Below are 288,358 nucleotides of genomic sequence, written 5' to 3' on the forward strand. Positions count from 1 at the left end.
GAGAAATGATGACTAATAATAAAACTAATCTCAAGACAGAAAAAGTACATTAGTGGGTAAACTGGTAAAATCCAAAAAGAGTCTGTAGTTCAGGGGCCGGCCCCGTGGCCAAGTGGTGAAGTTCGCACACTCCACTTTGGCAGCCCAGGGTTTCACTGGTTCAGATCCTGGGCGCGGACATGGCACTGCTCATCAAGCCATGCTGAGGCAGCGTCCCACATGCCAGAACCAGAAGTACCCAGAACTAAAATAATGCAGCTATGTACTGGGGGGATTTGGGGAGAAAAAGCCAAAAAAAAAGTTTTTTTAAACTACAAAAATAAATTTAAAAAAAGAGTGTGTAGTTTAGTTAACAGTATTGTACCAACGTTAATTTCTTACTTGTGATAAACATGTTCACCTCAGCAGAGCTGGGTGAAGGGTATACAGGAACTCTCTGTACAATCTTTGCAACGTTTCTGTAAATCTAAAATTATTTCAAAATAAAAAGTTAAAAAATGGAGGAAGGAACAAGACAGGGAGGAAAAAAGCGAAGAGAAGGAGAAAAACACTGTTGGTAGAGTTGTAAAACTGTGCAACCACTATAGAAAAAAATATAGTTGTTCCTGAAAAAAATTAAAAATAGAATTACCATATGAACAAACAATCTTATTTCTGTGTATATATCCAAAGAATTCAAAGCAAGATCTAAAAGAGATATTTGCACATTCATGTTCATTGCAGAATTATTCACAATAGCCAAGAGGTAGAAGCAACCAAAATGTCCATCAATGGATAAATGGGTAAAGGAAATGTGGTATGTACATACAATGGAATATTATGCAGCCATTAAAAAGAAAGAAATGCTGGCACGGTGTACAAGGATGAACCTGAGGACATTGTGGTAAGTGAAATAAGCCAATCACAAAAGGACAAATACTGTATGATTCCACTCACACGAAGTATCTTAAGTAGTCAAAATCATAGAAACAAAAAGTAAAAAAGTGATCACCAAGGGCTGAGGGATGGGAAAGGAGGAATTAGTGTTTAATGTGTATAAAGTTTCAGTTTTGCAAGATGAAAAAGTTCTATAGATTGTTTGCACAATAATGTGAATATACTTAACACTACTAAACTATACACTTAAAAATGTATAAGATGGTAAATTTAATGTTATGTGCTTTTTGCCACAATGAAAAAAATAACAGATTAAAATTTCAAAAATTGTAAAGTACAAAACCAAAATTAAGAATTCAACAGATAAGTTTAAGAGCAGATCAGGCACAACTGAAGAGAGATTTTGTGAACTGGAAGATAGGTTTTAAAAATCCAAGAATGAAGCTCAGAAGGACAAAGTTTGGAAATACAGAAGTGAAGGTAAGAGAGAGAGGTCTAGAATACATTCAACAAGAGTCCCAGAGACAGAAGAGAGAATAAGGAAGAAGCAATATTTGAAAAGACACTGACTGAAAAATGTCCAAAATTAATGAAATATGTCAAGCTATAAATATCAGGCAGCATAAAAATAAATACTTACGTAAAACCATCATACTAAAACTGCTAAAAAGCAAAGGCAAAAAGATCATACAAGGGACAGAGGGCACTAAAAACACAGAGATTACTCTCAAAAGAGCCATGCTGAAACTGACAAATGACTTCTCAGCAGAAGCAATGAAAGTCTGAAGAAAATATGTTTTCAAAATGCTGAAAGATTGTGGTGATGGTTGCACAACATTGTGAATGTATTTAATGTCACTGAATAAGGACATTAAAATGATTAAAATGGTAAATTTTATGTGAGATATATTTTACCACAATAAAACATTAATTTAAGAAAGGCTAGGAAGCCAGCCTCATGGCTGAGTAGTTAAGTTCGTGCGCTGCAATTCTGCAGCCCAGGGCTTCGCCGGTTCGGATCCTGGGCACGGACCTAGCACCGCTCATCAGGCCATGCTGAGGTGGTGTCCCACATAGCAGAACCAGAAGGACCTACAACTAGAATATACAACTATGTACTGGGGGGCTTTGAGGAGAAGAAGAAAGAAAAAAAAGAAGATTGGCAACAGATGTTAGCTCAGGTGCCAATCTTTAAAAAAAAAAAAAGAAAGGCTGAATGAAAGAAAATAGCTTCCAGCTTAGAATTATATTTCCAATAAAAATATCCTACCAGATTAAAGGTAAAATACAGGCATTTTCAGACAAGCAAAAGTGAGACTTTATCATTAAAGAACTCGTGCTAATGAAAATAATAACAAAGGATATTCTTCAGGCAGAAAGGAAATGATCCCAAATGACACCTTGAAGTTGCCAAGAAGGAATGAAGATAAATATGTAGATTGATCTAAATAGATAATAACTGCCTAAAACAATAATAATAATGCCTGTGGGTTCTAAAAATATAGAGAGTACTAAAATATATTTCAACAAAGACATATAAGTCAAAGAAGAAGGTTGACTAATGAGGTTAGCATTCTAAGGTCCTTGCATTGATGACAAAAGTGTAAAAGTCCCAATTAACGTTGGACTTTTTAAAAAAAGGTTTTATTCGAAAGTAATTTAAAATTTATAGAAAAGTTGAAGGAATAATACAAAGAATTCCAGTATTCCATTTATCCAGATTCTCCAGCTAACATTTTGCCATATTTGCTTTATCATTCTCTCTTCTCTCTTCTTTCTTTTCCTTCAACCCTCACTTTCTATATATCTACATATATATTCTTTTTTCTGATTCATTTCAGAGTAGGTTGTATTAATCACATTCCTTTAAATCTGAATAGAAAGATATTATCTTACATAATCAGTATACACTTATCAAATTTAGTAAATTTAAAACTGACAACATTTTAATCTACAGAGCATTTTCCAATTTTGTCCATTGTTCCTATGGTGTTCTTTTCTTTTTTTTTTTAGATTTTTAAAAAATTTTATTGCAGTAAAATATACATAACACAACATTCACCATCTTCACCACTTTTGAGTGCACAGTTCGGTGGCATTAAGTGCATTCACGTGGTTGTGCAACCTTCACCATCACCCATATCCAGGACTTTCCATCTTCCCAAACTGAAACTCTGTCCCCATTGACACGGACCCCCTCCCCGTCCCCCAGGCCCTGGCAGCCCCTCCTCCTTCCCATCTCCCTCAGCTTGACTGCTCCAGGGACCCGACATGAGTGGAATCCTGCAGGAAGGGTCCTTCTGTGGCTGGTGTCTTCCCCTCAGTGGCGTGTCCTCCAGGCTCCTCTGGGTCGTAGTATGTCCGTGCCATTTTGAAGGAGAGTGGGTATCCTGCTCAGGCCAGGCAGGTCGAAGTGGCAGGCCTCACCTAGCGATGGGGGGCCGGGGGAAAGCCCAGGGAGACCCCAAGAGCGGAGGGTTTGCTGGAAGAGGAGCGGGGGCAGGGAGGCGGCAGCCGTAACTACAGTCCAGCAGCAAATTGATGTCTCCAGGCAGCCGGCCGGCCAAGAGGATTTTTTTTTTTTTTTTTAAGGTTATGAACGTTAACATCCTTGTGAAATTACAGTTGTACATCATTATTAGTCATGTTGTAGGTACACCACTTCACCCCTAGTGCCCTACCCCCACCCCCCTTTCCCCTGGCAACCACCGATCAGTTCTCTTTGTCCATATGTTAACTACCACCTATGAGCAGAGTCATACAGAGTTCGTCTTTCTCTGTCTGGCTTATTTCACTCAACAAAATACCCTCAAGGTCTATCCATGTTGTTGTGAATGGGACGACTTTGTCCTTTTTTATGGCTGAGTAGTATTCCATTGTATATATATACCGCATCTTCTTTATCCAATCATCAGTTGCTGGGCGCTTATGTTGGTTCCATGACTTGGCTATTGTGAATAATGCTGCGATGAACATAGGGGTGCATGGAACTTTTGGAATTGCTGATTTCAGGTTCTTAGGATAGATACCCAGTAGTGGGATGGCTGGGTCATAAGGTATTTCTATTCTTAACTTTTTGAGGAATCTCCATACTGTTTTCCATAGTGGCTGCACCAGTTTGCATTCCCACCAACAGTCTATGAGGGTTCCCTTTTCTCCAAAGCCTCTCCAACATTTGTCACTCTTGGTTTTGGATATTTTTTGCCATTCTAACAGGTGTAAGGTGATATCTTAGTGTAGTTTTGATTTGCATTTCCCTGATGATTAGTGATGATGAGCATCTTTTCATGTGTCTATTGGCCATCCGTATATCTTCTTTGGAGAAATGTCTGTTCATGTCCCCTGCCCATTTTGCAATTGGGTTGTTTGATTTTTTATTGTTGAGTTGTGTGAGTTCTTCGTAAATTATGGAGATTAACCCTTTGTCGGATAAATAACTTGTGAATATTTTTTCCCAATTAGTGGGCTGTTTTTTTGTTTCAATCCTGTTTTCCCTGCCTTGAAGAAGCTCTTTAGTCTGATGAAGTCTCATTTGTTTATTCTTTCTATTTTTTCCCTCATGTGAGGGGTTATGGTGTCCGAAAAGATTCTTTTGAAGCTGATGTAAAAGAGTGTATTGCCGGTATTCTCTTCTAGAAGACTTATTGTTTCAGGCCTAATCTTCAGGTCTTTGATCCATTTTGAGTTTATTTTAGTAAATGGTGAAAAAGAATGGTTGATTTTCATTCTTTTACATGTGGCTGTCCAGTTTTCCAAGCACCATTTGTTGAAGATACTTTCTTTCCTCCATTGTAGGCCCTCAGCTCCTTTGTCAAAGATTAGCTGTCCATACATGTGTGGTTTTATTTCTGGGCTTTCAATTCTGTTCCATTGATCTGTGCATCTGTTTTTGTACCAGTACCATGCTGTTTTGATTACTGTGGCTTTGTAGTATGTTTTGAAGTCAGGGATTGTGGTGCCTCCAGCTTTGTTCTTCTTTCTCAGGATTGCTTTAGCAATTCGGGGTCTTTTGTTGCCCCATAGGACTTTTAGGATTCTTTGTTCAATTTCTGTAAAGAATGACGTTGGAATTCTGCTTGGGATAGCATTGAATCTGTAGATTGCTTTAGGTAGTATGGACATTTTAACTATGTTTATTCTTCCAATCCATGTGCATGGAATGTCTTTCCATCTCTTTATGTCGTCGTCGATTTCTTTCAAGAAGGTCTTGTAGTTTTCATTGTATAGATCTTTCACTTCCTTGGTTAAATTTATCCCAAGGTATTTTATTCTTTTTGTTGCGATCGTGAATGGGATTGAGTTCTTGAGATCTTTTTCTGTTAGTTCATTGTTAGCATATAGAAATGCTACTGATTTATGTATGTTGATTTTATACCCTGCAACTTTGCTGTAGTTGTTGATTGTTTCTAATAGTTTTTCTATGGTTTCTTTGGGGTTTTCTATATATAAGATCATGTCGTCTGCAAACAGCGAGAGTTTTACTTCTTCGTTGCCTGTTTGGATTCCTTTTATTTCTTTTTCCTGCCGAATTGCTCTGGCCAAAACCTCCAGTACTATGTTGAATAGGAGTGGTGAAAGTGGGCACCCTTGTCTTGTTCCTGTTCTGAGAGGGATGGGTTTCAGTTTTTGTCCATTGAGTATCATGTTGGCTGTGGGTTTGTCATATATGGCCTTTATTATGTTGAGGTACTTTCCTTCTATACCTATTTTATTGAAGGTTTTTATCATAAATGGATGTTGGATCTTGTAGAATGCTTTCTCTGCATCTATTGAGATGATCATGTGGTTTTTGTTTCTCGTTTTGTTAATGTAGTGAATCACATTGATTGACTTGCGGATGTTGAACCATCCCTGTGTCCCTGGTATAAATCCCACTTGATCATGGTGTATAATCTTTTTGATGTATTGCTGTATTCAGTTTGCCAAAATTTTGTTGAGGATTTTTGCATCTATGTTCATCAGTGATATTGGCCTGTAGTTTTCCTTCTTTGTGTTGTCCTTGTCAGGTTTGGGGATCAGGGTGATATTGGCTTCATAGAATGTATTAGGGAGTGCTCCATCTTCCTCTATTTTCTGGAATAGTTTGAGAAGGATAGGTATTAAATCTTCTTTGAATGTTTGGTAGAATTCTCCAGAGAAGCCATCTGGTCCTGGACTCTTATTTTTGGGGAGGTTTTTGATTACTGTTTCTATTTCTTTACTTGTGATTGGTCTATTCAGATTCTCTATTTCTTCCTGATTCAGTTTGGGTAGGTTGTATGAGTCTAGGAATTTATCCATTTCTTCTAGGTTGTTCAATTTGTTGGCATATAGTTTTTCATAGTATTCTCTTATGATCCCTTGTATTTCTTCAGTATCTGTTGTGATTTCTCTGCTCTCATTTCTAATTTTATTTATTTGAGACTTCTCTCTTTTTTTTTAGTGAGTCTGGCTAAGAGTTTGTCGATTTTGTTAATTTTTTCAAAGAACCAACTCTTTGTTTCATTGATCCTTTCTACTGTCTTTTTTGTTTCAATATCATTTATTTCTGCTCTAATTTTTATTACTTCCCTCCTTGTACTGACTTTGGGCTTTGTTTGTTCTTCTTTTTCTAATTCCGTTAGGTGTTGTTTGAGGTTGTTTATGTAAGATTTTTCTTGCTTATTGAGGTGAGCCTGTATTGCAATGGATTTCTCTCTTAGGACTGCCTTTGCTGCGTCCCAAATAATTTGGTACGGTGTGTTTTCATTTTCATTTGTCTCCAGATAATATTTGATGTCTTCTTTAATTTCTTCAATAATCCATTGTTTGTTCAGTAGCATGTTGTTTAGTCTCCACATTTTTGGCCCTTTCCCAGCTCCATTCTTGTAGTTGATTTCTAGTTTCATAGCATTATGATCAGAAAAGATGCTTGATATTATTTCGACCCTCTTGAACTTATTGATGCTTGCTTTGTTTCCCAAGATATGGTCTATCCTTGAGAATGTTCCATGCGCACTTGAGAAGAATGTGTAACCTGCTGTTTTTGGATGAAGTGTCCTATATATATCTATTAGGTCCATCTGATCTAATTTTTCATTTAATTCTATAATTTCCTTGTTGATTTTCTGTCTGGATGATCTGTCCATTGGTGTTAATGGGGTGTTGGGGTCCCCTACTGTTATTGTGTTGCTGTTGATGTCTCCTTTTAGTTTTGTTAATAGTTTCTTTACAAATTTTGGTGCTCCTGTGTTAGGTGCGTATATATTTATAAGTGTTATGTCATCTTGGTGGAGCGTCCCTTTTATCATTATATACTGCCCCTCTTTGTCTTTCTTTATCTGTTTTTCTTTGAAGTCTACTTTGTCTGATATAAGTATGGCAACACCTGCTTTCTTTTGTTCATTATTAGCTTGGACTATTGTCTTCCATCCCTTCATTTTGAGTCTGTGTTTGTCTTTGGGGCTGAGGTGTGTTTCCTGGAGGCAGCATATTGTTGGATCTTGTTCTTTGATCCATCCTGCCACTCTGTGCCTTTTGATTGGAGAGTTCAATCCATTCATGTTTAGAGTGATTATTGAAACGTGGGGGCCTACTGTTGCCATTTTATCACTTGTTTTCCAGTTCTTTTGCATTTTGTCCTGATGGAGAGCTGTTACTTTGTGTTATTGTCCTTCTGCTTATCTCCTTTGTTCTGGATTTTGTAACCCCTTTCCTTTTTTTGATTTTTCAGGAATGAGGTTCTTCCTGAGCATATCTTGAAGAGGAGGTTTTGTGGCGATGAACTCCCTTAACTTTTGTTTATCTGGGAAAGTTTTTATTTCTCCATCGTATTTGAAGGATATTTTTGCTGGGTAGAGTATTTCTTGGCTGCTGGTTTTTGTCCTTCAGAGTTTTGAATATTTCATTCCAATCTCTTCTAGCCTGTAGGGTCTCTCCTGAGAAATCTGCTGATAGCCTTATGGGGTTTCCTTTGTAAGTTATTTTCTTCTGCCTGGCTGCCCTTAGTATTTTCTCTTTGTCATTGACTTTTGCTAGTTTCACTACTATATGCCTTGGGGTTGGTCTTCTTGCGTTAGTAAAGTTTGGAGATCTATTGTCTTCTGTCACATGAAGTTCCATCTCTCTTCCAAAGTTTGGAAAGTTCTCAGCTATTATTTCTTTGAACAGGGCTTCTGCCCCCTTCTCCTTCTCTTCTCCCTCTGGTATACCTATAATCCTTATGTTGCATCTCCTAATTGAGTCGGATAACTCTTGGAGAGTTTCTTCATTTCTTTTTAGTCTTAGTTCTCGCTCCTCCTCTGTCTGCAGCATTTCTATATTCCTATCCTCCAAATTGCTAATTCTGTCCTCCATATTATCGACCCTACTGTTCAGAGAGTCCAGATTTTTCTTAATCTCCTGCATTGTGTTCTTCATCTCCAGTATTCCTAATTGGTTCTTCTTTATAGTGTCAAGCTCTTTTGTGACATAGCTCCTGAACTCATTGAGTTGTCTATCTGAATTCTCTTTTAACTCATTGAGTTTTTTAATAATGGGAGTTTTGAAATCATCATCATTTAGGTTATAGATTTCATTGTCTTTGGGATTGTTTTCTGGGTGCTTATCATTTTCCTTCTGTTCTGGAGATTTAATATATTTTTTCATACTGCTTGATGGCGTGGATTTGTGCCTCCGCATAGAGATAGAGTTTAGGCACTGCTTCTACTTGTTGCGACTGGTGTGTGTGTGTGTGGGGGGGGGGCAGCTGTTTAGACTGCACCAACCAGGAACCCTGTCAGCTGTTACTCACTGGACCTGGACCCGGACCCCTCCTTGTAGTCACAGTGGTCCTGTGGGGTCCCTCGTCAGTTGTGGGGGCAATCGCAACGGGGCCTCAGGCTGCTGGTGCCTACTGTTGCAGCCCACTTAGACGCACTCCCTCCTTGTGGTCTGCAGCAGTGTTGTGGGCTTTCCCAGCAGCCAGGAGCAGGATCACCTATAATTGCCGCTTTGTCCCTAACAGAGCCCACAAGATCACACTTGTCCACTATAGGTCCCAGCAGAGCTATGGGTATCTTCTGCAGTCTGTCGTTAGCTCACCTAGCTGTGCTACTTTTGCCCCAGGGCCTTCCCGCCTTGCGATTGCCAGTCAGGACCTCTCCACTAGTGCTGTGCAGAGGCTTTCACTGAGGCTGCTGTAGGAACCTGGAGTTCCCCCCTGGGCTACGTAGCCACTTCACCGGAGCTCCACTCTGCCCCACTCCACTCTCACGGGATCTCTAGGAGCCCCTTGCCTCGTCTGGGACACGGCCAGAGTCCGTGGGCCTGGTGGTGGCTTGTAAGCTGCTGCCTTGTGGGGAATTCTGCTCTAGGGAGCTTCCTAATGTTCTGAATGCTGGGCAAGGCCTCCCTGCCAATGGAGAGCAGAGGCCCTCCCTGCTGGGGGGGTGCGGGACCCTGGAGTAACCCCCAGGGTGGCAGAGCTGGGTGTTGGAGCTCCACCCAGTCCCCAAGCACGTCCACAGGAAGTCCGGGCACCCCCTGCACCAACCCGTGAAATGGAGACCGTGGGCCCAGCAGCAGCTGGCGGTCTAGTGCAGTGCCAGGGAATCTACCCACCAGGAGCTTCCCTTTGTTCTGGATTCTGGGCGGCGCCTCCCAGCTAATGGCAAGCAGAGGCTTTCCCTACCGGGGGGGGGGGCAGTGCAGGACCCTGGAGCCTCCCCCCATGCTGCAGAGCTGGGAGCTGGAGCTCCAACCCTGTCCCCAAGCACGTCCACAGGAAGTCTGGGCACCCCCTGCAACGACCTGTGCACCGGAGACTGTGGGCCCAGCAGCAGCTTGTGATCTGGTGCCATACCAGGGAATCTACCTGCTGGGAGCTTCCCTTTGTCCTGGATTCTGGGCATGGCCTCCCTGCTAATGGCAAGCAGAGGCTTTCCCTGCCAGGGAGGTGCGGGACCCTGGAGCCTCCCCCCAGGCCACAGAGCTGGGCGCTGGAGCTCTAACCGTGTCCCCAGGCACATCCATGGGAAGTCCGGGTGCCCCCTGCACCGACCCGTGTGCCGGAGACTGTGGGCCCAGCAGCAGCTTACGATCTGGTGCCATACCGGGAAATCCACCTGCTGGGAGCTTCCCTTTGTTCTGGATTCTGGGCGGGGTCTCCCTGCTAATGGCAAGCAGAGGCCTTCCCTGCCGGTGGGTGTGGGACCCTGGGGATTCCCCCTGGGCTTAGGTGTAATCACGAGGGGCTTGGGTCAGCCTGTTGTCACCTGTTTCCACCGTCGCTCCGCTGGTGAATGCACACTCCCGCCCTTGGTGTGTGGCGATGCTATGGGGGAGTTGGCTGGAAGAGAGCCTCCTGCAGGAACTAGGCTGTCTGGGGGTCGGGGGTTGGGGGTTGGAGAGTTTTCACCTATTTCCACCTCCTCCCGGAGGGAAGTCTGTCTGCCTTCCGATGTATAGTAGCACGAGACTCTTAAGCATCTTGAGATGCTAGCTGGATATCCTTTGTTAATCGCTGAATGTCCAATTAGTTGTAGATTCGACGGGGGAGAGACAAAGAAGACCACTCACTCCGCCATCTTGGTCCCGCCTCCCCTATGATGTTCTTAATAGCAATTTTTTCTTTCCCATTCAGGATCATGTATTGCATTAGTTGCATGTCTCTTTAGACCATTTTAATCTAGAACGGTCTTTGTCTTTCATGGCAATGATATTTTGAACAATAAAAACCAATTATTTTATAGAATGTAACGTTTGATTTTGACAGGTTAAGGATACATGTTGTAATCTTATGGCTAATGACCAGAGGTAGATTTACTGTGATGCTAATGAGGCTCTAACTCCGTTCTCCTTCAGGAAAGGAGTCAGCCTCGCCCTGGTGGTGGTCCTGAAGCTGCAAAGCAGAGCCAATGGTAGGCCAGCGGTAACTCTGTTTCTGCCCAGCAACAAACAACCAACAGGGGCTTTTATTGAGCAGCCACACCATGTATTTGACTCCAAGGAGAAGGATTTGTACTAGACGCTTCCTTGCTTCCCACTCAAAGACCATCTTCATAGTTCCTGCCCCTCATCCAGGACCTGAGGAGCTGGGAAGCAGCCAGGAGAGGAATGCCAGGAGCAGGGAGGACCTGGACTACTGGCTAGGTCACTGTGATAGAGGACAGGGAGCGGTGTGCCATGCCCAGCAGGACCAAAGAGGTGGTGACCCTCAGGGCCTGTCTCTCCTCCCCTCCTCTCCCTGAACACACTGAACAAGTTAGATGTGGCATTCACAAAAAAGAGTTATGAAGCTAAAAGAAATGTTCCTAAACCATCAATAATAACAAACAAATTTAAGTCAACCCTGCCAGAGGAAAGACTCAGTTACTTTTTTCTCTCTAAATAAAATGAAATTATAAAAAAATAGTTGCCCTATGAAGAGGCAATTATAGGGTTTGCAGCCAAAAATTTAGTGGAAAAAACTATTACAGAGATATGTTAGCAGTAAATAATAAATGTTTTAGTTTTGTGATATTTGTGGTATTTATCAGCATTTTAAGAGTTATAATTAGTTGTGATGTGACTACTTTTTTCACTCTATGTGTTCATTTTTATACCTATTTTTGTATTCACAATTTTGTATTTATATTTTTATAAAGAGAGCCTCGAAAGTTGTATAGGCTTCAGGCTCCACAATTTCTAGATTTGTCACTGGTAACCACTACAAGAATAAGTAAAGGAATGTATAGTTTCAAAGCTAATAGAGAGGACAAAAGAGAATAATTTTTAAAATTCTTAAGCCAAAGGGAGAATGAAAGGAAGCAAAGAAAAAGGAATACAGGATAGCTAGAACAGTAGAAAACTCAAATATGTCAGTAATTAAACTGAATGTAAATAGACCAAATACTTCAATTAAAAGAAAAATGTTTTTGAGGCTGGCCGAGTGGCATAGTGGTTAAGTTCAGGCTCTCCGCTTTGGTGGCCTAGGGTTCACTGGTTCAGATCCTGGGCGCAGATCTACAAACTGCTTACCAAGCCATGCTGTGGTAGGCGTCCCACATATAAAGTAGAGGAAGATAGGCATGGATGTTAGCTCAGGGCCAATCTTCCTCAGCAAAAAGAGGGGGAATGGCAGTGGATGTTAGCTCAGGCCTAATTTTCCCCAAAAAAGAAAAAAGAAAAGTGTTTTCAGACTGGAATAAAAAAATTATAAGCCCAGGATACATTATTTAAAAACATGTATCTAATACATAAATATACTCAGGAGGGAAGGAGAGAAAGAAGAGGAGAAGGCCCTCATGTCATATGTCTAAATATTAAAGAGTTATGAGGGCCAGCCCTGATGGTCTAATGGTTTAAGTTTGACACTCTCACCACTTCAGTGGCCCGAGTTTGCTTCCCAGTTATGGAACCACACCACCCATCTGTCAGTTGTCATGCTGTGGTGATGGCTCACATAGAAGAACCAGAAGGACTCGCAACTAGGATAAACAACCATGTTTGGGGCTTTGGGGAGGGGAAAAAAAAGAGGAAGATTGGCAACACATGTTAGCTCGGGGTGACTCTTCCCCTTTATGCATAAATAAATAAATAAGAAAAAGTTATGAGTCAAGGTTATAACTACAGAAATGCAAATTAAAACAACACTAATGTATCATTTTTCACCTATCAGATTGGCAAATATTAAAAAGTGTATTCTGTTGGCAAGGCTGTGGGGAAAGAGTCACTCTCATCCATTACTGGTGGGAATGCAAATTATTACAACCCTTCTAGAAGTGAATTTGGCAATGCCTAAAAAAATTACACATGCATTTACCTTTTGACTCAGCCATCCCAATTCTAGGAATCAACTCTGAAGATATGTCTCCAACATAAGAAGTTCATACACACAACGTTATTCATTGCAGCATTGTTAGTAATCACAAAATATTGAAAACAGTCTAAATGCCAAACACACGGGAGTGGTTGAATGAGCTATGGCCCACCACACTGTGGAGTACTACGTAGTTGTAGGAAAGAATGAGGACAATCCCCATGAACTGACCTGCAGCGACTTCTGGGATATTTGTTAAATGAAAAACGCAAAGTGCAAAAGAGTATAATATGTTACCTTTGTGTAAAAAAGAAATGAATCTAAGGATATTTATGTATTTGCTCATTTGTGCAAAAAAAAGAAATTCAGGAAGGATAAACCAGAAACTAATGAGCGTGATTACCCACAGGGGTGGGGCAGGGTCAGAGAATGGGGGATTGGGTATGGGAGAAGGGGGATGAGGGGAAAGTAAAGCTGCTCTCAGTACGCCTTTTTGTATAGTTTTGACTTTTAGAACTTGATCATGTTTTACATAACCAAAAAAGAAATAATTACACACAACCAGGATGTGGGAGAGAACTCAGCACAGAAAAAATAGCAAATGAATCTATCTAACTGTATTATAAATAATCTAAATACACTGAGGGCTTGGGGAAGAAAATAACCTAAGAAACTTCGAAAGATAGTATTTTGTAAGGCTAGTTGTAAGGCTCAAGATAAAAAGAACTCTACACAAATGTGGTATTTTAGTTAGTGAATTTGTTTTTCTTAAGAGTATGGGTTAATGTTTCTGAAACTACTGTATGTGTATTGTAGGACTGGGCAAATAAGTAAATGTCTTTTGGATAATGAGTACCAGCTTCCTCTTTGTGAAGAAACTGAGTTACAAATAATGAAGGGGAGAAGGCTAGTATGAAGCCTCTGGTGTTGGGTTAGAATCAGAAGCATCAGTATGAACTCATGGTTTTTAGTATATTACAGATAGATACAGAAATAGAGGGGCCAGCCCCGTGGCCAAGGGGTTAAGTTCACGCCCAGGGGTTCGCCAGTTCGGATTCTGGGCATGGACGTGACACCATTCATCAAGCCATGCTAAGGTGGCGTCCCACATAGAAGAACTAAAAGGACCTGCAACTAGAATATACAACTATGTACTGGGAGGATTTGGAGAGAAGAAGGAAACAAAGATTGGTAGCAGATGTTAGCTCAGGGCCAGACTTTAAAAAAAAAAAGAGGGGCAGGCCCTGGGCCGAGTGGTTAAGTTCACATGTCCGCTTCCCCGGCTCAGGGTTTCACTGGTTCAGATCCTGGGTACAGACTTATGCACTGCTCATCAAGCCATGATGTGGTGGCGTCCCACATAGAAGAACTAGAATGACCTACAACTAGGATATACAACTACGTACTGGGGCTTTGGGGAGAAAAAAAAAAAGAAATATATATGTATGTGTGTGTGTATATATATATAGGTATGTGCATACATACACACACACACATATATATTTCCTAGCTTTGTTCACTAAGAGGACCTAAAAGCAATGACACTCCAGCAGAAATAACTATACTCAGCACCCAGATTTTTGTTTCTAAATACCAGTTTGCAATACAAGGAACCAGGGCTCCTTGGAGAAACAGCTGTCCCCCACCGTAATGGGCCACATTCTCATGATATATGGATGCTTCAGTCCACATCCTAGCTCCCTACCCCCAACCACGGCAAACAGCTGCCCTGGGTCACTCCTTGCGCCGTTTGCCCTAGAAAGGCAGTTCCATGGAAGGGGCCTGTGTAGGCCTTAGAAGCATGCTTAAGGTGATTTGAGGTACGTGCTGCATGGTCTAGAAGGGACAGACTTGGCCACTGGGACTCTTTCCCAGTGGTGTGGATACAGCTGGAGGAGAGCTAGAGCGGAGACCTCTGAAGTGTGGGATCCAGGGCAGAGGGACCGTTTAAGAGAATAAGTGATTTTATTACTCAAAAGAATTTGAATTGTCTTTAATTTTTAGGCCAGCTCACAGTCCCTGGGCCTAAGAGGGCTCCCTGCCTTTCAGGGCTCCCCATGATAACTGGTTTTAACGACTTTATTTTTCCGTTTTCTCCCCAAAGCCCCCCAGTACATAGTTGTGTATTTTTAGTCGTGGGTCCTTCTAGTTGTGGCATGTGGGATGCTGCCTCAGTGTGGCTTGATGAGCGGTGCTAGGTCTGCACCCAGGATCCGAACCAGAGAAACCCTGGGTCATCGAAGCAGAGCGGGCGAACCCAACCACTTGGCCACAGGGCCGGCCCCTATACTGGTTTCAATATTTCATCTTCTGAAGGAAATTACTCAAGGTTTTAACATGTACTTCTAGCACCCACTTAAAAGCGTGATCTTGCCAATTGGCAACAAGTGAACCACAGCTGATGCACTGGGATAGAATACTGGACATCTGATTTGTTCATAAAAAGTATCCAGAATTTGAAAATAAAGTTAAAAAAAAAATCACTGAGGGCCCTTTCAAAGCCACATCAGAGCCATGTCTATCAATGACCCCTAAGGGTCATGTGACACTCTCGAGACCTGTAGGTTAATTGACTTGCTATTCACTATTGAGTCGGCCCAAGCTCTCCCTGTAAGGTTAGATGTCAACTTGAGGAGGACTGCCAATGATTTCTCTCCAGTAAAAAAGATGACCCCAAAGATTTTACTACCCTGAAGGACATTAAGTAGATTCCTAACTAACTTGCAACCTTATGCCAGCATTCCTTTTCCTGCTGACATGTTCACCACGCTTGCCTGTCTTCTTTGAAACCAGCTTCAACAGTGCCATTCTCTCATTCATGAGTTATGCAAATCTTTGACACACACACACACTATATTGTGTGAGTTATTTTATTTTTAGAAACTTATACTTTGCCAAGTTCATCCTAAAAGGACACAAAAACAAAAGGTCACCATCACCTAAACTATTATTTCCCTTGTGGACCCACTGTTAATTCAAAAGTGCTAGGCACAGTGGTTAAGTTTGCACGTTCCACTTGGGCGGCCCAGGGTTCACTGGTTCGGATCCCAGGTGCAGATCTATGCACCGCTTGGCAAGCCATGCTGTGGCAGGCGTCTCACATATAAAGTAGAGGAAGATGGGCACAGATGTTAGCTCAGGGCCAGTCTTCCTCGGCAAAAAGAGGAGAATTGGCAGATTGGTGGCAGATGTTAGCTCAGGGTTAAACTTCCTCAAAAAAAAAAAAAAGTGCCAGTCCTGAATCAAATGATTCTATTTAGGTGATATTCTGGAAGAGGCAAAAAAACAATACAAAACAAAAACTGCCTGGGAAGAAAATAGAGCAATGACTGGCTGGGGTGAGGGTGGTGTAGGGTTGGCTACAGAGAGATGCTGGAGGAACCTTGGGGTGATGAAACTGGTCTGCATCTTGACTGTGGTGTTGGTTATGTGACTGTATATGTTTGTCAAAACTCACAGAAAGGTGCAACAAAAAGAGTGAAATTTATTGTATGTAAATTATACATAAATTTTTTAAATTAAAAAAAAGTGCTAGTCTCTAAATGTTGAATTTGTCCAAATATCCCACCAAGATTATCAGCTTACAGTGACTTATTTTGGTACTCATTATTAAACTTTAATAACTGGCATTGTTGTCTAGGAGACATAAAATTCATTTTTAAGCAAGATTAAGTCTAGCACTATACTTCTAGGGAGAAAGAATCGATGTATACGAGGTGAGAAAACAAAACTTTACACATGTCTGAGGAAAAGGAAGTGGAGGTGGGGTGAGGTGGGGGGAGTCACTTAGATACGTCTCTTGTGGAAATTTCTTATGGCTATATACCCCATTCTATTCTTTCCAGAAATGCAAAGCTCTGTGGTCACTGTTCTTACATTTCTGTCTCCTATTGTCATGTTTTAGAGCAAGTCAGAATCTTTACTGGAGGAAAAGGGAAAACAGAAGGTCTGAGGTTGTCTTCATCTCCCTGGTCGCCCTCCCTTTTTAGTAACCGTAAGTAAGGAGATTGGTTGCTTTCAATTTTACAACTCCCTCCTACAGCAAGGCATCGAGCCTGCAGCCCCCAAGCCACTTAATGCTCACGGAACAAAAACCAAATCTTTAACAAATATGCAGTACTGTTTGGTGCTTTTTTCAAACATTATGTAAAGATACAGTGTAAAGTCATTCTGGAACTCGATCTTTTTCCTCAACATTATGATTTCTAGATGTATCCACAGTTAGCTCCTGGTTATTCACTTTAACTTCCATTGAATAAATATATAAAATTTACTCATCTATCCCTCCACGGACAAGATACTTGGTGTGACCTACTCCAGGACACAGGACAGTGGTCACTGTACGTCTTGTGCTACAATTTCTCCACAGCATACTCTTGGAAGTGAAATTACTGGATCTAAGTGTACACCCGTATCTTCAGTTTTACTAGATATTGAGAAATTCCCCTAAGGGGCCGTACTCCTTTACACTCCCACTAGCTTTGTCAGACAGTTCCTATTTCTCACCAACACTCACATTGATCAGACTTTTACAATTTTATCAAACTGATGGGTAGGAAATTGTAACATACTGCTGCTTTAGCTTGTATTTTCCTGAGTTCTAGTGCAGTTGAGCTCTGTAAATTACCTAACCACACCCTTTGCCTGTTTTTTTTTTTTTTAATTGGGTTATGTTTTCCTTATTGATTCGTAGTTCTTTAAATATTCTGGATAGTAATCCTTTGTTAGTTATACCTTTATAGATATCTTCTCCCAGACTGGGGCTTATGTTTTCATTTTTTGTCGCTGTTCATGGGACAGATTTTTAAAACATTTAAGAAAAAAGAACTGTACATATTTTGATCACACATACATCCCTGGTTGGCTGGGTGTTGCCCCGTGTCTGCCTCACTCCCAGATCCTGGCTGCCTTCCATCAGAACATGGCCTGTGGCCATTGGAGAGGGGCCAGAGCTCTGCAAGGGCTCACGCTGCCAATGACATACGCCAGCTAGGAAGTGGCACCGTATCATTGCTGCTCACAACCTGCTGGGCAGAACTGGTCACAGAGCCCTCGCAACACAAGGAGGCCTGGAAAGGCAACCAGACCTTTTCATTTAGACAGAAGTTTTTTATGCAGTCAGATGTAGATTTTATTTGTTGCCTGTGCATTTTCATATTGAGATTATTCATATACCATGAAATTCACCCACTTGGCTGTAAAACTATCACCACTATTTAATTCCAGAATATTTCCATCATCCCCAAAGAAACCCCAGGAGGATGTTGACAATGGGGGAATGCCATGCACGTGCATGGGAGCAGGGGGCATATGAGATGTACCTTCCTCTCAAGTTTTGCTATGAACCTAAAACAGCTCAAAAAGTCTTACAAAACAAAAACCCCCCACAAACCCATAGCAGTCACTGCCAATTCCACCCACCACCCAGCCCCTGGCAAGCACTAATCAAATTTCTGTCTCTCTGCATTGGCCTGCTCTGGATATTTCCTGTACATGAAATCATGTACAAAGCTGGCGCCTTTCACTTACATTTTCAAGGTTCACCCATGTCATAACATGTGTCAGTACTGCATTACTTTTTATGGCTGAATAACACTCCACTGTAAGGAGATACCATATTTTGTTTATCCAGTCATCAGTTGAGGGACATTTGGGTTGTTTCCACAATTTTTGGCTATTATGAATGATGTCACTTACTAGTTTTTTTTGTGGATGTGTCTTCAATTCTTTCGGATATCTATCTAGGCATGGCATTGCTGGATCCTGTTTTAACACTTTGAGGAACTGACAGCTTCTGTTCCAAAGTGTTTGCACCCTTTTACAATCCCACCAGCAATGTATGTGGGTTCCATGACCCCGCATATTCCATTTTTGATTTCTGGCTAACTTTTAATAAGCACGGCAGCTCCAAGCGGCCAACTGCAAAGGGGTGCACTGACCCTTAGAAGGTTTGGGTCCTTGTAAGCTCACCTCCTCTACTGGAAGAGGCTGAAGGAATCCATGGGGGCTGAGGGTGAGGTGTTGATTCTTTCTAGAGCTTTCCTTGTTTGTACTTCCTTCAGAAATAGGTCCTGCCTCGTTTTACTAGCTGCTTCTCCTGGAGCTTTCAGAGGAGTAAGGAGAAAAGATTCCTTCCCTTGAAAAAGGGGTGCATCCATTCAACTTTTTACATTCAAGTCTCCCCTTGTGTCCAGCTAGGGACAAAAGGGAAATAAAAATAAGGGGCCTGGGAAAGGAAATGGAGAATCGGGGCTGGGCTCAGAGGCCATTAAGTTACGTTCCCATTTTGAGTTGTTCGGAAACTGCTACTCAGTTTGTGTCACAGTTTGACGCTGAAGGTATCAAGGGAGCAAAAACCACTTTAAATGCTCAGCGCCAACATGAGCTCAAGTGAAGAGCAGAGGTTCCCTATTGCAGGTACGGATGCTTGGCACTTTGAAAAGGCTGCTCCTGGGGCCGACCCTGCAGCCACGTGGTTAAGTTCGTGCGCTCTGCTTTGGTGGCCCAGGGTTCTCCAGTTTGGATCCTGGCCACAGACATGGCACCACTCATCAAGCCTGCTGTGGAGGCATCCCACATAGAAGAACTAGAATGACTCACAGTTAGGATATACAACTAGGTACTGGGGCTTTGGGGAGAGAAAAAAAAAAAAAAGAGGAAGATTGGCAACAGATGTTAGCTCAGGGCCAATCTTGCTCACCAAAAAGCACAGCTTAAAAAAAAAAGTGGCTCCTGTGCGGCAGGGGTAAGAGCTAGCACCATCAGAACTCCTGCAAGTTCTTATCACAGCAGGAAAGGGACATAGAACAGAAAACTTGAGGGAAAAACACAGAATCCAGCGTGCTGGGCTTCTCTAGTTTGCCAGACCCTCCATTCAAAGGTCAGACCTAATATCCAGCCGGCATCGATGGTACCCCTGCAAAAGAGAGGAGCGACTTGTAAGAGTTGCTCACTTCCCCCGGCCAGAGTTGAGACCCAAGTTGCCCATCCCCCGGCAGGGGTTATAAGGCCAGTGCACACGAAGGCAGTGGCATCTATGGGAAGGGGTGGGGTGGGTGGGAAGAGGACTGTGCTAATTGGCAAACCACATTCTTATCCCTCTAAAGGGACATTTGCTATTCAGCAGCTTGAGAGATCAGCCTGCGGCTGCCAGATATGAGATTTCCCAAGAATCTAGAAGTTTAGATTTTAAAACATTTAGGCTCGTTAACATTTCCTCTATTTTCAAATGCTGGTTCCACCTGTTTTGAAAACACTGCATGGACCCAAATCTGGCCCACCAGCCGGGTAACCTCTGGGCCATCCACCTCAAACCTCCTTTCATAAAGCACAGTGCACGCCCCCTTCTTTATTCTGGATTAAAGGATCACACAGACACACTATTTCCATGGAAAAACCCTCGTGTTTATTTGATTAAACAAAAATAAAATAAGCTGCATAGGAACAATTTTAAAGTCCAAAGAGACACCAACTTTGTTTTAAGGCTGCAGTAGCTGATACAGCATCTCCTTGCTACCTTCTCCAGCCTTCTCTGTGGACCACGGCGATACATTCAGAAGCCTGTTAGCTAACACAGGAGTTTTTGAACACTTTTCCATTGGTTCTTCACCTGCTCATTGCCTGTCATGCTTGCGGCCTGCAGTTTATCATTTAAGATTCAAAAGTAAAAATCCAGAGGAAAAGAAAAACCCGCCCCAAACAAAAACCCACTTTAAAGGTTTGGGGGAAAACCTTTGCTTCCCCATTCTCCACTTAATTGATGGGATCCACACCACCACAGCAATGCCCATTTTACAAAGTGTCAGGAGGCAGTCAGCCCCTCCGACGGGCTTGCAGCATGGTTTCTGTGGCCCAGGGAGTTACTCTGGCGGTGCATATTCCTTACATCATGTCTGCCTTGGACAAATTAAAAAAAAAGGTTTAACTTAGTCATTCTAACATCAGGCATCATGCCCATGTTAATTTTTCTCCAATTTTCCATTTACCTTTCTTACCAAAAAGAAAAAAATAACTCAACCAAGTCATGTGTTCTACACTTAAAAATTAAAGCATTTTGCTGACCAGGCATGACAGCTAATGGACAGTATTAAGCAAGATTCATTAAAAAATTACTAACAACCCTCCCACCCACCCAAGTATACCTAACATGCTAGTTAAAAACAACAACCCTTACCCACCCACCCTTCTCACCTGCACTGATTTTAGGGGAAAAGAAGAAAAAAGAAACCTTACCACCCTAAAAATAAGAAAAACCCAGAAATGTGAAAAATCTTCCTCTGAAGACAGACAACTACACAGACTGCTAGAAACACAAAAAACTATTCCAGAGCTGGTTATTTAAAGAAAGTAAACACTTTGCTACACACGTTAACATTCAGTCAGTGTGCTCCAAGATAGAGCCTTAAGAAAAATACTACCTGAGCTTGTAAGTTAATACAATCATTAAAAGGAGGTCTAAGACCATGTGGATACACAAAACTTTTAGAACCATTACTGGTTAAATGATGATGGAAAACATCCCACCAGGCTGGCTTGTTAACCCGTAAGATCAGTTTAAAAATAGACATCATTGAGGTATTTCTTCACCAAGACATTTTAAATCCAATTCACAATAATTACAGTGGTCTTAGGACCCTCTCTTCCAACCAAAACAAAAATTAACTAGGGAAAGAACAGAGAGGTAGAGAGGCGATACAGTATATCACGGTCATGTGCTTCTCAACTTTATCAAGTATTTAATAAGCAAAGGAAAAATACAACCCGTCAACATGTTACCTTTGGTAGGAAAAAAAAATTAAACACAAAAGAGCAACACACATGCCACCAGTCAGTGCTCAGTGAAACAGTGATTGTTGCAATGTCATGGTGATGCCCATCCTGCTGGGTCCAGAAAAGCTACAGTTACAATCACCAAGTCTAAAGGATGATCATTCCCTTCAAATGTCTGATGTTTCCAACAGCTAAGACCCTTCGAATTGCTCCTACAAGGGTCTATTTGCAGACATTCAGAATATAGATAAAATATTTTTCTCTTGAAGAGAAAAAGAGACCTAAAGGTCTTTATTTGCCGTTAAGTCCTCAAACAGGTCAGATGAACCAGTAGTTTCATAATACTGAATAACATGGCAATGATGCGCGCAATTCTTAGTGGGGGAGAAAAGGCCAGATTGGTAAGAAATACTGGGATTTATAACTACATTTGCCTGAGTAAAGGAATATTTGGTTTCAAAGTTTCTTTTTCAAGGTCAATCAAATGTTTCTCCCGGGAGAAATCAGTTCTGGATTTATGAACACATTTTCTTCTAGAGGTAGCTCCCCACTCCCACCCACTCCCCGGTGGATTAATACTATTCTTTTCAGAGACCCGTCAGATGCTAACGTGAGGTAGACGACTTGCGCCAAAAGTGAGGTAGAAACCAAACCGAAGCAGCCGGCGCGGTGTGGAGCGGTGTGTCCTGTGCCCCTGGCCTGCAGGAAGCCAGAGGAAGCCCAAGAGCCTCGGCAGGTCCCAGCTCTATGCTGTCAGCCCATGCAAGGACAAGAGTTTGACTTTTAGACAGCCCCACACTGTTGGAAACTCGGTAAGAGAGATGTTTTAAATAAATACCCTAAATACTTTTTGGCACCATTGGGTTTTTTTTTTTTTTAACAGAAAAACAGCCTATAACTTTGGCATATCTTTCACTATCTACCGGAACACAGCAATCTTAGAATCTTCCAGAGAGGAAGACAACACATATACAAACAGTATTCTGCTGCTTCAAGCCTAAAAAGACTTCCCTCCTCAGATCATTAAGCTTTGGCTTAACTAGAATAAAGCAGACTGAGCCGATCTCAAGCTATTCTTACAACTCCATCACAAAGTGCCTTCGGTCTGGCAACTTTTTTGGCCCAACACATAATTTAGATTCTGTTTATGGGACCCTTGTGTTTCCCCAGATAAGTCAGACTTAAAAGGGTATCCATCAGTTGAAGAGTTTGTGTACTTGGGGTACCACGCGGGCCACTGGGCTCCAGCCAACTCACGTGCCACCCTGCCAGCCACAATATCGCACAGGTTCTGAAACAGCGTGGCTTCTCGTGACCAAATTTACAGAAGAATGATTTTTTTTAAAAAAAGATTTTAACACTTTTGAAATGTTAAGTCAGTGTTAACCAAAAGTGGTTTTTATCTGTGGGTTAATTAATTTCCTTTAGCCATCTCAATACCCAGACCTTTATATCCAAATAAAATTGGCATCTCCCAATATAAACTGACCTTACACCCCACCCCACCACCTGACCAGATCAGACACACATGGGGATTATTGTCTACATATCACATTTACTCAACATTTTATCCTCCTCCCTTGCAGCACCCAGAACCTTATCTTCTCACCATGTTAAAGACTCCCCTCTTTGACCCAGTTCCTACCTACCAAGTGTCACCTCAAAATGGGCAGGAGATATGCATTTAAACACACCTCTTTTGAACAGCCTCACTCATACTAGGGAGTTCTGAGTGTCGGCTTTTCTCATCCTTGATTTAGAGGGTTCCACATCATACAATACACACTCCACAGTGCTTCGCACCAATCTCCGGGGGTCAGGAGTCAGTCACAGGCAGCCACAGAGGGCCAATGTTTTAAAAACAAAAGCTTCCCAAGTGTGACCATGTTTCTCAAATGGAAGCCGTGCACAATTATGGGTGCAAAAAGGTAAGGAGATGTACCAGCATTGAGGGTACTGAGGCAGTATCACCCACCTACACACTCAATTCGGGGGACGACCTACTAGCTTTAAGCCTGCAAATTGGTCAGTCTATTAAGCAAGACCTGATTATTTCAGCCATGTGTGGAAACCCTGGCTTTACAACCAAATCCACAGAAAAACGTTAAATAAGCAGTTTGAGTTACTGCTATTCACCGAGAAGATTCTCACTCAGGTCCCAAGAGTTCCCCACATATGGGGAAACCGGGAAGGAAAGATGAAGAGTGAAGACGATGACAAAAATGAAGACGGGAAAATCAAAGTCAGTGACTACCTGAAATAACTTACCCCAGCCATAATCATGACCCAGGTTTCTGAGAACATTTTTAAGAACTTTCAAGATCCATTTCCTCAATAAAAATATTTTTTAAGCATTTAAAACCTGTTGCCTTTGGTGTTTAAAGGGTGATCTGTTTGGTGGTTGGGGGGTGGGGTGGTGAAGGAAGGAAGATCAACACTAAATTATCCCAAAAGAAAAAAGAAAAAGGTTTAATTACATGAGCTCTTTACCAAAGAACTTAGAACTCAGGGGCAAAATAAAAGGCAACTGAATAGGAACTGGGGAAGGATTCACTATTAAATTCTTCAATAAAAGAAAAGGAGCTTTGACAAAACAAGATTTCCTGACACCGGCCCCCCTGCCACACAGCAGCGGGGGAGCAGTCTGGAGCTACTGTCCTAGTTCGGGATCCTTTATTGCATGCAGTTCTCCTTTATGAAGTGAGTTTTTCCCCATTTTGGTCACTTGCACAGCCTAGAACTGGAGCAATGGGAGGAGACAGGGTCCCTTGAAGTGGCAAATTAAATGTCCACTGGAGCTGGATGGGAAAAGCAACTTGACTGACTTGCTACACACAGTCCCCATCATCGCCTTTTCTTTGGGGACGACAAAGACAAGGACAAAGACAACTCCCCTTGGTAGTTTATTCTGTTCATTCAAAACTACATCCATATCTGACGATGAATTTCTCTTAAATACAGGAACAGAACTGATCTGTTAGTCTTTCTGTTTAACCAAGAGGTCTCCCTGTGAGCCACCGCCGGCAGAGAGGTCCTCTTTCTCTTTAAGCGTGCCACCCTGGAATTTGGTTCTTATTTCGGTATTTAGGGGGAATACAGGGACCCACAGGGGTTCTGACAAGCAGGTATCAGCTACACCTACTTTCCAGTTGAAAGACAGATAATGCCCAGAAGCACAAGGTTTTGTATCCAAGTCCAGCTTACTACAAACCAACCCTGTAAAGTGACAGATGCCATCCCACAGTTCTGCAATGGGAGCCTGGCTTCAATGTCCATTCTTTGGTACCGCCATACAGTTTTAACAAAAGATATCACGTCCTCTGTTTCAGGCTGGGGCAATTTGGTTTACAAATTCTTTACATTCAAAGACCTTTGGGGGGAAAATTGACGTTAACCATTAGGTCCCACAGCATGGCTCCGGGGCAGAGCACTCTCTAAAAGTGAGCCGAGCAGAGGGTGTGGAGATGAGCTGTTCCTATTAACTTGAATTTCAAACACTCTATTTCCCTGAACTTCCAAAGCAGGAAAAAATTGTGCTTTTAAAATAAAAGTTCATTCCTTTGCCTACTCTTCTCAGGAAAAGAAACAACTAGCATTAACAGAACAACATTCAATCTAGGGACGGGGACCAACCCCCGCCCTCCTGCAGAGTTCAGCAGTTTGGAGGTGCCCTGCTGCTTTCTCATGCTCTCTACGGACCACCTCAGCACATGCATGTCCACCCACTCATGTCCACACACCAGTCCATGTCTGAAATCCCTCTTTCTGAGAATGAGGTTAATTTTCTTCTTCCTTCCACTTAACTCTTTACAACCAACAGCAAACTAAGAATACTTACCTTTTGAGACTACTTTTAACCCAAAATCCTGAACTACATCTATTTTTTAGAAACAAAAGTGTGAAAAGAAAAGGTTCTTTGGGAGGTGGCATATCATTTTCAGCTTTACTATTTTGGTGTAAGAGAGCTTAACACACACACACGCCCCTTAACAGACATACACACACAATACAGACCCTCTCTTAAAAGAAACAAAAATTACATACCCTAAAATATGAATAGTCTGCTTTTCTTGGCTAGCAAGCCACAGCCACATCTTCCAGAAATAAGTAAAGATGCTGAACAGGATGATAAACACACTGAGGTATAAAAGGAGAACGCAGAAAAGTTCTCTGTTGCAGCATTAAAAAAAAAAAAAAATTAAAAAAAAAAAAGATTTTCCAAAAAGATCAAGATCACACAATACAATCTAACCCCATAAACAAAGTATTCTCAAGAACACAAATACTCTATAATTAAGCATTTTAAATCCCATTTTCCCATGTTTTATAGTTTTTAGTTTCTTTACTTAGTAGTTTTTTCGTGTTTCCTTGGCTCAATCTACAGAATGCACCCCACCACACATATCCAGTGCCCTCCCAGCCATCGAGATGCTCGGCTTGTGCATATCACGTCCCGCAGAAGGGCAGAGGGAGACGTGAACTCCACTGAGTGAGGGTGGGAGGAGGGCAGAGGGCCTGCTGGAGAAGGAAATGTAAAGATTTATGAGGTAGATAGAAATAATCACTTCACAGGCTCAACCCCTGCCGAAAAGATAAGTACATTCATCTGTAAAAAACTAAAGATGAGGTAGGACTTAAGCAATGTTGTACTTTTCTTGTTCTCTTTAGACAAAAGAAAAAAAATTTCCCTGAGACTGTTTCTTCTCTGAAATTCAAAAGGAGAGAAAGAGAGGTACACAGGCACACCCCAACACAGAAGCCTAGAAGATGTGATTAGAAGATGAGGATGCGATTGTTGCCAAAGTCCACCACGACGATCATTCCATCAGGGGTGACGGCGATGCCGGAGGGGCGGTCCATCTGCCCGAAGCCACTACCTTGAGCACCAAACTTGCACAGGAAGCTGCCGTTGGACTCGAACATCTGTACCCGGTGGTTCCGGGAATCCGCCACAATGATGCGCCCCTCCTGGTCCACAGCTACGCCCTGTGGACGCAGGAACTGCCCATTGCCAGTGCCCTCTGAGCCGAGGAAGCGAGCTGATTGGCAATCGGGGTGAATGACCAGGAGCCGGTGGTTGTTGAAGTCGGTGACCACCAAATGGCCCTCGTGGTTGAAGGCCACCCCCCGTGGGGAGTCAAAGTGCTTCCAGAGAGCCCCCTCGAAGCCATACTTATTCAGGAAGACTCCATCAGGCCCAAATAGCTGGATCCGGTGGTTCCGAGTGTCAGAGACGAGGATCTTGCCCTCAGAATTCACCGCCACATCCCAAGGGTAGTTGAACTGCCCATTCTTGGTTCCTTTCTCGCCAAACTTGAGGAGGAACTGGCCCTCAAAGGTGAAGATCTGGATGCGATGATTGTCCTTGTCAGCCACCACGATCCTGCGGGAGGCATCACAGGCTACGCCAGCTGGTCGGTCGAATTGCCCAGGCCGGGAGCCCAGGGTACCAAATTTGTGGTGGAAGGTGCCGCAGGGCTTGAACACCTGGATGCGGTTGTTGCTGCGGTCAGCGACAATGATATAGCCCTCCTTGTCCACACTCACGCCCCAAGGGCGGCAGAGTTTGCCGTCGCTGTCGCCCTCGCTGCCGAAACTCAGGCCTGGGAGCCCAATGCCCACGTAGCTGCGGCCCGACTTCACCACCACCTTGAAGGGGCTATTCTCGATGTGCTGGTTGCACATGGTGACCGACACCAGGTGCTCACCCTCCAGCTGGGGCCGGTAGCTCACCACGTAAGTCCCGTTCTGCTGATCGCTCACCTCTGCACCAAACAGGTTGCCATCGGGGCCCAGGACCACGGCTGACATTAGGTCACCTCCTGAGAGGCGAGGCTCCCCATCGTGGTCGTAGCCAATGACAGTGAAGGAGGCCACCTTACCCTGGAGGGCCCGCTTGAGGCCATCGCCCGTGGCTTTGGTGAGTGGGGCAAAGGCCCCACTGCTGACAAAGCCAAAGGACTTGATGGCGAGGTAGAGGGCCTGGTCGGGGGGTGTGAACATGACCCGGTCATCCTCCTGGGGCTGCAGGAGGCTGCGCACGGTCTTTAGCTCCTGCACCTGGGCCAGCATGCGGTCTCGGGCCAGCAGAATATCCAGCGCCCTCCCCTCCTCCAGGACCTGCTGGACGGCACTGATGGTGCTCTCGAGCTTGTTCAGGTTCTGCCGCAGCTTCTCCACCTGCAGGTACAGAGACTTGGCTTTCACCTGGCGGATCTTCTCTACCTGCAGGAAAAGGTGAGGGATAGGGAGAGAGAACACAGGCTTAGAACCAAGCACAGAAACAACACAGAACCCGACACTGATCGCGAGGAAGCCTCAGACAAACCCATACCAAGGGAAAGCCTACTAGAAACAACTGGTCTGCACTCTTCAGAAATAGCAAAATCCAAAGAAAAGGAGGCTGAGGAACTGTCCCAGATTACAGGAGATGACTAAAGAGACATGGCAAGTAAATGCAATGTGTGACCCTGGACTAGGGCGATATTGCTGTTAAAAACATTGTTGGTGAAATTTAACTATGGACTGACGATTGGATACTAGTATCAAGATTAAACTTCTGATTAACTGTGATTATATAAGAGAATGTCCTTGCTCAGAAGAAATAAACATTGATGTATTTAGCGGGTAGTGGGGCAGCGTGTCTCCAACACTCCAACTCACTCTCAAATCAAATACATAATACATACAGGAGAGAAGGATGAAAATGGGGCAAAATGTAAATAATCAGTGAATCTGGGTATAGGATATATGCAGTTTTTAACTTTTCTGTAAGTTAGAAATTAAATCAAAATGAAAGTTAAAAAAAGCAATCTAACAAATGTTTACTGAGCACCTCCTTTTTGCCAGACCCTGGACGTACACAGTGACCAATAAGAAACATGGACCTTGCCCTCAGAGCTTATATTTTAAAATGACATATTAAAAAAGCAAACAAAGACATCACCCTGATTTCCAAAGCCAGACAAGGACAACACAAAGAAGGAAAATTACAGGTCAATATCACTCATGAACATACATGCAAAAATCCTCAACAAAATATTGGCAAACCGAATACAGCAATACATTAAAAAGATCAGGGGCCGGCCTGGTGGTGCAGCGGTTAAGTTCACACGTTCCACGTCAGCGGCCCAGGGTTCGCCAGGTGCGGGCATGGTACTGCTTGGCACACCATGCTGTGGTAGGCATCCCACATGTACAGCAGAGGAAGACGGGCACGGATGTTAGCTCAGGGCCAGTCTTCCTCAGCAAGAAGAGGAAGATTGGTAGCAGATGTCAGCTCAGGGCTAATCTTCCAAAAAAAAAAAGATCATACACCATGATCACATGGAATTTATATCAGGGACATAGGGATGTTTCAAAATGCAGAAATCAATCAATGTAATACAGCACAATGAACAAAAACTACATGATCATCTCAACAGACGCAGAGAAATCATTTGACAAGATCCAACATCCATTTATGATACAAACGCTCAATAAAATGGGCAGAGAAGGAAAGTACCTCAACATTATAAAGGCCACATATGACAAACGAACAGCCAACATCATACTCAATGGGGAAAAGTTGAAAGCCATCCCTCTGAGAACAGGAACAAGACAAGGGTGCCACTCTCATCACTCCTATTCAACATCGTACTAGAGGTTTTCACCAGAGCAATTAGGCAAGAAAAAGAAATAAAAGGTATCTAAATAGGCAATGAAGAAGTGAAATTCTCGCTGTCTGTGGACGACATGATCCTAAAAAATCCACCGGAAAACTATTAGAAATAATCAACAATTACAGCAAAGTTGCAGGGAACAAAATAAACTTGCAAAAATCAGTTGCATTTCTATACTCTAACAACGAACTAACAGAAAGACAACTCAACAGCATAATCCCATTCACAACTGCAACAAAAAGAATAAAACATCTTGAATAAATTTAACCAAGGAAGTGAAAGACCTTATACAATGAAAACTACAAGACTTTAACGAAAGAAATCAAAGAAGACAAAAGAAATGGAAAGATCTTCCAGGCACATAGATTGGAAGAATCAACATAGTTAAAAGGTCCATACTACCTAAAGCAATCTACAGATTCAACGCAATCCCAATCAGAATCCCAATGACATTCTTCACAGAAATAGAACAAAGAATCCCAAAATTCACATGGGGCAACCAAAGACCCAGAATTGCTAAAGCAATCCTGAAAAAAAGAACAAAGCTGGAGGCATCACAATCCATGACTTCAAAATCTACAGTAATCAAAACAGCATGGGAACTGGTACAAAAACAGGCACACAGATCAATGGAACACAATTGAAAGCCCAGAAATAAAACCACACATCTACAGACAGCTAAGCTTCGACAAAGGAGCTAAGAACATACAGTGGAGAAAAGAAAGTCTCTTCAACAAATGGTGTTGGGAAAACTGGACAGGCACATGCAAAAGAATCAAAGTAGACCATTCTCTTACACCATTCACAAAAATACTCAAAATGGATCAAAGACTTGAAGGTAAGACCTGAAACCATAAAACTTCTAGAAGAAAATATAGGCAGTACATTCTTTGACATTGGACTTACAAGCATCTTTTTGGACATGGTGTCTTCTTGGACAAGGGAAACAAAAGAAAAAAATAAACAAGTGGGACTTCATCAGACTAAAGAGCTTCTACAAGGCAAGGGAAACCAGTATTGGAACGAAAACACAACCCACCAACTGGGAAAAAATATTTGCAAATCATATATCTGACAAAGGCTTAATCTCCATAATACATAAAGAACTCACACAACTCAACAAAAAAAAATCAAACAACCCAATCAAAAAGTGGACAGAGGATATGAACAGACATTTCTTCAAAGAAGATATACAGATGGCCAACAGGCACATGAAAAGGTGCTCAACATGACTGATCATCAGGGAAATGCAAATGAAAACTACTCTTAAGATATCACCTTACACCCATTAGAATGACTCTAATAACCAAGACAAAAAATAACAAATGTTGGAGAGGATGTGGAGAAAAAGGAATCCTCATACACCGCTGGTGGGAATGCAAACTGGTTCATCCACTATGGAAAAGAGTATGGACATTTCTAAAAATACTAAAAATAGAAATACCATACAACCCAGCTATCTTGCCACTGGGTATCTATCCAAAGAACTTGAAACCAGCAATTCAAAGAGATGTGTGCACTCCTATGTTCACTGCAGCACTATTCACAATAGCCAAGACATGGAAGCAACCTAAGTGCCCATCAACTGATGATTGGATAAGAAAGATATGGTGTGTGAGTACGTACACACACACACACACACACACACACACACACACACACACACACACAGGAATACTACTCAGTCATAAAAAATGACAAAATCATCCCATTTGCAACAACATGGATGGACCTTGAGGGTATTATGTTAAGCAAAATAAACCAGATAAAGACAAATACTGTATGCTTTCACTCATATGTGGAAGATAAACAAACACATGGACCAAGAGAACTATTTAGTTCTCTTTGTTTTTTTTTTTTTTTTACCAGGGGGTAGGGGGAAGGGGTGTGGGGGCTGGGCACAAAGGGTGAAGTGGCAGTCTATAAGGCGACTGACAAATAATAATGCACAACTGAAATTTCACAATGTTACAAACTACCATAACCTCAATAAAAAAAAAGATCAAAGAAATGATGGAAGATAATTTTAGACAGTGTTAGGTGTTAGAGAATAGAAATAGAGTGTGAAAGACAGTGACTAGGGATAAAGGTTTGTCAGAGACAGGTGGCTTTGCAGGTGGAGAGAAAAGAGGCAGAAACCGGCAGGACTTCCCAATGGACTGAGCACAAGGCCAGACCTGCACTCCCCGAAGACTGAATTTTCAGTGCAGCTACACAGAGCCTGAAATCTCTTGGAAGATTCCCCCCAGCTGCCTCCCAGCCCCAAACACAAACAAGGCGAGAGGCAGAAAGACAGTTTGTAGCGAGAGTAACAGGATTTGGTGAGCACTTCATGCAAGATTACAAACCCCCTCTTCTCCTTGTCTCCTGTACTCAGTTTTCTCTTTTCACAGGTTTTAGAAACCTTCAACAGTGAGACAGAAAGGCCCCACACCCAAAATTTGGAGACAGCAAGTTTTTGGCAAAATTAGCCTATATTGTTTCCAAAAGAACCCTCTAAATCTAAAATGCTAGAATATACATGGATTCTGACCTGCCAAAATAATTCCTGCTCCTGAGGTTCTCAGAGCACACTATTGAGGAATGCGGGATTTTGCCTAACCAATGAAAAATAAGAATTTCTCCACTCTTTTGCACTAAATATCTAAAAGTCCTCTAATTTTAAGCGATTTCCCCTGTGAAGAGAATCAGCAAGTCCCCCAGCAAGTTTGTGCTGTTTTGCAGAGGACCATGACTCTGAGCGCTGTACTGATCCGAAAGCTACAGAAAGTCTCTGTCAGAATAAGGGTCCACTGTTGGGAAGCGTGGATGTTAATCGTATTTCCCCTTGGGTGGTGATGAGGTGATTTTTGACCCATTCATGCTTTCTCATCTGTCCACTCTAGAGACAGGACATGTGTGTAGAGAGAGGCCCGTGTGGGGACAGATTAAAGAGAAGCTTTGTCCTTTGGTCTTGCCCTGAGTCAAACCTCTGGGCTTTGGTTCTGATCCCTCAATCATGTGGTTGCAGCTAATCCCATGAGGAAGCCAAGTCCACTGGAAACCTATAAGCCCAAAGAACGAAGATGTGCATCCAGACACACAAAACTGTGTCACCTGGCACTCAGCATCTTCAATAACCAGGAATGCAAGAAAACAAAACATTATATAACTAGGAGGTGCCCAGGCATACACAGGCAGGAAGGCTTGGCTGGAAGGCAGCAGAAAAATCATTAATTAGTAAAAGGGTGGGCGGACTCCCGAGGATTTGGGGTGAGGTACCATAGCAAAAAGTAAAGACAAATGGGACTTAGGTGCGTCCAGATGTGCAAGCTTACTTTGGAGTTATCTGAGAATGAGTTTTTAGGCAATTAGAAATGAAGTTTACTACACGAAGAAGAGACTGACTCTTCTTCCAAATTTGCCTCTCCCAGAGTAAAAACTTGCTTTCCATTCCTCCTGAAAGAGAAGTGTCTTTAGAAAGAGTCAGCCTCACAGGAGGGAGGGTAACTAAGGTGAGATCTGCAGAAACCCTTACACACAAAGGGCTTTTCATCAGCAAATCCAGAAGAGCAAGTTTGTGGCAGAGTTCACCACAGAGCTCTCAGGTTGCAAGAAGTGGGCCCCTTTCAGTTATAATTAACATTCGTGGGTGGCATGAGACTGGCAGACCACGGGGACATCTGAATGTCTGAAAACCGTGTCAGCCCCACAAAGGTGCCTGAATACAATATCTGCTGAATTAAACCTTGGACTTCTTTTCCACCCAAGGAATCGCCTCTTCTTGTCAAAAGGCAACTGAGCCATATTCCTTGAGAAGTCAGAAAAGGCAGGGAGCAGTCATGAGCTAACTAAATGGAAAACGAAATGCAAAGTCCAACGGAGGTACTGAGGTACCGGTCCAGTCACAGCACACCCTGCTCTTCTTCCCGAGTGGGGATGTAAGCTCAGAGAAGAGAACGTTGGGATGGTGGCTGGGGTGGGGAAGAGTCATCTTCCCAGCTGATGTTTATCTAAACAGCACACCCGTGCACTCAGCACTCTTTCCTGCTCCAACAGGAAGAAGGGGCACATGCTCACCGCCCTCACAAGTGGAGGACTGGTTTTCCACAAGGGGTCAGGAAGTACAACCAGCCAGGACACAAAAATAAGGATGTTTCCTAGCAGTCTGCTTTCATAACAACATCCCGACTGTACTCCCTCCTTTCTGCCTCCTTTTGAGTGTGTGCAGCGTAAAACTTGAGATTCCTTCCAGCCTTGGGTACTACTTCTGGCCACTTCAACTCCTTCTGAAAAGGCTTCTTGTTCTTTTACTGCTCGAATGGCACCCGTGATGTTCCAGGGACCCCTGCATCTTTCTGCCAACAAACTTTTGGGAAAACTATCAAGTGTTCTGAACTCGGAGGTGGGGTCTAGGATCTGACATTAGAATCCTCGCGGTTCTGCTGTGGTTCCCATGAGAAGGCTGGCTGGAATGGAATTGGCGTGGGCATGTTACCTTCCACAGCAGCTCGCACTCCCGCTCCTCCAGGGCCTTCTTGTGCCTTGCAGTCACGGCTTTGACCTCCGACTGTACCACCTTTGCTTTCATCTCCACCTGTTCTGCCACCGTCTGGGCCTGCTCGATGCTCAGCTGGAAAACCACAAACAACCTCATGGCATTAGAAGCACATTCACTCCTCAGACAAAACATTTAAGTCTGCTTTTTTTCAGACCTGAAAAGCTAACACCCTGGGCCCCCAGACTGCTTGATCCACTTCCTTGGAGAGAAAGCAGACCCTTAGGGAGAGAATGGCATCTGCCTGACATGTAACTGTAGGAGTTACTGGCAAGCACTGGAATTCTTTGTATGAGAAATGGCACCTACACAGTGACTGTCAGGACTATTGAGAGATACTCTGACACAGTGAAACTGGTGCAGCTAGGTCACAGCCGAAAACCGGGAATGAGGATCAGATGTGAAATGTACTGCCCTGGGCACACGAGCAACTTTCCAAAGCCTTTCTGGCTTACTCCCCACCTGGGGAAACCCTGCAGGCTGGGCACATCCTCACATGAGGTTGTACAACAGGCTGCAGGCCAGTGGTTATCCATCACGTTCTTGTCAAGTCATTAGCAGCAGAGTTCGTTCCAGCCAGAACAAGTGCATAGTGGGAATATCGTGTGCCCTGTGGTCAGAGATGGTTTGCCAGAGACCATCTACACACCACCACACACCCTACCCTGTACCACCAGCCCTAGTAAATCAGCCAGTTTAATCAGACGTATTATTGTTCATAAAAAATTGATCAAGACAGAAGGCCTGGTGTTTTCATTAATATTACATGACATGTCTCAAAAAGCCACAAGGATTTCTTCGAGATACTGAGGTATTAAATCAGGGATTCCAAAGTGACTGCTGATGGTTTCCAAGTAGGGGTCCCAAATCAGGAGGGGCCTGGGGAAGCAGAAAGGGGCTGGAGCCAGACCTGGGCTCGGGAATGTGTTCAGGAGGACCAATCACACGTGTGCCCTGGAGGAGTTTCTGGGATGTAGAATAACATGTAAAACTGGACAGTCCTGGGCATCCCTGGAGGCAGGTGGCCCAAGTTCAAATGCTAGCTCCACCTCTTAGTAGGTGTGAGGCCCTGGACAAACTCCTGGCCTTCTTCAGCACGGTGAAGGGTGAACGTGAGGAAAACGCAGGGCAATACATGGAAAGGGCTGAGCAGAGAACCCGGCACAGAGTAAAGCACTATTATTATAAATAATGCTCGGCAGACAAACACCTGCATAAAGAGGCTCAACCATCCTTTCCCCACATCCCACTTAGCTCGTCATTCAGATAGGCTCACATACCTAGGCCTATTCACACTTCCTGCCTTATCTTGTGATTAAATTGTGGTACAATACATATAACAAAATTTACCATTCGTGACATTTAGCACATTCAATGTTGGGCAACCATCAGCACTACCTAGCTCCAGGACACCTTCATCACCCCAAAAGGAAACTAACTCCATACCCATGGAGACATCTTCCATCTCCCCTCCCTCTCCTCCTTGGCAGCCATCATCCACTGGCTCAACAGACCTGTCCACCCTGGATATTTCATATACATGGAAGTGAACAATACACAACCTGGCTTATTTTTAAGATATGCTTAAAAATATATGACTATATAAATATAAAAATATAAAAAAGATATGACTCGTTTGGTCACCTACAACTGGGGGCCCTATTTACCACCTTTAATCCTCTCAGTCTGGATGACACATTAATGGCACGGGAGCCACACCCACACATTGCAGCTGCCCCCATGGCTGACATGGTTAACTGCTCACTGCATTCTTCAGCCAAACCCCTGTGAGGTCTAAGGATCCCCTGAGCTGATCAGAGCTGGCACGTGGGCTGATCTAGACGCCTCACACGCTATCAACCCTGGTCTGGAATGCCCTCTCTTCCCAATTCGCCCTAAATTTCAAAACTGAGCTCAGATGCCACTTCCTTCCTGAAACTGGAAGTGAAGGACACCTTCCCATAATGTTTCTGCTCCACCTTTACAATCTTGTCCCAAAGGTCACTACATATCAAACTAACTGGGGGCTAAGTCCATAGTCCATGGTACTCAGCCACTGTGTTGTAACAGGAACAATCTATACATTTTACATTTGTTCATGTCTATGGCCGTAACCACGTATATCAAAGCACTAGGTAACTGTACTGGGTTAAATACTGTGCCCCCCAAATTCAGGCCCACCTGAAACCTCAGAATGTGACCTTATTTGGAATAAGGTCTTTGCACATGTAATTAGTTAAGATGAGGCCATACTGGATTATGAGTCCTAAATCCAATGACTGGTATCCATTCAAGGCCAAGAGAAGGCACACAGACATGCAGGGGGAAGGCCTTGTGAAGATGGAGGCAGAAATTGGGAGCAATACAGGTACAAGCCAAGGAACCACACGGATTGCTGGCAACCACCAGAAGCTAGGAGGAAGGAAGGAAAGAATCTTTCTGAGAGCCTTCAGAGGGAGCATGGTGCCACTGACACCTTGATTTTGGACTTTTAGCCTCCAGAACTGTGAGGGAATAAATTCCTATTGTTTTCAGTCATCCAGTTTACTAATTTGTTACAGTAGCGCTAGGAAACTAATACAGTAGCCCACAAATTGAAGCAGAGGGATATATCCCAATTACCCTAAGGATAAAAACTCAGAAGGACCAATCAAGTGTGCACACAAGCAGACATCATAATGGGGTGGTAGACTGTGGATGTCTCAGGCTGTCCGTCAGGAGTCAGTCATTCAGAAAAACAGAAACCTCACAAGACATTTAAACAGAGATAATTTAATGGAGGGAATTCAGGGCAGAGGGTACAATGAGGATTAGAGATAGCAACTGGAGGAAGCAGCTACCTCCCCTTGGGCTGGAAAAACAGAGAGAAGTTGGGGTTACAGAACCCAGAATTATGGAGGACGGGCCGTGCCCAGCTCACTGTGGAACCAACTTCAGCTGCCAGGTTGAAAAATGCTGCTGCTAAGAACAGGAAGTCAAAAGGAAGACGCAAGTCCCTTTCTCCTTCCAGATACGCGGTGTGAAGTGCTGCAGCCTCAGCATCACACAGCACTAGTGCAAAAGGGTGGGTTAGAGCCAAGAGAGCGGCTCGCCCTGTGTTCAGATGTGCTGGCTATTCATTAGCACAGAGCTGGCACCCAAGACAATATCCGACTAAGGCAACCAAGCCGATGTCCACATTTCTTAACGCTTCCTCAATGGAAAGCAGAGGCAGCAAACTGCTTTCTATCTATACCAACATCAGATTACTTACCAAACTATCTTCCATAAAAATCAGGAGATATGGGAATAACAGGCCCACATTCCTGCAGGGCAGGAACCAGCTGGAGAGAGCAATGACCACCCCATTTTGCATACCTAGAGAGTTTACATAGTGAGTGTCTCCTCGCCAGACTTACTCCCTCGTGTTTCCTGCCAGGTCCCTGAAGGCCCTTGGGTTTGGAACTTCCATTCTACAATAAGAACTGTTTCTTCCATTTTTCAAACAGGTAGAAAGGGTGCAAAGATATGACTGCAATTTGAGTCATTGCCCAAGCATGCAAGGACACTATCGTCCCCAAGATTGAGTCATAAAAGCCCTGTGCATAGAGACAAAATGGGTATTTCCTCTCCAGATAGTACACAACCTAGGCAAGCATTCCATTCCAAGATGTGCAGACCAGGACCTGCCAAACTAGTCCCTATTTTCTGAAGCAGGGCATTTGAAGGAGACAAGAGGGGCTTGGTTGGGGAATATGGCAGTGGGTAAAAGGGCTGCATAAGCTTGGGAAACAGAAATATATACTTTGAAGCAAGAAAAACAATGCCACTCAATAAGCATGGGGCTTGAGAAAAAAATGTTATCTTTTGGATGTTAACCGATCCAGCCAAAAATCTGAAAGCTGAGGGTCTCAATCTGGGCAGTGAATCAGTGCATGCCAGCTGACTGTTGAGGGACTGTCACACTACAGAGAAGGAGTCTGAAGACAAATATGAGTTTTACAGGAAAGAGTGCAGATAGCCATTAGTGATGTCTGCTATGGGGAACAGTGGTGGCCTGATGACCGGCATTTACAGTGTCCGATAGCCATTAGTGATGTCTGCTATGGGGAACAGTGGTGGCCTGATGACCAGCATTTACAGCGTCCTGATAGAAGGTAACAGAGTATGCGAATGTCACCTGTAAACTCGCAGGCCACCACACCAGATATGGGAACTCCTGCAGTGCACTCTAAAATGTAATTTTTATTACATTTAACATCTTAAATTGTAGGCGAGTTTTTTCCCCCCCGTTAGCTGTATATAAAATAAATATGTATCTTCTAATCAACAGCATCTTAAATGGGATGAAAGAAATAGGTAATTAAACGATCAAGGCTCTCTTATGTGAACTACTTATATTCTTGTCCTAATTATGATATCCTCAGTGAATCAGTGCACCTTGTGAAATACTCTAATTACGTAAGTGAGCAAACTGTTGTACTTTGAAGAGTCAAAGCGAAAGTAACAGAATGTTGTAAAAGCACTAAAAATAAGTGGTCACCCTTAAAACACTGATGAGGTAGACCAGAGACATCTTCCATGCTTGCTTTGTTGTGGGTGACTCCAGACCCTCATCATGGTAAATTTTCTTTACAGGATCTAGAATTAATTGAAAGATTTACTTCTGGGTTTCTGTTCTAGAACTAAGATTGCCATGCTAAATAAAGACAATTGTGAGTCAGTGACGTAACTTAGGAACTTTGGTTCATAGTCAACTACTTCCAACACTTGTATTTTAACACTGGATAAAAGGGCCGGCCTGGTGGCGCAGTGGTTAAGTGTGCACGTTCCACTTCGGCGGCCCAGGGTTTGCCAGTTCGGATCCCAGGTGTAGACATGGCACCACTTGGCACGCCATGCTGTGGCAGGCGTCCCACATATAAAGTAGAGGAAGACGGGCATGGATGTGAGCTCAGGGCTCATCTTCCTCAGCGAAAAAGAGGAGGATTGGCAGCAGTTACCTCAGGGCTAATCTTCCTCCCCCCACCCCACCCCCACAAAAATTGGGGGAAAAAAAAAACGGTTGGGGAAATCTACCTTTTATTTATTTATTTTTTCCTTTTTCTCCCCAAAGCCCCACAGTACATAGCTGTATATTCTTCGTTGTGGGTTCTTCTAGTTGTGGCATGTGGGACGCCGCCTCAGCGTGGTTTGATAAGCGGTGCCATGTCCGCGCCCAGGATTCGAACCAACGAAACACTGGGCCGCTTACAGTGGAGCATGTGAACTTAACCACTCAGCCACGGGGCCAGCCCCACACACAAATAAATCCTGAAAATAAGTGGATGGGGACATCAGGACTGGAGGAAAATAGGTGTCCAAGACAAGATAACCTTGCTAGGGAAGTTAACATACAACTGCATGCGGCACGAGGCTGCTTATTTGTTATAGGAGAGGAGCCAGAGTAAGTCTCAAGCCTTTTGGCACAAACACGTCAACACGGGTCAGTGGTATAATTTGGGGTCCAGAAGTGATTGACGAAAGGCAAAAACATTTCTGCTAAGCCTCTAGGGAGTGTATATTATCCCAACTCTGGAGGAGAAACTATGAGACAAATGTCCCTGGTTGAAGAAAGGGAATGAAGTTCCTACAAAAGTATTTTCTGAACAGAAGCTGGTAAATGGAAATTAAAACACCACCCTCAAGTTGTACCAAGTCCAGATACCTTGTAAAATGGCACTGATACTCACTTAAAGGTGTTGTAAAGTTGGTAAGGACTTAAACCTACCTGGCTAGTGTCCTTTCCTTTGGGGGTGTGTTCTTGCTCATCCACTCAGTCCAAAGGGAGCTCCCAATCCTAGTGCCTCTAGCCACGGTGCCCAAGGAGGCATGAATGATGACTGACGCCAGGACAATTAGGGGCTCTTCCCTGGGATTTTACATATAGACCTTCCAGCTCCTGCCCAACCACCCCCAAAAGAGGAGAGGAGAGGAAAAGGGGAACTCACTCCTTCCCTGAGGGCAGCCTGCTAGAATGGAACAGCACAAGCCTGAAGACATCTCCATTTATGCCCACCCTTCTCTCCATTGCATGGATGAAGCCCATGTCCAGCAGCAAAAATGAGGTTACTGTGGAGAAAAGGGCCACGCTAAGTGACAGAGTGCTGGCACCAAGGTCTGAGTCCCTGGATACGTGAAGCCTGATCCATCCATATTCTTCTACCTGGTCACCTGAGACTATTCATTCCCTTATAGTCAACTGCAACCAAGAGTCCCAATTAAGACAGCATGGGAAAAACTTTAATTGGGTCATGGATTGGGGGGTGGGGGGTGGGGGAAGTCAGGAGGGAAGCGAGCGAGCAAGCGCGCAAGCACGCCTGCCTCCCAAAATGAGAAGAAGTAACCACCAGTTTTGTATTCAAACGCAATTCCTCTGCTCACAGTCAGTGTGACCTCTGGCAGGTTACTAAATCTCTTTGAAGCAGTTTTCTCTCTGCAAAATGGAAGGAACAACATCCACACCTCAGACACTACTATGCACATATAAAGCACCTATTTCAGTGCCTGGAACAGAGGAGAAGCTCAGTAAACAGGTTGTTAATTCTGACGGATGAAAAGGGAAGACTTATGGTTGATGAGATCTGGGATCTTGGGCAAAGCAACTAAATTCTGTTCTTCCATTTCCTTATCTGTAATAGGATAAAAAAAGGTTTCCTTGATCTGCTTTCTGGGAGAGTAAATACGGTGATGTAAGTTCACAGGAGACGGTAGGCACTCTTGGCATTCACTGTGGTAAACCTTCCATCGTGGCAAGCAGGAGTGTCTGCAGGTGACTTGGTCTAATAAAATGACCAAACAAAAACAGACATTGGGGGACCAGAGAAGTCCAGAAAGTCTAGATTAATTTACAATTTCATTTGTACAATTTAAAATAATTATGCTTAGTTATTAACCTCAGTTCTCATTTTTGTGTTAAATGCTGCAATATCTATCACACTTGCTTTAACATGAAGAATGCCAATGTTTACTTCTCTAACTGGGTAGACAACTCATGTCCAATAAAGGAAATTAGGAAGAGGGTAGGGCAAAGATAGCTGGTTGTCTACAACATCCATTTCATCTTTATTACTACTACTGACTTACTACTAACATCAGATGAAAAATAACAGAGCTCTAGCTATTTCAGGCTATACTGAGCTTGCATAAAAAACTCCCTTGCAACTGATGTGGCCATGAGATTGGGCTTTGGCGAACAGATAATTGTTATGCCAAGACTTATTATGGGAAATCTCTACAAAAGGCAGGAGGCGTGCCCACTTCAATTGTTCAGAACACAGATGTGACTGCTTGAGTTCCAGCAGCCATTTTGGGCCATAGGGATGAATGTCAACACCTAGAAATGGTAGGGTAGAAATGAAGCCTACTCCAATGACTACCTGTATCTCCAGACTTTATTTTTTTTTTTTTAAATAGGGGAGATTAAAATCGTGAGTATTTAAAGCACTACTTTTTGGGAGCAGAGAGAAGGCCTGTTACTCATTGCTAAATTCATTTCCTAATTGATCAAAAACAGAACAAAATCTTAGTCTATGACAGAAAGCAAAAGAGTGTTTGCTTGGGTACATGGGAGCAGTAAGGCAGGGATTACGATAAGGATATAAACAAACATTTGGGGGTGATGCACATGCTCACACTCTCGTCTGTGGTGATGTTTTCTTGGGTGAAATACACGTCAAACATGTCGCACACTTTAAATATGTGTAGTCTACTGTGTATCAGTTTTCCTCAGTAAAACTGAAAAAAAATTGCCTCAGTCCCACCATAATCAAGAAAACACTACTATTAATATTTTGGCCTATTTCTACCACCTCCCCTTATTTTTCTGAGTACTGTTTTCTGGTTTTGCATCATTTTTCTTGAACCAACTTCATGGTTTGCTCATTTTACTTAACACGATGTGTGTGTGTATGTGCATGTGCGTGTTAAATGTGATCACAAACTTTTTATAAATTTAAGTGGCTAAAAAATCTTACTCCTATTGACAATTCACAATGGTGCAACGAATACCTTCAGAATGCAGGTCACTGCCTTACAGGAGAGTCCCAAAGGAGGAAAAGTGCCTCCAGGTTCAAGGCTTTGACAGTTTTCAACGCACGTTCTCCCACCCACAGAGTAAGCATGGTGCAACACACAGTCAGTTATTTGTCCGGAATAGTATCCTGATGTCATTTTAATTAGATTACTGCTCAGGCTGTTTATGTTTTCGTATATTTATATTAAGTAGTTGGATTTTCTTTGTAAGCTATGTTTTCATCTCTTTCATTCCTTTATCTGTGTCTTCCTATTGTACCTACTTTTATGATCTCTTCATACAGTAACTATTTGCCAGCATATTTTCTAGTTTGTTGTTTTCCTTTTAATATGCAGAAGTTTCTAGTATCACTTCTAATCTTAGAGGTCTTTCATGCCTTTAGGAATTTAACATATATCTACCTTCATTATTATTATATTTAATGCTTTCCCCCCTCCCCTCCACGTAACCCTTTAATCCAGCTAAGTTTTGATTTTAGTGTTTGTTCCAATGGATTTAAATCTATTCCTTCACCCCCCTTCATCACCCCTGATTTGGTCTGATGTCTTCTTAACTCTCTTATTAGCAAAATAAAGCCTACTTCTAGAATATCTACTGTTTCCTGGATCTGCCAATTTGCCTGTACAAATAAGCAGCTTTTAAGAGCTCCTGAATGATACACTTAATAAATTAACACTAATAAGAGTAAATGAACAAATCTAGGGGTTTCTTAGACCAATGATTTCCAAATCAAACTTGTTATTTAAATATTTCCTGTGAAAGAAATCAGAACTCTTCTTACCCTGTGACCAGAATCATTCTCTATTTTGGTTTATATGGGTTGAATGAATTTCTTTAAAACATAAGGGGGCAGGGGACAAATTATATGTATATTTTCAAGAAATTTACCACTTGCCCCAAATTATATGTTAACTGACTGTATTCCTTCCTTCTCCAATGTTCACTTTAAGAAAAGAAAAGTCTTCACACCACCTCAGGTGTACTTTTCAGTATAAACACTATTAAATGATAGCGTAAAAATTCTGTGGTTGGGCTGTTTACTTCATTAACATTTTGACCCACTCCATGAAGATATCAAGTGTCTGAAGCAACCTGCACCCAAATCACTGTGTTCTTTTATGGCATTTCAAGGTCACATTTTACCCTGCGGGGCGCATCTCAAAATTTCAGGGTCTGTCATTCTTTCCATTGTTTAGTGACCAACAAAGGAGAAGACACTTGTACACCAACACAGAAATCTAAATATCTCTTTATATAAATAAACAAAATTTTAGGGGCCGGCCCCATGGCCAAGTCGTTAAGTTCGCACGCTCCGCTTCAGCAGCGGGAGGTTTCACCGGTTCTGATCCTGGGCACAGGACATGGCACCACTCATCAAGCCATGCTGAGGTGGCGTCCCACAGAGCACAACCAGAGGCACTAACAACTAGAATATACAACTATGTACTGGGGGTCTTTGGGGAGAAGAAAAAAAATTAATTAATTTTTTTAAGATTTTTTTATTTTTCCTTTTTCTCCCCAAAGCCCCCCAGTACATAGTTGTATACTTCTAGTTGTGGCATGTGGGATGCCACCTCAGCATGGATTGACGAGCGGTGCCATGTTCGCACCCAGGATCCGAACCGGTGAACCCCCAGACTCCTCCTGTGCTCACTCACAGTCAGTTCCAGTAACACATAACTCTTGACTGACCCCTACAAGGAACCCATGTGCAAAACGTTGGTTCACAACGAAAACTGGGTCACACCAGTCTTCGGACCTTGGGGACAGAGCTTGTTTCTGTGGTGTGCAAGGGAACAAACTGGCTTTTTGGGCAAATGTTGTTAAGCAAAGCTAACTTGTCTTCAATCTTTACCTCACCTTTCCCTCCCTGCTCCCAAAGGCGTGTGCTGGTATCACAGTTAACTCAGAGGGAAAGAGGCGCTGTGTTCTCTACCAACACACGGGGACTCCTTTTTTTAACAGGCATGAATCTCAACGCTCCACTTTCATAGAGGGCCTCCAGATAGTTTTCTAGCAATGGTCAATGCACTGAGAATCTGATAAGGACTTTCAAACAGAAACGGGTGCCAATCATACCCCAATCTTCAGATCACTGGCTAAATGTAGGTTTTAAAGAATTATAACCAAGAGCCACGAAAGGGCACAACATAGCCCCCCTGCCACACACAAACACCACGGTTAAACAAGGACTTTCTAGAAAGTCAATTCCTAATCCATGCAGTTGATGTTCAGCAGGTGTACCTGAGTACGGCCATACAGATTATTAACGTACCAAGCCTTCCACCTCACCCCAAGTACTCACCTGCCACCTGACTCCTCCACCCAAACCCCCAGGATCCAGTATTCATACTGGCATCAGACACAGCAGTACCAACTAATATTTCAATTTCACTCCTAGGTTCTTCTCACTACTCACACAGCAGACTCCCAGCTAACACTGACCGTATTTGCTTTAGAAAGTTGTGCAAGGCAGGCAAAGTTTTCTGTCCCTCTACTTCTCTCTCTTCTCTTTACAAAAAGCTCAAATTTCCACTTCCCTGAGATTTCATCATTTTAACCACAGATGTCTCCTTCAGCCTGCAGCAAATCATCACAACTCATTTTTGTCCCGAGAATGGCTGATGCCAACAAAGCACAGAGGGCACCAGCAATTCTCTCAATCATGTTTCAAGGACCCCGAGTGTTTTGTCTTCAAAGGCAAGAAGGCGTTGATCAGATTATACCACAATCTAGGGAGCAGGACCCAGATATCAGCCAGTGTTCAGGAGACACCAGCAGGCTAAGGCATTTGAGAAGGTCCTAACTGTAGTGGCATAAAAATGGAAGTCACCAACCACTTCATCCAAGGGGACACCGATTCACTGAAAAATAAAAAGGAATTATGCACTAGTGGGGACGCTGGCAAACAAGAAGTTAACAACAACCAAGAGACACTCTGAAGGCATTTGAAAGAAAGCACATCACTCTGGCATAAGAATATGACGGAATGAATCATTCTAGAAAATAGACTCTCAAACTTCCTATTTTACGACTTGAATATGAGACAGTCTGACTCATTGGAAAGATTACTTCAATATCATGCACAGGAATGTGATAGCTGCCGAGAAACTTAAAATCCTAAAACATCCTTCCGCCTCCTTTAGAGCACGTGATCAATTCCTTACCACTTTCAAAAAGATCTTATTCTTTAAACAATTCACTTATTCAAATACTCTAGAATGTAAATACCAGTAGTTTCCTATTCAATTTCTTCTCAAGGATTAGCAGTGTTTCTTGACTTTCAACCTTATTCTATAAAACAAGGCAAACATCTCATGATTTTTTGTTTTCCTAAAACCTTGTCACCCGGACCAGGCAGGAAGATTCAAATTCAATTCAGGAACACTCTTAACCGCCTATGTAAGAGAACTTTGCTATGCCCCAAGGTTACACTTGTCACTTCCTAACCCCAAAGGGATGGGGAATTCAACAGAAACAAGGGTCTAAATTATCAGGATGTGACCTTATCACCCAGGAAAGAGTTTGGGACTCTGAACCTTAGGTAAAACTTTCCATGCTTACTGATTTCTCACAAAGAAATCAATCTGAACAGCAATGCTCTCTGACTGAAAACCATTAAGTGCCTAGTCTTTCTGCAGTCCTGCATGCTACAGTCCACTTGGACTTGGGGAGGGGGCTGCTGGATGGGAAACAGGCAGATGATGTGATGGAGGCCCAGCCCAGGGGTCTGGAACAAGCCCTGACTGGCCAGTAACTTTGACCACATCCCTCTCATCTTCATAAGACTGCAAGGAGGCCTGCATGCTCCCCGACTCCTGAGGGACTGTTGCTGCGTGGATGTCACATGAGCTCACTTGGGTCATTGTTCCATGGCTCCAGCACACTGGAGTCTGCCCCATAATCTACACATGCCATCTGAAAGGGAGTGGGAAAGGTCTTATGCACAAGAAGGAACAAGGGAAATAGGTGAAGGGTGGGGAAGAACTGACCTGGATTGCCTGGCGGCCCTGCTGGGCATCAGCCAGCAGCTGGATGGTGAGTGCCCGTGAGTCCTGCAGCGCCTCCTGGAGGTAGATGAAGCTGTGGCCCCCGTGCCGGCCCATTGTACACTCACGACAGATGGGCACCGAGCAAGTGTCACAGTACAGGTGCAGCACCTGGGGACCAGAGAGGGGCAGACATTAATGAGAGATGCAGGACGGGGGTCGGGACAACAACAGGGGTGCTCTGGATCCCACACTCCCAGCCACCCCCTTCCCAATAAGCAAGCACACCCCTACAAGGAGAGAGAGCAGTGCAGTCAACTGTGAGCACAACTTGCTCTCCTCTCCCACCCGCTCTGCCCCAAATCAAGGAAAAAACAACCAACTCCTCCTTCCTCTCCAGTTTCATTCAGAGCCATAACTGAGGCACTTGAAAGGCAAAGATGAAACAAAACAATCCTCCTGACATAAGAGATTTCTCTGTATCTTAGATTAATTACCCAGAAAAGTTCTAAGATTATGTTTCCCTGGTCTGAGATTGGTGGCCTGAATAAAAGAATATACCAGAAAAGTCTCTCTTGACACCCCAGCCTCTGGGTGTGTGAAGCAAGGTTAGGAGCCGGTATTAACCACCCACCCATCATGGCTTGTTGCCACCACCACCCCCTCCCATCCAGGAGATTAGTGTAAGTGCAAAGCATGGTTCTCCCAGGCATTCAAGCAAGCTATGGGCTTACGCTTCTGGAACGAAGGCAAAAAGCTAGTGGTAAGGCCAGCCAGCTTCTTGTCTTTCTTCTTCCTGCCAAGTTGTTCCAAGGAGTTGACCCTGGGAGGCAGCCCGTGCTGACAGAACTGCTTTATGTGATGTTCTGTATTTCCCTGGGGCCCAGCATGCTGGGAGGGAGAGACAAGGGTTGGCACGGCCTCCACCTGCTGATAAATGAGGAGCTCTCAAGAGCGAAAGTTCCTTGGCACAGAAACTGGGCCAGTCTCGTTGTATCCCTTCATAGAGCAGGGCACTTAGGATCACTGTCTGTAAATGTTTGCTGGACTGCTTCCAAGAGCAGAGTTTAAATTTGCTTCAGGTACACCTGGGTATGAGGGAAAGCCAGCCAACACGCAACATGCAGGGAAGTGGTGTCCAAGGGAGGTTCTTTCACATACACGACAAACTTAATCCCCAGATGAAGACAAGAGGTCATGACGTGCTTAAGCCCACACAGCTAGCAAGGGCAGAGCAGGGAGGCCAACGGAAGCCTTCTAAAAAGCTGGTTCCAACACATGCCTGGTACTGGCTACCTCATCCAGAGCACTAAACACCTTGCTAGGTATCGTGGAGGTCCAGGGTGTGAGACTCAAGACAAGGAGATTCTGCGTGGAACAGAACAGGAGCCTGTCCTGACCGAGAAGCAGCGTGGAGTGTTGTGGGAGATGGTGACAGGGAGGGAGCGCTGGTGGTGCCCAGGAAGTTCCCATTAGGCTGAAAGTCCCATGCAGTGAGGGACCAGGGCAAGCAGACGGAGAACGCTGATTCTCCTCTTTTCCAGGTTATTAACGGACCAGAGTCTTGGCGTGGAGCACGTCCACCAGGAAGTGATCTCCCAAACGGCTCGGTCAAGCCACAGGCCTGCTCCACTCAGGATAAGAGCAGGAAGAGGGAGGTACGTGATCCAGCAGGCTCAGGCTGCTTCTCTGGGAACTTCCGGATTCCGAAATAGCAAAGATTTAGGACATTCTGTTCCCAGCTTTAAGAAACGGTTGTGATATGGCAAGTTTTATGGACTCTATTTTATACGAGGGACATGTGATCAGGTTTATAACTTTACTACCAATTTTGTCCCATGCGGTACTTTTTAGTGACCATGGTAGACTGCAACCAGGTGACAGCAATTTGCCTTCTTAAAGGCCAATCACTTTTTAAAGCAGACCCATCACTGAGAGATGATCTAATCTTTCTAATCAGATAAATCGAAAATTCTCAAGCTAATCTTAAACACTAACCCAAAGATGCTAAGATGGATACATTTGGGGAAAATTCCTGGACAGTTTCTTTTTACGATATGGTGCTAAAGCAATTCTCCCACCAGTTTCAACAGCCCAACCACATTCCTTCCCTTTGCTCCCTCCATTTGTCACGACCCGTGTGCTAATGTGAAGTGTGAAAACCTTCCATCAGAAGGCTCCTTTTAAATTAGAATGAAAGGCCTCTCCACTCTCTGTTCACCAGCTCTTGCCAAACAGCTAAGCAATCTTCTCTTTACCTCTTCTCAGGGTTTACCTTTTCTGAAGACAGCTGTGTGGGCTGACTAGCAAGCATCCCCCTGCTTTCTTTAGTCTGCACACTCATGAAAATGTAACAGCGCTCAACTGCACAGGCAGTGGGTGAGAAAGACACTCAGGCTGTTAGCCTGAGCCTGGCACTACCTGGCCATTGGGCCATCTACAGTCACCTGTCTGGGCTTCAGTCTCCTGTGAAACACATGGCATCTCACTAGATACCTCAGGCAGATCCCTTCCACCCCTGAAATCCAGGAACGCTATCTCCAGGGGCTCAACATTAAGAAACCAAAAGGCTCTGAATAACTCTGGACTGAGCCAACAAGCCAGGCTCCAGGTGCCAACTGTGTAACTGCAAGGAATTAAGGTAATTCTTCTGGGTTTTAGGTTTGTTAAAATCCAGAGCCAGGATAATAGTGTGCATAGGAGATATCTTACAAACGGTAGGTTTTAAAGGAACGTGCAGATGTAGTGGCTGGAGAAGAAATCCTGGTCAGAACACGTGGCAGCAGGGTGACCGAAACACCAGGCCCCTCGCATGCAGTATTGAGAGCCCAGATACATCCAAAATGGGCGAAAGGGGTGCCCCTGGATGCAATCCTGCCTGGTGTCATTTCACATGGGATGGATGCAGCTCTAAGTGCCTAGAACACACCGAGATGTCAGAAGTGCCCATGCTTCTGCAGTTCCAGGCTGACTCTAAGGAACAGAGCTGGGGCTGGGGGTGGGGATGGAAAGGGAGCAGCTAGTTGATAATAAAAAGCTATGGGTGAGTAAAAGCATAGCCTCATGGTGCTTGTAATTAATAAACCATTGATTTTAAAAAGAACACATTGTCCAAAACCTGAAAATGTGAACTTTTTTTTTTTTTTTGAGGAAGATTAGCCCTAAGCTAACATCTGCTGCCAAACCTCTTCTTTTTGCTGAGGAAGACCGGCCCTGAGCTAACATCCATGCCCATCTTCCTCTACTTTATATGTGGGACGCCTGCCACAGCATGGCTTGCCAAGCGGTACCATGTCCACACCTGGGATCCGAACTGGCGAACCCTGGGCCGCTGAAGTGGAACGTGAGAACTTAACTGCTGTGCCACCGGGCCGGCCCCGTGATCAATTGTTATAAACGTTCGAGCGAAAAGTTGCAGAGAAGCTTTAGGACAATTTCACACTCCATTTAGAAGCTCCACATGTCCTCTGCAATTTCTCATACTGAAAACCCACAATTTTAGAGCTTGTAAAACTCAGTCAATAGGTAAGGATGCACATGGGTACAATTCTCTCTGAACCAGCTGGAAGATTATTTTAAAAGAATAAACTGGAGGGCTGTTCAGAGGGTCCACAGCCAGAAAGGTGGCAGAGGCCATGAACTGTGACTCTGGGAAGTGGGGAAGGAATGGTCCTCTGGTGGCAGGAATTCCAGGGCCTGAAGCTGCCTGTTTGGGGCTTCCCCAGCAGATGCATGGACACGCCCCGCCCCCGCCCCCCCCTCACATGGCGACAATCTGGCTGCCCTAGCTGAACGGAGCAGGCTCGACCTCTGACCTTGCAAGCAGCCACCCCCTTCCCTGCCCCCAGCTTCTAACATGCCCCACCCACTGCCTTCCTCTCCCAAAATTTCTAAAATACCAGGCAGAGACAAAGACCTAGGAATGTGGGCCCAGCAGGAGGAAGCGGGGGAGGTTCAAGAAAAAATAAATAAATAAAAATACCAAGCAGGCAGGTTTACCTTAGCCAGCACTTAAATAAAGTGCTTTGTTAATGAACAAGATTGTGTGCGTGTTCACACATGGGTGCTTCTGGAAATCTACTTTTCATACTCCCTGTGATGCAACAAGGAACACACAGACCACGGAACTCCACACATCTGAAAGTGTAAAATACAACTACCAAGATCAGTGAGGAATGTAAACTGAACGGATGGAAGGGCCTCTCATCGCCAAAATGCTCCAACTGAAATGTACTAACTGCTGTTAATGTATTATTTGAGATTTCTTACAATGACTGGGGGCATTTGGCTCCCACAGAGTCAGGCCTGGACAGAAGGAGGTCTCTACCCACCCAAGAGGGTTTCTAAGTTTCCCACTATAACAATGAACTGAACTGAGGATGGCCGGTGACAACCAGAAGCCTTATCTGTGAGGCACTCTGCAGGCTCTCCTATGGAAAAATGGTAAACCAAGTTCAAGGAGCAAAGTCCAGCCACAAAACTAAGTCTGTTCACTAACCTCAAAACCAAGGTCTTCTTGATCTAGGGAAAACACAGTGAATGCCAAAGCTCCAAAACCACAGTCCAAACCTGAGGCAGAAGCCCCTCCTGCATCTCTGGCCATGTGCTGCCTGAGCTGTGGCCTTGGGGGGCCGGGGAGGAAGGGAAAGAAAGGAATCCGGACCTTCGATCTTGCACAGTCACCACCAGGTCAAGACAACAGAGCCCAACGCAGGACAAGTTACCTTTTTTGGGGGGAGAAGGGGAGGGTCTGAAACATTTTTTAAAAAATTTATGTAAGGAACATACAAGTTTTTTTTTTTTTTTTTTTTGAGGAAGACTGGCCCTGAGCTAACATCCATGCCCATCTTCCTCTACTTTATATATGGGACGCCTGCCACAGCTTGGCTTACCCAGTGGTACCATGTCCGCACCTGGGATCTAAACCGGCGAACCATGGGCCGCCAAAGTAGAACATGCACACTTAATGGCTGTGCCACCCAGCTGGCCTCCATACATGCATTTTTAATACAGAAAGAGACACAAGTACAAATAGTTTTTTTAAAATCTCCTGCAATTTCTCACTCAACTGTTTCTATTTTTACATAACCAGCCAAAAATATGCTATGTTTTACGCATATGTGAATTTCTTAAAGACAAAAATACGAGTACGTTATCCTAGACTTTTTTCACTTAACCGTATTCACTTGGAGTATGTTCAGGGTCAAGCTGCCTGCTTTATGAATGGCTGCATGGTATGCAGACTGTGGATGTACAACAACTTATTTAATTAGTACCTGCTGATAGAATTGTAACCCTACGTCCTGATTTTTGAAAAATCACAAGCCAACACTGCAGTGAATATCCTTGTTCTTTATACAACCCAAAATTTTCAGTTTAGTAATATATCCAATTGCTACATCGCTTGATGTACTGGGGGGTGAAACCTACTTGCAAGTGTGGATAGAAAACTATTCTTGAATTAATCACTTTAAGTCAGGTTAACTTCCATCCACGTCAAGAACAAAGGTTGCCAATTTTTGTTCCCAGCAAGACCAAAGATACACAAAAGCCAGCAGAGGGACACCAGGCAAGCAGGTCAATGTTGGCACGAGGAGTTAAAGACCACTTCTGCTTGGCTGGGGGGAAGGCTTCAGTGGGTGCTGGAGGTGGAGAAGCAGCTCAAAGTGTATGTCGACCACACTTCAATTTAAAAGAAGCCCAGAGGGGCCAGCCCAGCGGCGCAGCGGTTAAGTTCCCAATTCCTCTTCGGCGGCCTGGGGTTCACCGGTTCGGATCCCAGGTGCAGACATGGCACTGCTTGGCAGGCCATGCTGTGGTAGGCATCCCACGTACAAAGTAGAGGAAGATGGGCACAGATGTTAGCTCAGGGCCAGTCTTCCTCAGCAAAAAGAGGAGTATCAGCAGTAGTTAGCTCAGGGCTAATCTTCCTCAAAAAATTTTAAAAAATAAAAGAAGCCCAGAGAAGAGCAGCAAGAAAGCCAGACCTGTTGTGTTTTGTGTCCTCAGCAGTGGCTGCTGAGGAGAGTGTTCTGATACGAGGACGTGGGGAGAGTGCGGTCACTTCTGGGAATGTCTCTACTAGAGGTGGACAGCAGAAGGGTCTCGGGCAACATAAAGAGAGGTGTTAAGAACAAAAACACTTGAGTCCCAGAGGGCGCCATACAAATACCCAGCAAAACAAACAGGGGAGGCCCCCTACAAACCCACCATTCCCCTTCTGCAAAATCCCAAATTCCAACAGACTCTGGAAACAAAAAATTTTTACATAAGCTACTTAGCAGCAAAACCTGAACTGGCATGAGAATGATTTATGGTTTGTACCTATACGAGTTAGTGTGAGTTTTCATATATTTCACTGAAGAAACACTAATACTCATTATTTTGTGGTGTTGTTACTTAATATACGTACATGCAGAGTTATTAACTTTCTAAAATCAGAAATTTTGAATGTCAGAGCACATCTAATCGCAAAGGCGGGGGTAAAGACTTAGACACTACCACCACCTGTTTGGCCAGCTAGCGGAGTAAGATTCATTCCCGGGCTGACATACAACAGAAAGAATGAGGACTCCCTGGTGGTGGAGTGCAAGCACAGCCCAACGTGGGCTCAGAGCAGCCCACTCAGCTCTACACCCAGTTTCTCGGCTCTACGGTCAGGACAAATCTGAAAACGAAGGGGTGAAAATGAAGGATGCTATTAGCTCTAAATTTATACTCAACACGGTTGCTGGTGCCAAAGGAGAAGCATAATTTGATGATCATGAAACGTCTCATGTTGTTCGCTTGATGTTTTTGTGCCACCCCAAAAGCCACATCATGATCCCTTCCCTATTTTTTAGGAGAAAATCTTCACACTCCCAATGACCACGGCTGCCCACTTCCCAACAGCAGCCAACCCAGCGGGGCTCCTTCAGTGCCCCAACCCACAAGCTTTCCTCAGACCCTGTGGCTCCTTTTTCTCTGCATCACCTGCGCTCCTGATTGTGGGATCAGGTCCCAGCACCGCAGAGCCGGGAGTCCCCTCGTTATATTCCAGCAATCTGTCCCTGTCCCAACGTCTCAGGGCCCCACACACCCTCTTCCTCCCCCGGAGGGACCCTCCGGAGCCCTCAGCTTTTTAATATTAACATATACAAAAACAGAACCATTACCTTTTTAAAGCTAAAACCAAATAAAAAGGCACAGGTAATTAGATGAATAAGTTCTGTTTCCACAGTTGAATGACTGAATTTAGCTGAGTGTACTTGCTGATTTGGTAAAAAGGGAAGTAACCCAGTTTTCGGCTCACAGAACTGTCAGAATCATTAATAAGTACGAAAATGAGTTCATCCTGGAAGGAAACCCTCAAGCACTGAAACCCCAGAGAACTACGACACCCTGGGCAGTCCAGCACACAACACCTTCCACCAGTTTTGCCAGAGACACAGACAAAATAGTTTCAAGAATGTTTCCTACGGTAGCCCCCTCCTAAAGCTGAGGGTACAGCAGTCAATGTGACTCAAGAAAGGGCATTTAGGAGGCAAGAAAGGATGGTGTAACCCAGGCATGTGTTTTTCTGTAACCCTACTCAGGGAGCTGTGGTTAGTTTTACAGGGCAGGAGAAATCCTCCAGGCGAGCTAGAGGGCAGAGGTCAAGGTGGGGAGGAGGCATGGGGGTTTGGGTAGGAAAAGGCAGGCAGAAGACAGTACTTCCCGCATGGGGCTACTGGCAGCATTTCTCAGAGCCTTTGTGAAGTCACAGAAAGACAGGATAATCATGATGTCCCAAAACACATGCCCAGCAAGACACACAGGGCTTACTGCCCACGGCCTGGCGTCTCCCTCACACCTGTTGAAGGCTTTAACACGGGGCCACGGTAAAAGAGCATCTTCTCGACGGTGGCAAGCAACACATCTGTTTTTGGGGTTTCCTCCAACAGACCCAAGTTATATGACATTGAATGACACTGTGAAACATGCTAGAACTGTTATGGATTACTACCTACCGAACATAGTTTTTAACAAATAAACTTGCTTACTTAAGTAAAACTTGGGTGTTTAAAAATTCCTCCAGTTCAAAAATAAAAACAAAACTTGCACATCAACAGAGAAACAGACTGTGGTAAATCCACACAACAGAATACTTTTAGCAATGAAAATGAATTGCTGATGTGTGCATTCACACAGATGAATCTCAAAGGCACATGCTTGCTGGAAAAAGTCAGAATCAAAAGGGAATCTACTGCCTAATTCCATTTATATGAAGGCAAAAGCTAATGTAGGATGAAAAAAAATCAGAGAAGCTGCAGGTGTGACTGGAAGGAACTTAAGGAGCTGTTCTGGGTCAGTGGAAACCTTCTGTTATCTTGATGGAAGAGTGGGTATACAGGTATATATAATTATCAAAACTCAAAATGTACACTTATAATAATCTGTTTTACGTAAAATTATACCTCAAAAAGAAACACAAATAAGTGAGGGAGAAACCCCCCATCGACAACCTAGCGCTGATGGGGTGAAGCTTGGAGCCTGGCCTCGGCATGGCGCTCTTCATAGCTAAGGACCTAATAAATACTCGTTGAGCCCATAAATGAGTTCCTCCAATGGCCCCACATAATTTATTTCTAATAGGTTGCTACCATTCTTCCCATGATGTTCCCATTAGGTATTATTTTTCCTTTGCCCTCCACTATAAATATTATCTTAAGTTCTATCTCACAAGGGGCAAGTGATGGACCAACTCCCCGGAGGTTTTGAAAAAATTAGAACCCCGAGTCGGATTTACAGCACCACAGGCAGCCCGCGGTCACACAAAGCCGTATGAAATCATTAGTGTCCCAGCTGCCGCCCCGGCATGCATCTGACCCCTGATGTACTAATGAGTGGCCCATGCAGCTTCCAGCAGCAAATAAAAGAGATTTGTTCCAACACTGAGATCGCTGCCCACGTAAATTATAGATTTTTCCAACCAGACACGAAAAGATAGATTTAGACATAGATACACAGTTTGTTCCTCCGAAGGGGCAAAAGCGAGGCAGAGTTTTAACCTGTTGTGTTGTGCACAGGAGTCGGTGGTGTTCAGAGGCTGACTTAAAAAAAGTGGCCAGACTCTGTAGGTGGTCGTGTAACTCAGTCCTCACCTCTTAAACAGTGGGCAACATTGTGCACCTGAAACCTTTTCACTCCCTAAAGCAGCAAAGGGGTTTCAAGTGCCCGTGGGGCCGATCCCGCGGACAGGTGGATATGAAGCGAGAGAAGGTACTCATCACCCGGGGAAAACTGCCTTGAGAAGGGGAGTAGAAATAAAGACTCCGTAAGAATAAAATTAATAACAGAAAAGGGTTTTAAATATGACTAGCCACATTTTCTCCATCTGACACAACACAAAAATAAAAATTTTTCCTTTCTCTTCCTATTCCAGCAAGTTCTATCATCTTGAGTAGCTGGACTCCTCCCTCCAAGTTACTCAGCTGTCCTCTGCTTTGGGCAAGAAAGGTCCAACTCTGGCCTTCCCGAGGGCCCAAGGTCACACTGTCACATCCACTGACAATTTTAAGAGCGGGTTACCTTACCAGGCACTGCCTACAAATCAAGAGGTTAAGCAAGTATTTTCTGCTCTCGGAAAAAGTTGTTCACAGGCAGGAATTTAAAGTGGGAAGGGACCAATCGAGGAAGCAGTAGATGGCCTGTGACTTCTCTTAAGGCCAGTAAGCTCCCACTCCTCAGCAGGGGGCCGGGGCAAGGACCCCATGTGTCTGTGAAGCATGGGGATAAGCCTGGGCTCTTTCCACAGCACTCCTCGAAACTGCCCCTTCTCAAGGAGAGCATTAAAGGTAGGCGACAGCCAGGCACACTCTGACAGGGCACCTCCTTCTCCCCAACACCCCAGGAATCACCAGGGCCTTTCTCAGCAGTTTCCTCTGTGAGTAAAAGGCAAAATGAACAAAAACGGAGGAGGCTCAAACCAAATCTCCAGTGTAAAAGGCCTTAGTCTTGTCAAGAAATGGCTTTCTTTTTAAACCCTTTTCAAGTTAACAGTTTGTTAGGCGATTAATTGAAACCACCCCACCACACACTCCAACAAGAGGAAACCTAATCCCATGGACATACCCACAAGTGCTAAGGGGCACCGGCTGGCCACAGAGCCAGGCCAGGCGACCAGCTTTAACGAGTCACCTGTCACCCACACTCGGGAGTCACCAGAGGAAAAGGAGCCCCAGGGTTCGGCAGTTTACAGGGTATCACCCCTTCCCACTCCCAAGGGGAAAACTCCAACAGAAGAGAGCATTGGAGGCCCCCACCTACCAAAGACCTAGGGGGTCCCAGGTAGGGTGTACAGGCATGGTGGGGTAGGGGACAATTGAAAGGAGACAAATACAAGGCAAGACATCTCTTAACACTAAGGCCTTTAAGGGCGTGGGGAACAGAAACCAAGCTCAACAAAGGGTGGGACCAGGAGCCTGGGCAAACCAGTAGAAACTGGTCCAACAGGGAAAAGAACTGGGTGGCAGAAAAGCCGCATTCCAGTCTTAAGTGATGTGACCTGGGGAAGAAGGGCCTAACCTGTGCTGGAATCACAACGGACAAATAGGGATAAACCCACCAACTGCAAAGGACCCAGTCAGCTGCCCAACCATGCAATCAGGAACTGTCGCTGGGCCCAGCAAGGCAGAAATGAAGCCCTGCTCCCTCAGAGTTCACCCATCCCTCTTCCCACAAGTGTGCACAGCTCTTAACAGCTGCGGTCTGAAAGAAGCTCTAATTACAGCAGGATTTGGCACTGAGTCAGGGAACCCCAACACCCAGGCCAGTAGACTTCAGGCAGGGAAACGCCAAGTAACTAGTAATAAGATGCAATCAGAAAAAAGGTCAACATTTGGGGACACTGAAGGTAAAACCAGTGAGTCCAACTCTTCTTTATAAGCCTGAATTCCCAGGACCATTCATAATACATTGTTTTTTTCCTCTAATGAGAAATAATTCTAAGTCTCAGATACGGAGCTTTCTCAGAAATTCCACTTCATTCCAACAAAGGAAGCTTGTGTGAGTGAAGCATCTCTCCAAACTGTACCTGTGTGCTGTTCAAGAGAAGCGTAATGGGCAGCCAGCTGACCCTGGCCCAGCAGGTAATGCAATCAGGAGCTCCCCGTCTTCTGCCCTACATAGGTGGTGAGGGGCAGAACCTCCCAGCTAGCCCCAAGCAGATACTCAAGGATAAACTCTTGAGTTCAAAAAGATAGGAAAAGCTGGCCCTGCTAGGGTGGGGGGAAAAAAAATTCATGAGCTCTGAGCTAGTGCAACAATCAGATGATATCAGTTACGTAATCTAAAGTTTCAGGAGGAAAAGAAAGGAAAACAGTAGGCCTTAAATTTGCCTCTACTTAGGTCCTAAAATTCCTGACTTGCTTCCTTGGGTCCTGTGTAAATAAATAAAAAAAGATCACCTTTATTTTGGCTAGCACCTAAGCCAGGAAAAGGAGAGATAATACAAGGCAGGCAAAATCTAAATATTTGGCTGGAAGGAATCCTCAAATTGATATGTTTTGAAGTTCTGGCCCCAAGCGGCTTTCCTGAGTCCTTCTCTGTTAATCCCACTGTGCCCGAAACTCAAAGGGTCTTCCCCAAGAGGCACTGGCCTGGGAGTCTCAGGCCCGCCTGCCTACTTTTGGTCAGCTGTGGGGAGCCTCCTGGCTCTCCCAACATTTCCCTCCTGGGCGTTCAACTTCATCGTTTTAGAGACAGCCTTTCTTCTCAGCCTGCAGTCTCTGAGGCCACAATATTCTTATCAAGTGTGCTGTGTTTACTACTAATTGGTTGTTTTTGTGTGTGTGTGGTTTTTTTTTTTTTTTTTTTACTATTTACACTAGACTTAAGGCTGTGAGCTAAGAGTCTTGCGACATAAAACAACAACTCAAGAAGCTTCCAGTCTCCTAGAAATCTTGGCTGGTCAGTCTGGGGAGGTCCAGCCTGCTCACGTTATCCAGGCATAACTATTAACAGCACCCCTTCCACTCACAAAAATGGCCTAGTTTGGAAACCTGCTAGAGAGAATCAGTAAGACAAATGGGGAATTAAAACCAAAACACAGGGGCCGGCCCCGTGGCCGAGTGGTTAAGTTCGCGTGCTCCGCTGCAGGCGGCCCAGTGTTTCGTCAGTTCGAATCCTGGGTGCAGACATGGCACCACTCATCAGGCCATGCTGAGGCAGCACCCCACATGCCACAACTAGAAGGACCCACAACTAAGAATATACAACTATGTACCAGGGGGCTTTGGGGAAAAAAAGATTGCCATTCAGACAACTGTACAAAATGACTCCTTCCATAGGATTTACTGTGCTCACGTAGCCCGCCTGTGGGTGGGACAGGTAAATCAGAAATGACTTCTTAGAAAGAATGGGATAGAAAAGGAGGACTCAGGTGGAAGTTCTACAAATCCAATTAAAAGGAAGGACTTGGGGCCGGCCGGCCCTACGGCCTCGTTGGTAAACCTGGTGCACTCCACTTTGGCCACCCAGCTTCAGTTCCCGGTGCAGACCTACGTCATTCACTGGTGGCCATGCTGCGGCAGCAACCCACATACAAAACAGAGGAAGACTGGCAGAGACGTTAGCTCAGGGCGAATGTTCCTCAAGCAAAAATAAATAAATAAAAGTAACAGCTTGAGCAGAGCAGCACACTGTTCTTGGCCCAAGTGTAGAAGAATCTGGAGTAGCCCGGAGAGAAATGTGAGCTGGAAGCTCATGGGCCAGAGAGGGAGGAGATGAGGGAGCCAGGGGAAAGCTTCTTGAGCAGGGGTGTAAACGGCAGCTGGGTGACCTTGAAGGGCCAGAGATTATAGTGATTATTCTAGTCATCCAGACATGGGAGGAGACCAGGGCACAACCTGGGCCACCTTGTGTGGACCTGGCTGAGAATATCCTTTCTTCCTTGCTCTCTTGGAGAAGTTGGCTCACTGAGCTGCTTCTACCCATAAAATGGAGATAACGCACTTAATCTCATGGGTGGTGAAGAATTCATAAGAGAAAGTGCATGAGATCCAAATGGTGGCCGCAGTTCTGGCAGAAAGGAGAGGCGTGGCGGCCTGCCTGTAAGGGTTCCAGCGTGGTAAGTGGCAGAGCAAGTTGAACCCCGAGAACATGTTTGCGAGGGTGGATGTGTTTGCAAGGCAGGACACAAACAGCCTTCTGGGCCAGCATTCTCCAGGGCTATTTTGTTTGCCCACTGAAAAGAATGCTGAGAGAGTCCATAAACATGATTAGAAAAAGTGTACTGGATGATGACTTCTGACCTGTACATGTCTCCACCTTCCTGTGCAGCTACAGGGCCTGGCCACGAGGCCAGGGACTCTGCCCCTCCACTCATGTTCAGTCAAGTCAGCCTGTTTCGGCCCCCATCAGTAAATGTCACGAATTTTTTTTTTTTTTTTTGAGGAAGATTAGCCCTGAGCTAACATCTGCTGCCAATCTTCCTCTTTTTGCTGAGGAAGATTGGCCCTGAGCTAACATCCGTGCCCATCTTCCTCTATTTTTTTATATGTGGGATGCCTGCCACAGCATGGCTTACCAAGGAGTGCCATGTCCACACCTGGGATCTGAACCAGCGAACCCTGGGCCGCCGAAGCGGAAAGTGCAAACTTAACCACTGTGCCACCGGGCCGGCCCCTGGCATATTTTTAACAGGAATTCCCAACACATGCACATTTCCTTATTGTACCGTGCTTGGCACTATGCCCCTGTCCTCAAAGGGGTTACAGTCCAGTGGGAGAGATGATTGCATAAGGCCAGCAATTACAGGGTTGGGGGAAGAAAACCAGAAAACACTGGGCCTGGGATTTATTTTCAGCAGAGTTCCTGGAGAAGCCCGAGTTTAGTCTAAAAGTGTAAATAGGAATGGTCGAGATGGAAGTTCCAGACAAGTAAGACTACTATAGGGAAAAGCAAGATACCTTCTGGTTCTGCCTGCCAAAGTCAGCGCCAAAGTTGAAAACTACAGGCTCTGCTGGGGATGGGGCCTGTAGGAGATACCAGTTAACTCAAGCTGTTGGGCTTCTCTCCTTTGTGCTGTGTGCTTTCCCGTCGTGACTGTGGCTCTTCTCCCTCCGAGGCAGCTTACCAGCACCACGCCCCCAGTGGGACAGCCCACGATTGTCAGCATCCCTTCCCTTCCCTGTAATATCATGTTTTGGCTTATACTCAGTCCTTCTGAGCTCCCTCCTCGTCTCTCCTTCACAGTTGGGCGCCCACTGCTGTGTTCCCTAAAACCACCATCCCTGAACCCAAACCTTCATTCTGGGACAAGCAAGTCCCTCTGGAGAATCCTTTCTCCTAGACTCTCCTGAGCATGCCACCACTTCCCAGCCTACCAGCAGGCTTGGGACTTGCCTCTTTCCCACACAGAGAGCATCTTTAAAAAAGCCAGAGATAGATGGCAGCACTCCCCTCCTGAAATCCCTCCACTGGCTCCCCACCGCACTTCTGGAGGCCATCCTGCCCAGTGTTTGGCTGGGCATCCGATTCCTCATTGTGCCTTTAACACAGGCTACACTTGCTGTTCCTGCTGCCTGAGAAGCGTGCTCCCACAGCAGCCTCCAGACCTGCAAGGATCCCTCCCTCCCTCCCTTCATTCAAGTCTCAGCATCACTTCCTCAGGGAGGCACTTTCCCTGACTACCATACAGGGCACTGGCCCACCCACCTCCACTCCCTCACCTTGTTGAATTTTCTTCATAGCACTTTTCACTACCTGGAAGTGTCTGTCTACTCACTTGTTCACGGTCAGTCTCCTCGGGAGAATTTAAGTATTGCAAAGGCTGGGAATCTTCTGTCTTGTTCATTGCTTCATTCCCAGCACCTGTAAGTGTCTGGCACTTGGATGCTCCATAAATATCTGAATAAGTCTGTTTAGGTGGTGGTTAGCACCGTATCCCACGAGAATAAAAACCATGGCTGGAAAAGGGGCAATGAACATCTAGCTCATCGCTCTATCAGCAGTTCTATAGCAAATCTCCAGAGTGATGAACTGAGAAGTCCTGGCCACCTGTTTGATCTTCTTTAGCAATGTTACTAACTGCTGATGAAAAACACCTCCCCTTCAAACAAAACACAGGGAAAGTGGAAGGGGAAAGAGACAGGGTGGGAGATATGATAGAAAAACACGTTCCACAGTTTGCAGTTCTAAAATCGTGAACAGAAATTTAGGTTATGTTAGGGAAATGGAGTTCCCATCACTGGGACATGGTATCTGGGTGAACTTACAGTTTTTTCTAGAAAAGCCACTTGTGATCAATTGAAGATGGCTGCACATTTTTGCTACTCCTCTCATCAAAATGTGGAGTCTATTTCCCCACTCCTTGCATTTGGGCTGATCTTCCAAATTGCCTCACTAGTCAAATGTGTAAGTCATGATACATACACCCTAGCAGGGACGAACAACAGAGCAGCAATGGAGCCATATTTCGCAAATGGTTTGCAAATCAGTCTCAGGCTGAAGAATTAATGTCCTCCAAAACAAAAAAAAAAGGCCTCCCAAGCAGGGCAGCAGATGCCATCACGTGCTTGGAATACTCTCTTTCGGAACCCAGCAGACACGCTATGGGAAGCCATAGGAAGGAGAAGCCAGGTGCTCTGCCTGCCAGCCCCAGCTGCCCGCCAGCCATGTGAGCAAGCCACCTCAGACCTGCCAGCCCAGCTGACCTTCCACCTCCAATGACAAACAGGACAAAAGACTTGCTCAACTGAGTGCAATCTACCTACAGAATCACAAGAAACAATCGATCATCAAAACATCATTTTTATTTTGTCAACTAAAAAAGATAAAACAGAGCTTTTTCCTGAGTTGGAGCTGAGGGATCACAAGTTTTCTTCAGCCAGACAACGCCTGCTTTCCTCCGTGAGTAAGGCCAGGGGAGGGGGAGGATATTCCAGATTTGTTCCTTGCACTGCCGACAGCTAATTCCATCAAAAATCAATTCATGGATTCCAGTCCAGAGCCTGGGGCAGGCAGCAGCACGGAGGTAGGGGCAGAGGAAAATTCTGATTCCCAAAACTCCACAGCCTGGTCACAACCTCTCAGAGCCTCAACAGCCTACTAAGCATGTCCAGAAGCATCTTTCCATGTCCAAGACTATGCCCATGCACCAGATGGTTCTCCAGAAATAACTACCCATGAGAATGTGGTGGAAAACAAAACCATCAAAATAAGAAGGCAGAAGATAAATACCCGGTAAGGCTTCCAAAGCAGCCTGCCTCAGGACGACTTTCCACGGGTCTCCCTAGCCACTACCCCACACATTTACAACAAACCCAATCCCACATCTGACATGCCTGTGGTCCATTGCTATAATCTCATTTCTCACCACTGGCCCCATGTGATCTCAGGAAAAACTTTAACCTCCATTTCTTCTCACGAAAAAGAGAGGGCGTCCCTTCTCCAATAAACAAGAACCTTTACAAGCTACAGGACGTATCATTATATGTTCAAGCCATCCAGCTAGGAATGAGGCACTTCCTTAAAAAGACAGATGATTTACAGCACCGTGTTTGAGATCGGAAGCAAACTAAATGTCCATCGATAGGGGGCTGGTTACCTAACTGTTAAATAGATTGATTACTGGGCAACCACGAAAAAGAATGAGATGCTCTGGACCCATGGAATGATCTCCAAAATACATTACCGTGAAAAAAATAAGGAGGAAGGAATGTACCCAGTATGCTACTATTGTGTAAAGAAAGAAAAATAAGTTCAAGTATTCCTTGCTAACCAGATCTACAGTGAGGTACCTGAATGTGCTTGGATGTCACCTAATACTATCGTGTATTTTTCACCCCACACTAAACTGGGGTGTGTTTATGTAGTTAGTTAGAACTTAATGAAACTGCAAATACTTTTTGCGATTCCTTTCACATTCCTAAAATATTTGCTAAGATAGGCTACACATTGAATTACTACTTAAACTAAATAACTAACACCAGATATCAACACGATATAATGTGAAGTGAAGAAGAACAGAATACAAATAAGTATTCACAGTATGATCTTTATAGGAGAAAGAAGGGACCCCCACCCTCCCTTTCTTTAAGCCATAAAAGAAATAATAATACATACCAAATTGCTTTTTAAAGATTTTATTTTTTTTCCTTTTTCTCCCCAAAGCCCCCCGGTACATAGTTGTATATTCTTCATTGTGGGTCCTTCTAGTTGTGGCATGTGGGACGCTGCCTCAGCATGATTTGATGAGCAGTGCCATGTCCGCGCCCAGGATTCGAACCAATGAAACACTAGGCCGCCAGCAGCGGAGCACGAGAACTTAACCACTTGGCCACGGCGCCAGCCCCCTATATACCAAATTTTTTAAGAGTTACCTCTGGGTTAGGATGACCATATTTTCTAAGTTTCCATACAGGGCATACATAGGGGGCTTAAACGAAGAATAGGGCTCTCCTGAGAGGTTCCTTTACCCAAATGCTCTGTCAGACCTGGAAGGAACTTCATAATGGCAAACATTTCTGTGTTAACTAGCGTCAGACCCTATGGCAGCCGCTTTACCTATGTTAACTTATTTACTCCTCATCATAGCCCTATGGGGAAGCTACTATTATCATTCTTATTTTACAGATGAAGAAACTGAGGGAGTCATAGACAGTAACACAGACACAAGCAGAAAATGGCAGAGCCTGGCTCTAAAGTCAATGTAGAAACCACTAGGCTTTGCTGCCTCTACTTACAGTAAAAATGCTCCCTCCCCCACTGCCTAGAAAAACTCACCTCTGTAAAATTCCACCTACCCAGCTAGGGTTTTGTAATCCTGTGGCACAGGCATTTTTACCTGTGTGCCTACAACCACTACTAAAATCAATCCTCCAATTAATTTTTTTCATGACTTCCCAACTCAACAACCCTCAATGGCTCCCTAATGCCTACAGGTCAAGAATAAATTCCTCTCCAGTTTAACATGGCTGACTTTAATAGCATATTCCCAAGGCCCCCTAAAATGAACTTAGTATGATGAAACCTCCCTAGTCAAATGTTCTTGTCTTGCTCTGGGCCTCTTCTCCTAAGTGCTCACCTCTAAGCAACGCCCCCACCTCCTCTCCCAGCCGCCGCACCCCCAGCTCTTATGAAGCCTCTCACTCTCTACACTGCATTTGCTCCAACCACTCATCTTGGCTTCTAATACCTCAAATTTCTATACAACCCCCTCAGGCATAAGCCAGTAGTGGACATGTGGCAAAGCCTATCTGTCTCCCAACCCCCACCCTCTCTGTGGTCAGAGGGAAGAAACACAGCCCTCAATGTCCTTCTCCAGGATGTGCCCCCAGGGGTTCCAGTTTAGGCCACAACACTGTCCCTGTGCCTAATTTCACTCATGGCCCCCGCAATCCAAAAGGCTACCCTCAGGGGATCTGTGATCAATTTAGTCCAAGGCTTAGGGCCAATTATAAAATAGCTGGGTCCAAGATGGCAGCTGGTCCAATACAGAGCCTTTGTTCCCACAGGTTCCCTCGGGCATGCTTCAGCACGGGGGTCCCAGGCACATTCTCTCTCCCACTGAATAGTCTCTTGCTTCCCCACCCCACCCCTAAAAAGAGATAGCTGTTTCTTATGCTCGGATGGTAAAACCAGCTTGCCTTTCTTTCCCTTTTTTGAAACTTTGATAACACTATTCACTCTTTTTGCCACCCCAAAATCATTAAGTTCCAAAAAACAAATTTTCTGATTGTCATGCAAGAGGTAATTAATTTAAACCAGAATTGCCCCATCTCTCTCAAAGTTGCCAGCTCTATTATCATTACTAATTGGAAGATAAGGTGAGGATAAAAGGACTAAGGGACTCCAGACAAGTTTCTATTTAGCTGAGTGCATTCAGCTGAGGAGGAGGAAAGGCCTGCAAACAAGTCAGTCCTGCAGAGGCTCGTCACGGACTCAGCTCTCCGGCTGGCAGTACTCAGCTGACAGTACTCAGCTCTATTACCAATCCTATTCAGTTCCTTTGCTAACTTAACTGTAGGCTGAAATTTAAATTTCAGGATTACTAAAGAAGTTTTTAAAAGTAGGAGTGAGGCTGGAGAGGGAATTCAAACCTAACATTTACCAAAAAGAACAAACTTTTCCCCATTTCCTGCAAGAAACATTGATTGTCAAACGAGGTTTTAAAAAGCAAGAGTTGAACTACTGACACTTTCAGTCACATTTGGGGAAAGGGAGCTTTGTTAAAGGCCTCTTCACAGAAGTTAAAAAAAATAACAGGAAGGTGGAGAGGATTGCTGTAGAAAACAATAATTTGTTTCTCATTTTGTGTATTTCGATAAACAACTTTTTCTATGTGAGCCCTTCCCCCACTTGCACCTCAGGTTTTCTAATTTGAATGGGGTGGGTGGTGGGGGTGGAGAAATGACTTGAGATTTTGGGATTTGATCAATGCAGCATGTTAGGAGCAGAGCACAAGGTCAAAAGGAAATGATTAATCCCACAAGAGAAACAGGCGGATGGGGCAGGGAATGGCTTCCCCACAAAACCCTCACGAACAAATAGGTCCAAAGATACTGTGTTAGCAAGGTTTTCTTCCCAACCCATACTCAGTATTTCATCTTAAAATACATTTTCTTAAAATCCAAAGAACATTAATCAACACAAGCTAGTTTTCCTTAGAGGTTATTTGCCAATTAGATTCCAGTTGTTGCCAAAGGGGGTCCAGAATTAAGCGGGAGGGAGAATGACTCCAGTCATCTGGATGACTACGACATTCTATGACAATTTCCATTACTAGAGGGAACCCACTGATCATTAATGGAGATGGAGATATTTTAGGCCTACTTAAAAGAAGTTACCAGTCAAGACACACAATATCCCTTTGAAATGCTATGACATCACACTCTGAAAGTACATAAATAGGTCAAACACAAGAGGAGGGGGAAGGGAAATGCCGGACAAAAATCCTTTGGGAAACAATTTTCCTCTCATAGCTTTTCACCCTCCCTAATGCTTGCTTGCTTTTAGGGAATCACACACAGAAATTCGTATTCCTAATTAATGATGCAGATTTCCTCCTCTAATCACCACAGTTTCCCATACAAACCCCTTAAACAAGCTCAGAACTGCCTCAACACTTTCTGTGCCAATACTGACCTCATGCCCCAAAGAAGCACCATACAGAGACCAGAAGTCTTCACCACCCTGGCTCAGGACCAGAGGGCTCAATTCTGAAACCATCCAGGCCAGGTGGGGTTTTGGTCCACCTTTTAAAATTCATGACAACAGATGGCTATCTTGCTTTGAAAGGCACTGAAGACATCTCCCAAGAATGCTGAGCCACAAAATCTTACAATCTGGATGGGAGCAACCCTCAATTTGTGTGCACAACTCTGAGTGTGCATACCTTTCTGAAGAGAAGTTGCACAGGTGCCAGATCCTTAGAGGTCTCGGACTCTTTCTTAAAAAAAGGTGGCTGGGGCAGGGGGGGAGGGGTCATCCACAATCAATGCACTCAACTCTGCCACTTCCACCACACAAAAAAGTGGAGGAGGCGGCTCATTCATGTGGGCAAAACAGGCACAGGTTAATGTAAGAAGAAGGATTCGAACTTGGTCCTCCAGGCCCTATCCAGGCTCCTTTCTCTAAATTAGTCCTAAAGGGGAATCACAATGCCAGGTTTATAATCTGAGGCTGGTGAGAGGACTCGGCTCTGCCTTCCATATAAAAAGATGTTTACCCCTCCGACTTCAGTGGCAGCCCCACAAGATCTGGTTCCTCCTGACCTTATCCATGCAAACTGAGGCTCATTTTCCAAAGCATGGTATGGCTTGTAAATTTAAATTGCAGTTATCATGCCCATCCCCCCAGCTCTCTCTGCTTAAGGGTCCCCTGATCTCCTGGGGCCAGGATCCCCAGGATCCCATTTCCTAAAACAGAGAGTCCTTGAAAATTTTAAATAGCGTCTTAACCCTTCCCCAACCTCAGGCACTGTGGCTGCAGGGAGCTCACGGTAGGGGGCCCACGCAGGCTGGGGTTTGGGAATGTGGATGCAATGTTGGGCAGTGGAGCTTGGTGTAACCGCAGGAGCAGCAACCCATCCACTGCTGCGTGATGCAGCCATGGGCGGCTTGCTCAGCTTCACGGTTTTCCTGCAACCTTGAGTCCCAGTGGCTCCTCCGCTGTGCCCACCTGGGTCTGGCCACTGCCCCAGGGTTCATCCAGCCTGCCACAACAGGTGGCTGAGGGGCAAAAATGAAGAGGACACAGGCATTAAAAAACTGTCTGGCAAGAGGAAAGTAACCTCAGACTCCCGCTCATTAAGTTTATTCTTGAGCCTCATTTCCCAAAAGCACAGAAAGAAGTACTATTTAGAAATATGAAATGATGAAGAGGAGGCCAAGAATTAACAAGAACCATCTCCTTGTTTCTGTGGCAGAACCCTCCCAACAACCACAGGCCCCGATGACTCATGCCCCCATCCCTCCAGGGAAGAGGGGTGGTATCAGAGATAGAAGTGAGGAGACCACCTGACTTCTGGAGAAGTGACGATAAGAGTTTATGGGCCAGACCTTGTGGAACTCCCTTGGCAGGATTCCTCTGTACTGAAGAAACAATGGGGCAGAGAGAAACGCACCCTACCCTGAGGTGCACAACTGTCAAAACGCAAACATTTCAGACCTGTGCATATAGGATTGCACCCATCACTATCCCTATTTACAAATAAAAAACCAAGGCAAACAGAGACTAACTTGCACAAGGTCACACAGCAGTAAGTGGCACTTTGCTCTTTGCTGCTCTTGTGTATAAAGTACACTCAAACATGTTACTTCTCAAATGTGTCCTATCACAACTAAAAAGAAAAGAACAGAGCCCCATACAGAGGGCGACCTGAGCCAAGACTCAGAGGCCAAAGTGGGAGGGGAGGCAAATCTACACCACTTTCATTTGTCACATGAGGAAGGGGCACAATTAACTGGGCACAAGGCTGAGCTCACAACAGATACTCAGCATGTCCTTGCTAAGCGGATGGATACAGCTAAGTCAGGCCCCGGGCCGCATGCTACTCTGGATCATCACATTTAAAAAGCACAACTGGGGCTGGCCCAACGGCCGAGTGGTTAAGTTTGTGAGCTCCGTTTCGCCAGTTTGGATTCTGGAGTGGACATGGCACTGCTCATCAAGCCACACTGAGGCAGAATCCCACAGAGCAGAACCAGAAGGACCCACAACTAGAAATACAACTATGCACTGAGGGGCTGGGGAGAAGAAGAAGAAGAAGAAAGCACAACCTAATGAGCCATAGTCCCATCTTCATTTTACAGATGGTGGAAACTGAAGTTTGCCCAGGTCACACGGCTGGTATGCAATTTGACCCAGAAACCTCATGAAAGACCCCAAGGCACTTATTCTCTCACAGGGCCCGGGGTGTTAGTATTATTAATCCACAGTATGCATGAGTGGTTTATAACCTCATATAAATGTTCAGTTACCAAGTGCCCACTGCTTTAAGGAAAAGTTGGTACCTGTGAGTAACCCTAAAGAACGCCCTAGAAACCTGCTGGAGTGTGCGAAAGACACAACACTGATTTATAAAAGAGCTAACTGTTGGGGGCTGGCCCCGTGGCCGAGTGGTTAAGTTTGCACCAGCGTTTCGTCGGTTCGAATCCTGGATGCGGACATGACACCACTCATCAAGCCATGCTGAGGCAGCATCCCACATGCCACAACTAGAAGGACTCACAACTACAAATATACAGCTATGTACTGAAGGGTTTTGGGGAGAAAAAGGAAAAAAATAAAATCTTAAAAAAAAAAAACAGCTAACTGCTTTAGAGGCAAGACTTAAAAAGAAAGGCAGGAAGAGGGAAAGGAGGAGGAAGGATAGCAGAAAGGAAGGGAGGAAGGAAGGAGGAGGGCAGGCTGCAGCCCCTCATGTGCGTGGTAGCAGGAGCTCTCAGCCAGGACAGTGGGACATCCTGAACACTAGCTGTGAGCAGAGCAGTCAGCAGCAGCATTCTTCTTCCATCCTCTCTGCCCCTAGGAATTCCTAGGTCTTTGCAAGGTTGTTACGGGGCTAGTCCTGTATCAGAAACAGGGTATGAGCCACATATCGCCCAAATTTCCACCCAAGTAGCGGAATTCACCCTGGGCAGTGCAATGAATGGCTGCTCTGGCTCGGTCTGGGGGACACAGCCACAAGCTCAACATTTCAGCTTTGTCTTGCAATCATTGCACTCCCCGCCATAGCAGTTGTTTTAACACAATCTTCAAATGAAAGGGGCGCTTGGGGAAGGTGTGTCCCATTTTGAACATTCCTGCCCTGCATCTGTCAGAGGCTGCTGGGGAAGAGGGGAGGTAGATGAATTCAGGGCGGCCTTTGCCCCCGGGAAGAGTTTGTATGAACAAACAACTAGACAGAGGACTTGGAGGGGGTAAAAAAGAGAGAGAATTTGATTTACTGATTCTCAGTCTTTCAAGGAAACATGGAGATTATTAAAAAAAAAAAAATACTGGGATGTAGCACAATATTAACAGATAAATTTTCGAAGGAATAAAACAGTGTAGATCTAAAAGGATTATTTCTTAAGCCAAAATGAAAGTTCGGTGTGCACACAGGAGAGGACGGCCTGGGCTTCTCTGAGTGCTAAAATCACTGCCCTACTCTGCAGAGGGATGACCACCCTTCCTCTCCCAGGAGCTGCTGAGCCCCTCCTGCAACCTCACAGCAGCCCCCTCAAGTGCCTGAGCAGACTCCGTGCCCTACAGACAGGGACCCGGAGGGCCTCCGGGAGGCTCCCAAAAGGCTCTCTTTAGACAGAGGAGATGCCAACTGGCAGGGAGACCAGCAGCTGAAGACCTGGCAGGGGATGGAGGCTCGCCTGGGCAGCGGTGGACATGGGGAATTTGGCGCCAGTGTCCAGTCCCAGAGCGGCCTAGTTCCAGCTGCTTTTGTCTGTGGCGACAGCAGAGTTGCACATGCACCGTGGGGAGCTTCACTCCAATGCAGACCAAAAAACTTACTGTCTTCATTAACCTGTCTAAATTGGATTTTCATCCCAATGTCATTAAAACTGGAGAGCTTCAGAAATAAAGTGATTTCTTAGAAACATAATGTCCCCCTTGACCCTCTTTTCAAAGGTGGCTCAGAGGAAGGGGCTGGCTACAAGTCGATAATGTTCTGGCTTTAAGTTAAAAGACCAAATAAGTTAAAGTCATTATTATCAAGGGCTGCTGGAATCAGGGCATCTGATGATAAACAGGTGTAACAACTCAGGTGCGATCGCTTAGATGGGATCAATGAAATACAGATAATTTATGATTGACAACTGAGGGTTAAAATGCCAATACAAAAAACAAAACTGTGTGTGCAGGACTCTGCTGTGACCTTAAATCCCCTCTCCTGGGACACCATTTAAATCTATTTCTCAAAGAGGCAACCTGAGTTGGAACCCTGAGGTGCTTGTTAAAAATGCAAATTTGAGTCCCACCCCAGTTTTAAAGAATCAGAATCTCTGTGGGGTAGAGAGTCCCGGGGTTTATCAACTCCCCGTTTTTGTTAAAGAGGGAAAGGCAGATTTACACACGAAATAACAAAGAATGAAGTGAGAAAACAGAAGCAAGCTCGTAGTGTGCAGTCACTAAAAATGCTTTTTTGCACAAAATACTTCTGCTCTAATAGTTTAGGACACTTTTTTTTTTCTTCTTCTTTATTTCACCTCCAGGCATCTTGAGTTCTTAATAGAAAAAGTGTATTATCTGGAGTTATTTGCATAACATTAAATCCAGGAGGATTTATGGAGCTCCTCTACAAAGGAGGGCCAGTGCTGGGTGTTTCATGGGCAGGGCCCAGATTAACCCTTGTCCACGCCCTGGGCTTTCTGGGTCGGCTCTGCACCTTCCCAGAAAGCAGGGAGACAGGACGAGTTTTCAGGGAGGTTCTAATGGCTCTTGGGCATGGACTCCTTCCCAAAATGTTACTTGTCCTTGGCTGGGCTGGAACAGAAAACCCAGCGGGTAACAGGATAAGCACGCAGGCGGGCAGCCGGCTTCCCGGGGAAGATTAAACACAGTTAATTAAAACCCTGCAGAACGGGAGGCAGGGGATTAGCTGGCAGGGGAAAGGAGGGAGCTGCTAGCAGGAGAGGTGATGCCCGCCCCAAGATTTCCTTCCCAGAGCTCTTTTGCTGCTAATCAAGATTAAATGGGCTGTGCTCCCTTGGCCATCCAGTCCATTTTGATAGGTTCCAGTATCCCTTACTTAAAGGCCACTCTGTAAACCTGTGCCAAGAGCTGGGCAATCTTGAATGCTTTTTTCATAAGAAGCGAAGCTTCCTGAGGAGTTACTGCTGTATCTTAAAACTCTGGTGAATGAAACAAAGGAAACTGGGTGGGGAGGGATCTCTGAAGTGCAGGAATCACTCAACCTTCTCCCCACCCCACCCTATCAGGCAAGGCCAGATCTGGGGGCCTGCAAGCAGCACGAAGCAGAGTCCAGGGTGGGTGAGGAGCCTCCCCTCCCCTCCCGGACTCCCATGCCACTCAAATTCAGTCCAACCTAGCTCCAGCACCCAGGGAACCCTTGTTCAGTCACAATGTCTCCAGCCCAAGGCCCGGAGAGAGGGGCTCAAAACCACGACCCCAGTAATCCCACAGAGCTTCCCATCCCACCTCCCCATTTCAGAAGACCAAGGGCATCACCATCAAAAAGCATTTATTAAGCACCTAACTGCCTAGAGTCCGGGCAAAGATTCACAGGGGCCTGGCCCCTGCCCTGGGAGAGGGTCATTTATGACCATTAAGGCCAGGGTAAGGCAGGCTCCCAGAGGCCCATAAAACTCCCAGGGAAGGAAGTGGGGATTAACCACTTCCTCCCGCCCCTCAAGAAGGGGTTTCAAGCTCTACCAAACTGCAGAATAGAGGCTTCCCTGGCGGGGGTGGGGAGACCAGGGTCAGAAGATCCTACACCCGGCCGCGGCCTCTACCAGGGGACATGACTAACCCTGGGGTTTCTCAAATTGCTTTGATTTTTACAGATGAGAGAGCTTTGTAGTCCTGCGGCCCCAGCAGCTCTGTGAGGCACATTCTAGCAAGTCTCACCACCCCTCAGCACGGGTCTGGACTCTGTCCAGGGAGGGACAGAGCATACATGAGGATTACGTGTTTGTGACAAGTACTACACCGGTACAATGGCTTAATTCTTTTACATACTCATCGCTCAGATTTATTGGATCAGAAACTGTCCCTCTCCTGGGCAGTTTACAACATCCTCAATCTTTCACTCAATTTTTATTGACATTTATTTCAGCAACTCTTACCCAAATCTAAGAAGAGCAGTTTACAAAGAAAGCCAGTAACACACAGAACAAGCATGAGTCAAGAAAAGAGAAGCATGTCAATGAGATTTCCTGGATGGAGACCGTAAGTTTGGCTCTGAGCTTCCTGGCAGTCAAAGCAAAATGATCAACACTATACAGTTATGTCATTGTCAAATCATCAGTTTGAGAGAGCCAAGAGTTTTCCTGGCAGAAAATCCAGACACAGCAGTGGAACCTGTAAATTCCCCACCTGGGCAGTCCCAAAGACACAACTAGAAACACGCAGATATAACCTGCTCTCTGAACTTGCCTTCTCCCTTCTTCTCCCAACTTTCGAAATTCCTGCCAAAATCCTACAAGGACAATCTTTCTTTCTGATGCCAGAGAAAAGCTGCTGAAGAACAGATAGATACAGGCGGTCAGAACCAAGAGGCACGTCCCTATGTTGTGTGGAGTTCCCCAAAACTGGACCCTAAAAACCCTCTTCTAGAACCCTGGTAACTATTCTCCCTATACTACTGCCCAAACCCCTGAAGACAGGAATTTGGGGTGAGGGAGCAAGCATATCATTGTGAACACTGAGATCTACTACTCCCATACCCACACTGGTCTATGGGGAGCACTAAGACCCCAGAGTGTTTGGCAGCAATGGACCAGGAGAGGAGGTGGGGCAAAGAGCTTTCTTGCTCTCCTGGGCTGGCATTTGGTTTCCAAGGCGAGCCTTAGCATCCTACCTCCCCACCTATTCTTTAGCCAGGACACCCCCTCAAACACCCCCCCCCCACCTGCTTCTTTGCTAGGACACACAGGGATGGGGGTGGGTGAGTCAGAGAGGTCCTGGTTCCAGGTAGTGTCCCTGTGAGAAGCTGCTGTCGCCTATGAGGAACCCTGCAAGGGTCTGCAGGACCCAAATGCAGGGTGGGGGCGGGGGAGCCTTTCAGGTTGGGAATCTCAAGCCCTTCCAATAGCTTAAAAGGAGTGTCATAAGTAGAACTGCCATATAAAATACAGCACAGCCCTGTTAAATTTTAATTTCAGAAAGACAATTTCCAGTATTAAGTGTGTCCCAAAATTGCATGAGACATACTCATACTAGAAAATACTTACTATTTATGAACTGGGCATCCTTGGAGAGGGGGGCAGCTAAAGCTGGCAATCCTGGTCAGGGGGCTTCCTGGTGGGTTCTGGGGTCCCAGTTAGGTGAGGCAAACCTCTTGGGAAGGGAAACCCTGAACTTTGAACTCTTCATTGGCTTATTAACATGTGCTTTTTCTTCCATTGAGGGAGGGGTCTTAGTTTGATTGTGGTTAGGACAAAAGCTGGCTCACTTAATCCAGCCCAGGGGTGACTGAGCCGGGAGGCGGACACCCCCATCCCCACCCCCATTTGAGCCCTAAGAACTTCCCAGGAGCAGAGACATAAGGCTTCAATGGTGCTCGCCACTCAAGCCAAGGCGATCAACATTCCAGGAGGCAGCCATTCCCGCCCTTCAGGAGGAACAAAGAGCCTAGGGAGGAATTCCTGCTGCCCCAAGCATGGGGGGTGGGGTGGTATCCAAACACAACTGGGCAGAAAAAGTGGCCCCAGCAAGGGGCCCTAGGAAGCCCACTCCCTCCCTGTCCTGTCAGAGGAACAAGACAGCCCAAGGAAAGACTCCAGTGCAGACATTAAAACTGAACCTTATAAGCACAGAATGCAATTTGCGGGCTGAGCCTCTAACAGCGATGGAGTAAAGTTCAAGAGAAAAATCTCTAAAGGTAACAGGCCAAAACCTCTGAATTTAATCATTAACTTTATCTTGAGGGTCTTCTTTGTACTCACGCTATGTACTGGCTTTTACTGTAACCAATGCAAATATTTTACTGTCCTTCAAAACACAGAAGGCGGGTTTGGTTGGCTTGTTTTTTAAACTACAGCTCCTGCATCACCATAAGTGATGATTCCAGGCAAATTCCAATCAGGGATCTCCAGCAAAAAGGACCTTTGGAAGGGGAGAGTGGGTGGGAGAGAGGACCTGACGGAAGCAAACTTTCCTCCCTCCTGCACAGTGGTGCCCTTACTTCTGCTGACAACACAGTGGGTAGGACCTTCAGGCAGCTTAAAAGGGAGATGAGAGACTTGAGCTTTCAAAGGCCGCAGTAGAGAAGTTTGGGGACAGACTTAAACAACGTAAGGTTCTCTTTTACTATGAGGGCAGAGGTAGTTCCAAGGGTGACCGTGTTCCCACGAAAGTCCCCTTTCACCATCTCCAACCATAGGTTTTCAATGGGGCCCAACAGCTCCCCAGAGCCTGTTTGAATTAACTCCGTAAACATTGGTTGAACATTTGCTTTGCAGATAAAGTTCTAATCTGCCAATGGAGTCGTCAGCAAAGTGCTTCCCCGTTTTTCAAATGCCCAGCTCCTCAAAGGCTCACAGGTCTTTCTTCCTGGAGCACCAAGAGGGGTCCTCTCCCCTCTCCCTGGGCACCACCCACCAAACTCCCCCAACCCCTGCAAAAAAAAAAAAAAAAAGCTAACTTGCATGCCTTGCAACCACTTCTCACAGTACCCAACCCTTACTCCGTTCCAGCTTCAGCTCAGCAAGCCTACTATTTCCCTCAGTAGACCCTGTTCTCACTGGGGGCCAGAGACCATGCATGCGTAAGAGTTAGACATGAGGGAAAGTCGAGAAATCAACTGAATCCTGATTGTGTCAGGCACTAAGGACCCCTCCCCCACGACAAAGCTCAATAATCAACTTTCCAAATTGAAGACTCAACAGTTCTGCACACAGGAAACAGCCTAAAACCCACTCTAAGTTCTCATGCTTGGGGGTCACATGTCACCCAATGAAAGGCAGTTGTGAATGACATTTACAATAGCTGGTCCAGGACAAAGAACTACCCCTAGCCCAAAATGAAATTTCCCTTGTAAATTCAAATTTTCTAAGAAGCTCAAAACCAAAATTTTTCTGAAGAGTCTTCAGAAAGAGAAGCCACCAATCTGTCACCTCCAATTGACCCGAGAGACCTGGAAAGCTACAGATTTTCTGAGAAGCGTTCACTACCAAAAGCCTAGACTCCAAAGACAAGACAGCTTTAGCTCCCTCCCCTATAACCCGCCCCTCCAGAAGAACACAGGAAGCTCGCACTGCGTCACAGGACTTTACTGCTACACTGCATACCCCTTTTGAGCCCTTGAATTAAAAAAAATAACCATGATAGTTAATCAAAAATAATTTAGTACTTTCACATGTACCCAAAATCTCTGGTAATTCTATTTCCCTTTACAGTGATATAAGGGTCCCCAGAAGGGAGCCTCTCTTCTAGTCCTTTGTGTCCTCAAACACCCGGAGAGAGCCAGGCACAGGGCAGATGCTCAATGAGAAGTGTGTTGATTGAACGGAATTCGCTTCCACATTTTCCAAGCAATCCTTGAGGAATTTGCCTCCCAGCGGGCATCTGCTCGCTGGAAAACAATGTGCCCTGGCCATTTGCATTGTGGCCCTGAAATGGCGAATATTTTAGAGAATCTGAGAATCTGGGCCATCACAGAGAATATGGCCTTGCCTCTGAGGGAAAGATTTTAGGGAGTTTTAGTTATCTTTGCATCAGCAATAAACCAGGACATCAGATGTTGCAACTTTCCATCATTAGAGACTCATTCACATCCAAAGCCCCCTGGCTCACTCAACCTCCCGAAAACCCTCCAAGACCCATGACCAGAGCAGCAGGCCAAATTCTCCAGAGATTAGCACTAAAAGGTACTGACTGCAGCAAGGGAACTTTCTGGGATGGTGGAAATGTTGTGTCTTGACTGTGGTAGCGCAGATGTATAAATATCAGAACTCATCAAACGTGTGCTTAACTCATCAAACATGTGCTTAAAATGAGTACATTTGATTGTGAAAACTAGACCTCAATAAAGATGATGAGTAAATGACTTGTGTATTATCTGTCATGCAAGGATGTGCCAGATTCATTATTAGATTCAAAAAACAAAGCAAAATAGGGGCCGCCGGGTGGTGTAGTGGTTAAGTTCACACGCTCTGCTTCAGTGGGCTGGGGTTCGCTGGTTCCGATCCTGGGTGCAGACCTATGCACCGCTTGCCAAGCCATGCTGTGGCAGGCATCCCACATATAAAAAATAGAGGTAGATGGGTACAGATGTTAGCTCAGGGCCAATCTTCCTCAGCAAAAAGAGGAGGATTGACAGCAGATGTTAGCTCAGAGCTAATCTTCCTCAAAAAAAAAAAGCAGCAAAATATAGAACTATAGCTACAGTATACAAATATATATTTCAAAACAACTTTATCATTAGTGTGTGCATGACTAAATGACAGATACAGTCAGAAAGATAATGCTGCATAGGCATAGGAAATAAGACCAATGATACAATCCAAAATGTTAACAGTAGTTACATATGGGGAGTGAAATCAGCACGTTATATTTTTTCAGCTACTTAGTATTTGCCTGTGTTACAATGACTGCTTATTTCTCTTGCAATTTAAAACGGCAGCGAAGATAAAAACTGAAGGGAGAAAAGGCAGCTATAGGAAAGCAAGTCTATATATGGCCATGCCCAGCAACTGTTACACAGTAGGCCACAGGGCAACACGTATGAACGGGCCCTAGACCAATATAAGCATCACGACCTACCTGTTGTGAGTAACTGAGCATCTGTAGAGAAATTCTATTTCCTTAATAGTTACCAAACATCGAAGAGATTTTTAAGAGATCACAGTATATGGCCACAAAGCATGAACACTCGTTTACATTAAACTGCAAGCCAGTTAGCCAACAGCTATATTCAGAAGGGTTTCCCAGAAACGTGAGGTTCAGAGAAAAAGGGGAAACGAGACTGAGACCATTCACCAACAGTCAGGACATCAGGCTCATCATTTCTTCTAAATAAATTAGATCCCACCTCATCTGATACACTAAGAATATGTTCTAAAGTGGGATTAAAGACACACAATGTAAAGAAAGCAAAAACACTATTCACCAATTTAGTTAAAACTCAACTGAGGCAAGCCATGGACTCAGAGAAATCCTTTGCAACAGACACCTAGTACTCAGTATTTATCCAAAACACTTATAAATTAATTTTTCAAAAACCCAGGAGAGCCGGGGCAGGCCCGGTAGCCGAATGGCTTAAGTTTCACGTGCTCTGTTTCGGCAGCCCGGGTTTGAGGGTTTGGATCCTGGCCACGGACATACTCCACTCATCAGCCATGATGTGGAGGAATCCCATATACAAACTAGAGAAGACTGGCACAGATGTTAGTTCAGGGCTAATCTTCCTGAAGCAAAAAAAAAAAAAAAAAAAATGAGGATTGGCAACATTATGTTAGCTCAGGGTAAATCTTCCTCACCAAACAACACAAAGTGAAGCGAAACAGGAGCGAGAGGCCCAGGAATTAAAGCAACTGGAGGAGGAAACCCAAATGGCCAATAAACATATGAAAAGACGCCCACCTCACAGTGATCACGGAAATGCAAAGTAAAACAACAGGATGAGCCATTTTTCTCCCAGTAAATTGAGGGCAACAAGGCCAGGTTGGGGGAGGGAGGAAATGTGAATGGTGGGACGCAAGCTCTTTAGAGCACATTAACATTTCAAATGCACCTCTCCAGCATCCTAGCAATTCCCTGGTTGGGGGTGGAGGGGGATCACCCCTAGAAGTAACAGGGACACATGGGCATGCACATTGATGGCAATGGCCAACTGTAGAGAAAATCCAAATAAGGGAACAGGCTAAATAAATTCCACACCACGAATACCAAGTTCAGAGCAGTAACGACCAGCAAGTGGATACAGGAAAACGTCTGCATATGTTTTTAAGACTACATTTCTGTATGTTTGTGTGTTTGTGTGTGAATGGCTGTTAAAGTTTGGCAGAAAACACATGAAAGGCAGATCATACATTTTAGAAAGTAAAGTATAGGGGCCGGCCCCGTGGCCGAGTGGTTGAGTTCGTGCGCTCTGCTTCGGTGGCCCAGGGTTTTGCTGGTTCGGATCCTGGGCTTGGACATGGCACCGCTCATTGGGCCACGCTGAGGTGGCGTCCCACATGCCACAACTAGAAGGACCCACAACTAAAATATACAACTATGTACTGGGGGAATTTGGGGGAGAAAAAGCAGGAAAAACAAAAAAGATTGGCAACAGTTGTTAGCTCAGGTGCCACTCTTTAAAAAGTAAATTGAAAAAAGAAAGTAAAGTAGTAGGACCAGGGTACACTTCTCAAAAACTTTACAGATAATTGAAACAAAGATATAGCTATGTGTTACTTACATAATTAAATCAGGATTAGACTTAACTGGTCCCAGAAACTTCCTGGAATACAAGATAGCCCTGAGAAAAATCTCAATTTTCCATTCGTCCAGCACCTACAAGCTGAGGATGGTGAAGGAGGAAGGAACGAAAGGTCAAATAAAAATAGTCACAGGCATATACATATTCAGAAAAACTACAACCCAAAACGACAAGTGCTGTGAAGTCTACAAAAATGTCACTAAAAAAAAAATAACTTTCAATGTTGTTAAAAGAAAACAAATTTAAAACAAAACTGTTACTTCTTCCCCCCCTTTTTAAGCACTGTGTAGTGTTGGCAAACCTTCTCTAGTTCTCAGTAAGTGCTCACTCATTTGGTTCCTCTTTTTTGTTTACTGTAGGCACACCTGTCTGTCTTTCATACCAAGAGGGAGTAAGAAGCCTCACACAGTGACACCACCACTTACAAGTGCTGACTGCAAGTCAAGGAGCTGAAATGAGAAGGGCCTGGCAGGCAGGACAGGGACCTCCAGGTCAGTTTTTCAGACTTGTTTCTTACTCTGCTGAAACCACAGAATCGCATACCTTGCACATCCTGGGCTCCCCCACGCAACAGCCCCCTGCATCACGTTAAACATGAGAAAAGTTACAAGCCAACAACAGCGACCCAACAGAGCCTGAAACTGGATCTCTTCTCCCAAACATCACCTCCTCCTCACTTTCATAATTTGAACTTGTACGTGGCTTTTAAACTTTCTTCCTATTTATTTATCTGTTGCTTTGTATGCCTTTTTCTGATGGAGAAGACGAGAATTGGTTTTATATGCAGGCAAGCAAACAAACAAACAAAAAAACCTTGAAAATAACTTCTATGGGGCTAGAACAAATAGGCACCAAAGAACTGGGCAGATCGTCATTAAATTCAAACAAATTCTGTGCTGCAGCAGATCCTAGACAATCAACAGAGGAAAACACTCTTACTATGAATGCTGAGGACACCAAATGGGAACACCATCCCTCCCCTTTTATGAGGGGAAATGTTTGTTTTCAAACTTCAAAACTCGCTGCACTAGAAACTGGCCTTTCACAGTCTGAGATGCCCAAATACATTTAGTACCTTTCTTCCCCTGTATTTGTACATTATTAATATTTGCATACATAATTAACAATAGACAGTTTAGTTAGTCAGAAAATAGCCAACAGTAAAGCAAAGAAGCTGCCGATGAAGACAGGCAGGAACTTCAGTTCTCAGATATCAAGGCACATGTATTTATTGCACAATAGACTTAAGGAAGAATAATAAGGTTACAAAATCAGTAGCTGTTGTGGCAAGTCCCAAATGTTGTTCAGAATTAGCGATTCTCTTTGTTGGGAGAGGATTTTGCTACCCCTTCATAAACTGATTTCCATTTATCACCATCAACAACCTCTAACATAAACACTCCTTCTCCCCGACTAACCTTCAGTTTAAAAGTGGAGATTCTTGAACCTCACTTCATCCGCCCCACACGGACGGGGTCCTTTCCACGATTCCCTCAGAGTTCCCGACATTGGGGTTGGTCCATAGTGGACCAGAGATAGCATTTTTATCTTCATTTGCACTCCTGGTGTTTTAAAAATCTAATTAAATTGGTAAAACAAATTTTCCTGTTAGAAAATTCCTCTAAATCCCTGAAATTCTGATAAAGCTAACGACAAACAACAAAGGAGATAAAAAAACCAAGAGGACTTTTTCTGAAAGATTATTACAAATCAAAGGTGGCACTGGCGGGTACTGGTCCCCTGCAGCACTGCCCCCAAATCAGTTCCTTCATTTGAAATTTCTAAATGTCTTCACTTACATTTATATATAAGGGCACACTGCAATTTTTTATCAGAAAATAGTTCATTTGATTTTTCAACCAAAAAAGTCAGCTCTAGGCACACTAATGCAAATGTGACCATCCTCTATAGAAGAATGAGGAAACAAGGCTCAAAGTCACCCAAGTTTACCAACAAACGTGCTGATCAAAACACGGACTCTAGCACGAGACAGGGACCAACACTCAACACAGCACTGCACACATTCCAGGCATTAAAACACACACTCACAATCACCAAAACCAGGAAACACAAGTGCCCCTCAACTGGTGAATGTCTGAACTTTGGTGCAGACACACACTGGAAAACTACTCAGCAATAAAAAGGGAAGAATTGACTCTTGAACGCATTATGCCAAGTGAAAAAAACACTGCTCAGACGGCTTAACACTGTAGGGGTTTCCATGGTATGACATTCTAGAAAAGACAAAATCACGGGAATAGAGAACAGATCAGTGGTCACCCGAGGCTGGGCGTATGCAACTGTTGTGTATTTCCACTGCTATAGTGATTTACACATTGTATACCCTTGTTAAAATATAACTATACACTAAAAAAGGTGAATTTTATAATATGTAAATTCAATAAACAAAAACAAATACAAAAAAATCAAAATAGGAAATCACCAGAATAGTGGAAGTAAGGCATTCCCTCTCAGCCTAAGGTTAGGCAGCACAATCTGCAGGACCAAGCTTGGGGGGTGGGGGGGCTGGCCATCTTAAAGGCTGGGGAGAGGGAAGAGAAACAGGGAAAGGGGGAGCTCCTTCCAGTAGCTGGTGCTGAGCCTCCCACCTCACTCTCAAGATTATAACCACAATGGGGCCGGAATAGTCTAGTTCACACCCAGGAGACACCCCTGGTCTTCCCAAGGCAGCCATCCACAGATGCCCCCTCTGTGAACCAGCTGCAGCCCCCACTCAGGGATCAGAAGCCAATCAAGGCCATTAGGGAAGGCAGGGAATCGAATGACCCATCCGAAACTGGCTGTGCGAGCTCCATGAGGAGAGGGATTTGAGGTTATTTTGCTTGCTGCTGTGCTCCCATGGTCTCTTCATTTACCAAATCAGTTTTCACAGAAATTACATTTTCTGCACTCATGTCATCGTTGTCCAACTGTGTAAATACACCAACAAGTACAACAGACAGAAACAGGTTTGGGAACAAAAGCAGCAATCTCTCTTGGTGAGCACACGACTCCATGGGTGAAGGGGGATGCAGCCAGGGGGCTGCATGTGGCTAGTGCAGCCGCTGGCAGGAGTTGGCAGCCAGCCGGGTCAGTAGAGAGAGTGAGTGTAACCCCTGCGGGGCCGGCTGGGTGGCGCAGCAGTTAAGTTCGCACATTCTGCTTTGGCGGCCTGGTGTTTGCCGGTTCAGATCCCAGGTGCAGACATGGCACCGCTTGGCAAGCCATGCTGTGGCAGGCGTCCCACATATAAAGTAGAGGAAGATGGGCACGGATGTAAGCTCAGAGCCAGTCTTCCTCAGCAAAAAGAGGAGGACTAGCCGATGTTAGCTCAGGCCTAATCTTCCTCAAAAAAAAAAAAAAAAGAGAGAGAGAGAGTGTAACCACTGAGAGGAAGGCCACTGCTAACTTCGCATACGTTCATTAGTCTGAGGTCTCCCCTGTATTTCCCTGGAAAGTTTCAAATGGAATCAAGTCAGGTGGTGCTGCCAGGAGTAATGGCCCAAACGGGATGCCATCTTCCCAGAGAGGCTGCTTACTGACCCATCCTTCTCTGTCTCCTTCTTTTGGGGAGGGTGGGAGCACTGGCACTGAGCAAACCACACCCCCACCTTGCCAGCTGGGTCACTAGTAGACTCTGCCAATAGGGGATGTTACAGGGAGAAAGGATTCTGGTTTCATCTTGCCTGCTTCCTGGGTCACACTGTCAACAGACTTCTTACCCCAGCAACACTGGGTCCTTCCTGTGGCAGCACCTGAATCTAGTTTGCAGCTTTCTAACACTGGAGTAACCAGCTTCATCAGCCCGTCCCCACCCCCAGAAGGAGCTGGACCATAGGGACCCTCCTATAGTAGGTATTGGTAACTCCAACCCCTTCCCTTTGGATCCCCCAGCCCTAGGATAGTAGCTGCTTCCCACACTTGCCAGATGCCCTAGTGTTCTTTTCCTGCCTTTCAGCTCCCGGGTTAACAACTTAGTAACAGCCAACAATTCTTTACATTAAATTACCTGTTAAAGTAACTTACCTGATGTGGCTCTGACTCCTGACTGACACACCAGTTATCTCCTCTACATAACTGTATCAATAACCCATCTCCCTAGCAGAGGTAAAAGAAGGGGACCCTAACACTTTCCCTAGGGATGCTGAAAAGGTCGGGAAAAATTAGGTTAAAAAAATCTAGATCACACACCCTCCTCTAGAGTCAACCCATCGTGGGCTCCTAGAAATCACCATACCTATGAGCGCATCTTCTACCTGAGTCCCACCATCCTCCAAGATTCATCAGAAACAACTCTGCTCTCAGCCCAAGCTCATCTTCCCAGAGGAACCTCTATCTGTTGAGGTGCCATGAGCTTTAACATTTAGATTTCATCTAGTAACTCAAATAAGACCACACAGAAAGCAGCCACAGAGAAGACAAGAATCCCCTTCCCCATCACCTCCTCCCTTTCAGTTTCGTTGTCCCAGACAAAGCACAAGGCTCAGGTAGGGAGCAGGTCGCAGATTGCTCTCACACATCTTTAGCATGAAGCACAATTCTTAGCAGCAAACAGACATTCAAGTATTTTGATGACAAATCAGATCCTATCAGCAATGAGGAACTGCCCAAATTACTCCATGGTATCAAGTACCTCTTGGCCACCAACCAGGAAACATTTTTTAAGAAAGATAAACAGCATATTTAATTTCATGAAAAAGGAATTTTGCCCGTTTGGCTGCAACTTACAGGAAAAGTTGAAGCCAAGTTTTTTTCAGGATAGTTACACAGTAATGTGCACGTATGTTAAAACAAATTTTTCTAGCTCCTTCCATGCACCTTCATGTAAATTATAGCTCCCCCATAAATAGGTCTCTAAAACCTAAGCACTCCTACTGCTCCCATCTTAAAGGTCAGAAATTGAGAGGTTAAATGACTTGTCCAAAATCGCACAGCTACTTCAGGACTACACTGGGCCTCAAACAGGTCTTTTTACTCTAAATCTCATGCTCTTGTTTTTATACCAAAAAGCTACAAGCATTTTCCAATTTATGGTTCCCCCTATTCATCCCCAAAACTTCCCCCTCCACCTACATAATGTGAGAGAAAGATCCATCAAAACCTAACATTTTCAGGGGCATCCTTTGGCTTGAAAACTAGTTAAGTTTCCTCTGTTCTTGGCAAAGGAATAAAAAGGCAGAAGATGAGCTGCTTCTGAGGATCAAACCCAACTTGCATCACCACAGAGAACAGACAATACAGCAAAATCCTTCTGGAACTAGTCCTTAAATCTGCTACCATCAACAGAGGCCAGACCTAGCGTAAAAGCCCCCTAACACCAAAGTACTTGCCTCTGAAGCATGGAGGCCACGGTGCAAGGGTACTGGGGGTAGGGCTCAGGGGGAGGGGACAGGAGGTGGCCTCCACTGCCTGAGATCCAGAATAGAAGGTGACTGCGTTCTCTTTTTTTTTCTTCTTCTTCTTCTTCTCCCCAAAGCCCCCAGTACATAGTTGTATATTCTAGTTGCAGGTCCTTCTAGTTGTGGCATGTGGGATGCCACCTCAGCATGGCGTGATGAGCGGTGCCATGTCCACACCCGGGATCCAAACCGGCGAAACCCTGGGCCGACGAAGCAGAGCGCGTGAACTTAACCACTCGGCCATGGGGCCGGCCCAAGACTGTGTTCTAAAAGTTGGGTGGCAGAGGAAGCATACTTCTCACTCTGATATTGCAGAGACCACCTGAGACTTATCTTTTCAAGAGACTTATTAATTAAAGCTCAAAACCTCTTCCTTATTATTTTTAGTAATACTCCACATTAAGTTAATTTTGCAACAAGATGCAGACACAGTAATGATGGCCACATTCATTTTTGCCAAGAGACCACAGCCCCTTTATAATTACCCGTATGCTATTTAACTCTCCTTAACAACTTAGAAAAGATCAAAGAAAATAAAACACAGGAAGCTAAATATTCAAGCAAAGAATTTAATATTAAATACCAGATTTTTAAGGACTAGTTCCAAAAAAATAAATTCACCCAATATTGTATACAACTAGCAATGTGAAACAAGTGTTAGAACAGGTGAGTTTCTGACCAAGTCATTTCACCATCCCAGGCCTGTCTCCCCATTCGTAAAGCAGCAGTTCCTTCTATGATGGCTTAAGGCCTTTCTTGTAACATTGTAAGTTTCCTCTTCAGATGCCTCCCCCAACACACACATATCTGACAACACCATGAAATTAAAGCTTATGAAGTATTCTAGACGCCGAATCAGACTGGTCCCTTGAGCAAGTTAATCTGTTTCCTTGAAAAGCCAAAGTTAAAAAAAAAAAAAGTATCATGGCTTCAAAGATTAGTGGTTCTCAAATACATCATATAAAATGTAAACCGGACTTTCATGTTAAAAAAAAGCTGAAGGGGGTCTGGCCCGGTGGCGCAGCAGTTAAGTGTGCACGTTCCGCTTCCGAGGCCCGGGTTTGCCGGTTCGGATCCCAGGTGTGGACATGGCGTGGCTCATCAAGCCATGCTGTGGCAGGTGTCCCGTGTATAAAGTAGAGGAAGATGGGCATGGATGTTGGCTCAGGGCCAGTCTTCCTCAGCAAAAAGAGGAGGACTGGCAGCAGATGTTAGCTCAGGGCTAATCTTCCTCAAAAAAAAAAAAAAAAACCTTCAAAAACAAACAAAAAAAGCTGAAGGTATTGATAAAGCCTCTAAACACACTGGCACCCATCTTCTCTCCTAGGTTTGGGGAGCTTTGTAACCCTAAAATGGTCTAGACCAAAAGTTAAAGTTGAGGTCTAGTTTCTCTAAAGGCAAACAAGGTATATGCTTTTTTTCCAGATCACCTTGCATCACCTGAAAGAATCACTAAATATCTTTCCTCAGCCAAAATTTCTAACACTGAAAATTAGTTTTCTTCTACAATACTCTCTCTGGGGAAAGGTGAGGCTGGGAAGGGAATGAGGAGTCTGCTTCAATATTCTTTAATACTTTTTTTTTTTTTGAAGATTTTATCTTTCCTTTTTCTCCCCAAAGCCCCTGGTACATAGTTGTGTATTTTTAGTTGTGGGTCCTTCTAGTTGTGGCATGTGGGATGCCACCTCAGCATGGCTTGATGAGCGGTGCCATGTCGGCGCCCAGGATTCGAACCGGCGAAACACTGGGCCGCTGAAGCGAAGCCTGTGAACTTAACCACTCGGCCACAGGGCTGGCCCCTCTTTAATACTTTATTAATAAAAGCTATTGTGAATGTTTACAATTGCCGTTCATTGTGGGATCCTGTGCTATGATCCTCTATGTCCGTTATCACTAATTCTTACAACATCAAAAAGTGTAACTGCCATTTTACGGATGAGAAAACGGAGGCAGAGCAAGAATCTCAACCTAGAACCACACTAAGAGTGCTCAAGCGGAAGCAAAGCTAAATAAGGATAAATCACAAACACATTTTCCCAACTACTACTAAAACTTTCTTTACCATATCCACTTTTCTGCTCAACACTTATCCACACATTTTTGTGCGAGCATTTTCAGTCCAAGCCAACAGATGATCCTAAGAGAGAAATATCTCCCTCTGACATCGATCCCAAAGACAGGCAGAGGGCACAGAGCAAAATTTGCAGGTGTGGTCTAAACAGACCATAATTACGACTGCCCATACCACCTATTCACAATTCTCATTTTTAAATTAAAACACCTGTGCCGAAGTAGTCACATCCAATCCACATTTAGCAGCAAAAGTGTGTGCAGATTTTTAATACAACAGCATTTTTATAAGTATCCCTATTAGTCAAAGGGTATCAAATAAGTTCCCAAAACCCACTGGCACGTAAAGAAAAACATATTTTTAACTGCAAACAGTTAAAGCTAGAAGGAAATGGCTAGCCAACCTTTTCTAGAAGTAACAACTGAAGGATACAGTTGCTGACAGACATTCAGGAAGGCACAGGGGTTCCTCACCAGCTCAGGCTCCAAAGCCCACTCAGGAGCCCTCAAAATTCACAGGGTGTTGGAGCCCTGAGGTGATGCCCTCAGTCTACACATCTGACCTTGACCCACTTCATTCTCTTGTGTACACTGCTCTGCTTCACTCGAATTCCATTAATGTTGACAGAATGTGCTATTCTGCAGAAGCCTGTCAGGATAAATAATCACAATCGAGAATCATCCCCTTATTCACGACCAAGCCTCCCTTCCCAATATTCACAACTTCAATTTGCTAATATGTTACTGAAAGCAATGACTTTATCACTAATGATTACCACTTCCTTAGGGCATCTGTGTGGAAAATTGTTTGTTTTGAAACAAATTACAACTGGCTGCCAATTTTTTGTGCCTACAGATTATTAAACTAGGATCATTATACAGATCTATTTTGAAAAGAACTCATTTGGTAAGAACTGATGCTCAGGTAAGGAACTGTCTGGGGTTAGTAGAAAATCTACAGTAGGGAGGACAAAACAAAATATTGGCCTGCTGTCTTCAGATTAAATATGGATCTCCCAAAATCTCAGGTGGGTCTGGGTGGGAGATGAAACCCAGAAGTCGGGGCTTTTCCGCATTTCATTCCACCCTACCTTCAAAACTAATTCTAAGCAAACTAAAATGTGAGGAAAGCTGGAGATGGTATCTGAAGAGGAAAGAATTATGGTGGAATAAAATTCAAATCGTTTCAGAGGTAAACAGCCGGTGCTCAGCCCTCCCTACCCCCAAATTTTTCTATTAACAAGTCAGAGTCTTGTCAATCAAAACAGTCAATCTGGCTTCAGTCAACTTAGTTTGTGGGCACAGACAACACCTCAAAGGGAGAAGAATATTTAGTATTGAACAAGCACGAGGTCACATCAAGTGGAGGGGAAAGATGGATCAAGCTTCCTCCTGAAAGTCACGACGCTTGAAAGGTCAAGAGAAGAGGGAACTAAGTGGGCTGCAATGGGTGGCATCTTGCTCCTTTAGGCAACTGTAATTCTTTATCAGTATCTGTCTCTTGCTCTCTTCCAAAATAACCGGGATGGCAAAAACAGCCTTAGTGAGCCAAGCCTTTAACTCTTTGTTACCGTTAGGGGGGAGGGGGGAGCGCACACTACTTGAAACCGCCTGCATGGCAGAATCCTTCTCAACCTTTTGCTTAAGTGTCATGAAGAATGACACCAAAATGGTCCTTTATTCGCTAAGAATGAATACATCTAAAATAAATCTTGCCCTGTGGGAGGAACTGGATGCAGAAATGGCAAGATTAAGTAAACCATGTGACTTTTAAGTTAGCAACGAAGGAAATAAAATTTGGAGGGGGTTAAATTTCAGAGCTACAGAATTATCAAATAAGTTAAAATTTCCCTTGAATCAGGAAAATGTATAAACCGTCTTTTCCGCTGGCAAACTACTGCAACAGCAAAAGCATTTTAACCATTTCACCTCCCCATTTACAGCTCCCCCAAAAGCCAATGCCCTTTCTGCATATGTAAAGAGGTTTTAGAACGAAAACATAAAAAGCTAAATAAACAGCTATGCTCAAAAGTTTACATGTGAGGAGAAAGTTGCTTCCATTTTAAGTAGAAATTTAGGAAACTATACACTTTAATGTTGGTTTTAGTGTCCCGAAATCTGAAAAGGACTCTCTAAAAACAGTATTTATAAGTAGCTAAGACGAGAGGGAGAACTGGGGTAGAAAAGAAAATTTTACTCAAATTTTTCAAACACTTTCAAGATTTCTTTATTCCATATCCAACTATTTAACATGAAAACATCTGAATCACAAAGAACATAGAGTAATATCAAATGAAGAACTGAAGTCCGGGAGAAGTGCCTGTTTTCTTCCTAAAATATCTTCATTGTTTCCAAAACATATATTCCTCACATTGGAAATAAAAATCTTGTAGACCAAAAGCAACCCCAAAACCAAACCAGTGTATAGTTTACTCTTTTTAGGAAGACAAAGTTAGTTACAAAAGGTTCCCCAGACAATGCTGAGACCACCACAGCATCAAATATTACTAGCACTTTATGACTCGGGTTATGCCTGTAAGGCGACCTCATCAGCACAGGCTCGCCAAACTAGCCATGGCCCACTTTCCCGGGATCCGCGTCGATAAAACCCTTCCCTATGCAGTTTAACGGGAGACGGACACATTCCTCAGCTCAGCCGTGACTCTATCTAAACACAAACAGATTACCTTCAAGGATAAGGAATTACGACATCAATAATGAACATTTATCCGCCATATATTTTCATCAAGCATTTTCTTAATTCAACAGACTTCAATCTACAAACGTACCTGCAGAACTGGATTCAAAGCAGTACCCTCCAATTATTTCCAAGTTGTGGAAAGTTTGGTTTTCTGGCGAATAGGTGAAATGAATGAGTCAAGCAAACCTAGTCTGATAAAGCCAATCAAAGATGGAGTGCAGAAATACCAGAATGCATATTACTACTCATTTTCTCTTATCCTTATTAAAAAGTCTCTTGGTATAGATTTTATAATTTGCACATGCATATTATTTAGAAAGAAACATGCATACTCTGGGTATGCAAGGCTGAAAAAGCTTACACTCTGGAACTGTAAAATAAAACAGGCTGGTATCAACACAGGTACAATCCCCACTCACAGTGACTTACTCAAAATAAGATACAAGAATTTATTCCACAATCAATTATTTTAGGCAGCAAATCCGCCTTCCTCAAAGTGGCTTGAGGCTGATTTTTGGACAGCAGTTTCTTGGAGAAAGTCCCCCAAGCCTAGGATGGCTCAATATTCAGGGTCACATCGGGCGGAAATTCTAGAACTTATCTTTCCAGGAAGATTTTTTTTTAAGCCCACCACGGGAACAGAACATAAATTATCAGCACCTGCACCCCATTTTCCATCCAGGAGACTCAGGAAAATCCTAACTGGCCTAACGGGAGACAACATTGCCATCCTCGGGTGGGACTGGCTACAATGTTTCCCTCGACTCAACATGGCAACTGTGTCACCCCCGCGGGCCCCCCACCGCTAGCGACAGGGCCTTTCCTGGGGGCCAGAACGCTCGAAGACCCCACTCAGCTTCCTGCCATTTACAGAGTCCTGAAGCCCAGCCCTTGACACACAACACACATCCTGGACAACCCTGGAGATTTCTGCTCCACCGTCGCCTCCAAAGCAGCAAAGGGCTCACATCCTATGTGCCAAGACCACAACATTAAAGAGCAACTGGAAGCGGCTGGAGCAGGGCGTTCAAGTCACACTAACTCCTTCAACTCTTCCCGCAAAACACGTGCAAGACCCTTTCTGGGGTGCCCGCGGGGAAGGCGCGGCCACGGGTCGGGCCGCGTCCGCACAGCCGCGGCGGCTCCGGGAGGGCGGGCGGCGCAGGCCCACAGCAGCGCTGCCTCCGCCCCGCTCTCCGGGAGCCGCCAGCACTCGCCGCCGCGCGGGCAGCGGGCAGCGGCCAGGGGACGCGGGCCTCCAATTCCCAGCCTAGATGTCCGCCAGGACGCGGCGCCTGCAGGCCTTTCAGACCGACCATCAAGGCACAACATGAGCGAAAAACCCAAACTACGTGTTTTAAATGAGCCAAATACGAGAGTGGAAGCAAGCAATTCTTATCATTTGGTTGGAAACCCCAACTCTCTCCTTTTAGGTTTTAAAGTTACTACTATGTTTTAAAACAAGCGCTCAAAACACCACCTTGCGAATCCCAAAGAGCCATTTGGGGGAGGGCGCTTAAGGAAAGCAGTCTCGGGGGACAGAGGCTCCAGGCTGCCTCCCGCACGGAGGAGCCAACTCTTGGAGGCGTCCTCCCCAAAATTACAGGGAAGAGCCCGGCGTCCGGACCTCCTTCCCAAGGTCAGGTGGCATCAGTCACCACAAGGCAAGGACGCCCTGAATTATTTACTGAGCCTGTTGACGCAGGAGACAACTCAGTAAAGTAGCATTTTAAAAACTGAGATCGATGATACAGACAGTAAAATACTTAGATTTGGGCATTCAGTCTATGACAATCAAACAGAAGACAGTCACCTCCAAAGTACCCTCTGCTATGCTCTTTTCCCAGTCAGAGGCATGGCTTTTTAAAGGAGCAATATTCCAAAACTGGTATGGATCACTCCTTCAGAAGGAAAGGAAGGACTGAGGCCGTGGGGAGGGGGACCCCATCTGAACCTGGCGCCTTCTCTCCTAACACTTGCTGTCCTCTATTCACACCCCCGGTTTGTCACCTTTAAACTCCAAATCCGGGAATGATTAAAGAGATCTAAAAATTAATTTCCAAGCTTTTATCTTTAAATGAAAAACTAAGGAGGGGGAAGTAGAACTTTGCTCAAAACTGAACCAATTTTGTGTTTCTAAAGGATATTTAGTTTAACGATGTAGTATCTTACTGCTTTTGCCAATCAACTTCCACCTAGTACTGCACATGGTAAAAAGGGAATTTTCAAGGCATCCAGGTACCTCCCAGCAAGAGCTTCACCTCGCACTTCACACTCTCCCACACCGTTTGGATGGTTTTATAATTTAAAAAGTGTGTAAACCTTTTACAAGTCTGGCAACACTGAGCATCTACTGTTTTAGCCCAAATAAAACATATGTGGATCTTTAACTGGAAATATAAATAAAACCTGACATTTAAACTCAACTGCTGGGAGGGAGGGTTCAACCAACACCCATCCCAGGAGGGACACTGTGGCAGATTCAAGGCACCCCCCTCCCCTTCACTCCCCCCCTCCATCTGACCCTAATCTTCAAGAGAATTGGCTCCATCTTTCCATTCCTAGGATTCGGATAGGCATTTAGCCCAATCATTCCTTTTTCTCAAAGTGATGAAAGAACACAGTAGAAACATTCACCCGTGAATGTGGAAAAACTTTTAAGATGAGCCCATTCAGAGCTTCAAAACGAAGGAAAGGAAAAACTGGCCCCTAAGCTTCAAACCTAGAAGAAAACTTTTAAAACGAGGCGCTCACAAGTAGATTAGGATTTCAACTTTTTCCCAATAGGAGAAGCCGGCTTCAGGCCATCAGGCAATAGCTCCGCCCTCCTCCCCAAGTAACAGGTCAGGAGTGGAGCCTCCGCCGTGCTCGGGACCAGCCCCACTCCCACCAGGATTTTTAAAGCCTCTGCCGTCTCCTGCTCCACCTCCAAGGCATGACTAGCGATTACACACACCAAAGCTTAGGGGGCTACAGGTAGACCGCCTAAGTCACCGACCCTCTCAGCAGAGCCTGCTCCTTAAAATGTTTGGCCCCTTCCTCTAATGGTTCGGGTGAGCGGAACGTACCACACGGTGTGAAAATAAGCAAGAAAGGGTTATTCGTTCCACAGCCAAGACAGCGAAATCGAGCCCCAAGGCTGCAGGGCAGCCCTCGGACTCCGCGCACCCCCCAGGTTCGAGCCGCGTGCAGCTGGGTCCGTTTTTTTTCCAAGGGAGGTCGAGCCCCTGGGAGAGCGGGGTGGAGACACCTCCCAACCAGGGAAACCGGTTCCAGTAGGGATCGAAGCTGGGGTGGGCGGGAGCGGCCCAAGGGACTCCCAGCGAGGAGAGGGCAATGGGCAAGGTCCCCCGATTCCGCTTCTCCGGGCCCACGAGGCCGAAGGGCGAGTCCACATGAGGGAGATTCAGGGGACAACACGCTTCTTACACAGTGCGGGAAACCGCACCGCGGAGCAGGGAAGGGCTGAAGACCGGGGGCCCTTTGGCCCTCCAAGACCCACAGAAGCCCTCTCACCCAACAAGGAGGGAACGACTGCCACAGTGTCCCAACGACAAAAAAAATACCGTCCTCCCTCAGAAGCGCACACGTGCAAACCAGGTCCACGCAGGCACACCCACCCACACAGCCATCTCCTCCTGGCTCATGCCCTACTCAAAAACAATAATCTACGAGTTTCGCAAACGAAAACGAGAAAATAAAGTTCAGCACATTGGGAGGCCTCTGGTGCGCCCGCACAAGGAGACCACGTCTACACAGACAGACACACTCTTCCATCTCGTGTCTCACTTAAAACAATAGCAAGCACGCTTTGTCAAGCAGAAATGAAGGAATCAAAATCCATAAACAGGGGGTGTCCTCAAACCCCGGGGACTGTCGGCGGGGGGGGGGGGGTGACCGTCGCACAGGGAGGCCAAATCTACACAGACACGCATATTTCATTCCTCCCAGCTCGTGCCGAATTGGACACAACGGTTGCCACACTTTGCTACACAGAATATTAGATATGGAAAAGGGGGGACTCCAGTTTGGGGACCCTTTGGGGGGCCCTTGCAGCACGCACACAAAGGCCAGGTCTTCTACACGCAGACCAGGATCTACTCGGTGGCAACGACTGCCAAGGAACCAAAGGAAAAACAAGAAATCCAGAAAGGGGAGGACCCACTCCCATCCCTTTGGGACCCGTCCGGAGGTGCCCCGCGAGCACGCCCGCGGCTACCCGGGGGACACAAACACGTCCGCGCCCGGCGCAGACCCCCGGGCGGCCGCCCACGCACTCACCTCGTCGTCGTGGTGCTGGCAGAAGCCGAGGCGCTCGGGGAAGACCGAGAGAATGGAGAAGGGGGCGCCGGGGAAGGGCGGCCCGAGCCCGAGCTGCTGCGCCGCGGCGGCGGCGGCCCCGGGCGGGCCGCGCTCGATGTAGTGGTCCTTGGTGAGGCGCACGCGTTGGTGCGCGCGGACGCAGTTGTCGCACAGGTGCTCCTGGCAGTCGAGACAGCGCGACGAAGCTGCGTTGCCCTCGTCGCAGGAGCTGCAGCCGTGGGGCCGGCGCAGCAGCAGCGCCGACGGGGAGGCCGCGGGACCGCCGGGCGCGGAGCGGGAGGGCGCGGGCGGCGGCGGCGCCTGCGGGAGCGGCGGCGCCGAGGCGGACGCGCGCGGGTGCGCGTGGTGCGCGTGGTGCCGGTGGTTGCTGTGGCCGCTCGCGCCTGCCGGGGCGCCGGCACGCCCGTTCTTAGGCGGCGGCGGCTCGTCGGCCGTGGCCACCACGGCGTCGAGCAGGTTGCTGAGCAGGAAGGCGGACGAGGGCAGCGCGTCCATGCCCGCCGCCTCGGCCAGCACGACTTTCTGGTCGCACACGGGGCAGCGCAGCTTCAGTGGCTCTCCGGGCGCGCCGCCGCCCGCCGCCGGCAGCCGGTGCGCCTCGAGGCACGGGCGGCAGAAGGCGTGCAGGCAGGGCAGGACGTGCAGGCGCCGCGCCGCGGCCCCGGGGCCCCCGCCGCCGCCCCCCGACGACGTGGACGTCTGCGAGGACGACGACGACGCCGAAGAGTTGGAGGAGAGCGGCGCCGGCGAGCCGCACATCTCCTTGCACAGCAGGCAGATCTGGAAGTCGGTCTCGGGGAACGAAGCCATTTGCAACCAGGCCCGGAGGAGGGAGGAGACCAGAGAGGAAGAGGAGGAGGAGAGGAGAGAGTGGCCGAGGTGGGTGGGGGAGCCGCCGACTCACTCAGAAAAATGCATCGATTAGGCCTGCAATCCAGGAGCCGGCACCAGAGCGGCGCGGCCCGCTTGGCCTCGCCTCGTCCGGCCCGCGCGCTGCCACCCCCGACGCTGCGGGCATTAAATGCCACTATCCAGAGGCGACACAGATTCCTCCCGGAGGACGTGGAGGCTGCGTGCCTCCCGAAGCGGGAGCGCCGGAACAAGTCCCGACTCGCGAGGGGCGAGCGGGGGCAGGGAGGTCAGAGGACTCCCTGGAGCAGCTGGAGTTTAGCTTCTTGCTAGCCGAGCGAAGTCCCCCAAAGTGGAGTCCGCTGTGCAATCCCAGTCCCGGCAGGAGAAGCAGAATTTGGTTCCACGAGTATTTATTTGGTGCGTTGCTTTTCTTTAAATGAATTTAGTCTCTTCTCGGGAGAGGAAGGCTCCCCAAACTAGTAAAGGCGGGAGCGGCGCGACGCCCAGCCCGTGTCCCCCCGCGCGACGCCGGCCGCCCCACCGCATGACGCGGCGGCCAGGGCTCCTGGGTGGCCCGGCGTGCTGCGCTCGGGGCTTGCGCGCGGCCGGGCGCGGCCTCCCCTGCAGGGCGGTCGGCCCCGCCGCAGCTGCAGCTCGTGGGGGCCCGGCCGCGGCCGCACGCGTGTAGTACGCACGCGCGTCCCACGCGCCTCGAGTCTCCCGCGCGCCCGCCTAGCCCTGCCGCGGCTGCCGGCGCTTAACACGCACGCGCGCCCCACGCGGCTCGGGGCCCTCGTGCCCCCGCCTCGCCGGGCCTGGGCGCCTCCCGCGCGCTCTTCTCCGGTTTAGCCGCGCTGCAGCGCGGGGCCGCAGGTCCCCGCGGGCCGTCCTGAATTATTCATCGGCAGGAAGATATTAGATGTACCCGCTGCCCGCTCTGCGCGAGCCGTCGTGCAATGCTATCCGAGCTCCGCGCGCGCCCCGCGCCCCTCCTCCTCCTCCTCCTCCTCACGTCCGTCCTCTCTGAAACCTTGGCAGCGAAGGGGGATCACATTTCCTTTGTCATCGGGCCATTTCGCCCTCGCCTTGGTCCCCCCTCCGATCCCGAGCCTCGGGGCCGGAGCCTGCTCTGGGGCGCGCTGGAATCAGTGGAACCAGCAACGGCCCAGCGCGGTGAGCTCGGGAGCCGCGTGGCCAACACCGCGGGCCCGCGCCCCCGTCATCTTCTTTCTGAAAGGAGTCGGCGTGCAAGACTCGGGTGGCCCCGGCCGCGCTGCGCCTACCGGCCTTTGCTCGCGCCGTGCGCCCTGGCCTCCTGGGGCTTTGCAAGACTCCCCCAATTCGGACTGCGTGCGTGCACGCGCGCGCGCGTGCCCCCTCTTTCTCTGCTTTGCCGCCTCTTCCTCCTCCTCCTCTCAGTACGCTGGTTATTGGGACTGATCGGAATTCGGAATCCTTTTAATCTCCAAAGGAGCAAACTCACTTCCGCCCGAGAGCTGGGAGGGGGCTGGGGGAGGGGACACAGGGGAGGGGGTTCCAGGCAAACAGGAAACATTAGCCCTCTCGGCAAGGCTCGCTTTTGTGTGCTCCCTCCCTCCTCCCTCCAACCTCCTCCCTTCTCCGGGCCGCTGGGGAGATGAACGCCCCCGAGCTTCAGTGTGACGACCTTTGAAACCTTCCGAGCGAGGAACCGAGAGCGACTCTTCCGTTTATTTAAAAAAGAAAAGAAAAGATTTCATTCTGAATCCTGGTTCAACAGAGGCTGATATCCACTGGCCGTGAGATCTGCACCACCCCCCCCCCCCCGCCTTTTCTTTCTGCGTTTTCTAAGGACTCTGCCTATCTGTGACCAACACCAAAACATCACGCGGTTGTGTGCAGTTGGATGCGTGGAATTAAACGAATCTGAATTCTGCTTTCCGGAGGGGCCGGTTTCCTTTTGAGTTTTAATGGGGGGTGGGGGGCGGAGGGCAGCTGCTCAGGGGAGGCTACCCTGGTGATGGCCCCGCGGCCATCTGGGTGGTGCCCGAGGCTGCCTGGGTGGTTCTGGGGGAGGAACTTGCTTGGCCCTGAAAGCAGACTGACTTGAAGGAGCAGAGAGGGACACATGCCAGGATTTAGAGGGTATCTGGTCTGGAGGCCAACGGGTGGGACAGTTGTCCCGGTCTTAACACTGTCAAGCTGTTAGTGACATCTTGGGTTCTTCTTGTACAGGCAACAACCTAGATGAGTCTCAGAACCATCATGTTAGGAGAAAGAAGCCAAACACAAAAGAATTCATACTTTGTGATTCCATTTACAGGGAATTCTAGAACAGGCAAAACTAAGCTATGGGGATAGGAAAAGTGTTCTTGGAGGTGAGGAGTATTGACTGGGAAGGAGGATGAGAGAACTTTCTGGGGTAATGAAATGGAAATATATTGGTGTGTACATTTGTCAAAACTTGTAAATCTGCCATTTAAGATCTGTGCAAAATTTCACTGTGCGTAAATTATACTTCAATAAAAAGAAAGAAAAAAAATAACTTGGTGTCTAATCTGAACAACCCTACCTGGATCACACATATGAGAAAAAACAAAAACAAACTATGTCAACATTCCCAGCTCCTCCTCTGAATTTGTTCACCAGAATTCAGGTAGTTTTCCAGCGAAAGATCAACGTGGAAAGAGCCCTTAATTCAACCCAGCTTGGACAAAGGTGCTGAAGGCCCCAGGCTGCAGAAACAACTCCCTAAAGGGACAAAGCCGCTGTGGGGCCCAAGTGCTGTCCTGCCATGGGAAGAGCTTCCAGGCGCAGGAAGAGCCTGGCAGCCCCACTAGGAAGGCCCAAGTCCTCAGGTGCCCTCAGGAGCCCTCTGCTCCACAGCTGGAGCGGAATCCAAGCTCTGAGCATTCCCTGCAATATGTAAGGAGTGCAAAAATTATTATCACAGCCAAAACGTGTCAGTTATATCTCAGTAAAACTGGAAAAGACAAAACAGAGCTCCTTTGCCCATGAAAGAGAAGTAAACCTTTTATACTTTAAAGATTAGACAGAAGCTGCTCAGACTACCATGCTTTGCCAGTGTGAGTTTCTTGCTCGGTTTGGGACTGCCTGTAAACGTGGGCATGCTCGCACGTGAATCTACACACTCCTATAGAATTTTCTGCCACGCTGGCCTTGCTCCAGAGATGTTGTATGTATTTTTTGGTTTTGTTTCTTTTCCTTTCTTTGATTGTTTTAATTCCTTTTTTTTTTTTTTAAACAAAAACAAGAGGAAAACAGATGGGGGGAAAAGAATTGCCAGAAGGAAGATGGCCCCAGAGGGTCAGAAAAGGGATGGGCCAGACCTGCTGTCTCCCTCTCGGTTGGTCCCACCCACTAGCGTCTAAAAAGGTTTTAAAAAAAGAAAAAGAACTCAACTGTCCTCCTGGTCCTGTGACTCTAAAATATCTCGCAAGTGGAGAGCAGAGATGAAAAGTCAGCTGAGACCTCATGGAGAAGCAGGAAGGCGGTCAGTCCAGAAAGAGGAATCAAACTTGGCAGCGGTTGGTGGGTTAGTTTCCTGGGGACAATTGCTCAGAATAAGTCAAAAAGAAAAGAAAAAAGAAAGAGAAGGGGGGCAAAAAAGGTTTTGATTTCTCTTCATGGGGCAGCTTCCCTTTCTTTCCTTTCTTGAATTGACAGGACGTTGCCAGGAAAGAGGGCTGCAGTGTAAATTGTTAAATTAGCACATTGCTCATTTCCATTAAGACTTCCTTTACCATAGGTAGGAAAGAGGGAAATCCTTAAAGCAATTAATTTAACTCAAATTGTATAGAAATGCACTTATGATGTGTTAAAATCTGGTATAAAGAACAAATTAGAATGAGATTCCAATAAGGCTATATCTCATCCATGAGAGGAACAAGAACCACGTGTCTGGATGAAGAGCCAAAGACAGTCTCCTGCTATAAACTAGTATTAAAGTTTTCATTGCCATCTTAGCTAATAAACACCCTTTCTTAGCACAGGAGGAGCACACAGCCTTCTAGGTTTTTTTGGGGTTTCTTTTTTTGAGGAAGATTAGCCCTGAGCTAACTACTGCCAATCCTCCTCTTTTTTGCTGAGGAAGCCTGGCCCTGAGCTAACATCCGTGCCCATCTTCCTCTACTTTATATGTGGGACGCCTACCACAGCATGAAATGCCAAGCGGTGCCATGTCCACACCCGGGATCCGAACCAGTGAACCCAGGGCGGCTGAGAAGCAGAACGTGCGAACTTAACCGCTGCGCCACTGGGCCAGCCCTAGCCTTCTAGTTTTCCCTCCACGAGTTACCATTAGGGAGGACATATAACCTTCCCGAATCCTGAAAATATAGCATTTTGTATTTTAATAAGTAACCCTTTTTTTAAAGAAACCAAGGCTGAAATTATGTACGCAGTAAATTTGCATTCTTTCTCGAATTCATCTGTAACCATTTTCCCAGATGACACTAACCCTGACACTCTCTCAGACCTGGAGTTGCAGGTTAGACCACGTTTCCATCCGAGCGACTTTGCAACTCCTTTGTATGAAACTTTAATTAAATATTTGGTGCACCCACTTGTTTTGATGTCAAAATTGCACCTTTCACCGTCATCCTCAGGGTGCATTCACATAATTTTTAAATACATAAATCACCAGGGTATTTTTTTAAACATTAAACAAACATTATAGCACAATTACTATTGTGAACCGTGGGACTTGGGGGGGGGTGGGCAGCCTAACAGACAACCATTGAATCATTGCTTGCATCCTGCCAGTTGAGGGGGTGGAGCTCCACTCACTGGGCCATCTCTTGACTCTCCCCTGACTCTGGCCTTGGAATCATTAACAGAAGTGTGTCAGCTGCTTTCAACAACCCAGAGTTCAGAATAGCAACAAGTCAGGTGATACAATGTAAGCGCTAGTCATCTAGAAGTTTATAGACTACAGCAGGGAAACTTGAATCGCACATGTGAACGGTAAAAGTCAATATCCAGCTTTGGTAGTTAAAGGTACTTCAGAGCTCAGCTAGGCTTACATCCCAGTTCCACCACTCCACTGCATGACCTTGGGCAAGTGACTTGACCTCTCTGTGCCTCAGATTTCTCATGCATATAACGGGACTGATACAAGTACCTATCTAGTCCATCAGGGTTAAATGAGCTACTAAATCTACAGTGCTTAGTATAATACCAATCACATGTAAGTGCTCAAGCACACATTTAAATATTAGTTTTTTATTATTATTGTCAGTATTCAGCAGAGTGCTTTGCAAACTGCCTGCCTACTCACTTAAGTTTGTCATTGCCTAATCGCCACCCTTCACTGGACCTCTGCTCCTCACACAACCAGTTACATCCTCCTGCCCGTCTGTAATAGAGAGTTGCGATCTCGCCTCCTGTCACTCGCAAGACCCCACAGTGGCTGCCTGTGGCCCGCCATGTTTAAGCTAAGCTCTCAGCCTAGACTTTCGAAAAGGAAACATGTGTCTTTCATAATAAAGGGGCAAAAAACTATAAAAGTTGTTTTTCAAATAAATAGAGCAGAAAATCCAATGATACATAAATGAGTACATACTGTTAAGCCTAACCACCGTCTTCCAACCTTCACTCATTCACCTGCCCCAGACTGCAAGGGCTGCCCCTTACCTGAAACAGTGAACTCCAACTGCTTAACCTGAAGGTCAAGGACCTCTCTGCTCTGTCCCAAATCTCCCTTTCCACTCTTCCACACAAGCGCTGCCCACCACCCGTTTACACCCACACCCAATGGCTTAGGGCTCATTATGCTTTCTGCCTGGTCCTGGCTGTTTCAGCTCAGCCTCTCCTTCACTCCCAGGGCTTTCATTGAGGGGTGGGGTCTAGTGCCCCTCCCCTAGAGTCTGGACTGGCTCCTGGCTACTTTGACCAATAGAATATGGCAGAAGTGATGCTATGCCAGTTCTCGGCTCAGCCTTTAAAAGAACTGGCAGCTTCCACCTTGGTCTCTGAAAGACTGAGCCACCATGTAAGACTACTTGGAGAGTCCCTGAGTCTACATGGAGAGGGAAAGGGGCCCATTTGAGCCCAGCCTCCCAGCCATCCCCACCAAGGTGCCTGGCAAGTGAGTGAAGCTATCTTGGAACCTCCAGGCCATCCCAGCCTGAATACTACCGAGTTGGTGCCATGGGGCATCACATATCTGAGGCAGCCTGAATTCCTAATCCACAAAATAGTGAAGTGGAATAAAATAGGTGTTGTTTTAAGCCACTACATCTTGGGATCTTTTGTTAGACAGCGATAAATTATCAGGGCACTTGCACGCCAGCCTACCCTATATTCTCTGCCAGATTAATGTCCCTAAGGTTCTTCTCTCTTTTTTTAAAACAGCTTTATTGAGGTATAACTGACATACAGTAAATCAACTACACACATTTAAAGTATACAATTTGATAAGTTTTGATATGTGGATTCCCCCATTAAAACCATCACCAAAACCAAGAGAATCAATATATCCATCACCCCCGAAAGTTTTCTTGGGCCCCTTGAGGATCCCTCTATTCAACCCCTCCCCAGGCAACAACTGATCTACTTTCTGTCACTATAGATTAGTTTGCATCTTCTAGAGTTTTATATAAATGGAACCATATAATATGTATTCTTTTGTACATAAGAACATAGTTTTTTTTAGGCGGGTGGATCTGGCTTCTTTCGTTCAGCACAACTACTTTGATATTAACCCATGTTGCTGTGCATACGAGTAATTCATTTCTTGTTATTGCTGAGTAGTATTTCCATTATGTGGGTATATGTTATCCGTTCACCTATTGATGGTCATTTGGGTTGTTTTCAAGTTTTGGCTATTGCAAATCAGGGTGCTATGAACACTCACATACAAGTCTTTGTATGGACAAGTATATCCCTTTTTTTTTTTTTTTTTTTTTGGTGAGGAAGATTGGCCCTGAGCTACCATCTATCACCAAGCTTTTGCTTGAGGAAGATTGGCCCTGAGCTAACGTCCGTGCCAATCTTCCTCTATTTTTTGTATGTGGGATGCTGCCTCAGCACGGCTTGATGAGTGGTGTGTAGGTCCTTGCCTGGGATCCAAACCCACCAACCCTGGGCCACCGAAGCACAGTGTGTGAACTTAATCACTATGCCACCAGGCTGGCCCCAAGTATATCTTTTCTCTTGGGAAAATTCCTATGAGTAGAATGGCTGGATCCTATGGTAGGTGTATGTGAACTTTACAAGGAACAGCAAAATGTTTTTAAATAGTGGTTGTACCATTTGACATTTCCACCAGAAGCACATGAGAGTTCAATCTCATCTGCATCCTCACCAACACTTTGTATGGTCAGTTTTGTTTTTTATTTAGTTTTAGCCATTCTAATAGGTGTATGGTAATATCTCGTTGTGGTCTTCATTTACTTGTCTCTAATGTCTAATAATGTTGAGCTTCTTCTCATGTGTTTATTTGCAAATCACAGATCTTCTTTGGTGAAGCGTCTGTCCAAAGCTTTTGCCTTTTTTTAATGAGTTGTTTGTTTTCTTGTTATTGAGTGTTTTCTTATTATTTGGGAGTCCTTTACATATTTTGGATATAAATACTTTACCAGATACACGCTTTGCAAAGATTTTTCTCTCAGTAGCTTGTGTTTTCCTTCTCTTTTGAATGAAATTTAAGTTCTGACAAAGTTCAGTTTTTCAATTTATTCTTTTATGGATTTTGCTTTTGGTGTTGTAGCTAAAAAAATATTTCTCTAGGTCTTATTTTCCTTTTCTATAAAATTGGGATAAAAGTAGATCCTAGCTTCCTGGATGATTATGAGGATTAAATGAGATAATGCTTTTAAAGCGTTTAGCTCAGAGCCTAGTACATGGTAAAGCTCAGACAGTGATAGTGATCTGTTATTATTCTTACTACTAATACTTTTTCCCTGCAAATGCTTGGATTGTCTGTCATCTGAAATGTCCTAACTGTCCATCTGCATCCATCTCAAGCCACCTATCCTCTAAAGGCTGACTCAAAGTCCATTGCTTTTCCATAACCCTGAGTCAGAAGTCATTTCTCCTCCTTGCCGCCTCCCGCCCCCATTGCACTTTAGCTGTTAACTCCGTCCTGAGATTGAACGCTTTCACCTGTGGGGGTAGATCGTCGTAGCAGTAGTCCTCTAGTTGTTCCTGCCTCCCTGTATCATGTCTTTTGGTACTGTCCTCTCACAATGACTGGCATGGCCATGTGATCTGTGTTGGCCAATGGGACAGTAGCAAATGTGACCTAAGCAGAAACCTGAAAGTGTTTGAGCATTTGGAGCTTGCCCTCTTGCTGCGCTGGAACTCCTGCGACCACCTGGGCCAACCTGCTGGAGGATGAGAGACTTGTGATCCAGTTTCCCCCTTCACTCCACTGACAGCCGGCCAACTAATGAACATGTGAGTGAGACCATGTGGGAACAGCCAGCCTCCAGCCTACCTGCCAACTGACCAGAGGAGTGATTTCCCAAAGGTAATACAGTGAGGAAGGAGCCAATAGGTGAATTCACTCAATGAATATCTATTGAGCACCCCTATGTGCCAGGCTTTGGGAATGCAGGAGTGAACCAAATAATAACTGCCTTGAAGGGGAAGAAAGACAGTGTGCATACAAATGAAACTGGAGTGTATAGGCTTCATCAGTGCTGTCAAGCAAAGCTGGGTCCAGGGACAGAGAGTGATGGGGGTGGGGTGAGGTTTTAGATGGAGAGATCAAGGAAGGCCTCTCTGAGGAGGTGACATCTGAGCAGAGATCAGAATGAGGTGAGGGATCTAGCCATGTAGATATCTAGGAGAAGAGAGCAACAGGCAGAGGGAACCGCAAATGAAAGACCCCGGAGTGGGAATATGAGAGACTTGTTTGAGAAACAGCAATGTTGCCACTGCTGTAAAACACAACGAACGAGGAGGAAACTGGTGGAAAATAAGATTGGAAATGAAGTCCAATTATGTATGGCCTCATAAGTCAAAGTTAGAACTTCGGATTTCGTTCTGGGTGATGGGAAGCCAATAGAGGGTTAAGAGTAAAGGAGTCACATGACCTGATTAATGTTTTAGAAGGATAATTTGGGCTGTGTAGAGAATAGATGGTGGGGGGTGGCTAGAGGGGAAAGAGTGGAATCACAGAGGCAGATGGATGCTGGTTATGGCCTGGATCGGGGTGGTAGCAGTGGAGGTCGTGAGGGGTGGTCGAGTTCAAGAGACTGTATTTTATGGACTCTAAGACCCCACTGATTGTAAGATACACTCTGACCATCCTAAAACAGAGCCCCAAATTCTTTGACACTCCTTTTATGGAGAGGTTGGTGGTCTGTGTGTCTTCCGCTAGAATCTGGGCAGGCTTATGACTGCTTCAAGCAAGAGAGTACAGTGAAGCGATGCTATGTGACTTCAGACGATGTCATAAAACACATGCAAATTCTGCCTTGCTCAGTGGTACACTCGCCCTGGCAACCCTGAGCTGCCATAATAGAGAGGCCGTGTGGAAAGTCCACGTGAAGAAGTCCCAAGAATATATAAAGATGATTAGATAGATAGATAGACAAATAGACAGACAGATGATAGATAGATGTCCAGTGAGCCCCAACTATTCATGTCATCCCAACCAAGGAACCAGACAGGTTGAGTGAAGTCGTCTCCAGATGATTCTAGCTTCAAACTCTTCTAATCATCCCAGCCATTCAAGTCTCCCAGCTGAGATTTCGGGCATTGTGAAGTTGACACAAGCCATGCCTTGTCTGAATTCCAGATGCACATAACCTGTGAGCATAGTAAAATGGTGGTTGTTTTTGTTGTTGTTTCTTTTCTTTCCCCCAGAGCCCAGCACCTAGTTGAATATTACAGTTTTAGGACATTCTAGTTCTTCTATGTGGGACGCCGCCACAGCATGGCTTGATGAGAGGTGTGTAAGTCTGCGCCCAGGATCTGAACCAGTGAACTCTGGGCCACTGAAGCAGAGCACTCAAACTTAACTACTTGGCCATGGGGCCAGTCCCTAAAATGGTGGTCTTTTGATGCAACTAAATTTTGCTGTGGTTTGTTAGGCAGCAATGGATAACTGGAGCATATACCATTATTACCCACCACTAAAAAACCACTACCAGTTTAATATTCTGCACCATCAATCCCAATTTCAGAAACATTACCATATGAAAAACTGTGCCTCTTCAAATTGATGAAATACACTATATTTGGGGGGTTTTCTGGTTTTTTAATTTTATTCAATTTATTTAAACTGAACAAATGAACAAAACAGTTCACTTATTTCTCCTACTCCCACCACCCCCTGCCCTTTAGAACCGCCAATTTGTTCTCTGTATCTATGAGCTTGTTTTTGTTGGGTTTTTTTTTTTAAAGATTTTTTATTTTTTCCTTTTTCTCCCCAAAGCCCCCCGGTACATAGTTGTATATTCTTCGTTGCGGGTCCTTCTAGTTGTGGCATGTGGGACGCTGCCTCAGCGTGGTTTGATGAGCAGTGCCATGTCCGCGCCCAGGATTGGAACCAACAAAACACTGGGCCGCCTGCAGCGGAGCACACGAACTTAATCACTCGGCCACGGGGCCAGCCCCTGTTGGGTTTTTTTTGTAGATTCCACAGATATAAGAGTGATCCTATGGTATTTATCTTTTTCTGTCTAACTTATTTCACTTAGCATAATGCTCTCAAGGTCCGTCCATGTTGTCGCAAATGGCAAGACTTCATTCTTTTTTATGGCTGAATAATATTCCATTGCATATATCTATATGCCACAATTTCTTTATCTGTTCATCCATCAGTGGACACCTAAGTTGTTTCCATGTCTTGGCTGTTGTGAATAATGCTGCAATGAACATGGTAGTGCAGATGTCTTTTCGAATTAGTGTTTTCGTATTGTTCCGATAAATATGTAGAAGTGGAATTGCTGGATCATATGGTAGTTTTATTTTTAAATTTTTGAGGACCCTCCATACTGTTTTCCACAGTGGCTGCACCAATTTACATTCCCACTAGATTGCACAAGGGTTCCCTTTTCTCCACTTCTTTGCCAACACTTCTTTCTTTTTTTTCTTTTTGGTAAGAGCCATTCTAATAGGTGTGAGGTAATGTCTCATTGTAGTTTTGATTTGCATTTCCCTGATGATTAGTGATGTTGAGCATCTTTCCACGTACCTATTGGCTATGTGTATGTCTTCTTTAGAAAAATGTCTATTCAGATTGTCTGCCTTTTTTTTTTTTTTAGGAAGATTAGCCCTGACTAACATCTGCTGCCAATCCTCCTCTTTTTGCTGAGGAAGACTGGCCCTGAGCCAACATCCATGCACATCTTCCTCCACTTTATATGTGGGACACCTACCACAGCATGGTTCACCAAGTGGTGCCATGTCCACACCTAGGATCCAAAGCTGTGAACCCTGGCCTGCCGAAGCGGAATGTGCGCACCCAACCACTGTGCCCTGGGCTGGCCCCTGTCTACCCATTTTTTAATTGGATTGTTTCTCTGTTGCTGTTGAGTTGTACGAGTTCTTCATGTTTTTTGGATATTAGCCCCTCATCAGATATATGATTTGCAAATATTTTCTTCCAATCAGTAGGTTGCCTTTTCATTTTGTTGATGGTTTCCTTTGCTGTGCAGAAGCTTTTTAGTTTGATGTAGTCCCGCTTGTTTATTTCTGCTCATTGCCTTTGCTTTAGGTGTCAAATTCAAAAAATCATCTCAAAAACCGATGTCAAGGAGCTTACCACCTACGTTTTCTTCTAGGACTTTTATGGTTTCAGGTCTTATATTCAAGTCTTTAATCCATTTTCATTAATTTTTATGCACAGTGTAAGATAGTGGTCCAGTTTCAGTCTTTGCATGTGGCTGTCCAGTTTTCCCAACATCATTTATTGAAGAAACTGTCCTTTCTTCAGGGTATATCCTTGGATCCTTTGTTGGAAATTTTGTTGTTGTTAGTGCTGTGGAGTCAGTTCTGACTCCTAGTGACCCTGTGTCTGGCAGAGTGGAACCCTGCCTGGTTTTCTTGTCATCCTCTCACCTTCTGGCGCTGTATCAGAGAATGCTCCGCTACTATTCATGGCCAACTTTTTGGAAGTGGGTGACCAGGTCCTTCTTCCTAGTCTGTCTTAATCTAGAAGCTCTGCTGACACCTGTCCACCATGGGTGACCTTGCTGGTATTTGAAATACTGGTGGTGTACCTTTCAGCATCACAGCAACATGCATCTGCCACTGTAGGACAATCAAAAGATGGGTGGTGTGGTTCTCTGACCTGAAAATGAACCCAGGCTGCAGTGGCGAGAGCACTGAATCTTAACCACTGGACCGCCAGGGTGGACTCTTGTAAATTAACTGATCATACATGTGTGGGTTTATTTCTGGGTTCTCTATTGTGTTTTACTGATCTATGTATCTGGTTTTTTTTGTTTGTTTGTTTGTTTTTAAAGACCGGCCCCTGAGCTAACATCTGTTGCCAATCTTCTTTTTTTTCCTTCTTCTTCTTCTTCTCCCCAAAGCCCCGCCCTAGTACATATTTGTATATTCCAGTCGTAGGTCCTTCTGGCTGTGTTATGTGGGATGCCACCTCAGCATGGCCTGATGAGTGGTGCCATGTCCACACCCAGGATCTGAACCAGTGAGACCCTGGGCCGCCGACATGGAGTGTGTGAACTTAACCACTCAGCCACGGGGCTGGCCCCTATGTGTCTGTTTTTATGTCACTACCATACTGTTGGGTTTTTTTTAAGATTTTTTAAATTTTTTCCTTTTTTCTCCCCAAAGCCCCCAGTATGTAGTTGTATATTCTTAGCTGTGGGTCCTTCTAGTTGTGGCATGTGGGATGCTGCCTCAGCATGGCCTGATGAGTGGTGCCATGTCTGCGCCCAGAATTCGAACCGGTGAAACCTTGGGCCGCTGATGCAGAGTACGCTAACTTAACCATTCGGCCACGGGGCTGGCCCCATACTGTTTTGATTACTATAGCTTTGTAATATAGTTTGAAATCAGGGAGCATGTTTCCTCCAGCTTTGTTCTTTCTCAAGATTACTTTGGCTACACGATATTTTGAAAGAAGAAAGGAAGGAAGGGAAGGGAAGAAAGAAAGGGAGGGAAGAAAGGGAGAGAAGAAAGGAAGGAAGGGAGGGAGGTAGGAAGGAAGGAAGGAAGGAAGGAAGGAAGGAAGGAAGAAAGAAAGAAAGAAAGAAAAGAAAGAAATAGAAAGGGGCCGGCTCCGTGGCCGAGTGGTTAAGTTTGCGCGCTCCACTTCGGAGGCCCAGGGTTCGGATCCTGGGCGCGGACATGGCACTGCTCATCAGGCTACATTGAGGCGGCGTCCCACATCCCACAACTAGAAGGACCTGCAACTAAGATATACAACTATGTACAGGGTGGTTTGGGAAGATAAAGCAGAAAAAAAAAAAAAAAGAAGCTTGGCAACAGTTGTTAGCTCAGGTGCCAATCTTAAAAAAAAAAAAAAAGAAGAAATAGAAAGAAGAGCCAGTAAGATTTGCTGATGGGTTGAATGAGAGAAAGATAAAAGTCAAGAGGTAGGCATGGGAGTAACTCCCAAGTTTTTGGCCTAAGCAGTTGGGTAAATGGTGGTGCCATTTTCCGAGCTGAAGAATGCTAGGACATTGAATGAGTTTATGCTGGTACTGGTACCAGCAGGACTGTGCAGTTTACATGTAGGACAGGAAACAGTTCCTGAAGTCCTGACTGGGCTGCTCCCCGGCCTGTGTGCCGTCAGATCTGTTCCTTGCCCTCCCCTGCTCTGTGCTGTATGACAGAGGGGCTGAATCTTGCAGCTGGTATCACTTCTCAGGTGCCTGAGGCAGTTGGCTTCTGGTTGGGTTTGGCCAATAGGAGCTGGCAGTTGATTACAGAGTGGGAAGAAAGGAAAAGCCAGGGTATTTCTCCCCCTCTCTCTGTGGCATGGGCAGCAACTCCGGTCTCCAGCCGTGGCTGCATCTCTTCCACGGCTCCAGCTCCAGGCCTGTTGTGGTTTCAGCTTCCAGCAGGTGACCTCTGGGTTCTGGTAACATCATCCCTTCCTTTGACCCTCCAGCCGAGGAGTGGCAGCAGCTTCCTGCTCTAGCTGACCTCTGGATTCCATCACCTGTCCAACCAAATCTCTCCGTTAAATCCCTCTGTCGTAAATATGTACAGTCATTTCTGTTTTCTTGCGTTGCCCCTGGCCGTGAGACTGTGGCTGAGGACTTACGTGAAAGCGTACAGGCTCAGGTGAGAGGCAAACACCTTGCACTACCCCACCCTGTGCAGACTCCCAGGCTCCAGGGTGTTTACCAGCCCCTCACCTTGGGATTTGCTCATTCCTGACCTCTGTGCTTTTGTACCAGACATTCCCTCCGTCTGTGTGTAGTACATGGTTTCATGCATCCGTGGCAATCTCCTCTTCAAATCCCAGCTCAGAAAACCCGGCCTCCTCTAAGCTTTTTAGCAATGACTCACCTGTTGAACCTTTGCTCAATGTGCACTTGCTGAAATATTGCCCAATACTTGCATACTGCCTTCTCCCTCTGTGCTTTGGCGGACTGGCCCCTCTACCATTGCTTACAACTCCCTTTTACTGCAAAACTTCTACTCAGCCTTCGAAACCCCTCCAAGTGTCCCATCTGGGGAGTAAGTCACTTTTGGTAGGTTCCCTCCCCAGACTGAGACAAAAACTCCCACCTTTGTGCTGTCATCTTGGTTCCCGTCAAACCACACTACAGTAATTTTATACATATCTGTCTCCCACAGAAAACTGCCAGCGCCTTGGAGGCAGGGGCTGAGTCACAAACTCTGGTATGGGCACTAGTGGCCTCAGTGACCCTTCATTGCATGCTGGCTGCTGGACGCATGGATGACCAGGGGTTTTCAGTGATTGCAAGCAAATGCCTCAGGTCTTCCCAGTCTGGTTACGAGCTTCTCCTAGAGGGAGTTCTCATTCTTGTGCAGCCTGTTGGTACCTATCTTAGGGCATTATCAGGCAGGAGGAAACCAACAAATGTTGGCATCAGACACAAACATTTTATTTCCCTACATACTACCTTTTTTTTTTTTTTAGCTTTTTTCTCTTCTTAAGTTCCTTCATTTAGTTTTACTTATTTTTCTTTTTGTTTACTTTGCATTTTGAAAAATTTTTTTTTGAGGAAGATTAGCCCTGAGCTAACATCTGCTGCCAATTTTCCTGTTTTTGCTGAGGAAGACTGGCCCTGAGGTAACGCCTGTGCCCATCTTCCTCTACTGTATATGTGAGACGCCTACCATAGCATGGTTTGCCAAGCGGTGCCATGTCTGCACCTGGGATCCAAACTGGCGAACCCCAGGCTGCCAAAAGGGAACATGCGAACTTAACCACTCTGCCACCGGGCCGGCCCCACGTTTTGAAATAATTTTAAGTGTAGGGAAAAATGACAATAGTAATACAAAGAAGTCCCATATATCCTTTACCCAGAGTCCCTAAATGTTAACATTTTCCCCCATTTGATATTATCACTCACCTCCCCCAAATATATGCATATATTATATATACATAATATCTATATATTATGGGTACATAACACATATATTACATGCACATCTAATATGTATATATTACGTATACATAATGTATATAACATGTATGTATTATATGTATTGTGTGTGTGTATGTATATACATATAAAATTGTTTTACTGAACCGTTTTCGAGGGGATACGTTGCCCCTCTATTCCTAATCACTTCCTTGGGCATTTCCTAAGAATACAAACATTATCTTATATAACCAAAGTACAGTTATCTAAATCAGGAAATTTAGCGTTGATACAATGCCATTATCTAATCCACAGACTGTATTCACATTTCACCAGTTGTAGCAATAATGTCCTTTCTGGGCACATTTGTTTCTCCCTTCCCAGGACGCCGGGCAGGATCCCATGCTGCCTGCCGTGGTCCTGTCTCTCCCGTCCCCTTAATCTGGGACGGCTCCCCAGCTCGCCTTTGTCTGTCAGGACCCTGACATTTTGAGGCGTCCCGGCGAGTAGTTTTGTTTCCTCGCAGGTCTCAGAATGCCCCCTAAGATTTTACCTCTCACCACGTTGTTACCAAACCCTCTTCTCTTCTCGTCCAGACTCAGGGGAGGGACTCTTGGCAGGCCTTGTAAAACCTTAAATAAACTACATGAACAAATTCCACTTTGACCACTGTCTTGTTAAAATTCCTTAAAAAAGTTAACTCGTTGGGCCCAAAGCCCCTTAACAAAAGCCAGGCTGTACTTCTCCTAGGATTCACTGCTCCTCAAAGGGTTTTATGTGCTGTTTAATGATTTTTCACAAATAGTTTTTCTTGCCCTTAAAGTTGGATTAATTGAATTTTAATTCAGAAGGATCACCCTCTGAAAAAAAGAAACAGTGGCTGTGCAGGTCGAGTTAGGGCCGCTGGACCTAATTAGGCCTTTTTCAAGCAGAGCGGGATTTCGAAGGGTGGAAAATCCACGTATGCAGCACCCTAGACACACCTCTATTTTGAATTGTAATGAAAAAATCCCCTTTTCCTTCTCCGCAAAGGAAAACCCAGATGGCCCAGGAAGGGAAACCAACGGCGGGAGCTTTCTCGGGCTCCATGGACTCACCCTCCCGAACTGCATTCTCCCACCTTTGACTCTGTGGGTGGGCCCGAGACCACTGGCCCAGGGCCCCTGTCGCCCGCCCTGCTCTTGGCTCCATGGTCTTCATTTGTCCTGACTCTTTCAGAACTTCACTCTCATTTAAAAAAAAAAAACAACTTTTTATTTTGATTAAAAGTTCTTCTGAATTGCTAAACACAGTTGAAATTCCCTATCCCAGGACTACACCAAGAAAAGTCCAGACTTTCTCTCCTGAATCCTGGCCTCAATCTCAGCATCCTTAGCTGTTTCTGTGGTTCAGGCAGGTTTCCAGGGACCTTGAATCCTTTCGTTGTGTGACTTTTACTGAATGAATCTGTGGATGAGGGACTCAAGCTTGTCATTTCCTCCCAGAATCCTGCTATTTTCATGGGCAGCCTAGCCTGGATGTCAGCTAAAGTTGATAGATAGATGATAGATGGATAGATAGATGGATAGATGGATAGACGGATGGATGAGAGAGAGAACACAATCCAGACCCAGAGTTCTACAAAACATTCTGGGCTTAAGTGGAGAAGACAATTATCACAGAAACGCCAGGCTAGCCAGCAGCCACTCCACTTTTGCGGCCTCTGAGGGGCTGACAGAGGCCAAATGAGGGGCTGCTAGTGACCTCAGATTCCTCATCCTGAAGCCACTTTTGGGTTTTTCACAGTGTTCTTATCAAAGGCTAGAAGGGAAGAAAAAGCCTATTTCCTTCTCTGGGAGAGAAGACTTAGAAAAGTCAGAGGCTCCAGACGAGGGACCGGCTAAAGGAGGCCCCTTTCCACCTACTCTTTACCCCTGAGCAGACTGCTTTTAACAGGCAGAAATCAGAAACTCAGGGAGCCACTCCTAAAATGGCTGGAGGCTAGAACACTGCGCAGCATTCCCTAGGGAAGCACGCCTCTGTAACACTGGCTGCAAAGTGAGCGGTACTCCCATTTTACAGATGTAGAAGCTGAGGTCCAGAGAGGGCGAGCAACCTGCTCGCAGTCACACAGCCAGGAAGTCACAGAGCTGGGATTTGAATCCAGGGGTGTCTAATTCCAATACCCAAGACTTTCCCATGAACCCATCTTTCTTCCTTTCCCAGACTGTAGGAGAGAGCTGGATTCAGGATTTCCACATGGCATTGATAACAGCCTCTGTATTTACTTAATTTATTTAACCTTCAGCTATCTGGTATTTACTAGGTGCCAGGCACTGTTCTAGAGCTTATTTACATTTCAGATGTGGCACTTTAATGAAGAAAATCAACACAACTCCTCAAAACTGGGCTGAACTTATTGTAGACTTGGAAAATACTTTTTTTCTTTATGCAAATTTTCAGAGCTATTAACTTCTTAACTTTTTGTATAATATGGTCCACAAAGATCTTGATTATCTTAACTTTCCAGAAAACATCACATTGGTCTTCTGTTTTGACATATGTTGACTGGATGTTCCAGAGCTTTACAAATATGACTCATTTAAGCTTCGTAACAGGCCTATGAGGTTCATATTATTATGATCGCATTTTACAAATGAGGAAACTGCAGCACAGAGAGGTGAGGTAACTCGCTCAAGGTCACACAGGAAGTAGTAGAACTGGGATTTGGACCCGGGCAGTTGGGTTCCAGAGTCTGTGTGTTTCCTACCTTCCCTGAAGCCGGACAGATTGAGGAGGTGGAAAGGGCACACAAGTAGATGCATCACAAACAAATTAGAAAGAAAGCAAAGTGGGATACCTCCCAAAATTTGTGGAAGGGAAATCATCTTTGCCCAGGTTGAGTGATGGGAACCTTACTGGGAGTCATGCCCGGGCAGTGTCTGGGCCCGTCGCCTGCCCCACCCTTCCTGAGGAGCCCTTTCCCATGGGGACAGCAGGAATCTTGTCTAAGCAGGCTTGCCCAACTACCCACTGTGGCATCGTGAGCCCCGGGTCCAAGCACTGGAAGGAGGCTCCTCTCTTCATCCCCCTCCCATCCTGCCCCCGCCAGACTCATAGGGCCCTGTGTGATCTCCAGGTCCCCAGAGGTCTCCCCCACCTGCAGATGGGTTAATCCCCACTCAGGACTGCTGTCCGCCCTGCACTTCACCAGATGGGGCCCAAGTGTGAGCAGCACGGCTTACCGCTGCCCACCGCTGCGGTACCTCTCCTGGTCCCAGCAGGTTTCCTCCAACGGGCATTTTTGGCTGTCGCCTGGGTCTGCACTTCCCATGTGTCCCAGAATCCTCCCCTTCCAGTGTTCAGTGCTAAAGAAAGCCACAGTAATTAAACGGCAATAGAAAGTTGAGTCTCTCAATCTGAAAAATGTGCCTTTTTAATTAATTTTTTTTGCTGAGGAAGATTAGCCCTGAGCTAACATCTGTGCCAATCTTCCTCCACTTTATATGTGGATCACCACCACAGCGTGGCTGACAAGTGGTGTAGGTCCGTACCTGGGATCTGAACCCAAGAACCCAGGCCACCAAAGTGGAGTGTGCTGAGCTTAACCATCATGCCATGGGGCTGGCCCCCATTTACTTTTTATTATTTATTTTTCCCTCCCTAAAGCCCCAGTACATAGTTGTGTCTACAGCTGTAAGTCCGTCTAGTTCTTCTGTGTGAGCTTGGCTACTGACAGACATGGGTGTGGTTCTGAGCACAGGAACTGAACCTGGGCCACCAAAGTGGAGTGCGCTGAACTTTAATCACTAGGTCATCAGGGCTGGCCCTGGGCCTTTTTTTTTTGAGGAAGATTAGCCCTGAGCTAACATCTGCTGCCAATTCTCTCTCTCTCTCTCTTTTTTTTTTTTGCTGAGGAAGACTGGCCCTGAGCTAACATCCTTGCCCATATTCCTCTACTTTATATGTGGGACACCTGCCACAGCATGGCTTGCCAAGTGGTGCCATGCCCACACACCCAGGAACCGAACTGGTGAACCCCGGGGCCACCGAAGCCATATGTGCAGACTTAACTGCTGCGCCACCAGGATGGGCCTTTTTTAGAAAGGGAAATTTGGATGTCTTGGTGCTTTCCTTACTGGGTTGTTTTGAGAGTGGTATGGGGACAGGGGTGGGGAAATCTAAACAGACAGGGAAGCCAGAGAAGAAAACTTTTTTTTTTTTTTGAGGAAGATGAGCCCTGAGCTAACTACTGCCAATCCTCCTCTTTTTGCTGAGGAAGACCGGCCCTGAGCTGACATCCATGCCCGTCTTCCCCTACTTTATATGTGGGATGCCTACCACAGCATGGCTTTTGCCAAGCGGTGCCATGTCCACACCCGGGATCCGAACCTGCGATCGAGGCCACCGAGAAGCAGAATGTGCGAACTTAACTGCTGCACCACTAGGCCAGCCCCTGAGAAGAAAACTTTTTAAGAAACCACAGTTGTAGCTTCTGAGGAGGTGTCTTTCAGCTTGGAGAAGGGGGTGTCATGAATGAAAACAATGGGCCTTCTCCCCGTAAAAACGCATGAACGGTATCAAGAAATAATCAGATAAATCCAAGCAGAGGAAACTTCTCTAAGACCACTGGCCTGGAGCCCTCAAAACGATCAATGTGTGAGTGCCCAGAAAGGCTGGGGATGCTCTGAAGGAGAGTGACGACAACCACACGCAACGCGGGATCCTGAAGCGGCTCCTGGACCAAGGGGAAAAACAGCAAGAAAGGGCATCTGGGGGCAACCGAGGAAATTTAAATATAGACTGCGAATTATTAAATAAAATTATTCTACCAATGTTAAATTTCCTGGGAGTTACAATTGTTGCGGTTATGTAGAGAAAAGCCTTGGTCTTAGAGAGACAGGCTGAAGCATTCAGAGGCGAAGAATCATCGAGTCGTGTCTGCACCTTACTCTCAAAGTTCGTTTGAAAAAAAAGTGCAGAGAGAGATTGATGAGAGAGAGGTGTCTGTGTGCGTGAGAGGCAGAGGGCGCACACTAAAGTGAACGTTGGCAAAGTGTTAACTGGTGAATCTAGGGCATAAAGGTGTACGTTAAACCACTTTTTCATCTTTGCTATATGTTTAATATTTTTCAAAATAAAAGGTTGAGGAAGATAAGGTGAAAGTTCAGAAATGCAATTCATAGCACTTTCTAGAGAACTGGTAGGAAACAAATAGACTCATTCTCCCCTTCCCCCAAATAACACAGACACACACCATGTTGTACACGGACTTTCAGGGGAGCCACAAACGCTAAGGCCCTCCATGGAACCCCCAGAACCGCAGGGTCTGAGAACTGAGACTTCCCTGGCCAAGGACCCCTTGCCTTCCTTAAATCATAGGCTTCTCTCCCGCCAGCACCTAAGGCTGTCTGCAGTGTGACAGAGACACTTTCTTTCCTAGTTGTATTTATCAGGAACATGTCCCCTGTCATCAAGTCACCTGCAGCGGTCCCCTTCCCTGTCTGCACACCTGAAAGGACGCTTCCTCCATGACGCCTGTTCCAATTCCTGGGTCCTGGTCTCCACGCTCAGTTTGGCCTGGAGCTCTGGGCTTGGGACTCTGCTCTCAGCTTGACTTCCGCCCTGGATGCCTGGCAATGTGTCTTTCTGGCCCAAAGCAGGTGCCTTGATGGAGTTTAAAAATCTCATTGACGGGACATGCAACGAGTGTTTTACACTGTGTCAGCACAGGAGAAATATTAATGCCTCCCAGTCAATTAACCCATTTCCCTGGCCCAATTACGACTTCACACCTTGTCCCTTACTTTTTAGGTGCTTCCAATTTAGTTGTGGAGATGAGACAGACACCCTGAATAGTTAGCTAAAATAATATTTGTCTTCACTGCTTCTCAAAACTCAGAGGCAGGAACAAACATAAGCCTCAGAATAGGGTGAAAAAGGTACCCACCTTTTCCCTTCACCTACAAATAAGGTAAAAATAAAGTTAAACAAAATAAATACAATGAAATAAGTAAATGATGAGATAAAATGAAAAGTAAATAATAAAGTGAAAATGAAAACAAAATAAACGAAATTAAATACAATTAGTAAAATAAAATATGAAATGAAATAAAAACGAAGTGGAATAAAATAAATAAAAACCAAATAGAAGGAAATAAGTAAAGTAAAATAAATACAACTAAATAAACATAAGCAAATAATGAACAGAAAAGGAAAGACTCAAATAAGCACGGTCGTCCCTGAAGGAAGCCGAGCGCGCTTGGCGGGCCGGCTCCCCCTGTCTAGGGCGCAGCCCTGGGAATCGCTCGGTCCCGGCGCGCGGCGCCCCTGGGCGGGCTGGGGGGTGGCTGTCCGAGCCGGGACCGCGGAGCCTCGCCGGGCGGAAGGGGTCCTCGGGGCTTGACAGTCCCCGCGTTTGCGGGGCTCGCTCGCCGAGCCGACCAGGCCGCCGGTAGGTGGCGCTCTGGGCCCCGAGGCCCACGCGCGGCGCCCGCGGGGAAGTCCGCTCGGCGCTGCCCGGGCTGCCAGGACCGCCGCCTTCAGCCCGCGCGTCTGCGCTCCGTGCGCCTTTGCCGTGGCGCCTCGGGCCGCCTCTTAACCCTTTGCGCCGAGGGCCCTTTTCAGTAAAAATGTGCTTAAAACCCCCCAGCCCCTCCTCCACGGGCGGTCTCTCGGTTCCTCTCAGGATGAGCCACGTAATGGTTGGTTTGGAGCCCCTGCAAAGTGTCACATCAAACGCACGGTTCTCGCCACAAGAACGTAAATGTGAAACTGGACTGGAGGATGGTTCATCCACGCCTTGATCTTCCCCGAAAGAGTAAGTTCTTTCAAATAAAATAATCTAAAGTGTAAATTGGAGTAAAAAAAAAAATCACCTGCCTGGTGCCTCAGGGGAAAGGATACTCATTCAGAAAGTTCCAGAATAGCTACCTGTGGCTTTGCTAGGGATTAAATGATGGCAGAAGACAGTTGCAGGCGTCCTTTCCAACAGTCCCACAAGTCGCCAGCAAAGCTGTGCTGGGGGGAGGGGAGAGTTGGGGGTGGGGATGGGGACAAGGGGCCGCTCACATGCAAATGCAGCTGTGACAATCCGGCCGGGCGCCTCCGCGCCTCCGGGAAGCCGAGGCTGGAACAAAGCATTAGCATTTTCTACATGTGAAAAGCCCGCATTCCTGGGCGGGGAGGCCGCGAGGGCGCCGCCCCCCCCCTTGCCATTCACACTCCGGACCACACAGAGCGCCTCTCGCGCCAAATGCTCGAAGGTTCGTTTCAGCTTTTCTTTTGACCCGGGCGATGCATACGAAATGTAGATATTTCCCTAAACGCCGGCTTTGACATTTAATGCGATCCTAAGTAGTCTGAAATGTGGACGGGATTAGGAGGCGGCTTGGGGCCCACAGGAACACTTGGCCAAATCCTCCTAAATCCTCCAGGACAATTGTTTGTCACCACACGGATCCCCTTTGCCCCAAATGAGGGGGCTAATGAACTTCCCTGCCTCCTCCCGTGGCACCCCGGACTCCTACCCCAGAGCCTGCATTTCTGCCCTGTTCTTCGCAGGGAGGAAGGCAAGCTGAACGTGTAAACTGCTTGCTTTGTGTATGTTGGGTTTCGTTACTTGAGGCTGGGCCAGCTGAGTTTGACCAGTACCCCACCCATCCTGGGCCACTATTTAACTCTCCCTCGATAAGGCTCAGAGGGTCAAGGATGCTGAGGCCCTGTGAACCTTGGGATTATGTTAATAGGTCATCCCCACCTTGAAAGAAGTATGTCCTCTGACATTGCCAGGCCAAGAAAGGAAACATCACCAAAAATTCTGTTCAGCAGACTTTATTGTTCATCTAGAACAATCCACACACTGTATAATGCACAGCCCTGCTTCAAAGTACGTACTTGTAATCCAGGAAGGGGAAGAAAGAAGAAAATAGTTGACAAAGAGCAGAACATACTCTGTGCCTGCAGATTTGCCAAGTTATCACTGGGCTCAACAAAAGAGCCCACCAGCCCAGCACATGCCCTCGGTAAGCATGCGTGGAATGAATGAAGCATCTCCTTGGAGGTTAGGGACACAGAGAGGCAGTGTAAGATGGCTAGGATGTGGAAAGCGTGAAACTGGAAGTGAGAAAGTTCCAGGGAGTGGAGGAAACGGAAGCAACGCCCTGGGGGTGGGAAATGGTGACTCCTTTTGGGAGATGGCGGTTTGGATAACACATGTGGTGTAATGGGGCGCCGCGGGGAGGGAGCAGGGATGGATAGAAGCTAAGTCGGGAAAGAAGAGCAGTTACCGTGAAGAGACCTTGATGGTCTTCCTGAAGGAACCCCTGGGCAGGAGCCAGAGCTGCGCTGCAGGCAGTCACAGGCCACGGTGAGGATAGGGTGGGAGAAGGCACCTGGGGCAGGGAGGTTTGCGACATCTTGTCATCACAGGGTAAGGGCTTGGGCGAGGTAGGTGAGAATGGGATGACAACATAAGATGCCAGTATTTACTGAACTCCTGTGCACCAGACACTGTCACTTCCAAAGGGAAGGAGGTAGAGGGGCCGGCCCTGTGGCCGAGTGGTTAGGTTCGTGCGCTCTGCTGCAGTGGCCCGGGGTTTTGCCGGTTCAGATCCTGGGTGCAGACACGGCACCGCTCATCAAGGCATGCTGAGGTGGTGTCCCACGTGCCACAAGTAGAAGGACCCACAACTAAAAATACACAGCTATGTACCGGTGGGCTTTGGGGAGAAAAAGGAAAAAAAAAAATCCAAAGGGAAGGAGGTAGTAATTCCCCTCAAGGAGTCGCTGCTCCCCACCACCCACCCACAGTGCGGCCTCCACGGTGTCAGGGTGCAGGGAACGGCCTCTGCTTTGACAGCCTTTAGAGAACACAGTGAAAACGATGGAGCTCCCTTGTGAACATGCAGAGTTCAAGGCACATCCAGCAATAGTAACAATGACCAGGTCCTTAAACCTCATCCCACCCTATGAGGTGGGTACTCTCAGCATCCTCATTTAATAGGTGAAGAAACTGAGGCACAAAGAAGCAAAACAACTTGTCCCAGACCAAGCTTGTCCCAGTGGGAGAACCAAGATTTGAAGTCAAAGAGTCTGGCTAGAGGGTCCATGATGTCATCACTTTTCTCCAGGTGGCTTCCAAGAAGGGGCATGGATGGGGGGGGGGAGAGCGAGCTAACAGTGAGACAAAGCCAGTGGAGAGGGTGACTGGGCTGAGCGGGCCTTTCAGCAACAGGAGGGCTAAGTGAACTCACCTGCATTAAATGTCTACCGGGGCACTCTGCATTCATCATCTTACTTTAATCCTTACATTGGGCCCTGAGGAAAGGTACCCTCATTTTGCAAACCGGTCAGAAGACCTCAAGAGAGATCAAGTCATTTGCTCAAAGTCACTTGGGTTGAGTAAGGGGCAGTGCTCCTGGCTAACCAGTCAGATAATGGACGCTGAGCGGTGGAAATATCAGGGCATGTTGTTATCAAAGGGTGGCAGGCTGTCGTGAAAGAGGTGGTGGAGCGGGAGCTGTATCCACGTGCAGGCTGCTGGAAGTGGATCAGGAAAGGCCACTTGAGGCTGCTGGGCCTAGACGCCCATCAGGACGGGGCTGGAGGAAAGCTCTGCAGGGGGCCATCCCATGGGATAAGGGCCAAGGGGCAAAATGGAAGGCTACTCCAGCTCTTCTGAGGGTTCATGCCTTGCAATTCTGGGGACAGCTGCAGCCACATTCTCACTGGGTCTATGAAGGGATCCATGAGGTATTTTGCTCCGTTTTGCAGATGTTGCAGCTGAACAGGTGGCGGAGCTTCAACTGGAGCTAATGGGGCTCTTCTCAGAATTCACAACCCCAGCAAATAAGATGCCATCCTTTGAGGCTGACGCCTATAACACCCATACCTGTTAAACTACAGAAAACCATATACCACAGAAGAAAAGGTATGTATCAGAAGAGACAAGAAGGGGGAAGAAATTGGGGATAGCTAGGAAAAACCTCAAGGAAGTAGCATTTAAAATCTTTTAGCATAGTTAGGATTATTTCAGTTAGCTGAGGTGGTGTTAACAAACGGGCAGGAAAAAGAGGTGGGAAGAAGCCTTCCTGGCTGATGCATCCAGTACAAACAGTCACGGAGGTGAGGACCTTCCGGTTAATGTGCGGGGTCTGCCACGGGTGGGCTGTGGAATGCAAAGCTGGGCTGCTGGAATGTGAGTTTGACAACAAGGCACTGGATATAGTTCTCAGGCTGGGAAAACACTTAACTGGCCTCCTATTAAGACGTGCAGGGCCATCCCAGCAACGGCAGCAGACACTGTTAGTGATGTAACTTCTTTGCCAGCCTTCCCTGCCCCTCAGGATAGCTACATGACTTGATCTGAAAAAGGAGATGCAAGCTGAGGTCTGCTGGGGTCTTCTGGGGAAGCTTTGTTCCTGATAGTCCCCTATCAAGATCAGCTGCCTTTGCCCTCTTCTTCTTGCCTTCAGTGCAGATGTAACACTGGAATATCCTGTGACCATGGGGACAAAAGCCCAATGCTGAGGATAATGGTATGGAAAACAGAGCCGAGTCCCTGATGGCATCAGTGAGCACTAGAACCAAGGGCAGCAGTTGCCTACATACTTCCTTCTCAAGTGAGAGAAAAACAATCTCTGTTTGAATCATGGGTCCATTTTTTGCTACTTGCAGCCAAATGTACTCTTATTTAACACAGCAACCTGGGGCCTGAGCTGCCTCACTCCTATTCCTGCTTTCCCATAAACCAACCAGCAAGCAAGGAAAGTCCTAATTTCCTGAGACTTCTCCAAAGACGGACTGTCCCAGACTACAATTACAGGCCTCCTACTTCACACTACCAAGACCCTGTGGGGTCCCAGCAACTTATGAGGTCTGTGGACTCAGTCCCCAGAAAATGCCCAGGCTAAGAAACTCTGCCACCATCCTGCAGCATATGAGTGGGTCCCACAGTGCTCCTGGCTTGTCTGGGGCTTGGGAAAGCAGAGGCTGCAGACTTGAACCAAGACCAGTACAGCTTATGGGTCCTTCCCTCTTCTCAGAGAGGCCCAAGGAAAGAAGCTAGGCCACCTCTGCTTTTTTTTTTTGTTTTTTTGAGGAAGATCAGCCCTGAGCTAACATCTGCTGCCAAGCCTACTCTTTTTGCTGAGGAAGACTGGCCCTGAGCTAATATCCATGCCCATCTTCCTCTACTTTATATGTGGGACGCCTGCCACAGCATGGCTTGATGAGTGGTGCCATGTTCACACCCAGGATCTGAACCCTGGGCTGCCAAAGTGGAATGTGCAAACTTAACCGCTGCACCACTGAGCTGGCCCCTGACCTCTGTTTTCTGTATCCATCTGGAAAGAATCTACTCTGGGCATAAAACAACTGCAGTGTGACAAAAGAGCTAGAGAGTCCCTGTGCACATCCATCCCATGTTTAAGTGGAGCAAGATATTCCCCCTTCTCTGAGTCATTTATGGGCAATGCCTAGTTACATCACAAACACTCGGTTCTGGTAGATAGCCCTATCTAAACTCTGACTTCAGCAACAGAATAATTCAGATGAAGCTTCAGATAAATCACATGCTTATCCAAACACTCACCTCTCTAGCTGTGAAACTGAGGAACCACATAGATTCATAGATGCGGGTGTGTTACACTTACCTGTCTGAACTTGGTCTCCAAATTAGGGAAGTGAAGAGATGGAGACAGCAAGGGGATACTCCTAACAGGCAAGCTTTGATCAATCTACCAAGCATGATCGTAACTAGGAGGTCACCCAATTTTTCTAAAGCAAGTCTGTACTATGTTTCTTTCTTTCCTAAAGTTAGCAATCAACCATATGGACAAATTTTGGCCATGTCAATACCATAACACATCCCTGTCTCTTGGAAAAAAGCTTTTAAATTTTTGTTTGCATTTGCGAAGGGGTTAGCAGTGAACCTTGAACTCCCTGCTAACAGACTCCAGAACCAGGGTTTCTGCCTGAGGGTGTAGGAGGGTGAACAAGACCAGTGCTCTGAACCCTGTTTGTCTTCATTTGTGATTTTTAAGCAAACGACTCCTATCAGATCAGTCATCTCTCCTTAACCCAATTTTACTAGCCCTATGGGTTTTATTACACATTTTCTGGTCCTTTTAGTCATAACTAGGCATAAAACACATCAACGTCTCCTCCCCTTTGCCCCTGGGTCAGCTTCTGGACTGGCTACTCATCTATTGCTGAGGTTGCTCTCTCAATTTTTAAAACTTTAACACTAAATCTCAGATGTCAAAATACTCTAACAGTTGCAAGAAAGACAAACTATATTATACAAGACTGTTCTGATAAGACCATGTTTTAATTGCCTATGACACAGATACATCACACAATGGCTCAAAATTAATAGTCTAGCAAAGATCAAAGAAAAATTGATGAAAATGAGTTTGTGATTCCTTAATTTTAAGTAAGATTTTGGCAAAGAAATCAGGGGTTAGAATCATTTCAAAATTGTGTCTTCAAAACTAGCACCCTTTACCATCTGTCTTTTATTCATTTTGCTGTGATACAACTAAAAAGGCCCATAAATACTCCCCTGGGTCTCAGGTAACAGTTTTCAAAGAGCAAAATATCACTTTCTCTGTACAGTGAAAGGTGGCATTTGGATGGGCTGGATCGGGTGGACAGGCTGAAACACTGGCTTCTTTCTCATTTCAGAGAGTGTTTTCACTGCAGGGAGCAGCTGATTCCTTTTGATGATCTGTAAGGCCAGCTGGGTATTACCTATAAAAACACTTCTCATTAAAAAAAGCACATGACAATACCAGCATATACAAGGCAAGCCATCAGAATTCTGCAAGGGAGGTAGAAGAGGATCGAGAGGAGCAGTGGTCTGCAACTTTGCTACACACTGGAATCACAGAATGCTTCTGTCCCACGCCCAGAAATTCTGATCCAAGATGTCTAGGGTGTGACTCGGGTAACGGGATTTTTAAAAGCTCCCCAGCGATTCTAAGATATAGCTCAGGTTGAGAGCTTGCCTACAGGCAGACTGCACAGAAGAGGGGATCTAGGACCATGGATTAACCCTAATCATGCCCTTCAGGAGGCCAAGGCCTGCTGGGTGCGAGGCCCTTCTTCAGCTATAAAAAGAAGACAGCCTTGTAGGGATTCCCATGATCAACAGAGCTATGACTTAGAACTCTTCATGTTTCTGTCTCTTCTCATTTCTCCCCTTCACATCTCTCTTCTACTTCATGCTCGCTCTCACGTAGGGCCCGTAGCCTCTCTTCTAGTAAGTCACATCCTGGAGGCTGTATACGCCCCAGAGGCATGATCTGGATTTAGGTTTGGATAAATAACTCTCAGCAAGAACTGGCTTACTGTAAAACTCATTAATGACACTTGTTCAGAATACTACAGTGTACAGCTCAGAGCAACTGGCATGCTGACTCATGTTCTCAATTAGAGTCATTTGGCTGCCCAAGAGAAAGGTTAATTAGTAGGGATTAATTATAATTAAGTGTCAGAAGTTAGGCTGTTCTGAATTTTCACAGATAAAAGGATATATGCTTAACTTGCAAGAAGCAGGAATTTCTAAGATAACAAAAACTACCTGGTTACATTTTTGTTTAGAAGAACTTGATGGGTAATATCTTCAAAGAAAGCAAAGTTTCAATTTCTAAGAGAAAAAGCAGACACCAAAAATCTTTGGCTCTTTGAAGGAATACGGTCCTAACTAGAGAAGAATTACTTACCATTTTGCAGTTCAAGGTAGACTGCCAGTAAGATGGCTTCTGGGGGCACTTCTTTAGGATGGATCATTGAAGCCGCCTTTGCTCAAAACAAAAAAGACACCCATGAAAAACCAAGAGCTTAAGATACAAACTCCAAGTAATTCCAAAAAGAAAGAGCCTACCAATGATAAGTCGACAAACTTTTCAAGCTCATTCCCACACGACCTCCTAGGGACGACTATGGTTCTGCTCTGATGGCCTCAGTTGCCTTTGTCTTGATCTCTTCCAATTAAACTAGATGTAATTTTTAGTTAAATATTTATTTTCCCTTGCCTAATCCATAACGGGTTCTTAACAGGGGAAAGCTTTTCTTGCCTTTTGGTTTCATCTGCTTTGGGTGCTTCCTCTCCTCCTGGCTACATCTGGTGTTGAGATGGGTGACCAGACCTCCCGATTCCAGACTCCAGTCATCTATCCACGTTGGCCGGTGGCTCCTCACCACAGACACAGTTGCACTTACGTTAAAATGTGCATGCCCATTTGTTTTCCTAAGCAACAACTCTGTATTTTAAGCTGCAAGTTCCCAATGTTAGCAATAAAAATTCAAGCTTAAAAGGTTGGTAATATAGAAAAAAATGTACCACTAAGCATGTTCAATGTCCCCATTCTTAAGGACTGAAACAGTACAATTTAGTCAAATAAAATAATTTATTTGTTTATGTAACCTGCTGTCCTCTCCTAGTATCTGAGAGCCACATCATCAGCCAGCAGTTTCTCTCTGGTCTAATCCCGAGAAAAGGAAGCCTGGACCGCTCTGGTCGAGGGTGCTGAGATTCAGGTTTATTTCCTCAGTCCAGGCCTCTCTGGGCTGCAGCCTCTCCCTCACCCTACTATCAACTCAGTTCCCCAGCCAGTTTCAGGTGCTCATGTTTCCAGGCTGCTTTCTTCTTCTCTCAATCTAATTAGAAAGTGTACTTCTACAAATACTTATTGACCAGAGGTGGGGGTGTGAGGGTAAGACAGAGACTCACCCTCATAATAAACAAGCAGGCAAATAACTAACAATAATCCAAACAAATCTCCCTAAATGCCTGGGAGAGAGGAAAGTGAAGGTACTGTGAACATGAAGAGAGAAAGAAGGGTTTCTTTCAAATGCAGCGCTTTGGGGCAAGGGAAGCCCACCTTGGTTCTCGCAGGGAAGACATCTGATAGGCAGAAAATGGGGAGAAATGGCATTGCAGGCTGAGGTGTGTATGTGGGACGCGTCTGGGGGACAAGAAACTTGCATAAGGTAAGTTACTGGCGGCATCAGAAGAAATCTCAGACTGGTGGGGATTCTCACCCAGAGCACAGGCTCCTAAGTTCCTCGTGAATGAAGCAGGGAGGTTTTTATTCTGTCACCACATCACTGTGGTATAACTCCTCAGTTCAGAAAATCAGAGTCTGTACTTCCAGGCCTAGCTTTATACAGGCAAGATCATCTTTACAGCATTCTGTGGATATTAAAATCTCCATTTTCCCTCCAGGTGGCTAGTTAACAAAGGTCATTTATTGTTCTTTGCATTGACTACAGTCTGCAGCTTTTTCTAAAATACAAGAATTCACGGCAACAATTTTATGAGACTTAATGGTATTTGCTTACTGGCCGTTCAGAATGGTTAGTGGTGGGCAGGCAACCTCGGAAACATCTACTCGGAGCCCTTTCCAACTCTTCACATCATTGTTCTGCCCTCCCAGGCAGGGTGGGCCTCCCAATTAACAAAGGTCCAGCCATTGGATTAACCTAAAAACCAAGGGACCAAAACAAAACCCCCTTCAGACCCCGAACCAGGCCTGACCCCATCTGTCTCTCCCAGTGTGGCAGCCGCCACGGCCACCTGCTGTACAAGAACCTGAGCTAGACCGCACACACTGTAACTGCAGATCCAAAGCGATGTTCGCTGCCGTCACTCGGGTCCGCTGCACTTTCAAGAGGGCTGCTAAGTAGCCCAGCCTTGCCACTGAGAGCAGTGAAACATTTTAATTCTTACCCATTAACTCCTGCACTCAACTCCTAGATAATATCAAACGTTTTCCTGGATAGTCCATCACTTAACTTTTCTGATTTTAGATCAGAAATGCTGACCAGATGCCACTAAGTTGACTAAATATCACTCATGTTTATTCTCCACATGGTAAGTTTCATCACAGCTAGACACAACAAGGTGGCCTTCATAGGAAGGAAATTTCCAGAAGCCGCCATATCTCCTGAGAATAGGTTTAATTTCAATTTCAGTTACTCTGACAAGCATATGGGGATGTGAGCTCTCTTATGTGCTGCTGGTGAATACACCACTTGGCACAAACTTTCTAAATTAGAAGTCCTAAAATTCTGCATTCCCTCTGATCTTGCGATTCCCTTTTTAGGAAGGCATCTCCTAAATGTAAGGTCCATGGGGGCAGGGTTGTATCACACACACTTATTTACTGTCTTATTCCCACAGCTTAGCACGGAAGTGTGTGCTCACATACCTACTGAATTTATGTCCTTTTGAGGAATTACCCTTTTCTGATTCTGTGAAATCCCTCTGGGGCTGCCAATGGTGGTACTTGTTCCCCTACTACAGGTAAGGATCCATGCCCATGACCGGTCTAGGGATGGGCAGGTGACCTAGAGGCCCAATCAGAATCTTCCTTGAGACCTGCTGATGATGCACCATTTCAGTAAAAGTCATAAGTCTATTTCAATCATACATTGCCAGTACCTTTCTTTAGTATATGTAGAGTTTCTTTGGTACCAGTTTTCTGAATCCTGTCTCTCTGAAAGGTGTGTTTGTAATTTAACTTTTTGAATAGACATAGATTCACACAATTCAAAATTAAAAAGTATACAAGTATCCAGTGAAAAGTCTCCCATTTTAGTGCTCCAGACACACAGTGCTGGTACTCCTGGTACTCCCTGGTACTCCTGCAACCAATGCTAGCAGTTTCTGGTATGTCCTTTCAGAGATCTTTTATGCATATAAAGAATTATATAGAAATTGCTTTATACCTTGCTTTTTGCACTTAATACATCTTGAATAGCTTATCATTTTAGTACATAGAGTTTACAGCAGCACTGTATTCAACTATATGGATGTACCATTATTTATTTAAGTGATCCCTTATTCAGATAGTTTCCAATCTTTTGAAATTTGAAAATCATCATGAAAACTCCCTATTAAGTGCCTAGGTTCCTCTGTAATGCTGACCAGTTGTTTACCTTGCAATAATATTTTTAAGCTTGGAAAATAATATTCCAATTTTTAATAAACTGACCAGAAGCCTCAAACAAAATTATAAAACCCATAAACTCCAAACCCTTTGCTGGCTGCTTTACAAGAGGGTTTGGCACCGCTCTCTCTAGCCTCACCTGGTGGAGACACTTTCGGGCTTTGTCATATTCGCTCCGCAGGCAGTAGGCGCTGCCAAGGTTGAACAGCATCACGGTCCTGGCAGAGTTGACGGAACTGGGGTAGCACTGAGGGGCTCGCTTCCCAGCTGGAGGAAAAGAGCACAGTCACTGGTGAAGAGGCTGGGCCAAGGGCAGGCAGGAAGCAAGTGACCCATCATCCCCGAGGAGCTGCTCAGAGTGAAGTACAGCACTCCTCCTCAGGCTGACAAATGAAGGACACAGAAGGCTCGAGAGTAAATCTTTGGGATGCCGGTCAGGCTACTCAAGTATTTACAAAACTTCTTACTTACAGGATTCCATTGCTTCATTTTCTCCTTTGTCTGATCCTACAAAGACATGAAAATAAATCTGAAGGGGCTGGACAAGAGTATATTTTCTAAAAACCTAATTTCTCTATGAAATGGAAATCTAATATCAAAGCACAGTATTTACTTTTCATGTAGTGGAGGTTCTATTAAAAAGACATCAAAATGCTACCACCCACCACCATCCCACACCTGAGAGATAACCCTGAATAGAGTGAATGCCAGTCTCACTCCCTCAAAAACTTAGCCATGATTTAAAACTGACTTTTGAATGCAATAGTTTTATTCTCCCCTGCCTTGTGGAATCCCTCCAAAAACACAGTATGAGAACCAAAACCAATTGTTCCAACACTATCAGCCTTTCAAAAGTGAGAATTTAGACCACTGATAATCAACTCCTTGGTCTACTTAGCAAACAATTAATACAAAGTCAGTACAGCCACAACTGTAGAGAGCCAACCCAAAACTTCCTTCCCTTCACAACTGTGCCCTTAAATTTCCATACATCCTGAGTTACAACAGGAAGGTAGTGGAAATGGTGACCAGTTCTGATCAAATGTGTCCTTATTAACCTTGGTCCTGCTCATTTGAAGAGATCCCTAAGGAGACATCAGTGACATTCTCTGGGTTCAAGTGAGTAATGGCATCAGATATTCTGTCCAGAGAGATGAGGGCTTCTGCAGCATATAAATGGCCCAAAAACCTAAAATGAAAAAAACAGATTCCCAAGTGAAAAGCAGGTGATCACAAAAATATCCAATGTATAATAAGATTCGGTGGACATATGTTTCATATATTTCAAGTCCTTGAATTGAAATCTAAGTCTACAAATGGATCAAGAGTCATTTAAATGTTATCTCTTGAATAATATCTTAAAATATATGATAATTTTATATTAGCTAAGTAGGAACAAATTACACATATCCATTAAGAAAGCAGTTCAAAATTGGCAAATTTATGCTATTCTATTTGTATAGAAAAATAACATTAACATAAGGTAATGAAGTTCTAAAATAAGAGGCAGGTCCAAAGATGGATGCCCAGTGAGCAGAGCGTCAAAATCAGAGTCCTCCAGGGGCCGGCCCCATGGCCGAGTGGGTAAAGTTCCATGCATTCCACTTCGGCGGCCCAGGGCTCACGGGTTCGGATCTCAGTGCAGACCTACTCCACTCATCAGCCATGCTGTGGAGGCATCCCACATACTAAAGTGGGGGAAGACTGGCACAGGAGTTAGCTCAGGGTGAATCTTCCTCAAAAAAAGTCAGAGTCCTCCAGTCTGTGCTGCTCGAAGTGTCAAAGGCACCTGACTGCCAGACCAGAGAGAGACTACATTTGGGTTGGATCAATCTTACGTCTATTCCAGAAGTTTGTGCTTTTCACATTATCTATTTCATGCCCACTGACACTAGGGCAGATGCACATCCTCCTGGCGTACAACAGCCTGCTTCTTCTAATCTCTGACTTTGAGCCATTTTTCCCCATGGTCATCTGGTTAAGTTTTCAAAATTGAAACAGGCATAGACATCTTAAAACCCTTGCTCAAAATCTTAATGACTTTTTCTACATGAGAACAAAACAAAACAAACTAAACTTTTATAGATTTAAAGTGCTCTGCAATTTGGTCCCACTTTCCTATATCCAGTTAATCTTCTCACTCCCCCAAAGATTCCTCTGCTCCTACCTGGGCAGTGTCTTGGGCAGGGCACACTCACTGCTCACCCGTGGCCTTGACTTCTTGGGCTCAAAGCTTGGCCTCATTTCTGCAAGCCAATATCTAACTCCTCCTTTTAAAGGGCCAGCTTAAGTCTCACCTCTAGCTAGCTTGACCCGACTGAGTCTGTCCACATGGATCTTGGGTTTTCAAATCTTAGGCTCTTTTCAATTTGACCATTTTCTGGGATTTATGCACATTAATCACTCAAGAGCTCTTTCTTTCTTTATTAAGCGATTTCTTTCTTCTAACTAGCAGGGGCTGCAATGACCTTTTATTTTGCTTCCACATCAAATCCCCTAACAGAAATGACAATAAATAAATAAATAAATAAATAAACAGGGGGCCGGCCCCATGGCCAAGTGGTTAAGTTCATGTGCTCGGCTTCAGCTGCCCAGGGTTTCGCCGGTTAGGATCCTGGGCATGGACATGGCACCACTCATCAAGCCACGCTGAAGTGGCATCCCACATGTCAGAACCAGAAGGACTCACAACTAAAAATATATAACTATTTCCTGGGGAGCTTTGGAGAGAAAAAGGAAAAATAAAATCTTTAAAAAAAACCCAACCTCCTTATAAATAAATAAATAAGATATTTAAAAAATTTCATTAAAGTAGTACCAAGTCAATAATCATTACAAAACACAAACACAAATTCAAAGAACTACTTCAAACTGTTTTCTGTGAATGTACTTAAAAAAAAAATTTTTTTAACCAAATGAAATGCCTTCATGACCCCCAACGCCCAGAAATCCTTTACTAGACGTATGGAAAGCAAGAAGCAGTGGGGTAAAGCTGCTGTGCTATTTGGCCTGCCAAACGCAGCAAGACCTGCTTATCCTCACTGGGAAGACAGACAGTGGCCTTGGTGTTAATTAAGTAACCAATACACAAGCCAGAATGGTTGAAAGAATTAAAAAAGAAATTACCAGACATGGCTTGGCCAATCCCTCAGAAATTAGCTAAGAAGTCACATAACCTAGGAATTTTGTTTCTTTGACGTTCAAAGGGAAGAAACTGATAAATGAGGTTAAAAACTGTCCAACAAATGCCAAGTAAAGAATCTTCTTGGGATTATTTGAGAATAGTGAACATAATGTCAACCAAAGGATTAAAAAAAGCAGCAAGGATTTGTGTTTCATTTTTGGTAAAAAGAAAAACCAACAAAACACTGCTCTCATAATGGCCACGCACACCACAATCGGAACACTTCAGTTCCGGCGGTGGCAGGAGCCGCAGCTCCTGACTGGTATTTCACGGAGTCGGGCAATGGTCAGGATGGAAGGCACCTTACAGGCAATCCGACTGCCTTGAACTGCAACTCAAGATCCTTGAAGTGCAAAAAAATGCCACTACCAAACACCAAGTTATCAAATTGAGAAATTTTTTAATCAGTTGCTTTTCCTAGATAATATATATTCCACTGGGGGAGTAGGAAGAAGCAACATGTACCACAAACTAACTGAAAACCTCCAAACAAAACAAACCAGGAACACAGAGGGCAAGTCACACTTACTTAAGAGATCCTGACAGCTTGGGCTGCTGAAGAAGTTTATCTGCATGATTCAAAGCCATAAGGTTATCACCCAAAGCCAGAGCCACGTAAGCACTACAGGCAAGTATGGAGCATCTGGAACACAAAAGGGAAGGGCTGAAATGCTGAGTTACAAAATCGACAATGGTTATATTTGTAAAATAAAAGAACGCCCTAATTATAACTGTGACAATCTGGACACCAGGAAAGAAGAGAGGAAGCCACAATACTAATGGTAAGAATCAGAATGATGTATAAAACTACCATCTGGAGCAGTTTAGCTATTTACCTAAATCATCTTTAGCTTCCATCCAATTGACCCCCATCTCCAACAAAATAACCAAATGGAGCTACAATATATATTTAGCCTGTAAAAAAATAATGTGATTAATGGCCTAGTGAGAACTTACTCCCATAGAACGTTTCTTTTAACATCCTAGAAATAAAGCTATAGGAGATCTTATTCTTTCTACACACATTTGTGATTTTGCTAAGAAACAATTAACTTACCAAAAAAAGTCCATTCAGCTTAGCTTACTGTAAAGTGTTCTTCTCTGAAGCTATTAAAAAGTCTATAGTTCTTGCTAAGCAACAGTATCAAGAGTAACTAAAAGAATTTCATCACATAGGTACTATCATCCTAAATAAATCTTCAAGGAAAAAACAGGCCAAATAAATACATGTGAAGATAAAAAATTTAAGTTACACTGATTTTGCTAAAGTTGGGCTGGAAACCTAAATTTCTGTTTAGTTTTCTACTTAATAGGCAGCTCATTTAAAACAGGTCTAGCTATAGACTTGACACTAATAGATCACTTGAATGTTAAACAACTGCTCCACAAAGCAATCTTAAAATAAACCCTTGTCAAATAGAAATGAAGTCTGAATGGCCGACCAGAAATGACCCGACTTAGATACAAGGTTTTGAGTTATGTTTACAAATTACAATACATATGTATATCATTAAGTGCATTCAGGTTGTAATTTCAGTCTAAGGAAGAATGTAACCATCACATCACCACAGAGTTTTCTAACACTCTGAAATCCTGACTAGAAATGGCCCTTTTAGTAAAAGCACAGCTGGGCCAATTCAGAAGTAGTCTCCTGTTTATCTTCACTGGCTCACTCCTGGTTGCTGGAACCTCAGAAAATTATCCACTAAAGGAAAAGTAGCCCCTCAACTCCTAACAGCATAGAAAAGTAGACTGGTCCCAAAGAAGGTACAAGGAAATTGAGATTTATGGCCCTAGGCTATAGTGGTAGGGCTGAAGGATTACTCAGTGCATTCCTTGTTTTATCAATGTAGAAACTGATCTTCAAAGTGATCAAATATAGTCTCTAGCTTAGAGTGTGTGATGAGAGTCAAGACTAACACTCAACACTGTGGACTCCCAATTCACTACCCTTCCCATGCTATCACACTGCCTCTCTATCAATTCACAAGATCGCCCTAAAAATAAAGCAGAAAGAAAAGATTATGTCATGATTTTCCTAATGCATACACATGTACTCTAACTGGTCTTTTTAAAAAGGAAGAAAACAGGGGCCGTCCCTGTGGCCGAGTGGTTAAGTTTGCACGATCCACTCTGGCAGCCCAGGGTTTCGCTGGGTCGGATCGTGGGCACGGACACGGCACCGCTCGTCAGGCCATACTGAGGCGGCATCCCACATGCCACAACTAGAAGGATCCACAACTAAAAATATACAACTATGTACTGGGGGGCTTTGGGGAGAAAAACGAAAAATAAAATCTTTAAAAAAAAAAGAAAAGGAAGAAAATAGAATTTAATCCAAATATTACAAGTTTAAATTTTGGTATTGAGCACATAATTTAAAATCTGAACCCTGTTTGCAGAAGAGAGTACTTTAAGAGCAGGCAAGCAGGGTCATTTCCAAAGGGATTTTCCTGACAAGCCTATGGTCAATATCCCTGTGTCTCCAAGAGCTGTCTCCACCAGTACGGCCACAGTCCCTGTGGGCAGTCCTCTCCCTGATGGAAGACTCCAGGGCCCAGAGGAGGGAGGCCTTGGCTAGCCAGCTCCCATTTTCAGAAGCACTGCAGTGGTTAGCTCCAGGTGGTGAGATCAGGGTGACTTAATTTCCTCTGTGGTTTTTGTGTTTTTTGTTTGTTTGTTTTGGTGAGGAAGCTTGTCACTGAGCTAACAGCTGTGCCAATCCGCCTCTATTTTATGTGAGATGCTGCCACAGCATGGCTTGACAAGCAGTGCTAGGTCCTTGCCCAGGAGCCCAACCTGTGAACCCAGGCTGCCAAGGTGGAGCGCGTGAACTTCACCACTATGCCACAGAACTGGCCCCTTAATTTCGTCTTTGGCTTATTTGTCGTTTTTATTTTAAGACAGGACTGAACATTCATTCAGCAGCAAGGTGTGTACTGCTTATGAAGAAAAATCAGGACTTTTAAAGGCCTGGGTCAGGTTTCCAGAGGCCCAAGAAGACTACCAGCTGAGGGCCTATATGAATCATAGTCACAAAGTTTAACATCCGTTTTCATCTGTGATTTTGCCAAAGGCTGGGGCAAAACATAAGCTCCTTAAAAGCAGAAGCCCTCATCTACACTTTCCTACACAAAGACGAGAGCAGTTTCTCACCACCTGTAGTAGGTGCTTAATAAGTATTTGCTGAAGATCACAGCTTTCAATGTTCTAAATTTACTTCTTGAGGCACCCAGACTCAAACCTGCTGACGAGCCACCTCCGTCCTGGCTTCCGCAGCCGGGGGAGCCATCCAGCATGCTCTAGGTCCTGGAGTCTAGGACAAGCCTCACCTCAGGCAGGCTTGCTGGGAAAAGCCTGCCCTGGCCTCTCCCGACAGTAGGGGGGCTATTACTGCTCCAGCCCACTGTCAAGCCCACTTTGGGTCCAGAAATCAGTCATGTAAGATTTGCAGCAGGATTCTGTTTCCCAGGAAGCCCAAATTATAATTATGTACAAGGTAAAAATGTGTTTTCCTCAACTTTTACCTCTTTTCTCTTAAGATATCATATCAAATCACAAGGTAAAAGATTCTAATAATAAAATAATTTTTCTCTCTAAAAAATACTTAAATGTATGAATGCAAAACTTTGGGGCTGGCAGTCTGATTAAGAGCCATCGGGACTTAAGCAAGTTTCATTGCATGAAACTCAAACTAACATTTATGTTCCTCTTCTCTTAGTGCCTTATAATCTACCCCAACTCACCTCTCATCGCATTCTCACTCATCCTCCTGTTCCTCTCAGAAAAGAACACTGCATTCTGCATAACTCCCATAGACTGGTAACACTAGAAACAGGCGCAGCTCCATCTACTAAGGCCCTGGAGAAATCACTTTACTTTGGGTAGTTGCTACTTAAAATATTGACCCTCCCCACCCAGCCCACTACTTCCTCGAGTCACTGTCCAATCTGCTTTACCAGCCACTCAGTGGATCTGACAGTTCATCAGACTGGAAGAACTAGACCTCAAGGGAAGAGGCACACTAGCTTCTCCCCCCTGTGGAGGATCTGACAGCCCCTCTCTCTCCTCCACTACCGGAGGAGCTGGCTCTAGGTCCACAGAACACCAACCCTTGGAAAAAAACAAAAAGACGAAGAAAGAAAAGAAAGAAAATGGGGGGAAAAACCCCACCAAACTTTCCCTAAAGCACCAAATTACGGCAAACAAGCTATACAAGACTGGGCATTAATATTTGTCAAGTCATATATTCTGTGAGTTAAATGAATCTAAATGAAACAGTGTAAACCTTATCAAAAGAGGCTAAAATAGAGGTAAATCCAGTCAGTCACCATTAATGTGAGAGGAAAATAAATGTAGAAAGCAATCTCACAGCAAATTTTATTTGAAAAACTAGCTCTGAAATCCACTAAGGAATTTCTTCCAACAAACTGAACATGGTACTGCATTTTTAAATTAAAAAAAAAAAATTCAAGCTGTTTCCATTTATCCACAACAATCTAGAAAATGTTAAATTTAACTTTCAACTTTTAAGAAAATTTAAAAGTTCAATTAGATAAGTTTTCACTTCATGTCCCCTGTAAACATTTTGCTTTTTAATAACAGTTCTGTGCAAAAAGAATCTTACTGACAAACACATCCCAAATCTAACACAAAAAGAAGCCCAGGACAAAGAGGCTGAAAACGTTTTTCTCTTCAATCAAATCTAGCATCTCAAAGAACCCAGTCCTACTCCAGGTAGTAAATAAAATGCATAAAGTGACAGACGTAGCATTTTATACATGGACAAGATCTTGAGATGACCCAATCCAATTCACTTCTTTGACAGAAGACAAAACTAAGTCCCGGGGGGTTAAATGATTTGTCCAGTGTTGGCAGCAGCCCCATGGGGTTTCCACAAGTGTCAGACCACTGAAGAAATATTCTAAACCTAGCCTGTGATCAATCTGATCGCCAGTTCATCTAAATGGGATCCTGGGATGTAGATGAGGACCATGCCAACGTGAATACAAACTGCTCACAACAGTTCCTTCTTCAGTAGCGTCTGGCAGGTTCCTTCTTGGGTAAAGTTTATTAGATGGACAGGTTTCAGTAGCACCACACTCAGTTACAATACCGAAATGGGGCTGGATCTCTAGCAAGAGCAAAGAAGATTCAAAAGATTATTAGCCATAACCCTGTTTAAAGTATGTCTCACGAGCTACAATAGAACCACTAGACTAAGATCAACAGAAATATGATTCCTTAAGTACACTAAAACTGTCTATAATATTTATGTCATCAACCATTTGTTTGAGTCATCTTCTTTTACAAACATTGGGCCATGGGAGGTCCCTTTTAACTGAATGGGAAATAATTCACTGAGTGTCACAGCAGAGAGCAAATGAACTAATTAAGGTTCCATAATTTATACTTGTGGAATAACTTAACTGGTGTTAATTAAATTTGGTCTAAACATTTCCTTTAATCCATTGAGCCTCATATTAAAAGAAAAATACAAATTGAAATTTCATTTTTATTTTGTATGCTTTGATTTTAATTTTTTTCTTTATTTTTATTACACAAGAAAAGGGAAACAACTTAAATATGTATCAATAGGAAATTGTTTAATAAATTGTGGTATCCATTCAATGGTATACTATGCAGCTTAAAAAAAGAACAAGGGAGCTTTTTATGTACTGAAATGGAACTCCAAGATAAAACATTAAGTGAAAAATTAAAGCATATATGACTACGTAGTTTGCCACCATTTACATACATATATTTTTAAAAACAGGAAAAATTATACTTGCATATTTACTAGTTTATGCATAAAATATCTATGAATGAATACACAGGAAACTAGTAACATTTATTTGCATCTGTATACCCTTTTCTGTGAGGAGTCCCCCCCAACCCCGACTGGCACCTGAGCTAACATCTGTGGCCGATCTTCATTTTTTGTTTTCTCCTTCTCCCTCTCCCCAAAGCCCCCCAGTACCTAGTTGTATATTCTAGCTGTAGGTCCTTCTGGTTGTGCTGTGTGGGACGCCGCCTTGGCATGGCCCAATGATCAGTGCCATGTCCGAGCCCAGGATCTGAAACAACGAAACCCTGGGCCTGCCGAAGTGCAGCGCTTGAACTTAACCATTGGGCCACAGGGCCGGCCCACTCCCCGCCTCCACCCCCCACCCGATGAGTTTTTTTTTTTATTGAGGTAACACGGTTTATAACATTATATAAATTTCAGGTGCACATCATATTTCAATTTCTGTGTAGATTACATCATGTTCACCACCCAAAGACCAGTTACCATCTATCACCATACACATGTGCCCAGATATCCCTTTCACCCTTCTCCCTCCTCCCTTCCCCTCTGGTAACCACCAATCTAATCTCTGTATCTACATTTGTTTCTCGTTGTTGTTTTTATCTTCTATTTTTTAGTGCAATCATACAGTATTTGACTTTCTCCCTCTGACTTATTTCGCTTATGACTTTAATTTCTCATATTGACATTTCCCATGTTGGCCTTAACATTATTTCCTACCCTTTTCCAGTTCTGTTATACTCTTTGCCAGGTTCTGTAGCAGCCTCCATTTTAGTTTATAAACTAAATTTCAGCTAATATCACAATCTTAGAATAACAAAGATGTGCTATAATATGCAACATGTAAGACTCAGTACATACCCATGATGGTAATTAAACCACTATGCAACAATGAAATGTTAATAAGTGACTAATTCTAGCAACTTGTTTAATATTAAGATATGAGTATGCAAAAGAATTAAGTTGAGCCCTTACTTTATACCATATCCAAAAATTAATTCAAAATGGATCAAAGACCTCAATGTGTCTAAATAAAAATATTAAAACTATAAAATTCTGAGAAGAAAACAGGGAACCCTCATAACCTCAAATTGGTAAAGGATTCTTAGATATGACATGAAAAGCACAATCAATAAAAGAAAAAAAAGATAAATGAACTTCATCAAAATGAAAAACTTTTCTGATTCAAAGGACACCTTCAAAAAAGTGAAAAGACAATCCACAGAATGGAAGAAAACACTTGCAAATCATATACCTGATAAAGGTCTTGTATCTAGACTATAAAAACAACTCAATAATAAAAAGATAAATAACTCAAAAAATAGGCAAAGGATCTGAATAAACACTTCTCCAAGGAAGATATACAAATGCCCGATAGCACATGAAAAGATGCTCTACATCGGTCTTCAAGGAAATGCAAATCAAAGCCACAATGAGATACCACTTCACACCCACCACTAAGAATAATCAAAAAGACGGAAAATCACAAGTGTTGGTGAGGATGTGAAGAAACTGGAACCCTCATACACTGCTGGCGGGAATGTAACATGGTGCAGACACTGTAGAAAACAGTCTGGCAGCTTCTCAAATGAGGAAAGAGTTACCATGTGACCCGGCAATTCTACTTCTAGGTATACACTCAAAAATGAAAACATATGCCTATGCAAAAACTTGTACACAAATGTTTATAGAACCATTATTCATAATAGCCTAAAGACGGAAATAATCCAAATGCCTATCAATGAACAAATGGAAACAAAATGTGCTACATCCATACAATGAAATATTATTTGGCAATAAAAAGGAATTAAATATGGTACACAACTTGGATGAACTTTGAAAACACTATCCTAAGTGAAAGAAGCCAGTCATAAAAGCCCACATATTATATAATTCCATCCATATTAAAGTTCTAGAATAGGGCAATCTATAGAGACAGAAACTAAACTAACGAGGGCTGGGGAATAGACTAGAAACAAAGGAGTGATAGCTAAAGAAAGAGGCTTTCTTTTGGAGGTGACGAAAATATTCTAAAATTGACTGTGGTGAGGGTTGCATATATCTGTGAATACACTAAAAACCACTGGATTGTACATTTTATGAGTGAATTGTAAGGTTTGTGAGTTTTATCTCAATAAAGCAGCTTTAAAAATATAAGATATCAAGAGAGAATGTGGAGAAAAGGGACCCCTCACACACTGCTGGTGGGAATTCAAACTGGTGCAGCCACAAGCGAAAACAGTATGGAGATTCCTGAAAAAACTAAAAATAGAAATACCATATGACCCAGCTAACCCACTACTGGGTATGTACCCAAACAACTTGAAATCAACAATCTAAAGTAACATATGCACCCCTATGTTCATTGCAGCACTGTTCACAATAGCCAAGACATGGAAGCAATCCAAGTGGCCATTGACCAATGATTGGATAAAGAAGATGAGGGATATATACACAATGGAATACTACTCAGCCAGAAAAAAAGACAAAATCATCCCATTTGCAAAAAATGGATGGATTTGGAGGGTATTATGCTAAGCAAAATAAGCCAGACTGAGAAAGATAAACACCCTATGATTTCACTCATATGTGGAATATAAACAAACATATGGACAAAGGAAACAGTTCAGTGTTACCAGGGGAAGGGGGGTGGGAGATAGGCAGAGGTGGTGAAGGGGAACACTTACGTGGTGACAAACAAGAAATAACGTACAACTGAAATTTCACAATGATGTAAACCATTATGAACTCAATAGAAAAAAATTTAAAAAAATATATAAGATATCAGTTGACGTCAATAAACGTTTGACTTTTTTTTAAAATAAGAAATTTCTTGAAAGTATACCCTTATAGTATCACCAATCACTGTATAAGAAAACTATTATCGGGGCAGCCCGGTGGCAGAGCAGTTAAGTTTGCACATTCTGCTTCGGCGGCCTGGGGTTTGCCAGTTCAGATCCCGGGTGTGGACCTACGCACCGCTTGGCAAGCCATGCTGTGGCAGGCGTACCACAAATAAAGTAGAGGAAGATGGGCACGGATGTTAGCTCAGGGCCAGTCTTCCTCAAAAAAAGAGGAGGATTGGTGGCAGATGTTAGCTCAGGGCTAATCTTCCTCAAAGAAATTAAAATAAAATAAAAATACACTGAAACAAAGAAAAAGAAAAAGAAAACCATTATCTCCCAAATGCATGTGGCAACATTAATATTTAAATCAAAACATGGCCAAAATAGCAATTCTGCTCAAACGTCTACATTCTAAGATTCATTTGGACACTAGCCTTTTAAAGAGAAAAATTCTTCTGGAGAAATATTCAGCTAAAATTTGTGGCATGTGAGAAAAGTGGCATAGTTACAATATTATAAATTTGTAGAAACCATGTATCAACAAATACAAACACTTCAAACACAGTTCTAAAGCCTTAGAGCAGCGCTGCCCAAGAGAAATATAACTGGAGCCATAACTGTGATTTTAAATTTTCTAGTACACATATTAAAAAAAATAGAAATAGGTGAAATGAATTAATTTTAATATACTTAAATTAATCCAATATACCTAAAATGTCATTTCAACGTATAATCAATAGAAAAAATTATCAACACATTTACTTGTTTTGGTAGTAAGTTCTGAAATCTGGTGTGTAGCATATACTTAGACAGTGCACCTTTTACCATCAACATTTCCTGTGCTCAGTAGCCACATCTGAGCAGTGGATCTGGTATTGTATACTGCAGCCTTAGGGTCTAAGAAATATATGTGAAATACAAGTAGAGGAGTACTTTTTTTAGTTAAGAAACCAAGTTTTCCATGTCACGCCACCTCATAAATGATATGTAAGGGAAACTGACCATTTATCAATCATAAGTGGCTACACTGCATTTCCCCCCAAAATATATTTAGAATATTAATTTTGCAAAATTTCAAAATATCTTAAAATTTTAAGTGAGATATCATTTATATACACTAAAATACATCATTTTAAGTGTACAGTTTGATGAGTTTGAATATATACATGTAACCACCAGCTCAGTTAAGATCCAGAACATTTCTATCACCCCAGAAAGACTCCTTCTAGTCAATCCCCCCAATTGCTGTTCTATCAACATGAATTATTTTTGTAGTTTTGCCTGTCATAGAAATGAATCATACTGTACACACCTTATACTGAGTAAAAGAAGAAACACAAAATGTTTTGAGATTCAAATCATGTTGACTTTTGCATCACTAATTTGTTCCTTTTTATAGCTCAGTAGTATTCCAGTATACAGAGTGGACTGCAATTTAGTTATCCATTCTCCCATTGATGGATATCTAGGCTATTTCTAGTTTTATCTATCATGATAGAGCTGTGTGGACAAATTTTTGCTTCCTTTGGGTAAATACCTAGAAATAGAATCACTGTTTATTTACAAAATGTAAAGTCAGAGCATTTACTGAATTCAGTGCTGCAGAATGTGTGTGTGTGTGTGTGTTCTCCTAATTGAATGAAAAAGACGGCTTTGCAGAGCTTTGAGTGGTTCAGGAACTGAAGCAATGTTCTAATAGTCTCATTACACGCATACCTTTCCTGATCCATTACATCAGTACCTAAGTTCATCTGAGCCTCACAATTAAACTACTTAGTTGATTTCTCAGACATTTTACTGATTTGGGAACAAATTTTTCTTTTAATTGTGAGAATATTTTCCTGAAAGCTACCTTGATTTTAATATAGAATCTCTCAATTGCTTCAGATGTCATGTGCCTTCTGAAAACATACCTGTAACTTGGTCAGAATGATATTTTTTTGACTCATCTTCATTTATGTACAAACAAAAAAAACTGAAAAACTCAAGAGGCTGTGAACCCAGACCATAAGAAGTGGCCATTAGGACAGTCATGATAATTTAGTGCATATTAGTTATGCTGGAAATAGGAAATGAGGTTTTGCATTGGTGCCTTGGGTATTACAGAGCACAAGGGGTCAAATATAATAGTCCATAAAAGCTAAACTATACACTAGTCACACACATTTCCAATCACACAAAAGAATTCAGGTCAAAAATAAATAAAGTCTCTAAGAATTCCATGATCTTAACAGAGAACCAATGTGCTCAGGATCCTTCCTTCTATAGAAGACAGCTGGCTTCTGCCACAGACCCGCCCTTTAACACACCCAACTGCATTGTGAGCTTTCAGAGCTTTGAAAATTATGACACAAATCTTTTATGACTCCTTCCCTGCACCATTTGTCTCCACATTACCATTACTCCTGTCTTGCATAGCAGTTCTTTTTATAAATCTACCCTAAGGCTCTTTCCATCTTGTTCCATTTCCTTTCTCCCATCTGCTCCATAAGAAAAAAAAGGTTAATATATACCAGCAAACCCATCTTTGCCTCACCTTATGATGATGGAATTCCCTATGGCGACCCTTTGCCCCCTTCCACAAAAATAGGGAAGTAATTTTACTTTCTCTGAAAATCACCAATCCTCCTACTAGGACATGCGCAAAGTAAACAATTGTGCCATGAAAGGTACACAACTCTCTGAGAGGCAGTATGCCACCTGCACCTACCTTTCTCTTTAATGCCATTTCCAGAAGGTAAAGTTAAATCACACAACTCTGCAGCTGTTCGGCCATTATGGGATCACATACTTCTTAAATCATAGGAATAAAGTAACCCTAAGATCAGCACTCATTCAAGACCATTTGTAAAAATTAAATCAAGTTAAAACTTGTTTCAAATATCTTCTTCATTAAGGAGTCCCCTTAAAAACTGTATACAATAATATTCATTGCAGCCTTATTTGTAATAGCAAAAATTGAACACATTATAAACAGCTAAATATAAAGGAATATTAAATAAGTCACGTCATGTTCATATACTGCAATTCTACGCACCCATTAGAAAGAATGAAATAGAGCTTTGTATCCACATGGAACAACCTCTAAAGACGTATTGTCAAACAGGAAAAGTAAGGTATAGAGCAGAGTGGACACTATGCAATTGCTAGTGTCATAAACGCCATATAAACATATGCTGGGATAGGCAGGGCATCTAAGAAACTGGTGAGTGGCAGCCCCTCCGGGGAGAGGAAACAGAGGGCTGGGCGGGGACAAGATACACGTTACACTATATAACCTTTTGTACTACTTGAATTTCCCCCACATAAAATAACCTACTAAAAATAGATGAACCCTTAGATTTATAAGAAATATAGGTGGCTCCATAAAAAGATACATCTCTAGAAACCCTTAGGCATATTGGGGGGAAATGGTACATTTTTTGGCAAGTCAAAGCATCTTCCCAAATATTGTCCTGGCTGAACGCTAACAACCCACCCTTCCCTGCCAGCTCGTTTTATACCTAGGCCAGTGTAGTTTTACTTCATTTGCTTTGTTTTTAAACATTTCCACTCAGGACCAAAATTTAGCAAAGTGAGTTTATTTTAGTTACATGGTTGGAATTTGACTGCTTTTTAAAAATTCAATTTTATTTCACTCAACAGTAACATTCTTCAGTAAATTTTGCTTTTGCCATTGTTTCACCGGTAATTTGTCAGTACTTTCATTTTCTGGCTATCTTATTACTCATACAAGAAATAAGAACTCAAGAAATTTTAATATAACTGAGAAAAACATTTAATTACTTTCGTCAAGTTTAAAAAAACCAAACCACTGCTTTCAAAACCTTAAATGACCCACTCCTCAATTCTAACTAAATTTGAGATTTAACATTTTCCTCCACATAATCAGAGGATTAATTCTTTCCTCTTGACAACAGGAGATATATATAAAACCCAGGTTAGAGAGGGTATTACTGCAAAGCGGGAATTTACGACAAACTTTGACAGAATGAAATACAACAAAGAGATAAAAAACTGTAGCTTTGGGGCCAGCCCGGTGGCGGTGTTAAGCGCACACATTCCGCTTCGGCAGCCTGGGGTTTGCCGGTTCGGATCCCAGGTGCCCACATTGCACTACATGGCAAGCCATGCTGTGGTAGGCATCCCACATATAAAGCAGAGGATGATGGGCACGGATGTTAGCTCAGGGCCAGTCTTCCTCAGAAAAAAGAGGAGGATTGGCAGATGTTAGCTCAGGGCTAATCTTCCTCGGAAAAAAAAAAAGAATTAAAAAACTGTAGCTTTGCTGAGCAGGGTGCCTGGAGCCCTGAGCTCACTGACAGCAATGCCCTGCCATGAACACACTCATCTGACGATGCATGATCAGAAATGGGCACGAGTGCTGGCTAGTCTTTCTTCCACAGACATTAAGTATATAAGGAGGGGTATCACTAATATTAATGAAGAACTTCATTTTTAAAAATCTAGAAAAAAACTAGATATCCAATAAAAAAATAAGTATCATAAGTTAACCTACCATTTAGGGATACAACCACTATGAAGGTTTTGACATAGATCCCTTCAGATTTTTTTTTATGCAAAAAAGAAATATATACATGTTATTTTATAAAAATGTAACGTTAAACTGTTCAGACATAAAATCTTAGCATTTTATAGTTCTACTCCATGCTAAATTGTAGATGAAGCAAAAATTTAGATTAGTAGTTGTGATACTGTTGGTTGTGATAGTGTGACAGTGAAGTGCTAGAAGAAAACATGGGTACATTATTTTTAAAACCTTGAAGGCAAGAAAATCTTTTTAAACATTGCATGAAATGGAAAAAAAGTAAAGAAGATTGATAAATATGATACTTAAAAAATGAAATTCTGCTTTACAACTAAACATCATAAACAATATCACAAGACAAATGGATAAAGCCCAGTTTCCTTAATATATAAGAATTCAGAAAAACGAAAAGGATGAAAAACCCAATATAAAAATAGTAAATTCTACAAATAGGTGGTTCACAGAAAAAGAAAGAAATACAGGCAATCGCTAAACCTTGGCATCAGATTGAGTACCTTGAGCGGACTGAAAGAAATGTAAAGTTTTAAAGTGAGGTCACTTTCCACTTACCAGGTTGATAAAATTATCACAAAAAGAAAAGAGATGCCCCCAAATCTCACCACCTAATAACTAACCTACTAAACAATATAATTTTCTCCTAAGTGTCTGCCATCTGCTTTTGAAGGCAATGCTTTTTCTTTTACCTCTGATTCCCCTGCACTTCGCACAAGACTACCACTAATGTTTGTTGGAAAAAATGTGAATAAATGAAATGCTTTCCAAAAGTAATGCATCAATTTACAATACTACCAGCAATATAGAAATGTTTTAGCTGTACTCTTGTCAATTTTTCATAACTTAATAGGCAAAAACATAAGAAATAATGGCTCTTTCTTTCTATTTTAATTTGCAGTCCTATTATTGAAATCATTCTTAAAAGTAATGCCATACCATTAAGCCCAGTTCCAAAAAGCATAGGAAGAAATAATGGTCAAAAATACCCCAAATTCGTTGAAAGATAAATTTATAAATAAGAAAGTCAGCTAACCCCAAGCAAGATTAAAAACAAAGAAAATCACATTTACACTCATCATAGTCTAAGTGCTGAAAAACAAAGAGAGACAATCTATCTTGAGAGAAAAGTGGCACCTACAATACAATGACTCAACTTCTAATTAGAAACAATGGAGGCCAGAAGACAGTGCAGTGACATCCTGAGAGCTGACTGAAAGGAAAAAGACAATAACAACAAAACCCCACTACCAACCTAGAATTCTATATTCAGTGAAAATATCCTCCAAGAATGAAGATGAAATAAAGACAATTTCAGATTAAAAACAACAATAGACATAGGAAAACTAAGACCTGTGCTATAAGAAATGCTGAAAGGAGATCTTCAGACTGAAGAGAAATGATACCTTATGGAAACTAGAATCATCAGGAAATGGTAATTATATGGCCAAACATAAAGGACTACTCTGTTCCTTTTAATTTCTTTAACATACCTATGACTGTTCAAAGCAAAAATAATGGGGCTTATAATGTACACAAAAATATAACTTACCCAAACTGACAGAGATGAACTAGAAAATCTGAATAGCACTCATCTATTGAAGAATTTGAATTCATTACCAAAAATTTGCCACAAAGAAAACCTAGGCCAGATGGTTTCACTGGTGAACTCTATCAAGCATTTGAGGAAGAAATAATACCTGTCTTATACAAGCTCTTTCAGAGGAGGATGGAGGAGGAGGAAGGAAAACAAGAGGAGGAAGAAGCACTTCCAACTCATATATTCAGAATAACACTGAACCCAAAACCTGGCAAAGACATTACAAGGAAAGAAAAGCATGGACCAACCTTCCTCGTGAACACAGAAGCAAATATTCCCAACAAAGTATTAACAAATTAAACCTAACAATTTTACAAAAAAGATGATATATTTTGACCAGCAGGGTCTATCACAAGATTGAAGGGTTGGTTTAACATCTGACATTCAATCAATGTAATTTGTAATACTAACAGAATAAGGGAGATTTAAAACAATCTGCTGATTTTAATAAATGCAATGCTAATTTGGTTTAGATACTCACTTTAAGTTTTCTAATTCCTGTTTTTTCAATGGAGAAGAAGGTGGAGCTGGAATGAATTTATCTCCATCATGGCTTTTACTGCTAAAATAAAGAGAAACTCTTAACTATGAAGAGCAACAAATAAATGATTAAATGTGAAATTTTGTTTCCTATCCCCACTCCCATGCAATTTTTTATGACAACAGTGTAAAAGAGTCAAAACAATGAAACACGCTTAGTGACTTGGTATCACTGTGTGTTAAGGCTATACCATATATTAGTTTTTTCCCCAGGACACAATTCTGCTTTAAAAAGTCTCCAACTAAAAATAACATCTCTACTACACAAAGGAAACCACTCCAATATTTCCACAAACATTTCTCATTCTTCTGATTGCCTTTTATCAACTACAGTAAAACATAACCCTTTGATGGAGAAAAATATCCCACAATTTTGTTTCAAATTTTCTATAATAAACAAGTATTTCTATTATAATTAAGAAAAAATGCTAGGATGGGATACGAGTTTAAAGGTGCCATGTGTAAAAAGAATTTTCTATATAGAACGGTGCTTATTTTCATATTACTGCTTAAGCTCTTTCAGTTTCCATAGATTGGCATAATATTTAATTTATAATAGAAAACTAGAAATATCCTGGAGGTGAGTTGTTTACAGAATGTTAAGTGAAAAGGCAGAGAATAATAAGAAAGGGAAAGTTTCAGGGTTTAAGTTTTTATTTTAAGAAAAGTAAAAAACTGCTGTCTCTGATAGCACCAGGATTTCTGGCAACTGTTCCTCTTGTTAATGAAAAGTTGTTACTTTCCACTTTTCTCTTTTAGGCTTCTCTCCTCATTTAGCTTTCACCTTATTTCTCTCTTTCAGAAATATTTAAACATTCATCCTTTTCTTTCTAATTATTCAAAACAGAGAATTTTGGAAATTCAGGCTGAAAATTTGAGGAATTCATCTCAAGGACAAACAGGCTTACTGATGAAGTCTTGAAGGGATCTGGCCAAGCAGGTCCCGAGGGATGAAAATACCTGCAAGTTTCACTGCTTTCACTGCTCTCCGTGTTCCCACCTAATTGATTACTATTTTTAGATCCATTTTCCTGCTTTGGATCTTGCTGTTCTTCAGGTAACAGCAACAAGGCATTTCTGAGACAAATGGCTGCAAACTCCATACTGGCAACAGGAATGGCTGAGGACTGCCCGTCACTTAAGAGAACAAAATCAAATTAGTTAAGTAAATAACATAAAAATAAAGACGTTTCTATTATCAGGAGTAAAACCAATATAATTATAAATGCAACTTTCCCCTTTGATAGGTAGAAATTTTAATATAAACAGTTATATGCTTATACTAAAGTTATGAGAATGCTAAAGAATCCAAACACTAAATATTACACACAAAAAGATGTAAAAGGAATAGACTGCAAGTACAGTCATGCATTGCTTAACGACAAGGATACATTCTGAGAAATGCGTTGTTAGGTGATTTCATCGTTGTGCAAACATCAAAGAGTATACTTAAACAAACCTACATGACATAGCCAACCACACACTTACACTATCTGCTACTAACTTTAAGGAACCTCTATCATATATGTGGTTCATTGGTGACCAAATCATCCTTATGCTGCACATGACTGTGTATACATTATACACGTGTCTCTAGGAATGGGACCAAGGATGAGCGACAACTTGAAGGATATCTGTGACATCAATGTTAATGTAACAGAGGAGTTACAGACAAGGAAAATTGTAATGCGGGCTAGGAGAGGTATAGTAAGAATTGGAAAAAAGAAAAGAAAGTAGATTTTCACATTTGAGCCTTGTTTTGATTATCTTTACTTTATAAAATGCCTTATTTATAAGTTCTGAAAAAGCAGCATTATCTCTTATAATCTTATTGAGATTTTATATAACTTTCTATTGATTATCAAATCAAATACAAAACTGAGTCAGCTTTATTAGGGAAAAAATGTGCAAAGTAGTAATAATTTTGAAATTATAGGAAAATGATGCTTTAGCTCAAGTCTTTAAAAAAAATCTGCATTATAGTTGAAATAAATTAAGACCAAAATATTGTGTGCGAGATACTACTTAAAAACTTTGGGGGCTAGCCTGGTGGTGCAGTGGTTAACTTTGCACGTTCTGCTTCAGCGGCCCAGGGCTTGTCGGTTCGGATCCTAGGTGTGGACCTACGTGCTGCTTGTCAAGCCATGCTGTGGCAGGCATCCCACATACAAAGCAGAGGAAGATAGGCACGGCTGTTAGCTCAGGGCCAGTCTTCTTCAGCAAAAAGAGGAGGATTGGCAGCAGATGTTAGCTCAGGGCAATCTTCCTCAAAAAAAACTTTGGAAAAACTTGTAAATGGTAGTGAACAATTATATTTTTTTGGAAAAGAAAAAAAAAAACAGCAAATTTTTTACAAAGCCTACTATTATAGAAATAATAGCAACTCCAAATTGGAATCTTTACACAAGATAAAGATGTCCATATTCAAAAGTTGTTCAACTGAAGGTTCTACATGTGACAGCTTTATATCGCTTTGGTTGCTTTATGTATTAGTACTTTTTTTCTCCTAATACTAAGAATTAGCTTTAGAGACTATGGGAAAATACCTAAATGAAAAGTATCAGTGATAAACTATATACAAAGAAAACATTAAGATGCCCTCTTTTGGACATTCTGAATAATGGCACTGATTAGACCAGGGTTTCTTAGGCCATCAACAAGTTCGGCACCCATGGATGTAATAAACCAAAATCACTTGTCAGATAGTATTCATTATGGATTTATGTATGAGGGTCTATTTGCTGAAGTAGCAATAAAACCTGGTTACAAGTGGTTTCTCCTATGAAATAATAAGTCTTAAAGAATATTTTTATACATAAGAAACATTATGTGAAATACTATTAAATATAAACACTTTTTCTTTGCAAAATACTTACTTATACACAGTATTCTGGATGGACTGTGATGCCAGGACTATTTTACGATGATAGCCTTGACCAACAATAGACTGTACAATTCCTTTTTTACTTGGAAGACCTTTGGTTTCTTGTTCAGAAGTCTATAAGATACACATAATTTCCTATTAATTTAATGGAATTGTAAGACAAGATATGAAAAATGATCTAATACCTTCCCAATTACTCTAAGAAAGTTCTTAAGATCCATCAATGTGAAGTTTTTGGTGATAAAGAAAATATGTTCAGTATTGAATTAAAGAGTACATGGGGCTGAAAGTCTGTGACATATGCTATATTTTATTAATATGAGGTTTGAGGTAATTCTAAGGAAAAAAGGCAATTTAAGAATGACTCAAACATTTATTTAGGATGATTTATTTAGAACATTCTACACCCCAGGCACCATGCTGCATATTATGGGCACTCTGACATCAGAGTGAGGAAAATAAGAGAGCCACAAAAACACAGCGAAAAAGCAAAGAGAAGCAGCTCCACTTGCTAAAACACAGATCTTTTTCTTCTTAATTGAAAGTATTAATTAAATCGTCAACAACATATAAACTCTAACAAGCTATATACATTAAGATTTACATGGGCAGAATTCTTCCCTTCTAGAAAATTAAAACCCCAAAACCCTGTAAACATTAAACTGAAAATAGGAAAAGCTACTTACATGTGTATATTTAATATATATATAGTATTTTAGGATATTTCACTAGGCTACATTATCTCACTATAGGAGCTTGATGGCGCCAATTTCATTTATCTTTCCCCTTCACTCTGCCTCTGATTTACTTGCAGGTAGAGTCCCAACTAGTCATCTTTAAAGTTATCCATATTCTCAGATACGGGAACAACCTGGAGCCAATCCATATCAACTTGCAGAGGTAAATTCTGCCCTGCAAAAAGCCCTTCTCTAAACCCAATGTTTCTGTACTGTTACTTACTGCTCCCTAATGTAACTTTACTATAGTTGCACTTCTACCTATGACTTTTAATAAAACAAGGATTCACTTGCATATTCATTTCAAAAAGAAAATATGCTTAAAACATACAAAACTGGTCTGACTGGAACAAATTTTGTGTCTAGGAGGCAGCCAAGCAATATTAATGAAAAGTAAGAAAAAGTGGATAGTCTGAACCATTACTGGAAGGACTTCCACTCTGACTTCTTTTCCTAGTAGTGGTGATACATTTATAACGATTCATCCATACCCTGTTCCCTGATCCTTAAGGCCATGCAAGCTGACCAGACAGCTAGATCTGGAGATGCAACAGACTACAACAATGATGGATGACACTAAAAATCCAAAATAGTAAATCATAATAAATCATTGGTGTATTCAATAATACACCAACAGCCAGAAAGTGTGCCAGATCAGTCAATGTAACAGAATCTCATGAAATTAAAATATCCATTATTTTATAACGCCTTTTCAGTAACAGCACTCAACAAATCTTAGTTTAGGAACTCAGAAAAATAAATGGCACATTTCCAGAAAAGTAAATGGTACATTTTATGTTTTTATTTTTAATAGATTCCTCTTAAATTGGTTAAATATTCTCTCCATCATTGAGTCTGTGTGTACACAGCGGATCTTTTCTCATATATTATACACTACCCAGGTAAGCATAAGCCCTGCTTCTGCCAAAAGAGGTCTGAAGCAACATCAGGTAAACAGGACAAAATAATGTCCTCAGCATCACCAATTTAACAATTAAGTTGGTTTTTACTAAAAAATAAATTTATTTCTGAAGGTACAAACTACTTTGTTTAGCACCCCTTCTGTCCTGACTAAATAAAAGAAATTTCACGGAATTTTATTTGAAGTTTATAATTTCTCTTATTGGGATTTTGCTGATTCTATTTGAGAGTGTTTTTGGGTTGTTTTCACTGCCTTTTAGGTCATCTTACATCCTTTTTAGAAGGATGAGAAGCATGGACAAATACAGACAATTATTTGGGCAAATTTCCTATTGGTAGCAAGATTATGAGTGTCCTGGTATCTATCAAGTTATGGCAACCAAGTCATCTTTACCATTTTTTAAAAATTACAAATTTAGAACTTTCCAGAAGAAAATGGGGAGAAAAACCTCCGAACAAAATCCATAGAACAAAGATGATCCTAAAAGTACTATTTCTAAAAACAACTTGGAAAAAAAATATTAAACCTTACTATATGTCTCCACTCCCAGGAAGATGGAATTCTCTGGTTTCCAATAACTGTACAAAAGAAAGTCTTTCAACATTTAAAATCGTGGATGGATTAAAGAGAATAGCAATTTCTAGAGATCCTTTTATTTAAAAAAAAAAGTGTAAATTCTGCCTAGAATTGTCAGTTAACTTTAGAATTATCCAATAAGAAAGTCGTCCTTTAAAAGGAAAAGTACAATGAAATAAACCATTACAGCCTTTCAAAGACAGCACTCATCTGCTCCCCAGTGGTGTACTCGAACTGCAGGCATAAAGCCTTGTTCTTGCAGTTGTTTCTCAGGAAGTGCTGTTTAGCAGCAGGTGAGTCTAAACGTCTTACATCACCTACGGCAGGCATGGCAGGCAAAATCTCAAGCCATACTCCCCAGTCTCCACAGACCCAAAGAGCACACAAGGGCGGGGTGGGTAGGAAATGGGGTGGGACAGATGTCTGGTAATTCCAATGATACAACCTGTCACTGCCCTACCTCCCAATGACTACTCCTGACTTGAGGTTCAAAAGGCTTCCACCAACTGCTATTTGGAGACAATCTAGGCATGGACACGGATGTAAACGGACCTATTTCTCAGCCACTGTAGACAAATGTGTCAGATAGAAACCGCCTGGTAATCCATGAACTCTAAACCACTTACTGAATCAAGAGTAAAGCCCCCAGGCACTGAAGGAAACGCAGTGTAATGCAGTTCTTTCCATACTCATGATGTTCTCATCAGTCCTTCTCCAATCCCCTGGTGCACACAGCATTCTCAAGCCAGCAGATGGCATGGCTGGTGCCCCAGCAGCTAGCAGACCGCTGTTCCAACAGATACGACCGTCTTACTGGCTTTAACTCTTAATGTGACTGCTGATACATGTTGCCATACTTACCAAGAACCACAACGTTAACAAATGACTACGAATCTGATTTTCTTTGTCTAACTGTTAACGAACAGAAGACTATCTTTATAAATTCAAAAAGGATGAGGTCTTGTATGTTTCCAAGTATTTTTTGCTTTCCATGTAACAGTAGGGGGGAGGGTGTGGGTTCAAAAAGATACCCAAGTAGCACTCACCCCCTTATTGGCAGCAATGCAGCATTCAGCCAGCCGTAGCCAGAGGCGGGGATTTGCATGATAAACCTGAACAGCTTCAATCAGACACTCAAAGGCAGCAAGAGGCCGTCCAATGTGAAGAAGCTGAATTCCACAGTTATACAGCAACTCATACCTCTTGTTGGTTAGTAATGTACACATGGGTCTTCCTGAAAATTTTTTGCCTAATGGTAAAAATCAGTTGAGAATAAATCATTAGATTTAAAATAACAGTTACACTGAAGACATCTATTCCACTAAGTAATTAAACACTACCTTGTTTAATACCAGTGACACCAAATTGAAGTTGTAATAGCTCTCACTATGATGATCTCCAAACCCAACCCCACAAATATTCTCCAAAGTCATCTCAGTTGCCTGTGCTGATGAGGTCAGTGATGTTTCTTCTCATTTGCCAGCTCCTGAGGCAACAATGTTCCAGGAAGGCAAAGAAAAGAGACACGAGGACCTGGCTAGGTGGCTGAGTGGTTCAAGTTCTGCACACTCTGCTTTGTTGGCCCAGGTTCACAGTTTCGGATCCTGGGCACGGACCTACTCCACTCACCAGCCATGATGTGGAGGGGTCCCACATACAAAAAATATGGGAAGATTGGCAATAAATATTGGCTCAAGGCTAATCTTCCTCAAGTAAGTTAAAAAAAAAAAAAAAAAAAGAGAAGGATTGGCATTTGATGTTAGCTCAGCGCAAAATCTCCCACAGCAAAAAAACGAGAGAGGCAGGACCCCCTCTTACTCCTTTTCAACCTTACACTACTTGTCCACATTTTTAGAGCCTGTAAAAAGATCCCATTCTTTTTTAGTTTCGGTTTGGTTAACCAATTTATTGTCACGTGCTTTCTTGACCAGAAGTATTCAGTTAATCTTAGGATGTTAGGGACTTTACTATGGAAATAAAAATTAATGTACTATACCTACAATGACTATGGTTCACTCACTCACTTATTCAAAGTTTCACAGTCCATAATAAAATAAGACTACCTGTGATCTTGGATACACTTTTCATCAATTAAATAGTTTTTTTATATTTTAAAAAGTTAAACAATTATTTGATTTTAAGCATTTCAGATTAAGGATTCATATAATATGAATACGAAAGGAATAAACTTCAGGAATTTACTTTAAGATTGTCAGATGCTGCTGACAGTATAGCATGTGAAACCTTGAAAAGAAGCTATAATAAAACTAGTTTGGCACAGTCAAGAAATCTTAGCAAACTATCTTGCTTTACAACATTACCATGTGGGATTACTGATTTTCAAATCCATGAAAAAGTGAAAGCAATTTAAATTTCTTTGATAATTACTCCTAACACCTTGCTATTCAAAGTAGCAATATCTACTAAAAATCCCCAGAGTCAAACTTGTTGGGCAGGATCAGTGTTACTTATATGTAGGTACGTGCGGCATGCATTTTGACCAAATGCCTGCTCTTTAAAATCATGCTTTCCTCAAGTTGTAAAATACAAACTGTCCCCCAGCAATGGGCTTACCTGGATCAGTGTTGCCTGCACTGAGCTGTGCACAGACATTGTCATTCTCCTGTAGAGCCTTTTTAAAGTAGAAAATTCCCAAATTGTGCTTGCTCATGGCAAAATGGATGCAACCAAGATTATTCCAGAACATGCATCGTAAGCATTCACCTGAAAAAAAACACAAATAAATTTGTCCACAGACACATTTTACGGTTGATGCACATCATAAAGAATCGCGCTTACCTAGCATGGTGCAATTCTATACGCAACTCCACTCAGTCCCCACAGAACAGTTTATACGGCATTTAAAATTGAGGAAATATCTGAACATTTTGTAAATTCCTTTTCTTTTAAAATCTCTTTTACTAAAGGTGATAAGCCAACGCTGCGTATTGATTTTGTTAGCCTGTTTAGTCTTTTTTTGATTTAATTTTTAATAATTGTAGGCAAATGATTCAAAAATGACAAAGACAAAAAATGTTTATTTGTAATATAATATGTATGTATTGCACCCACACAAAAAAATACTATGTAGAAACTGGCAAGAATGAAACATGTATATATGGAAATAGTTAAAATATATTAAATGAAGAAAAGAAAAAATATATAAAATAGAATATATAAAACCCTGCTGTTGGTTGTTAAACTGTAAGTCTCCACTGTTCGTTTGGTTCACACTTTTTTTTTTTTTGGAAGATTAGTGTCCTGAGCTAACATCCGTGCCCATCTTCCTCTACTTTATATGTGGGACTCCTACCACAGCATGGCTTGACAAGCGGTGCCATGTGCACCCAGGATCCAAACTGGCAAACCCTGGGCCACCGAAGCAGAATGTGTGAACTGAACAGCTGTGCCACCGGGCCAGTCCCAGTTTTACATTTTTACCTGGTCAAATTTAGTAATCTTTTCTAAGCTTTATGGTTCTTAAATTTTGGATAATGTTTAATCAAGGCTTCCCTACCACAAAATTAAAAGGTTCATCCAAGTTTTCTTTTGTTGCTTTTGTGATTTTATTTTTACCTTTTCATCCTTCATCTTTCTGGATTTTATTTTGGTGTAATGAAAGCTTTAGTTTTCCTTTTCTAAACGGCTTCCCAAGCATTCCAAAACAATTTACAGATAGTCCATCTTTTCCTCAATGATATAAAATGCTTGACTGGATTGACAAAATTAATAATCAGGATATTCAATGCTTAACACTAAAAACTAAAGGTTAGCTTCTGATGTATTTTAAAATTAAGCAATTATAATATTTAAAAAAGGAGGAAAACTATGCTTAGGATAAAAAGTAGTAGGAAATACACTGAAATGTTTAAAGGAGGTTGCTTCTAGATAGTGGCATTGAACATAGAACAAGTAAGAAAAATTCTATCCTCAAATGTTCTCTAATAAGCATATTTTATCAGCAGCAAAATTAATTTTATATATAGAAAGCAAATTAAATATTTTAAAATTAGTAACTAGGAAAAACATCAATATATAAAATACATAACTATATGAAAATCTTTCTTATTAAATTATCATAACTGTTAACTGGTCAACTACATGACCTGCTCCTGACTCCATTTTAGAAGCTGATAATATCAATCTTGAAATCAGCATGAAGGCAATCCTAAGCAAAATCTTCTCATAGCATATTATCTTTCTAGTCTGAGGGATCATTTCAGTGTTTGGGTGTTAGTGGGCCTCTGAGAGGAAACTATGACAATAAAACCACCTAAAATAAAAATCTAGCAGAATTAAAAATGGGTACTCAGAACAAACAGAATACCTAAGAGAATTATAATGGAACAATTGCCTTTCTCCATCCTCTGTGACTCCACTGAACTGACGGGCTAAACGGAATAAAGTTTGAGTATGTTTGCACGTGTGTTCCATGCATGTACCCAAATAGAATCTGAAACAAAATGAATTAAAACCTTATTCATCCTTTGCATTTTAAACCTGGTGTAAAAGATTTTCAATAGTTTAGCCTCATGCCCTAAACAAATTGATTTTCCTCCTTCCTCCCCATAAAACAGCAATGATGTGAACTTAAATGACAGCTGCAAATTTTACCTTTCATTTTACCACTACTATCAAGCAATTCGTTAAATCTTTCTAAATAGAGGTAAGAATGGATAACAGTAATTATCTTCCTAACTTTAAGCAAGATTTTTGATATAGTTAATGTTCTAAATAAATCATTATATTCTTCACTGCTTTTATGGGAGAAAAGGGAAACATAAAAACATTATCATCTCGTTTCCTTAAAAGAGCTCACGTCAAAAGGCAAAAGCCCATGGGACCTTATGCCCCAGACACAATTTCTAAGCTGGTATTAAAATACAAAAAGAGAAGTGATGTCAGCACCATGGCAGACTAAGTGGTCCCCTGTGTCCTTCCCCTCTAAGTTATAACTGAACAGACATTCTTTAACCAACAGAGGATTCCCTACACAGCATAACAGGATGCCTGAGAGATCCAGGCAGCCACACATCTGAAGGTGGTTGGACTGGATCCCCAGAAAGCAGTGGAACTAGGTGAACCCGCCCCGCCCTGGCAGCAGTGATGCAGGTCTCAGGTCCTCACACAGTGGCCCAGTGCAACTCAAAGCAGAGGTGGGGGCAGCCCAGCCTGTGGGAACGATCCCCACCGAGTGGCAGCATAGGCACCCCTGCATAGGCACCCCTCCTGCCTAGTGCTGCAGCTCAGCTGCACTGCCCTCAAGCACTAGGACAGCACCAACCTGTGCAATAGAAAATGCACCCCCCCACCTAGCACAGCAGCACTGCACGAGTGACTCGCCCTCCAAGTGCAGAGGTCCCGCCCACATGAGTGCAACCTGCTGAGCAGCTATGGCCAGCCCGTGCAAACTCAGGGTGGCCCTACCAGCACAACTACAGCACATGGGGAAGGATCAGAAAACACAGCTCCTGTCCCCCCTGCACCCCCAGCAGTGGCAGGTGGAATCTGCAACCTGAAACCACAAATGTGCCAGCAAAGGATCAGTTCATCAACACCATGAAGAGCTACAGTAATACTTCAGAGCAGAAGGAAAATGACAAATCTCCAGAAACCAATCCTGAAGCCACAGAAGATTACAACCTAAATGAGAGAATTCAAAATAGCTGTCATAAAGAAACTAAATGAGTTATAAGAAAATAGACAGTTCAATGAGCTCTGGAATAAAATTAATGAGCAGAAAGAATACTTCACCAAAGAGACTGAAACTCTAAAAAAAACCACCAAACAGAACTTGTGGACATGAAGAACACAGTTAATGAGACAGAAAAAATCTAGTAAGCATAAAAAATAGACTGATATTATAGAGGACAGAATTAGTGAATTAGAGAATAGAAATACAGAAAAGCTTCAGGTAGATGGGAAGAGAGAACTAAAATTTTTAAAACATGAAATTCTTCAAGAAATATCTGACTCAACTAGGAAAAGCAATATAAGGATTTCAGGTATTCCAGAGGGAGAAGAAAGGGAGAAAAGACCAGAGAGCTTGTTCAGAGAAATAATAGTCGAGAAGTTACTAAACCTGGGGAAGAAACTAGACTTAAACTACAGGAAGCCCATCAAACTCCTAATTACATCAATACAGAAAGACCTTCTCCAAGGCATACAATATTAAAACTGGCAAAAGCCAATGACAAAGAAAAATATTAAGGTCAGCAGGCAAAAGAATATAACCTACAGAGGAACTCCATCAGGCTCTCAGTGGATTTCTCAGCAGAAACCGTACAGGCCAGGAGAGAATGGAATGATATACTCAGAATACTGAAAGACAAAAACTTGCAGCCAAGAATACTCTATCCAGCAAAACTATCCTTCAGATACAATGGAGAAATAAAAGCTTTCCCAGGTAAACAAAAGCTGAGGGAGCTCATTGCCACTATCCCTCCCTTATAATAAATGATAAAGGAAGCCCTCCTACCTGAAACAAAAAGACAAAGGTTTTCAAAGTTTTGAGCAAGGAGATAAATAGACGGACAAAATCAGAAAATTGCAGCTTGGGGCCGGCCCCATGGCCAAGTGGTTAAGTTTGCATGCTCCGTTTCAATGGCCCAGGGTTTCACTGGCTCGAATCGTGGGTGTGGACATGGCACTGCTCATCAGGCCAAGCTGAGTCGGCATCCCACATGCCAAAAGTAGAAGGACCCACAACTAAAAGTATACAACTACGTACCAGGGGGCTTTGGGGACAAAAAGGAAAAAATAAAATCTTAAAAAAAAGGAGAAAATTACAGCTCTCTATCAGAACAGGTTAGCAAACAATTGTAACAAAAAAGATAAAGGGAAGGAAAGCATCAAAAATAACTATAAACACTTAATTTACTCACAAATTCACAACACAAAAAAGAATAATTTGTGAAAACAATAACTCAGAGGGATGGAACTTGCTTAGGCTAATGGAGATAAGAGGCTATCAGAAAATGGACTATCTCATCTAGGAGATCTTTTATACAAACCTCTAAACATGGTAACCACTAAACAAAAAATAAGAGCAGAGTCGCAAAGTATAAGCAAAGAGAAAACTGAGAAAACCATCACAGAAAACCACCAAATTGAAATGGCAGTCAGAGATACAAGGGAAAAGAAATAATGGAAATACAGAACAATCAAAAACGAGATAAAATGGCAGTATTAAGCCCTCATATGTCGATAATCACTCTAAACGTAAGCAGACTGAATTCTCCAATCAAAAGACACAGAGTAGGGGCTGGCCTGGTAGTGCAGCAGTTAAGTTCGCCATTCAGATCCCAGGTGTGGACCTATGCACCACTTGTCAAGCTATGTTGTGGCAGGCATCCCACATATAAAGTAGAGGAAGATGGGCACGATGTTAGCTCAGGGCCAGTCTTCCTTGGCAAAAAAAAGAAAAAGAAAAAAAAGAGGAGGATTGGTGGCAGATATTAGCTCAGGGCTAATCTTCCTAAAACAAAACAAAAAAAAGACACAGAGTGGCTGGAAGGATTAAAAAACAAGACCCAAGGGACGGCCTGGTGGTGAAGCAGTTAAGTTTGCACACTCTACTTCAGCAATCCAGGGTTGACAGGTTTGGATCCTTGGTGTGGACATACACACTGCTCATCAAGCCATGCTGTGGTGGCATCCCACAGACAAAACAGAGGAAGACTGGCACAGATGTAGCTCAGCCACAATCCTCCTCAAGCAAAAGAGGAAGATTGGCAACAGATGTTAGCTCAGGGCCAATCTTCCCCACCAAAAAACAAAAACAGTAAAAACAAGATGCAACAATATGCTGTCTCCAGGAAATGCATCTCAGCTCTAAAGACAAACACAGGCTCAGAGTGAAGGGATGGAAGACAGTATTCTGAGTTAATGGGAAGCAAAAGAAGGCAGGTTGCCATACTTAGACAAAGCAGACTTCAAGATAAAAAAGACAATGAGAGACAAAGAGGGGTAGTATATAATGATAAAAGGGACATTCCACCAAGAGGACTTCAGAACACTTCATAACACTTATGAATATATACGCACCTTACAACTGTGGCCTTAAATGAAACACTGGACCAGATGGACTTAATAGATACAAATATAGAACATTCTGTCCAAAAACAGCAGAATATACATTCTTCTCAAGTGCACATGGAATATTCTCAAAGACAGACCATATGTTGGGAAACAAGGCAAGCCTCAATAAGTTTAAGAAGGCTGAAATCATATCAAGCATCTTTTCCAACCACAGTGCTATAAAACAACAAATCAACTACAAGAAAAAGGTCAAGAAAGGCATGAATATGCGGAGATTAAACAACATGCTATTGAACAACCATTGGATCAATGAAAAAATCAAAGGAGAAATAAAAAAATACCTGGAGACAAATGAAAATGAAAACATAACATACCAACTCCTATGGGATGCAGCAAGAGCGGTCCTAAGAGGGAAATTCATAGCAATACAGGCCCACCTTAACAAACAAGAAAAAGCTTAAATAAGTAATCTTAAACTACACCTAACAAAACTAGAACAAGAAGAACAAATAAAGCCCAAAGTGAGCAGAAGGAGGGAAATAATAAAAATTAGAGCAGAAATAAATGAAATAGAACCTAAAAAATAGAAAGGATCAATGAAACTAACAGCTGGTTCTGCGAAGATACACAAAATTGACAAACCCTTAGCCAGACTAAGAAAAAAAGAGAGAAGGTACAAATACATAAAATTAAAAATGAAAGAGGAGAAATTACAATGGATACCACAGAAACACAAAAGATTATAATACTATGAAAAAAACACCAACAAATCAGAAAACCTAGAAGAAACGGATAAATTCATTTTTTTTTTTTAAAGATTGGCACATGAGCTAACATCTGTTGCCAAACTTCTTATTTTTCTTCTTCTCTCCAAAGCCCCCCAGCACACAGTTGTATATTCCAGTTGTGAGTGCCTCTGGCTGTGTTATGTGGGACACCACCTCAGCATGGCCCAATGAGTGGTGCCATGTCCGTGCCCAGAACCCAAACTGGAGAAACCCTGGGCCACTGATGCGGAGTGCATGAACGCAATCACTTGGCCATGGGGCCAGCCCCAATAGATTCTTTTTTAGAATAACAAAAAATATTTTACTAAAATGTAAGATTTACAGAAGTTTCCAGATAAGCTATACAAAATGGTCACAAGCTTTTTCTTGAAGAGAGGATTCACTGTGACAGCAAAGTCACAATGTTATTAGTGAGGGCTGCGATGTTTGTTCAATGTTCCCATTTTGGTTCAAACAATCAAGCTTGTCCATCTACAGTGTCTAAATAAAGTCAGACTTGGCTATAGAGCATATACTAAAGAACTGGTTAGCTGCTTTTAACCAACGCAATTAGATCACCATAAAAAGAGGGAAGGAGCCCATTAAATTAAAATAAAACTAACCCCCCAAAACATAATAAAGAAAACACCCACACCCCTGTAGCTAACCCTGACAAGTACCTTCATTCACAATGCTTTACACTTAAACCATGATGGGGAAAATTAATAAAAGCAGAGCGGGGCCACTGCTTTCACATGTTTTGCGACAATCCAGATGATACTTCTAGCCTCTGCTCATGTTTTACAACAGTGAATCAGGACAAGACATAGATTTACACCAGAGGACTGAAGATGTCTAGCCTTTTATTCTGTAATGTTTCTAAGACTGTGTCCATTAAATGCAAACAAACAAGGAAGAAGTCTTGGCAGAACAGGAGAAGTGACACACACCTGACGATCAGATAAATTTAAATATTATTCATGGCATATGGCCTAGTCCATGCTCTAGCTGCTTCTATGGCTTGGGCTTCGTTGGTCTTCCAATGCTCTGGTACATCATTTGCTAATGGATCATCTGGATTAGGAGCACTTAACAAAGCCTGGATCAATAGCAGAACTGTGCAGATCTGCGGTGCTGGGGACCACTTATCTTTCAAATTATCTAAACACATCCTTCCCAACTTGTCTACATTAGGATGATAAATTTTGTCATAAAACATACTTTAGGAGCTGCCATTGGGCATTCTTCTGGAAGAAATAGTTCAAGTTTAAAAGTCCCTCCCTCAAAGGGGGAATCCTGGGTGCCAGCAATGACCACATGAAAATAACGGGTGTTGCTTTCATCCAGTTCTGCTTTAATGCCAGGAACTAGTTCTGCCAGCAAATGCTGGGTTTCCTTGATAATCCTGTGGGGTAGCCCAGCCATCTTGTCATATCCCAAGTTTGGCCTCTGGTCTTATACCTGGTTCTGCTCACCTCACGTGTGAGTGGAAGTCCTGGATAAATTCTTAGACTCACATAACCTCTCAAAACTGAATAAAGAAGAAACAGAGAATCTGAATAGACCAATCACAAGTAGAGATAGAAACAGCAATAAAAAAGTTCCCAAAAACAAAAGTCTAGGAACAGATGGCTTCTCTGGAGAATTCTACCAAACATTCAAAGAAGAATTAATACTTATCCTTCTCAAGCTATTCCAAAAAACTGAAGAAGATGAACACTCTCTGACTCATTCTAAGAGGCCAATATTACCCTGATACCAAAACCAGACAAGGACAAGACAAGGAAGGAAAGTTACAGGCCAATATGCTGATGAACATAGATGAAAAATCCTCAACAAAATATTGGCAAATCGAATATAGCAATACATTAAAAGGATCACACACCATGACCAAATGGGATTTATACCAGCGATGCAGGGATGGTTCAACATCCGCAAATCAATCAATGTGATATAACCACATTAACAAGATGAGGAATAAAAGTCACATGATCATTTCAATAGAGGCAGAGAAAGTATTTGACAACATCCAACATCTATTTATGATAAAAACTCTCAATAAAATGGGTATAGAAGGAAAGTACCTCAACATAATAAAGGCCATATATGATAAACCCACAGCCAACATGACACTTAATGGTGAAAAAAATTGAAAAGCCACCCGTCTGAGAACAGTAACAAGACAAGGGTACCAACTCTCACCACTCTTATTCAACATAGTATTAGAGGTTTTGGTCAGAGAAATTAGGCAAGAAAAAGAAATAAAAGGTATTCGAACTGGAAAGGAAGAAATAAAACTCTCACTATTTGTGGACAACATGATTCTATATATAGAAGATCCTAAAGAATCCACCAGAAAACTATTAGAAATAATCAACAACTAGAGGAAACTTGTAGGGTACAAAATCAACCTACAAAACTCAGTTGCATTTCTATACATTAATAACAAACTAGTAGAAAGAGAAGTTAAGAATACAATCCTATTTACAATCGCAACAAAAAGAATAAAATATCTAGTAATAAATTTAACCAAGGAGATGAAAGACCTATACACTGAAAACTGTGAGACGTTATTGAAAGAAATCAAAGAAGACATAAAGAAATGGAAAGATCCCATAATCACGGATTGGAAGAATAAACGTAGATAAAATGTCCATATTACCTAAAGCAATCTACAAATTCAATGCAATCTCAATCAGAAACCAAATGACTTTCTTCACAGAAACAGAACAAAGAATTCTAAAATTTATATGGAATAACAAACGACCCCGAATAGCAAAAGCAATGCTGAGAAAAAAGAACAAAGCTGGAGGCATCACAGTCCATGACTTCAAAATATACTACAAAGCCACAGTAATCAAAACAGCACAGAACTGGCAGAAAAACAGGCACACAGATCAATGGAACAGAAGTGAAAGCCTGGAAATAAAACCACACACCTACGGACAGCTAATCTTCGACAAAGGAGCTAAGAAGATATAATGGAGAAAGGAAAGTCTCATCAATAAACGGTGTTGGGAAAACTGGACAGCCACAAGCAAAAGAATCAAAGTAGACCATTATCTTTCTCCATACACAAAAATTAACTCAAGGGGCCAGCCCCGTGGCTGAGTGGTTAAGTTGGCGCTCTCTGCTTCAGTGGTCTGGGGTTTCACCAGTTCGGATCCTGGGTGCAGACATGCCACCGCTCATCAAGCCATGCTGAGGTGGCATCCCACATGCCACAACTAGAAGGACCCACAACTAAAAGTACACAACTATGTACCAGGGTGCTTTGGGGAGAAAAAGGAAAAAATAAAAAATCTTTAAAATGGATTAAAGAGTTCCAGGTAAGACATGAAACCATAAAACTCCCAGAAGAAAACAGGCTCTCTTTGACATCGGTCTTAGAAGGATCTTTTTGAATACCATGTCTACTCAGGAAAGGGGAACAAAAGAAAAAATAAACAAATGAGGCTTCATCAGACTAAAGAATTTCTGCAAGGCAAAGGAAACCAGGAAGAAAATGAAAAGACAACCCACCAACTGGGAAAAATATTTGCCAAATCATATATCCAATAAGGGGTTAATTTCTAAAATATATAAAGAACTAATGCAATTCAACAACAAAAACAACCTGATCAAAAAATGGGCAGAGGATATGAACAGACATTTTTCCAAAGAAGATATACAGATGGCCAATAGGCACATGAAAAGATGTTCAACATCACTAATTATTAGGGAAATGCAAATCAAAACCACAATGAGGTATCACCTTATACCCATCAGAACGGCTATAATTCACAAGACGAAAAATAACAAAACTTGGAAAAGACATGGAGAAAAGGGAACCCTCATACACTGCTGGTGGGAATGCAAACTGGTGCAGCCACTATGGAAAATAGTATGGAGAGTTCTCACAAAAATTAAAAATACAAATACCATATGATCCAGGTATCCCACTATGGATATTTATCCAAAGAATATGAAATCAACACTACAAAGAGATTTATGCACCCCTATGTTCACTGAAGCATTATTCACAATAGCCAAGATGTGGAAGCAACCCAAGTATCCATCAAGTGATGAATGGATAAAGAAGATGTGGTACGTACACACACACACACACACACACACACACACTACTACTCAGCCATAAAAAAGCCAAAATCGCCCCATTTGCAACAACATGGATGCACCTTGGGGGTTTCGTGTTAAGTGAACAAGCCAGACAGAGAAAGACAAATACCGCATGATTTCACTCATATGTGGAAGATAAAACACATGGACAAAGAAAACAGGTTAGTGGTTACCAGGGCGGGAGAGGGTGGGGGGTGGGGTAAACGGGCATAAATGTATGGTGACAGATAAAAACCAGACTATTGGTGGTGAACATGACGCAGTCTATACAGAAACTGATATATAATAATGGGCACCCGCAATTACAAAATTATAAACAAATATGACCTCAATAAAATAATTTAAAAAAAGGAAAAAAGAAAGAGTGAGCAGGTGAGGTGAAAGAAAAGTAAAAGAAGTGAGCCTTCTTCTAAAATGGAAACTAGCAATAAAATTCCAGGAATCTTCTGCAGCACAAATAATAAAACTTTTTCATTAAAAAAATAGCAGAGATCACTCTGAAGATCAGTCTAAGGGAAAAAACAAGCATCAAGAGGTAAAAGAGCCAAGAAGAAAACAGAAAATTTCACAATTTTGTTTTACCTGTTTTCATGAATCCTGGATGCTCAGCAATGTTGGAACTATTTAGTAGCTTCACAGCTTTTCGATAATTGCCCCTTAAGTACTCAAAATTGCTTTTAAGAAACAGAGACGGTGCAGACTGTAAAGAAAATACAAGTTACTTACAATTTGTTTTCAGATGCCTAATGCAAGATCATAATCACACTGTTGCACTGACGTGTTAAGAGCGTAAATGAATCACTTAAGTCGTGGTCACAAAAAATAAGTCTCTAAATTTTTCACTGTTCTCACAATCTAAAAAAAATTAAACTTGTTAGAGAACACCTTATAAATGGACTTATTAAAGGTCTACCTAAAAAAATACACACAACATATATGTAGAAGAATATAGTCTGCAGAGAATCAACTGACTGTGATCATCGATTACACTACTAACTGGAAACCATATTAGCTGCACAAACCAGGCCCTTCATTTTAGTGGTTATTAGAGAGGCTGGTGATGTCTCTTATTTTTTAGGATACAAATGCACCCTCATTAGAAGCCAAAGAGGTAAAAATAATCAAATGCTTTTCCAAATAGGAAAAAAAAAAAGTGTCACTCCATGAATGGAAAAATTTCCTAACAGAATGCCTTATTTTTGAGCGGTAATGTTACAAAAATCATGTTTTAGATTGCAGAATCTCTCTCGCTTCTCCTAAGAATCTTGATGGTGGAGGGTCATCTACGTAGTACCTACTTAGAATGCAAAACTATGCAGAGGTCTGGGGACTGAACATCCATCCAGGAGGACATCTGGAATCCTTGTCTCGTTATTCACTCACTTTAGCCTAGCTACAGGCTTTCCTTCTAAATCCTCATTCACGCTTTGCTCTGCCTCCTAGTCACTGAGGACACAAGGCTTTCCAGGCTTACTCCAGGCAATACTTCCTCCTGAAGTTTTCCCTGCCTTCGGTATGACTATAACACTGCATTACAATTTATTTTCCTGTTTGCCTCTCCCCTACTACGATGGCATCCTTTAAGGCAGGGATCATGTCTTTTTATCTCAAACAAAGTTTGATAACGGCTGGGTGACTAGTTAGACCTTTCCCTCTTAGCCTCAAGTGTACCCCCCTCAGTTTTGGGTTACAATTGTTCTCCTCAAAAATCACTTGAGTACTGACTCAGTGGCTAAACCGGATCCTGGGTGAGATTTCTAGGGCCAATTTTCCTGAATTATTCTTACAACGAACCATATCTCCTTATGATTTCATACTTTTAATTAACAGTTTTCCTAAAAGCATCAAGAATGTTCACAATTCTGTCTCTTCTCTCTACGGTCTTAAAAATTATTTATCAGTGGAGGGAGTGGAAGGAAAGACTCATTATATTTCAAATACTCTAGCACCAGTCAAACTGAAGGTATTGGCAGATTTGGGCTACAACTGGACTGTTAATCTTTGATAAATGTTTTGAGCATAATCTAAAAAAATCTTAAAGTGTCTAATTAACAGCAAATGTTTAAGTGAATTATGATAAACTGCTCACAGAACACTAGATAGTTTTTTTAAATGTTGGTTTTGAATGCTACATACCAAGGGGAAATGTTTGCTATAATCTTAAGTGAGAAAAGTATTATATTAATATTAAATTGTACAGACAGTATGATCACTACTTCACAACTCAATATCAAGGTTTATATCTGGTAGTATATACATACTATAATAGAGTAAAATAAATTATTTAAAACTGACAAATACCTATTGTCCAAATAAGAAAGTTTTAGGACATAAAAGCGACATATTGGGGAAAAAAAAAAAAAGAGAGAAAAGTCAGGAAGAAACTTACATTTCCAGCTGTGTTCATGACTGACTTGATTTCCCTTTTGCATGCTTTCAGGGACTTCATTTGGATATAAGCTCTTACTTTATACTGTCAAAGGAAAAATGGCAGTCTGTGTGAGAACTACGGTGGATTTACACATACTAAAGTAGCTGTACTTTCTAGTTAAAGAAATTGAACCCAATCTGTTTATAACATAGTTGTACCAATTACCTGCAAAAGCAAGTTTAAAATTATCTTTATCTATTTTTACTATACTTAGAATATACTCTAAAAAACTAAAAACATGCTGGAATAAAATTTACACATAAGTGCCAAGTAAAAATCCTATCAATTCTTATCTGTACACGTCTAGCCAACAATGAACTTTAAAATTCTACAAACTGATTTTATCATCCAATACATTCCCAGGCCATTTCTCTCAGTCTTCTATAGAGTAATTAAAAGAAATGATATTACATTACCACCTGAAGCACAATATATTTTGAAGGATAAATGTGCTTCCAAACTATAATACTTTAAAGTCAAAAAAATACACGCCTTGAATTATTACCTGCTTTCAAAGATCTATCACATTCTTCATCATTCACAGCTGCAAGTAAACATATGTGATGTATAACCTCTCAAAATTTACGCTACCTGATGTATCTTTGATTTTGCAGCTTCTATTAGAGCTCCACTTTCAGCTTTATGATTAGATCCGTCTTTGTTGGTGTTATTACCAGTCTGTAGGGTGATGAAACAAAGTTAACCCAAATTAACTATTTTTGACCATAATTTAAATCAGTGATTTCCAAGTGAGCTAATCTGAATCACCTAGAGAGCATTTTCAAAATTCAGAATCCCAGGTCCCACTCCCAGAGATTCAGGTCTAACAGTCTGGAGTGGGTGACAGGAAGCCCTACTATGAGACCCTCACAGTTGAGCATAATGATAGGCCAGGTTTAAAAAGCATGGATCTGGGGCCAGCCTGGGGGCGCAGAGGTTGGGTTCGCACGTTCCGCTTCTCGGTGGCCCCGGGTTCGCCGGTTCAGATCCTGGGTGTGGACATGGCACCGCCTGGCACGCCATGCTGTGGTAGGCGTCCCACATATAAAGTAGAGGAAGATGGGCATAGATGTTGGCTTGGGGCCGGGCTTCCTCAGCAAAAAGAGGAAGACTGGCAGTAGTTGGCTCAGGGCTGATCTTCCACAAAAAAAAGGAAAAAATAAATAAAAAGCATGGATATTACTTGGGCAAAACTCAGGTGATCCTTCTAAAACCCAGAACAGATCATGTCATTCTCTGCTTAATAAGTTTCTCTGGTATCAACACTGCCAACATCCTACCCTAAATTCCTAGTAAAGTATTCAAAATCCTTCACAGTATAACCCATATTTGAGTTGTCGATCTCATCTGCTGATCTCCATTACATATCTCAGGTACTACCCATTTCAGATTGCCAGAAATTCCTCCAACACGCCACTCTCACACCTTTGGGGCTATTTTCTCTGCCAAGATGGCTATCCTGCTCCATACTTCCTCTTCTGACTTGCTGAACTATTACATCTTTCAAGGACCAAGTCAAACATCCGAACATCTCTGAAACCTTCCCTAACCTGCTTCCTCCCAGTCCAGGAACAGATATTGCTCAATCTTTCTCCTCCCACAGACCTGAGTTCCTTGAAAACAACTGCAATGTTTTCATTTTTGTCACCTTAGTACCTAGCAGAGCACAGAAAAGTTTGTTTAACTGAGTTATAGTTCATCAACTATTGCAAGTACGGAACATAGAAATTTTACTAATATTTTACTAAAGAGTGTTTAGGAATAACGCTGATTATTTAACTGAACTCTCATATATATATATATACACACACACACACACATTCACATACCTTGTTAAACTGAAAACAGCAACATTAGATGTTTATTTTTAAACCTCAAGAACTTAGACAGGTAGAAAGAAAGGTACTGACGATGTTTTCTGCAAATACTCCATGTTTTTACAAAAAGGCCAGGGAGAGGAAGAAAGAATTATCCCTAGACAATGAGAAGCACACGCAAAATAAAGAACCAGAGAACTAAGATGTATCGCTAATGTGCACCAACTCTCTTATTAGAACATGGTGAAGCTTGTCACAAATGTGCGCTCTTTTTGAAGAACTTTAACAATGAAATTTTCCCTAGTGAAAACTATCTTGTTTATCCAGATTATGGAATTCTACTGTCTCAAGTCTAATCTTTACATTCTGTAAAACCATTATCTCACATACAAAAAGATGCTAACATACATCCTTGGTCACTAGAGAAATTTAAACTATTATGAGATATCACATCACACCCATTAGGATGGGTACAATTTAAAAAAAGATAACGGATTGGCAAGAATGAGAAGAAACTGGAACCCTTGTAAGTTGCTGGTAGGAAAGTAAAATAGTGCAGTTACTTTAGAAAACAGTCTGGTAGTTCCTCCTAAGGTGCAATATAAAGTTACCATATGATGCAGCAACTCTACTCTTAAATATATACCCAGGAAAACCGAAAACATATGCCCTTATAAAAACTTGTACATAAATGTTTATAGAAGCATTATTTACAATAGCTAATAGTGGAAAGCACCCAAATGTCCATCAATTGATGAATGGATAAAAAATGTGGCATATTCATATAATGCCATATTATTCGGCCATAAAAAAGAATGACATATATGAAAAAGGAATGAAGTACACGCTACAACATGGTAAAAGCTGAAAATATTATGCTAAGTGAAAAGAGACCAATTACAAAAGACCACATATTGTATGATCTCATTTTTATGAAATGTCCGTGACAGGCAAATCCAGAGACAGAAAGTAGACTAGTAGTTGCCAGGAGCTGAGGGAAGGGGGAAATGGGAATGACAAATAGGTACAGGGTTTCTTTTTGGGGTGATAAAAATGTTCTGGGATTTAGATAGTGGTAACGGTTGTACAACTCAGTGAGTATAATAAAAACCACTGAATTGTACACACTTTAAAATGGTAAATTATGTGAATTACATTTCTTTTTCTATTTTTTTGGTCATTAAATCAAAATTTTAATTCAACTGTCTCTCCCTACCTAGCCTGTGGACTGCCTGAGGATAGGCATAATTCTTTTTATTTTTATTTATTTATTTTATTTATTTTTATTTTTTTATATTTTTCCTTTTTCTCCCCAAAGCCCCCCAGTACACAGTTGTATATTTTAGTTGTGTGCCCTTCAAGTTGTGGCACATGGGATGCCACCTCAGCATGGCCTGATGAGTGGTGCCATGTCCGCACCCAGGATCCGAACTGGTGTAACCCTGGGCCGCCGAAGTGGAGCACACGAACTTAACCACTCGGCCACGGGGCCGGCCCCTGATTTTCATTTATTAAAAAAATTTTTTTTAATTGAGGTATAATTGACATATAACATTAGATGTTTCAGGGGTACAATATAATGATTCAATATTGGTATATATTGCAAAAGGAATAAGTCTAGTTAACTTCCGTCACCACACCTAGTTACAAATTTTTTTCTTGTGAAGATTTTAAAGATAAATTCTTAGCAACTTTCAAATACGCAATACATTATTAACTATAGTCACCATGGTGTGCAGAGAATTATATTTCAATAAAGCTGTTAAAATAATACTTAATAACCACAAATATTAACCACATTTTAAATTTTAGTCTGATCACCTCAGAACACTCACCTCATTCTTTCCATTTTTGTTATTGTTACCCTGTGAAATCATTTTTTCTAGGACAGCAAGGAGATGCAAAGCTTTCTCAGCTTGGTAGGTTAATATATACAGGTCTACAAGCAAAAAACACACTGCTTGGGCAAATTTTTCTTCTGGGGAGAAAAAAAACAGGAAAAGAAAAGTCATACTCCAAAGTGAAGAAAACATCTCACACCATTTCCCCCCAGAAAGCTCTAAAGAGCAAAGCCTAAGTCTTTACTTAAATGACTATTCATCACCTAGAGCCAGGAAGAGAAGCAACTTGCAAGGGCAACAATGCCATTCTACTAGTCATTTCAAGGCCTCTCATTTCAGGGATCCTAGTGACTCAACATTCTTTGGCAAAATATCTACCAGCCACCAGCACATGAAACGAGGAGCACTACTGTAGGTGGAAGGAAACCTCCATTCCAATACCTGCTTGGCTATGTACTCAATGTGTGGTCTCTGCACATCACTGAACTAATCTTTAGACTTCAGCTGGCTGACCTGTAAAACGCGGAGAATACTTTACCTGCCTGAAGGCAGGGGGTGGACCTGGTGATCCCTTAATGTTCCTTCTAACTGTAAAAAGGTCTTTGACTCTAGGAAATAGATTTCCTTTCTAGGCGTAGAGATGGGCAACAGAAATGATTTGACTACAGAGACAAAAGAAGCTAAGTGTGGATTGGAGCATATCAGAAAATTAAAACAGTCAAGAGGAAAATACAAAGACAAGTACTTCAAAGGAAGAAGAATCCAACGAAGAGAGGAAGGGCACCCTCGTATGATATAACACCGTTTTCCTTCCTCTTCAAAAGAGAAAAGTTAAAATAAGGTCTAAAAGAAGGCTGCTATAATCAAGAGGAGAAAATTCCAAAAGCCCTTACACGCCTCCAACAAGTCCTCCTGGCTCCATTCTCGCTCCTACACAGCAGCCAGAGCGGAATCCATTTTAAACTAAAATCAATGCAGCCGACGTGCAAAGGTCACAGATCTCCCAGGGTTTCCCACCACACTTAACACAGTAAGTCCTTACCTCGGCTACAAGGCTTTACATGCTCTGCCCCTTGCTACTTCTGATTTCATTTCCTACTGTTCTCTCCACCAAGCTCGTCACTGTGGCCTTCCTGCTGTTCCTCTCACTCATGAAACGCAAGCTCACCCCAGGTCCTCTGCCTGTACTATGACCTCTGGCTGGAATGCTCTCCCCCTAAAGAGTCGCATGGCACACCTCTTCTCTTCATTCAGGTCTCTTTTAAAATACTGTGTTATCCCAAGCCTTCCTTGATTACTTTATCTAAAAACAACATCCCCAGTCAATCTATCCTCTTTTTAGCTTTTCTTCACAGCATTTAACTACCTATATTATATATTATTTATATTTTTTATAATTTATATTATTTTATAATTTATATAAAATATAAAATATATTTATTATATTTTATAATTTATATTTATATTATTTATAATTTTAGCTTTTCTTCACAGCTTTTAACTACCTATATTATATATTATAAATATATAATTATTGTGTTGCTCTCTCTCTCCCACTAGTATATAAGCTTAATGAGGGTAAAGATTTTCTCTGGTTCATTCACTGCATTATCTTCAGATCCCAGAACAGTGTCTGGTCCATAGCATATGCTCAATAAATATATGTTGTATGAAGAAACAAGTAATAAAATTAAAAACAATAATAATAATTTTCAAAGAAGAAAAAAGGATTTGAATACTGACTATATTCCACTCATAGTACAAATTAACAGAATTTCATGAAGTGTTCTTGAAATCTAAAAACCAGCTTTACAGAAAAACCTATCTGTGCCATCCTAGAAATATAATTCCGATTTCTAGCTTTACAGAAGAAAGGAACTGGCCACTAGTTTCAGTCTTTCATCACTGACGTCTCTCCTGCCCACTCTGCCCTCAGGATTGAAAGAAGAGAAGTATCTTGAAAAGGCCTCCCTGGAGCCAGAGTAAACAGCTGTTGAACCAGTCGTCAGCAAAGGTGGACCCTGTAACTCTTCTCAGAGCACCACGGAGGAGGCACCGCACCCCACCATGTGTCCTGTGGTGACCACGTCAGCAATGAGGTGTTTATAAAGCAGGAATTCACATTAGTGTTTTGAATTTAAAAGAAAGTAACCATAGAGAAAAAGATAAAAATGTGAATCACAACTGACATCTGACTGCTCGTGGGCTGGAAACCAACAGCCCTCTCTAACAACCTGTCCTGGGTCCAGCTCTGCTGCTCTCTTTGTTCCCTCTTTCTTCCTTTGCCCTTACCTTTCTTACTACTCTTACTTGAGGCTAGTTAACTGTAAGCTAGTTAAGACACCAAAAAACCTAACATAGTTCTTACTAGCTACTTTATGATTACCCACAAAAATTTCAGTTACGCAATAGACAAAATAAAATACTATACCGCCCTCTAATATTCCAAAACACTCCTTCCTCAATACACTACTCATGGAAGAAAGGATCAGTACACTAGGTGGTATTTAAACAGCAAAGAGAAAACAGAAATCACTAAGTCTCTCCAATTAAAAGTGGCATTTCTAACGGTTATCTTCAAAAACAGGGGGAGGGGGAGATGGTAAAAAACATCCTGGATTCATCTAAAAGTGATATAATTTTTATCTTCTCTAACCATTAAGAAAATATGACCCAGCTTTTTTTCTTTCTTTAAATACTGACACATAATCTCTGATTCAGGTTATCTAGGTAAAAGTACCAGAGACCTTTGCAAGTATGAGAAGATAGGGAAATTTGTGACTTGACAGGTAACGTACCAAAAGGTTCTATGAACTGATAAAGTTTTTCACCAACTGATATCGCTTCTGTATACTGCCGCAGATGATAAAGAATGACCGCTTGATTGTAATACAACATGCTGTTTTCAACATCATCTAATCCGTCCATTTCTTCAACAGCTGAGTGGACCTATAAAACCATCAACAGGGATTATGCTCTAACAACGCTAAGAAAACAAAGAGCAAAATTGAAAGAATCTATATGAATAAACAGGAACACAGGCTGGCATTTCTTACTCTGAATTTTTCCACATTTTCAACAGGACCTCTAGATTTTAATTACCCTCACATACTAAAAATTATTTCATTCATCATAAAATTTTGTTAAGTAAAACATTTTGATGGAACTTCCTAGCACAAGGCAAGGCAATTCTCTTCCTTGCCACTGTGAGGTTATCTTCAATGTCTTAACTGTCAACATGGCCTCTAAGTTGGAGTCCCACTTTCTAGCCTCGAGGAATGAGCAAAACTCAAAATGACCTTTCCTATGAGAATGTTATGCAGTATGTATACATAAGTTTGATTCCATTTTGTAAAAACTAAAGTAAAATTTAAACATTTACAAACAATAGCTAACTACTTAACTATGTGCCAGGCCTGCTACATTAAATGAGAACATCTCACTTAATCCTCACCAGACCTCAAGGACATAGATAATATTATCATTTCCATTTTATAAATTAGGAAACAAGCACAAAAAGCTTAAATATCTTGCCCAAGGCCATATGGCTAGGAAGTATATTTTCTGATTTTCCTATTATGTTCACAACAAAAAAATAACTGTTCCCATAATAAAAAAGAATACATTTTTAAAGTAATGAACAACAAAATACACTTTGTCACACACGGCAGTGAAAATAGGCTTTTAATGGCTTTGCTAGAACCCTAAAATCCACATCTGCGACCAAAAGAAAAACATCACAACGCTTTGCTTTTTAAAGTTAATGACTATCTGTATATCCCTTCTGTAAGCTGCAGCAATAGGCTTTTCAGTTTTTTTTTTTAAAGATTGGCACCTAAGCTAACATCTGTTGCCAATCTTCTTTTTTTTTCTTCTTCTCAAAGCCCCCCAGTACATAGTTGTATATTCCAGTTGTAGGTCTTTCTGGCTGTGCTATGTGGGATGCCGCCTCAGCATGGCTTGATGAGCAGTGCCATGTCTGTACACAGGATCCGAACCAGCGAAACCCTGGGCCCCAGAAGCGGAAGCGGGGCACGTGAATTTAACCACTTGGCCACAGGGCCAGCCTCAGGCTTTTTAATTTTAATCAAGCTTCACAACCATTCTGTAATTCCATGTAACACATGAAACTGGAATTCTACCTGTCCTTAAACTTTCTTTGCCATTACAAAGATTGCAATAAACTACTGAGCAGTGTTAAGTAATTAATTCTAAGAGTGACATTTCCCTAAATTAAGCAGGGGAACTTTGATATACACGGACTTAACAACATTGGTTTGGCTAATGGCAAGGAACCAGGAGGTTCATGACACATAGTGATTTGTAATCAGACTTCTGCAGACTTCAATCACCTGTATGGTGAGCTTGACAAGGAGGTTCAAACGTTAACAATGGGTGCTAGCTGAAAAACAGCATGTGCATCTCAATGAGTCTGGGGTTCTTGATAATCTTCACTTATCAAGTCACTATTTTCAAGAGATTAAAAACAGTCTCTTTAAGTAGAGAAAAGAATTTCCAAAGAAAGACAACACTTTTTGGTAGTCATGTAATGGAGAGAGAATGAGCTAAGAAAAGATTAATTCTTAGGCTGAGAGGGGATTCTGGATAAATTAAGGAGTTTTGGATTCAGCAATGGTTGAATTTATGACATGATAGCCACATTTTTTATATTTCATCAAAATAATTCAGTAATTGCTCCAGCCAGAACAAAAATTACTCATCAAATGAGAAAAAAAGTTAATGAAAGCAGAATAGGATGAAAAGGTGTGTCACTATGCCCAGGACATGTGACTGAACAGAAGTATGATTTAGAGAAAGCCGGGAGACACAAGTGCAAACGCTTCTCGGAAACTCAAGAGAGATGGAAGTCACTGGGGGTGTGTGCGTGTGGGGGGGTTACTGAGTCAACCTTATTAAGAATAAAGGCTGGTGAAAGGATTTAAGAAAGTAGTTTTCTTGACTTAACAGGAAGTTTGCAAGAGCCTCTTATTCTAAAAACAAAAGTTTAAGAATAAACTTGTGCTCAAAAACCAAATAAATGTTCCCTGGAAGAAATGTCTATGGGGTCATAGAGCACGTGTACTAGATATCAACAAATTATCATCTTTCTTTTGATTCTGGAGCTCCAGATAAAGTCATGGCTAATAACACCGGAGTAATAATGAAATGGGATGACACTTAAATTTACAAAGACTGAGGTAGTTATGAGAACAAGCTCAAGAGTCAGAACGTCTGGTTCAAATCCTGCTCCCTCATTTCCTAGCTGTGTAAATTAAAATAATTAAGTTCCCTAAACCTCAGTTTAAAAATTGAGGTAAGTTCAAGGGTTGACTGTGAGGATTATATGAGATAAGGCATAAAAAGCACTTAATACGGAATTTAGAATCAAGTAAGCATTTAATAAATGTTGGCTATGCTCGTTTTTGTTGAAGAACTGTAATAGTGTTGAAAAATTATTTTACTCCCATAAAGAATTATGAAGAGGTTACTTATTTCTAACTATACCATGGTTAGAGTGATAGTATATAGTATCTTTATTCCTATAAAGAATTATGAAGTGCTTAAAGGTGACTTACTTCTAACTATATCACACTTTGGGGTGATACTCTATGCTACCGTGGTATTCATGATGATAGGACAGGGGCTCAAAAGGTCTCAAGACCTTCTACAGCATAAAGCTGTAATTAAAAACACAGGCCCTAGAGTCAAACAGAACTGGGTTTATGCAGCTCTTATTACTTAAAAGCTTTGTGCCTTCAGAAAACTTACACAAGCCACCTGTACCTCAGCTTTCCCATCTGTAAAATGAGAAAAATTACAGTGCTACTTCATTGGGCTACAGGGAAGTGTAAGTGAGATGCTGTACATACAAGGTTCGTAGCAGGGCCTTGTTACACAGTGAGCACTAAATGTCTGCTAGCTGATAACATCATCATCATCATCATCCCTCTTGAATATCAAAGGTCTATTCTTGTGATGCAAGAAATGTTGCCACTATGACCAAACCAATGACCAAGGCTAGCCCCAAACCAAGTATAAATCAGAATATCTTCTATCTATTAACCATCTCCTGATTCAAAATACTAACACATTTTGACGTTAATAATAATCAGATCTTTGCAGTTATAAATAAGATATATCTCAGCAGCTAAGCTTCTTCATATATTTCTACTTTAATTTTCAAAACTCATCCAAATTTGGTATATTAGTCTATTCTGTTCAAGTTACATATCCAATAGAAAATCAAATCACACAACATACAGTTCATTTCTTAGAATAATAATTTTATACAAATAAAATTAATACCAACAAATGTTTCAGGTATATTAGAAATGGTGCTATCAATATCAGACAAGAAGTCACATTAATTTCCCTTAACTATTTTTATTTCACAGTTTAGGCAATACCACAATATTTTTAAAGCTAAATTCATTTGTGTATCACCTGATTCTTCAGCTGGGTAAGTGTTTGTCTCAAACTATCTGTTGTTGTTTGGTTACTTTTAAAAAACTCAGCCACTGCTGTATTCAAAATTATTTTATAATCATCTTTGTTTATATCTTGTAGGGAGGCAAGGTGTTGCAGACAAGCATCGTAATTTCCAGCCTAAAACAAAAAAAAATACATACACAAACAAAATTACATGCCAGCTTTAAGAACTATACATTCATTTCCAAATATATTTCACTCTTTATTTGAAAAATTCTTAAAAAAGACAGATGTAATCCCCTTAAATATACTAATTAAAGTCAGTAGATGAATTAATATTCATGTCAATTAAGAAACTGATATGTCAATTACATCTCAATAAAACTGGAAAAAAATTGCGGATATTTATTTTCCAAGACACAAACTCTAACACTGATACATGTATATTATATCTCTAAGACACATAGATTGATATACATGTACTGGTAAATAATATACTTACATGTGATATATACATACTATATATATAGGTATATATTGTTAGCAGGGTATAATAGCTGAAGCTAGCCAAGAAAGGTAATATGATTAATTACTCCAAATTTTAATTTCTAGTACAGTAGTTCCCCTTATCCACAGGGTTAACTCCAAGACCCCCAGTGGATGCTTGAAACCGTGGATAGTATCAAACCCTACATATATATATATATATATATATATACACTATGCTTTTTCCTGTACATACCTATATACCTATGATGAAATTTAATTTATAAATTAGGTATAGTAAGAGATTAATAACAATAACTTCTCTTTGGCATTTTCAAACTGCCAGCATCACTACTCTTGCACTTTGGGGCCATTATTAAGTACGATACGGATTACCTGAACACAAGCACTGCGGTATCCTGACAGTAAGATCTGATAACCAACAAGGCTACTATCTGACTAAGGGGTGGATAGCATACAGAGTGGATACGTTGGACAAAGGGATGATTTACACCCCGGGTGGGACTATGCAAGGTTTCATCATGCTACTCAGAATAGCACATAAGCTGGCCCCGTGGCCAAGTGGTTAAGTTCTCACACTCTGCTTCGGCAGCCCAGGGTTTCACTAGTTTGGATCCTGGGCGCGGACACGGCACTGCTCATCAAGCCATGCTGAGGTGGCATCCTACATGCCACAACTAAAAATATACAACTACGTACTGGGGGGGCTTTGAGGAGGAAAAGGAAAAATAAAATCTTAAAAAAAAAAAAAAGGTGAATCAATCTTTAAAAAAAAAAAAGAACAGCACACAATTTGAAACTTAGGAATCATTTATTTCTGGAATTTCCCATTTAATATTTTTGGACCACAGTTGACTGCGGATAACTGAAACTGCGGAAAGCGGGACCACGGATAAGGGGGGACTACTGTAGATATACTCTGAATACGCAAGAATCAAGTTCTTCTGCTTACATGTATGTAATCTGATAATCAAGGTTTTCTTTCATATTGTTTAATGCCAGAAAAGTTAAAGTTTTAACGAGAAACTTAGCGTTCCATTTTAATGCACATTCAAGAAAGAACTGAACAAAATACTGAAATGAAAATACTGACTCACATATTAAAAATATAAAATTAAAAGACAAAACAACACTGTGAGAGGTAAAACATGTTTATGAAAACAAAAACCTGGGAATGGCTCAAATCACTCCCATTCCTTTCCCTACATTTAAACTCTGAAAAGATTTTTTTTTAATTTTAAAACTAAAACTACTTTCTAAACTCAACTCTTGAATTATTACAGAACAAAATTATAATTTAAAAACTCACTATTAAAAGATTCATACTTCACAGATCCTAAAAATGGAGATTAAGAGAAACCATTTCTTACCGTGAACGCTTGGAAAGCATTTGCGGACAACTCCTTCTCTTGATCAGTGATCCCAGAGGACTGACCTGTCCCCTCATGTTTCTCTGCTCCCTGATCTGCAAACACAGTTTTACAGTTTCTTAAAAATACATGTTGTGCAGTGAATGTGTCCCTAGTTTACTTGTCTTTTTCCTAATGAAGCTGCCAAAGTTAGAGTTCTCTCTACTACAAGGGCTAATTAGCGTTAACGTGAGTCAGAAGTGACTCCTCTGAGAATTTAGGAAATGCTTCCCTGGCCATGCTCACGCATAATGGAAACCCACCATCACTTAGGTAAGGATTACAGCTCTGTCCTTCAGGTAATTTGGGCTGAGAATGTTGTGCTCTCTTAAAAATATGAGCTCTGCCCCCAGCAATACACCAAGAGTCCCACATATTTAAGAAACGATACCAGGTCCTGGAGACACAAGGAGATTATAAATACATGTACGATGCCTTCAAGAAGTTTATAATCCAGTTGCAACACAGCAACACTCAACAATTAGAAAACTAAATTGATAAGTGCTCAATTTCCAGGCAAAGAATGCTTTCATAGGCTTAGAAATCCAAAAGCCAAGATTAACACATTTGAAAAGCTTCCTTCACAGGATTAAGTGTCCATATACATTCTAAGATTAATGATTCCTGCCCTACAATTTACTATTTTAAAAATTAGACTTTTCAGTTCTTTTACTGAAAACAGAATCCCAAAATACACGTAAAAAATCTCAGCTGAACCAAGTCTAAAACCACTCAAGTACACCACTTTTAATTGCTCTGACAAATGCTTCAATTCCTTTTCTTTCACTAAAGAGTTATCATCATCGATCCCAAAATTTGTGGGCACAACTACAGTGAAGTTATCCCATCTCTTCTTGTTCACAATGGATCTTTCTAGAGCAAGCCTAGTCCATACACTGTGGTAGATGATCTTGGAGGGGAGGGTCTTGTAGGAACATTTCCTCCATTTTCTTCTTAGGATTTGGAGCCTTCATGTCAGATGAGAGACAGGAACCTAAATCATGAAATCACATTCTGGAGAATACATGACGTCTTTTTTTGTTTGTGTTGTCTTTTTAAGGATTGGCACCTGAGCTTACATCTGTTGCCAATCTTCTTTTTTTCTTCTTCTCCCCAAAGCACCCCTAGTACATAGTTGTATATTCTAGTTGTAGGTCCTTCTGGTTGTGCTATGTGGGAGGCCGCATGGCTTGATGAGTGGTGCTAGGTCTGAGCCCAGATTCCGAACCGGTGAAGCCCTGGGCCACCGAAGTGGACTAACCATTCGGCCACAGTGCCAGGCCCTACCTGACGCTTACTGAGTTTTCACAAACTTCCACCCTTTGTCTGTAAATTACATAGTAGCAGCCTTAAACATAATTAGAACAATTTAAAAACACAGTTCCCATTCTACACAGAAAAAGAGACCTGAGCTTTTAATTTTTTTAAAGGAAAGAAGAGGCAACAAAGTTTAAGTTAACAGAAGTTAATAAATATTTCCAGGTAACCACATCCAGAGAGCCATTAAACTCAGCATCTAATGCATCAAGGCAGCATAAAGAATGTTAAGTCCTTTAAATCTGTGTTTAAACAGGTTTCAAAATCTTGCAGCCCCTTTCATGTTTATTCGATGCCATAACATAATTAAGACTTTGGGAATGGGAATGGCAGGGAGGCGAGGAAAGCGACAGTGCCTGGAGAAGGTCTAGCTAGCTAATGCTATAGACTATCGTAACTTCATTTAACCTCAAATTAACCATGACATTTCTTGCTTTTCCCTGAGGTAGTGATCTCAAAATCAAGTTGTACTTAATTAAGATAGTTTTTATAAACTGTTTTCTTCTACGATTTACACATATTTTTCCCACTTAGAAAACTTTCTTTTGATTTTACAAAAACCACCAATCTACTTTTCTATGAAGTTTTTGGATCTTTTTATACTCCAACTCCCTCCCTCAACTTTCAATTTTGAAACTTTCAATTTTGAAATTTTTCAGACCTACAGAAAAGCTGAAAGAATATGCAATGAACACCCATTTTGTCTTCCCCTAGATTCACTGTTTTTGACATTAAGCTTTTTATTCTAAGATAATTGTAGATTCATATGCAGTTGTAAGAAATAACAGAGAGATTCCTTATATCCTGTACCCAGTTTCCCCAAATGGTAACATCTTGCAAAACTGTAGTACAATATCACAATAAGGACACTGACAAGGAAAGTCAAGAAACACATTTCCATCAACACAAGGATCCTTCCTCTTACACTTTTATAGCCACACCCACTTCCTTCCTGCCTCCCTACCCCCAGCAACCACTAATTTGTTCTCCATTTCAATAATTGTCATTTCAAGAATGCTATGTAAATGGAGATTCAGTTTTTTAACATTTTGCCACATTTGCTTTCTCTCTTGCTATTTATACATACTTTTCACTGAATCATATGAAAACAATATGGCACTTAACCCCTAAATACTTCAGCATGCCTCTCCTAAGATTAATGACACTCTCCTACCTAAAATAAAACAATCCCACTAAGAAAAGTAACAAACATTCAAGAACATCATTTCATGAATAGTCCATTAATTTCCACTCAAATTTCCCTGATTGTTCTAAGAAAAGTCTTATAGCTTTATTTTTCTTTCCCAATCCAGGAGCCAATCAAGGCTCACACATTTAGCTTGGTTGTTAAGTGCCATATTACTTTCAAATGATTCAGCGAAAAGTATAGCAAGAGAGAAAGCAGATGTGGCAAAAGGTTAACAAATTATGAATCTCCATTTATGTAACATTCTCAAAATGACAGAACTATTGAAATAGAGAACATATTAATGGTTGCTTTAGTTTCTTTCACTCCAGAACACCTCATTTTTTTGCTTATCAAGTCACTGATTTTTTTAAAGTCTAAGTTAGTTACCTAGCAGAATGTACCACATTTTGGATTTATTTGATTGTTTCCTCAATTGCATTAAGTTTAACATTAATGGCAAGAATATTACATAGATGTTGTGAATATTAATCATTTTTAACATTAATATTTTAATTTTGTTTAAAAAAATCTGCCTTTTGTTTTAAAAACCTATCTTTTATATTTCAGTATCTCCCAAAGAATATTCTGTTTCTTGGTTGTATTCACCAACAAAGGCTCCAGGTTGGCGCCAGCCGGGTGGTGTAGCGGTTAAGCGTGCACATTCTGCTGCAGCCACCCGGGCTTCACTGGTTCAGATCCCGGGGCGGACATGGCAGTGCTTGGCAAACCATGCTGTGGTAGGCGTCCCACATATAAAGTAGAGGAAGATGGGCATGGATGTTAGCTCAGGGCCAGTCTTCCTCAGCAAAAAGAGGAGGATTGGCAGCAGATGTTGGCTCAGGGCCATTCTTCTCAAAAATAAATAAACAAAAATTTTTTTAAAAATTCATTTAAAAAAATAACAATAATAATGCCTACAACCACTACCATCACCGTCACCCAAGTTGCCCTGAAAACACTGTTCACTCTTTAACCTTGGCCATGCAGAGACACAACACTTGCCTGGGAGTTGTTTTTTACCTGTGATAGTCTGGCCTGTATATAATAAATTCAGGGCATTCATTCAATTCATAAATAGTTGAAAGACCACTATGGATCAAGCATTGTTCTAAGTGCTAGGGATGCAAATATGAACCACACAGACAAGTTCCAGCAATTGTGAAACTCAGAGAGCCCTTGGGGAGATAGTATACAAATACACAATTCCAGATCTGAATAAAGCTATGCTAATAACAGGGGGCCGTGATAGAGAGGGGTGGGGATAGGAAGTGAGGTTGGACCTAAATAAGGAGGAGGAGTTAGGGATGGGAAGTCCTGAGGGAACAGGACCCCAATGATAACTGCTTGTAGCTTTGAAACAACCATCATTCCTTCCAGGCCCTTCTATGCCAGGTTCTAGCTTAAGATATCTGCTTCTCTACCCCATACTATCTGCAATTACTATCTAATTGTAACAATAACAATAATAGCAGCTAACATTTATGGAGCGCTTATTATGTGTTAAGCAAATCCTAAGCACTTCAAATGAATTAACTCGTTTAATCTTCAAATCAGTTCTCAGGTAGGTACCTCTCATTCTGTAGCCAAACAGACTGAAGAGTGGTAAGAAGGTTGGCCAAGGTCACAAAGTTAGTAAGTTATAGAGCCAGCCTCAAACTCTAGCAGATTTTGCTCCCAATCACTTGAGGAGCACACTGCTCTGTCCCCAGCGAAGCTTCTCCTCAGCACAGGGTCTAGGAATGGAATAGGAGCGGGGAGCCTCAGGGGTGTGGAGCAATCCCCAGCTCCTTTCCTTCCCCCTTTTCAGGCTGCCGTCTCTGGCCTAAGGGAAAGGACCACCAAGTTCAGGGACTGCTTCCTTATAGAGGAATTACCATTTCCAGTTCCTCTGCTCAGCATCCTCTCCTCAAAGACCACTAAGATCTCCAGGGTGACAGGGCTCTGGACATGCACTGTTGTCAGGCTCCCAAGCCTTTTGGCCTTTGCTTATATTAACTCAAAATCCCCTTGACAGGAAGGCAAGGGAGATTTGGGTCTCTTCTCTCTTCCCTAGGAGCGGCTAGACATCTGGTTTGTTATTGGTAATAACAGTGAACACCAGACATTTTGTTAAATGCCACCTTTACGCTAGGAGCTTTATGCAAATTATCACTAATCATTACAACTTGCAAGACAGATGTTAATGTCACTTCACAGGCTAGGAAACAATGGCTCAGAGAGGTTAAATACCTTGCCCAAGGTCACTCAAGAAGCAGTGAAGGTGAATTTTGAACTCAAAGCTGGTGTCCTTCCACCACGTCAAACTGCCTCCTTAGCCTCCCTAAGTTCCAGAAAGTTGTTGAGAAGCACACCTGTCACAGGGTTCCTCTGCTCGCTGTCTCCTTTCCACTCTTCCCTATTCCCCACACATCTGCCAACACGGACTTGGGCTGGGGCTAGAGCTGGCAGAATGTTCTCCCAGTCTTCTGCCCCAGAGTTTTGCCTTTCCTAATAGCTCCTTCCCATACCTCATCCATCACAAGCCCCCTTTCCTGGACACTGAGGAAGTGTGACTCCCCGCTCCCCAATGGCTTTCTAAGAGCTGCCTAGATAAACAAAGTTTCCTATCCTCAGTAGGCTCTGGCCCTTCACCAAGGGCAGCCTCACTGCCACAGTCCTTCATGGCTTTCCTCAAACACCAGAAATATTTTGAAAGAAGAGTAAATATAAATACTTTAATAACACATGAAATGAAATTCAACCTCATTATTAAATAAATATAAATGAAAATAAAAATAAAATCAGTAATCAGGTTGTAAAGACTTCTGGTAATAACCAGCTTGGGTGGAGTGTGGAGAAGCCCTGTTGGGTGTGAGCGTAAATTGGTACAACCTCCTGGAAAGTAACTAGTATCTCTGTAATAGCCTTTGATGAAACAACCCCATTCCTAGGCATTCGCCCTAAAAACACACATGCTCAAGGACACACAGATGCTCGCTGCAGCACTATTTATAATAGAGAATGTCTACAAATAAATATCCTTAAGAGACTGAACTGAGTCAAAGTCCAGGAATACAATGATACACTAAGCAATTGTTAAAAAGCAGCTGCATCGACATGATGCTTTGACATGAAAAATACCTACAACATCTTGTTAAATAAAAGAAACAGACTGCAAACAGTTTTATACAACTGAACCCCACATTTTGAAAAAATACATACACAGATACGTATTTGCGAATTCGTGCAAAATAAAGTCCGGAAGGACAGACATCAAATTCTCAGTGGTTACCTCTAGGAAGTGGGATGGAGGAGGGAGAGAGCCTACTTTCCTTCGTACTCTATTGTTTAAATTTTTATAAGGAGTATAGGTTACTTTTTTTAAAGTTTTACTTTTAAACGCCTGCCTAAAACTAATATAAGGTTTAGAAGTCAGATAAGTGGTTACCGTCAGGAGTCTACTGACTGCCGGTGTAGATGGGGGGGCTTGTGAGTGTGAGAACCCACTACATTTTATGTACATTTATGATGTGGGCATTTTTTTGGTAACTGCCTAGAAACCTATATTCCAGGAGCATTTCAAAGAACCAGTCCTCAGCAGAGCTGACCCTGGGAAGCCCTGGCCTGGCACACATCAGCAGTCAGTAACGACTCCCGAGCTCTCTCTCAAGAAGCCAACAAGGTATAATGAAAAGAGCACAAGTCTTGGAATCAGTCACATGTTCAGTCTGGTCTCCCCTTGGCCACCTAACTCTACGCTTGGAGATGCAAAATGAATATTAGCTCCCTGCTCCCTTTCTTTTTCACAGAACAACTGAGGATTCTCGCAGTTTTTTTTTTAAATATACTTATTTCTGTACTTTAAACACACAAATTAACAATGAAATTAAATTTAGTGTTACTTGATTATGGAACAGCTCCTCATAAACACAGTTCACTGTAAAACTCCCATTAGATGGCATACTTTTTCGAGAATCACCACTTATACTAAGAACAAAATATAACTTGTGCTTAAGTAAAGTTATCTAAGACTCAGATGTGCCCTACAAAAAAAGGTATTCTGGTATTTGGGTTTATGAGAAGTGTTACTTCTGGTGGAGCAAAATGACGGGGTGAGCTGACCCTGGATTCTCTCCCCTCCAAAATACAACAAAAGATTGGAAGAACTGAATTTCAGAGAATAAACATAATGCCAGCTCGTTAGAGACCTACAATACCAAGAAGGCGGAGATCATAAATCCTACTTACAGCCTCGGAGGCGCTGGAACGGTAGGAGAGAACATCGCTCCCTCCCCTAGAGTCTGCGATCGCTGCGGCGCGGGTGGGGAAGGAGCGGGGGGGTGGGGTGGGGGGGGGCCGCATGACTGGGGGATCATCCAGGACTCCTGCCGCTGGTTCAGTGGAAACCCGCTGACGGGGGAAAGCTTCCGTCCGCGGGGACCCCATAAACCAAGGGCCTCGGGAGACCAGAGAACAGAACTGACCTGAACCCAGACTGGCGCCTGTGAGTAATAGGCCCCCCCCTCGCAAAGCCAGTGGGCGCAGCCATCTTGCCCCAAGGCGGAGAGCTCATAACACGCGGCTCTTGACCCCCTTCTAGTGGCGACAGGCTGTAACTGCAACCGAATTCTACCACCATGCGAAAAAACCGCTCCTCTACCATCCAGCAACTTATAAAAAGCCCCAGACCAGAAGGAAAACAATAAAAACACAGAATTAAGTCCTGAGGACTTGGAATTAGGTAAACTAAGTGACAATGAGTTCAGAGCAGCTATAATCAAAAAACTCAATGAGGTAGAGAGAAAGATAGAGAAACAAGCCGAGTTCTGGAGTTACTTCACAAAAGAGTTTGAAATCATAAAGAAGAATCAAACAGAATTACTTGAGATGAAAAACACAATGGACCATATAAAACAGAATACGGATTCCCTGAATGCCCGTGTAGACACCATAGAAGAGCAAATTAACATAATTGAAGATAGACAGGCTGAATGGCTCCAGACAGAGGAAGAAAGAGAACTAAGAATTTAAAAAAATGAGGAAAATCTCCGAGAGATAATGGATTCAATGAGGAGTAAGAACATAAGGATCATAGGAATTCCCGAGAATATGGAAAAGGAAAATGGAGCAGAAAGTGTGCTTAACGAAATTATTGAAGAGAACTTCCCAAATCTAGGGATCGATGGAGAAATGTGTGTAGAGGAGGGTTTTAGATCTCCTAGATTTGTCAATGTAAAAAGAGCTACCCCAAGGCACATAGTAGTAAAATTGGCAAAAAGGAAAGATAAGGAAAGAATACTCAGGGAAGTAAGAAAAAAAAAAAAGAGAATAACCTATAAAGGAGCCCCTATCAGACTGTCAGCGGATTTCTCTACAGAAACCCTACAAGCTAGGAGAGAATGGAGTGACATATTCAAAACTTTAAAGGATAAAAATCTTCAGCCAAGAATACTCTATCCAGCAAGAATTTCCTTCAGATATGAGGGAGAAATTAAATCTTTTCCAGACAAACAAAAGTTAAGGGAATTTGTAACCAAAAGCCCTCCATTACAAGAAATCCTCAAGAAGGCTCTCATACCTGAAAAAAGAAAAAAGGGAGAAAGGGGACACAATCCACAGATTAGGGAGACCAATGGATAGAACCAGAACAGGATAGCAAATATTCAACTATAGCGTTAGGGTAAAGGTAAGGAAACTACCAAAGCAAGGACGATCTTATCACTCTAACTACAAATTAATAAGACGAGTTGGAATGAAAAATGAAAATAATTATTTAGGAGGGGAAGAGCAAAGGGTCTAAATCAGTATTGGCCAAGTAAGAGACCACCAGAGAATAGACTATATTATACACGAGATTCTAAATACAAACTTCAAGGTAGACACTAAAATAAAGGACAGAACAGAGCCACAAATCATAAATAAGGAAAAATCAAAGAAACCCCGCATAAGAAATTGCAGTATTAAATAGGTAGTTTAAAGCAAACAGGAAAAGAAACACAGGAAAACAAGATAATGAACGACAGATTGACAGCATTAAGTCCACATGCATCAATAATCACTCTCAATGTGAACGGATTGAACTCTCCAATAAAAAGACACAGAGTGGCAAAATGGATTAAAGAACACGATCCAACAATTTGTTGCCTCCAGGAAACACACCTCAGCCCCAAGGACAAACACAGACTCAGGGTGAAGGGGTGGAGGACAATACTTCAAGCAAATAGCAAGGAAAAAAAGGCAGGTGTTGCAATTCTCATATCAGACCAAGTGGATTTCAAAATAAGACAGGTAAAGAGAGACACAGAGGGACAATATATAATGATCAAAGGGACACTTCATCAAGAAGAAATAACGCTTATAAATATCTATGCACCCAACACAGGAGCACCAAGATTCATAAAGCAACTATTAACAGACCTAAAGGAAGATGTTAAAAACAACACAATAATAGTAGGGGACCTCAACACCCCACTCACATCAATGGACAGATCATCCAGACAGAAAATCAACAAGGAAATAGTGGAGCTAAATGAAAAACTAAAACAATTGGACTTAATAGACATATATAGATCACTCCACCCTGAAAGAGCTGAATACACATTCTTCTCAAGTGCACATGGAACATTCTCTAGGATAGACCATATGCTGGGAAACAAGGCAAGCCTCTACAAATTTAAAAAAATGGAAATAATAACAAGCATCTTCTCAGATCATAGTGCTATAAGGCTAGAAGTTAATTACGAGAAAAAAGCTGAGAAAGGCACAAAGATGTGGAGACTAAACAACACACTACTGAACAAGCAATGGATCATTGAAGAAATTAAAGAAGAAATGAAAAAATACCTGGAAACAAATGAAAATGACAGCATGCCATACCAACTCGTATGGGATACAGCAAAAGCTGTATTAAGAGGAAAATTCATCGCAATACAGGCACATCTTAACAAACAAGAAAAATCCCAAATAAGCAACCTTAAAACACACCTAACTGAACTAGAGAAAAAAGAACAAATGAAGCCCAAAGTCAGCAGAAGGAGAGAAATAATAAAAATCAGAGCAGAAATAAATACTATTGAAACGAAAAAGGCAGTAGAAAGGATCAATGAGACAAAGAGCTGGTTTTTTGAGAAGATAAATAAATTGACAAACCACCAGCCAGACTTACAAAGAAAAAAAGGGAGAAAGCTCAAATAAACAAGATCAGAAATGAGCGAGGAGAAATAACAACAGACTCTGCAGAAATACAACAGATTATAAGAGAATACTACAAAAAACTATATGCCAACAGAATGGATAACCTAGAGGAAATGGATAAATTCTTGGACTCCTACAATCTCCCAAAGCTCACTCAAGAAGAGGCAGACAATTTGAACAGACCAATCACAAGGAAGGAGACTGAAACAGCAATCAAAAGCATCCCAAAGAATAAAACCCCAGGACCAGATGGCTTTCCTGGGGAATTCTACCAAACTTTCAGAGAGGATTTAATACCTATCCTTTTCAAGCTATTCCAGAAAATTAGGGAAGATGGAACACTTCCTAACACATTCTATGAGGCCAACATCACGCTGATACCAAAACCCGACAAGGACACCACGAAAAATGAGAACTACAGGCCAATATCACCGATGAACATAGATGCAAAAATTCTAAACAAAATTTTGGCAACCAGAATTCAGCAATTCATCAAAAGAATCATACATCATGATCAGGTGGGATTCATACCAGGGACACAGGGATGGTTCAACATCCGCAAATCAATCAACGTGATACACCACATCAACAAACTGAGGAATAAAAACCACATGACCATCTCAATAGATGCAGAGAAGGCATTTGACAAGATCCAACAGCCATTTATGATAAAAACTCTGAACAAAATGGGCATAGAAGGAAACTACCTCAACATAATAAAGGCCATATATGACAAACCCATAGCCAACATCATACTCAATGGGCAAAAACTGAACCCCATCCGCCTGAAAACAGGAATGAGACAAGGATGCCCTCTATCACCACTCTTATTTAACATAGTACTGGAGGTCCTGGCCAGAGCAATCAGGCAAGAAAAAGGAATAAAAGGAATCCAAATAGGGAGGGAAGAAGTGAAACTCTCGCTGTTTGCAGACGACATGATCTTATATATAGAAAACCCCAAAGAATCCAGTGGAAAACTGTTAGAAGTAATCAACAACTACAGCAAAGTTGTGGGGTATAAAATCAATTTGCATAAGTCAGTAGCATTTTTATACTCCAGCAATGAACCAACAGAAAAAGAAATCAAGAACACAACACCATTCACAATCGCAGCAAAAAGAATAAAATACCTTGGGGTAAATTTAACTAAGGAAGTGAAGGACCTATATAATGAAAATTACAAGGCCTTTCTGAGAGAATTGGATGACGACATAAGGAGATGGAAAGACATTCCATGTACATGGATTGGAAGAACAAACATAGTTAAAATGTCCGTTCTACCTAAAGCAATCTACAGATTCAACGCCATCCCAATCAGAATCCCAATGACATTCTTTACTGAATTAGAACAAAGAATCCTAAAATTCATATGGGGCAACAAAAGACCCCGAATTGCTAAAGCAATCCTGAGAAAAAAGAACAAAACGGGAGGCATCACAATCCCTGACTTCAAAACATACTACAAAGCTACGGAAATCAAAACAGCATGGTACTGGTACAAAAACAGGTGCACAGATCAATGGAACAGAATTGAAAGCCCAGAAATAAAATCACACATCTATGGACAGCTTATCTTTGACAAAGGAGCTGAGGGCATACAATGGAGAAAAGAAAGTCTTTTCAACAAATGGTGCTGGGAAAACTGGAAAGCCACATGTAAAAGAATGAAAATTGACCATTCTTTTCCACCATTCACCAAAATAAACTCAAAATGGATCAAAGACCTAAAGGTGAGACCTGAAACCATAAGGCTTCTGGAAGAAAACGTAGGCAGTACACTCTTTGACATCAGTATTAAAAGGATCTTTTCAGACACCATGCCTTCTCAGAGAAGGGAAACAATAGAAAGAATAAACAAATGGGACTTCATCAGACTAAAGAGCTTCTTCAAGGCAAATGAAAACAGGATTGAAACAAAAAAAACAACCCACTAACTGGGAAAAAATATTTGCAAGTCATATATCTGACAAAGGCTTAATATCCATAATATATAAAGAACTCTCGCAACTCAACAACAAAACATCAAACAACCCAATCAAAAAATGGGCTGGAGACATGAACAGACATTTCTCCAAAGAAGATATACTGATGGCCAATAGGCACATGAAAAGATGCTCATCATCGCTGATCATCAGGGAAATGCAAATCAAAACTACACTAAGATATCACCTTATACCCGTTAGAATGACAAAAATATCTTAAACTAATAGTAACAAATGTTGGAGAGGTTGCAGAGAAAAAGGAACCCTCATACACTGCTGGTGGGAATGCAAACTGGTGCAGCCACTATGGAAAACAGTATGGAGATTCCTCAAAAAGTAAAAATAGAACTACCATACAATGCAGCCATCCCACTACTGGGTATTTATCCAAAGAGCTTGAAGTCAGCAATCCCAAAAGTCCTATGCACCCCAATGTTTATTGCAGCATTATTTACAATAGCCAAGATATGGAAGCAACCTAAGTGCCCAGCAACAGATGAATGGATAAAGAAGATGTGGTACATATATACAATGGAATACTACTCAGCTGTAAAACAGAACAAAATCATTCCATTTGCAATAACATGGATGGACCTTGAGAGAATTATGTTAAGTGAAATAAGCCAGCGAGAGAAAGATAATCTGTGTATGACTCCACTCATATGAGGAATTTAAAACTATGGACCAAGAACAGTTTAGTGGATACCAGGGGAAAGGTGGGGTGGGGGGTGGGCACAAAGGGTGAAGTGGTGCACCTACAACATGACTGACAAACATTGATGTACAATTGAAATTTCACAAGATTGTAACCTACCATAAACTCAATAAAAAAAAAAAAGAAGTGTTACTTCTGATAATTAAAATCAGCAGATAAATTAGTACTTCATTTCCACTTCAGCATATAGATAAAAAAGAACTGAGTCCTAAAAGAGGGAAGGAAAAGTTTAATGGGTTTACTAGTTTACAAGAACATGGTTAAACAGCTTTTTCTTTAGAAAGCCAGTAACAATGAGTTATTGTTAACTGTTTACACAATACATCCGTTTTGCAAAACTTTCAGTTGCACAATAACAGTCAGTAAGGATCAATTACTTTAAAATGTGCAAAAATGGGGGGCTGACCTCATGTGCCTAGTGCCTAAGGTCAGTGCACTCTGCTTCAGCAGCCGAGGTTCAAGGTTTTGGATCCTGGGCACGGACCTACACCACTCGTCAGCCAAGCTGTGGCAGTGACCCACATATAAAACAGAGGAGGACTGACACCAATGTTAGCTCAGGGCTAATCTTCCTTAGCAAGAAAAAAAAATTGTAAAAATGAAATACCAGATTTCAGGACCCTAGAAAGCAAAGTATGGGTTTAGATTGAAGCAGAACCCTCAACCCCATGTATATTATTCATCATAAAATTCTAACAATGAACATAAATACTTTAAAAATTTCAGGAAACCTTGGGGCTGGCCCCATGGCCAAGCGGTTGGGTTTGCTCGCTCTGCTTGAGCGGCCCAGGGTTTCACCAGTTCAAATCCTGGGCACAGACATGGCACTGCTCGTCAAGCCATGCTGAGGCAGCATCCCACATGCCACAGCTAGAAGGCTCACAACTAAAAATACACAACTATGTACCAGTGGGATTTGGGAGAAAAAGGAAAAATAAAATCTTAAAAAAAAAAATTTCAGGAAACCTAAAGTGTTTAAAAAATTTATGTTCTCTCATAAGGAAGTTCACTAAACTTAATCAAATGCTAAAAATTCTTAGTTTGCCATCAAGATATCTCCATAGCTGCTTCTAAAATATACCCTCTCTAGATTAGATGACATTCTTTAATGGGACTTCTGGGCCCAACTGTTAAAAAGAGTGATATAAATATAGGGCAGAGGGAAACACCCAACAATTCACAAAGGCATTGAAAAGCTTACACTTTTACTTTCCATTATTATCCTCTAGGAACGGTGAAAGTCTCCTACAATCTTCCAGGAAAGGAAAGAAGCCAAGATAAATATAAACACATAAACAAGCTAGACTCTAAGGCTGACAAGAGACTCTGAAATTCCCATTTCTACAGACATTTCAGAGCACTGAGCTCAATAAACAGCCTTTTACATGTTAACCAACCATTATTTTACCTAGATTCTTTTACATTAAGATAAAACTTAAAAAAAAAATAAAACTTCCGTGGGATTACTATTTTTATTTTCCTTGTTATCTTCGTACACTTTTCATATTTTCTGCAAAGAATGAGTATGATTTTTGTAATCAGCTTTTAAAATGTTTTAAAAACATTCATTTTTTCCTAACTGCTGACTTCTTACCAGAAAGAGTCTGCACATAATCCCACAATGTGTCTTTATTTGTCCAAAAGTAGTCTCCATTGCCAATTGAAAGAGTATGAGACCGTTCAACCACAAGCTTGGCTTTCCTTCCACTCTGGCCTAATGAACATGGCTGACCTTCCAGGCGCACAGAGCTCTTTGGTGCACAAACCTTGATGCTCTTTAAGCTAAAAGGCTTCATTTCAAACCAAACAACTGCCTTTAGATTTGAGCTAAGTAGAAAAGAAACACACTGCTTTTTCAAAACTGAAAAGAGTCAGTTAACTGAAAGCATAGACACATTCCAATATAGAATGTTAACAGTGCAAATCTGATTGGAGGAGGATCTTCCATACAAGCTGCACTTTTCAAAATATAGCTCCAATGATGTTCAAGAAAAGAAATTTTTTCCAAAGAAAAAAGGAATGTTAAGGCCTAAGGAAATCTGCCACACTCACAAAATAGTATTGATGCCTCTGTAAAGGAAAGTTTAAAAAAAGAAGGATGCTGGGGCTGGCTCTGAGACATAGTTGGGTGTGCTCCACTTTAGTGGCCCAAGCCTGCAGGTTCAGATTGTAGGCATGGGCCTATGCCACTCAACAGCCATGCTGTGGTGGCAACCCACATAAAAAGTGGAGGAACACTGGCACAGATGTCAGCTTAGGGCTAACCTTCCTCAGCAAAAAAAAAGGAAAAGAAAGGAAAAAAGAAAGAAAAAAGAAGGATGCCATTTCAAAGAAAAATTTCTACATAGCTCAGAGAAATAACACATGACCAGCAATGCTACAGACTTGAGCATCCTGTCCAGTACTGCAGAAATAAAGGAAGAGAATATCAAAAATCAAGAATATCAGCATGCTTTGGGGAAAACAGGCAAAGCAGAGCACTACCCGTGCCAAGAAGCACTTTTATTTTCATATCTGAGAGTAGTTTCTATGCATAGAAAAGAGATTTACTTTAGTTTTCAAATATTAATACCTGATTTATTAATGTTACAAATTTGAAAAGTCTAGATTTTCCTCAAACTTTTACATTCAACTTAGACATCTTATTCTATTTGGAGTTTTAATTTTAAAGGGCTGCAATGAATGTCTGATGGCATTTACAAAGTTGAACACTTTCAAGCATAAAATTTTAACTGCTTTAAGTAATATATTTAATTTTAAGTACAACTGTTTGACTTAAAAAGACAAAACTTTCTAAGAACTTAAGTAACTTATAAACCTAAAAAATTAAACTGATGAAAACAGCGACTCAAGTACTCTTTAATGTCTATGCAATAATATAAATATAGTAAGCTTTCAACTTAAATTCACAAGTATAAATCAATTATTCACTCAATTATACATTTTAAATTGGAATCATAAGCCCAATAAATTACTCTAATTTTTTTTTTCTTTTTGAGGAAGATTAGCCCTGAGCTAACATCCACTGCCAATCCTCCTTCCCTTGCTGAGGAAGAATGATCCTGAGCCAACATCCGTGCCCATCTTCCTCTACTTCACATGTGGGACGCCCGTGACAGCACGGTCTGACAAGCGGTGCCATGACCGCACCCGGGATCAGAACCAGCAAACCCCAGGCCGCTGAATCAGAAAGTGCGCACTTAACCACTGTGCCACCGGGCCGGCCCCACTCTAAATTCTTAAACATTAAAAACATTTAAAATATCAAATGTAGGTCACTATTACATCAACTCTTTATTGTGAAAACTACTAAATGAAAAGGATGACTTAAGTTTTAACATGCCTTTCTGGGAAGAGTCATAGTTCATCTCCAGTTGATACAGGAGAGCTATTCTTTACAGAACACCAGTAGATAAATGTAGACAGTAAAAGAACTACGAAAAGTAGCATTTTGCAACCCTCAATGACATAACTGATTAAGGCAATGCTCATCAATGGTGGATGTCTACATAATGCAAATTATTACCCCAAGGATTACTTCTAGTTGCAAACGGTAAAAGATGTTCCTGTTACCACCTTAACAAGGTGATCAAATTTAGCATGCTAGTACTGGAGAAACATTACACACTTTGTATAAAGCATACAGCACCACCTACAAAGTACATTGCAAATGTGTTAACTCTAATCAGGTCTGTAGAAATAACTTTCAGTTTACAGGAAATAAGGAACTAGGAGGATACCAGGAACCAACAATCAGACAAATCCAGTGGGATATTCTACAAGGCAAGTGTCTTAGTCTCTTCAAAAAAACCAGAGTACATCGGGAATTAAGACTCAAGAAACATAACAAAACACAACGCATGAACCTTGACTAGATCTTAGTTTGAAAAGCATAGCTTCCTTAAAGCTTTAAATAACATTTTTGGGACAATTGGGGGAAATTTAATGTAGTACTAAAATATTAATTTTCTGAAGTATGATAATGGTATTGTGATTACACAGGTGAATATCCTTATTTTTAAGAAACGCATAGTGAAATATGTAGAGATGAAGCGTCATGATGTCTATAACTTATTTAGAAAAGTTGTAGCTAGAGACAGAGGAGGTAAATACGGCAAAATGTAACAACTGTTGAACTAGGTGGCAGATATATGGATATTCATTTTATTTTTACAATTTTTGGATGTTTGAAATCATTTGTAATAAAATGTTGAAAAAACATCAAATATACACAGATTCCTAACTGGATCCTGAAAAAACTGAACGGCAGGACAGTACTGCACAGTTTACTTCCTCATCTGCACATACATATTTTTAAGTCAATGTGAGCTGGCGTAGGCACAGAAAACGTCTAAAAGAACACACAACTCAGTCCTGGTTACCTGAGAGAGAGCGGGTAGGCTAGATAGAGGACTTAATACTTTTTACCTTACACATTTAATAACAATCAGTTTTAAAAGGGTGTTTTAAATAAAATAAAAATAGCCTTGGCTTAAAATTTTCCCATTTGTTCATCCTACCATTTTTATGGCTCAAAATTTCAAAGCCACCTTTAAGTACCCCTCCCCTGATTTCATATTACTCATCAGGTCCTATCTTTTCTTTATTCACAATGTTAATAACCTTTTCCGATTAAGCCTACTACAGCCACGCTCATAGTCCAAATTCTTGGATAAATTCAAATCTAGGATTTTGTGTCCTAACTCTAGTCACTTTCTCCTTTCAAATAACCAGAAAAAGCAAAGTCAAATAAATCATCCTAAAACATTGTTGGTACTTCCTTAGCCAAAAAGGATACTGGTTCCACACCACTTTTATATCTTATATAGGGACATGAACTGTGAACCTTACACTGCCCCTTCCATCTTTGTCTTTGGTTGGTGCCCCATCCATCCGGGGACACCCTGTCCTTTACGATTTGGTTGAAATACAACTCAGGGTGTAAGAACTGCTGGCTGATCAGTCACTGAGAAGCCGCACAACCCAGAAGCACAGGTAAATTATTTCCCCATGGGGTGAGCCTTGACCAACTGGAAAGAGGAAATGAGAAGAAGGAGGACAGATAAATCATTTCTTCTTCCTTTCTCATATGGACTACTCTGAAGTCTAGTTCCTCCTCAAAATCCTTTCAGAAAAGCCCCATATGCAAGCGACCTGCCGTGTCTCTCAGCTCCAGGTGAAACAGCAGCCAGGGATGTAACAAACTGCATCTTCCTTGGCTTTACTTCCTTCTCTCCCTCACTTTCACTACCCTGGGCTTGCACCTTCCAAATAAAATGTCAGCACCTTAACCGGGTTCCGCTTCCTAGAAGACGTGCACTATAATACACACCTTACCTCAGTTGATCCACACAAGCTACAACCCTGTGAGGTAAACAAATTACAAAGCTCTTAGGAATAAATTAGAAAACTATTAGAACCCTCATTTTACAAATGAAGAAACTGAAGCTTAATTAAGAACTTTTCCCAAAGAGCAAGGCTTTCTGCTCACCCACTACACCCAAGCAGTCACAAATTCTGCCAATTTTACTCCCTAAGCACCTCTTACATCTGCCTCCCCTCTCCATTCTACCACTACTCCTAAAGTAATATTAGCCAGCATTTCAAAAACCAGGGCCTGAGATGATCTCATTTAACCCATTACCAACCCCGTGAGGTAGACATTCTTTTTATTTATTTATTTATTTAGTTAGTTAGTTAGTTAGTTAGTTTATTTTTTGAGGAAGATTAGCCCTGAGCTAACTACTGCCAATCCTCCTCTTTTTGCTGAGGAACACTGCCCCTGAGCTAACATCCGTGCCCATCTTCCTCTACTTTATACATGGGACGCTGACCACAGCATGGCTTTTGCCAAGCAGTGCCATGTCTGCACCCGGGATCTGAACCGGCGAACCCCGGGCCGCCGAGAAGTGGAACGTGTGAACTTAACCGCTGCGCCACCGGGTCGGCCCCCCCAAGGTAGACATTCTTATCACTCTCATTCCACACACAGGAAAGCTGAGGCTTAACAAAGCGTTCTTAAAATTTGCCCACGGTCACACCAATACCAAGTGGTACAGCTGGGATGAACCTAGGCTGTCTGATTTCAAACCCCATGCCCTAACTCTTCATCAGTTCTCGCTCATCAGCTCATTTAAAACATAAATCAGACCACATGATGCCCTTGTGGAAATCTCCATGGCTTTAGAATGAATTCAAACTTCTTCCTTGGCCTATGAGGCCTGACATAAGCCAGCCCTTGCCACAACTCCGACTTCATCTCTTGCCATGCTTCCTTTGCTCACGAGTAGTAACTATGTACTGAGCACCTCCTATATGCCAGCCATTGTTCTAGGTGCTGGAGAGAGAGGATGACTCACACAGACACAAGTGCCTTTTCTCAAGATGCATATATTCAAGGAGTCTTCTTGCTGTCTTTAAATATTTCCACGGGGTCTGTACAGTTGTTGTTCCTCCTACCTGGCTCATTCTTCCCCCACATGGCTGGCCCTTTATCTTTAGGGGCTCTATTCAAATGTCACCTCTAAGAGAACCCTTCCTTCTCTAACCAATCTATTCAAAATAGGATCCTTGCTCTCAGTTATTCTCTATTCTTTTACTTATCTTTCTTTTCTTCACAATACTTATCACAACTTGAAATCATAATTATTTCTTATTTTGCTTATACGTTTATCTTTCATACTACACTATAAGCTCCAAAGACAGAGAGTTCATAGTGTCCGGGAGAGCAGGCCATTGGTGATAATTTATTGAATAAATTAATATCACAACATTAGCTGGTCTTAGCTGGTCTCTGGGCTTCCAGTCTTGTTTCCCTTAAATCCACCCTCTACCACAGCCAGTGTGGTCAGGTCACTTACGTTCTTAAATCCTCTCACGAGCCTCTTTTCTTACCTAACGAAGAACAAGCACATAAGACCCTCCACGACAAGGGCCCTGGACTCAGGAGTTCAGAGATAAAGCAGCATATAAACCAGATTTTGAATGAGGGGAGTGTTCACCAGATAAAGAAGAGAAAGAAGGGCATTACTGCTCAAAAGAATGCAATGCTTTCCAAGAGTCACTTCTGGTGTGAAGAGCTAGGTGTGGCGATACAGAAACAACATCTGGAAACATTGTGAAAAGCCTCACAAATTAACATTAAGGAGTAAGGATCTGATGCACAAAAGATGGCACACAGTCAGAGAGTTTATAGATGGGAACAACATGATCCAGTTGGTGTTTTACAAGTAAAATGAAAAGGCAGTAGTGAGAAGAATGGACTGGATAGGAAGAGACAAACACCAGCCAGAAGGCTGCTTAATGTGAAACACACCACATTAAGAGAGAAAGGCCAGAACAACAGCAGGTGACATGGGCATGGAGCGGAGGAGCAGATTCATGGGAGCCACACTAAACACTCATCTACTCAATACAAACTCAACCTTATTATCTAGGTGGGACGTTTCCTATAACGTGGCCTATAAACCTAAACCAATCAAAGAAACAGCCCTCAGATCACTCTGATCACCTTATTCTTCTACTATACACATTACACAGCTCATACCAAATGGGAGTGTCCCTCTCATAGGTCTGTCTCTAACACAGTGAATACGAGCATGTCATATCCATTTCTTCACTATCTAAGGCAGCACCTGGCACTCAATCTTTGCGAACGAATGAACAAGTAGAAGAATGCTTTATGGCTGAGGTAGGACTTGAAAACTGGATGGGCTTTAGGCCTCAAAAGGTGATTCCAGGCAAGTGCAATGGTATGGGTAAGCAGGGATGGTAAACCCGGAGAACAGAGACATTGTCTTAAATTAAGAAGGAAGATGTTGGGCCAGCCCGCTGGCACAGCAGTTAAGTGTGCACGTTCTGCTTCGCTGGCCCGGGGTTCCCCAGTTCAGATCGCGGGTGCGGACATGGCACCGCTTGGCAAGCCATGCTGTGGTAGGCGTCCCACAGATAAAAAGTAGAGGAAGATGGGCACGGATGTTAGTTCAGGGCCAGTCTTCCTCAGCAAAAAGAAGAGGATTGGCAGATGTTAGCTCAGGGCTAATCTTCCTCAAAACAAACAAACAAACAAACAAACAAACAAGAAGGAAGATGTTGAGCCCCTTGGTCCAGCCTGGGACAGGTCATGCTTACTCCTTGCCTGGAACAGTCTCCCCATCGACCTTTCCCCATTCTATATGGCTCACTCCTTCGTTTCATTCAGGGGTCTGCTCAAATACCACCTCATCAGAGGCTTTCCCTGACCAGCCTACCTAAAATTCTATAGCACACTCTATTATCCTCACTTTCTAAAGCTTTTCTCTCTTATTTTTCTTAACAGCTTACTGAAGAGATCTTCTACAGATTTTATTCATCTGTATGTGTATTGAGATTGGCTCACTTTAATTTCAAATCAAGTTCCTCTGTCAGTTACTGAGATCCAGACCTACTAAAACCTACAGCACGCGGAGATTTTTTTCTTTTTTTTTTTTTATTAACTTCACTGTAAAAAGTCTAAGTTTTAACCACTTCTAAGTCCTATCACTGAAGTTTCTTCCAACAAAACCTGGGTGCCACAGAGCACATTAATTTCTTACAGGAAACATACGCCAGACCGCCTCAGAGGTAGGCAGGAAATAATCTTATACTCCTTAACGGAAAAGATTCTAGGAATGGGGCAGTAATCCATAAAAAGAAAATACTGAGATTAAATTAGTTAATCTTGCAGAACTAGCGGGAAATAGGTTCTAAACTCAAGATAGTAGAGAGCACAGACCGAAGTGAGACACTAATTTTACGTCTATTTAAATGAGTGGTTTTCACAAAGCTAATTACACATGACCAGAGGCAGGCTGATGGGGCAGAAACAGCCCAAGTGGGTCCCAGCCTGAGCCACGGGACATCAAGGCAGCTGTGCGCTCCGGGATGAACTTTGCTTGCTCTGCCTTGCCCGCTGAGAAGTCGAAAAGTCTGTAAAGCGGCTAAAGAAATTTAAGTTTTTTAAGCCAGAGATATTCTGGAGAGCGGGGCAAAGGCAGTCAGTAGCTGTTTCACGCTGCACTTGGGTAAAAAACTATCGGACCTGGGGCCCAGAGACTCACATTAGCGACGGCCGAGGGAGGCGATGGAGGAGAGAAATGCACGCCCGAATTAAAGTCGCCCTCGAGTCCCCCCCTCCTAGTCGCTACCCGGGGCCCCGCCGCCTCAGCGCGCAGGGTCTGCCCCTCCCCGCGTGTCCCGCCGCCTAGGCGCGCGGGGTGCGGGAGCCTCACCTGCAGGCTTGTCTGCAGCCATCTTCCCGCCTCGGCTTGGGTTCTTCCCCGCAGGTGGCGTGGCCTCGACTCCAGCTGCCCGGCTGGCCGCTGTCCTGGACTTTGGAAGATGAGTCTCTGCCCACCGCGGCTCCGGGCCCCTGGGTTCCGGCCTGGGGAGTGGGCAGACGGCGGGCTGAGGAAGTGACGAAGGCTAGTTCGCGTCGTCTAGCAACAGCAGCAGCGTCTCCGCGCGGGCCGCCCCACTGCCTCCCGCCATACACGGCTTCCGCCCGACAGCGGCCCCGTACGCACTACTTCCGGGGGCTGCGGCCGGCGTGGGAACTGCGGCTGGCCCCGCCCCACGCTGGCGTCCCCGCTGCGCCCCGCCCCCTGCGGCGTCTGCGCGCGCGCGCCCGGCCGGACGTGCGCTCACTCGCGTCCCTGGGCGTGTGCTGGGTGGGATCTGTGCGCGACTGCCTTTTCCTTATACCAAAGTGTCAGCGCTTTTGTCCCTCCTTTTACGTAAAATCACAATAACTACACCTGACATTTATGTGCTAAGCATTGAGCCTTGCGCTTGGGCTGTACTCTCATTGATTTCTCGCAATTCTGTGAGAGGCGCTGTTGCTGTTCCCCGTTTACAAGCGAAACAAAACATCTTGTTTTAGAATAGTTTTAGATTTACAGGAAAATAGAGTTCCTGCATACTCATCACCTAGTTTCCCCTGTTGCGAACATCTTCAATAATTATTAAATTTCTGTGGTACATCTGTCACATCTAAGAAGCCACCTTGATTGGTACATTATTATTAACTAAACTCAACACTTTTTTTTGGATTTCACCAGTTTTCCCTCAATGTCCCTTTTTTGTTCCAGGATCCTGTCCAGGATGCCAAGTTACATTTATTCGTCATGTCTTTTTAGACTCTTCTTGATGGTGATAGTTTCTCAGGTTTTTCTTGTTCTTGATGACTTTGACAGCTTTGAAGAGTACTGGTCAGGATTTTTGAAGAATATATCTCGATTTGGGTTTGTCCAATGATTTTTTCATGGTTAGACTTGGGTTATGGGTTTTTAGAAGGAAGACCACAGAGGTGACTTGCCGTGCTCATGACATCAAATCCAGAGTCCATGCTATCAAAATGACGTCATCAATGATGTTAACCTTGATCGCCTGGCTCAGGGAGTGTTTGACCTACTTCTCTGATAGAGAGTTACCTCCACACTCTTTGGAAGAGAGTCATTAAGTGCAGCTCACACTCAAGTGTGTGCGGGGGATGAGGTTTTAAGCTCCACCTCCTGCAGTGGGGAGTATATACAGAAACTATCTTCTCTAAGGGAGATTTGTCTTTTCTCCCCCGTTTAGTTACTTATTCAGTTATATATTTATACCAGTATGGACTCATGGATAGTATTTATTTTATATTGTGGTTGTAACCCAATACTATGTTATTTTGTTGCTCAAATTGTTTCAGTTTGTTAATTAGGAGCTTTTTCAGGTTTGCTCCTATGTCCATTTGACATGGTAGACCATTTTTAAAAATTTTTTTTTACTCACATTAACATACACATAGAAAAGTGCACAAATCATAGGTATAGTTTATTGAATTTTGATCGACTCAACATATCCACATAACTCACACCCAGAGAAAGGACAACATATAGCTGCACCCCCTCTTGCGTCCTTCCATCCCTCCACGAGGTAATCACTATGCCGACAGCTAACACCATGGATTAGTTTCATCTGTTTTTAAACTACATACAAATGGATCATACAATATATTTTCTTTAGTGTCTGGCTTCTTTTGCTCAACATCGTGAGATTCATCCACGTTGTCAAGTGAAGTTGTAGTATGTTTCTTATTATCTAATGTTCCATTATGTGAAAGTATCATTATTTATGTATTCATTTTATTGTTGAGTATTTGTGTATTTTGTCTATATTGAATAAGGCAAATACGAATATTCTAGTATGTCTTTTGATGAATGTTAGAGCCCATGTAAAAAGATACCTGAGGTATTCATCAATCTTTCTGCAGTAAGGAGCCTCTCAAAAAAAGGGAATTAGGAGGAACCTCTTATAGAATTTGAGCTTGTGCTGGGTGATTTTAAAGAGGGATTATTGAAGTAGGGGAGCAATGTTGGATTGGATGCGGTCGGAAAATAGGCAATTCAGTGGTTGAGTATCTTCGTTTTTATCTAGGAGGCAGGAGGATTAAAGCAAGGCTAGAGTTGTCATTGGTCAAGGGGCAGCATCACTCACATCAGATGAAGGGGGTGTTCCCTCACTTTTGTGGATGTGGAGGGCTTTGTTTCTGTCTTGTCCCAAACACAATCATGGTGTTACCTCCTCTGAACATTGTTCATCTTCTGTGAACAATATGTCCAATTGGGAATGTTCTGCTAGTCGAATTCCTTTTTATTTCCTTAGTCCCCTTCATGGCCTAGCTGTCAACAGAGCCATTTCTCACTTTCTCACATGTGGACACATCTGTTGGTTCTTGTTCCCTATTTCCTAGATAAGGAAAATGAGGCACAGATGTTAACCCACTTTCCCAAGTCACAGGATTAGTAAGCAACTATTATCTTAACCACTACATTCAACTTTAAAGGTTCTAGAATTTGCCTATATTGAAGACATCTTGGGTCTCTTCTCCCCCCTTTCAATACTGGCAGCTCTCCCTCATTCACAGCCAGGCTGACGTCAGTGATGGAGAGGAGTTAATTCAGAAGTGGGAAGTAGAGAATCTCAGCAGGACTCGAGTCTGTCACCAACCATGGTCAGTCACTTCGCCTCCAGCCGGTGATGGTACCACTATCCACTCAAGGTACTTCAAACTGGATGTGGTCCTTGCCACTTGCAGAAGACTATATCCAATGACAGTTGTCAACAGTTCTTCCCATCCCGGTATGTAGGTGCTGCTCTTCCTCCCCCTTCACATCTGAGTTGTGACTTGCTCTGACCAAAAGAATGCAGAAGAAGTGAGGCTGAGCCAGTTTTAGGCCTCACCCTTAAAAGGCATGGCAGCTTCCACTTTTCCTCTCTTATACTTAACCACCATGCTTCAAGGAAGCCCAGACTGTCCTGCTGGAGAGAGACCATGTGGAGGAAATCCACGATCCCTGAACTGACAACCAGTACCAAGGTTCCAGACAAGAATGAAAGCTTCTTGGACCTTCCAGCCCAACCTAGCTGACAGCTCCGTGCAGTCAGATGACTGATCCCAGCTACCACATCAAACAGGAAAAGCTGCTCAGTCAACCCCCAGAACGGTGAAAAAGAACATCATTGTTGTTGAGGTTTTTTAATTTAATTTTAAAAATTGAGATGGAACTCACATACTATACAATTCATCCTTTTAAACTGTACAATTCCATAGTTTGAGTATATTCATAAAGTTGCACAAACTTTACCAATATCTAATTCTAACATTTTCATCATTCCAAAAAGAAATTCTGTACCATTGGCAGCACTGTCCATTCCTTCCAACCGCCACCCAGGAATCTATTTTCTCTCCCTACGGATTTGCCTATGGACATCTCATATAAATGAAACCATGCAATATGGGACCTTTTATCTATTCATCAGTTAATGGATATTTGAGTGTTTCCATTGTTTGACTGTTATGAATAATGTTGCTATAAACATTTATGTGCAAATTTTTGTGTGCACCTAGGTTTTCATTTCTCTTGGCTATATACCTATTAGTGGAATTGCTGGGTCGTATGGTAACTCTCTAACTTTCTGAGGAAGTTCCAAACTGTTTTCCAAAGTAGTTGCATGATTTTACATTCCCACCAGCAGTCTATAAGAGTTCCGGTTTCTCCACATTTTCACCAACACTTGTTATTGTCTTTTTGATTATAGCCATCCTAGTGGAGTGTGAAATGATATCTCATTGTGCTTTTGTTTCGTATTTCCCTGTGAGTTGCCTTTTCCCTTTCTTGATAGTGTCCTTTGAAGCACAAAAGTTTTTAATTTTGATGAAGTCTAATTAATCTATGTTTTTCTTTTGTCACTTTACTTTTGGTGTCATTTCTAATAAACCAAGTCATGAAGATTTACTCATGTTTTCTTCTAAGAATTTTATAGTTTTAGCTCTTACGTTTAGGTCTTTGATTTTGAATTAATTTTTGTATATGATGTGAGTTAGGGGTCCAACTTCATTCTTTTGCATGTGGATATAAAAGCTGTTCTTTTAAACCACTAAATTTTGGGATGCTTTGTTATGCAGCAAAAGATAACTGAAACACCATCTCCCTATTCTTCATTCCCCATCTGATTCAACCAGCCAACCAAGGTCGGTGGGTTCCACCTCCTTAATATGATGGATCCTTCCATTCCCACTCCATTCCTGAGTCACTGTCATCTCTTACTGACTAGTGCCACAGAAACTTTGTCATCAGGTCTCTCTCCCTCCAGAACATCTTCATTCATCCAGGGATAGAGTTTTTTAATGCTAAACTGATCATGTCCCCATCCATTTAAAATAATTCATTGCTCTTACCACCAAGTCCAAACTCCTTAAAATGACTTTTCAGGCCCTTCCTGATCTCTCATAATTCCTCTTCAGCCTCCACCTCACAGGCACTTTCCTTTGTAGCTAATGTTGTCTCTTTCCCAGAAAACGTAAGCATGGTTTTCTCAAGAAGCCTTTCCTGACTGCGCAAGACTGTACTAACAACTTTTAAATCTTCTGTTACACTGTGGGGACAATCACTGGGCATGAATCCCCTCTCCATTACGCCAATTGTAATCTCCAAATACTGTCTTTAAATATCATTGTACTAATGCTTAGTAAGCACTGCAATATCTATGAGTGCATCATGACTTTATGATAATGATAATTCCTCAATGTATTGAGGTGTGATCCTTACTTTTGTATGGTCTTTTACAGTTTCATAAGGAAGTTTTACAATGATTATCTTTTTTTAAATTTGTTTTAAAGATTTTATTTTTCCTTTTTCTCCCAAAGTCCCCCGGTACATAGTTGTGTATTTTTAGTTCTGAGTCCTTCTAGTTGTGGCGTGTGGGATGCCACCTCAGCATGGCTTGATAAGCGGTGCCATGTCTGCATCCAGGATTCGAACTGGTGAAACCCTGGGCCGCTGAAACAGAGCACGAGAACTTAACCACTCGGCCACGGGACCGGCCCCTGATTATTTCTTTTTGTCCTCAACACCCTTGTGATATGGATATTCTAACCCATTTTGTGGATGAGGAAACCAAAGATCCAAGAAGTAAATGAACTTGCTCAGTTGGTAAGTGTCAGAATTGGAAATTGGAAAGAGTTCTTGGACTCTAGATGTGACTTTTCTAGGATCCAAAGGGTTAAATCAAGGTGTTATTATTCCTATAATTACGATTTGGATGGAAACTACAAATGATTTTGCAGCTGATTCATTGCAGTGAATACATTATTACCGAGAAATACAGCAAAGGTGTGAAAGCATAAATTTCTGCATGTCTTACCAAAGCAGTGACATCCACAGGGACATCCAGCCCCTGTCCCAGCTTCACTTTTCATTCACTGCCTGTTCTAAGGCAAAACTATTTGCTAACTTAAAGTGTGGCAGTAACCATTTGACCCAAGTCTGATGAATTTTGCTTGACCCTGAAATGGATCCAAATAGGGCTGGGCGCTCACCTCAGGTGCAAAAATTTAAGGAAGTGCCAAAAAATTCAGTAATCAAGACAAATAATATTTTAAGGCGATATTTTTAAAAGTCTGAAATTAATAGAAAAAGATTCATGGTGAATAGTATATTAACATTTTAAATAAAGACAGGATTGGTGTTACTGATTTTTCCTTTTGTCTCCAAGTCCAGTACATGTCAGCACAGCACTGTTACTGATCCAGCCATATTAAAACTTTTGATATTTTGTTCTTGGTGGATTTTTCGCATTAATTTTTATTTTAAAGAATATTGTATTAAAATATTGTTTATCTTGATTACTGAGTTTTTTTTGGACCAAGTCAAATTGTGCACCCAAGGCGAGTGCCTCACTTGCTTCCGCCTATGCCTGGCCCTAGATGCAAAGGCAATGTCACCAGAATGTTTGCAGCACAGTGGCAGCATCCAATTCTGTGAAACAGTCTCTCCTGCTCTTTGATAGATGTACAAGCTAGGATAAGTTTCGTTTTTGTATAGTTGGATGTACAAGTTAGTTTCGTTTTTAAAGCAAGTTTCATTTAGAATTATACTTGGTACACAGTATACAAGATACAACTTTAAATACAGGATGCCCAGTTACATTTGAATTTCAGATAAATAATATAAATTTTTTTGTTATAAATATGTTTCGAATATTGCACTGTTTATCTGAAATTCAGATTCAACTGGTATCATGTTTCCCCCTGCCCCAAATCTCGCAACTTTAGATATTCAGGTGTTGAAAACAATTTTTAAAATAAATATGAGAAACAAGAAAGTTTAACTACAACTGATTAAGGTTATAACTAGTGGAATGGATCCTCTCTGCCCTCAGATCTCATTTTTGCCTTTGCTCTGCTCTGCTCTGCTCTGTGTCACAGGGCTGACTCCTGTGGGCTGTGTTTCCCAGGCTCCCGTGTCATCTGGCTTCTAGCTAAATCCAGCCAATGGGAGGCACCATTGGGAAGTTAGAGCAGGAGGAAGGGAGAAGCCAGGGTATTTCTCCCCTTCCTTCTCTGCCTCAAGTAGTCTTTCTGGCAAAGGCTTCATCCCTCAGTGGGCTCATGTGGCTTTGGCTTTCCTCAATGACGCCAGCCTTGGACTCCAAAACACCTCCTCCTTCCTCCCCTTCCTTCTCCAGTAGAGGGCGGTAGTGGTGTCTTGCAGTTGCTAATGTCTGGGTTGCCTGCCTCCCTTCCTTGGTTTCCCAGCTTCTCCATCCAATTCCCTCTGTTAGATTCTGTCTGGGTTTTTCTCCCTTCTGTTTTAAATGCTTAGAGTGGTTTCTGCTTTCCTGGTTAGACCCTGACTGATATGCATCCTTTGGCAAAAGACTTAGAAAAAGCATATTAACCGAAATAGTCTCCTCTCTCATCCCAAGCCCTCTCGAAGGAGGCTCTTCATTCTTTCTAGAGCTATCCTACAAAGTTTGTTGGCGTTTAGATTTGTGTCTTTATCATTATTTCTGAGTGACTACTATGCAAATATGAGATATTGTTGATAGAAGTCTTAATAGTATACATGGAATTTTCACAATTATCTCTAGTACTTTTGGGAGTGATTGTGCCAAATCGCCAAGGTAGAGTGTTTTTCAATGGCTCGTTGGCGCCATCTCCTGTGGACATTTCTAATTTACAAGTGAAGAAAAAATTATATGTACGTTAAACGTGCTTTCATTACTCTCTAAAACATGAATTTGAGAAGATTATTTCAATTATAAATGTGGGAAAACTGAGTAATTAGATTTTTATCATCATCATCATCATTATGAGAAATTTCAGAACATAGAAAAGTACAGAATATGAAATAAGTTTATTTGCCACTCAGATTTAACAAATGTCAGTGTTTGCCACATTTGCTTTGAATATTTCTTTTGAAAAATATGCAAATCATTACTGGTACAGGCGAGTCCAGTTTATGTTCCCTTCCTGATTACATTTCTCTTACTCCCTTCCCAGAGGTAGCCACTATTCTGAAGATGGTGTGTATCCTTCTAGTCCATGTTTAAAACATGTATGTACCCATAAGCACCATTTATCATTATTCATTCAATTTTATATAAATATCACACTGACTATCATTCTGAAACTTGCTTTTTTACCTCAACATTATATTTTTGAGATTGAAATGTATATATATTTAGAATATATGTAATATTTATATTACATATAAAATATAGATTTATAGTTATATTTTATATTTATATAAAGTGTATTTATAATATATTAATATATATTCCTATTCAACTATATACATATGGTTTATTTTAACTACTGTTCAGTATTGCGCTAAATGATTATCACTTAGGTAGACTGTTGTAGCATGAGAGTAAAAGTCTCATGAATAATATAGGTATTAATTATCTCACTGAAGAGAAATCTGCAGGTAGGTGTTCCACTGGCAGATCAGTGACTCAGCAATATCAGGATACAATTTGGCATCCCTGGGATACTTTTTGTCTTCCCCTCATGGTCCCAAGATAACTGCCATGGCTGTGAGCATCATGCCTTTGCCTGACCAAAGCAGGAAGGAGAGGAAGGGGATAAAAAAGAATTTTCCTTTTCTAGCCCTATTCCCTAACAGATAGGTACCACATTTCATCAAACCCAAGATGCTGTCAATTGTAAGGCACACATATTTTCACTACAAGAAAAATTCTTTTGGACAATTCAACTGACTTAATACTTTCTTATCCCTTAGAATTTTTATTTTATACTTTTTAAAATAGCTCTTTTAGTCTTAGACGTAAATTTTTAAAAATTATATATTATTCTTGAATATGTGAAATAGTAAAACAGAAATGAAGTAAATTGGTTAAGGTATTTTCAGAACGTCTTCCCACCAGAGTTTCACTCTAAGTCACTTTTCAATTCATCACCTTCCATGTCCATGTTTTCCTCCAAGATGTCACCCTCTGTGCCGTCAGGAATACTGCCAGTGCAGCATCTGCTCACAGAGTGTGCCGCTGTTGTCTCAAGAAGGCCCATTCTGCAGGTTTTAGTTCTGGTACTTTCTGCATCTTACCAGAAGATGTCACAAATGGTAGGTTTTCAGATCAAGTTTTCACACACACAGGGAGTGGCAAACACGCCACAAGAGGCCTCTGACGGACAGTGATTGGGAGACGCTATCAACTGTGAGAAGCCTGCCAGCTACACAAAGGAAGACTGCGTATCTTAGAATCAATAAAGTACGGTGAATCTTTCCTAGAAGCCTCTCACCAAAATTTCGCCCTGGTTCTTGTTGGTGAAGTTGGTTGCCTGCCCACCACTGGATCAATTACTGGCAAGAAGAAAGTAGATTCCAGCTCGCATGTTGGATTCATCACGATGCACTCATGAAACATTTCCATGAGGAATAAATAAAATGGAGGTTTTATTAACCAGGAGAAACAGGGAATGGCTGCCGACAGGACGACCTCTTATCACTTTACCTCTGTCTCTTCTTTTATCGACAGACATTGAAGTCATTTCCAATTTTCATTTTACAAACAGCTGCAGAGCTCCCTCTAGAGCATGTGCACAGTTACAAGAGTTTCTCTAGGATACATACTATAAGGTGGGATTTAGCTGAATAACGGTATACCTATATTTTTTTGAATTTTTATTGTGAAACTTTCCAAACATACTCAAGAGTAGAAAGTATAACAAACCCCATGTGTCCATTCCCTAGCTTCATTTCATCATATACTTTTCTCATCTACCACTTTCCCCTTGTTACGTCTTGTTACTGGAGTATTTTAAAGCAAATCCCAGACATCATATCATTCACCTTTAAACACTTCAGTATGCAACTCAAAAAGAAATATCCAAATATTTTCTCACATAACCACAATGTCAGTATCACATCTAACAAAATTCAAAATAATTCCTTAATATCATTCAATTACCAAGCCATACTCGAATTTCCTCTGTTGTACAAAAGAATTCTTTTTGTAATTTCTGTTTAGAATCAGGATCAAACAAAATCCATTTTACTTGGTTGTTACGTCTCTTGTGTTTCTTATAAGTCTTTTTAAGTCTTATGTTTCTCTTAATCTAGAACAGTGCCCTCCCCTTTTATTTTTCCTTTCATTGTCTTGTTGATGAAATTAGAGTCCAATAGAAGAGCCCTCCTTTGAGATCTGGTATATTGCTTCCTTGTGGAGTACATCCTTTATGCTCAGTATTTCCTGTGGACTAGAGGCCAGTTTTAAAGGCCTGATTATATTAGGATTGAAAAATTTTTTTCCTGAGAATCTCTCCTAGGTGATGCTGTGTACTCTCTGCATCTCCAATAGGAACCACATAATGTTTGTTGTCTCACTTTTTGTTACATTAAGATTGATCTTTGGGGTCAGATAGTGACAGCTTGATTTTTATACATTTCCTATCACCTCTCTCCTAGTGGTTTTAGAAGCATTAAAGACCACTGCCTGAATCGGTTATTTCGCTAATGGTTGAAACAGTTTTCTAATTTGGACACTCCAGAATTTGTTAACTAGAGTCAGGGCTAGGTGGGTGCCTCCTTAAATGTTATACCCTGGGCACCTTCCTCGCCTTACTCTAGTCTCAACCCTAGCCAGAATTCTTCTATACTGAAAAACTGTGCCATATCCACAGGAGTATTCAGTTACACTGAAATTCAGTTTATGTAAGAAAGGCAGGATGAATGTTTCGTTCTTTCCCCATAATTATCAATTTTCAGAGGAATAAATTGATGTCTGAGTAATCTCCAGGACTATTTCCTTTCTAAAAAATATTGTTCTGAACTCATGGCTTTTTATATATCCAATATGTTTTAATCAACCATAGTCCTCAATCTTTTTGAAATTAAAGTTATTCCATGTGTGCCAGTGGGAGTATACACAACCCAGTGATTGTCCCTTATTATAATTCTACCAGGCTTTTAATCCCCTAATTTAGCTGCTGTTGTTCTGTACTTGTTTTAGATATGCCCTCATGTTCATCAGTTTCTTTGCTCATCCTTGGTTCTTTTTTTAAAAAAAATAGCTATCTGAGATATAACTCATATATTATACAATTCACCCATTGAATGTCCACAGTTTGGTGGGTTTTAGTATATTGACAAATTTGTGCAACCATCACCACTCTCTAATTCCAGAACATTTTCATCATATCCAGAAGAAACCCTGTACCCATTACTAGTCATTCCCCATTCCTCCTAATGCTCAGCTGCTGGCAATCCTTAATCTGCTTTCTGTCTCAAATTGACCATTTGAGGATTTGCCTATTCTGGACATCTTATAGAAAGAGAACCATGCAATGTGTGACTTTTGTGACTGGCTTTTTCCACTTAGCATAATGTTTTCAAGGTTCATCCATGCTGTAGTTTGTATCAGTACTTCATTCCTTTTCATGGCCGACTAATATTCCATTGTTTGTAAATATAGTCATGGGATGCATAATGATGTTTTGGTCAAAGATGGACTGCCTATATGATGGTGGTCCCATAAGATTAGTGCATTATAGCCTAGGTGTGTAGTAGGCTATACCATCTAGGTTTTTTTTTTTTTTTTTTTTTATTAATGTTATGATAGATTACAAGCTTGTGAGATTTCAGTTGTACATTTTTGTTAGTCATGTTGTGGGTACATCACTTCCCCCTCCGTACCCTCCCCCCACCCCCCCTTTTCCCTGGTAACCACCGATCAGATCTCCTTCTCAATATACTAATTTCCACCTATGAGTGGAGTCATATAGAGATCGTCTTTCTCTGACTGACTTATTTCGCTTAACATAATGCCCTCGAGGTCCATCCACGTTGTTGTGAATGGGCCAATTTCGTCTTTTTTTATGGCTGAGTAGTATTCCATTGTTATACCATCTAGGTTTGTAAGTACACTCTGATGTTCATATACTGACAGAATCGCCTGATAATGCATTTATCAGAACGTATCCCCATCGATAAGTGACATGTAACTGTAGCATGTTTTGTTTATTAATCCGTCAAGGACTATCTGAGTTGGTTTCCACTTTTTGGCTATTATGAATAATGCTACTATGAATATTAATGTGCAAGTATTTGTGTGGACATATGTTTTCATTTCTCTTGGGCACATACCTAGGAGTGGAATTGCTGAGTCAAACTCAGTTGTTTAATCTTCCCTGGAACTTCCAAATTGCATCCAAAGTAGCTGCACCATTTTATCCTCCCTCCAGCAACGTGGGAGGGCTCTGAGTCTTCCACATCCTTATTAACACTTGTTATTATCTCTTATTTTATATTTTGTGGTTTTGACTGCCATATTGTGTCATGTTCACATGCTGGATGTGCAATAAGCCAATCACTGAGATATCAGTGCACGGAGATGGAGAAAGTTTTATTTGAATTGGCCAAAATGAGAAAGCAGGAGGATGGGTTCTCTCAAATCCACCTCAACAAAGGAAGAAAGCAGAGGGTTTTATAGAGCTAAGGGGCTTGGGAGGAGGAGTTTTGGAGAAACAAAGGGGAAATCGTGTTTCTTTCACTCCAGATAAGGCTTTGAGCAATCAGACTTCTGGAGTCAATGGCAGCTGGGGGCTAGTTACCTGTTGATCACAGCTTCCTTAAAGGCATTCTTTTTCTTCTGCAAAACAAACTCATAAATCCTTGTGACTCTTAAGTGACCCCTCAAGTTAAACAAGAAAACAGCAAATTAACAAGATTAACTTCTTTTCATCAGTGTCTGTGTTGGAAATAAGTTCCAAGGGTAATCATGTTCTTATTGACTATTTACTGTGACCCTCAGGTACTTGGCTTCATCCTGATCAGCTGAGGTCAGAGCCGTCAGAGCCTCAGGACTCTCAGTGGCACCATGTCCAAGGTAGAGCCTTAATCCCATGAGTGGGGTCTGAACAGAAGAAAGGAGCCCCACCTCTCAGCCACACTCGCAGAACTTAGCCTCAGCAACAGGTTGATGGGGACAAGAGGAGAAATGCTGAGGTCCTGCCCTGCCTAGACAGATAGCCCTCCTACAGGAGCTGGGGGAGGGAGCCCTGTGTTCTTGGCTGCACCAGGCTTGAGTGCTCATCTTGCTGAGTTGGGAGCTTGAAAGAGGAAGTGGGTCACAGGTCAAATACCACAGACTCTTACTGTTCTTACTGAATTTTAATAGTTTTTTTTTTGAGTAAATGTTTCTTTTGCTATATGTCCTGGGGACCATTTCTAGAGATTTTATTTATTTATTTATTTTTAATTTTTTTTTGAAGATTGGTACCTGAGCTAACATCTGTTGCAGATCATTTTTTCTTTCTTCTTCTTCTTCTTCCCAGAGCCCACAGTACATAGTTGCATGTCCTAGTCATACGTCCTTCTCTTTGTGCTATGTGGGACACCGCCTCAGCATGGCCTGCTGAGCGGTGCCACGTCCATGCCCAGGATCCGAACCAGTGAACCCCTGAGCCGCTGAAGCAGAATGCGTGAACTTAACCACTCAGCCACGGGGCTGGCTCCTGGAGATTTTAAATGGCTTTTTTTAAAAAAAATAATTTTCACCAGTTTCACTGGTGAGTGGGTCCACAGTGTCTACGCTGTCTTTCTTGAGGAAGGCCCTCTCCTCCATCCTGGCTTCTTGCATTACATCCGTACTTGCTTAGTTCCATTTCCCTATTCTGGAAGTCCAGAATACATTTTTGTTATAACTTTTTAAAATTAACATTGGTTAAAGAAACCCAGGATGTGGATGGTCAGCCATGATTTAACAAAAGACCTCAAGAGAAATTGAAATAGAGAAGTTTATTACTCCTAGGTCCTGGAGGAAGTACCCAGCATGCCTTGAGGGACCACTTGGGGAGGTCAAAGCAGGGCGCAGGCAGAGAGAGCAGCAGGACACCTGGGGCACATGCCTTCATTAGAGGCCATGGGCGGAGTGCTTTGGGTTTCCTGGGCTGAGGCAGGATTGGTTAATTCAAACCAGAAAGAGTGGGGTGTGGGGAAGCTCCACAGGGTCTTGTCTAAGTGACGCATAAGGGGAAGGCTCTGGGAGGCAGTTGATCGCAAGGGCTGTTGGGGAAGTCATATCAGGAACTCCTATTTGCTTGTGACCCTGCGGGCCCTTGTGTGAGGGGACTAGCGTCAGTTTAAGGTCCTTCACAGGCTGCTTGACTAAACAAAATGGATGCCAAGGCAGCAATACTACAGAGCACCTTAGCTAAATTCTCAACAATTTTCTTACTAAAACCTAAGACAACAATATTAAACTTCTTTTTTAAAAACTATAAAGTATATTTAATAACAACTGTTGGGTACAATGAAGTATTCACATCAAGATATGTTGTTCAGGGGCCAGCCCCGTGGCACAGCAGTTAAGGGCACACATTCTGTTGGCGGCCCAGGGTTCGCTGGTTCAGATCCCTGGTGTGGACATGGCACCGCTTGGCAAGAGCCATGCTGTGGTAGGCGTCCCACGTATAAAGTAGAGGAAGATGGGCATGGATGTTAGCTCAGGGCCAGTCTTCCTCAGCAAAAAGAGGAGGAGTGGTGGCAGTTAGCTCAGGGCTAATCTTCCTCAAAAAAAATAAAGAAGAAGATATGTTGTTCATGTTTCTACACCAGACCTTCTACTGATATTTACAGAACCACACTTTTTTAAAAAACTTTTTATTTTTAACCAATTTTAGATTCACAGAAAAATTGCAAAAAATAGTTCAGAAAGTTATGCATTTTGGTCAAGAAGGCCACAAAATGATTTTGTGTCCATCTCAGTACAACGTATTAAGGAGTTCGTGACATCATTATGTCTTATTCCTGGTGATGTTAACCTTGATCATTTGGTTAAGGTGGTGACTGTGCAGTTTCTCCACTGTAAAGTTACTGTTTTTCCCTTGTGTTCATAAATATTTTGGAGTAGATACTATAAGATTATCCAAATATCCTGTTTCTCCTCAAATTTTTGCCCACTAATTTTAGCATCATCTTGTCTGCAAAGAATTAGCACTGGAGTACTTGCCTAATTGATTTTTCTATTTCCCTTTTTCTTTTTTTTTTTGAGGAAGATTAGCCCTGAACTAACTGCCGCCACTCCTCCTCTTTTTGCTGAGGAAGACTGGCCCTGAGCTAACATCCATGCCCATCTTCCTCTACTTTATACGTGGGACGCCTACCACAGCATGGTTTTTGCCAAGCGGTGTCATGTCCACACCCGAGATCCAAACCGACAAACCCCAGGCCGAGGAAGCAGAACGTGTGCACTTAACTGCTACACCGGCAGGCCAGCCCCTCCCTTTTTCTTTCTATATGCATTAATTGGAACTGTTCTGTAAGAATTCTTCTCCGTTTATTTATTTATGTCAGTATACATTCATGATATTTATTTTATTCTATGGGTTATAATTCAGCACAATCATTTATTTATTTTAATGCTCAAATTGTTATAACTTTGCCCATTAGGAGCTCCTTCAGGTTGATTTCTGTGTTTTTTTGACAAGTCCCCTTCCTTTTTTGAGTACTTCCTTACTTTCTGGCATCACAACATATTCTGAACTCATCTGGTGTTTTCTCTGCGCCAGCCTTCGAATTAACCACTTCCTCGAGGAATCCTGCTGCTTTTACTGAAGAATGGTGTATAGAAACCACTATCTGGGTGCTAAGTGTGCTCATTGCTACTGGGGTCTCATGGCTTCTAGGCTCTTTCTGTGGAAAAAGCAAGGAAATATACATATCTATACTAACTCCCCCCCGCTCCATACATCTATATTCCTGTCTCTCTCTATCTACGCAGATATTTTTAAACCTCTGGGGCTGGCCTGGTGGTACAGTGGTTAAGTTCACATGCTCTGCTTTGGTGACCCGGGGTTCACCAGTTCAGAACTCAGGTGTGGACCTATGCACCACTTGTCAAGCCATGCTGTAGCATGAGTTCCACATATGTAGAGGAAGATGGGCACAGATGTTAGCTCAGGGCCAGTCTTCCTCAGCAAAAAGAGGAGGATTGACAGAGGATGTTAGCTCAGGGCTAATCTTTGTCAAAAAAAAGAACAAACCATAATTTTATGCTAATAGCTCTGATTCTAATCCAATACTGCAGCATTCCTTATTTGTAACTTTTTCTCCAATGGTGAAAAACCAGACTTTCCGTCATATACGATATTTTTACTTACTTATTCAGCTCTAGTATACACATAAAGCAGTGTCAGAATTGTTAACCATACTTCTGTGAAAAGTGCATTTACTAACTAGATTACAGCGTTTAACCTTGCAGTGTCCAGATAACATCCTGTTTTCCAAAGTTACTTAAAGTAGTTCTTTCTTCCCTCACCCCTTCAGCGTGACTTTGTTTCTTATTTATAATACAGCTAGGTTTATGTGTTACTGTTTGTACCGGGCCCTGAGTTACCTCCACATCCTCATTGATCTGAAGTACTGGTTTATTTTTGGGAGAATGTGAGGGCATGTGAAGCATTACTCTGGTTCTATAACTAAAAGATATTCTCAGAGAAGTGTAACCCTATCCTCATCTGTATTACCCAATTCCTGTTCTCCTCTTCTTTTCACCCCTTTCCAAACATCCCCTGTAACCAATTTATTAAGTTTCTGAGAACGGCACTTTTCCCCCACCTTTTAAAAATAGTTTACTATGTGAACATGTCTGACGTAGAGGCTGTTGGCCACCTAGCCAACATGTGTTCTTCTTCCAAAGTCACATAGTCCATGATTTTGGATTAGCACATAACTACCCGGATCAAACACTCCTATTTTCCCAGTCTCCCATGCAGCCAGCTGTACCCACGTGACTAAGTTCTTGCCAATGAGATATAAGAAGAAAAGTCACATGGCAGCTTTTGGCAAACTGCTTTGAAAGATCACTGCATGTCTTCTTTTTCTCTCTTTTCCCCCAATCCTCTATCTTGCTGCCTGGAATGTGAATGTGATGGCTGGAACTCCAACAGCTATCTTAGACCATGAAGTCATGTGTCCTAGGGATGGAGGAGTGGAAAGCTTAAAGAGCCTGTATTCTGGATGACATCTCAGACTCTCCACACCAGTTCCAGACTGCATCTGTATGTGTATGTGTGACAATAAAACCTTGTCACTTGCAAGGCTTATTCATTGTTAATTTGGATTTTCTAGCATGTGCAGCTGAAACTAATCCTAACTGATTCAGTTTGTAAACAAAACGAAGCAGATAGATCTGATTTGGTTTTTGCATGCGTCATTTAAATTTATTATTTCATTGTTTACAGTCCTGTGTAAATCCTGTAATAGGTCAGAATTAAAACAATAAGTTTACATTAGAAACTTTGGTATTGTGATATAAAACCAGAGCTAATATATGGTTGGTGTTCATGGGTATGGTCAAGCTGGATGTTTACAGCTGACTCCAGTACTGAATGAGAAGTGCCCATGCCATATTAGTTGATAATTATTTTGAAAATCACCCCAAAGAAGAATTGCATTCACTGATTTACGCATTTAACAGATAGTTATGGAATGTATTGTGCTAGGTGTTGATTCAACCGAAAATGAAAATGAACACAGACCCTGTCCACTTATAGACCAATGAGCCTATAGGCATTAATCAAGAGTCATGTGTACGTGTGTATATATCTGAATATACATATTTGTTATTATATATATATTTGTTATAATGACAAATGAGAGGTAGAAGGAGCAGAAAAATGCTGTTCTGAGAGTTCATATTTAGGAGGTATGACCTGGTCCAGGAGTCAGGAGGCTCAGAAAAAGCCTGAAGAAGCTGAGATCTGAACGATGGGTAGAAATTAACAAAGTAAAGGGAAGAGTTGGTGCAAAGGCCCTGTGGTGAGAGGGATCCTGGTCAATGTGAGGGATGAACATATGTTGAGTGTGGCTTGAGCAGAGAGAAAAAGGGACAAGATGAGGTCCACGAGGCAGAGAGAAGCCAGACAGTGCCTGGTCATACAGGCCATATTAAAAAGTCCCATGTGTTTTTTGTCCCACAAGGATCACTGTCCTTTATATACTGATGTCCAAAGTTTTGAAAACTATTATTTTTCATATATTTTTGTCCTTTTGAAGTTGTTTTCTCTACCTTTTCCTTAGTGGTTACCTAGTATTCCATGGCATGGATGTGTCTTGATTTATATAGCCAATCCTCCACAATGGTCATTGAGATATTTTCCAATTTTTTGCTATTTCAAACAGTATGACGACCAACATCTTTGTCCACGTAACTTCTCTTCCATTGCGTGATGACTGTGTAGACATATGTCAATGGCAGTTGCTGATGGAAGAAAAGCCAGCAAGTTTTCTCTCCTATGGTCATTTTTCTTTCCAGAACTTGCTGTCTCTCATTCCAGTCCAGCCTCCTTTGGGAACTCCCAGTTTATTAGGCAGGTCTGTACCTGTAGATCCCAATTGTGAATTGTCTCAGGTTCTGTCTTTGTGTTTAGGACTTTGCAGGGCCATTGCAAAGTAAGAGGTAAGGTTAAGCAACTGTCTTAAATGCCCCTGCACTGACCTTCTACGGCGCAGAGGGGGCTGCTCTGCCCAAGGCACACAGGAGCTCTCTAGGAGCTTGATTTTCTCACCCACTGTTTGTCAGCTGTATTGATGAATGTCGATCGTTGGCTTCAATCTTGAAGGAAAGCCACACCCAGTTACCCCATTGGATAAATCAAAAGGTTTTACTTACCTACGGGATCCAGAAGGAAGTGAGCAGAGTCAGAAAACAACACGCCAGATCAGCAGCATTCTTTGGGATAGAGAGAACTGCAAGCTTCAGAACCTAAAATATCTCACTATAGGTGTGTGGAGGTGAGTTGCAGATGGAAACATCTGGGTCAGACATGGTCACACGAGACCTTCAGGAAGCTCAACGTCCCCTCCTAGGCCCAGCCTTCTGCGTGTATATATCAACCAGGTCATCTTCATCAATCCTGGGGTTAAACAATATACAGCAGTACTATGGGGCGCCATTCAAGTACCCTCAGCATGAATAGTTCCCATTCATCCTCCTCCCCGACCTCAGGTAAGCATAGCCTGGTCCAAAATGTTCCTGAACTCAGGACTGGGGACCTAGAAAAGGCTCTGTGCCCTGGAGTCTCTAGGATCATCCAACAGATCCTTAGACCTGATGAATGACCTAGCTGCAGACATCTAGGGTCAAAAGCCAGAATCCTCTTTCACCATCCATTCTTGGGAAATGCCTCTCACAACTTTTGCCCATCTCCACAGCCACTGCTGCTGCCTCTTCCAAGACCTCTCCGTACGGAGCCTCAGATTTGGCCTCAGAAATGCCCTTCATGGTCCCTGGTTCTTTACACACCTCCTATGTATGTGGCTTTCATTACAGACATATTGGACGGCACCAGAAAGTTTTGAACTTTCTGACTTTGCGCCTCTGACTTGAAAATATAAATTTACCATTGACCACTAGGTGGCACCCTGTCATGAATCATGCTACATTTAGGGTAGGCATTTTAAGACAGCTTTCTTTCTTTGAGAATGTCTGAACTGACCAGGATAATACCTCCATCTAGAGTGTCAAGTTTACACGTTGTGGATCCAGTCTCAAGGTGAGTTTAGGGACCTTGGCTGAACAATATGCACAAGTAACCACATAGTGAGACTGGCTGTGGTCTCTCACCCTGTTCCTCCATTCACTCTCTATTTGTTGAATGTCAACTAATGGATTAGCCACTGTCTTTCTGTAGAAACGACTCTTCTATGACTTATTTCTATCTGGACTGCCAGACATCACTGTGCATGCCAATCTCATGTGTCTCCTCCCCAGTCCAGCTGGTTTAGTCTCAGAGCTTTGCCAACTGGGAGTATGCCTTCCACCTTTGCCCTTTCATTTACCAAAAGAACAAAAGGAAGAACAACGGGACCCCAGATCCTTTTCCTTGGGCCAGGCCCACACTATTTATAGCAAGTAATGCAAATGGAAATAAATCAAGATATCTTCTCCTATGGGTAACTTTGATGTTCTGGCTCCTTGCTACTGTTTGACTTCCTTCGATGATTGTAGCCATATTTCATGAACGCTGCATGCAGCTGGACCTTGCTCAATTGCAGCAAATGCTGGGAAATCTGGCCCAACTTTCCCTATGTCTTGTCCCAGTGCACTTGCGAATTGACAAGGCTTGCTGTCTGATTTCCTGTCGTGGCGTTTTGCTTTATTTCATGTCCCTACCATGCTTTTCAAAGCATTTTCAGCCTGTAATATGTGTCAAGGCTTCTCTGCTGTACACCGGCCACTCCGTGAAGGACTCTGCCCCAGCAGAGTAATAGAGGACGCAGAGGATTTTAAAGTAAGGAAAGTAGAGGGAGGGATTGATCGCCAGGCAGGTTAGTTTCCGCGAGACAGAGCAGCCCTAGTAACCACTGTGGGAATCCCCTGCTGGTTCGTGTTCTGTTTGACTCTTTTGAGAGAAAACAGAAAGTGAGAAACCAGCAAGGCGCAAAAAGATGCTTAGTGTTAACCTACTTTTGGTTTGTGGGATTGAAAACAATTCTTATTTTCTGATCACAAACCTCAGGTTTATCTGTAGATAGTAATCCGTACACACAATACAGAAACAATGTAAAGCTCTGCCTTTATCCAGAGTTTGGCAAATAAATGACAGTGGCAGGGCCAGCCCCATGGCCGAATGGTTAAGTTCATGCGCTCCGCTTCAGCGGTCCAGGTTTCGCTGGTTCGGATCCTGGGCGCAGACATGGCACCACTCGTTAGGCCATGCTGAGGTGGCGTCCCACATGCTACAACCAGAAGGACCCACAACTAAAAAATATATATATACAACTATGTACTAGGGGGATTTGGGGAGAAAAAGAAGAAAAAATAATGACAGTGGCTCAGGTTAGCTATGTGAAGTCACCAGGCAAACTACCGTCCCTGTGACCCAGGGTAAGAAGGAGTCTGGCTAATCAATGATACTAGGAAATGAAAAGCAATAGGTCAATGGGAGAGGTGACAGTCCCTATGGAAATAAAGGGACATAGCGGGGCCGGCCTGGTGGCACAGCAGTTAAGTGCGCACATTCTGCTCCGGCTGCCTGGGGTTCACCAGTTTGGATCCCGGGGGCAGACATGGCACCACTTGGCAAGCCATGCTGTGGTAGGCATCCCACACATAAAGCAGAGGAAGATGGGCATGGATGTTAGCTCAGGGCCAGTCTTCCTCAGCAAAAAGAGGAGGATTGGCAGCAGTTAGCTCAGGGCTGATATTCCTCAAAAAAAAAAAAGGGACATAGCAATGGAAGGAGGATCTAAGAAGGTCAGAAGCACAGGTCCAGCACTGTCCTGGAGAAGCAAGCGCCCTGAGCTTCAGACATGACTGCCCTTCGTTACGGCAAATTTATTCTAATAACGGCTATTTTCATCTAGGCCTCCTTTTCTTTATCTTGGAAATAAGGAGTTTAAACTAGACAATGTAGGAGAAAATGTGGAACACATTGAAATGCCGCAAAATGATTACGGGATGTCTTCAATGGAAAATTAGGCAGACATTATCTAAAAACACCCTGCTGGGTTATCTAATTCTATGGAGTATCTTTGCCTTTCATTGTCTTTGAGCTCTTTAAATTCTAGATAACTGATAGCAATGCAAGTGATTCTTGTCCATAGACATGCAAATAAATTTTGGTATGTGGAAATCCAATTGAATCCCCTCTTTCCCTGTGTTATTCCAATTTTACATCAATTTGCAAGTTTGTTTCAGTATTACTGACTGCTTATATAAATAGTTCTTTAAATTATCCTTTGGACCAGTTGTAATATCTTAGCAGCCCTCTGATTTGTTAATGAGTTAAATAAGATCTTTGGTCCCTTTTTTTTGGGGGGGGAAGATTAGCCCTGACCTAACATCTGCTGCCAATCCTCTTTTTGCTGAGGAAGACTGGCCCTGAGCTAACATCCACGCCCATCTTCCTCTATTTTTTACATGTGGGACGCCTACCACAGCATGGCTTGCCACGCAGTGTCATGTCCACACCCAGGATCCGAACCAGTGAACCCCGGGCCACCAAAGTGGAATGTGCGCACTTAACCACTGTGCCACTGGGCCAGTCCCTGGTCTATTCTTGTTTTATATTTGTATGAGGGTCCTGATCATACCCTGTTTAAAAAATTATCCTTCAACAATGATAGCCCAAAAATCGAATAATCACAAAATTATTTGGTCAGAAAACCATAATTTTTTTAGTGGAATATTGTGGTAAAAGTGATTAATTGCTCCCAAAATTGCTTGACTTAACCTACGGTTATAATTATACACCAGGAATATATGGGTAAAAAAGATTGAGTGCTAAAGAGTAGTGGGTTTACCAAATACTCCAGGTGTATGCTTTGGGTCTTGTAGAAGCTAATGGTTCAAGGTGCTTTCTGAACAAAAATGTTGTTGACCAGGCTGGTACCTGAGATTATTCAGAGTGAAGAGTAATAGGCCTTTGTCATATGCCATCTGTGTCCACGTGGGGCTTTCTGTTAACAGAAATATTTACTACACTGGGGTGGTCTCAACTAAGACCACCTTGCAAGAAATGATGGTGGAATGAGATCTGGGGTGGGCAAGCTTGAGAGACAATGTACATATGGGAGAAGGAATTCTGGAGGGACTCTTCACAAACCTGGAGTAAATCTTACTCCTTTCCTTTACTGTGTATCTTTCGTGAGCTAATTCTATAACCTGGAGACAAAGAATATTTATGGAAGCTGGATATCTTAGCCTGGTTCCCCTGAAATCAGAGCTTACCATTAAAGCTTCTGTGTAAGTCATTTATTTGGGAATGTGATCCAGGCAACATGAGTGAAACTGGAATGGAGGAAAAGCCAATATAAAAAGGCGTTATCGTGTTGACTATCACTAAGGGTGACTGACTGGTTGCTAAGTCCTCTGAGAAGCCTTATGAAACTCACATCGAAACTGTCCAACTTAGGGGTGAAAGGGGGAAAATTTACCCACCAGGTCCTGTCCCCTATGAATCAAAGTTTTTCCCTGGGTCATTAGCTTCCCCCGCACATAAGTGCTGAAGTGGTTTAGCGAGGCCAGGGCAGGAATGAAAAGCTGGGAGAGGTACTTGAAGCCTGTGTGTAAGTGGTCACTACAGCGGGGCTTAAACAAAAGGTGCACCCAAGACAGTAGTGTGTGAATAAATGCTTAATAATCAGGTTTTAAAGATGGAGAGGAAGCCCTAATTTGTAGCATTTGCCAATTCCCATCGTATAACTACTCCCACCATGGCCAATTTCAAGCTACCAATGTGATGTCACTAAAGATAGAGTTAGGAAGAGATGCGCACAATGAGCCCTTATGAGCTGGTAGGAGCCAGCTCCAGGACGCTTCTAGAAGAGATTTCAAGTAGTGCCGCAGCCTTGCCCAATCCCCTATTACACAGGATTCTTATGGTTACAACTCACTTTAGCTGAAGCAAAGAGGAAATGTATTAGCTCACATATTAGAAGGTACAAAGATGGAGCTGACCAGATTTAGTTGCTCAACAGACGAAGGTGCGAATCTCTTTTCATCCTTTGCCTCCGTCTTCTTCCCTATTGGCTTCAGTCCCAGGCAGTCTCTTCCCCCATGGTAGGGAAACCGACACCATCAATTTCAAGTTTACATGCTATCAGCAAGGCACCCCCAGCAGAGAGGTGCTCTTTCTCAGTAGTTCCAGGACTGAGAATGCGGGAGCCTAGGATTTTTCTAGATTTGATTATATACTGATGACACATTAAAGGAAAACTGTTTCTCTACTTACAACACTTCTGACACCAAATGTGTGAGTGTTTTTTCCCCACATCAACAAATTTTACAACTTTCCAGACTGCAACTGGGTGCCGTATAATTTAATTCAATTCTGACACTAACTACTCCAAGTTAGACGCACTTCAGACTTAGTCACGAGTCATGTGTCCTCAGGTTATCCATACTTCTGTCCAACTTGGCTACAAAGTTAGGAGTTCCCACAATGCCCTTCTCTCAGGTTTGATAATTTGCTGGAATGGATTACAGAACTCAGAGAAACATTTACTATGTTTGCCAGTTTATTATAAAGGATACAGATGAACAGCCAGGTGAAGATTAACACAGGGCGCGATCTGGAAGGGTCCTGAGTGCAGGAACTTCTGTCCCCATGGAGTTTGAGGATGGACCCTCCTGACAGGTGGATGCATTCACCAGCCTGGAAGCTCTCCAAATCCTCTAGTCTAGGGATTTTTATGGAAGCTTCATCATGTAAACTTGATGGATCATTAGCTCAATCTCCAGCCCCTCTCCCCTCCTCAGAGGATAGGAGCAGGTGGGGCTGAAAGTTCTGCGTTTCTGATCATGGCTTGATCTTTCTGGTGATCAGCTCCTATTCTGAAGCCATCCAGGAGCCTTACAAGGGTTGAGACTCTCCTATCACTCAGGAAATTCCAAGGGATTTAGGAGTTCAGTAAAAGATGCTCCAATCACCCCCATGACTCAGGAAATTCCAAGGGTTTTGGGAGCTCTGTGTCAGGAACTGAGGGCAGAGACCAAATATTTATTTTTTATTATGTCACACATATGTATATTTGTACACATATAGTTGACGCCCTCCTTCCGCATAGATCTAGTGTTTCCATACTCTACACACATTTCTCCATCTCTCTTTTTTTGTGTGTAAGGATGTCTTAGATATCATTTCATAGCCCTTAAAGAAATCTCCCTCGGGGCCGGCCCCATGGCCGAGTGATTAAGTTCACACACTCTGCTGCGATGGCCCAGGGTTTTGCCAGTTTGAATCCTGGGTGCAGACATGGCACCGCTCATCAAGCCATATTGAGGCGGCATCCCACATGCTGCGACTAGAAGGACCCACAACTAAAAACATACAAATACGTACTGGGGGGCTTTGGGGAGAAAAAGGAAAAATAAAATCTTTAAAAAAAAAAAAGAAATCTTCCTTATTCCTTTTTACAGCTGCATAGCACTCCATTGTGTGGATGTATCGGGTCTTCTCTTACAGACATTGTGTGGTTTCTAATCGTTTGTGCTGCAATGAGTAACTTTATGAACACATCTTTTCTTATTTTTGCCAGAATATTCTGAGTTAGATTCCTAAAAGTAGGATTACTGGATCAAAGGGTAAATTCCTATGTCGTGTTGCTGGGTATTGACAAATTCCCCTCCATGTGAGTTTTGCCAGTTTGCATTTCCACCAGCAAGATTTGGGTGCCTGTTTCCACACAGTCTTGCCAAGAAAGAGTGTTGTCAAACTTTTAGATTTTGCCAATATGGGAGATGAGAAATTGTATGTCAGGATCAGTTTAATTTTCTCTTATTGCAGACAAGATTGAACATATTTTCATATGGTTAAGGACCACTTGCATTTCTTTTTTTTGTCGACTATCTTTTCAAATCTCTAGTGCCTTTTTCTATGGAGTTTTTGGTCTTTTTCTTGTCTACATATTTCCTAGATCTGCCCATTGAAAAGGTCTAGAAACAGTGATAAACCTAGCAGAAATGAGCACCTCTAGCCCCCAGAGTGTTGTTTTCAAAGATCATTTCCCACTGGGAAAATAAAGGCTCTTTGGCACCTTTATTTTGGGGCTGCTTCCAATTCTGGGATAGAAAATGAAATGTACAAGATAAGCCTGGAACATCTTGTCACACAAGCTAGTAAGGAAGCTATCAGAGAAGTTGATGTCAAAATTATTCAGAAAGCCACTTGAAGAGGTTGCACTGGTCACATGTGAGATAACACAAACATTAAAAAAATGCAATGAGTCGAAATACAAAATAAATTTAAATTCATGAGTCTATAGTGGTGCTCAAAAGAGTTATTTGGTGACTGTTACAGGACGTTAGTGAACAAACTCATTTGGAAAGCTTGAAAATAAGGGTAATGATCAGCTGTGTACGTACCTCTATGTAACCAAATAGTATGTGAGAAGTGTTCTTTTTTTGCTCGGAAAGATTCACCAGCAGCTAATTGCTGTTGCCAATCTTCCTCTCTCTATTTTTTTTTAACTCCACAAAGCCCCGGTACATAGTTGTGTGTTCCAGTTGTAAGTCCTTCTAGTTGTTCTGTGTGAGCCACCACAGAATGGCTACTGACAGACCAGCGATGTGGTTCCATACCTGGGAACTGAACCCAAGCTGCCAAAGTGGAACACGCTGAACTTCAACCACTAGCCCATCAGGGCTGGCTCGTGCAGTGTTCTTTATAGAAGTATTCCAGCTAATACATGAAGAAGAAATGACAAAATTAGAATATCACTATTTTGCAATCTCTAAGGAAATAATAGATCTATTACTGATCATCAACAACCATTCATAAGAGAGACAAGCAGTCACTATGTGTCTCCTAATTGAAGAACACGACATGATCTGTGAAGTAGTCTTGCCAAAAAAACAAACCCAAAGCAGATTAAAACTCCAGATCCAGCTACAGGAAGTACAAAGGGCAGAGGGACATGTTATATACACCATAAGGAATGCAGTCAGCAAAGCCTAGCCAGCACTGTCTAGTAGAACTTTCCGCACTGATGGAAATGTACTACATTTGCACTGTCCAGTACAGCAGCCATTAGTCAATATATTGTGCAGACCTACCTATAAACCAGGCATGAGGTTTTTCTCTTCGCAAAGCTGGTCATAGAAAACTCTCCACGAGGCCATGGGTGTGGATTGATGGAGAGGTGACAATGCAGCAGGGGTAGGCGTCGAAGGAGGAGTAGGTGCAGAACAAGTCCGAGCCATCTGCTTATACACCCGGCTCATGCTTTCTAGACCTGCTGCAATCTGATCTCATACATACCACCACCATGTGAGGATGGATTGCTGCTGCACATGCCTGACCTCATGGCTGGGCAGATCAGAGAGCATCCAGGTCGTAGGGTTACTTGATTTCCCATAGTCAAACATCCGGTCTCTACCAGAGCTTAGAGGCAAACCAGAAACTGTTTCTGGAAAGGAGAACAGTTAATAGCAGAAGAGGGCATGGCTTTGCTCCAAAAACATATCTATCTATGCTGGGATTTTTCTATTGGGGTTCATCAGAGACTTTATCTGGTACTTTTATTTACTAAAGAATATTCAAGTATTATGCTGTGTCAAAAGGACCAAGTGGCAGAGTGGCTTGTGGCGCAGTCTGGATTGGCTGCATAGTGATTTATTGCTCCAGGACCTCACTCAAAACTGGCTTCTTTATGCAAGTGGGTTGGAACAGCACATTCAAATGTGTTATAATTTTGCCTTCAAAATCCAAAGAAGCTAAGACTATAAAACTCTTGGAAGAAAACATAAGTGTAAATCTTTGTCACCTTGGGTTGGGCAATGGTTTCTTAGATATGACACTTAGAGCACAGCAACCAAAGAAAAAACAGATAAATTGAACTTCATCAAAACTAAAAACTTTTGTGCATCAAAAGATACTATCAAGAAAATGAAAAAACCACTCACAGAATGGGAGAAAATATTTGCAATCATTTATCTGGTAAAGGTCTAGTAACCAGAATATACTTACAACTCAACAATAAGAAGATGACTCAATTTAAAAATAAACAAAGGCTCAGGGCTGGCCCAGTGGCCGAGTGGTTAAGTTTGCACGCTCCGCTGCAGGCGGCACAGTGTTTCATTGGTTCGAATCCTGGGCGCGGACATGGCACTGCTCATCAAACCACGCTGAGGCAGCGTCCCATATGCCACAACTAGAAGGACCCACAATGAAGAATATACAATTAGGTACTGGGGGGGTTTTAGGGAGAAAAAGGAAAAAAAAAATCTTTAAAAAAATAAAATAAAATAAACAAAGGCTCTCAACAGAAATTTCTCCCAAGATATCCAAATGGCCAATAAGCACATGAAAATATGCTCAACATCATTAGTTGTTAGAGAGATGCAAATCAAAACCATAATGAGATATCACTTCAAACCTGCTGGCATGGCTATGACAAAAAAGAAGGACAATGCGAAAGTTGGTAAAGATGTGGAGAATGGAACATACATTGTTGGTGAAAATATAAAATGGCGTAGCCAATTTCAAAAGTAGTTTGGCAGTTTCTCAAAAACTTAAACATAGAGTTACCATATGACCCAGCAGTTCCACTCCCAAATATGTACCGCTGAGAACTGAAAACATATATTCACACAAACACTTATACATAAATGTTCATAGCAGCGTTATTCATAATAGTCAAAAAGTGGGAACAATCTAAATATTCGTCAACGGATGAATATATAAACAAAATGTGATCTATCCATACAATGAAATGTCACTTCGCCATAAAGGGGAAGAAAGTACTGATAGTCATGACAACATGGATGAGCCTTGAAAACATGCTCAGTGAGAAAAGCGAGTTACAAAAGACCATGAATTTTATGATTCTGTGCAAATGAAATGTCCAGAATAGGCGAATCCATAGATATAGAATACACTGATCTACTATCAGTGGCTGCCAGGAGCTGAGGGGAGGGGGCATGGGGAGTGACTGCTAATGGGTGTGGGGGTTTCTTTTGGGGGGTTATGAAAATATCCTGGAATCAGATAGTGGTGATGGTTGCACAACCCTGAATATACTAAAAATCACTCAATTGCACTTTGCTTTTTAACCTGGAAACGTTTCCTCAGTCTTTCCTTGTCTTTCATGACATTGACACTTTTGAGGAATACAGGCCAGTTATTTTGTAAAATGTCCCTCAATTTGAGTTTGCCTGAAGTTTCCTCGTGATTAGATTCAGATTGTGCATTTTGGGGCAGAAATGACGCTGTATCTTTCTCAGTGCATCATCTCAGGAGGCACCTGATGTCAGTTTGTCCCAGTATTGGTGATGTTGGATCACTTGATAAAGTTGGTGTCTGCCAGGTCTTGCCACTGTTAAGGTACTGTTTTCCACTTTACAATTAATAGGTAACTTGTGGGAAGATGCTCTGATACAATGTAAATAACCCATTCCTCGCGAAAGGTTCGCTCACTAGTTTTAGCATCCATTCATGATTTTCTAAATCCTCTATGATTTAAAATGCCTTGTTTCCACTAAGACTAGAGGCTGTTTAAATGCACTATTGTCTTACTCAAGTTAATACCGATTCTTCTACAAAACGGTTTTTTAAAAAAGTTCTGATACTCTGAATATATATCTCCTGAGCACAAGAGAGGCAACCAGGCAGAGAAACAGTTTGACACAAAGAATTAAAAAACAGCAGGGTGCTTTCTCATTTCTGTTCTCTTTTGTTTTCAAATGTGAGCTCTGTGTCTAGATGTGGAAATAAACACACAATTGTTCAGTGTAATTATATCTATTGTTTATGGGGCTGAATCTGTCTGGTGGGGGAGGATTGACTAATGAAGAGGTTAACGCTATTTCTTCCTTCCCACTCAGCACAGATTGGAACAAGTACAGCTTTGGAAATGTAAAACAATGTTTTCCATGTTTTATTAAACCTATCATTTGATTTCCTTTTTTGGTAGTCCTGGTGAGGATGGGAGCAGATTTATGGTGAAGCTAGTGGCTCAGGAGACATTCTGGAAATAAAATGCTACAGGAGCAAGTGATAGAACTCCACTGATTGATATCTCAGCAGCACCGCTTCCTGCCTACATACAACCTTAACTTCTGCTTTCTAAGCCTCAGTTTTCTCATCTGAAAAATGGGAAGAGGGGTAATAATAGTGCCCAACTAATTGTTTAGCAGATTAAATGAGATAATACCTGCGAAGCACTTGGTATGGGCTTGGCAGCTATTAAGTACTCTGCAGTGTTATTATTAATGAGCAGTCTTAACTGGGTGGGGGTTGTTGCAGTGACAACGTTTTTAGGAGGAAGAATGAGCAGTCTTAACCGGGTGGGGGTTATTGTAGTGACAATGTTTTTAGGAGGAAGAATAAGAAGTTGCCAGGCTGGGTGCTCAAGCCTAAAATCTTAATAACCCCGCCACTAATTTAATCAATATAGCGTCATGCCTTCAGGGCTCTAGGTGTTGCCAATTGAAAAGCAAAAGCCTGAGGACCATTTACCACCCTGCCCTGCCTTAGAGGGCCAGGGGCGCAGGGAGCAGAATGCCACCTCTAGAAGAATCGTAAGGGAGGGGTGTCTCACCAAAATAGCTGGGTTTACATTTCACCTCCCAGGAACCAGTGGTGTGAGTTTCATTATCCACATCACTCTTTGGTGCTTCAGTTTCCCCATTTGTAAAGAAGGAGTAATATTAATAGTAGTATTTATTGTATGTTGCCCTGGGGGAATTTTTATAAAACAGCAGGTTCTGGCTTTGTTAAATCCTCAAGAGCTAGGTGCACACTGGTCTTTCCTCCCGTCCATGGACTTGATGCATATGCACACAACATGGAGCTGGATTCTCATCAAAGGTAGGTGGTGTTGGTAGACATACAATGGATTTGGGGGGGAAAAATAAAAGTAAAAAAAAAATGGATTTGGCTTAATCTGGACCAACAAGAAGAAATCCCAATTGGCTTTCATCATAATGGCCAATATTTTTTATAGCCCTTACTCAATGCCAGGTACTGTTTAAATACTTTGCAGCATTAACTCATGACTCTTCACCAAAAGTCTATGATGTAGGTTGTACTATGATCTCTGTTTTACAGATGAGATATCTCAGGCACAAAGAGGTCACAGCGAGTAAGGGATGGAGCCAATTCAAACTCAGGCAAGTTCATGCTTTTCATCACCAGGCTGACTTTTAATATTTAGAAATACAGAGAGGGTAGAACCCAATGTCACTAAAGCGTTAGATCATCATAGACAGTCATCAGGCCCTTATGTCTTGGTTTATGGAGACAGAAACTTGCTTCAGTGGCTTGGCGTCCTGGGAATTCACTGATGGCTTTGTGGAGCTTGTCTAAGCTGGAGCCTCTGTGCAGATATAACACCATTGCTCTCCCTGTGAAGGCTTGTACATGCAGGGGGAAAAAAAGCTTCTGGTGCTTTCTTTAAAAAAATAAAAGCTTTAAAAATCCATACCTCTGAGTACATTCTCACAGATGAAAACAAGTTCTCCTCAATTTGCTATACCTGGCAACATTAGACTGTGGCTGCTCAGCTCTTCCGCCCCATATTCCCTCCTCACAACCCATCCTTTCGTCAGCAGCTGCTGCAGAAACCTGCTGTGAGGAGGTGTAACCTGACAATACCTCGCATCAGCTGCCTTGAGTCTCTCTTGCTTTCTGCCCCTGGGGGAAAGGCATGGTGCCCCACCGTATGTTGCCTATCCACTCCCACAGTGGGAACACTCAGATTGTGTCCAATTACCTGTCAACACAACTAGACTATGATAAACACTCTTATCCTTGTTCGCATATAGGCTAGTATAAAATTCCTTTGGGATATATAACCAGGGATGTATGCTGTGGCACAGGGTATGTACACAGACTATCCCCAATTTATGATGGCTCAACTTATGATTTTTTGACTTGGTGTGAAAGTGATGTGCATTCAGTGAAACTGTACTTCAAATTTTGAATTTTGCTCTTCTCCGGGGAGAGCAACACGAGGGAGTACAATACTCTCTCCTGGTGCTGGGTAGCAGCAGTGAGACACAGCTCCATCACCCACACGACACAAGGGTAAACAACCACTACGTTTACAACCACGCTGGACCCATACACCGATTCTGTTTTTCACTTTCAGTACAGTATTCAATAAATTACATGAGATATGAAACATTTTATGATAAAATAGGCTTTGTGTTAGATGATTTTTGCCCAACTGTAGTCTGATGTGAGTGTTCTGAGCACATTTAGGCTAAGCTGTGATGTTCACTAGGTTAGGTGTATTAAACGCATTTTTTACTTACAGTATTTCAACTTATGATGTGTTTATTGGGACATAACTTCATCATAAGTTGAGGAAGATCTGTATTCTTTTTTTTTTTTTTTAAAGATTGGCATCTGAGCTAACAACTGTTGTCAATCTTTTTTCTTTTTTCCTTCTTCTTCTCCCCAAAGCCCCCCAGTACATAGTTGTATATTCTAGTTGTGAGTGCCTCTGGTTGTGCTATGTGGGACGCTGCATCAGCATGGCCTGATGAGTGGTGCCATGTCCACGCCCAGGATCTGAACCAGCAAAACCCTGGGCCGCCGAAGCGGAGCATGCAAACTTAACCACTCGGCCACGGGGCCAACCCCTGTTTTCTTAATTTCGGTAAGAAATGCACAGTTTCTCTCCAGAATGTCTGCACCGCTCCTGCCAGCAGGGCCTGCAGGATCCTGTACCCCTAATCCCAGTCAACACTTGGCATTATCCATTTTTGTAATTTTTGCCAGTCTAAAAGGTGTAAAGTGAAACCTCAGTGCTGTTTTATTTTGTATTCCTCTAATTATGAACGAACCTGATTGAGCATCCCAGCGTATGCTTGTTAGCCTGTTTGGTTTTATCTCTTGTAAATTGCTCATTTCCTATAGGGGTTCCTCTTTTCTTGTTGATTTGCAAGAGTCTCTTGGACATTCTAGATATTAGTCATCTATCAGTTTTAGTCATTAAAACTATCTTCTCTTATTTGTCTGCTAACTTTCTTCACAGTGTTCTTCATTGAACATAAATACTCAGTTTTATCAAATTTTTTCCTATGGTTTGTGCTTTTGAGTTTTGTTGAAGCCTTTCTCAATATGTGTAGTCTCCCACATTTTCTCGTTTTAACTTTATACATTTATTTTCACATTTAGGTCTTTAATCTGTCTGGAACTCACCTCTGTATGTAGTGTCAGGTAGGGAGCCAGTTTTATTTTTCTCCAAGTTGTGAGCGAGTTTTTCCAAGACCTCTTACTAAACAACCACTCTTTCCCCATTGCTTTGTTGTGCCAGAAGTTGCCGTGTCTGTTGTGATTTGACAGAGACTAGAGCCAAGCCAGAAGAAAGTAGAACTGAGTCGTAAAGAGAGAGAGAGAGAGAGACATGCTGTTGCTTGAACTCCAAATGTTTCTAAACATTTTCTTGCTTGGGTTTTTGCCATTTGCAACTGAAATGACTATTATAACCATGATGCCCTAATCTAGCTTCTATCTAGAAGAGCTAATATCATATCCTGCTGAGATTCAAATGATAATGACAATCCTAGTCAACGTAATTTATTCTTACTTGTCAATTAATTGAATTTGTGATATGTTTGGTTGGATTCTTTTGTTCTCTTTCAACCTGAAGCAGAAGAATATTATGCAGTTGAAAATGTGGTTTCATTCTGAGATAATTGGAAAAGATTTTGAGAAATTTACAGTTAAAAGGCTCACAGGGGAAACACAGGAGAAAAATCTTTTGACCTTGGGTTAGGCAAAGATTTCCTACCTACAGAACCAAAGCATAATCCATAACAAAAAATTTGTAAATTAGAGTTCATCAAAATTAAAACCTTTTTCTCTTTGAAAGATACTGTTAAGAGAAAGAAACAGTTTTAAAGAAAATATTTGCAAAATACTTATCTGATAAAGGACTTGTATCCAGAATATGTAAAGAACTCTCAAAACTCAATAAAAAGAAAATAACCTACCCAATAAAAACTGGGCAAAAGATTTGAACAGATACTTCACTAAAGAAGATATATGGATGGCAAACATGTGCTTTTGAAAAGATGTTGAAAAGATACTTAACATCATTAGTCATTAGGAAAACTAAAACCAAATTGTGATACTACTACACGTTCACTAGAAAGGTCAAAATAAAAAAACTGAGAGTACCAAGTGCTGGTGAAGAACGTGGAGCAACTAGAACTCTCATACTCTACTGGTGTGAGTGTAACATCACTCACTGTTAACATTTTAGCATATGTTCCCCAAAAGACATTGTATTAGTTTCCTGGGGGTTATGTAAAAAAAAGTATCACAAACTATGTGCCTTAAAAGAACAGAAATTTATTCTCTCATGGTTCTGGAGACTAAGAGTCTAAGAATTTATCCATTTCCTCTAGATTATCCATTTTGTTGGCATATAGTTTTTCATAGTATTCTCTTATAATCTGTTGTATTTCTGTGGTGTCTGTTGTTATTTCTCCTCTATCATTTCTAATTTTGTTTATCTGAGCTTTCTCTCTTTTTTCCTTTGTAAGTCTGGCTAGGGGGTTTGTCAATTTTATTTGTCTTCTCAAAGAACCAGCTCTTTGTTTCATTGATCCTTTCTACTGTCTTTTTTGTTTCAATAGCATTTATTTCTGCTCTGATTTTTATTATTTCTCTCCTTCTGCTGACTTTGGGATTTGTTTGTTCTTCTTTTTCTAATTCAGTTAGGTGTAATTTGAGATTGCTTATTTGGGATTTTTCTTGTTTGTTAAGGTGTACCTGTATTGCAATGAATTTCCCTCTGAAAATGGCTTTTGCTGCATCTCATATGCGTTAGTATGGTATGTTATTTTCATTTGTCTCCAGATATTTTTTGATTTCTCCTTTAATTTCTTCAGTGATCCATTGCTTCTTCAATAGCATGTTGTTTAGTCTCCACATCTTTGTCTCTTTCTCAGCTTTTTTATTGTAATTAATTTGTAGCTTTATAGCATTGTGATTGGAAAAGATGCTTGTGATTATTTCAATTTTCTTAAATTTATTGAGGCTTGCCTTGTTTCCCAACATATGGTCTATCCTTGAGAATGTTCCATGTGCACTTGAGAAGAATGAGTATTCTGCTGTTTTTGGATGGAGTGTTCTATATGTGTCCATTAAGTCCAACTGGTTTAGCTTTTCATTTAATTCCACTGTTTCCTTGCTGATTTTCTGTCTGGATGATCTATCCATTGATGCGAGTGGAGTGTTGCAGTCCCCTACTATTATTGTGTTATTATTAATATCTTCTTTTAGGTTTGTTAAAAGTTGCTTTATGAAATTTGGTGCTCCTGTGTTGGGTGCATAGATATTATGTGTTATTTCCTCTTGGTGGAGTGTCCCTTTGATCATTATATACTGTCCCTCTTTGTCTCTCTTTACCTGTTTTATCTTTTTTTTTTTAAAGATTTTATTTTTTCCTTTTTCTCCCCAAAGTCTCCCAGTACATAGTTGTATATTCTTCGTTGTGGGTCAAGTGGGATGCTGCCTCAGCGTGGTTTGATGATCAGTGCCTTGTCCACGCCCAGGATTCGAACCAATGAAACACTGGGCCACCTGCAGCAGAGCACGTGAACTTAACCACTTGGTCACGGGGCCAGCTCCTACCTGTCTTATCTTGAAGTCTACTTTGTCTGATATAAGTATTGCAACACCTGTTTCTTTTGTTTGCCATTAGCTTGGAATATTGTCTTCCATCCCTTCACTCTGAGCCTGTGTTTGTCATTGGAGCTGAGATGTGTTTCCTGGAGGCAGCATATTGTTGGGTCTTGTGTTTTAATCCATCTTGCCACTCTGTGTCTTTTTATTGGAGAATTCAATCTATTTACATTTAGGGTAATTATTGATATATGAGGACTTAATGCTGTCATTTTATCACTTGTTTTCTGGTTTTCCTGCATTTCCTTTGTTTCTCATCCTGTGTGTTTTGGTCTCCCCATTGAATTATGTAGTTTTTTTATGATGTGTTTCTTTGTTTTCTCCTTATTTATTCTTTGTGTCTCTGTTCTGCTTGTTTATTTAGTGGTTATCCTGGGGTTTGTATTCAGAATCTCATGTATAAGATAGTCCATTTTCTGATGGCCTCGTATTTCCTTAGTCTAAATTGATTCAGTCCATTTCCTCTTCCCCTCCTAAGTTGTTTTTCTCATATCTTATTCCATCTTGCGTTGTGAGTTTGTGGTTAAAATGACAGGATTCTTTGTTTTTGGTGTTTTCCTTCCCTTTAGCTTAATGCTATACTTGAGTATTTGCTATCCTATTCTGATTCCGTCTACCTATTTATCTCCTTATTCTGTGTTTTGTGACCCTTTTCTCTCCCCATCCTTTCTTTTTTTCAGGTATGAGGGCCTTCTTGATGATTTCTTATAGGTGGGGGTCTCGTGGCTACAAAATCCCTTAGCTTTTGTTTGTCTGGAAAAGTTTTTTTTAAAGATTTTATTTTTCCTTTTTCTCCCAAAGCCCCCCAGTACACAGTTGTGTATTTTAGTTGTGGGTCCTTCCAGTTGTGGCATGTGGGATGCTGCCTCAACATGGCTTGATGAGTGGTGCTACGTCCGTGCCCAGGACCCAAACTGGTGAAACCCTGGGTTGCTGAAGCAGAGTGCGCAAACTTAACCACACAGCCATGGAGCCGGCCCCCTGTCTGGGAAAGTTTTCATTTCTCCCTCATATGTGAAGGATATTTTTGCTGGATAGAGTATTCTTGGCTGAAGATTTTTGTCTTTTAACGATTTAAATATGTCATTCCATTCTTTACTAGCTTGTAAGGTTTCTGCAGAGAAATCCACTGAAAGCCTGATAGGGGTCCCCCTGTAGGTTATTTTCTTCTGCCTTGCTGCCATTGGTATTCTTTCTTTGTCATTCATTTTTGCCAGTTTTTACTATATGCCTTGCAGTAGGTCTTTTTTCATTGACAAATCTAGGAGATCTGGAAGCCTCCTCCACACAGATTTCCCTCTCTTTCGCTAGATTTGGGACATTCTCTGCTATTGTTTCTTTGAACATGCTTTCTGCTCCATTCTCCTTCTCTTCTCCTTCTTGAATACCTATAATTCTTATGTTTCATTTCCTCATTGAGTTGGATATTTCTCAGAGACTTTCTTCATTTCTTTTTAGTCTTAGTTCTCTCTCCTCCATCTGGAGCATTTCAACATGTCTATCTTCGATTATTCTGATATGCTCCTCTATGATGTCCACTCGGGCATTCAGAGAATCTGTATTTTGTTTTATCTCTTCCATTGTGTCTTTCATCTCCAATTTTTCTGATTGATTTATCTTTATAGTTTCAATCTCTTTTGTGAAGTAGCTCCTGAACTCGTTAAATTGTTTCTCTACATTCTCTTTTACCTTGTTGAGTTTTTTGATGATAGCTATTTTGAATTCATTGTCACTTAGATTACATATTTCTGTGCCCTCAGGACTGAATTCTGAGTACTTGTAATTTTCTCTTTGGTCTGGAGATATGATGTAGTGTCTGACATTGCTAGAGGTGGGTCAGGTCTTTCGCATTCTGATATTATTTCATTGCAGTTACTGCCTATTGCCACTGGGTAGGGGTCGAGAGCCACATATTCTGAGCCCTCTGCCTTCAGCCAAAATCCAAGGCAGTGGAGCATGTGGGGCAGGTGCAGGGAGGGGCACTTTCTCCTGCATGTTCTTGGGGTTTTCTTGCTCTGCTCTGCTATTTGGTCTCCTGGGGTATTGACTTGATGAGGTCATCCACCATGAAAGCTTTCACCCCATTAGAGGGCTTCCCTTTAGGCTGCAAGGGCCCTAGGGAGCACTTGATGATCCTGCGAATGAATTGTCCCCTCCCCCGTTCCTTCCCTCATGGTGCCTCCTGCAGTCATGGATCACAGTCTTTAGGGGAGGGAGTGAAGTTCTCTCTCACCGTGTTCCAGCTCCTCTGAGGGGTGTTCCAGCCTCTCCGCCCTCTGTCATATGGTTGCTGTCTCTCCAATGTTTTTGTGTTGTGTTAGGACGTCTTCTGTTGGAGTATGGATGCCCCTTTTTGTTGTATGTTGGAGGGGAGAGGGTCCTGGGCAAGTTCACTCTGCTGTGATGCTGACATCACTCCTCTGGAGGCTAGAAGTCTGAAATCAAGATGTAAGCAGGGCTGTGAGGAAGAATCTGTTCTATGTCTTTCCCTTAGCTTCTAGTGATGGCTGGCAATCCTTAGCTGTCTTTGGCTTACAGATGCTTCCCTCCAATCTCTGCCTTTGCTTTCACATGGCCATCTTCTCCCTGAGTTCTCTGTCTCTGTGTCTCTCCTCTTCTTATAAGGACACCAGTCACATGGATTAGGGCCCACCTTAATTAAGTATGACCTCATCTTAACTTTCTTCAAAGACTTTATCTCCAAACAGCATCAGATTCACAGGTTCCAGGGGTTAGTACCTCACACAACTTTTTGGAGGACACAAGTCAATCCATAATATGCATGAGATAGAATATACATAAAAACAATATTTGCAATAGTGTAAAATTGAAAACTATTCAACTACTCATCAGCAGTCAAATAGATAAGTAAGTCATGGTATATTCATGCAATGGGATAACATAGAGCAATGAAAATTAACAACCTACAGCTATGGAGAAAAAAATGGATGAATCTCACAAATAATGCTGAGCAAAGTGAATAAAAAACAAAACAGCATCTGTACCATATGATTCTGTTTATACAAAATATAAAAACAGGCACGTACAAAAAAAATAGAGGAAGATTGGCACGGATGTTAGTTCAGGGCTAATCTTCCTCAATCAAAAATAAAGAAGTCAGGATCAAGAGAGTGGTTGTACTTGGGGGATTAGTGACTGGAAGGGAGTATGACAAAGGCTTTCTGGGGTGCTGGAAATCTTGTTTCTTGATCTGGGTGCTGGTTACATGGGTGAGTTTAGTTTGTGAAAATTCATTGAAGTGTATACTTATAATACATGACCTTCTATGCATGTTATACTGCCTGGGGCATCCTCTCCTCATGGCAAATGGCAGAAATGCAGAAGTCAAGCCATATTTCACAAATTCATATAAAGTCTCTGGCCAGACACGGCATATGTTACATCTATCCGTAGTCTATAGCCCAAGCCCAGAGTGAATGAGGTGGAGAAGTGTACTCTATCCATAGTCACCATGGTAAGGGTGGGGAAGGAAGAATCAGAGCAAACAATACTGTCTACCACAGGGACCAACCAGGATGGAAGAAAAAATGAAATTTAGACTGAGACTTACTGTTGAGCCTTATAAATGCAGTTTGAACCCACACCACTTGAGAACCATGACAGTTTCATCTATATGTCCCTTAATCAAAGATCCTTTGTCATCAAAGACCCTTAATGAAGGTTCCTCTCTGATTGTACTCACTCTGCCTTTCTATTTAATACGCTTTATGCTCTTCTATATACGCTTTTTATGTTCTTTAGGGTCACAAAGACCTCACCTGGGACTTCAAAAAAGAAAAAGATTAAACTGCCCCGTCAATTTTTTGAATGTTGAGAGAATGATTTTCTCCCTTCCCTCTCCCTGCCAAAGCTACACCAGTCAGCAAAACTAAATTCCACTATGAATAAAAACAAAGAGTACTGTTGCCAGGCGACAAATAAAAGAGCATTATTTTTATGTTTTTTGGAAGGTGTAGCATCTTGCTCCACAGTTTCCATGGAGAATCCCAATTGTCAAGATTAATCAAATGCTGGAAAATTGAAATTTGTGCAAAGAGACTAGCTTGGTAAGCAATTCCCTACACTAAGGGACAGCTAGGAGAAATATTGAGATAAAATCTCTTACGACAGATCAAGCATTATCCTCTGGCATCAATTGATTCAAGTTAACACTTTCATATGTGTCAACTGCCTTTCTAAAGCTATTGCAATAATATTTCATTAAAATCACAAGTTGCATGTACACCATTTCCAGTGTAATCACCACAGGATGTTTAGAATGTATATGAACTGCATCAGAATACTGTAAGGAATGCATAAGGAATGGTTGTAAACAAAGGTGTCTCTATTTTGTCAGTGTGGTAATGTGTCAATTTCTAAAGTTCTTCCCAATAAATTAATAAGAGAGACTATCCAAGACAATTCAGAAAAAGTAAAGGAGGTGGAGGAAAGGTGGAGTTCAGAGAGTAGTCCTATTAGATATTAAAACACACAAAATAAAGAAATGTTGGGCCAGCCAGTGGAACAGCGGTTAAGTGTACACGTTCTGCTTCAGCAGCCCGGGGTTCGCCAGTTCGAATCCTGGGTGCAGACATGGCACCACCTGGCAAGCCGTGCTATGGCAGGCATCCCACATATAAAGTAGAGGAAGATGGGCACAGATGTTAGCTCAGGGCCAGTCTTCCTCAGCAAAAAGAGGAGGATTGGCAGCATATGTTAGCTCAGTGCTAATCTTCCTCAAAAAAAAAGGAAGAAATGTATGGCTCTGATGAAACAACAGACAGTTAAATGGAATAGAATAGGTAGGTATGATAAAGAAGACATAAAAAATAATCGGGTAAAAGAAGATACACAAATGACCAATAAACACACGAAAAGATGATCAACATCACTGGCCATCAGGGAAATCAAAACCACAATGAGATACCATTTCAGACCCACTAGGGTAATAAAAAAGATAATAATGAGTGTTGGCAAGGGTGGGGAGAAATCACAACACTGTTGGTAGGAATGTAAAACGGTGAAACCTCAATTCAGAAAACAGTCTGGCAGTTCTTCAAAGGTGAAATATAGAGTTACCATTTGACTTGGCAATCCCGCTCCTGGATGTATACTCAAAAGAACTGAAAACATATGTCCACACAAAAACTTGTAAATAAATGTTCATAGTAACATTATTCAAAATAGCCAAAAAGTGGAAACAACCCAAATATCTATCAACTGATGAATGGGTAAATAAAATATCTATGCAATGTATATCTATACAATGGAGTATTATTTGGCAACAAAAAGGAATGAAATATTGGTACATGCTACAACATGGACAAACCTTGAAAACAGTATGCTAAGTGAAAGAAGCCAGTTACAAAAAAACACATATTGTATGATTCTTAGTACATACTTTGTCCAAAATGGGCAAATCTATAGAGATAGAAAGTAGGTTAGTGATTGCCTAAGGCTGGAGTTGTTGGGGGAAAACGGAGGGTGAGAGCTAAAAGATACAGGGCTTCTTTTTGGGGTAATGAAAACGTTCTAAAAATGTGGTAATGGTTGCACAACTCTGTGAATATACTAAAAACTACTGAATTTTACACTTTAAATGTGTGAATTGTATAGGATGTGAATTATAACTCAAAAAGCTGTTACAAAATAGTAATTGTCAAAAGGAAAGACATTGCTTTGGAAAATGGATCAGCAACTTGCAAATAAAATCAGTTTAGATTCTTAATCTTAATATTATACTTTAAAATCATTTCCAAATAAGCCTGAGTTGAATATAAAATGTTAAAACAAAAAGGTAGAAGAGGAAAATGATATCCGTGTGCAAAAGAATGAAGTTAGATCCTTACCTTATACCATATACAAAAATTAATTCAAAATGGATTAAAGACCTAAATGTATGAGCCAAAACTATAAAACTCTTAGAAGAAAACATAGGGGGGCCAGCCTGGTGGTGTAGTGGTTAAGTTCTCATGCTCTGCTTTGGCATCCTGGGGTTCGCAGGTTCAGATCCCAGGCATGGACCTACACACCACTCATCATGCTGTGGCAGAGTCCCTCATATAAAAATAGAGGAAGATTGGCACAGATGTTAGCTGAGGGACAATCTTCCTCAAGCAAAAAGAGGAAGATTGGCAACAAATGTTAGCTCAGGGCCAATCTTCCTCACACAAAAAAAGAGAAAACACAGTGGACAGACTGCATGACAATGGATGTGGCAGTGATTTCTTGGATATGACACCAAAAGCACCAGAAACAAAGGAAAAAAAATAGATAAATTGTACTTCATCAAAATTTAAAACTTTCACGCATCAAAGGACACTGTCAACAGAGTGAAAAGGCAACCCATGGAATGGAAGAAAATATTTGCAAATCGTATCTAATAAGAGATTAATATCCAGAATATATAAAGAACCCCTACAACTCAACAACATAAAAACAAACAACTTGATTTAAAAATGGCAAAGCAGGGGCTGGCCTGGTGGCACAGTGGTTAAGTTTACACGTTCTGCATCGGCGGCCCAGGGTTCACTGGTTCGGATCCCAGGTGCAGACATAGCACCGCTTGGCAAGCCATGCTGTGGTAGGCGTCCCAAATATAAAGTAGAGGAAGATAGGCGCGGATGTTAGCTCAGGGCCAGCCTTCCTCAGCAAAAAGAGGAGGATTGGCAGTAGTTAGATCAGGGCTAATCTTCCTCAAAAAAAAAAAAAAAAGGGCAAAGGACTCAAACTGTTATTTCTCTAAAGAAGATATACAAATGACCAATAAGCACATAAAAAGATGTTCAACATCACTAATCATTAGGGAAATGCAAATCGAAACTACCATGACATACCACTTCAAACCCATTGGGATGGCTATTATCAAAAAAACAGGAAATAACAAGTTGTGAGAATGTGGAGAAATTGAAACCCTTAAGCATTGCTGGTGAGAATGTAAAATGGTTCAGCTGCCGTGGAAAACAGTATGGTGGTTCCTCAAAAAATTAATCACAGAATTACCATACGATCTAGCAATTCCACTTCTGCATACATCCAAAAGAATTGAAAACAGGGGCTTGAACAAATAATTGTGTACCTCTGTTCATAGTAGCATTATTCACAATAGCCAAAAGGTGGAAACAACCCAAATGATGAACAGATAAACAAAATATGGTATATATACACACCAAGGAATATTATTCAGCCTGAAAAAGGAAGGAAATTCTGACACATGCTACAACATGGATGAACCTTGAAGACATCATACTAAGTGAAATAAGCTAGACACAAAAGAACCTGAATATAATTTTTAAAATACTAAATGCGGCTGTGGTGCTATTGAAGTATTTATTATAACCATGGGCTTTGTTTTTTTCCTTTTCCAGTCAAATTCTGCTCCTGACAAGCTGCAGACTTTTCTCTCTTATTAGAGTTAAGTAGTGTTTGGAAGCTGAGGTCAGATAATTATCGGAACTGTTTCAAAGTTGGGGAGAGTTATGTTGACTGGGACACAAGATCTAATATACCTGCTAGAAATATACGTGAACTGAATGAAAAAAAAAAAGGAATTCAAGCAGCTGTGTGTGAGGGTTCCTGTCCCTGAGAAATGAAAAGGAGTAGAGGTCTAATACCAACCCAGGCAGCTGGTTATGAACCACCAGGCCTTTGGGGAGGAAGTTACAAGAATAGAACCTCCAACTGCAGGCAGCACTCCTCAGCAGTGGGGAGCCACAAGAAAGGGGAATCTCCATTAGTGTCAGGGTTCCTCCTGCGGGAGTCAGTGAAGGCTAATCACTGGCAGCAGGCAGCACAAAACATATTGATCATTTGGAAAGAATGACCCTATGTGGACAACACATGGCACAATAGCCCAGAGCAGAAAGTGAAAACTTGGATGTCCAGAGGGATGCACTGATAAAATGAAAGGAAAGACTCAGCCCTTGACTAAGGTGGAACCAGAAGGAACCAGCCATAGATCCGTCTCTAAAATACTCCCTGCCATATATGATGGACCAGATTCTGCTCCAAAGGAAAACAGAAAACTGAGACAGATCCTAGGTTGTCGCAAAATATATGCACCATAGGCTCATTGGAGCAATTTTATAGAAGACCCACAGGGACTCAAATGCCTTTCCTAGACAATCTGCAATTATTCCACCTGCTGGCTACTTCTTGGGCTAACAAATAAGCACAAATAAGCCCACTTCTTGGGCTAACAAATAAACTCTCAGGGCTAAGAGTGTTTTGGTGGTGGTAGTGAGTAGTTGTTGACGCCCCTTTCTGAGAATCAGTTTAACCAACTTGTTTTCCTAAAATTGAGCTGGATTTCAGTGAGGGGATGGGAGTTTTGAAGGGCAAGGAAGAGAAAGTAGGGCAGGAGGAGGACAGGAAATGAGAAGGAGGATGGAAAGATGTTCAGAGAGGGAGGTGTGAGAATAGGACCAGGATGGAAGTTAGGAAGAAAAGGCAAGATGGGCAATGGAAAAGGAGGGCCAAAAGAAAATAACAAGTGTACTCACAGAGTTTTGTTCAGATGGACCTGCCTTACTACTCTCAGACAGCAAGAATATCATCCAAATCTTGACTTTGTGTCCACCATGTTAGACTTACCATAGTGCCTAGAATTGTATCTGTACTACGGAAAAAGGATTCTTTTTTGTCTCCTATTTAGACAAATATTTCAGCCCATAAATGTATTGTTTTCACTTATATACCAAAAAAACTAAAACAAAAATCTTGTTTGACTTACTTTTTTCCTTATGAAATAAATGTGGTTTCACAAGACCCAGACAAGTCTCTTTCTATCAGAGGAATAATACCTTGTTTGGAAGTTTGGCATTATTTCAAATAATGCTGTCATAGCTGGAGGCGCCCATCATGGTCTAGAAACAATCACAAACCTGGATGAAAGCAGAAATTGGCTTTGGAGTAAAAGGGAAATACCTGCCCCGAATAGCTAAAACAATCTTGAAAAAAGACCAAAGTTGGAAGATTCAAATCTCCTTATTTCAAAACTTACTAAAAGCCACAGTAATCAAAATAGTATGTTATTGGCATAAGGATGGACATTAGACAACTGGAATAGAGAGTTCAGAAATAAATCCATATATTTATGGCCAATTGATTTTCAACAAAGCTGTCAAGCCCCATCAATGGGGTAAAGAAGAATCTCTTCAGCAAATGGTGCTGGGACAACTGGATATCCAAATGCAAAAGAATAAACCTGGATCCCTGTCTCACACCGTATAGGAAAATTAACTCAAAGTGGATCCATGACCTAAATGTAAGAGCTAAAACCTATAAAACCCTTAAAAGAAAACAGGGGGTAAATCTTCATGACCTTAGATTTGGCAATGTATTCCTAAATATGACACCAAAAGCATGAGCAACAACAACAACCAATTAGTTAATTGGACTTCATGAAAACTTTAAAAATTCTGTGCATCAAAAGACATTATCAAGAAAATTAAAAGACAACCTAGATAACAGGAGAAAATAGTGCAATAAGGGCTAATATCCAGAATATATGAAGAACTTTCACAATTCAACAGTAAAAAGACAAACAACCCAATTTTAAAGTGGACAAAGGACTTGGATAGACATTTCTCCAAAGAAGATGTACAAATGGCCAACAAGTACATGAAATGATGCTCAGCCTCATTAGTCATTCATTAAGGAAATGAAAATCAAAACCACAATGAGGTACCACTTTGCACCCACCAGGATGGCTGTTATAAAAAAACAGAAAATAACAAGTGTTGACAAGGATATAGAGACATTGGAACCCTTGTACGTTGTTGTGGGAATGCAAAATGGTTCAGTCATGGAAAACTGTTTGTCAGTTCTTCTAAAAGTTAAACATAGGATTACCATAGGACTCCACATTTCACTCCTAGGTATACACCCAAAAGAATTGAAACCAGACACACAAATAAGTGCATGTATACATTCACAGCAGCACTATTCGTGATAGCCAAGGAGTGGAAACAGCCCAAATGTACATCAATGGATGAACAGATAAATTGTGGTATATACATACAGTGAAATACTATTTAGCTATAAAAAGAAATGAAGTACTGGTACATGCTACCACGTGGATGACCTCCAACACATTATGCTAAGCGAAAGAAGCCAGAAACAAAAGGTCACTTATTGTATGATTCTATTATATGAACTGTCTAGAATAGGTAAATTCATAGAGACAGAATGCACCTTGGTGGTTTCCAGGAGCTGGTGGGCAGAGGTGAGCAGGGAGAAATGGCTTGATGGATAAAAGGTTTGACTTTAGAGTGAGAGAAATTTTTTGGAACTAGATAGAGGTGGTGGTTGCTCAACAATGTGAATGTACTAAATGCTACTGAATTTTTCACTTTAAAACAGTTAATTTTATATAATGTAAATTTCACCTCCATGTCTTATTTTTAAAAAGGGAAATATCTATTACAAATCACATATTGCATATTTTATCTTGAAAGTTTAGCGCCAACATCTGACTAAAACCTATTAACCTGAATTGTGTCCAAAACTAAACTCACTGATTTCATAAACTTAATGATCATTCTCCTCATGCCACTTCCAGTTCTTCCTGGGTCTCTGTGAGAGATTAGAATCCCTGTGGGCAGAATTGGGGGGAGCTGGAAGAGGAAAGGCCTCCTGGTGGGAAGATCAGTGGCTGCTGGCCACATTACCAGTAAAATCTTTATAATTATACAGGTGTAATGACAAACTGAACCCCTTTATGAAGGTCTTCATAAATTCTTTGAATGACTTCTTTTATAAATATAATGACTTTATACTTTGCAAATATAATGGCATTCTGTATTGCCTAAGACAATCTGTCAGGATGCCTATAAATTACTTTAAAGTACTTTGACCTAAGGTGTGATATATTAGGTTGAAGCTCGAAAAACTGCAGATATTCAAGTTTTTGTCCTACAAATCTGGCGATTTCATATGGTTTCATCTAATGATTGTATGCATTAGCTTCGATCTACAACACACGGATGGAGTCAGTAGCCTTAGTCATATGCCAGAGAGGCATTTAATCATTTAATCAGAAAGGCCACACTCAGAGAGTTCATTCAGTTTCAGACATGTTGGGTTTGAAATACCTGCAGAACGTTCAAGTGGCGATGTTCAGGAGGGCATTGGGTATAAGGCTCCGGAGCTTAAGAGCAGGATTTGGGCTGGAGAACTCGTTCTAGAGAAAGCAGCACAGAGTTGGTAACTGGAGCTGTGGGATTGGATGAGATCTCTCTGAGAGGGACTTCGCATCACCCTGTTGGAAAGGAAGATGAAAAAACCCACAACCGATTGTCTCTTTATAGACAAATCACCAATTTGGCAAGGTAGTAAACTTGGTGAGTGACACAGATTTTCTTTGAAATGTTCCTCTGTTTTTAATTTCCAATAAACCTAATTGCTTAGGCTACCAAACGGTCCATGTGATAAGTTACATATATATGTTACTCTAAAAAGGGCACCCAAGTGTTAATAGTGGCTGTGGCAGAGACTGATAGGAGCCCCCCACATTCTTTCTCTTCTTCTTCCTTGGTAGTAAGAACCCTGATGTTTAGTTTGACACATTGGTGCCCAGATTACAAATTCAATGTCATTACTTATTATAATTCTATTCAGATTTTCCATTTCTTCTTGAGCCAGTTTCAGTAGTTTGTCTTTCTAGGAACTGGTGCATTTCATGTAGGTTGTCTAATTTGTTGGCATACAATTGTTCATAGTATTTCCAATCCTTTTTATTTATGTAAAGTCTGTAGTAACGTCTTCTCTTTTATTCCTGATTTTATCAATCTGAGTCTTCTCTTTTTTTCTTAGTCAGTCTAGCTAAAGATTTGTCAATTTTGTTGATCTTTTCAAAGAACCAACTTTTGGTTTTGGTCCTTTTCTCTGTTATTTTTCTATTCTTTATTTTGTTTATATCTGCTTGAATCTTTATTATTTCCTTCCTCTTGTTTGCTTTGGGTTTAATTTGCTCTTCTTTTTCTAGTTTCATAAGATGGAAAGTTAGGCAATAGATTTGACGGGTTTCTTTTTTTAAAATGTAGGCTTTTTTTTTTTGAGGAAGATTAGCCCCGAGCTAACATCTGCTGCCAATCCTCCTCTTTTTGCTGAAGAAGACTGGCCCTGAGCTAACATCCATGCCCATCTTCTTCTACTTTATATGTGGGACGCCTATCACAGCATGGTGTGCCAAGTGGTGCCATGTGCGCACCTGGGATCTGGACCAGCAAACCCTGGGCCGCCAAAGCGGAATGTGCACACTTAACTGCTGTGCCACTGGGCCGGCCCCAAGTGTAGGCGTTTATAGCTGTAAATTTCCCTTTGAGAACTGCTTTATCTGAATCCCATAGTTTGGAATATTGTGTTTTCATCTTCATTCATCTTAAAGTATTTTCTAATTTCCCTAGTTATTTCTTCTTTGACCCTTTATTTATGAGTGGGTTAATTTCCACGTATTTGTGAATTCCACAAAATTCCTTCTGTTATTGAATTTAATTTAATTCCATTGTGGTTGGAGAAGATGCTTTGTATGATTTCAGTACTTTAAAATTTATTGAGACATGTTTTATGCCTTAACATATGTTCTATCCTGGAGAATGGTCCATGTGCATTTGAGAAGAGTGTGTATTCTGTTGATTTTGGATGGAGTGTTCTACAGATGTCTATTAGGTCTGGTTGGTTTATAGTGTTGTTTCAGTCTTCTATTTTTTTTTCTGACTTTGTCTTCTATTTTCTGGTTGATCTTCTGTCTAATAGTTTTATCTATTATCAATAGGGAGGTGTCAGGCTGGCCCAGTACCACGCTGTGGTAGGCATCCCACATATAAAGTAGAGGAAGATGGGCATGGATGTTAGCTCAGGGCCAGTCTTCCTCAGCAGGAAGAGGAGGATTGGCAGCAGATGTTAGCTCAGGGCTAATCTTCTTCAAAAAATAAATAAATAAAATAAAATTTAAAAAAAAGAGAGGTGTCGAAGTCTCCAGCTATTATTGCGGAATTGTCTATTTTTCCCTTCAATTCTGTCAGTTTTTGTTTCATTTATTTCTTGGCTCTGTTGTGAGGTGAATACATATTTACAATCACTACGTCTTCTTGAGAAATTGACTCTTTGATCATTAGAAAATGTCCTTCTTGGTCTCTAGTAACAATTTTTGCCTTAAAATTCATTTTGTCTGATATTAGTATAGCCATTCCAGCTTTCTTTTGGTTATTCTTTGCATGGTATATCTTTTCCCATCCCCTTGCTTTCACCCTATTTGTGTCTTTGAATCTAAAGTGTCTCTTGTAGACACAATATAGCTAGATCATAGTTGTTTTTTTAGATTGGCACAATCTTTAGATTGGCACATGAGCTAACAACTGTTGCTCTGAACCAGCGAAACCCCAGCGAAACCCCACTGAAGCGGAGCACATGAACCCAACCAGTCGGCCGTGGGGCTAGCCCCAGATCGTAGTTTTTTTAATCCATTCTACTAATCTCTGCCTTTGATTGGAGCATTTAAACCATTTATATTCAATAAAATTACTAATAAGATAGAATTTATGCCTGCTCTTTTGCTATTTGTTCTTGTGTATTTTTTGTTTATCTGTTCCTACATTATTGCCTTCTTTTGTGTGAAATATTTTTTAGTGTATCATTTTTATTCCCTTGTAATATTTTTAGTATATTTTTTGAGTTATTTATTAGTGGTTGTCTTGGAGACTACAATTAACATCCAAACTTATAATAATCTAATTTGTACTAATACCGACTTAATTTCAATACTATACAGAAACTTTTTTCCTATATAAGTCTATTCCCTCCCTCTTCCTTTGCGCTCTTATTGACATATAAAGTACATCTTTATACATTATATGCTCATCGACAGATTTATAAGTATTGTTTTATGCAGTTGTCTTTTAGTCAGATGGGAAAGAAAAAAAGAGTTTCAAACAAAAGTTACATTTATACTGTCTTTTATATTTACCTGTGTAGTTACCTTTATCAGTGCTCTTTATTTCTTCATGTGGGGAAAGGGAGATGTGAAAAGGGAAATTTAAAACACCACAAAGGGGGCTGGCCCGGTGGTGCAGCGGTTAAGTTCACATGTTCTGCTTCTCGGCGGTCTGGGGTTCACTGGTTCGGATCCCGGGTGCAGACATGACACTGCTTGGCAAAAGCCATGCTGTGGTAGGCATCTCACGTATTAACATAGAGGAAGATGGGCATGGATGTTAGTTCAGGGCCACTCTTCCTCAGCAAAAAGAGGAGGATTGGCAGTAGTTAGCTCAGGGCTATTCTTCCTCAAAAAAAAAACCAAAAACGGCACAAAGCTCACCGTTCTTACAATGAATCAGCCACCTTTCTTGAATAAATGCTTCTTGGATTCTTATAAATCTTTGATTTATATCCAGCATTCTGAAGAAGATTTTTACAATTTTTGCCAGTGTTCTCATTACTTTTATGGAGCAGTGGATTTTTGGAGGCCCTGATTTTGCTATTCCTACTGACATCACTCCACTACCTAGATAAAAGTTCTACATTATCCATCTTTCCTAGTAGTTATGTGTGACTGTGTGACTGAGTTTTGGACAATGAGTTATAAAAAGTGTTGTGTGGCAGCTTCTGGGGAAACCAGCTCAAAAGACAGCTGTCATGGGCCGTTTGCTCCCTTCTTGTTTCCTTCCTCCAATCTGCTACGTGGAATGTGAATGTAAGGGCTGGAGGTCTGGCAGCTACCTTGGACCATGAAAATGAGGTTCATATCCTACGAATCGTGGAGTGGAGAGTTATAAATAGATGGGTTGTGATAACTCTGGAGCCACCAAACCATACAAGCTCTGAACAGCCTGTCTTGAGACATCACATATTAGAGAAATATTTTTCATCTTATTTACTGTTATCTTTAATATTTTCCCCCTTGGCAGCTGAAATTAATTTTGATTCATACAGTACTTATCACTGGATTGTATGAGTATTAGTAATTTTTACCTTTTAAAAATATTTTTTGTATTTTCTGTTTTTTCATAATTAGCATTTATTACTTTTTTAGTCAGAAAAAAGCTATTTACACATAAATAAGTATATGGTGATATTAATGTATATACTAAAACATACATATATGTATTTAACATATAAGCAAATATATAGATATAAAAATACATCTATGTCATATTTGTATGTATATTTATACATATTTATTCACACAGACATATACATACACACATACATTTCCATCTTTTTATGTTTTGGAGAGTTGAAAACTGTCTTCTGTTACCTGGTCATATATCAGATGGATGCATTTCCAAAACAACTGGAACACAACCACAACCAGTCAATCAAGCAAATCAGGAATTCAATCCTCAGGCTCTGTTTCAGTTGCTGAGGGGGGGCGGGGGAGGTAAAGATGAGTTAGAGCTGGGGGTGGAGATCACAGTGTGAGGGAGATGGGGCTAGATGGAGGCTGGGGACAGACACGCTAGTCAAATAAGGAGCACTGACACACATCAGCAAAGCAAGATCTGGAACACCCCCCGACACATCCATTTTTTTTTTTTTATTGAGTTATTGATAGGTTACAATCTTGTGAAATTTCAATTGTACATTAATGTTTGTCAGTCATGTTGTAGGTGCACCACTTCACCCTTTGTGCCCACCCCCCACCCCACCTTTCCCCTGGTATCCACTAAACTGTTCTTGGTCCATAGTTTTAAATTCCTCATATGAGTGGAGTCATACACAGATTATCTTTCTCTTGCTGGCTTATTTCACTTAACATAATTCTCTCAAGGTCCATCCATGTTATTGCAAATGGAATGATTTTGTTCTGTTTTGCAGCTGAGTAGTATTCCATTGTATATATGTACCACATCTTCTTTATCCATTCGTCTGTTGCTGGACACTTAGGTTGCTTCCACGTCTTGGCTATTGTAAACAGTGCTGCAATAAACATTGGGGTGCGCAGGACTTTTGGGATTGCTGACTTCAGGCTCTTTGGATAAATACCCAGTAGTGGGATGGCTGGATCGTATGGTAGTTCTATTTTTAGTTTTCTGAGGAATCTCCATACTGTTTTCCATAGTGGCTGTACCAGTTTGCATTCCCACCAGCAGCCAACACATCCATTTTTTAGGGGGAGACAACCCACGAAGATCCAGGGACTCTAATGTTATTTCAATAGTGTTCTACCACACTGTTTACCAGAGAGTTTTACCATAGTGTTTTCATCATAGTGTTTTTTCCTGTCTTCTCTGACTACTACATAATTACAACCAGGTTAGCCAGTTCTCCACCCAGAACCATTAGGGAGGAGGCAGCCTGGAGTTATCTTGGAAAAGAAAGAAACACATGATTCAAGCTAGATGACTGCCACAGTTGCCTCTGGGTAAAATATAAGAGAATATGATTTAGATGAGATTAGAAACAAAAGACCAGAATAAGCACTTCTTTAATCTCTCATGAGAATGAGAATTTGGAGCCTTTCTCTGGAACTTTCTATCTGGTAATAGAATGGCCACATCTTCCATGTTCTCTTTTCCTAGTATTTTGTTTTTATCAGCTATATATACACAAATTTTAAAAATAAAATAATAGTAAAACGTTCAAAATCACCCCTCCTTCCCCTTCGATCCTACTCTCTAGAAGAAACTGCATTCAAGACTTTTATTTATTTATTCTTTTATTGGTTGCATATTTTGAAATAGCCTTCTTGTTATGTTAATATTTGATTTATCAAATTTAGACATTGTTTATAGTTTCCTGAATCAGTCAGTTTCAAGTCAGAAAAATAAAACCATCATCAGATAATTAATAGAGAAAATATAATACAGCTATAAAGTGGTTGGAACTGTAGTTCTCAATTAGGGGTGGGTGATTTTGTGCCCCAGGGAACATTTGGCAATGTTCCGACAATGTCAGGAGACATTTTGTTGGCACAACTGGGTGGAGGCTGATAATAACTAGTGGGTAGAGTCTGTCTGTGGATGCTGTTAAGCATCTTATAATACACAGGACAACACCCACAACAAAGATCAGCCCAAATGGCAATAGTATTAAGGCTGAGAAACCTTGGATTAGAAACCTAGAAGGATAACCAGGGGAAGAGGAGGCAACCCTGAGATTGCAAGAATTGCAAGAAGCCACTATTACCTCCAGGGCCAGCAGGTCAGTGGGAGAAGGTGGTGTTAACAGAGGCCATCAGAGGAAGCAACAACCCAGATAGGCTGGCTTGGCAGCAGCAGGGAATGTTTGGAGGAAGCTGAAGCCATAGAGGAGAAGCAGCTACTACCAGAGAAGTGGCCCAAGGCAGACAGTGTGGGAAGGAGAACTATCCCGGCTTCTCCTGGACTCCCACCCTCCAATCTCCCGGCACTTCCATTGGCTGAACTCAGCCAGAAGCCAGTCATCAAGGTCTGGGAAGCACAGCTTACAGGAGTAGCCCTGTGCAATAGCAGCCCAAGAGGGGAAAGGCAGGGTATGAATTTGAGAGCAAATAAGCAAATATCCAGCATAACTTACCATTATGGAAGATGAGGATCAAACTCTATTTAATGGCCGCTTCCCATACTGCCCTCCTCCATAGGTGTATATATATATATAGTTCTCACAAATTTTACTTAAAGTTGTATTATACTTAGATCATTGAGAATGTAGAAATATTGTTTACTCATATTATTACTATTGTTAATCATATGCGACGAGTAATGTTTATTCATTTTGTAAATGTTGTTAATCATAGTTACATTTCCTTTCTTGTACAACTTTTCATTTTTATTGGAGTTAAAATAGCCTCTTTTTTCTTTTTGCTTAGTTTTCTATGCACATATCATGAATTAGTCCCGAATTTCTCATTAGGTCTATAAGGCTTCTTTAAGTATTGTTTTTAATGCATTTCTTCAAACGCATTAGAAAGTCTACTTATTTCTTTCCTTTTTTTTTCAGTGATCTCCTTCCTGTAACCCTCTCTCCTTTAGCCTCTGTCCTTTGAATAGACCCATAAGTCTCCACGTCTTTTTCTTTTAAAGAAACTTTACATCTTCTTAGTCTGTCTGTTAGTATCTTTCTGTTAATTACATTATTTTCCCCAATGAGACACACAATAAATAGTCAATCCCTTTCATCTGAGCTGTCCCAGAATTAGTGGAAGTCCCAGGATGCTTGTGCCGGTCTACAGACAGGAAGCCCTGGACTTAATAAGTGAAATCCAAGTACCTTTCCTTTACATTGTGGTTGTAGTAGAGGCTGCCGGTGCCCTGCCCTGATCCCCAGGTATTGTAAGTGTTGCTGCTAACAGCTCAAACTTACACCCTTCTCCAGAGAACTGTTCTTGGCCAATGGGAGCCACCTCACTGGGAAATGCCTAGGAGGCTATATTTCCCCTCAAGTGCATCATTGTGCACTGAATGACTGACCGATAAAAGGATACAAAATCTGAGCCCCTTTGTTTCAAAGGGGACAAATCTGTGGTGTCATTCACACTCCAGAACTTCCCATGGGATCAGGCTGAAGTTAGACTTCAACTGAAACTTCATCTTTGTTTCGCCTCTTCCCCTGCTCTATCCCGCTTCCCTTCCCTTCTGAAAGCACATTGGCACTGTGTCTCTCATATGAGAATCCCTGCCTCCATCTCTGCTTCCGGGAACACAACCTAAGACAGTGGTGAACATTAGACACTTTTTGACTTTCTAGCATTCATTCTTCCAGGGAGGGGATTGACTCCCTGCCACTCCATTGTGGACGGTCTTGACGTGACTGTAAATCTGGGAAGCTGAAGAGGTTTGGGGAGGCTCCTTCCAGTAGACCTCTCCTTTCACCGCCTTGTACAGCAGGCCCGGGCATGCGACCTAGACTCAGCCAATTTGACGTTCTCTCCTGGGATTATGAATCTTGAGTGAGTAATACAAAGATAGAATGGCTCATTGAAGTTCGTTGACCTCATCACAGGCTCCTGCTAGCCTATTTCTCCTTCTCAGCCTTTCTGTGCTTCCTGCCTCTTAGCTTCCAAAGCCTTGCTTCCAACCCCTTTCCAAACTACCTGGTAGGCTTTTGTGAGAGCTCCAAATCCTTCCAATAATTTCCCTTTTGTATAAGGTCTCTCACTTGGGTTCTCTTGCTTTTATCCAAAAGAATCCTAAGTGATAACAGTTATCTTACTTTCTTTTGTCTAAGACCAGCATGAAAAAAGATCTGGGACCGGTCACTAATTCAGAAGAGGGTAGACACAGGGCTTCCGAGCTTGGCGAGTAAGAGCCTACCTGGACAGCTCTCCTTGCTGCAGCGGGGAGGTATGAGTTTGCAAAGCATCTCTCAAATGGGTAAATTTTTCTTTGATCTTATGCTGAATTAGTTTCTTCTCTTACAAAGCCCGTGTCTGGCTTTCAGCCTCAAAACGATACATCTCAATCTGAAATCTCCTCTCAGCTGGCATTTTTCCTTTTCTTGTATGTCAATGGATTTTTTTCTGTTTCTTTTCTTTTATGTTCATGCAACAATCCTGAAAATAGAGTGATTCAACTGCGTGAAGACAGCTGTACTTCCAAATAAAAATATCTTCTGGAGGAAAAGAGTCTTTCTTATAAGTAGAATTGTCCCCCAAAATTGTTCAGTTTTCAGATTATAGGGAAGGAAATGAGCTCAACGGAAAAACCGAAATAGACACACATGATTCCAGAGGAATCTAAAGACAACGCTCAGATCTGAGTTACCAGGCAACTCTCTCTCCAAGGATGCCATCATTCTGATTTTATAGAATAATCAGGTGCCGGAATTTCTGACTCAAGAGATCTTGGGATAATAATGAATTCATCTTTTATGATTTTAAAAAACTATAAGAAGAAACTTCTCTCTTGCCTGGCACACACTTCACTACTTTTTCTTTCACAGTTTCTTTGTTGTGCGTCTTTAAAGCAAACAGATCTTCACTTGTTTGGGATGTTTTTGTTGGATCCTGCTGAGAGTGGGGATAGATGGAAGACCACTCAAGACACTGCTTTTTAGCTGCTTCGGAATCTGATCTGATGGTTATTAAGAAGTTTTATCTACAAGGAACAAAGGGAAAATTGCACATAAACATCATCTAAAACAACAGTCATGGGACATTCAGCCTCATGCCTGAAAACAGGGTAAACAAATTGGATACAGAGCTGGACAAAGACAAAGGCACATAAAAGAGTGTTTTCATCAATATCTGAAAAAAAAACATCCTTGCAGTAACAGTCGTCTGTTCAGGCACTTGTGTACAAAATCTCAGAATAGAGTTTTAGTAAAAATTGTGTGCTAATTTTCCATTTTCTTTTTGTCTGTACCATGATATGTTACCTTTTATTCATTTGCTCATTAGTGAAAGCCTAATTTGTGCGAGAGTCTCTGCTAGACATGAGTCCACGCCAGTGCAAGAGTCTGCAGTCCCAGCCTCCAAGATGCTTACCCTCCAGAGATGGAAAGAGACATGTCGACAGCTCTTGACCAATGATATAGGACTGAAAATAGTAGGATCTACTGTTTGTGCCATTACAGGGGGGCCCACTACCTAAGGCTTTTTGAAGTTATTAAATATATTATTTATAGTGTGAGCTTGTTGTATTTTATTAGTCAGGGTTCTTGGCTGCTAACAGTGCAAGCTAACTAAACAGAGAAGGAACGTAGGAGAAGGATGTCAGGGGAATCAAGTCTGTATGACCAGGCATGGAAAAGGTGCAGCCTAAGGGGCTCCAAGGGGCTGGGCATCAGGAACCCCAGCAGAGTCCACACTCCAGAAGAGTGTGGTCAGCAAGCCACTGCTGCCTGCAAGGAAGGACCTCCAAATCATCTGCGCCTCCAGGTGTCACTCCTCCAAACTCAAACTCTAGGAGAGAGCACCCCGTCGATCCACGATGCTCAGGCACTCTGCCTGTGTTGGGGCTGACAAGGGAGGATCTGGGCCCTTTGGGAAGCTGCCACTATTTTCCACCAACACCACATGTGTGGGGGATTCCCTCCAATAAAGATCAGCGAATAGGAAAGTAAGATTAGATTCTCGAAACAAAGAAAAAAAGCTAAGTGTCCACTATATGTATTGTTTACCTTTGAATCTCAAAATCTAGGCACAGTCTAGACACATGAAGACAATTCTTAATGTTATTAGGGAAGAAGTCATCTATGGAAGATTGGAGGTGAGATCATGTACCTCAAACCTTTTATTTTATATTTAAGGAAACTAATGCTTTAGAGGACTGTGACTTTCTGGTGTCATCCAGCTAGTTCTCCGGGTTCTCAGGTCTTCAGACTCAGACTGGAGCTACACCACTAGCTTTTCTGGGTCTCCAGCTTGTGGACAGCAGATGATGGTACATCTCAGTCTCCATAATCATGTGAACCATCTCCTCATAATAAATTTCTAACTTACGAGATCAAAATTTATATATATATAATCATATATACATATGATTCTGATATCTCCTATTGATTCTGTTTCTTTGGAGAACCCTGATACAACACCCTTGCTTGGCTTCATCTCCTTCCCTGTTCTGCTTCATCTGCTTTCTTAATGTCCTTCTCCGGGAACATTTCCTTAATAAATCACTTCCACATGAATACACATCTCAGAGTCTGCTTCTAGGACACCTGAACTTCTAGGAAAATTCCCTACAGCCCCGCCTCTCCAAGGCCACCCTGGCTGCTCCCGTAGGATGCCCTGCATCTCCCTATGATCTAGTAACTATGAGGTTAATGCTTGATGAGGGGTCCTCCTGCACCCTGTTCCCGGGCTACAACCAGCATTTTCTCTGAATACTCAGTGCCTGGATCATAGAAGTTGTTAAACATTTTGAATATCAACCCTGAACCTATTTAAGTATTAGGGCTTATATAATACAGAAACTAACTAGAGTGTCTGCTCCATTCACAAAGTCTCCCAGTTTCTGGGAAGACTGAAATATACAGGGACAGGTCTGCTTGGCCATGTTTGAACATGTGAGCCTGCCCTTCCAGCCGTGGTTGATTGGACCAGGGATAGATACCTTACCCCAGGTGAGTCAATCAGGTTCTCTCCCTAGAAACCTGAAACTTGAGCTGAGGGACACAGTGGTTGGTATTTATTGGGGCTGAGTCATCATAATGGCGTCACTGGCCAAAGGTAAGATCCATGAACAACTGGTCCTGCCCTCTCCAGGGCCTGGATGTGTAACTCTTCCAGTAGTAGCCTTCCAATAAATTCCCAGTTTTGCTTACATTTGCTAGAGTAGCTTTCTGTTTCTTGTAACAAGAAGACTCAACTAATATCCTATATTAACATCTGGAATGAGCAGTCCTTGATGGTCTTGTTCACAGCCTCCAGCACCTAGCATAGTGCCTGGCATGGATCAGGCTATCCTAATAAATATTTGCTGCCTCAATAAACAGCTCTCTATAGGAAAGAGAAGAGCACCTTACATATATATATATATATGATGTGGGTCAATATAGAGGCTTGAAAATGGGGAAATTTCATCAACTTGAGTATGTGTAGGGTCTTTGGAGGAAAAGCAATTTAAATTCCTTTTGCTTTTCTTCATATTTTTTCTTCATCAAAGTTTCCTCCCAACTAATTAGCCTATCTCATGACCTATCTTTGCTGCCTAAATGTAAAATTTTAATATGCTAATTAGTGTTAAATAGCTTTAAGGTAAAAATTTAAGAGGTCTCTGAGATACACATCAGGTTAGTGAACACATATTCACAGCTAGTGAAGTAAACCATTTGGGCACCATCTCTGATTTCCCCAAATCACTATTCAGCCTTACATCACTTATTTCCTTTCTGTCTTAACAACTCTGTATTGTACACTTCCCACTGCTCAATTTTAATTTCGAGAATTAAAAATTGTAGCAACTGCAGGTTAGGAATTTTACCTAAATGAAGAGAAAATGACTGCGCTCAAGATACAGTCTTCTTCTTTTTTTTTCAGGAAGATTAACCCTGAGCTAACATCTGCTGCCAATCCTCCTCTTTTTTGCTGAGGAAGACTGGCCCTGAGCTAATCCATGCCCATCTTCCTCTACTTTATATGTGGAACGCCTACCACAGCATGATTTGACAAGTGGTGCAAATGTCCACACCTGGGATCCGAACCGGCGAACCCTGGACCACTGAAGTGGAACATGTGAACTTAACCACTGTGCTACCAGGCTGGCCCCAAAATACAGTCTTTTTTATACTGCTAAAATGAACTAGTCCTATAAGTAAGGAGAAATAAATTTCAGGATATATGTTCATGAATTCATCATACATGCTAGGGCCAGCCTGGTGGCGCAGTGATTAAGTGCGCACATTCCACTTTGGCGGCCTGGGGTTCGCTGATTTGGATCCCGGGTGCAGACATGGCAGTGCTTGGCAAGCCATGCTGTGGTAGGCTTCTCACATTTAAAGTAGAGGAAGATGGGCACGGATGTTAGCTCCGGGCCAGTCTTCCTCAGCAAAAAGAGGAGGATTGGCAGCAGATGTTAGCTCAGGGCTAATCTTCCTCAAAAAAAAAAAAAAAAAATCATACATGCTGTTGCTCTTATCTCTTCTCAAGCATCTTGAGAGAGAAAGCCAGAAATTTCACCTCCAGAAATCAGGTCATTGCCATTATCATAGAAAATCAGGCCAGCAGAAGGGTGTTCTCAACCACAAAGCAACTGGTTTTGCTGCTGGTGGCTTCTGTTGAATCATCAGTAAAAGTTAGACAACATGTGGGTGTAAACTGCAACAGTCAAAACAGACAGAAACCCAGAGAAAAAAAGTTGGGTGTTTCTTTCTCCTATTTATCAGCAGAGCAGTCTGTAGTTATTCTGAAGTGATTTGAAAGGTCAAGCAAACAGAATAAGTCCTTTAAAAGATTTGCAGGTATTGCTGCTTAATTAGGGAGCCTGGGAAAGCCAGAGACTTAGTAACGGGACACGTGGAACCAAAGAAAATGCTTTTGTATGTGTAGGAGAAAATGGACTAGAACCCACAAGAACTGTGGAGTGCTTTTATTTTTTGCCATTTGAGCAGCATCTGCGACAAAGGTGTCACATGAACTTAATAATAGAAAACAGTATATAAAAGACACCTTAACATCTGAGGGTGTGACAGTAATGAGAAAGAGGCCTCCTCTGTCCAATTCCAAAGCATTACCTCATTTTGCCCTAGGGTGGCTCCAATGTACCCATGAGAGCAGAAAAACCATCTGCACGCTGGGAGCACACCCACTAACGCTGCTGTTTATTAACTTTGGGCCTGTGAAAACCAAGCCAAGTCCTCACCTTGAATGTGGAAAAGCTGAAGACAGCAGGCTCTTGCTTAAGTCTCTTGATTCCATCTCGCAACAGCGAGCACCATTTACTGAGGGCCTATATGTGCTAAGCACAATGCTAGTCCGTCACACACACTGTGTCACAAAATCTCCCGGACAATTCAGCCAGACAGGTATTACCTCCACCTTCTTTTTTGCAAATGAGGAAACTGAGTCTCACAGAGGTTAAATGACTTGCCCAAGACCACCCAGTGGACCGGGAACGAAGATTAGAACACAGCTCGATCTGACCCCAAAGCCCAGGCTCTTCCCTCCAAGGAAATGCCTGGAAAAACTGAGCGTTGTTTGCTGCCCCTCAGAGCTGCAGGAAGACGTCCACAGCCTGGCCCTCACCTTCCCTGCTACTGAGTTGTATATCCTTGCTGAGTGTGGTCTCCAAATCAGCAGCATCAGCATCAGCATCTCCTAGGAATGTCTCACACATGCAGAAACTTAGGCTCCATCCCAGACCTACTGCGGGAGAATCTGCTCTCTGAACTTGGAGAACTGATAACCTTCCTCACTGGTACATTTGTTACAGGGCTTTAGTAAAGTGTTAATTATCCTGTGGCAGAGAGAAACTGAGAATTTGTTTCTGTGCCCTTAATGAAATCTTTGACTTTTAAAGGGGTATCACTTCTACTGACCCCTTGCCAGAACAGAAAGCTCCATCAAACAAGTAGAGGGAAGAAGCGAGGAAAGCATTTTAAAAGGTTTTGCTGATAAGGCTGGCCAGCTGCATTTACTGGCACCTGGGTAGTACAAGGTAATGCTAAATATTAACACCTAAGAAGATTATAGAAGATTGCAGGAGGAGGATTCTCATTGGGTTAAAGGTCATTTACTCATAAATCTCTTTGGTTCAAATGAGACTCAGACAGTCCTTGGGGAGGGGCGTCTTAGCAGAAGCGACAAGGCAGGATGCGAGGAGAAAGGGCACTGTTCTAGTGGCTTCCTGTGGGATGTGAGTTCTGTTTCTCCAGCTTAGCTGGTGACCAGTTATGGGGACGAGGCTTAAAGGATTTCGCTTCTAAAGAGGAAGGGGGATGACCAGGGGAAGGGATTTTTGTGGCTCCAGGTTTTTTAATAGAATAAGCAGTTACTAGGCAGAGGAAATTAGTCAATAAAAGAGAAAAGAAGAGAAAGAGAAAACTTAAAGTAGAGACAAGAGGTTGGTAAATAGAAGAAAGTAATTCAAGATGGGTAAGAAAGAAAGAAGAAATTCTTTACTCCTGGAGCCATACAATAATATCCATTTCTTTTTTTACTGGGACCATACAATAATATCCTTTTTTTTTTTTTTTTCGCTGAGATCACCTCTTTCTGAGATTTAAATACCATTGGCTCCAACTTCTGGTTCCTTGGAAGATTAAAAAGGCTTCTCAAAGATTTCTTCAGGCTCCCAGGAGCTTGTGTTCTCATGGTTCCTTCAGCTTTACAGTTTGCACATCTTTCTAATGCTCAAGTCCCTTCTATGAAACCCCATGCAGTGTTGCCCCTAGTACAATATATGTTTATCTATTCAATGTACAGGGTGATTCTGGTTGTGAGGAACCATATCCTAATTGTTTTATAGATAAGGAAGGAAATGGTGGCTCGGAGAAGTTAGGAAAGTAGGCTGAGGAAATAGAGCAAGCAAGCCGAGGAGCCGGAATTTGAATTCATATCCATCCGATTCAGTGGTAGGCTCCCGTGTTGAGGGACCCCAGTGACTCAAGCCTCCTGATGTTCCTGCCCTGTGTGTCCCTTCCCCAGGAAACTAGTCTGGGCCTGTGACTTGCTTTAGCTGACAGAATGCAGTCAGAGTTCCAGGCCTAAGCTCCTGGGAGTCCTGAGCGGCTACGCAAGAAGGCTGACTCGCTTGATGGAGAGATCCATGTGGAGAGGGAAAGGCTCTGAGACCACACGGAGGAGAAGCCAGGTACCCAGACACACAGTCTCAGTTGAACTATTCCCATCAATGCCCAGCCTTTCCAGTGATCCTGGCTGAGGCCTCAGACATGATGGACATTATGCCCCAGCAGACACCACACAGAGCAGAGATGATGGGGCTGTGCCTTGTTCAAATTCCTGACCCGTAGAATTGTGAAAAATGATAAAAATGGTGGTTAAGTCACTACGTTTTAGGTAGCAATAGGTAACCAAGCCACACACTTGGCTGAGGAGAAAGAGAGAGTGATGAACTCATGAAGACCTTGAACAAGAGAGAAAGAGAGGAGAGGGAAGAGTGAGTTAGACGCAGTTGGCTGGGGTGGAGAGTGGAGAAGACAAAGGGCATAACTATGCCGACCTCTGATTGGGGGAAACAAGAAGTAACAGCATCCCTACGTCAAATCCCTACGTCAAATCCCTTTGCCAGGCAGCATTTCTGCCCCAGAGCAAATCCTCACAAAGAATTAAGGCAAGGAAAATGAAAAGGTAAGATACAGAACCATCAATTTTGAATGATTTGAACAAGATGGTAATAGACCAAAATGTTTATTATGCGGACCGAGGCTGCCCCAGAGGGAGAAGCCCAAGGCGTCCTGGCCTACACACCAATCTTTATCATCCTCCAGAAAGTATAGAACATCCTGACCTGATTCAACCTGATTCGTATCCAAAGTCATCCCAAGTTATCCAACCACCTGCCTGCACTGATACCGTTTTTTTTTTAAAGATTTTATTTTTCTCCTTTTTCTCCCCAAAGCCCCCCGGTACATAGTTGTATATTTCGCTGTGGGTCCTTCTAGGCATGTGGGGTGCTGCCTCAGCGTGGTCTAATGAGCAGTGCCATGCCCACACCCAGGATTCGAACCAACGAAACACTGGGCCGCCTGCAGCGGAGCGCGCGAACTTAACCACTCGGCCACGGGGCCAGCCCTGCACTGATACCATTTTAATGACTTGATCTTTCCTTTGTCTTGTAAAGAAATAACTGACATACCCATGCCTTATAAATTTAGCTCTACCTTCAACCCATTGCAGCTCTTCACTGCCCGTGGGTCCTGTCCCCATACTATTCTCTGAATAAAGGAGCACTACTACCAGACCTTGAGAGTCTGAGAAATCTTTCTTCCAACTCCTCGGCTCGCCGAGGCTGCATCATTTACAGTGACTATCTCTGGGTGGTGGGATTACAAATAACGCTTCATTTGTTTTTATCCTCTTCTAGTTTTTTTCATATTTTCTACAATGATATTTTAAATTTAATTTAAAAACATTTTAACATCAAAGAAATAAAAGTACATGCATTTTAAAGATTCACATACATGCAAGTGCCACAGAAAAGCATTAACTCTCGTCCTCTCCTTCCTCTCCCCATCTCGCACCCCACAGGCAACTCCTTTAACTATGTCTAGTTTTAGTTCTTTGAGCAGATAAGTAAGCATCTCTAAATAAGTCACTTATACTTCTGTTACTCAGTTTATGATCCTGAGGCATCTATCGGTTCCCTGCTACAAAAATCTTATTATTTTATTCATCAAATGCATTGAACACATACTATGCACAGGCACCATTCAGGTACTGGTGACAGGGTAGAGAATAGTAAAGAGAAGGTTCCTGCCCTTTTAGAGTACATAGTCTAGTCGGGAGGTGGCTTATGAAAAGCAAAGAGATAAATAAAATAATACCCAGTAATAAAAAATGCTATGGAGAAAACCACAAAGGGTATAGGACAGTATGACTGAGTATATTTTTCAAAAATTGGCTGGAACTATCTCTCCAATCCAGCACGCTCACTCAGACTCTTGCCAGTCACCTATCAAGAGGTAGAGTTCATTTTCCCTACCCTTGAATCTGGGTGGATTTATGACTTAACTTGTAGTTAATAGAACGTGGCAAAAGCAATGCTGGGTGATTTCCAAGGTTAGGTCATACAAGGTGATGAAGCTTCACTTGTTTGCTGGAATACTCTCTTAAAACTTGGAGCTGCCATGGAAGCAGTCCAACTGCCCTGAAGATGCCACTTTGTGAGGAAGCTCTAACTAGCTCACAGAGGTGCCCAGCCAGCCCTCAAGAGCTCCAGCTCCACCCTGTTCCCCTCCGATCACCATCTAACAGCTGAGACCTGAATGGTGAGAGAGAGCCAGGCTTGCAAACATCTGGAGGTGAAGCTGTCCAGGTAGAGGAAACAGCAAGTAAAAAAGACCCGAGTTAGGAATGAGATTCACATCAAAAGACAAGTACAAGAAGTTTCACAGTAACTTCATTCACAATAGCCCCAAACTGGAAACAGCCCAGAAATCTATCAGCAGAAAAATGGATAAACTCTGATATAGTCATGCAATGGAATACCACGCTGCTGTAAAAAGAATGAACAACTGATACATGCAGCAACATAAAATAAATCTCACCTTGAATGAACAAATACAAACACAAGAGTACGTACTCTATGATTTCATGTATTTGAAGTTCAAGTACAGGCAAAACAGGTCAATCATGACAGAAGTCAGAAGAGAGGTTGCTTCTGGGAGGAGGTAGATTGACTGGGTAGGAACATGAGGGAAGTTTTTGGAGTGCTGGCAACGTTCTACATCTCAGTCCGGGTGATGGTTGCCCTGGTGTATGCACGTGTAAACATTCATAGAGCTGTTCACTTAAGACGAGTACACTTCATGCACATTATTGCATGTATTTTATACCTCAATTTAGAAAAATCAACTTCTCATGCTAGAGGAACAGAAAGTAGGCGGTGTTCATTTAGCTCAGCTTTTCTACTTCCTCCTCTGCACTGGTTACCTTTGCAACGTTAAATAATACTTAAACCTCTGTGTTTTGTTCCATCAACTTCTGACAATAGTTCTTGATTTCACCAACTAAAATGAACATATTAGTGCTGCTACACTTACTTCCGTTTCTTTTGCAGCCCCTCTTTTACCTTCTGGGTTTTTATAGCTGTCCTTTACATTTTTTAGACTTATAATAGTTACATTCTTTTCTGTAACCATAACAAAGTCTTCTGGGTTTTGCTTTAAGTTATTCCTAAATGCTGATATCCAAGAAGCAGAGTTTATGTTATGATGATGATGTAAATATTGTTCTTGGTTGAGTCAAGTAGGATGATAGAGATACATTTCCTTAACAAGAGGGTCAATATGATGACCTGAAGAAGAATATTCTTTGCATCTATGTCAAATAAATTCTCTCTTATTTCTGTATCAGTTAGCTATTGCTGCATAACAAATCACTCCTAAACTTAGTCATTTAAGACAACAATGATTTATCATTTCTTGTGAATCTATAGGTCAGCTGACTGGTTCTGCTGATCCAGCTGGGCTTTACTGATCTTTGATGGACTCACTCCCATGTCTGTGTTTGGTTGCCGGATTCAGCTGAGGCTTGTTTGGTCTAGAATTGTCTTGGCTTGGACGACTTTCCTGTACGTGTTCCTCAGAGACTTCTAACAGGCTAACCTGTGTTTGTTCTCATCATGGTGGCAGGCCTTCAAGAGAGAAAGCAGAAACATACAAACACCTTTTCATGTTTCCCTCTTGCATCAAGTTTGCTACTGTGCTATTAGCTAATTCAAGTCCTATGGCCAAGCACAGAGTTGGTAGGGAGGCTACCAAAAGTATGGACACAGCATAGGCATTAATTGAGCCATTAATGCAATCAGTCTACTACACTTACATTATCACTTCCTCAACCTCATGCCGCATTTTTCTTTGCTTCATACTTCTTGTACACTTATTTTCTAGTGTTTCTAATTGGTCCTTTTTTGCTGTTGAAAGAAAAGATATGCTTTTTTTTTGCTACATAACTAATATCATTTAGCTTCTTATTCTTTTTTCCTTTTGTTTGAAATTTATTCCACGCTTCTTAAAACCATTCTTGTGGGAGCTGACTAAACTTTGGACTTAATGTGAACTGGTTGTGTTTATGCTGCTTAAAGAGCTGATATCCTAGAGCTCCTTTTCATAGCACTCCTTGAGGAGTTCTACTGTTTCCTATATACATCTTCCTTCTGCAGAAAGGATACCTGGGAGGCAAAATTTCTGAGCCCTTTCATGTCTGATGATAAGTGTGATGCCATTATAATGCTTGTTCCTTCATGAGTAGCCTCTTGTTTCTTACCCTCCTATGAAGCTTTTAGGGTTTTCTCTTAATTCATGATGTTCTGAACTTTCGCTTCTAGACTGGGGTATTTTTTAAAACATACCAGGCAATCAGAAGGCTCTTTCAAACTAAGGACTTGTCTTTGTAGGAAATGTTGTTCCCCATTTCTCTCTCTCGCTCTCTCTCTCTTTTTTTTTTTTTTTTGGTGTGGAAGATTTGCTCTGAGCTTTCATCTGTTGCCAATCTTCCTCTTTTTTTGCTTGAGGAAGGTTAGCCCTGAGCTAACATTTGTGCCAGACTTCCTCTATTTTGTATGTGGTCACTGCCACAGCAGGGCTTGATGAGTGGTCTAGGTCCATGCCTGGGATTTGAACCCAGGACCTCAGGCTGCTGAAGTGGAATGCACTGGACTTAACCACTATGCCAAGGGGCCAGCCCTCTCTATTTCTTTGATAATTTCCTTTTTTTGGTTTCCACTTTCTCTCTTCACCAACCTCCTTTATTTAGATGTTGAACTTCCTGGAGTGGTTTCCTTTGTTCATTATCTCTTCTAGCTCCGTTTCTTTGATTTTGTTCTGTTTCCTGGAAGATTTCCTTTTTTTTTTTAACTCTCTATTGAATTTTTCATATCTGCCGTTACACTTCCAAAAGCTTTTCTTGTGCTCTTGACTTTTTTTCCTCATAGTATTCTGTTCTTGTTTTATAAATGTAATAGCTTCTCAAATCTCTTTGAGGTCATTTGAGGTTTTGTTTGTTTGTTTGTTTGTTTATTTAATTGTGTTTCCTTCTGTTCTCTGATTTATCTCTATTTCCTCTGGAGTTAATTGTTCCTTTGATTGGTCTTTTTCATGCTTCAAATTTTCTTAATATTTTTGATAGTCCTTTGTTAACTGTACATACCTAAGAATAAGAGACAGGATAGACTTTTTTTTTTTTTAAGATTTTATCTTTTTTCCTTCTTCTCCCCTACACTCCCAGGTACATAGTTGTGTATTCTTAGTTGTGAGTCCTTCTAGTTGTGGTATGTGGGATGCTGACTCAGCGTGGCTTGATGAGCAGTGCCATGTCCATGCCCAGGATTCAAACTGACGAAACCCTGGGCCGCCTGCAGTGGAGCGCGCGAACTCAACCACTCAGCCACTGGGCCGGCCCCAGGATAGACTTTTTAAGGTAGTTGATGTTGATTTCCTCTGCTGGTGTGTGTATTGGTCTCTTTCTCTTGGTCTCTCCCCGAACTGAGAGTTCTGTTTAGGTGGGCAGGGCTTATTTATTGTCAGGCTTTGCTTTAGAGTGAACAAGAAGGGAGTAGGCCTTGAGGCTATAAGATACCAATATTCCAGAATGGGAAAGGCTTCGTTCCAGGAGCCCTCATTATCTCCAGGCAGTTTATGCAGTTTCTTCCACCGTAGGTTGTTAACAGTATGGTTCCCCATGAGTCACACCTCCTTGTGTCCATGTCCCTTTAGCTCCTCTGTCAAAAGATGAAGTCTATTAAATGTGGTCTCGCCTTGTAACTTGCTTTGACTAATTGAAGTAGCAGAAGTGGTATTATACAAGTTCTGGAGCCTAGGTCTCAAGAGGCCTTGCAACTTTCACCTTCCTTCTCTTGGAATGTTCCCATCACAACGTAAGGAAGCTTGAGCTAGACTACTGAATGATGAGAGACCATGTGGAGAGGGTGCCAAATGACAGACAGTACTAATAAGAGCCATCTTAGATCCTCCAGACCCAATGGAGCTGCCAGTTGACTGCAGCTTCATAAGTGACTCCAGGTGAGAGCCCAGTCAACCGGCAAAATCATGAGAAATAGTAAATGATTGTTATTTTAAGCTACTAAAATCTGGAGTGGTTTGTTATGCAGCCATGATAATGGATGTGAAGCTTTTAAAATTTTGTTTTTGTTTTTTTCTGGATTGCCTTTGTTCTGCATGTGTGAGGTAGATACAAAGTGGAGATCTAACTGGTTCCATTATCCTGAAAAGAGAAATTCAACTAATGCCCATCTTCCTGTCCTTCTCATTCCAGGCCTCTACACTAGACATCTCTAAGCCTTGAATCTCCTTGGCAAGGCAGAGACTGCAGGTTACCTGACCCGACAGCCATTCTCTTCTCCCCATTTAGTAACACAACTCTGATTTTTAGCAATGCATCCAGCTAAGACAATAATTTCTAAGTCTCTCTTACATGAGGAGAAGAAGTTCTAGACAATGGGCTCTAAGTGGAAGAGCTCTGTGAGATTTCCAGACAGACTGCTTAAATGGAATTGACTACTATAAACAGTCCCTTTTTGCTCTTTTGCTTTTTCTTCTTCCTGCTGCCTGGAATGTGGATGTAATGGTGGGAGCTCTAGTTGCCACCTTGGACCATGAGATGACTTTGAGGATGAAAGCTAGGCACAAAGGACAGTAGGCTTGAAAGGGGAGACTGAATCTCTGATGGCACAGTAGAGTTGCCCTTTCAGCTTTGCACTGCCTACCTCCAGATTTCTTGTACTTGAGAGAGGAATAAGCATCCCTTTTGTTTAAACTACCGTTTTATGTAGTTTAGCGTTTTGTGTCTCTGAACCCTTTTTTTTGTATCTGACCCTAATCCTAATTAACATAATTTGGCTTCTGCCTGTCAGCCTGGGATTCTCCCCAACTGAAGGTATCAACTGTGTTTATCTTAGGTTGCTTCCCTCTTTCTACTTCATCTCTAGAAGTTCCACTAGGTTTTAAAGGATCTTCCATGTCTCATCTTAATATGTTCGATCTTTTTGGAAATACAGAATACAGTTATGGTAATGGTTTTAATATTTTTGTCTGCTAATTTTAACATCTGTATCAATTTGTGTCTACTCCAGAACTGAAGTTGCTCATATCAGGGTTTCCTAGAATTAATTCTCAAAAGGCTACATTGTCTTAGGTTGAGCTCCCCTAGAAGCAGACCCTGATGCAAAAATTTGACTTGAGGGTGATGCCAGAAGAACTGGTAGGGGAGTAGGATAGTTAGACAGGGAAGGAAAGAGAACCGATACAGGGTGTGTTAATGAGCAGGTGACTGCTGTGGACATCTGGGACCCTCTCCCACTGGGGACCTCTGTGAGATGATATAGAACAAAGATGCCCTACCTGAGGGGCAAGGAAACAGGGATATTTAAACATCAACTCCCATGGGCCATTGGATTGAGGGTTGCTCCAGAAGATATCTTCCTGCACTTCTAGCCTGTCTGTCCAAATGGGCCTGAGCAAGACTCCTGCAGCCAGACAAAGCCCTCAGGCAAAACTTCTCAGGTGCTTGCAGTAGGAAGTTGTCGGCATATCTGGGAATGGTGCGTACTCTAGGAATTGAGCAGGACTCTGACAACGTCTGCAGTATACATCATACCTGGAGTTCAAGTCTTCATCCAACAAACAAGGAAAGAACTAGCTGCCCTCATGAAAGTGCTTTGCCTTTCCCAGTGTGGCTTTCTTTGATTCAGCCTGACTCAATGGATTGTGTTGCTTCTGGTTTATTTTTGCTCCTAGGCACTCTACCAAACCTCGTGGTTCTTCCAAATGTAGGACGGGATATTTTATCCTATTATGTGTAGTCAACTGATGGGGAAGAAGGTTCTCTTTCAGGCTCCTGAGCACCAGAAAAGCACAGCCTCTCTTCTGGCTGAGAAGCCAGCCGTCTGGCCATTCTATCTTTTGTATCATGATGTAATTTAATTTCTAAAAACAACCCAAGTCTGGAGTCTGATGGCCTGGCCAAGTCTAGTCCATTTGTGCTGCTCTCATAGAGGCTTGTCAAGGGCTTACATGTGTGCCAGGAGAAGGGGTAGATAATTGCCAAAGACTGCAAGTGACTTAACATCTTTGAGACTCAGTTTCCTTATCTGAAAAACAACAAAGAAGTTGTGGGAGGAGGTTGTCTGTAGAGTTTCTGCAAGCTTGAGAACCCTGATCCTGTATGCTGGCAGACCTGGCCTTAACTCCACAGTCAAGGAGAGTCATCTCTGTATGTCACAGATTTCCACTGGGGACTGCTGCTAGGAGGCAGCCCTTTAACTCTGTCCCCAGACTTTTGGCCTCATTCCCTTTTGACTCTGTAATCCCATACCTGTGAGTCACCTCGATGAAATGCCCAGAGGTCCAGCAGTCAGCACAAAGGTGTTCACCACAAATTCATAGAAGAATAGCCAGTTTATGCCACATCCAGATAATGGAATAGGATTCAGATGACAGAAACATTTTGAAGAATTGTCAATGACATACAGAATCACACAGACCATGACATGCTATGTGAAAAACAGGACACAAAACCATATATGGAGAAGGATTCCAACTGGTTCCAATATATGATTATATTATAAAATATCTGAATTTTATTTATACATTTATAAATTTATTTATTTTGTTTATATATTTATAAGAGATCAGAAAATAGAATTATAGTTGATTTTTCCCTTCTTTACCTTTTTCTGAGTTTTCTACAATTACCAAAAATATGTATTATTTTTTTCTTCTTCTTCCCAAAGCCCCCCAGTACATAGTTGTATATTCTAGTTGTAGGCCCTTCTGGTTGTGCTATTTGGGATGCCACCTCAGCATGGCCTGATGAGCGGTGCCACATCGGCACCCAGGATCCAAATCAGCAAAACCCTGGGCCACCGAAGCAGAGTGTATAAACTTAACCTCTCAGTCACGGGGCTGGCCCCTGTATTATTTTTATAAACAAAGAGAAAACAAAAATGTTCTTTCTTTTCAGAAGAAGAATTAAAACAGTACATATTTGGGCCTTCTCATTTGTCTGTAAATGCCCTAATATGAGCACCAGGCACTATGCTAGACGTCCTTTACTCACTGGATTTAATTGTCACGACCATCACAGGTATCTAACACTGTTACCTGCATTGTCTAGGTATGGATGATGGAGTCTGAGCCCCTGCTTTTTCCTGTGTCTTGCAAATGCTGCTGTCTCAGTTTTCAGCCAAGTGTCAATGGCGTCATCCTCTGTTCACATCGTGCTGACTCTACAAGGAGAGGGTGACCTCATTTACTCTGAGTACAGTTGGAGAAGGGGGAATTGCAAATGGGGAAGTCTTCAATTCCAATTTGCTTTTGTTTCACAGCCAATAGCTCAGCTGGATTTTCTGCTACTCTATTTAAAGGCAAACAGAACTTGCAAGGCAAAATTGGTCTTTCAAAAGACCAAACTGTATATTTTAAAGTGAGGAACACATGGCTCATTCATGAGTCTGACTCCAACTCTTGTAGCAGATGCTTTCAGTGCCCCACCCATATGCCCTTTGCCTTCCTGGATGACTTCCTATGTCTCTCTGAGGACATTCTCTGAACTTGGAGGGTGGAGGTTGTTGAGTCCCCTCTAGGGCAGGCCAGGAGTGTCAGATAGTTAATGCCCCAGAAACAACCCTCAATCTTTGAGGGATGGGAGTTGGTGTATAAATACCCCAACTCTCTCACCCCTCAGTGGGACAGTTTTGAGGCCCGTTCCAGCACTCTCTCAAAAAGTCCTCAGCAGGTTAAGCCCCAGTTGCCCACAACAGAAACTTGCTGATTAGCATTCACTGGTTTCTCCACTCTTCCTTTCTCCCTAACCCACTCCCTCACTGTGGTCACAAATAAACTACCTGCACCAAAATCCTTCCCTCAGGTTCTGCTTTGGGGGAATCCAAACTAAAAGAACCTCACTCCTTGTGTACCTGACAATGCTCTGGGCCATTTGGAACAAAAGACATTGCCTTGATTCCCCCAAAACCAAGGTGAAATTAGGGATGTTAAGTTCATCTACTGCATAGGCCATAAAGCAGGAGGGTGCTCTAAATTCCAATGGTTTGAAACTCTCTAAGTTGGATATGTTTAGCACCAGTTAAAACCCTTGGTGCCAGTAAGCAATGAATTGCTTCCTGTTACTATAAAGAAAGAACTTATTCTGGACATTGGTTGCAAAAGAAAACACAGAACTCACTTTATTTCCCTAAAGCGTTGAAGACATTTCCCCCAAGGCCAGCAAGAGCTTTCAAATTATTGTGCCCTAAAACTAACATTCCCACTCCTGACTCTTGAATGGGTTATAAAAACTGAAATGGTGGGTTATTTTCATCCACCTTCAGAGCAGCTGCTCAGGAACTCTGAATGTCGGAAGGGATTATGCAATGACTTGTTGCTGTCTTTGACTTGGCAAAGCAAATCACTGTGGTGTGATGGGCTTTCAAGGTAATGCAATAGGCCATCTAAGGATCCATGCAAGGGGTGAAGAGTGAAGAGAACATTAGAAAGTCTGGATCATTCGAAGGGCCAGCTTACCTTCTTGCTTACCTTGCGAGCCTCCTGCACTGTGGCACCAGGCTCAGGAGGGCCCTGATCCTCTCTGCGTGGTTCTCCCTCTGAATTTCCCCACACTACCCCTGGAACCGACCACTGACCTAGAGTTAACCACTGAGCTAGAGTTCACTGCTGACCTAAAGTCGACCACTGATAGGTATTTGGAGAACACACAGCCTTTCGAATTGTCTACTCATATGGAGTCAAACACTCCCAGATTCGTGGAAAAAGCCACAGTTGATTACAATTCAATTTACACAGAGAGCTTTTCAAGTGAAGATTACACAGATGTCACTGGTGTTTATTACGACTGGAGCACCAGGCCAGCCAGCACCTCCACGGGAAGTGACGAGACCTTCTCAGTACTCGTTTAAAATGAAGGAATTTCTCCCTTAGCTGTGACCATCACTCTGCTACGCACCATTTTCTTCTTCTTTTGCGAGGAAGATTGGCCCTGAGCTAACATCTGTGCCAATCTTCCTCTATCTTATGTGGGATGCTGCCACAGCGTGGTTTGATGAGCAGTGCTAGGTCTGTGCCCAGGATCCAAACCTGCGAACCTGAGCTGCTGAAGCAGAGTGTGCAAACTTAACCACTATGCCACCGGGCCAGCCCCACATCATTTTCTAAGAAGGTTCTGAGCTTCTGAACAAGCTTACCATTACATTATAGGAGGTTGCATAATTGTAGAAAACTAGTGGACATAGGATGTACCCAGCTGAGGAGAAACAGCAGGGTAGAGGGGATGGTACACAGACAGGAGAGGGATATTTTTTAACTACGTCCCATTTTATATGGGCTCAATAAATGTTTATTTGAGTTGAAAAGAAAGCCTGGATGGAACAAGGCTTTGTGAGGCCCTAAGAATAGGGTGATCCAGGACTGTCCAGATTACACCTGTCATCCCTGTGTAACTATTAATAGCATCCTCTTTCATTCTCAAAAGTGCCCTGGTTTGGAATAAATTATATGGACACACAACCTAAGAGTGACAGTTTAAGGAGGCAACTGACGTGCTTAGCACTGTCTATATATGTATCTCCGGGGTAGCTTTTACTGCTCACTGTCGGCCCAGTTCTGCGAGCGCATCCAGAAATCACTCAGCCTTTTACTCCTGATGTCTTGCAAATGACGGGTGTATGAAGACGTTGGTTGAAGGGATGGGAGGAAGCTCTCCCTGCTGATGGTAATTGGGCCCTAGGATCATAGAGTTAGAATGGGAAGAGACCTTCAAACTCATCTTATTTTGTAGGTGAGGAACTCAGCCTGAGAACTGTGAAGTAGCTTGCTGACTTAAGGTCTCAAGACTATTACTACTCAACATGTGGTCCGTGGACTAGTAGCACCAGAGGTACCTGGTAGGGCTTGTTAGAAAGGTAGAATCTCAGGTCCCTTCCAAGACCTGCATCAAGGTCCATGAAAGACCGAAGATTTTACTGTGCTCGCAAGCCTGTTACTGTTTCGTTGACATTGACAGAGAGCATAAGACTCATGGGTCAGGTACAAAGGATTTTACTACTCATGGCACAGCAAGCAGCATGAACCTGATGCTGGTTTGCACCCATTCCTCATGCCTCCCAAGTCCCACAGGGAAGAGGTGGAGAGGTCCAGGTGATACTGTTTGCATCACAGCTGAGGAGCACTGAGCTTGGAGAATTCACTGCTTTTATAGTAAGCAGTGAGCAAGCCTGCTTTTTTGGTCTTTTTTGGGGGGGCTGGGGAGAAATGTTACTTCATTCCTCAATGTTGCTCACTGCAAAAACAACCCTAAGAAAAGGCCCAGCTAACAAATGGTCAAGGCCTTGCATTCTTGGCATACCCAGCAAGACCCTGCAGGGACACTCAGGGCCCATGGTGCACTGCTTCTCCCAACAACCTACTGAATCCGAAACTGCATTTTAACAAGATCCCTTGGAGATGTATTTGTACATTAAAGTTTGAGACGTGCTGCCCTGGACTGCTTGTCCAGAGAATCTGGCGTTAGTAAATAAGCCGTCACATACATACAATCAGTCTAGGATCACCGCCATTGTTAGAATTCGCGCCTCTTCCTCTCCCATCCCTAAGGTGGTGTCTTGCCTTTCAGTTACTCTTTTTCTGGTCATGTCAGCCTTCGTTATACATTTCCATCAGATCTGATTTTATAGTATGACAATATGGGGGAGGTGGAAAGGGGAAGAATAAAGAGTGGAGAAGAAAAAGTGGAGCACACACAGTAAGTCCCAAATAGGGAATTATTTTTCTCATATGTCAAGAAGTCCAGAGGCACATAGTTCAAGATTAATATGGAAAGTCCACAATGCCATTCGGAACCCAGATCTCTTGCATCTTTCTGCTATTGCATCCTTACCATTTGGCTTTCCTCCTGTTGGCCAGGGAAACGACTGCTGCACCTCCAGGCATGACATCAGTAATCAAAAAAGGAAGCCAGAAGGGAAAAATCCAGGGTATTGGATGAGTCTTTCCCTTTCTATCACTAAAATAATAATGTTGCTATCTATTTTGCATTCTGTCATTAAAACAATACTTTAGCCCCATCCAGCAGTCTTCTGTCCAAATCCCCCTGGCCAGGTATGGGTCACATGGCCTGCCCCAAGCTATAAGGGAGACTGGGAGACCGTACATTTTAAAGGACACATTGCCCCTGAGACAAAATTGCAGTTTTGTTAATAAGGAAGAAGAGAGGAGTGGGTATTAGACAACGAGCAGCTCACTCCAGAGAGCCCACCCAAGCAGGTTGGGAACAGGGAGGGAGGGTAGGTATGTGGTCCCAAAGCTTCCCAAGGTTTATCACAGGGAGCAAAGAGGGCCACTGATTTTGACCTTACAGCCACAAAGAGCCTCACATTTTGTCTTTTGACCTTAGTCTTTATGACCTATGTTCAATCATTGCACTTTGTATACATGTTAACATAGGCATTTATTAAAAATAAATATTTAAGATACATAGTGCATTTTTTACAATTCTCTTTTGACTTTTCTTCGCTGAAAACAATGTTACCAGAAATTTAATACATTGAAGTAGCCCAGGTCTCTCTCATTATTTGATTCTGTTGCAACGGCTTAACTAGTAAAAATGGGTAGTTTTGGAATGGAAACTTGGGCCCCCACATACAACAGAAAGAATTACCCTCTGTGATCTGGGGAATTCTGTTGGGCTAAGTAGGAGCAAAGCAAAGCAAGAGATGTTTGATGCTGTGGTTTTGGTTTTTCCCATGGGTGGCATGGTAGTTATTTTAGGACCAGGGGCTATTTTGATGGCCCTGACCCTACCCAAGGGACTTCCACAGGCACTTCTCAAAGCAGTGCAAAGTTAAATTCCTGCCTCAATATAGTCAAGGTCTGTCCTCTCAAGTACAATAGACAATAAACTGAATTTTGAATGAACACCATGACATCCCAGGGTGCCCCCTTTCCCCTGACTGCTCTCACTCCTCCTTTCTCAGCTCTCTCCTTTAGGAAATCTCAGTCTGTCTGCATCCAGGGCAGATGTTCTGAAAGGAAAAGCTGCTGTAGCAGGTTCAGTTGAAGCAAACTGTGCATTCAGCTTCAGCCAGTTCCTACTCGCTCCAAACCCAGACACCAAAGGCGCTCCTAGCCCATAGATCCCTGTGTAATACTCTGGCTGCATTAGCCGTTATCCTCCGACTGTTGGAGAAAACACTAGTAATGTTGGGAATGATGCTTTAGGCGCTTCTACTTGAAGTGCAGTCCAGAGACTAGCATTATCTGAGAACTTGTTAGAAATGCACAATTTCCATCTTGACCTCTGATATTCTGAATAGGAATCTGCATTTTAACAAGATCCCCAGTGATTCAAATGCACCTTGAAGTTTGAGAAGTTTACCCTTAACTATTAGCCCCTTAAGTCAGAAATCACGCTCTCTTTGCTCATTCATTCAGCATGTTATGGCTATAATTTGGCTGCTACAGAAACACCTATCCCAACATCCTGTTCCTGGCCTTCTTAATAACAGAACCACAATTTCTTTTCTTTTCTTTTGAGGAAGATTAGCCCTGAGCTAACATCTGCCGCCAATCCTCCTCTTTTTGCTGAGGAAGACTGGCCCTGAGCTAACATCCGTACCCATCTTCCTCTACCTTATATGTGGGACACCTACTACAGCACGGCTTGACAAGCAGTGCCATGTCCGCACCTGGGATCCGAACCAGCCGAACCCCGGGCCACTGAGAAGCGGAACATGTAAACTTAACCGCTGTGCCACCAGGCCAGCCTCAGAACCACAATTTCACCTGGGGCTGCAATGCACCTGCCAAAAGGAACACACTTCCCTACTGCCCTTGCAGCTGGATGAGGCTCTGGGACTAGATTCTCACTAATGAAGCGTAAGTGGAAATGTTCACGGGACTAATGGGGAGTCTCCTAAAAAACACGTGGTATATCCTTCTTTCCCTTTTTCTCCTAACTGCTGCCTGGGACGGGGACTCATGACTGGCCTTTAGCAGTCATCTTGGACCATCAGGTGACCCTAAGAGTGGGAGTCACAGGCTGAGGATGGCAGAATGGAAAGAGAAAAGCTTATTTCCCAGATGGCACATTGAAACTGCTACCTCAGCTTGAAGTTGCATATGTCCAGACTTCTTTTGTGGGAAGGAGAAAGTTCTTCTATCGTATTTAAGCCACTGTAATTTAAGTTTTCTGATATCTATAGCTATTATTTGTGTACGTGTCTAGAACCTACTGGCAGGAAAAAAAGCAAATGTCCACCCCCTCAGCAGTTAAATCTCTCCTTGTAAATTAATAAAGTAAGATTCTGATTTATACGTCAGTCTCTCTGAACTGTGATAATGTGACTCTGTCCCTGAGAAATGACCTGGTGACTAAATGTTGCAGGAAGGACAATAAGGGTGCCAGCGGAGGAGGACCATCAAGTGGCCAGCTGGTCTCTTTCCAGGCAGCACTCCTCACTCTTGCCTTTCACTTTCTTCTAACCTTAATATGTACTATTAGTCAAAAAAGAAAGGCGGGGTGGGGGGGGTGGAATAAAAGGCTTAAATAATTCCAGACTGAATAATCCATTGTTTAATCTCTAAGAATCTATTGATTTAGAAACTGTTTTCTGAGTAATGGAAAGTGAATTGGTCCTTGTATATTTTGTATACACATCAATGTTCTAGACAGACCATTCATCTCTTTTGAACACTATGTTCTAGTCTTATTATTAAGCATGGAGAATTTCACTATAAGTACGACATCTTAAATTATTTTCCAAAATACAGTGATGAGTGATAATAATTAATATTTGTATACTTTCTACCTTACAAAGCCCTTTCACCTACTTAGTTTTACTCAGTCCTCAACAGCCCTGTGAGTGGGTATTCAACCCATCTATTTATAGATGACATAACTAAGACTCAGAGAGGTTAAGTAATGTGCCCAAAGTCACACAGCTAGGAAGTGGTAGAGTTATTCCACCAGGCTCCTTGCCACCGTGCCACACTGCTCTAACCCTGTGCAGGGACTCACTTAATGGGGCCAGAGGATTTGTGGAGGGGATATATTGGAGAAGTGGCACATGGCATCCTCTTCAATCACACCACATGGACTTTGCATATTTATATGCGCAACTGTCTTCTTACAGCTGCAGGTTACACACTGGCTGCAAGCTGTTTTAATTTTTCCTTTGTTTCAGAGCTAGAAGGGACCTGAGATTATCTATTACTACCCACCTCATCCCTCAAAGGAAGACTCCAAGACCCAGAGAAGTGAGACAATTTATTCCAAATCTTAGAGTGAGTTAGTTACAAGTCCTAGACTGTACCCCCAAACCCCTTACCTCCAGGAGCATAAATACTTCTCCTAAAACAGCACCATGATTCTCAGTAAATTCTGAGCAGGTCATGTTATCACAGCAATGTTTTGACCAAAATAAGGAAGTATCCCTGGCTTAGTGTATCAAGATGCAACTCTGGCCGCTAGTTAGATCTGGCCCAGACTTCCATTGATTAACACCAAAATCAATCACTGCTGTTCTGGGACCTGCATTATTAGGACAGGAATTAGTCCACTTAGAAGCCACAGCTTGCATAGCAGTCATGGTCTTAAATTAGCACGCAATCACCTTTGAACTACCTTGAACTGATATTTGAAAGAAGCCTGAAATCAATCACTATGTAGTTGTAGACATAAATATGATTCCTACGGAGCTATGGAAACAAAACCAGTTTTCTATGTAAGCCCAAAACAGCCAGCTGTTTCTTCAACTGAGCACCAAAGTAGCTGACTTGCATTTAGACTTATGTTGTAGGAAAGAAATCCATACCTCTAGTACTAGAAGCACATTCAGTGTGACAAGACGTCCCCACCATGAGAGGAGGTAAGCAGTGATGTGCTGGTAAGCCGGCTCTCTGAAAAATAAACCAGCCCAATTTGTAGCATTTGCTGATATCCACGGTGCAAATACTCCCACCATAGCAATTTCAGGCTATCAATGTGATGTCACTGAACACAGAGTTGGGAAGAGATGCGGATGTGGGCTCCAGCACTCCACTGAGAGGCATGGACTGAGATTAACTTAGAAATCACTAGATTGACATCTCCCAATTCCCTTTCCTTAGGACATATGCTTCATGTCCAGAACATCAGACACAACTGGCTGCACTATTTAATATTTTTGTTCTTTTTGCATTTAGTTTTTTGGGCAAATGCATTCAATTGAGTTAATGTGAATGAATTGTACCTCTGATTTTTCTCTCCCTTAGTTGGGAAATGTAAAAATCCTATACATTTTCATGCTCAAAGAAAGCTGATCAGTTGGATGATATTCACACATGTCACCTGTGATCCAAAGGGTTCTTGTGATGCCCAGGTGCAACTTATAAACAAAGAAGAAAGTGTTCTCCCGTGCCCACCTCAGCCTCTGCAATACTCCCAGATACTTTGCTGTCTTGGTCTCTCTGGGCAAACAGGATGCGAAGCCAAGTCCCTGCTGGCAGCAATTTTAGTATCTCCTACCTACACAAATGTGTGGATGTTAAACCTTTATTTTCTATCACTTTTTATTTTTATTACATTGGTAGATATTATTTATGCAAGGGAATAGAATAAAATTTCATTAGCTGTATCACACAAAATAACAATTAGAATTAGTGTAAAAGCATTTTATTTTTGATAAGAAGCATATTCTTGACCTTTTTATTGAGATTTATATGCATATATTAACATGTATGATGTACATTAATCTTAAATATACAGCTTGATCAATTTTTACCTAGGTACACACACATAAGATAACCACCAACCAGATCAGGAACTAGGACATTTCCAGCATCCCAGAAGGCTTCCTCCTGTCTCTTCCCAATGTGTGCGCCCATCCCCCACTACCCGCCCCCCTGCTCCAGGCATTTTAATGTGTGTGTGTGTGTGAGGAAGATTGGCCCTGAGCTAACATCTGTTGCCAATCTTCCTCTTCTTGCTTGAGGAAGATGGTCGCTGAGCTAACATCTGTGCCAATCTTCTTCCATTTTATGTGGGATGCCACCACAGTGTGGCTTGACGAGCTAGGTCTACACCTGGGATCCGAACCAGGAACCCTGGGCCGCTGAAGCAGAGCACGCAAACTTAACCCCTACGCCACTGGGCCAGCCCCTTAATGTTGTTTTTTAAAAAGAGTTCTTAATCATAGACTCATAAAATGGTAGAACTGATCCAAAATGCTTACTGTACTGATGAGGCAATGGAAGCTTAGAGGCCAAATGACCCTCCCAAGGTCATCAATTTGTTGTCTGGGTTAAGTCTAGGACCCAGGACCTAATTCTAGTCCAGTGATTCTTTTTTTTTTTTTGAGGAAGATTAGCCCTGAGCTAACATCTGCCGCCAATCCTCCTCTTTTTGCTGAGGAAGACTGGCCCTGAGCTAACATCTGTGCCCATCTTCCTCAACTTTATACATGGGACGCCTACCACAGCATGGCTTGCCAAGGGGTGCCATGTCCACACCCGGGATTCGAACCGGTGAACCCCAGGCCACCAAAGTGGAACACGCGAACTTAACCGCTATGCCACCGGACTGGCCCAGACAGAATAGTTTTAAGCGGTACTTAGGAAGTATAGATGTCCATCTATACTATTTAATCAGTAAAAGATACCCGCTAGTAGCATGGTGTGGAAAAAGAACATGGACTTAGTTCTGCCATTCATTAGCTATGCAGTGTGGGTAAGACACTCAATCTCTTTGAGCTCTAGTTATTTTCAAGTGTAAAATGATTGCTCAAGGATGTTAGCTCCTGGATTGGAGCTAGACTGCACTTGTATTTTGTTTGATGTGCCCAGAGATTTTGCTGGTTTGTCTGATTGTTTGTTTTGAATTAGTTGTTATAATAGGAGCAATTAGTGGTCATCAAATATCAACTGCTCCCCTTCATTTCCTTGCCTTCTTTGGGATCAAGCAACTCCATCTGATCAATGGACTGTGAATAGAAATGATATGTGTCATTTCCTGGCCAAGGCACTTAAGAGCTGGTGTGCATCTTCCATCTCTTTCTTCCCTTGCAGTAGTGATCTTGGAAACTATATGCTGAGGTGGCAGCATCACAAGATAAAGATATCTTGGTTCCTTGAGTCGCCAGATGGAGAAGAACCATGCTGACATGCACCTGACTTTGCCCAAGGGGCTAACCAGTGATATTTGGGGGTTTATCTGTTACTACAGCATAGCCTAGTCTATCCTAATACAGTTGATGACATTTAAAGATTGGGAAATTTTACATGAAAAATCTGGATTCCTGACTTGTCTTAAGAGAGAGAAGATCTAGCAAAGTTATGCTCAATTTTTAAATGGCAACACTTGTCTAGAGCTGAGTGATGCTTCCCCATCTTGGTGGGCATGCACTCTATTTCACCACAGTCCTCACCATTCCCTGTAGTAACCCTTGACAATACAGCTGAATGTCAGTTGCCACTTGACATCACTCTCATGTAGTTCTTTTCTTAGAATCAAGAGGAAAGGGAAATATCTCTGTATGCACATCCCTAACAAAAATGGGAAAATTAAATATAGATCATGAGGGCTATGTGTTTAAAGAAAATTATAAGAGAATAGTGTTCTTTGTGGAAGCGAAGAATATTTCTAAATGTTTAATGTGCAAAGTGGGGTCTATGTCAAAAGAAGACAATGTAACAAGCTATTCTGAAGTGGCCCATAGGAAGAGCTATGACAGGTGTAGAGCAAAGAAGCTTGCAGAAAAACTTATTAACTGAAAAATGGGGCCTAAAAATTTCAACAGAGGCTCCTTTTGATTGTGAATAAAAGAAATAGTACTACGGTAAAATGCAATTACATCCAAAGTGAGAAAATTATATCCCACTCACTTCACTCATTTGTCTGCCTAGTCTCCAGATGCATTTGATCTGCAAGGATTCAAAGAGACAAGGTATGCAGAATACCTAATATGGTATGAAGAATATCTAGCTTGGTGCCTGGCATGTAGTTGATTCCAAAAATGTTAGTTTCCTTTCACTTAGTTTATTTATCTTGATCCCAGAAAAGGATATTGGAACCTGTGTATTTCCAACTTTACTCTGAAGCCCAACAGTTCAATATATACACAGAATCAAGAAGGCCAACAAAATGGGTCACATTTAACAAGGTGAGTTGACCAGAAGGGAAATTAATATTTCCCTATCCCATGGATGTTGGGCTTGGCCATGTGGCTTGTTTTAGCCAATGGAATGTACCCTCTGGACACCTCTAACCTCCACCAGGAGAAGAACATGGCCCAGGTGGCCACCATCCCTCAGTCTGGACCACAAAATGAGCCCCGTGGAGCAGACCCGCAGTCTGGAACCAGTTCCAGCTGACCTGCAGACCTATAGCAATAAATCCATGCTTAGTGGTGTATGCCACTGAGTTTTGGGGTGCCTTTTTATGCAGCATTATTGCAGCAAAAGCTGACCACTATGGAAGGTATATCTGATGAAGAACTTTTCTAATTCTCCAAATGCCAGGACTAGGCATCCAGATATTGCTCTATATACAACTTCAAAAGATTTTGGCACCTCTTCTTTAAAGCCCCCATTCTTACTCTAGACATCCCTTCCCTATACTGTCCCCAATTGTTGGTTTCAATCATACACTGTGGGTAGATTTTCCCCATCTCATTATTCTCTGAAAATGAGCTGTCCTTTGGGCCGTTCCTCCAGGGTTTTGTTTTCTCTCTAGTGGTAATCATAATTAAGGCTAATAAGAAATAGCACTTTCTATGTGGCAGGCACTGTTCTAAGTACCTGACAAAGTTTAACTCATTTAATCTTTACAACCACCCTATGTGGTAAGTATTATTAATACCTCCATTTTATAGATGAAGAATCTTAGACACATAGAAGTTAAGTAACGGCCCCAAATAACAGAGTTAGTAAGTGGAGAAGTGAGGCTGCAACTCAGGTAGTTTGACCCTAGACTTCAAGCTCTTCCCCCATTGTCTTCTCCTTGATAGCAATGGGTTAAATGGATAAACTAATCTACATTAACATTAATTTGTTATCCAATATTAGTTTATTGTTTCCTCAGATACATAATAATTCATTACATGTGTACAGGGCCCTGAGGAAATGAATCTAACGATGGAATTTTGCTCTTACGACAAGCCACTAAGGAGATAATTTGAAGGTGATATTTTTTCTCATGTCTCTCAGATCACAAACACTCTAATTTCAAGGAAGGCAAGAATTAGCAAACTCAAAACTTGAAGGAAGAAATTTTGGGGGAAAAGTGCGTGAATCCTGTGTTTTGATGTGTGTACTCCACATGGGGAACATGCAAATCAGACGGCTGTCAATGAAAACCCAAAAATCACTTAGGGGCTTTCCTACCCTTAAAGGTTTAGGAAACTTGGCTTAAATTCTCCTTCCTGAGGCTGGGCAGCTCCAGCTCCTCTCCAGGGTTTCAGACTCCACTTCCTCTTGCCTGTTTGGATCCTGGCTCCAGTGGTTACAAGGTAGCTTTGGTTTTATCATCCTTTCATCAGGTCTGGATACAAAACCACCTCCTTAGTGGTTCCTGCAGAAATATCAACGAGACCAAACGTGATTGTTTCCCATTTTCACTAAAAACATGTTCAGACACACAGGAGGGGATCCCATCACAGATATGCAGCCATCTGCCATCTCATGAGGCCCCAACCAGTTCCTCAGGTCACACCCCTTTCAGAAACCATTACACCCTCCAAACACGGACAGTCCCTGGGTGGGCAGTCCCCCACCTCTGGCTGTTTGTCTCAAAAGGAGCAGTCCCACCAAGCCATCTGTTTCTCTAGCTCTCAGTCACCCTTTCCCCTAGAATTCTGATAAATCCAAATTTCTCTATCTTGTTACAGAAAGAAATATTAAGGAAAAGGCTGAGCCAAGATAACCTGATCACCATTCCCCTGCAAGAGAATCTGCTTACAGATAAGTTATCGCAATGAAGAAGATAGTTCAGCAAAATTGGTGGATACAGGATCAATATAAAACATCAACAGCATGCCAATACACCAGCAACCAACAATTACATAGCCTTAACTTATTATTACTACATTAGTAAATAACAATGAGTAATAAATCAGTAAATTAAAAATGAATCAACACATATTTACACAGATGTCATTTAGCCTATTTGCAAAAACAATAAGGTACTTAGTGATAAATCTAACATAGCAATTAAAACGAATGATCCAAGTCTACCTATATATCTGCATGGCTTAATCTTGAAAAGGTAATATTGAGTGAAAAAAAGCAACTTGAAAAATGTACACATAGTATATAATTTACGTAAAAATGTAAAAGATACAAAACAATTGACTGTATGAATATATATCTACATGAGAATGAAATTAACCTATTTTTGAGATAAACACTATCTCCAAGGAAAAAAGGATTGGAAAAGGATGGGAGTAGAGTGGGTTTTCTTTAAAAAATTCTAAGAGGGGGCCGGCTGGGTGGTGCAGCAGTTAAGTGTGCATGTTCCGCTTCGGTGGCCTGGGGTTTGCCAATTCGGATCCCAGGTGCGGACATGGCACCACTTGGCAAGCCATGCTGTGGTAGGCGTCCCACGTATAAAGCAGAGGAAGATGGGAACTGATGTTAGCTCAGGGCCAGTTTTCCTCAGCAAAAAGAGGAGGATTGGCAGATGTTAGCTCAGGGCTAATCTTCCTCGGAAAAAAAAAAAGAAAAGAAAAAATTCTAAGAGGATTGCACATCTTAAATTTACACGATGTTATGTCAAATTTATTCAATTAAAATTCTAAGAGGGAAAGACTTTCTATGGTGGTATTACATTACTTTTATATAATGTATATATTATATTATTAATGTATATTAATATGTCAATAGCTATATACGATTTTTTTTTTTTTTGATATTTACATATTTGAAATATTTTCTCTTTTTTTTGGTGAGGAAGATTCAGCCTGAGCTAACATCTCTGCTGATCTTCCTCTATTTCGTATGTGGGTTGTTGCCACAGCATGGCCACCAATGAATGGTGTACGTCCACACCAGGAACCAAACCCAGGCAGACAAAGCAGAACGTGCCAAATTTAACCACTAGACCACGGGGCTGGCTGCTGTAATATTTTATAATTTGAAATTGAAATAAAAATTTTATATAAATTCAAGAAGGACTTCAATGAGATAACATAGAAAAGCCTTTCATCTTCAACACCTTTTTTCCCCTTCTAATCATGTATATTTCTAAATGTCCAAGACCAAAAAAAAAAGAAAGAAAGCTTAGCCCTTAGCAGGAAATCAGAGAGACTAACCAATGTTGTAAAATGAGAGATCAAACTCTTTGATGGAAATTTTACCATCTTAGAAAGGTCAGATTAGATCTGCAATAATTTGCCCTTATTCTGAGAGGTTTTTAGGTCATCATGAGACAAGGCAAGTCACTTAACATCCCTGCCCATAAGTTTTCATATCTAGTGGCTGAACGAGGAAGGCCTTTCCAGATCTAAAAGTTGTATGAGGTCCTAGAACTCGAAGTTCTTTGTGAGAACTTAGAACTCACATCAGCTTGCCAGGAGTGGCTGCTCCTGGCAAACGTTGAAAGCAGTCTCCTCTGTCAACTGGAGAGAATTAAGCAGGGAAGGCTTGGGATACAGAGGACAATGAGGAGAGGAAATTGTCACCTAGACTTGGCGGACCAGTTAGGAGCCAGCTGGAGCAGTGAGAGGAGGGATGCTGAGAATGCCAGGCCTGCAGATAAGATGATGATTGTTCTGCCCTCTCTGACAACAGCATATTTAGGGAACAAGTGTATTTACTTCATTCTTAAGCATTGTTCTATTTTGAATTCTACTTTAACATGCATAGCTCATTACCTGTAGTAAAAATTGGGTGATAATTTAAATATATATTATAAACTCAATAGTTGCACTTTTGTTTGAAATGATTATTATAATGGTATAATGGTTATTTTTTTAAGAAAAAGAGTCTTGGGGCCGGCCCAGTGGTGCAGCACTTAAGTGCGCACGTTCCACTTCGGAGGCCCGGGGTTTGCCGGTTTAGATCCCCGGTGCGGACATGGCACTGCTTGGCATGCCATGCTGTGGTAGGTGTCCCACACATAAAGTAGAGGAAGATGGGCAGGGATGTTAGCTCAGAGCCAGTCTTCCTCAGCAAAAAGAGGAGAGCTGGCAGCAGATGTTAGCTCAGGGCTGATCTTCCTCAAAAAAAACAGAAAAAAAGAAAAAGAGTCTTTATTTTTTAAAGATACATATTGAAATATTTACGGATGAAATAATACGATGTCTTGGATTTGCTTTAAAATAATTCAGAGATGGAGGAAGAGGGTGGGAATCAAACTAAAATAAGACTGGCCCTGTCCTCATTACCACTGAGGCTGAGCGAGGGGCATGTGGGGTTCATTATACCTTCTCTCTATTACAATGTTTGTTTGAAATTTTCCACACTCAAAAAAGGTAAAAATAATACTAATAAAATAAAATCCTTCATGAGCTAGCTTCTTTTCTCAGTTATCTACAATTGCGGAAATCCTACCTACTCTGACTTTAGGCCTCACCACTTGCCTGGGGCATTTTCCCCATCTGTTCTCATGACATCTGGTATGAACTGATTTGCTTATCAAGCAATGACAAATTTTTAAATCAATATTGAAGCTGATTTCATAATGAACGAATTCTAAGAAGTTTTCAAAGAAAATTAAAATTTTCAGCTCTTTCAAGAAGGGAAACTATGGGAGACGTCGGTGGCCGAGTGGTTGGGTTCACGTGCTCCACTTTGGCAGCATGGGGTTTCGCCAGTTGGGATCCTGGGTGAGGACCTGGCACCACTCATCAGGCCATGCTGGGGTGGTGTCCCACACAGCAGAGCCAGAAGGACCTATAACTAGAATACACAGCTATGTCCTGGGGGGCTTTGGGGAGAAGAAGAGGAGGAAAAAAAAGAAGATTGGCAAGAGATGTTAGCTCAGGTGTCAATCTTTAAAAAAAAAGAAAAAGAAGGCAAACTATCAAAATCTCCCATACTGGATGGACCAGTAAAGCTCTTCTTATAGAAAAACTGAACTTAGATTTGTTAAGCGCCTACAATATGCCAGGTATTGTTTGAGTACACTATTTTTTATTTAACGAAAATTGATTTAATTAGAAATACACATTATTATATCCATCTTGGAGATGAGGAAGCTTGACCTTGCCAAGGTCACATTGCTAATATGTTTGGAGCCAGGATTCCACTCCATAGACGGATAAATCCAAAGCCTGTGTTGTTTCTACTACATAACCTTGGTTTGTGGTCCAGCAGTATGGATATCCACCCGGAAGCTTGTGAGAGATGCAGACCCTCAGGTTCCACTCCAGTCCCACTAAATCTGAATCTGTATTTCCACAAGGTTCCCAGGGAATCCATGTGCACATTTAAACCATTGAAACATTGAGAAACCCTGTGCTACGAAACACCTTATAAATTTATCTTAAATAAAAATAACAGTAAACATTTCTGCTAATATTTATTGAGGCCTCACTATATGTCAGATTTTATTTGTTTTCTCCTCACAACAACTCTATCAGGAAACTGAGGAAACTGAGGCTTCAGAGCTTAAACAACTCCAAGGTCACACAGTCCATAAGTGGCAGAGTCTAGATTTGAACTCAAATTGATCTGATTCTGGAGTCTGGACTGTAATCCATTACCCCATGCACCTCACTCCAAATGTTGAACCCAAACATTTTATTTCATCTGAATGATACAAATTAGCTGTCTGTATTATTTGATTTATAATTAACGTAGTTTAATCTAATACTTAGGTTTGATGGTGTGGACAGAGTCTAAAATGTCAGACTCAATATAATATTGCTGCTACTTAAAATAAAATTTTAAACCATGAGATCATATGCCTAATATACTTCTTAGACTAGAGCCAGTGTATCCCCATCCAAAAATCTATCAGGGTGAAAATTCTAGTGGGTTATCTGGCTGTCCCTCATTTACCAACGGATACACTGAAATATGAGGTTGACTCTTGAAAGCAATCCTAAGATTTCCTGGGGAAGGATCAGAAAGGACATTCTGCTCCTCGATTTCACTTTTACATTACTAGGCAACTCTACGTTTTCTAGCAGTAAAAAGTCTAGGGTCATTAGAATCTCCTTAAACATCTTCAAAAAACAACTTTTTTTATCTTACGTGGTGTAAAATAACTGATCCATTTTGCTTATAAGAAATTTCCCACTGGGCAACTCTTTCATCTTCTTTCCCACGTGGGGAAAAAGAAACATGTTTTTCTTGGTACAGAATATAATAGGTTATATTTCTAGGCTTACTTTAGCAAAAGCAACAAGAAACCACAATTAGCTCTAGACCAAAGTAGACTAAATTGTTATGAATATGAAATCACCTGCAGCTACAAAAGAGAGCACATTTCTAAAGATACCAGGGAATTTTACATTTTTTCCATTTGGCCTCATGTAGAGGCCCCAACGCAGAAAAACTGAATGACATCTATGACCCAGTGTTGGCAGATCTCAATCTATAAACTCAGTTATTAGACATCTTCTCCTTCAGGAAGTAAGGAGGGTGGCAGAGTGTAAGACTGGAAATCTAAGAAGTAACCGGCATTAAAATCACTACTTTTTAAAAAAGGTAATGGACTTGAACTTCAGAGTATTTGATTACAAAAAAATGAGATTGTCCAAAATATGCGTAATAAATATCCAGCCAACCATATACTAATCAGCGAACCTTTTTCTTTCTTCTTTTCAGTGGTAAAGAACAGATTAAAACAACGATGACAACTAAGCATTCTAAAAATCCTATCTATTCTGTATTTAAAATTATGTAAGTAGACAATTAAAACACTGAGATGAAGAATAAACATTGTTCCAGCCTAAAAGATAAGTTTCTTTCTCTTCCCTGTGCATTTCACTGATTGTCTACTCAATGTGAATGTGAACTGATTTATAGGTTGTTGCCCTTTCATTCATCACCTATTGTCCAGGAATGGATATGGATATTATGATGAGGAGCTCAGTCTGAAATGAAAAGACACTTCTAATCGTTACCTTATCCTGGAACTTAAAAAATGTTCAAGGGGTATTATCATTATTATTATTTTATTGAGTTCATAATCGTTTGTACCATTGTGAAATTCCACTTGTACATTATTTCTTGTCTGTCACCAAATAAGTGCTCCCCTTCACCCAGGGGGTATTATTTTTCAATGATATATTTCTAAGCAAATGAAAAAGTTTTTCTTTTTGAACAATTTAATCCTAAAGTATGCTTGCATACACAAGAATTAATTTTTTTAAAAAGCATGCGGGGTGGATTTCACTTTAGACCTAGAGAAAGAAGAGAGTCTTTTTCTAGTGTTTTCTATGAAGGAAAACCAAAACAAAACCACCAAGAAATACTCCTGTCAGCTATTTCCCTATCTCTTTCTTTGTCTAAAATAGGAAGTTCTGTGCGGGCTCACCTGATAAAAATCCTTGGTGAGTAGTAGGAGAGAGGTTAGGTCTGTAATTAGAGGGACTGGTAACTGAAAACAAATTAGACACCATCATTTCATTCATTCTAAGGAGGTACTTAGAATGAAATAAACATGACTCAGAGGAAAGCAAAAATAAGCAACATTGGGCATCTGCTTTCCCTCTAATTGGATCCTTGGATCTCCTGCTGGGAGACCTTGTAAGCAAGGACTCTGCCAATTCATTTCGTCTCAAATGTCAAGCATGTTACAAAAAAAAAAAAAAAAAGATTCATATATTCAAATAGGGGAGGGGACTATTTAACCTCTGAAGTTCTTTCCAACAGTATTATTTGAGTTGCTCACAGAGTCAGACTTTAAGGGTCCACTCATCTCCTTGCCCATTTCCTTTTTCTTTTGGTTTTGGCTTTTCAGCTGGTATTAATATCAACTGTAATTGCCAGCATTTGGCGCAGTGGGTGCAGCAAGCCTTAGCTGAAAATCTGCCAGAGGCAGCCTGTGGAAGCTGGTACAACAGGAAGTAGCTCGAGGGGTAGCTGCCGTGTCCCAGTTCTCAAATACAGAGAGAGTCATCCGCGACAGAAGGAGGAAGTGGTCTGTATCCCCCACCTCAGCCCTACAGAAGCTTCCCCTCCCAAACTAATTTTCTGCAGAGCTCTTTTGCCTGCCAAATGATCACTTTTCTTGATATAAAGAAATACCCAACTGTGGCCTTGAGGAAGCTGATGAGTAAGCAGGGGATGATTCATTGACAGAGAGAAAAGAGAGCTAGATAGCATCTGGGAGATGGAAAGCTGGAAAGAGGAGGAGCTGTCTCTTTTCTGTCTGGTGTCCCATTTCCCACTTCCAGGCCCTGAGGCTCAGCTGAATTAGAAATCAAACTAAAAAAAGACATCTCGGGTATACCCTGGGGCTTCCCAGCAGGATCTAAACACTTCCCCATATAATAGCAGGGTACTATTATTGATGAATCTAAGGAAGCCCAGAGCCTCCAGGAAAAGGTAAATCTGTATTCACATAACCTGTTAAAGTAGCAAGAGAATGTGTAATGTATTTTAGAAGGATTTATATCAAAATAGATAAAATATCATAAAAGAGAGCTCCTGCTTCCAAATGTTGAAGAATTTTTTTGTCCCCCTTGGCCTCTTAAAACACACACACATCATCATCATCATAATCATCATCCTGAAATTTTAGACCCCTGGTGACAAGGAGAAAATCTGTTCACTTATACATACCTTCAACAAATCTTTACTGAATGTCTGCTATGTTCTAGGCACAAAGTGCTTGGGGTACATTAGTGAAGCCATCACAGAGCTTAAGTTCTAATAAATAAGTAAATTCTATACTATGTTAGAAGGTAATAAGCGTTATGGAAAATAAAAGGGCAAGCAAGATAAGAAGAATCTGGAATTCCAGGGGTGAAGGTTCAAGTTGCAGTGTTAAATGGGGTAGTCAGGACAGAAGCTGAGAACTGAGCAAAGACATTGCAGAAGGCGAGGGAGTTAGCCA

At 42.2% G+C, this 288,358-nt stretch overlaps 2 protein-coding genes, 2 long non-coding RNA genes and 1 pseudogene across 14 annotated transcripts; 2 read left to right on the top strand and 3 right to left on the bottom strand.

Annotated features, from left to right (window-relative positions):
• Nucleotides 1-25,712: 25,712 nt before the first annotated feature.
• Nucleotides 25,713-93,616, bottom strand: TRIM71 (tripartite motif containing 71). The gene is made up of 4 exons (XM_023620789.2): nucleotides 92,640-93,616; nucleotides 45,626-45,793; nucleotides 33,521-33,655; nucleotides 25,713-27,607 (listed from the first exon to the last, which is right to left on the bottom strand). Exons 1-4 carry the CDS (start codon nucleotides 93,489-93,491, stop codon nucleotides 26,156-26,158), a joined length of 2,607 nt encoding a protein of 868 aa, XP_023476557.1. The 5' UTR covers nucleotides 93,492-93,616; the 3' UTR covers nucleotides 25,713-26,155.
• Nucleotides 93,617-101,766: 8,150 nt separating this feature from the next.
• LOC111768390 (uncharacterized) lies at nucleotides 101,767-123,427 on the top strand. 2 transcript variants are annotated; one of them, XR_011426997.1, is made up of 3 exons: nucleotides 101,767-102,006; nucleotides 118,775-118,931; nucleotides 123,065-123,427. It is a non-coding gene; the product is annotated as an uncharacterized lncRNA (long non-coding RNA). The 2 variants fall into 2 exon arrangements; XR_002800731.2 differs by lacking the exon at nucleotides 123,065-123,427 and adding an exon at nucleotides 119,476-123,022.
• Nucleotides 121,313-199,038, bottom strand: CNOT10 (CCR4-NOT transcription complex subunit 10). 10 transcript variants are annotated; one of them, XR_011426996.1, is made up of 20 exons: nucleotides 198,605-199,023; nucleotides 176,939-177,033; nucleotides 175,077-175,238; nucleotides 171,431-171,581; nucleotides 168,627-168,769; nucleotides 165,566-165,652; nucleotides 164,933-165,016; nucleotides 163,126-163,243; nucleotides 152,192-152,341; nucleotides 150,664-150,866; nucleotides 147,375-147,496; nucleotides 145,459-145,635; nucleotides 144,440-144,517; nucleotides 129,672-129,785; nucleotides 127,017-127,147; nucleotides 126,430-126,465; nucleotides 126,098-126,225; nucleotides 124,349-124,489; nucleotides 122,728-122,803; nucleotides 121,313-121,753 (listed from the first exon to the last, which is right to left on the bottom strand). XR_011426996.1 is itself a non-coding variant. In XM_070238063.1 (20 exons), the coding sequence occupies exons 5-20, from the start codon at nucleotides 171,558-171,560 to the stop codon at nucleotides 121,602-121,604; spliced, it is 1,932 nt and encodes a 643-aa protein (XP_070094164.1). In that variant the 5' UTR covers nucleotides 171,561-171,581; nucleotides 175,077-175,238; nucleotides 176,939-177,033; nucleotides 194,689-194,720; nucleotides 198,605-199,038; the 3' UTR covers nucleotides 121,313-121,601. The 10 variants fall into 10 exon arrangements, 6 of the variants coding, with proteins under 6 accessions (XP_070094164.1, XP_070094165.1, XP_070094162.1 ...); XR_011426995.1 differs by having other exon boundaries at nucleotides 144,440-144,520; XR_011426994.1 differs by lacking the exon at nucleotides 198,605-199,023 and adding an exon at nucleotides 190,951-191,238.
• LOC100630315 (ubiquitin-conjugating enzyme E2 N-like) lies at nucleotides 159,299-159,849 on the bottom strand (annotated as a pseudogene).
• Nucleotides 199,039-250,321: 51,283 nt separating the features above from the next.
• LOC138918065 (uncharacterized) lies at nucleotides 250,322-253,856 on the top strand. The gene is made up of 3 exons (XR_011426998.1): nucleotides 250,322-250,449; nucleotides 252,454-252,569; nucleotides 252,789-253,856. It is a non-coding gene; the product is annotated as an uncharacterized lncRNA (long non-coding RNA).
• The last annotated feature ends 34,502 nt before the right edge of the window (nucleotides 253,857-288,358 follow it).

The sequence above is a fragment of the Equus caballus genome, chromosome 16, assembly GCF_041296265.1.
Source record: "Equus caballus isolate H_3958 breed thoroughbred chromosome 16, TB-T2T, whole genome shotgun sequence".
NCBI lineage: Eukaryota > Metazoa > Chordata > Mammalia > Perissodactyla > Equidae > Equus > Equus caballus.

Bases quoted from the DNA above. Each gene is read 5' to 3' on its own strand.
- TRIM71 (XM_023620789.2), bottom strand. From the start codon at position 93,491: ATGGCTTCGTTCCCCGAGACCGACTTCCAGATCTGCCTGCTGTGCAAG. The intron at 33,656-45,625 runs GTCAGTTCTTCC...GTGGTTTTCCAG, and splicing joins AGGGCCGCCAGGCAATCCAG to CTGAGCATCGAGCAGGCCCA. The intron at 27,608-33,520 runs GTAACATGCCCA...CTTTTCCTGCAG, and splicing joins AGTGCGAGCTGCTGTGGAAG to GTAGAGAAGATCCGCCAGGT.
- CNOT10 (XM_003363145.5), bottom strand. From the start codon at position 191,152: ATGAAGCCTTTTAGCTTAAAGAGCATCAAGGTTTGTGCACCAAAGAGC. The intron at 177,034-190,950 runs GTAAGAAGTCAG...CTGTGTTTGCAG, and splicing joins TTATGTGCAGACTCTTTCTG to ATCAGGGAGCAGAGAAACAT. The intron at 145,636-147,374 runs GTAAGTATTTTG...TGTTCTCTTAAG, and splicing joins ATCCAGAATACTGTGTATAA to TGACGGGCAGTCCTCAGCCA.